This window comes from Ahaetulla prasina, chromosome 6 (genome assembly GCF_028640845.1).
Source record: "Ahaetulla prasina isolate Xishuangbanna chromosome 6, ASM2864084v1, whole genome shotgun sequence".
Lineage (NCBI taxonomy): Eukaryota > Metazoa > Chordata > Lepidosauria > Squamata > Colubridae > Ahaetulla > Ahaetulla prasina.
The window spans coordinates 78,162,267-78,397,581 of record NC_080544.1 but is presented as its reverse complement, the minus strand read 5'-3'; the positions used below and the strand labels follow the sequence as shown (position 1 = coordinate 78,397,581).

General features: G+C 37.5%; 5 protein-coding genes across 15 annotated transcripts; 2 read left to right on the top strand and 3 right to left on the bottom strand.

Moving 5' to 3' along the window:
- Positions 1 to 6,623: 6,623 nt before the first annotated feature.
- Positions 6,624 to 44,813, bottom strand: ZBTB38 (zinc finger and BTB domain containing 38). Its single transcript, XM_058187673.1, has 2 exons — positions 44,742 to 44,813; positions 6,624 to 10,453 (listed from the first exon to the last, which is right to left on the bottom strand). Exon 2 carries the CDS (start codon positions 10,451 to 10,453, stop codon positions 6,860 to 6,862), a length of 3,594 nt encoding a protein of 1,197 aa, XP_058043656.1. The 5' UTR covers positions 44,742 to 44,813; the 3' UTR covers positions 6,624 to 6,859.
- Positions 44,814 to 65,328: 20,515 nt separating this feature from the next.
- Positions 65,329 to 115,301, bottom strand: LOC131201188 (uncharacterized). 3 transcript variants are annotated; one of them, XM_058188888.1, is made up of 7 exons: positions 115,163 to 115,295; positions 95,288 to 95,392; positions 93,034 to 93,190; positions 72,246 to 72,438; positions 70,134 to 70,165; positions 69,261 to 69,293; positions 65,329 to 67,449 (listed from the first exon to the last, which is right to left on the bottom strand). In XM_058188888.1, the coding sequence occupies exons 5-7, from the start codon at positions 70,159 to 70,161 to the stop codon at positions 66,464 to 66,466; spliced, it is 1,047 nt and encodes a 348-aa protein (XP_058044871.1). In that variant the 5' UTR covers positions 70,162 to 70,165; positions 72,246 to 72,438; positions 93,034 to 93,190; positions 95,288 to 95,392; positions 115,163 to 115,295; the 3' UTR covers positions 65,329 to 66,463. The 3 variants fall into 3 exon arrangements, 2 of the variants coding, with proteins under 2 accessions (XP_058044871.1, XP_058044872.1); XM_058188889.1 differs by lacking the exons at positions 72,246 to 72,438; positions 93,034 to 93,190; positions 95,288 to 95,392; positions 115,163 to 115,295 and adding an exon at positions 70,512 to 70,643; XR_009155794.1 differs by lacking the exons at positions 65,329 to 67,449; positions 69,261 to 69,293; positions 70,134 to 70,165; ... (1 more) ...; positions 93,034 to 93,190; positions 95,288 to 95,392 and adding an exon at positions 109,126 to 111,535 and having other exon boundaries at positions 115,163 to 115,301.
- Positions 81,459 to 116,478, top strand: SLC16A14 (solute carrier family 16 member 14). Of its 4 annotated transcripts, none has more exons than XM_058188885.1 (6): positions 81,459 to 81,736; positions 97,221 to 97,314; positions 97,527 to 97,802; positions 109,122 to 109,265; positions 111,284 to 112,285; positions 113,751 to 116,478. In XM_058188885.1, the coding sequence occupies exons 3-6, from the start codon at positions 97,541 to 97,543 to the stop codon at positions 113,900 to 113,902; spliced, it is 1,560 nt and encodes a 519-aa protein (XP_058044868.1). In that variant the 5' UTR covers positions 81,459 to 81,736; positions 97,221 to 97,314; positions 97,527 to 97,540; the 3' UTR covers positions 113,903 to 116,478. The 4 variants fall into 4 exon arrangements, with proteins under 4 accessions (XP_058044868.1, XP_058044867.1, XP_058044869.1 ...); XM_058188886.1 differs by lacking the exon at positions 81,459 to 81,736 and adding an exon at positions 95,454 to 95,847; XM_058188884.1 differs by lacking the exon at positions 97,221 to 97,314 and having other exon boundaries at positions 81,460 to 81,736.
- Positions 116,479 to 116,587: 109 nt separating this feature from the next.
- On the bottom strand, positions 116,588 to 131,656 carry FBXO36 (F-box protein 36). Of its 3 annotated transcripts, XM_058188892.1 has the most exons (6): positions 131,514 to 131,621; positions 129,958 to 130,037; positions 129,224 to 129,311; positions 125,633 to 125,741; positions 122,616 to 122,788; positions 116,588 to 119,997 (listed from the first exon to the last, which is right to left on the bottom strand). In XM_058188892.1, exons 3-6 carry the CDS (start codon positions 129,296 to 129,298, stop codon positions 119,806 to 119,808), a joined length of 549 nt encoding a protein of 182 aa, XP_058044875.1. In that variant the 5' UTR covers positions 129,299 to 129,311; positions 129,958 to 130,037; positions 131,514 to 131,621; the 3' UTR covers positions 116,588 to 119,805. The 3 variants fall into 3 exon arrangements, with proteins under 3 accessions (XP_058044875.1, XP_058044874.1, XP_058044873.1); XM_058188891.1 differs by lacking the exon at positions 129,958 to 130,037 and having other exon boundaries at positions 131,514 to 131,633; XM_058188890.1 differs by lacking the exons at positions 129,224 to 129,311; positions 129,958 to 130,037 and having other exon boundaries at positions 131,514 to 131,656.
- A 345-nt stretch (positions 131,657 to 132,001) lies between these two features.
- On the top strand, positions 132,002 to 225,084 carry TRIP12 (thyroid hormone receptor interactor 12). 4 transcript variants are annotated; one of them, XM_058188882.1, is made up of 42 exons: positions 132,002 to 132,258; positions 148,628 to 148,774; positions 154,458 to 154,583; positions 158,628 to 159,436; positions 165,687 to 165,792; positions 169,420 to 169,556; positions 174,744 to 174,827; positions 175,811 to 175,906; positions 176,497 to 176,645; positions 177,145 to 177,180; positions 177,460 to 177,555; positions 179,107 to 179,199; positions 179,346 to 179,507; positions 179,852 to 179,920; positions 180,006 to 180,171; positions 183,038 to 183,155; positions 183,281 to 183,437; positions 184,048 to 184,201; positions 186,039 to 186,267; positions 188,769 to 188,887; positions 190,422 to 190,629; positions 191,250 to 191,350; positions 194,444 to 194,618; positions 195,116 to 195,257; positions 196,112 to 196,303; positions 196,831 to 196,982; positions 201,855 to 202,012; positions 204,320 to 204,393; positions 204,499 to 204,698; positions 215,126 to 215,253; positions 215,426 to 215,577; positions 216,333 to 216,475; positions 217,526 to 217,682; positions 218,280 to 218,378; positions 219,002 to 219,116; positions 219,836 to 219,990; positions 220,327 to 220,491; positions 220,682 to 220,846; positions 221,671 to 221,784; positions 222,298 to 222,392; positions 222,514 to 222,617; positions 223,600 to 225,084. In XM_058188882.1, exons 2-42 carry the CDS (start codon positions 148,677 to 148,679, stop codon positions 223,794 to 223,796), a joined length of 6,195 nt encoding a protein of 2,064 aa, XP_058044865.1. In that variant the 5' UTR covers positions 132,002 to 132,258; positions 148,628 to 148,676; the 3' UTR covers positions 223,797 to 225,084. The 4 variants fall into 4 exon arrangements, with proteins under 4 accessions (XP_058044865.1, XP_058044863.1, XP_058044866.1 ...); XM_058188880.1 differs by having other exon boundaries at positions 201,840 to 202,012; XM_058188881.1 differs by lacking the exon at positions 132,002 to 132,258 and adding an exon at positions 132,680 to 132,702 and having other exon boundaries at positions 201,840 to 202,012.
- Positions 225,085 to 235,315: the final 10,231 nt, after the last annotated feature.

Here is a 235,315-nt window from a genome sequence, read left to right as displayed (position 1 = left end):
TGGGCATGGCAGGGGAAGGATATTGTAAAATCACCATTCCCATCCCATTCCAGGGGAAGGATACTGCAAAATCTCCATTCCCACCCCATTTTGGGACGTTTGCTGGTTTCTCTGAACGACTCAAAATTTCTGCTACCGGTTCTCCAGAACCTGTTAGATACCTGCTGGACTTCACCCCTGGATGGAAGGTTATAAAAGTGCATGAGGCTTTTAATTGGGCATTTCTATATTAGTGATGGGTCGTTTCGAATCAGTCTTGACTTACGGCAACTGCCTGGAAAAGTCCCTGCCTTTACTGAGCAGGACTTTGGAAGTGGTTTGCCATTGCCTGCTTTCTAAGGCTTTCTAATGGCCCATAGTCATCTTGCTGGTTTCATGCCTGAGTTGGGATTAGAACTCACAGCCTCACAGGGTCCAGCCTGCTATTTTAATCACTACGACAAACTAGCTGCCTAGGTCCAAACTGCCTGTCCCCAGAGAAATATATAGGCTCTTTGCTGAACTGTATCCTATATTTCCTTTACAGATCCTTCCAATTGGCTGATTTTGGGTAACAAAGCCAGGCAAGATGTTTCTGGAGACTGTTGTGAAATAATGTTGAAATAAGGAGGAAGATACTATATTAACACTTACACATGTAAAGATGAAGTCAGCCTAGCTCATTCCTGAACTGGGAATGAGATGAAAGTGGCATCATATGGAGACAGAAAAAAGTTATTTGCCAGGCCCGTCTGTGCTGTGATTAGGTGCCAGGGAGGAAAAGGGCTGTTGATTGGATTATAAAAAAAACCTCTTACATTAACTGCCTGCATTCAGACTCAAATTATCCTACTTTGGGTACATTATGGGTTTTTCAAGAAAGAAAGAATTAAAGATTTTCTTTAAAATATCTTAAATGAGCAAACATCTAACTGTAAATTTATTTAGTTGTATTTAAATTTATCATGTAATTGTAATTAAATGTTACAATTATAGTTGTAGCAACATTGTTGATTTTTCTGGTTACCAAAGATTTTTGTGTGGCATCTAAGTTATAATCAAAATAATATAATTTTTTTTAGGTTGAAAATCAGCAAAGTGGATTGACTCAGTAACATTGGCAATGAGCATATCATTGGAAAACCTGAAAGAACAGGTTAGGGGCTCACTGATCATGAAAACCTTGATGGTACATAAACCACCATGCCTGGACTGGAAATATCCATAGGACCAACCAGATTATGGCTATGAATTAACTGTTTCAGTAATTCTTTGTGGCCATCTTGTGGATGTACTGAAATTTGCAGGCCAGATATGATAAATGGAGGTAAAATACAAAAATTGCTCTATGAAAATTGACATTGCTTTATTAAAGATTCCTCAAATTAGTAACTCAACTGCACTAAGCCCTGGTTGGCTTAATCATGCTTTATTGAAGAAACGGTTGAATTTACATAGCAAAAAGTATACTTATAAACTATAAGTATAGCTTATAAACCACAATGGCTTCTGATTTACCTATTAGGTTGAATAAAATCCACTTTTAATTGTAAGAGTTAGCACAGTTATTGGCACTAAAATGGGCTTTTGAATGAAAATTCCTTTCTAGAAAGAACAGTGAATGCCACTATAATTACCTTTTTCCTTCCTTTGTCCTTGATTTCTAGCAGTGATTAATAATATAGAATAGAACAGCTTTTTACATTTCTATAGATCATATTTCAGACAAGTCTATTCAGGGCAAAGTAATAAAGGAATCTAAAGCTGAAGAAACTGCTTTTCAGTATATTCAATGAGATTTTTTTTCTTTCAACAATGTACTATCACAATGAACAGAAATGCATTAAAATGTTAGAAAAAAACTTTTTTAGGTAAGAGGAAATTATATCAGTAAGATCTGACCTGTACTAAATTTTCTTTAGTATAATTTCACATGCGGTTATGTCACGTAAAATCTATGTGGAGTGAAAACATCAGCAGCAAAATCTACAGGGCTACTTTCACATATAACATAGTTTGCCATGATGTGGTTTGCTTTTGGCTTCATAACTAATAACCTATAGCTTATTGTGTTGTGTTACATATAAATTGCTTGTTTAATTTCTGCCTCCTGTCATTTCCATTCATCTTTTATTAATTTGCATCCAGAGATCCAGAAAGAGGCTGAAAGTTACAAGATATGTGTTGCTTGCTTTGAATGAGTTTCAAATTAATATTGTGATTTTTTAAAAATGATTTTTTAAAAATATATTTTTAGCAAGAAGGAGTAGGTGGATGTAAAAACAGAAGGGTTTAGAACACTGAGTGCAGATGGATATGTAACTTTTGGATGTAACTCACTGTAGAAAAGGAACATTAATAACAGCAGAAACTTTTAATAGGATATAACAGAAGAAAGTGGATTATTTTGAAGTAATGCCAGCCAGTTTTGGTATCAGTTACTAATCAGTATTTCCTAGAATTTATTCTAATTAGCAATACTTAAAGGCCATCTTACGCATTCATATCCTTTGCTACAAAATATGCAGTATATGCAGTATAGTTTCCATCTGTTTTTACACGCATACTAACATATACTTTAACATGCTAATCTTGAACTTGGGAAGCTGGACAGTAGTGGCTGGTCATATGAAAAGTATCAATGCTAAATAAGATTTTTTTGGGTTCATTTTTAGATGACAGAAGTGGATTTACATACATCAAGATTCAAAATTTATAGTTTGTTCAAATGTTCTTAGATTAAACTTCTTTCATTCCTGGCATTTAAAATTAATTTTGAATCAGAGAGTTGGTTTCAGAAAAAATAAGTGATTTATTTTATGTAAGAATACAAGAGTTAACCAACGTGTAAACTAACCTGTTTCTTATTTTGGTATGCAGTGTTCCTGTCATACTACTTATAGAGCAGGAGTTGTGGGACAAGTAAATAGCCCTGGTGGGAGAGCAACTAAAGTCTAAGAAAAAGGACAATTACTCCAAAAGAGAAATAGGCTGCTAATTGTTTTAGCAATTGGCATCCTAGAACTGAACTGAAGCTCTGAAATGGAAGCAGATTTCATTCCTGATGGTTCCTTATTGTGTTGAGTCATGAGGAGGAGCTCTCCATATTGAACTATAATATTTTTTAAAAGTTTAAAAAAAATAGGAGCTCTCTATATTGAATCCCACATTATGGCAGTGGAGGATTTCAGAAACATTTCAAGGAATAACTTCTTGTTGTAACCCAAAGAGTTCCTAGTATGGTAGTGACATAGTACAGATTGCACACACACACACACGGAATAAAATACATACTGTTCATAGTATGGATAGAGGCATTAAACTAAGCCATAGTGCATGTATTGACTAAATCCAATCATGGTGGTTTGTAAAGTATGGTCTCTGAGTTCCCAGAGATGCCAACGTATTTAGTAGTTTCATAATCCTTGATTCCCACCAGCCTTCACATCCACCTGTTGTTGTTTTTTGGTTTTTTTAGATTATGTTTTTGCAAAACAGTGATCATTTAACTTTTTTCTAAGATTGACATGTAAGTTGTATTTGCATTGTGGGTGATTTTCACATATGCTGGTATATCAAGTTTCATAAAATCTGAAACATTAAATGACTATAGGTTTTCTGAGTTTTAGGATGAATTTTGAGTAAGTTTTATCAACTAACTGCTGTCCAAATAATTTAACACAATTATGATGTAATCATTGCATGACAACCATTGTATGCTTTGTATGATAGATAAATTGCGGGGGGAAGGAAGGAAGGAAGGAAGAGATAAGACAGAATGAATGAAAGAATTTGGCTAATTTGATGGTCATTATCAATGATATTTTGTTGAGGGAAAAAAGTTTGATTCTCTAGTAGCTGTGAATGCCAGTTTTTAATAGTTCTATTAAAACAAAATGCATATGCCATTATGTAGTAAATATTGTCCTTAACAATTATACTTGCTTTAATTCTATGTTTGTTATAATACTTGTCCATTAGACTGATTAATAAAATTCCAGTAATGAATTATAAACATATTGTTATATTAAAATTGGTTTCTATAAACTGTAGTGAACAAGCAGAATTACAAAGTTAGCATGTTTTTATCAAAATATACAAAGCCCTCAAATGTAACAGAAGCTATTTTCCATATGAATTAAACAGTTATAGAAAATATTTGTACAATTATCACTACATACAAATCTTAACCAATGTTGGCTTTGGTCTAGAATTATTGAGATAATATTGTTTTACAAAGTCTCATAAAGTACTTATTTTAAACAGCTCATAGTAATTATAATTTTGTAAGTGATAGATTTTCACATCCAAAATGTTTTATGTATATAGTTAGCTCTTTTTCAATGCTTATATTGTGAGGGATACGTTCCATTTAGTTACGTGCAAAATGACATCAGACAAATTAAGAATAAATATGTTATCATCACAATTTGTGTTACTGTATATAATGTGAAATGTGAGCATAAAACGCCAAAATTAGATGTACCAAATAAAATACTCTTTAAACGATACTTTTTCTATAATAAAATGTGTGCAGTTTTCTACATTCTCAAACTGTTAAAAAATTGTTTTACAGAGAAAACTTAATTAAAGGACCACTATTTAGAGGATTTTAGATGCTGTAGACCACGTTTTATTCCAAACATTCTCCAAAATAACAGACAAGTCAACTATTCAAAATAGTCTGAATGAGACAAAGTTATATTAGTTTTTCATCAGTTGTGACAATTTATATAATTTGTCTTGTATTTTATGCAAAATTATATTATGTAATTATGTCATTTGCATAATATATAATATGCAAATTGTATAAATAGCTGTGAATAATTAATTTGTGATTTAATGGACACATTATTGGGCATCCATGCCCTCTGGTTGGTACATTGAATTGGGATTTCATTCTAATTTTCATTGATTCCGTGTTCTCTTTCCTTTAGTCACCAGCGTGCCTAATAAAGTAACTCATTCAGAATAGTTTTCTATAAAACTTCGCTTTTTTCCCCATATCAGTTTGATTATATGTTTCTTCTTGTTAATATATGTTGATTGTTTAGCTTGATCAACACAAATAAACATAGTTGATCGATAAAGCCTGGATATCTCTTTATTTGAAAATGCTAATTTCAAATTAAAAAAACCCATCCTGCTCAAAAAAGAAAGAAAGAAAAGAGAGAGAGAGAGAGAGAGAGAGAGAGAGAGAGAGAGAAAAGGAAAACAAACAATAACTAAAACCCTTTCAGGTATATTTGATTAACTTCCTGGTTGGTACAAAGCTGTTGAATAGAGGATGCCACCCAAAACACTAATGATGCATTAGAGAGTTACAGCTACAGTATAACAGGATGATCTTTTAGAACCACCTTTTGCAGAATTATCAAAATTTCTATGAAGGTTTGATTCGTTTCTGGGTGGTGATGCATTTTTACAACAGTCCTAATTTTTAACAGTAAAATAATCAGTATACTATGCTTGGTTGCATTATTGTTATTGAATATATTAGGAGAGAGAGAGGGGGGGTACCTAATGCACACTGCCCCATTAAGTATGCAAAAAGAAAATATAAATTAATACTGAAAACCCACATTAAATTACTCAAGTAGACAGTTCTATACAACCTTGAGGTTAGGATTGGAGTGTCTAAATTCTATGGTACATTACACAAACTAGCTGGATGACTATGTATGTAAAACACTATGGAAGTCAACTTGGAATACAATTCAGTAAATCCAAATATAGTATTAGCCTTGGATTAAATCAAGGTACCAAAACTATCTTCACATTCGAGTATACTTAAAATAGGATAAGTGGTGCTCCCCCCCCCCACTTTTGGGCCTTGAATGTATATTTAGGGGGAAATCTGAAACGTCAGGTGTAAATTTTAGAAAGATTCCATGGAGAAATTTCATATTTATCCAGCTACCTATTTCTGTGCTGGATTCTTGCAAATTATTTCTTCTCAGAGGACAAGTCATGCCTGGAGCAATGAGGAGAAATTACTGTATAGAGCAGACATACATGGTCTCAATGCTCTGATGCTTATAAAGCCACAGGAAGAAAAGTCTCTTCAACAAGATAAGAGATCTTATTCCATGTGTGTAACTAACTTTGCTCATGGAGGAATTGTGTATAATGCTATCATTTAAACTTCACTTACACATCAGCCTGCAAATCTGATAGCACTAATATATAAGGAGCTCATGACACATTGTGGTACATGTTAAGAATATAAATATTTATTATAATAATACATCTGACTGATTGTGTGACGAACCAATCATAACCTCTTACAAAATTGTTCTGTAACGGCATGTTCAGACTTCAGAATGGGTGAGTGGACTACTCAAATAACAAATGCTAGAATCTTAACCAGATGCTTATTGTATACACATTAAACTAGGGCTAAATTAAAATTTTAAAACAGTGTTGACCTTCAAACAAATTATAGTTAGGAGATAGAATGTAATTTCTTCTAGCAGAAAACACTTTAACCTTACTATGTTCTGAATGGATATCACTCATTTTTTAGTTGCCCAAAATGATAGATATCATTAACAAGTTAAATTTCCAGTTCAACAGTAAATTCTTTATAATATCCTTTTAAACATTCAGTTAAGCATATTCTTTTTTACATAAACTTTCTTCTGAGTAATATTAATATCTCCGTATACCTTTTTAGGCTTAATTAGCTTCACTATAGTTTCCAAATTTTGCTTTTTATGGCACATTTAAAATGTAAAGTATGCAATATATTTATGTGAAAAATATATATCTCAAGTTTTAAGAACTTCTGTAAATTTGGATTTATTTATTTTTTTGCATTAATTACTTGTATCTATGGCCTTTCATCTCTCTTTTCTTTGTTGCCGCACCCTTTTCTTACTCAGAGTCCAGCCTCCAATGCAGTGTTCTGAATATTACTGACTTTGTAACCCTCTGCATCAGTTACGCGTTTAGTTAGCAGAGGTTTAGCTGTTTCCTGTTTCTCTGAATCAAAGAAATGTTGACTTTTACACGATTTCGAGCTTTCCTTAAACAAACAATCTTTTCTGTCCTCTTGCTTGGGTGGTTTGAACAAATGCTTCTTCTGGTGCATCCCAAGAGCAGCTGCCGTCTTACAAACCTTGGGGCACTGAAAACACGCATAGCCTTTCCCAGTGTGCTCACGCTTATGCCTTTGCTCGTGATTCCTTTTGGTGGAAAGATATAAGAAGCTCTGAAAACAAAACTGACAGTGGTAGCGCTTTTCCCCTGTATGGATTCTCTCATGTATTTTGAGTGTTTCGTTGAGAGTGAATGCTTTGTTACAGTGTTGACAGATGAAATCCTTGACAGCAGAATGGGTGCGTTCATGCTTCTGTAAATTGCTGGAGATGGAAAAACCTTTCCCACAGGTTTTGCAAAGGTAGGGCTTCTCCTCTGTATGACACCGCTTATGCATCCTTAGGGTAGAAGAGCTCTGGAAATGCTTTTGGCATAAATTACAAGTGAAAGACTCAGGCTCTGTGGTCTCCCGGTGTGAGTGATCATGGGATATTTCTGTAGACTCCTTCTCCCTTTCACAGAGCTTACAGTTAAGGTCTGGCATTTTCTCTTCTCCTTGATGACAGACCTTCTCTTCAGGAATATTCCTAAGAGCATAAGTGGTGACATAGGCCTTCTCGTTTCCCTGACAGGAATTTCTGCTCCTGTATTTCTCTCTCCATTTTGCTTTTCTCATTTTTCTTAATTGTTTAGATTTCTTTTTTGGTTTGTAATTGTAATATGGTCGCCAAGGTTTATCATTAGAGTCATGGTCACTGACATCATCACCCATTTCACTTTCAATGTAGTCTGATGGACAAACTCGAGACAGGCTTCTCTCTCTCTTTTCCCGTTCTGCAACCTGAACTGTCTGATCGCCTTTGGATTCATATTTAGATCTTCTGCCTTTTTTGTAAAATAATTTGGACCCCAAAATATGTCTTTTCACAATAGCTTCATTTCCAATTTTAACTGTTATTTGACAAAGTGGAGCAACACTGCTGTCAGCAGATGTTCCTGGCAGTGCAGGTTTTGCGATATAAGTTTCAGTCTTGCTTGAAGTTTCAAAGATATGTGCAGGTGTGTTAGAAGCTATCCCTGTATTCGTTGTATATTTTACCTCCTTTGAAGTGGCTTCTCTGTCATATAGAGGCACCTTTTTCTTTTCTTTATTGCTTCTTGTTCTACTATTGCCATTGTCTGATTCATGTACAAGATCATTGCTGGCTCCTTGACTGATTGTAATATCTGAAGTTCCCTTATCACTTCTTCCTACTGCATTGACAGCATTACTGTGCATTATCACAGATGAAACTCTTCCACTATGCACTATAACAGAAGATGCTGAATTGTTATAGCTAATAACAGAGGTTGAATTCTCATGGGAATTGCTATTACTAATTGTTTGACGAGAGGAATCATATTCCTGAGGACCAGTATCCTCAACAGAAGATAATGTCCTTCTGTTAGTGGGAGTATTATTGTTAAGATCTGTCCTTGATGAAATTTTCCAGGAAGACACATTTGGAGGATTTTCAGATGTTGCTGTAGCATCACCACATGAAGAACTATCCAAAGAAATGCTGGAACTTGGCAACATATTGTGTTCAAAATTCAAGGATGCCAGTTCAGAAGTGACAGTATTCTGAATAATACAGGTGCTAGAGGGAACTTCATTAACTTGTACACTTTCATATGATGAGTTTCCGTAACTTTTATATGGTGCCCTTTTACATTTCATAGGCAAAAGCCTGTAAAGCTTGTAAGGATATACATTTGGTTTCAAGCCACCATTAGCTGTTTTCTTATTTACACCAAGTCGGTGATCAATTGCATGAAAAGATTTCTGATGGTTCTTGAGTATATAGTATGTCATAAAGGTCTCAAGACAGAAGATACATTGGTATCGCCTTTCACCTGTGTGCCAGATTTCGTGTCTGGTACGGTACTCTGCTAATGCAAAGACTTTGTTGCAGTAATGGCAAGGATAAGTTCTTCTCCAAGAGTGAACATTTGAATGCCTTCGGAGGCTGGACAAGGTAACATAGGTACGTTTACAAACACTGCAAGTATAAAGTATCTGTCCACCAACAACTTTAACAAAATGGTCTGTTTCTGGCATTGTACCGTTCGTGGCAGGATAATCGGTAAACTCATTTTCAGTTTCTGTGGGCTCCGGGCTTACATATGAGGTGCCAGTTTTTTCATTTGAAGGAACAAAATTATCCAGACTATTCTGCTCATTTTCATTTTCAACGCAAAAATTGTTCAGACCCCTACATGCTTGTTCATGAGTCTCTAGTCCAGCATTATTTTCAAACTGCTTGCTACAATATTTGCAAACTGAAGTCTCTTGAGGTTGTGAATGAAGGTTAAGATGAGTGCTTAGCTGAGTTTTATCATTAAACAATTTAGTACAACAACTGCAGTTATAAGGATGTGGAATGTCCGTGGCTATTGATCCAGAAAGATTATCAGATTTATTTTCATTTTCCTTAGAAGAGAGAATGTTGGTTTTTTTCGGTTGGGATTTTTGAAAAGAATGGCCATGGTCATTTATGACTTTATGGGGAGCCTCTGAACTGCTTCCCTTGTGGGCTGATATCTTTACAGTAGGAGCATCTGTGATCTGGGAGTTAAATCTAGCCTTTGGTGCATTATATGACAGTGTTGCTGATTTAACTAGAGGCACTGACTCGGCAGCTTCAGAACAATCTTCACCTGTTTTATAAAGTGGAGTGTTTTCATAATAAAAGGAATTTTGTTGCAAAGCATTGCAACCTGTTGTAACAGCATAGGAATGTTCAGCTAATGTGCTGGCTCTCTCAACCTCTTTGCATGCCTCAGTCCTGTCCAGATCGCTATTGGATGCTTTATTTGTTTCAGGCATTTTTTTAAAACTTGCCCTCAGGTCAAGAGGAGAAAACAAATTATTACTATTTTCAGTTTCAAAAATTGAGTATGCATTCGTGATTCTTGGTCCATTTGTAATGGCTGAGTCTTCCTGTCTTTTTTCTTCTTTCACATCATTTTTTTCAGTATTGCAAAATGAATACAGACAAGGGGAACCGGAAAGGCTCTTTTCTGTAAGATCTTCTAAAAAAGATATTCCCAATTTTTTGCCAGCAGCTGCAAGATCCACAACAGACTCTTGTTTTTTAACAATTACTGTAGAACTGTAGATGTAATTAAGTATCTCTGTGAACACTTCAGCCTTGAGGCCATCTAGTTCCAACACATGTCCAGAAATGCAGATGGTATGACTCCAAAATATATTTTTGAAATAAAGGCTTGAAGCAGCCAGGACATTACTGTGGGCTTTGAATTTGGTGTCTTCTACAATTATGGTGACATCACATAAAATGCCCCGAATGCGTTGTTCATTTAATATGGAAAGGACGGTGTCACTATGGAAGTCATCTTTGAGATCCTTGAAGTGGGACATGATGGTCATCTGTTTAAATAAAGAAGAGATTTTAAAACAACAAGATCAAATGCTAAATTACTTATGGTCCTCATACCCCATCACAAGCTAATCACTCTTGGCCACTTGTATACAATATATACCTACAATACCTACAAAGGAAAACATCCACAGTGCAATTAAAACATATAATGAGATCATAAAAATCTCCAGTGATGCTCAGTAAACAACAAACAAGAACAACAAAGAAAAAGTGGACAGATGGGAAGTTCGGAGGATACCTCAAGAATAGTTTTCAGGAGTTTTTAAAAAGTCAACAAGGAATCTGATCTCCACTGCAGACTATACCAGAGCACTGTTATAACTGACCAGCAGTAGTCATTAACCACCAGTCAATCAGTGCCAGCTACTTTTGCCAAAGAACAATTTAAAAAAAAAATCAGAAAGGTAACTACCATTATCATTAAAATAATATCTCTCTCGCCCCCTCCATAATTTCAGTGTATGTTATGTGTATTCATCTGATTAGTCTGTCACAAAAATAAAATCTGAATTGCTGCTATGGAGAATTGCTGCTTGGTCATCAATGAACAGTTAAGTCTTGCATACAAATCATTGCTGAAATCTGTGATTATGCCATGATGACATAGTTTTGCATTTCCCAACAGCTGCAACCCTCTAGACATGATGGTGGTATGAGGAGAGAATATAATGCTTTCCTTACTCTTATAGACCAGGGGATAAAATAAAATAGTTTGATACATAATGCTTAAACAGGCAGGCATATAACACTAGACAGGCTTTATAGGACTGTGAATTAAAACAATGGCATAATTTTGATTAAGGTAGGCCATGAAGACTTCCCATCACTACCTGTATCTTCTGTCATAGTTTCAACATAGCCATGAAGCACACGCATGCAGCAACATTAACAATAATAGCTTAATGTGAACCGCTCCAATCTTGATTGCAGAAAATATGACTTCAGTAACAGAGTTGTCTTCCCCAAATCCCCAAAGCTTTAACCAAAAACTATCTACTATTGACCTCGCCCCATTCCTAAGAGGTCTGTAAGGGGCATGCATAAGAGCACCAACGTGCCTACCGTTCCTGTCCTAATGTTCCCTTTGATTGTATCCAATTTCGTATAGTTATTACATACTTATGCTTATATATATGCTTATACATCGTATAGTTATTTCAAGTTTATGCTTATATATACTGTTGTAACAAATAAAAAAAAATAAAATAAAAAAAACATATGGACAACCATGATCTGCAGGAAGGAAATGCAGAAAACCTTACCCTTTGCTGCCATCTAGTAGGGCCTGCAGAGTTATAGCCCAGATCTTGTATGCCTAAATAAGAGCTTTTCCAATGGGCAAGATGCTGAACAAAGTGGGGAAAGGAGGGGAAAGAAGGGGAAAGGAAAATTTGGAATGACTGAGATGAGGTGAAATCTTCATATTTATTTATTGCATTTATACAGTTGTCTATCTCGGAAACACAATCCCTATATTGCTCAGGCCCACTACTGCAGCTTCCATACATGTGAGAATATGCACTGAACATGTATCTGAAACTTCTTAAAGCAGCTGCAACTCTTTATACCACAAACCCCAGTAAGAAGAGACTTCATTCATTTGTTCATTCATTCATTTTACAAACTGCTACAATCAGTATTGACCCCAGTGGCATACAATTTCCCCTCTATAATTAGAACAAAAGTAAAAGTCAAGGTATAACCATTCAGCCTAGAATCATATATATAAGACCGTGTAATGAAATACAATCTGCAAAAAAGAATGACAGGGAGTTCTCATTTAGCAACTGCCTTGTTTAGCATTAATTCACAGATATAGTGGTGATGAAAAAGCAACTTTATGACCAATGCTCGTATGTATGACCTTCTTAGGGCTACAAAGCCAAGAAAAACTGAAGTAAGATAATAACATAACATAACATAACTTCAGAGTTGGAAGGGACCTTGGAGGCCTTCTAGTCCAACCCCCTGCCCAGGCAGGAAACCCTACACCATCTCAGTCAGATGGTTATCCAACATTTTCTTAAAAATTTCCAGTGTTGGAGCACAGTTTTACTCAGTATCCACTTTGCTTAATGTTTGAGTTGCCAGTCCCAGTTGTGGTCACCAAATGAGGACTGCCTTCAATAATTTTTTATTGTTCATGGAAAAAACAAATGTCAAGTTTTAACAAACTTTCTAAATGTCAAAAGAAAAGGGGCCATTTGAATGGGGAAAAGCTGTGCCCCAGGAATAGGGCAGCAATCATATTATAGCTAATGTATATGATTTATATAGCAAAAAAATGTCTAGAAAACAGAGCAGAAAAATAATAATATGTCTTAGGAAAGGTAGAGCGAGAAGGGAAATCTTTTTCTTTAAGCAAGCTATGATATAATATAGGTTTAACTGCTGATCTGAGGTATGTAATCCCTGTTCTTCCTATGGTATTTCCTCTATCATTGAAGACCATGATTGATTGATTTTGTGACCCCTAGAAATCAGATAAATAGATAGACAGACAGACAGAGAAATAGACATACGGACAGACAGACGATAAATAGGCAGGCAGAAGTCCTAAACTATTTGAAAGTCTGGAGACACATGCCACTGACTTCTTTAAAAAAAGTCTCTTCAAATTTCTGTAATAGCTTAAGTATGAGTAAGTCTCACTGGACATTTATTTATTTATTTTATTTATTTTATTGTTTAAATTTATATACCGCCCTATCTCCCAAAGGACTCAGGGCGGTTTACAGGCATTTAAAAAACAGGTAAATACAATCTAAAAACAGTTAAAAAACTTATTCTAAAAGCCTAAATTAAAAATATGAAAATAAAACCCAATTTAAAAACCGTAAATTAAAATCTAGCTCAGTCCTGCGCAATTAAATAAGTATGTTTTAAGCTCGCGGCGGAAGGTCCGAAGGTCCGGAAGCTGACGAAGTCCTGGGGGTAGTTCGTTCCAGATTTCTACTATACATGTATTTAATCATGTATTTCTTCATGTATGTATTTATTTATAAAATTTATGTAATACATTTAGATGAATCTATATCCTTGGCATGTTGCTCTTGCTCTAGTCCTGCCTTCTTTTTCTTGACTAAACCTTGCCATGCCTCAAAAGATGGAATGTGGCCTCAACTCAAATGCATTTATTCAACAGTGAGGATAACTGAGCCATCAGATAGGAGAGGATTCTCATACAGTGAAAACAAGTAGTATCCTGAATGGAACTTCACTCATGAAATTAACTGAGAAAAAGGAAGTACATTCAATATTACAAGGAGGAGGATTGGAAAGTTTCATGAATATTATAAATATTATAATTTGGGCTGAGATGTATATGCTTTTTGTTGTAAAAGGTTAAATATTGTTAATAGAATGTTATGCCTTTCTATACAGAAATAATCCAATTTAGCTGAATGGGATTTATTATAAGAATTGTTTCAGACTGTGATAAGATGAATTGCCAAACAATTTTGCAAGTCCAGGCTAGGATCTCTCCTCAGACACAGTTTTTAAAAGTTTGGGAATGCATGAGAAAATAAGAAAGATTACAGATGTTTGAATAGCCATTATATAAATTCTCATTTGGAAAACTAAAGTTATATGTCAGCATTCCTGTTGACTGCCAAGGGTGGTAGATCATACTACGTGTTATGGAATTAGAAATTGAAGCATTTGATATCTAAAGTAAATTACACAATTGCAACTATTGACTTTGATTACTGGTTTAACCTGGCAATGAAGGCTGTCAGCTTTGTTTTCTGACATGTAAACTAACAAAATTTACAAATCCATTCCCTTCCTTTTCTCTCTATAACTTGCTGACAATACAAAAGGACCCCATTGTTTACAAAGGATTGATAATTTAATTTGACTTAATATTTCTAAGCATGCCAAAAATATTTTTTTCAGTTGACCAATTTAGAAACAAAATAGAAAATTGGGGGTAAATATATCTAGATCATAATTGTCTGATATTTTTAATTTTTGAAATAAATCTGTTTCTCTTTTCATTGGAGTAGCTGTATATCATTTTTGGGAATAGCATATCATTATTTTCACAGTTGAAATTATTTGATATATCGTTCATTAATAAACTCCATAAACAATCTTCAAGGAATGTTTGATGATTATAACTTAGAATAGAATAGAATAGAATTTTTTATTGGCCAAGTGTGATTGGACACACAAGGAATTTGTCTTGGTGCATATGCTCTCACTGTACATAAAAGAAAAGATATCTTCGTCAAGGTACAACATTTACAACACAAATGATGGTCAATATATCAATATAAATCATAAAGATTACAGCAACAAGGTTACAGCCATACAGTCATAAGTGGAAAGAGATTGGTGATGGGAACGATGAGAAGATTAATAGTAGTGCAGGTTTAGTAAATAGTTTGACAGTGTTGAGGGAATTATTTGTGTGCAGCTCTCTATAGCGTCGTTTTGAGGGTAGGAGTTGAAACAGTTTATGTCCAGGATGTGAGGGATCTGTAAATATTTTCACGGCCCTCTTCTTGATTCGTGCAGTATACAGGTCCTCAATGAAAGGCAGGTTGGTAGCAATTATTTTTTCTGCAGTTCTAATTATCCTCTGAAGTCTGTGTCTTTCTTGTTGGGTTGCAGAACCAAACCAGACAGTTATAGAGGTGCAAATGACAGACTCAATAATTCCTCTGTAGAACTGGATCAGCAGCTCCTTGGGCAGTTTGAGCTTACTGAGTTGGTGCAGAAAGAACATTCTTTGTTGTCCTTTTTTGATGATGTTTTTGATGTTGTTCCAGATTGTTTCTTTTTATAGTAACACCTATATTCACAAAATGTATGCATTTCCATTTTAGCAACTATTTTTCATTTTTTAAAAACAATGAGTGATTGCTAAAATTTCTGGAGGCAAAATATTTTTCATTGCATATTTTTCTATCTATCTATCTATCTATCTATCTATCTATCTATCTATCTATCTATCTATCTATCTATCTATCTATCATTATCAATATGCAAGAAATAATCTTCAATAGAAAAAGTGTTGAGTGGAATGTTCATTGCTCAATTAATCAATTCTGCAGAGAGCTTCTTCCATACACAGCAGAAAAACAGATTCCTCCTGAATTCAATCTAGAAAACAACTTGCATGTTTGATCACAGATGTTTTCTGGATATCTGTACCAGCTTAACCACTAGAGTAATTAATGCCTTAAATTTAGCTGAAACAGAACATATTTTATGAATGTCTAAATGGGATTTTTCCTGTTATGCCCCTACTTCCTTATTGTCTCTTATTCTTGAATTATCTTGGTCTTGTACGTGTGACCACAAGATGGAGCTCAGTTCAAAGGAGATTACATCAGACTATTGGGGAAAAGAAAATAACAAATATAATTATAGTAACATGAGTAATCTATTTCTAAGTTCCCAAATTATTTATTAGTCATTTGTACTGTAACTAACAAATCCTGCTTTATTTACTGTAACATCAAGACTTCTTATCGATTGAATTTGTTTTATACCACTGGAAATTATGAGCACAATCAGTATTTTATATTTCCTATTTATTCATAACTGAATAAATACCACTATCAGATACTGGCATTTATTAAAATTATCCACAGATTATCATCATCCATATACTTGTCTCAGATTGCACTGCTAGAAAAAATGTCCTGATGAAACAAGAAGATTGAGTACCCATGTTCCGGGTGCGCTTCAAGGTTTTGGTGACCACCTTTAAAGCGCTCCATGGCATAGGGCCGGGTTATCTACGGGACCGCCTACTGCGACCAGATACCTCTCACCGACCCGTGCGCTCTCACAGAGAGGGACTCCTCAGGGTGCCGTCAGCTAGGCAGTGTCGGTTGGCGACGCCCAGGGGAAGGGCCTTCTCTGTGGGGGTTCCCACCCTCTGGAACGAACTCCCCCCAGGACTCCGTCAACTTCCTGACCTTCGAACCTTCCGTCGCGAGCTCAAGACACATTTATTCATCTGTGCAGGACTGGCTTAGATTTTTTAAATTTAGAGGGGTTTTAAATTGATTTTAATATTTATATTTGATATTTATATTTCTATTTTTAATAATTCGGGCGCTAGAATAAGTTTTTTAAGGATTATTTTAATTTGTATATTGATATTGATGTTTTATATGCCTGTAAACCGCCCTGAGTCCTTTGGGAGATAGGGCGGTATATAAATTCGAATAATAAATAAATAAAATAAATAAATGTTTGTAACAGCATGTGGATAATAGGCTGATACGGGTAGAACAGTGACAAAACTGAAGGTTCTGATTTGCATACTGTTTGAGTCATGATAGCCATTATGGGACTGTGATTCAGCAAGTGTGTAAGAGCTATTATTCTGCAACTGAGTGAGATAGCCGTATTATCTCTGAAGATACAGTTCTATAGTTAAACGAAGATGTACTGTATTTTCCTTCTCTGGTAAGGCAGAGAATTGAGAATAACACATTTTAAAGAGACCTTGAAGATCTTCTAGTCTAATCTTCTGCTCAAGCAGGAGACTTTTACCATTCCAGACAAATGGCTGTCCAATCTCTTCTTAAAAACGTGCAGTGATGGAGCACCCATGACCTCTGGAGGCAAGCCATTCTACTGGTTGGTTGTTCTCCCAATCAGGAAATTTCTTCTTAGCTTTAGGTTGTATCTCTCTTTGATGAATTTCCATCCATTACTTCTGATTTTGATCTTAGGTGCTTTGGAGAATAGGTTGATCCCCCCCCCCCCATTCTCTGTGACAGTTGCTCAAATATTGAAAGACTGCTATTGTGTCACTTTTAGTCCTTCTCTTTGTTAGATGAGACATTCCCAGTTCCTGCAACTGTTTAGCCTCCAGCTCCCTAATCATCTTTGTTGATCTTCTCTGCACCCTCTCCAGAGTCGCAACATTTTTTTGTATCATAATGATCATATACATCAGACCAACTCACTAAAAGTGATAGAGTTTGATTTTATTTTTCTCTAACAGAGTCCACATGAACATTATGAGGCATGCAAGCAAAAGAGTTGACGAGAATGTCTTTGCTTTTAAAATTTGATTCTGTCAAGTCATGACTCAAATGCTTTGAAGCTTCATTCATTTCCATTGAAAGTTAACCTTGTATTTAAATCCCCTATAGGAAATTAACTTAAGCAGTGTTTCCCATAAAATTGTATCTTAGTTATGATCTTTGAATACAGACCCCAGTTTCAAAATATTTGTATGAAAATTGGGTCCATTTGTTGCAATTTGTATACCAAATAAGGCACATAAATATAAGCATAAAGAAACTAAAATGAAATTAAATAACCAGAATGGAAATAAAACATTTATTAAATATGAAAATTATATCTGTAAGAATAGGTATAATCTTAGGACATGGTTGCAGAATAGATTTTTGTGCTGTTTTAAAGTAATGAATATATTTATTTATTCTAAGCTTAATTCTGATTCTTTATATTTGCTTGCTTGTAACAAAGAAGTCCTAATAGCCCTAAGCTGCCCAATAAGGATGATAATAAAAACTATAACTACTAAATATACTGTAAGTGTACATCCTAAGGAACAAAATAACAGCATCTTTCATGCCTCAATGAAACTCAAGTGAAAAGTCAAAGTCAATACCCAGGAGTCAGACAATCTAAGATGATGAAATGCTGGAAGATAGCCAAAACAAGATAATGCTTTAACACAGTAAACTGTGACCACAAGAATAAAGAGAAGATACAAATCCTTGTAGAACTAAGTAATTCTAGAGGAAAGAAGAGGGCAAATAAGTATAAATAATGAAAGGCAAAATGGCAATAAACCAAAATAGCACCAATTACAATAATAGGAGGTCAGGTGCATTGTAAGTTAGCAAGAAACTACTGTATAACTTTATTTCATTGGAAGCCAAAGTTTTAACTGGAGAAATATGAGAGGAATTGATGCAATGTGTCATAATCTAAAATCAAGATATATACACAGAAACGGAGATCCTTTCCCCACTTTCATCTACACATAGGGCAATCTCTTATCTTATGCTTTTACCTTCATCTCCTCCCAAATATGTACCTGATGAACTTTAATTCATTTTTAGTTTTTCCACGTTAAAATGTTGTTTTCCCCTTGAAGCAGTGGTAAATTATATAAAATCTGTTAAATTTCACTACCCATTATCTCAGAGGCAGTAACTCTCCCACATGGGAGGTATCAACCCAACCTACTATTGGTTACTTCTTGCTGGTTCTAGGAGGCACCACCTATTTTAACACTATTCCAAAGACATTCTATTTTAGGGAAAGGGAGAATCTGGCATTTTGAATGGGCTCTCTTAGTGCTACTATCACCAGCTATAAACAGTGGTGGGATTCAAGTCATTTAACAACCGGTTCTCTGCCCTAATGATTTCTTCCAACAACCAGTTTGTCAAACTGCTCAGAAAGTTAACAACCGGTTCTCCCGAAGTGGTGCGAACTGGCTGAATCCCACCACTGGCTATAAACTGCAGATCATCTACCCAATAGTCTCTAAAAGCTAATGAATTTGAAATAGCAGATGCCAGATTAAAACAGGCAAAGGGTGTCATCCTCACCCACTTGCAGATTGGCTGATTCACAAGTTCTGGAATATATTCATTTTGCCATACATCACAGCCCATGTGAGAACAGCACCCTTTCAAATCTCCACACTGCAGAAACCCTGTTGCTTAAAGGAGCTTGCGTGGAGCAGATCTGGAAGATGCTTAAGCCCAAGTCTGTGACTGGCAAATAGTTTCCTACCCCATCTGAAGGTTGGTACTTGAGTTAACATAAAATTCTCAAAGTTGAGTTTTATGGCTGGGAGGCTTTGGTAATTTCCTATTCTGATTCTTGTCTCATCACCTACTTCTGCAATGATCATTTAATTATATTTGCAAGATATAAAGTGGTATATGCTTGTTCCAGTTCTGGTATCCCAGATACCTACTCTGATACCTACACTTAGGCAATAGATAATTGCTGTCTGATTAACCATTGTTAAGGCTAGTGTCATTTCCTTCCATTCTTTTCCATCCCAGTAAATTGGGTCATTAGAACTGCTATGTATAAAAGGAATTTAGTGCCAATTTTTCCTAATTTAGTTCTTCCAGATTTGATAGATTTCAGTTTCCCTAGCCAGCATATCTTTAGTCATGTTGGCAATGTTATAAGAGATTAAACTCTTGTCCAACAATGCAGACTGTAATTGTATTATTAGTATGATAAATGTAGTCGTCATTTAGTAAACCTAACTGGGATTGGCAACTTAGTCATTAGGCAAAGTAGCTGCTAAGTGAAACATCACAATGTTCCCCAATACCCCATCAACTTGTTGGAAATGTAAACAAAACCTAGGAACATACTACCACATGTGATGGACATGCCCCAAAGTAAAACAATATTGGACTAGATTAAGAATATATTTAGAAGAGATATCCAAACAGCAAATATAGATGAAACCAGAACTATTTTTATTAGGAATACTTCTAGGAAATTATGATAAAAAAATACAATACTTAATTATACATATCACAACAGCAGCGAGAATAATATATGCACAAAATAGGAAAAATAATAACATACCAACAGAAGAAAATTGGATAAGAAAAGTTTTAGAATGTGCAGAGATGGATAAACTCACAAAAGAAATACAAGATAAAGAGGAAACAGAATACTACATGGTATGGGATAAATGGTATGAACGGTCAGAGGAGAGGTATACAGGGCAAGGAAAGATTAAATGAGGAAGATACAGGAGTCTGAATGTAGTAACAAACATAGAAATGGAACTGACACAGAATGTCTGATTATAATTTACTACATCGATATTTTCATATGTATAAATAAATAGAATCACATGTATAGATAGTAAATTGAAATAAGGGGGGAAATGGATATATAAGACATGAATACTGATGTGGAAATATTGTAAAGAAGAAAATTGTAAAAATTTCTTTTTTTAAAAAAAATGTTCAATAAAAATTATTTTTAAAAAAAGAAACATCACAATTTTATGGTGTTATTTCAGCTTTCCTTTGCTTTGCAGAGGTCATAAATGTGAGGATTGGTTTTCATGACCATCGCAACTGCAAATGGCTAAACAATGATTACCTGCACTGCACTGGTATTTGGAAATAGTGAATAGGAAGTATTTGATAGCACTGAAGGCACTGATGATAAGAGACACTAGGTTTACAATAAATTTGGGGGGAAATGCAGCCAGTGAAAACAAAAGGATAAATACTGCAATATAACATTGGAGCCAGAAGGAAGGAAAATTGATTTAGATAAAAGCCTTGTATGCTAGCCTTTCACCAAAGAATGCAAGTTAAAAATTGAATGCAATACTTATATTTTGAAAATTTTGGAATTGGTATGATAAAGCCTAGTGCATTATTCAAAGGGTCACAGAATTAGGCAAGGGTTTAGGAGAGGGCAAGATTTATATGAACAAGCATTCATCTTTAGTTTCCAATTATTAATGATTCAGGTAGCAGTGTCACTGAACAAAATATAGCAAGGATAGATGTATATATCAGAGAGTATCACCTGTTGAGTACATTCTGATTTTGACAGTCATTGAGAACCAAAGGTGAATTTTATCTTATCACAGTGTAAACACACAGCACACTTCATTCCGCTCAGATAACAGAAAATGCACTTAAGGAATGCCTTTCAAAACTTTTGTGATGGTTGTTAAAATTAATTTCTAATTGGATACATTAATAGATAAAGAAATATTTATTTATTTATTTATTTATTATTTAAATTTTTATACCGCCCTTCTCCCGAGGGACTCAGGGCGGTTTACAGCCAGATAAAATGACAGTACTATTACAAAATAAATACTATTAAAATACCACTAAAAAACTTATTCAAATTGGCCGCAATTAAAATTTAGCAAATAATAAAACCCATTAAAAACCCATTCAAAACCCATTTAAAACCCCTTAAAAACCCACGAATTTAAAAAACTAATCCAGTCCTGCGCAGATGAACAAATAAGTTTTAAGCTCGCGACGGAAGGTTCGGAGGTCCGGAAGTTGACGAAGTCCTGGGGGGAGTTCGTTCCAGAGGGCGGGAGCCCCCACAGAGAAGGCCCTTCCCCTGGGTGTCGCCAGACGACACTGTCTCGCTGACGGCACCCTGAGGAGTCCCTCTCTGTGAGAGCGCACGGGACGGTGAGAGGTATCCGGTAGCAGTAGGCGGTCCCGTAAGTAACCCCGGCCTATGCCATGGAGCGCTTTGAAGGTGTTCACCAGAACCTTGAAGCGCACCCGAAGGCCACAGCCAGCCGGTGCAGCCTGCGCAGGATAGGTGTCACACGGGAGCCACGAGGGGCCCCCCCTATCACCCGCGCAGCTGCATTCTGGACTAACTGAAGCCTCCGGATGCTCTTCAAGGGGAGCCCCATGTAGAGAGCATTGCAGTAATCCAGGCGAGACGTCACGAGGGCGTGAGTGACCGTGCACAGGGCATCCCGGTCTAGAAAGGGGCGCAACTGGCGCACCAGGCGAACCTGGTAAAAAGCTCTCCTGGAGACGGCCGGCAAGTGATCTTCAAAAGACAGCCGTTCATCCAGGAGGACGCCCAAGTTGCGCACCCGTTCCATCGGGGCCAATGACTCGCCCCCGACAGTCAGCTGAGGACTCAGCTGACTGTACCGAGATGCCGGCATCCACAGCCACTCTGTCTTGGAGGGATTGAGCCTGAGCCTGTTTCTCCCCATCCAGACCCGTACGGCTTCCAAGCACCGGGACAACACTTCGATAGCTTCGTTGGGGTGGCCCGGTGTGGAAAAGTACAGCTGGGTGTCATCAGCGTACAGCTGGTACCTCACACCGAAGCCACTGATGATCTCACCCAGCGGCTTCATATAGATGTTGAACAGAAGGGGCGAGAGGATCGACCCCTGCGGCACCCCACAAGTGAGGTGTCTCGGAGCCGACCTCTGCCCCCCTGTCAACACCGTCTGCGACCGATCGGAGAGATAGGAGGAGAACCACCGATAAACGGTGCCTCCCACTCCCAATCCCTCCAACCGGCGCAGCAGGATACCATGGTCGATGGTATCAAAAGCCGCTGAGAGGTCTAATAGGACCAGGGCAGAGGAGCATCCCCTATCCCTGGCCCTCCAGAGATCATCCACCAACGCGACCAAAGCCGTCTCAGTGCTGTAACCGGGCCGGAAGCCGGACTGGAACGGGTCTAGATAGACAGTTTCATCCAGGTGCAAGGGAAACTGATATGCCACCATACTCTCTACAACCTTCGCCACGAAGGGAAGGTTGGAGACCGGACGATAATTACCTAAAACAGCCGGGTCCAGGGAAGGCTTCTTGAGGAGGGGTCTCACCACCGCCTTTTCAAGGCGGTCGGAAAGACTCCCTCCACCAAGGAAGCGCTCATAATAGCCTGGAGCCAGCCTCGTGTCACCTCCTGAGTGGCCAGTACCAGCCAGGAGGGGCACGGGTCCAGTAAACATGTGGTGGCATTCAACCTCCCCAGCAGCCTGTCCATGTCCTCGGGAGCGACAGGGTCAAACTCATCCCATAAAATATCCCCAAGACCACCCTCAGCCGTCTCACCCGCGTCACTGCAATCTTGATCTAGACCCTCCCGAAGCTGAACGATTTTATCGTATAGATAACCGTTAAACTCCTCAGCACGTCCCTGCAACGGGTCATCCCGCTCCCCCTGATGTAAAAGGGAGCGAGTCACCCGAAACAGGGCGGCTGGGCGGTTATCTGCCGATGCAATGAGGGAGGAGGCGTAGCTACGCCTCGCTTCCCTCATTGCCACTAGGTAAGCCCTAGTATAGGACTTCACTAGTGTCCGATCAGCCTCCGAACGGCTAGACCTCCAGGAACTCTCTAGGCGTCTTCTCCGGCGCTTCATCCCCCTCAACTCCTCGGAGAACCAAGGAGCCGGTTGGGACCTGCGCCGGGTCAGAGGCCGCAAAGGCACGACACGGTCTAAGGCCCCCGCCGCGGCCCGTTCCCAGGCCGCAACAAGTTCCTCAGCCGAGCCGTGAGCCAGACCGTCAGGAAATGGCCCAAGCTCCGTCCGGAACCCCTCCGGGTCCATCAGGCGCCTGGGACGGAACCAACGTATCGGCTCCGTCTCCCTGCGGTGGTGAATGGCGGTCAGAAAGTCCAGGCGAAGAAGAGAGTGATCTGACCATGACAAAGGTTCAATGACTATTTCCTTTAAGTCCAGATCTCTCAACCACTGACCAGAGACAAAAACCAAGTCCAGAGTGCCACCCCCGATGTGAGTAGGGCCATCCACTACTTGGGTCAGGTCCAAGGCCGTCATGGAGCCATGAACTCCCGAGCTGCCGTTGATGACGAGCCGGAAGATGGCAAGTTAAAATCCCCATGACTAAAAGTCTGGGGTCTCAACTGCCACTCCAGCCAGCACCTCCAGGAGCTCGGGCAGGGCAGCTGACACGCAGCAAGGAGCCAGGTACGTGATCAGCAAACCCATCTGACACCTATGGCCCCATCTCACAAGGAGGATTCACACCCGGCAATCTGAGGTACAGTGGTCTCCTCGGCTCTAGACTCTCTCTAATCACAACCGCCACCCCCACCCCTACCCTGAGCCCTCGGCTGATGGAATGCACGGAAGCCCGGCGGGCACATCTCGACAAGGGCACTCCCCTTCCGTGCCCAGCCAGGTTTCCGTGCGCCTATAAGGTCCGCAGCGCCCCTGAATAAGATCATAGATTAGGGGCCTTATTGACTACGGACCGTGCGTTGCATAACATCAGCCGAAGGCCCAGGCTCTGAGGGTCTTGACCATCCGGGAACGGGAAAGGGCGAGGATCGACCCTGCGGCACCCCACAAGTGAGGTGTCTCGAGCCGACCTCTGCCCCCTGTCAACACCGTCTGCGACCGATCGGAGAGATAGGAGGAGAACCACCGATAAACGGTGCCTCCCACTCCCAATCCCTCCAACCGCGCAGCAGGATACCATGGTCGATGGTATCAAAAGCCGCTGAGAGGTCTAATAGGACCAGGGCAGAGGAGCATCCTCATCCCTGGCCCTCCAGAGATCATCCACCAACGCGACCAAAGCCGTCTCAGTGCTGTAACCGGGCCGGAAGCCGGACTGGAACGGGTCTAGATAGACAGATTCATCCAGGTGCAAGGGAAACTGATATGCCACCATACTCTCTACCACCTTCGCCACGAAGGGAAGGTTGGAGACCGGACGATAATTACCTAAAACAGCCGGGTCAGGAAGGCTTCTTGAGGAGGGTCTCACCACCGCCTTTTCAAGGCGGTCGGAAAGACTCCCTCCACCAAGGAAGCTCATAATAGCCTGAGCCAGCCTCGTGTCACCTCCTGAGTGGCCAGTACCAGCCAGGAGGGGCACGGGTCCAGTAAACATGTGGTGGCATTCAACCTCCCCAGCAGCCTGTCCATGTCCTCGGGAGCGACAGGGTCAAACTCATCCCATAAAATATCCCCAAGACCACCCTCCGCCGTCTCACCCGCGTCACTGCACTCTTGTTCTAGACCCTCCCGCCGCTGAACGATTTTATCGTATAGACAACCGTTAAACTCCTCAGCACGCCCCTGCAACGGGTCATCCCGCTCCCCCTGATGTAAAAGGGAGCGAGTCACCCGAAACAGGGCGGCTGGGCGGTTATCTGCCGATGCAATGAGGGAGGAGGCGTAGCTACGCCTCGCTTCCTCATTGCCACTAGGTAAGCCCTAGTATAGGACTTCACTAGTGTCCGATCAGCCTCCGAACGGCTAGACCTCCAGGAACTCTCTAGGCGTCTTCTCCGGCGCTTCATCCCCCTCAACTCCTCGGAGAACCAAGGAGCCGGTTGGGACCTGCGCCGGGTCAGAGGCCGCAAAGGCACGACACGGTCTAAGGCCCCCGCCGCGCCCGCTCCCAGGCCGCAACAAGTTCCTCAGCCGAGCCGTGAGCCAGACCGTCAGGAAATGGCCCAAGCTCCGTCCGAACCTCCGGTCCATCAGGCGCCTGGGACGGAACCAACGATCGGCTCCGTCTCCCTGCGGTGGTGAATGGCGGTCAGAAAGTCCAGGCGAAGAAGAGAGTGATCTGACCATGACAAAGGTTCAATGACTATTTCCTTTAAGTCCAGATCTCTCAACCACTGACCAGAGACAAAAACCAAGTCCAGAGTGCCACCCCCGATGTGAGTAGGGCCATCCACTACTTGGGTCAGGTCCAAGGCCGTCATGGAGGCCATGAACTCCCGAGCTGCCGTTGATGACGAGCCGGAAGATGGCAAGTTAAAATCCCCCATGACTAAAAGTCTGGGGGTCTCAACTGCCACTCCAGCCAGCACCTCCAAGAGCTCGGGCAGGGCAGCTGACACGCAGCAAGGAGCCAGGTACGTGATCAGCAAACCCATCTGACACCTATGGCCCCATCTCACAAGGAGGGATTCACACCCGGCAATCTGAGGTACAGTGGTCTCCTCGGCTCTAGACTCTCTAATCACAACCGCCACCCCCCCACCCCTACCCTGAGCCCTCGGCTGATGGAATGCACGGAAGCCCGGCGGGCACATCTCGACAAGGGGCACTCCCCCTTCCGTGCCCAGCCAGGTTTCCGTAACGCCTATAAGGTCCGCAGCGCCCCCCTGAATAAGATCGTAGATTAGGGGGGCCTTATTGACTACGGACCGTGCGTTGCATAACATCAGCCGAAGGCCCAGGCTCTGAGGGTCTTGACCATCCGGGGAACGGGAAAAGGACGAGGGGTCGGGGCGCGCGATCGCCTGCTAACATCGAGCGCCCCCTAGGACGATATGATCCCCTTCCGCCATATCTGCCCCTCCCACTTACTGCAAATCGAACCACCCTCACCAACAGGAACGTAATCTCCCCCCCTAACCTCCGAACCCGTTAAAAAACCGTCACGAGCACGCGCAGGGACTGGCTCCCCACCCGACGGGCTACCCCCGACGCCCGCCCTAACCCTCCCTCCCCTTAAAACCCTATCTAAAAACCCCCAAAGGCTCTTTTTTTTCGCATGCCACCTCTGTGGGTCCCAAGACCCATCATTGAGGCCGGCCCTTGATAGTGCGGCGGGCCATTCCTGCGAGGCGGGGGCACCTCGCAGGCGCAAGAGTTCAAGTGCTGAATATCGCATAAATAAAGTGCATAAATAGAGGATAGAGGCCGACGAGAGGCGATGCTGTCCGGAGTGGTCAAATGTCATGCCAAAATCAAATGGACACCCATTGACTAATGATGATCAAATGGTGGCTGGCTTAAAGATGACGAAGGCTGGAACATAGGCAGAGCAAAGTCCATGATGACAAAGGTACTACTGCTCTGCCCAATATGGCCTATGAATGATGTGGAAGATGTCAAAAGGAAATTTTCCCATGTTCAGCAATACTAGAATTTGGAATCACCTTATGATCTTGATTTGGGGACATCGTTTTTCACACACTGAATCTGGAAATCATTGCAACATTAAAATGATAAACAAAGGGTTTTTTTAAACTGGATTTTAAATGGGGTCTTATTTTATAATATGTATTTTATAATTTAATTTTATTGGCCATATCGAATAAGTTTTTTAATAGTGATTTTATTGTATTGTATTGTACTGTATTTTATCTGGCTGTTAACCACCCTGAGTCCTTCGGGAGAAGGGCGGTAATAATAATAATAATAATAATAATAATAATAATAATAATAATAATAATAATAATAATAATAATAATAATAATAATAATAATTATTATTATTATTATTATTATTATTGTTATTATTGTTATTATTATTATTAAAGAGAAGATTGTGTACATTCAAGGAAGATAAAAAATCAAATCACCTTGCCAAGTCAGTGTAGTTCTGATTGCTGAGGACAATGATGCATGTTAGAAATAGCACAATCTCTCTTATCAGCTTCCTGAATATAATATTTTTATTTATTTATTTTGTCAAGCATATATAAGATAACAGATAAAAGTATAAGTATGATTAAGAATACATGAAATGGGTACGAATAAAAAAGGACATTAGGACAGAGATGGTAGGCACTTTGGTGTGCTTATGCGTACCCCTTACAGACCTCTTAGGAATGAGGTCAACAGTAGACAGTTTAAGGTTAAAGTTTTGGGGGTTTGGGGAAGAAACCACAGAATCAGGTAGTGCATTCCAGGCACTGACCACTCTGCTGCTAAAGTCATATTTTCTGCAATCGAGTTTGGAGTGGTTTACCTTAAGTTTGTATCTATTGTGTGCTCATGTATTGAAGCTGAAGTAGTCATTGACATTTTATTTATTTTTTTGTCACAACATCATACAAAAAGATTATATAGTATATACACATATAAACATATATAGGAAGAAGAAAAGAAAAACAATAGGACAGGAACGGTAGGCACGTTTGTGCGCTTATGCACGCCCCTTATGGTCCTCTTAGGAATGGGGTGAGGTCAATAGTAGAAAGTTTTTGGTTAAAGCTATTAGGATTATGGGAAGAGACCACAGAGTCAGGTAAAGTATTCCAAGCACTGATGATTCTGTTGCAGAAGTCATATTTTCTGCAATCTAGATTAAAGCGGTTTACATTAAGTTTAAATCTATTGGTTGCCCTTGTATTATTGCAATTAAAGCTGAAGTAGTCTTTGACAGGAAGGACATTACAATAGATGATTCTGTGAGTTAAACTTAGGTCTTGTCGAAGGCGACGGAGTTCCAAGTTTTCTAAGCCTAGGATTTCAAGTCTGGTGGGATAAGGTATTTTGTTGTTTTCAGAGGAATGGAGAACTCTTCTTGTAAAATATTTCTGGACACGTTCAATTGTATTGATGTCAGAGATGTGGTGAGGGTTCCAAACAGGTGAGCTGTATTCTAGAATTGGTCTAGCAAATGTTTTATATGCTCTGGTTAGTAGTGTGGTGTTTTTGGAAAAGAAGCTACGCAAAATTAGGTTTACAACTCTTAGAGCTTTTTTTGCTATGTAGTTGCAGTGGGCTTTGGCACTTAGATCATTTGACATGAAAACTCCAAGGTCTTTAACGGGATGGGGGTCATCTGTAAGGTAATGTCCATCTAGTATGTACTTAGTTTTAGAGTTCCTTTTTCCTATATGTAAGACTGAGCATTTGCTGGTTGAAATTTGGAGCTGCCAATTTTTAGACCAAGCGGTTAGATGGTCAAGGTCGTTTTGAATGATAGAAGTGTTGTCTGTGGTGTTAAATAGTTTGACATCATCAGCAAAGAGAACACAATTACTTGAGATATGGTCACAAAGATCATTAATGTATAGAATAAAGAGTGTTGGTCCAAGGACGCTGCCTTGAGGAACGCCACTCTTGACAGGAACAGGATTTGATAAAGCATTGCCAATTTTGACCACTTGTTGTCTGTTAGACAGAAAAGCAGATATCCATTTGTGGAGGGGTCCTGAGATGCCATAGGATGTTAGTTTACGGACATTGTAGCAGATAATTTTATGTACTACGCTTAGGTCAGACCGAAGGCGGTGTACTTCTAAGTTGTCTAATTTCAAGTCTGGTGGCATAAGTATTTTATTGTGGGTAGAGGAATGGAGGACTCTTCTCGTGAAATATCTCTGAACTCTCTCAGTTGTGTTAATGTCCGATATGCAGTGCGGGTTCCAGACAGATGAGCTGTATTTGTGTCATTAAAAAAACATTGGAATAAGTGGTTGGTGGGCTATTCAATCATAGCAATGTTAATGTTCTTATGAGCATATTTTCTTCTCTATGCGCTAATAATTACCAAATACATAATTTTTAGAAATGACTCAAAAGAAAACTTTTCTAAGGTTTTTAAGATTCTATTATTTATTAAGATTATCTGAAATGAGTCAGAAAGCATAGGCAACTGATCTTAGAAAACTATAACTACCCTCAGCTTCCATTTTTTCTCTCCCCACCCCCACAATGCTACACTTGAGAATGCAATTTAGGCAAATATACTAACAAATGATATGAAAAGATTATTCCACGTGTCTTGTAACTTCAGTACCAAGAATATATCTTGCTATTTCCACAGTAGAAGTTTCATTATGGTTTTCATCTTTGCAATGTTGTGTTTCAGCTAACACCACTGACAGTTATAAAGTTGAATTTATGCATGATAGTCACTCTATTTTTTAACAAAACATTTTCACATAATCAGTCATTGCTGACAAAAACTGTGTCCACCCTTGCACCTAACCATAGCATGAACAAATGCTGGCTATTTTTGTTGTTGTTGTTCCCTACATCACATTACATCTCATGCTGCTGGGTGAAACAAAGTAGTGTGTGTGTGCGCGCACACACACACACACTTTGTTTCTTCATACTGATCAGGATGTGCATGAAACCTGATCAGTATTGCTCTATCAGTGTCTGTGTGTGTGTTTCTCTTCTCACCTCATGTGGTATCTATGCTTTTCTAGATATGTGTGCATTGAGAAGTACAGGCAGTTGCACATGCTTTTTTCTAGGTCATGTCACTTAAAGTAGGAGGTTTAGAAATGGTGGGAAATATTTGTAGCTCGGGTGGTAGATGTTGTTGGTGGTTTGTTCTCCGAGCTTGTTTAGTTTCCGAATGTTTTGTCACCAGGCTTGGTAACATCAGCAGCGGAATTTTGGTTGAAGTGTCTTGTTTCAGTTCTCATCTGCTTTTATAGGTTTTCGTGGTCAGTTGGTCCACATAAGGAAGGGGTTTAAAATGGCATAGCCAGGAGCATTCCCACTTGATCTACGACTGCTTCTGCCGTAGGGTTGCAATGGGGACCTGCCTAAAGTCAGCTGTAAATCAACAAATCTGTATTATATCTGGGCACAAGAATATCCCAAGTATTAACTCTGCCCAGGGTTCCTTAAAAGACTAAAATCATGTTACTTACATGCATGGTTATATATTATATTTTGATTTTTAGCCCAAATTAACTCCCCAAATTGCTTAGGATTAAAATCCTCAGTGCAAAAGTATAGGGGGGTACATGGGTACCTCAGTGGTTGGCAACATCTTGCCCTATTCTTCAGGTCTCAATCACTGCCTATCAAAAAAAAAAAAAAGTTGCAAAGATGTATTTTTGCATTTTACTTTTATAAATCATACGCATTCTGTGTTATATTGAGTCTACTTTTACATATATGTAATTTTAAAAACCTTCCTCTTCATATTTGAAACTCCTTTTCAATACTTTAAATAATTCTCCCATTAAATATATAGGAAAAACTACCGTGTTTCCCCGAAAATAAGACCCGGTCCTATATTTTTTTGAACCCTGAGCAAGTGCTTAGCCTTATTCCCATGCGTTCAAAAGCCCGATTGGGTTTATTATCAGGGGATGTTTTATTTTGAGGGAAACAGGGTATTTCCAAAACTCTGGCAACAATAATTTCCTTCATAGTCAAACACTGTCCAGATTTTAAGTATGTTTAGAGTTATTTTTGGTGAGCAAACTGCAGCATAGTTTTACATATTTTCCACTTCCTCCAATGGCTAAAAAGTTTCAAGGTCTGCGTTATCAGAACATACTGTATTGAAGAGAGGTTGTTAGAGCTTTAATGCTGTGTTTTTAAAAAAATCCTGCATTCTTTCTACCAGTTCTCTGTTGATTTGATAAGAGAGATTATTTTTGAATATTTTTTTTAAAAAAGAATTCTCAAAGGCTGAGTTTGGTATTTTTGTACTTAATTAGGAAGTGGACAAGGTGTCTAGGTGAGTGTCTTAGCCTCCTTCTGATGCTACTTCAACAAAATCCATGGGAAGACATTACAAGGAAGCTGTTCCTGCTGGGACCTTTCATAGTAGAACATGTGGGCTGTCAGAGGCTTCAGAGTAATTGGAAAGAGATGTAAAAGAAATCAAGACACTTGCAGAGGCCCTGTTGACCAGGGGTCTCCAACCTTGGCAACTTTACGACTTGTGGACTCCCAGATTTCTTCAGCCAGCACATGAGGTCCACAAGTCGTAAAGTTGCCAAGGTTGGAGACCCCTGCTATTGACCATCTTAACAATAAAACTCATGCTAAAGCATTATGAAAGAAATTCAAAACATTTTCGAGCATTCTGAGAACATGACCAAACAACAGTAACAAAATTAAGTAGAAATCTGTTTTACTGGGAAATAAACCCAGGAGAAATTGCAAGGCAAATTTGACATAGCATGAATTTACACGTACATTAGTAGAGTGTAATTGGAGATAAGGAGCACAGTGTACTTAGCAGATAGCAAGTCCAGTAATTCCACTTTAAAAATCAAGAAAACGGAAGTATATTTGGCCTTCAGCTAATTTTCAATGTCTTTGAGAGTACTAGTTCTACATGCTGATTTAAAGTGACATGTAAAACAGATATCACTTTCAAGTTGATAATAACTAGAAATTGAAACCAATCATAGTTTTAAACTGCAACTAATAGTTGTGTCTTGTTAATGCAGGGAGGAACTGCAAATTACGGTTAAGAAGCCACACAAAATGGAGGTAAGATCCAGGTAATCAAGTTACATCTTAACCCACATTATGACAAATCTCAATAATGCATATTCAAAGATTATCTTCACACTGCCAAGGCTGAGAAACACTGCAGTATGGCCAGAAAACACTCTAAACTACTTTTTTTAAAAAATTTGCATTTATATCCCGCCCTTCTCCGAAGACTCAGGGCGGCTTACACTATGTTAAGCAATAGTCTTCATCCATTTGTATATTATATACAAAGTCAACTTATTGTCCCCAACAATCTGGGTCCTCATTTTACCTACCTTAAAAAGGATGGAAGGCTGAGTCAACCTTGGGCATGGTGGGACTTGAACCTGCAGTAATTGCAAGCAGCGGTGTTAATAATAGACTGTCTTAGCAGTCTGAGCCACCAGAGGCTATGAGAGCTGGACAGAAAAACTAGATGGCAACAATGGGGCACAGAAAAATAACTCCTTAGTGCCACCAATGAACTGCAGCCTAGTTCTTGTAATTTTAGTTACAGTAATGTGTGAACCCATCAACATTGTATAAAATGTATGAGTTAGGCTACTATGTCTTTCCAGTGGTTTAAAAATATGGTTAAGCATAATATAGGAATCTAGCCCCTCAGAAGAGATTATTTCAGCTACAAAATAAAATAGGATATGAATAATCACTATTATGCTTAAATATTGATTCATTCCAGAAATTAATAAAATAATATTTTCTAAAGCATATCAAACTGGTGAACTGAGTCATGCTTAAATAATGGTTATGCTGTGAATTTATTTTCTGAGTAGGTTTTTAAATACGAGCTTCCTCAACCCATCAGAGCATCCTCACATCAGCCTTCCCAAACTGGAGGCCTTCCAGATCTGTGGAATTCATCTGCCTAAATTACCAGCCTTTTGCTGTCTGGAAAGTCTGCGAGATGAAGCATATATAAAGCATTCTGTATATGCCGCTATTGTGAGTAAGAGATTACATTTCCAAGCAGATCCAATCAGCAGGCCATTAGTGAGGAATAATGGAAAATGTAGTTCAGGGCCACAGAATAATGGAAAATGTAGTTCAGGGCCACAGCTTTTCCATTCTTTCAGTATGTGCTGGTCTCCTTCCAGTGATAAAGTGGGAAACCATGAATTCACATCCCATTTTAGCCAAGAAAGCCTGTTACTTTCTCTCAGCCTAACACATCAAACAAGGTGGTTGTTATGCGGAAAATAGAAGGCAGATATGCTGCATATGTTTGCTGCCTTGAGTTATTTGTAAAAAAACAAATAAAGGTGGAAAATATATGAATGAATAAATATTTAGCAAGTTGAGACTTGTTTGTGCAATTAAGTATAGCCGTTACTACATTGTTCTGCTGCACCTCTGAGAACAGCAGAAACAGAGTAGACATACCAAATTTCTTCCAGCCCGGAAATGAGGCAGCCATCTTCTCTATATTTTTACTTAGAACTCCCACTAAAGAGAGAACAGTGAAGTGGCACCCAGAACCACCAGGCTCTGAGAATGGAAGATGTCTCCTATCTGTGCTGATTCCTTCCCTGAAACTATGTTGCTTAGCCATCTTTTTCAAGGAAGAGAACCTACAGGAGTTTTATGGTATTTCCTCAGAATTCTAAATGTCATATAGCTATATAGGGATAGGTTATTATCAGGGGTAAAATGCTACCGGATCGGACCAGATCATGTGATCTGGTAGTGATCGCGGCTGGTAGTTTGGCAATCTGGTAGCGATGGTGGAGCAAAGCTCCGCCCACCCGCCCGGTGTTTTAACCAGGAAGTAATGAGTTTTTTATCTTCTGTGCATGCAGGTGACACGCAAGTGTGCGGCGCGTGCACTTTCGAGCTGGTAAGGAAGGCAAGTAGATTTCATCCCTGGTTATTATCTTGTATTCTGAGCTGCTGCCACCAGTTCTTTACATATTGTTGCAGGAAGGCAGATTTTCTTGATGGTCAGGACAAACTTCCAAATAGGAAGACCAGTTTGAGAATGGAACCAATTACCTCCAGAGGAAGTAAGTTTCTGGCTAGTCATTTGTATTATATTTTGTAAGCAATGGGTACAGTTTACTTTGATTTGCCAATCAGAATTCTATAATTTGCTCAACAAAGCTATAGTTAGGACAAATCATTATTTTCCAGAGAAAATGTCTTCCTCTTTGTATGTATTCAAGTAGCAGGCACCTTTTTGGGATGCTTTAAATTGGTTTCTTGCAATAAAGAATATGTTGGAGTGATGGCATAAATGATGGCGGCTCATTCAGAGATTGTATGGATCAATGAGGGCTCTTCCATCTACTGAGATATATTGGGAGAAATTATCTGTATTATTATTATTGCTACTGCACTGTACATTTTCAGGAGTTTGGCTCCAAACTGGATATAACTTCTTTTGGAAGGAGGCCAATAGAAAATGATTAGCATTTTATAATATTTTTTTTATTCACAAATATATAGACAGTACATACCATAATACTCAGAAGACTACCAAAGCCATTGCCCTTATACCAGGTAATAAGGAATGTGTGGGTTCACACATAGCAGAAAATAATGATTTGTCCTAACCATAGCTTTGTTTTTTTTAAATTTACATTTATATCCCGCCCTTCTCCGAAGACTCAGGGCGGCTTACAGTGTATAAGGCAATAGTCTCATTCTATTTGTATATTTACAAAGTCAACTTATTGCCCCCCCAACAATCTGGGTCCTCATTTTACCTACCTTATAAAGGATGGAAGGCTAAGTCAACCTCGGGCTGGGCTTGAACCTGCAGTAATTGCAGGCTGCTGTGTTCTAATAACAGGCTTCTTACAGCCTGAGCTATCACGGCCCCTGATTTGTTGAGCAAATTATAGAATTCTGATTGGCAAATCAAAGTAAACTGTACCCATTGCTTACAAAATATAATACAAATGACTAGCCAGAAACTAAGCTATCCACGTTATCTATCAATCTATCTCATATATTCCTCAATTCTTACCATTGTTTACAATGTAAACAATGAAGCTGTAACCCAAAACATTTGGAGTGCTTCTGCTTAACAACTTAACAACTGGCATGTATTTATAACAGTTGCAGCACCTAGGGTCATGTGTTCACCTTTTACGACCTTTTGGCAAGCAAAGTCAATGGGGAAGCCAGATTCATTTAACAACCATGTTACTAACTTAACAACAGCGATTTACTTAACAACTATGGCAAGAAAGATCATAACAGAGGCAAACTCACTTAACAATTGTCTTGCTTAGCAATGGAAATTTTGGGCTCCATTGTAGTTGTGTTGAGGACTACTTGTACATCAATTTCATTTGCCCCTTTTCTTGCATGTCCTTCATGTAATAAATTTAATGTCTGGGTACATGATATGGGGTCTCTGTGTTTGCAGTTTTGATACATCCGATGTTGTCCTCAGATAACAAGGTTGGAATTTGTACTTTTATTTTGAAGTTTAGCAATACTTTGTATAGTCACATAAATTTCCTACGTGCTTGTTCCAAAGCACAGTATTAATCATCTATAGATTACTGGGCTACAATACTTTGTGGTGAGCATGCTCCTATAAAAAAATAAGTGTTCTGTAGCTGAGTTCCTGCCAGATTTATCTCCCAACCAATCTAAATTTATATATCTAATAATTTTAATTAGTTATAGGCAGTTTTAAATAAAGATGAAACATTCCTTTTAAGTATCTGCCTATTTTACTACTGTCCAGTCCTCTTGTGTTGGCTCACTGACCTTTCTATGTAGCAGTCCAACTGCACTGGCTGCATCAGGTTTACTCAAAGTTACAATGCATAATAGGTTTCCTTTGGCTGCCCTGTACATGACAACTTGTTTTGTTTTCTATCTTTGTTTAGGCTTCCAACTTTCATGGGGATACTTCTTAGTTTCACTGAGACTTAGAAACCTAATTAGCAACATTATCTTTGTTTTTGACTCAGCAAGCTTTCTGTACTTTTGTCCTTTCTTATTTTAGTTGAAAATAATGGCTAATATGCCCACAATATTTTATTTCCACTTCTTTATTCTCTAAAATGTCTATTGCGCTTATAATTAAATCAATATAACAAAAAATATACATGTGTAGTCCACATTTAATTGCTGTATGCAAATCATCATCATCGTTTTAGCCATTGTCTATCCATGAAGGCCTCTTCTGCATGTTTCCAACCAATACAGTTCTTAGCTTTCTTTTGCCAGTTGGATCTGTAATACTTGCTGATGTTGTTGAATCCATCTTGTTTTATGGATGCTTTTTATCTTTTTCATGGATGCTTTTTATCAAGTGGGATCCATTCTATTTGTCTACCTGCTATCAGTTTTTCTTGCTATGTGGCCAACCTATTTCCATTTCAATTCTTTTACTCTCTTAATGATATCATATACTTTCGTTAATCCATGTGCAAGTCTTTCTATCTTGTCTTGAGATGCCGAGCATGTGTGTTTCCATGGCTCATATCAGGGGTGAAATCTACCTTCCTTACCGATTCAGAAGTGGTCGCTTCGCTTGCGCATGACCTTCTGCGCAGGTGCAAAACCTTCAGAGCATGCACAGAAGGTAAAATACACATTACTTCCTGGTTAAAACCTGGGTGGGTAGGCAGAGCTTTGCTCTGCCATCGCTACCAGATCGCTGAACTACCGGCCACGATCACTACTGGATCGCACAATCCAGTCCGATCCGGGAGCATTTCACCCAGTGGTGAAATGTAAAATTTGTTACTACTGTGGGCGTGGCTTGGGGGGTAATGTGACTGGGTGGGCGTGGCCAACTTTTTTTTAATTTTTAAAAGCATTTTTTCTACAACCTCTTCGGCCGAGGTAAAAAAATGCTTTTAAAAGAGATCATCCATGGTTTTGGGGTGCAATGTCACCTGTACGCTGATGACACGCAGCTGTACATTTCCACCCCTAACCACCCCAACGAAGCCGTTGAAGTGATGTCCCGGTGTCTGGAGGCCGTGTGGGTCTGGATGGGGAAAAACAGGCTCCGACTCAACCCGGCCAAGACCGAGTGGTTGTGGATGCCGGCATCCCGGTATAATCAGCTGATACCATCACTGATTGGGGGGGGGGGCGAGTCATCGGCTGCTACAGAGAGGGTCCGCAATCTGGGCATCCTTCTGGATGCACGGCTGTCGTTGGAAGAGCATATGATGGCCGTCGCTTTTTATCAGGTCCACCTGATATGCCAGTTGCGTCCCTTCTTAGACCGGGATTCCCTATGCATGGTCACTCATGCCCTCATCACTTCCCGCCTGGACTACTGCAATGCTATCTATATGGGGCTCCCCTTGAAGAGCACCCGGAGGCTCCAACTGGTGCAGAATGTGGCCACACGGGTGATAGAGGGAGTGACTTGTGGCTCCCATATAACACCTCTCCTGCGCAGGCTACACTGGCTTCCAGTGGTCTTCCGAGTGCAATTCAAGGTGTTGGTTACCACCTTTAAAGCGCTCCATGGCATAGGACAGGGTTATTTACAGGACCGCCTGCTGCTACCGGTGGCCTCCTATCGACCAGTGCACTCTCATAGGGAAGGTCTCCTCAGGGTGCTGTCGGCCAGACAATGTCGGCTGACGACCCCCAGGGGGAGGGCCTTCTCTGTGGGGGCTCCAACCCTCTGGACCGAGCTACCATCAGGTATCCGCCAACTCCCTGATCTCCGGACCTTTCGTCGCGAGCTGAAAACATTTCTGTTCCATCGCGCAGGACTGGCCTAATTGGTTTTTAAATGGGTTTTTTATTGGATTTTTATAGTCTCCAGCCAAATTTAAATTTTTGTCTTTTAAATTGGTTTTAATGTTTGTATCAATTGTTTTATTCCGGCTGTAAACCGCCCTGAGTCCTTTGGGAGAAGGGCGGTATAAAAATTGAAATAATAAATAAGTAAAATAAATAAAAGGTTCTGATGATTCCAGCTGAGTTGCCTGATCGTCAGAACCTTTTAAAAGCATTTTGTTTACAACATCTTTGGCCAAAGAGGTTGTAGAAAAAATGCTTTTAAAGGGTTCTGACAATGCCAGCTGAGCCGCGCAATCATCAGAGGCTTTTTTTAACTTTTAAAAGCATTTTTTCAGCCAAAAAAAAAATACCTTTAAAAGTTAAAAAAAACCTCTGATGATTGCGCAGCTCAGCTGGGCATGGGCGGGGGTGGGGGAAGGATTTTTGCTACCGGTTCTCCAAACCACCCACCAACCTCGCTACCAGATCGCATGATCCGGTCCGAACCGGGAGCATTTCACCCCGATTTCACCCCTGGCTCATATGTAAATATGGACCAGATTTCCTTAATCAAAGTTCATATTTTCAACATTTGACTAGGTTTTGGTGATTGGTCTATTTTCTTTTTCAGATCACCATGCACAAAGGTTGTCTTAAGTTTTTCCTGTGCAATATTTGAAATACTTCTAAGCTTAGAATTCTAATATTTGCATGCTTAACTACTAATGCAAAAACATAATAAACTTTGCCCTGTTCTTATCTGTATTCCTTAACTATTAAATCTAGTTTTATGGTATTGCATATTTCATGAGCATCGTACTTTGTTCTGAAAGAATGCTTACAGTCTATGGCTTTCTCGCTCCCGAGGACATGGACAGGTTGTTGGGGAGGCTGAATGCCACCACGTGTTTACTGGACCCGTGCCCCTCCTGGTTGGTGCTGGCCACGCAGGAGGTGACACGAGGCTGGCTCCAGGCGATTACGAGCGCTTCTTTGATGGAGGGTGTCTTTCCGGCCGCCTTGAAAGAGGCGGTGGTGAGGCCCCTCCTCAAGAAGCCTTCCCTGGACCCGGCTGTTTTAGGTAATTATCGTCCGGTCTCCAACCTTCGCTTCACGGCGAAGGTTGTAGAGAGTATGGTGGCATATCAGTTTCCCTTGCACCTGGATGAAACTGTCTATCTAGACCCGTTCCAGTCCGGTTTCCGACCCGGGTACAGCACGGAGACGGCTTTGGTCGCGTTGGTGGATGATCTCTGGAGGGCCAGGGATAGGGGTTGTTCCTCTGCCCTGGTCCTATTAGACCTCTCAGCGGCTTTCGATACCATCGACCATGGTATCCTGCTGCGCCGGTTAGAGGGATTGGGAGTGGGAGGCACCGTTTATCGGTGGTTCTCCTCCTATCTCTCTGACCGGTCGCAGTCGGTGTTGACAGGGGGGCAGAGGTCGGCCCCGAGGCGCCTCACTTGTGGGGTGCCGCAGGGATCGATCCTCTCGCCCCTTCTGTTCAACATCTATATGAAGCCGCTGGGTGAGATCATCAGTGGGTTCGTGTGAGGTACCAGCTGTACGCGGATGACACCCAGCTGTATTTTTCCACACCGACCACCCCAACGGCCATCAAGTGCTGTCCCGTGTCTGGAGGCCGACGGGTCTGGATGGGGAGAAACAGGCTCAAGCTCAATCCTCCAAGACAGAGTGGTTGTGGATGCGGCGTCCCGGTACAGTCAGCTAACCGCAGCTGACCATCGGTGGCGAGTCATTGGCCCCGATGGAGAGGGTGCGAACTTAGGCGCCTCCTGGATGAACGGCTGTCTCTAGAAGATCATTTGACAGCCGCTCCAGGAGAGCGTTCTACCAGGTTCGCCTGGTGCGCCAGTTGCGCCTTTCTGGACCGGGAGGCCCTATGCACGGTCACTCACGCCTCGTGACGCCTCGCCTGGATTACTGTAACGCCTCTACATGGGGCTCCCTTGAAGGGCATCCGGAGGCTACAGTTAGTCCAGAATGCGGCTGCGCTGGTGATAGATGGAGCCCCTCGTGGCTCCCGTGATAACACCTATCCTGCGCGGTCTGCACTGGTTACCTGTGGCTCCGGTGCGCTTCAAGGTTTTGGTGACCACCTTTAAAGCGCCCATGGCATAGGGCGGGTTATTTACGGGACCGCCTACTGCGACCAGATACCTCTCACCGACCCGTGCGCCTCACAGAGAGGGACTCCTCAGGGTGCCGTCAGCTAGGCAGTGTCGTCTGGCGACGCCCAGGGGAAGGGCCTTCTCTGTGGGGGCTCCCGCCCTCTGGAACGAACTCCCCCCAGGACTCCGTCAACTTCCGGACCTTCGAACCTTCCGTCGCGAGCTCAAGACTCATTTATTCATCTGTGCAGGACTGGCTTAGTTTTTTAGATTTTAAATTTAGAGGGGTTTTTAAATTGATTTTAATATCTATATTTTTTACTTTTAATTAATTGGGCAGTAGAATAAGTTTTTTAATGATTGTTTTAATTTGTATATTGATGTTTTTATATGCCTGTGAACCGCCCTGAGTCCTTTGGGAGATAGGGCGGTATATAAATTCAAACAATAAATAAATAAATAAATAAATAGTAGCTCTGTTAAAATCCATGTTTCATTTTTGTGCAAGGATTTATTTGCTTCTCATGCAGCTTCCCTCCATTTCTTTGCCTCCTGTGCTGCTGGCTAACACTATACTTTTTCCCATGGATTGGGCCCATCGCTAGTGCAGCAGCTTATCTTGATTCCTTTATTAGATATTTCACATCTTCTTACCTCTAATTCTGGATTTTATTTGCTGCTTCCCTTTGGGAATTGTCTAAACAGAGATGCTACTAGGTCTATAAACCTATAGGCCTAGTAGTAACCTATAAATCTAGGTTAGTTTGTATTTAACTACTGGAAGTCATTTATCCTTTATTGAAAGGAGCAACATTGTGGATGTTTACTTTTTCAGTTTTTAAGTCCAAAACCCTGAAGCCCTTTGTTCTTATTTGATAAACCAGCATTTTTTTAAAGTTGGTTCTGAAATTAAATTTATTTTATTTTAATGTATATGGCAAGCTTTGCATCCAAATAGCTTTAGGTATGACATTTGCTCTCATTCTATAACTCTTATTTATTTATTTATATTTATTTATTTAATCACATTTATATAGCCACACACCTCACACAGTCATTCTGGGCTCATACATAATCACGATAAAAAAAAACCCCAATATTATAAAATATAAATTTTTTTTAAAAAAAATCAAAAGCTAGGTTAAAACAAATAAAAAACAAAATAAGGTTCTGCTTATGAGGTTTTAGCTAGATCTTTCACTGGTAAATAAGTAGCTTTGCTTTACCCCAGCATTTTTTTCTTCCATTCAATTATGACTAATTCTCAGATATTGCCTGGACAAGTTCCTACAGATTTTCTGACAAGGTTTTTTTTCAGAAATGGTTTGCTGTCCTTGGGCTGAGAGAAAGTGACTGGTCCAAAGTCACTTGGCTGGCTTAATGGCTCATCTCCTGGTTTCTAACATGATGCCTTAATCACTAGACCAAATTGCTTCTCTCTCCCTGGCATAAGATCTAGCAAATTAGCTTTACTGTACTTTCTACTAACATTACTTGGTAGTTTATTGTAACACTGCAAAGTCTATTTTTAAGTAGAATTTTACAGCCATACTGCATAAGATAACATAGACTTAATGCAATTTGCATCCAACTCAGTTGTATAACAGGCTTCCTGAAATATATTCCTCATTTTATTATGATTTACTGATAATTTAAGCTTAATACTGCCTTTTCAGCAGTAAGATTTATCAGTCAGATTTATTGACTTGATGCACCACTATATATATAAAAAAAGTCCTTTCAAAATCTTGTCTAATTTCAAATAAGCAATTTATATTTGATAATATAAATATTGTTTTTCTTTCCATACATCATTTTTTTGTAATCCTTCTGAAGGCTTGACTTTTCTTTTAGGACATTCCATCTCATTTCTGTTGTATGGATACTTATTTCTCTAAAGTCTGCTTTCTCTTTCAATATGTTTTATTTTTAAATACATCATCTTTCATTATAGTAATGATGGAATATATTGATATTTTTAGAGAATTCCCTTCAGTTGCACATACTTGCATATTTCCAGTTTGGCAATTATATTCTCAAGGGAATTTCATCATCAGGCTTCATTAACTGTACCATATATGTACAGTTTTGTGGTAATTATCTTAATAACAGTTCCTTGATTGAATTATCAGGAAGGTTCCAGGTAGTCATCATCTTAGTTAATTTAGAGACCATTCAGTTACAATGCCACTGAAAAATATGACTTATGACAGTTTTTCACAGTTACGACCTTTGCAGTATCTCCATGATCATGGGATCAAAATTCAGATGCTTGGCAACTGGTTCATATTTATGACCGTTGCTGTGTCTCAAGGTTATGTGATCACCTTTTGTGATCTTCTGACAAGCAAAGCCAATGGGGAAGCCAGATTTATTTAACAACTGGGTAACTAACTTATCAACTGCAGTGATTCACTTAACAAATGTGGCAAGAAAGGCTGCAAAATGGGGCAAAACTCACTTAACAAATGTCTCACTTAGCAACAGAAATTTTGAGCTCAATTGTGAATAGATATTTATAGCCTTTTGGAGGAACATAATTCATGCCAATATTTTGGTTCACTTATCATACCGGCACTTTGCCACAATTTTGTTTATCCTGGTCTGTTATATAAGCTATATAATCCACACCTCATACTAAGTCATAAGCTGTGGTTTATAAACTTCAGTAACTGAGTTCACACAAATAGCATCCAAAGACATAAATAAGCAAATCACATTACTACATGATTTAACAATGTCATTGGTACTATTACTACTATAGGCTAAAATGGCTGAGGGAAAAAAAAGGACGGATGGGAAAATGGATAGTAACTGGTTGATAATATTTAAAAAATGAGAATCAGCAATGTATGTCAACAAACCTATCTGGACTGCAAAAATCAGGATAAACATTAGATAAGGCAGCATAAAGGTACAGAAAACTCTTGCTGCCGTCTAACAGTTATCTGGATTTCTGTAGTTTAGAGCTAGTAGCCCTATGAAAACTTCATAGCTAAAGAGAACTGCATTTTTTTCTGACACCATCATTTGTTCTTCAAAGATGAAATGAAATGAAAACCAAGAAGTGGTTCATAAATCTTTATTTTCCAGCCCTCCTGTAGAAATGCTTAATACAATGGCACAGAATGATGTCTAAGATTTATTAAAAGGGAAACAAAAATCTACAAATAAAATGAATAAAAATGTTCCTAACTCTATCAGGGATCTGATAATTGCATTGTATTTTCTAAAGTAAATGATCTAAATAATTCATCCTTAAAAATGTAATCAGTCCTATCACAATCTTTGTACTGAAAGTTAGCATTTGAAAGAATTATTAAAAAGTAAATAAAAATGCCTGCTTTTAGTGCATTCATCCATTTACATCATTTTGAGTACTGTAAAAAGCATATTCTACAGCTTCAATTTAAAACAAGTTTTATTAGTATTTTTCTGAAACAAAAATATTGCTAGCTTATCAAATTAATATTGTCATTTGCTGTTTATATTTGCTGTAAATACCTGTGCCTGATGGAATTGTATTTCTTAATACTGCCACTAAGCATCTATATTGAGTGCTGAATGTGATAATCTTCGATTATTTTGAAGTTAAGAATTTGAAAAGATGGCTTCTATGCTGAAAATATTTTTACAAAGAACTGCGCTTCATTTAGACTGCATGTTCTAAAGTATCTATATCAGTAATACCTTTCACCCTTAGGTTTAATTTTACAGATACTATTAAAAATATCAGATAAGCTACTCTTCATTACATTTTATATTGTTGTCAACTTCATCTTGCATTAGTGTTATAATAAATTACAAACTGCATCATCACAGCTTTCAACTATTTATTGTACAAGATGTTCAATTTGGTTAAAATGTCAGATTAAGTTACGGGTAGGAAATAAAAATCTGTAAAATTGTTGCTAAAAGAAATAATGAGAGAAGAAAGCTTTAAACCAATGTATAGTTTTCAGCTGTTTTTAAATCTAGTACTGAACCTATTTTAAGTATACATAGATATTCTACATTTGTGTCACAGTGAATTCCTTCATATTATGGTGTTTGTTTTAGTGAGAACATAACAAGCATTGTTGCATTCCTTAAATAATCAAGTTAAGATGACAGAAAATATTACAGTTACAGGCTAAAATCTCCAATCAGTTAAAAATCATAGCCATGTAAAAATGTTATGAAATAATCATTTGCACCGAGGAATAATAAACAATAATAAATGCCTTTGCAGCTCTGTTACTGCATCCTTTAACAGAATTTGGTTACCAAGGTAACAGGTTGGCCCAATATTGATGTGAAGCAACTATATTATAAAGCAGCTATGTTAGTGTACGTTATATGTCTATAAAATGACTTAAAAAATTAACTTACAGATTAGGATATCTGCACATTTTGTTTTAATTTGCTAAGTAAGTACAATTCTAATTCGCATTCATTTCAAAGAAAAAGGAATTCATATAGGTGCTAATCTTTTAAAAAGATAGCTGACATCTCAAAAAGAAAAAAAATATTGTATTTAAATTATCCTTACTTTATATCAGCAATCTTATAAAAGAACAATGAATATTAAGTTAGTTTTTATGATAAATGCCAAAAGACCGCTTTTTAGCACAAAATTTGAATATTTTTAATTTTTATCACAGCTATATTCACAACTTAGACGTTTGTATCTTAGCAAAAAGCCTATTCATTTATATTGTTGATTTTCAAATCTTTTAAAATTGTCGAGCTTTTTAAAAAGTCTTTTATTGCATAAGCGGTGCCACGCCCCGATTACCTAGCAGAAATGCTATTTTCAATTTTGGAAGAGGTATGTTGTTAAACTGACAAAATTGTCTCTTGAATAAATGCAAAGAAAATAGAAGTACCTCATTACCGAATATACTTATTTAATAGCTTATCAGCTCAGTGTCTATATTTTCATATTCTTCCTTTGTGGAATAACAATTGGTAAAAAAAACATGCAAATCTTCACCTACCTGTTTATGTGGTTTAATTAAGTCTTAGCATGGCAGTGCATTCAGCCATTCTTGTTTAAAGCAATGGAGAGACCGTGAAAGCTTGACTATTTAAAAAAAAAAAAGCAACGACCCTAAAGGAAAAAAGAAGCTATTTTCAAAAACACCTTGCTTGAACCGACTGTGACCAAGATAGCTGAATTTATCAATGGGAAGGAGAGATGTGGAATGCGGAGAGATCTTCTCATCCAAGGTGGTGATGAAAGGTGCTGGTTTTGTTTTTAAAGCTGCAGCACAGGACTTTCCTCTCCTTTTCTCAAGGTTCAAGGCTTGAAGATGACCACTGACTGCAAAGGCCCCTTGTCACATCTGCTTGAACATCAGCCCAGGATGATTGCCCTTGCTGAAAAGAAAAACTCAGCAACCCAAAGCCCTATGCACACCTCTTACGCAGTAAGAGTTAAAAATAGATTGCATGGGCTTTATAAGAAACACGTCGGTTTCGAAGGGTTTAATTTGATATTGCCATTAATTAGCAATACAACATACATTATTTAAAGAGCAGCCAAGGCAAAGGGTGACACCAACTGGAAGCAGCATCCGCTTAATTCTTTTTTTAAATAATCGTAATAACAATAGAACCAATGCTGGTTTTGAACTGAGCTATTAACTAACCGTACAGAAAATGACACTGAATTCTGAAAATGCCTGCTTATACAGCAATCTCCATTAGGAAGAACAAGCCCTTGCTATGGCATGATATGGCACGCAGAGCATTTACATGCTCCCTTTAGAAATACTAGGCATGGTGTAATGAATTCAGTCTCGAGATCATGCAGGCAGCGCAAGCTGCATTAATCCTGCCTGCCATTTTAGGCTTGCAACAGAATGAGACAGAGACAGCCACAGCAGCACAGATCCACTACGAGAAAAGGCAAGGGACAGCTCACCTTAAACGCAGTATCTGATTAATGTTGTTAAGTGACATTGCAAATATGCTCTGTCTTAGAGCAACCGTGTGGGAGGGAACAAAGGAGAAGAGGGGGGGGGAGAAAAAAACACCCTGCCATCAACTGATGATGCAAGGTAAATTGTTACTATGCTGTGTTCAGCAAAGCTCCAGTTTCTTCATCAATGCAGCCTTGAAGTATGGCAGATTTTCTGGGAAAAACCTGTCTGCAGATCCCTTTCTACTGACCACAGCCATCTCCTACTGAGAAAAACAGAAGATTCTTTTTTTTTTTTTAAGAAAAAAAAAGAGGATCGGAAAGAAAATCCGCCACAATATCGTTCTTGATGAATGAAGATTTCACATAGTACGTATTAGGTCCTAGCTCTGTAGTACTATTGTTCTGTTTTGATATTTTCTTGATGACAAATAATTTACTCTATGGTGGCTGTTGTTATTAGGCATGTAAAAGGCAAGACCACCATTGCTAAAGCACTAATTCTGCAGTGGATTACTGAAATGCTGAGCTTATTGACAAAATCACAGGCACATCAGGTCCGGCTGCAGAATCAGCTGTTTACTTCTGTGTTGCACCCTGCTTAACCACAAGCAAGGTTACAGCTAAATATATCTGCAAAGCATAAAAGGAAGCTATTTTGCAATACAGCTTATGCTTCAAAACGCCTTTCCATCCCTAAAATCAGCGCCTGCTAGAAAATGAAGAAACACAGTCTTCTGCATTGTTCTATGCCATGAAGAATGACCATAAATGTTACTCCTGGAGAAAAAATAACAGTGACCTATAAAATACTAAGATGACTTAAGTGATATATACTAATACATGATCCCTATAACAGAAAAGTGGGGGGGGGGAAGCAGGTTCGCCACAATCAGGCTGAATTCACAGTAGAATTTCAAACTGCATGCCCGCTGCTTAAGCTAAGATGCTGCTTTTTGTTTGTTGTTGTTTCTGACATTCTTTTTATTCATAGGCTTATCTATGCTATTGTGGTACATTGACATTTTGGCATCATGGAAGCCAGCGCAGCCGCTGAAGTACTCTCAGTTTTAGCAATCCAGATCTAACGTTTTAAAAAAATAAAGTAAACCACAAAAACTAAAGCCAATCGCTGTCACACACCTCATTGAAACAGCTTTTCTCTTGCTTTTGAAATTAATAGCATGATATCTTGTTTCACTGCATTAGAAAGACTGAATGACAGCAGGATCAGATTTTTAAAAATGAAGACAGGATCTTACAAATAAATTTGTTTTGTCAAAACACACTGCATAAAATAATATAGGGAAGAAATAGAGGAGCAAAAAATAAGTATTTTTTTAAAAACTGTCTGGAATAGAAATATGTTTTGCTTTCTATATATTGCCAGAATTTCCTCTCTGGAAAAATAGGGAGGAGTGGAACAGCTTATGATGACCACTAAGACTAAACAGTTAATAGAAGGGGAGAAAAATTCTACCTGACTAGAGAAGAATGAAATCCTTTCCATTACAAAGGATTACAAAGTGTTATAGGCTTTATTCTCTCTCGACTCACAAAACACAAGTCTACTGGAATCTTTCAAAAGTGCTCTTATTTCTAACTCTCTGTAAAATAATCTTTGAATGTTTCAGAACCTTTGAATCTTATATCAAACACCAAAGTGTTTATGCCACTAGTATAGTTAATCTGGAAATCCTTTTGGTTCAAATGCCTGTCTCCAAAATAATAGTAGTAGTAGTAGTAGTAGTAGTAGTAATAATAATAATAATAATAATAATAATAATAATAATAATAATAATAATAATAATAATAATAATGCAACAACAAAGTTGAAACTGTTTCACACTTAATATGTGAATGCAGCAAAATAGCGCAAACCGATTACAATGCTAGACATGATTGAATTGCTAAATTAGTCCACTGGTCATTATGTAAAATATATGACGTACCTGTATCCGAAAAGTCATGGGAGCACAAAATGGAAAAAGTTATCAAAAATGAGACAGTGAAGGTCTTGTGGGACTTTCAAATACAGACAGATCATCATTTGGAACATAACATGGCAGATATCAGAGTTGTCAAGGGCCGAAGCGTACAGTTTATTGATATCACTGTACCAGGAGACGGCAGAGTTGAAGAAAAATAACTGGAATAAATCATGAAATATTGCAATCTGGCCATCGAAACTACACGGCTATCGATGAAACATGTAACAGTGATACCCATTGTCATCGGGGCACTTGGTACCATGTCTAAGAATTTTACAAAACACGTCAAGAAATTGCAGTTTCCTGCAATAACACCAATGGAACTGCAAAAAACTGCACTACTCGGAACATCATATATTTTAAGAAGATACTTGGTTGATACCTAGGATTGCTGGCAGCAACCCATATCAACCATTAGCACCAGTCGATTGTATTTGTGACACATTTTTAATATTCAGTTGACCGAGTTTCATGTTTAATGAATAAAAGAGATAATAATAATAAATATTTGCTAAACATACTTGTTCATGAATTAACTAAGAACAGCCTGAGCTTTCCATTTACACTATAAATGAAGAATAATTCTACTTAAACAAGTAAAGATTGAGATAAACAGAAAAATAATAAAGAATCTTAAAGTCCTTTTTTCTTTATTACTGCTTAAAATAGAAATTATACCATAGTCATATAAAGTTTGAGGCCTTCCTAACAGTATCTTCTCCAACATTATAGAAAAGTCTAATGTGGGGTTGTCTTATAAATTTCTGATTCCCTGCCTCTTTTAAGAGGCTCTGAACTTAATTATTGTCCTCAGCTTCATGATTTGAATATCAAACTCCACAAAATACATCATTTTAATTATATACTATTTCTGTTTACAGATTCTGACATCACCACTGGAAGCATTTCAAGAATATGAAGAAGAATTGAGATGCATAACTCATAATCTGATGACACCAAAGTATTATGTAGAATAGATAAAATTTTCCCAGGGTCATTTTGACAACTGCAGACTCAGCATAGCAGATATTTAATGTTTTAAAATGAGAACATTTATTTAGGAGGCAGTGTCAAAATTAAATGGGATGAGAAAAATAAAACTATATATAACTTGCAGCAACAGAATTTCTGTATCACGATACATCTTTTTAATTTCATGTGATGTTAACCACTACAGACTTACTACAGTTTAAATTCCACTTTTGTCTACCCTGCTTGAATTTATTGGCTCATCACTCTGGGTAACACAAAACAGCACTGGGATGGGCCAACACAGGTATCAATTATATTACATGAGATCATCAAGCACATTATGAAACCACAGTTAACTAGGCATTTGTGTTGTGCATTTGTATAATATTCTTTGAACAGATTTTCCTTAAAAAGTCTAAAATCAGTTGTTACCGTGTCAGATTTACATTTGGTAAGCCTCTAAGCTACATAAAGCTCAGAGGTCCCTTATTACAAACTTATATGATACAAGATACAGAAACGTATCACAAAGGTTTACATCAAACCAGGAGTCACCACAAAAAAATTGAAAACGTGTATATGCTTTTTATTTATTTAATAACACAGTATTTAAAGTGAAAAATGCAAATTATTTTCAAGTGAATCAAAATCTCTTATGTTAATATAAGAAATAATGAATTAGTTTGCAAAATCAGAAAACTGATATCATGTGCAACTTTAAAACATTTCATTTCTTGATTTTTCAAAAGCAAACCATGAATTATCTGCTTAAGTAATATGTTACACTGCTTATCACTTTCTGGAAATATTAAATTAATTACATTAAAGCCTTATAAACAACACATAAAAACTTGTTACATAAGATTTTACAAACTACGGTACACATGAAAAGTCACATAAAATTTTAAAAGCAAAAAAGGAAAGAAAGAAAGAACAAACAAACCCCAAACTGAAATTTTGAAGGATTGTGGGCCCTAAACTGTGGCTTATTTAGTTTATGCCTAAATCTGGCCCTGGCAATTACTTTTTAAATTATTCAATATAGAATAGAATAGATTTTTTTATTGGCCAAGTGTGATTGGACACAAAGGAATTTGTCTTGGTGCAGATGCTCTCAGTGTACATAAAAGAATATAATATAATATAATAATATGCTATTATTGTTAAAAAATAAGCATGAAAATTATGCAATAATTACATTACTTATTATTTATTTAATAAATATAATTAAAATATTTATTTAATAAATAATGTAACAATTATATGTGGCTTGCCCCTAAAGATCATAAAATGAGCATATTGTAAAATGAGTGTATTGTTCTATAGATTAATGAAGATATTATACAGTTTATTAAAGTTAGGAATGTTTTTTGTATTTTCAAGTCACTCTTGGTTCCTGGATGCTGCATAGATACATTTTAATAAATTTTTAAAGCAAAGTTGCCTGCTATTGCCTTCTTCCTTCCTAGTGTTAAGAGAAAGGGAGTTGGCCAAAGTCATCTGAATAGCTTTGTGTCTATGACAGGACCAGAATATTCAATCACTGAGTTTCTAGTATGGTGTGTTTCACCTCTTCACAAGCTGGCTCTCAAATTAAATATATTTATTATTAAAACCATATCAATCTATGTTTCCGTTAAAGAAAAGTAGAAGCTGCAAGTAGATTATAAAAATTAAAATAATACAGTACTACAATATCATGTAAAGGGACATGTGAACAATACAATTGTTTGCTAATATTAAGTATCAAAACAGAACAAACTGAGGGAAAGCAAATTATGCAAAGCAAAGCAAAAATTATTCCATGAACATCCTAAAGGAGCAAAACACTTACTTGTTTCTGAATAATAACAGTATTGTTTGTCTTTCTTTCCAGAAAAATAAGGTCATAACCAGTGCCATTGAAAGACTTTTCTACTTGGTTGTTACAGTCAGAAAGCCACCAACTAGAAGTATAGAAGCAGTTGCTATATTAAGTGCTTTCATTTTCCTTCTTAAACAAGCCAAGGGGATTGCCTGCTAACACACTGTCATGTCTCTAAACTATTATTGAAAACGTCAAAATAGAGCTCCAACAGTTGTTTGAATGTAATAGTTTAACTCCATTAAATTTGCTTTATTGGTTTCTATTTCTTTAATTGATCATTTCAGCTCAATGAGATATTTATATAGCACATAAAGTTTATTTCATGAAATATTTTATGGAATAAAAAGTTTTAAATGAAATATGCCAAACCACTAAGCCTAACATTTTCAAAGTTTTGAAAATATAAGTGAGTTATGCTCCATTTTATGAATTTTTTTTGCCACAGTTATTAAGCAAATCATGCAGTTGTTTAGTGGATCTGATTTCCCCCATTGACTTTGCTTTTTAGAAGCCAATTGGGAAGGTTGCAAATGGGGATCACATAACTCAGGGACAGAGCAACTGTCACAAATAAATATCTGTTATCAAGCATCTTAATTTTGATTACGTGACCATGGAAATGCTGCAATGGTCTTAAGTGTAAAAACTGGTCACTATTTTCAGTGCTGTTGTAACTTTGAACATCACAAACGAATGGCTGTAAGTTGAGGACCATTGCTGAACTGGCTCTGAGACTTATAGGATTAGACATAGTGAGACAGTCACCTTACAAGAAATTGTATGGGTCACACAGAATGTGCTTTACCCCTCAGCTAGATAGCTGCCTAGATACAGTGGAAGAAAATATCCACTTCCCAGTGTGGATTATAACACGTGCCTGACTTTTTGCCCATATAAAAGTCAACTTCAAACCTAGTTAGCTTCTATACCTGAAAAGGGAAAAAGAACATTTTCAGATGAAAACATTTCAGGATGTTTTTGTCAGCCAATAAGACCTCTCAGCACGGAGAATAGAAACAGAACAGTTTTCTTCTAGTCTAGCGGTTCTCAACTTGTGGGTCGCAACCCCGTTGGGGGTCGAATGACGATTTGCCAGGGGTCGCCTAAGACCATTGGAAATATGGGAAGTATACTTGCGAGTCGAAGAATCGCACTCCAGTGGTTGACTCCACAAGCCAGCTGCAGGCTCTTCAAATTGCTAGCCGAATTCGGCTTCAGGCGTGATGAATTAAAAAAGAGAGAAATCTTTGCTCTGATGTCTCCCTCTCAAGCCAGCTGCAATCACTCCCAATTGCTAGCCTAATCTGGCTTCAGGCGCGATAAACTTAATAGGGGAGGAGTCTCCGCTTTAATGCCTCCGTCCTCAAGGCAATCGCAAGCAGTTCAGATCGCTAGCCAATACGGCTTCAGGCGCGATAAATTCAAAAAAATAGTTTGACGCTTTTTTCCCCCTTCTGCGGCTGCTGAGGCGCACTGAGATCGCTGCCTAAAAAAAAATAATTTTACGGTTGGGGTCGCCACATCGTGGGGAATTGTATTAAAGGGGTCGCAGCACTATAAAGGTTGAGAACCACTGTTCTAGTCCATACCACAAACCTTGGTCATGAGAATAGATCATGGTATTGGGAAACAAGAGATTCAAACCAGAAGTAAGCAAAATTTGGGAGGTACATAAGGAATTTTGAAAGCAGATCATGGCTGCTGTCACAAAACTATTGCTGTAAAGGTTTGGTCAATGACACAACTTCCCTTTGCATAAGGCAAACAAGTGAAATTGCTCACCACCACTTCCTGTGCCCCCGGATTTACTTTAACCCATTTTCTGGGTATGTCGGGCATAAAGTTTGTTTTCTAAGAATATTTACAGAACCTTTGTAAAATACAACAGCATTATTTTAAATAAATATAATGCTAATGGATAATTGTTGCTTTGTAACATATCAACTTCTCCTTATTTATTTTTAACTAGCTGATAACCTGGTGTTGCCTGGGTATTTATTTATCCCAATCCTGCCTTTGAGGTGATTATCTTCATTAGCAGGCACGTCCCCCAACAACTTGCCCTCTTTGCTTGAAGCTGAGAGCCTAGGGTGTTGTTTAAAAAACAAAATAAAACCATTTCCCCCTTACCAGAGGGAGCCCTCTTGTGGAGTACTGTGAAGCTGTTACCATGGCAACTCTACTGTGCTGTACAGTAGAAACTATTTTAAGGCACAACAGACTGTATTTTAACAGAATTTGAATCCAAAATGCACACTCTCACTGTCAAAAATACTGTGATTTGACACTATAGATATAATTCATTCCTTTTCATTTCAGTGGCCTAGGCATTCCAAAGTTATACTGGAACACACAGACACACAGACACAGACACACAGACACACACACATACAGACACACACACACACACACACACACACACACACACTGAGAAGTGTTAGGGGTGTCTTACCCCCCCCCCAGTATTTTTTTCCAGAAAGTAAGTCATCTGGGTATCAAGTTTGGTTGAAATTGCTTGAGGGATTCCAGAGTTATGCTGGAATACACACATGTGCGCGTGCGCGCACACACACACACACACACACACACATACAGCCATTTTTATATATAGAGATCAAAATAATGTTTTAAAAAAGTCAGATTAAAAAAAGGACTTATTTTTTTCTGCTGCAAAGTAATCAAATACAGTTAAAGGCAGGATATTTTTTGGGATAGCAACATAATTCTTAAAATAAAAATTCTTTAAAAGCCTCTCTTAGCAGGATATGTGACATCTCATTGGTTATTCTTGCGAGAACAGATGTACTGAAATTCATTTGGCAGGCCTGGAGGTTGATGGCTATAAAAAATAAACTGAAATGCATCTGTTTAATTATGTAGTTTCTCAGAGTATGTTATAAGCAACAGGCATCCCTAACATTTCATTAAAAATAATATTTTCTACTTAGACATTCTTCCGCTCTTAGACTAGCAGATGCCTTTTGCATTTGCACCTTATTTGTGTATATTCTTCACACCTGATTTTTGTACTCTGAAAACAAACTTAGTCTCTATCCCTGTGAAAAACCCTTGACACCTGCTTCCTTTCTGCATCTTTTTCTGCATGGTGTCAGGCTGTTTGGTGGCTGCCTAAATCAAAAGTGATTATTTTCCGGCATAATTATCGCTTATGTAGTCTTTGGTAAGGTCTATTGGGACGTGGTGGCTCAGGGGCTAGGATGTTGAGCTTGTCGATCGAAAGGTCGGCAGCTCAGTGGTTCGAATCCCTAGTGCTGCCGTGTAACGGGGTGAGCTCTGGTTACTTGTCCCAGCTTCTGCCGACTTAGCAGTTTCGAAAGCATGTAAAAATGCAAGTAGAAAAAATAGGGACCACCTTTGGTGGGAAGGTAACAGCGTTCCGTGCGTCTTTGGCGTTGAGTCATGCCAGCGACATTATCACGGAGACCTCTTCGGACAGCGCTGGCTCTTCGGCTTTGAAACGGAGATGAGCACCGCCCCCTAGAGTCGGCAACAACTAGCACATATGTGCGAGGGGAACCTTTACCTTTACCTTTACCTTATTGAGATGGTGGGATGATGCTATACAATTATTTTCAATTTAAAACAATATAGTGGTTAAGGTGCTGGCCTACAAACCATTGGGGTGACTTTGGACCAGTCACTCTTTCTCAGCCCAACCTAGTTCACAGTATTGTTGTGGTGAAAATCGGATGTACAGGTAGTCCTCAATTTATGACCAGTGTGTCCAGTGCGCTCTCACAGGGAGGGCCTCCTTAGGGTGCCGTCAGCCAACCAATGTCGGCTGGCGACCCCCAGGGGAAGAGCGTTCTCTGTGGGGGCCCCGGCTCTGTGGAACGAGCTGCCAGTGGGATTCTGTCTTCTCCCTGATCTTCGGACCTTTAAACGCGAGCTCAAGACTTTCTTTTTTCACCAAGCGGGGCTGGCCTGATTGATTGATTTTAATATTTGGGGATTTTAGCGGGTTTTAACAGGGGTTTTTATCTTTTGTATTTTTACCTAATAGTTTTAATTAGGTAGCAGTTTAATTAGATTTTTAATTTTGTTATGGTATTTTCAATGGTTTTTTGTATTATTGTCATTTTACTTGCTGTACACCGCCCTGAGTCTTTGGAGAAGGGCGGTATAAAAATGTGAATAAATAAATAAATAAATAAATTGAGCCTCTCTCCTGTTGCACCTGCCCTCTGGACTATCTTGCCCCTCGATGTGGGGTTGGCCAAGCTTCCTATCCTTTTGTAAAGCCTCAAGACCTGGCTCTGACAGTTAGCTTGCAGCCCCAAAGGAGAGCAGCATAGTGGTGGTAGTGGTTAATGAAGAACAGATTCCCACCTTCCTCCTGCCCCTGCCTTCCCCACCTTTTTAAGGATTTTAATGGTTTTAACTTGTTTATGTTTTTAATGTATATGATTGAAAGTTGACATATGGTAAAATGGGCTGCCAATAAATTTTATAAATAAATAAATGAAGAGCGTAGACACAGGAATGCCAACTCTTGTCCATTCCTTGCTCTACTTTCAGAAGATATGGAGACGTTATCTTGGCTGCAGACTCTAGTTTGCCACTAGATGGCAGCAAGACAGTTTTTCTGTAGGTTGTCTTAACAGTTATATATCTGATTTTTCAACCTGGTAGCATACTAGTAATGGGAGTCCCCAAAAGAAACAATAGTACCCAGTACAAAGGAGAGTATGAGTGAGAGAAGAGCAACCACTACTGCTCCTGTTACTATTTGTAGCTCTGATGGCACTGCCAGATCAGCCAACCCTTGAGCAGCACCATATGCATTGAAAGCAGAATCCTTGGAAACCATGACAGCTTCCCCAGCAAGTGTTGCTTCTCCTTCATAGCTGGACTGTGGGAATTCAAAGCATTGGAGGGCATAAGCAGCAGTACAGAAAATTAACCACTTGGTTATCTAGTGGTCGTCCTAATTTTTCTGCCTAGACCCTCACACATCTCAGGGTAATTGCTGTTGCAGTGGCAGCAGAATAATAATAAAAATTTTTTATTTGCATTTATATCCCGCCCTTCTCCGAAGACTCAGGGCGGCTTACACTATGTTAGCAATAGTCTTCATTCTATTTGTATATTTATATACAAAGTCAACTTATTGCCCCCAACAATCTGGGTCCTCATTTTACCTACCTTATAAAGGATGGAAGGCTGAGTCAACCTTGGGCCTGGTGGGACTAGAACCTGTAGTAATTGCAGGCAGCTGCTGTTAATAACAGACTGCATTAGCAGTCTGAGCCACAGAGTCTGCACAACATATGTACAATGAGATTGGTTGAGCTTCCTCAGTGCACCCCCCCCAACACAATACAATTCACAGTGAAGACAGAAAATCCCTAACCCAATAAATCGTATTAACAAAACACCCAGTCCTATGGTGAACATGTTACACATTGCGCTGGCCCTGCAGCCCATCATACTACATAGTTATGATGTTATTTCTCATTCAGGAGTCTGATAGCCCACGGATAAAAACTGCTCCTCAGCCTGTTTGTGTGGCTGGATATACTTCTATATCTCCTTCCCAGTGGTAGGAGGGTAAAGAAGTGATGATCAGGGTGAGAAAAGGAATAAACATACAGTATGATTTCACGGTTGCCTTTCTTTCTTTCTGATGTCAGTGCTGACACTGGGGATTAGAGGGCTCAACCACCAGCCAGGGTATTTATCTTGGGCCCAGACAGGACTATTTTTAATCCTTGTCAGTGCCAGACCCTGCTTGAAGAAATGGCTGATCAAGAACCTTTTCCCTCTAGCAAAATAGCCACATGAAAATAGAAAAGAAACTGCAACATGAGAGAGTGGGATTCAGACAGCTTCCAGATGGTTTTTAATGCACAGCATCAGGAGTGAAATCCAGCAGGTTCTGACAGGTTCTGAAGAACTGGTAGTGGAAATTTTGAGTAGTTTGGAGAAATGGCAAATGCCACCTCTGGCTGGTCCCAGAGTGGGGTGGGAATGGAGATTTTGCAACCCAGGAGTGAGGAGGAAATGGGGATTTTGCAGTATCCTTCCCCTACCATGCCCACCAAGCCATGCCCACCAAGCCACACCCACCGAGCCACACCATGCCCACCAAGCCATGCCTACAGAACCAGTAGTAAAAAAAAAAATGGATTTCACCACTGCACAACATGTGTGGTTTGTTAGGATACATTAGCATAGCATCTGAATAAAATTGGAGTCTTTTTGTCGTTAACAAAGTGAGAGCCAGTTTAGTACAATGGTTAAATGGAAGCCTGAATTCTAATCTAAAGGAAGATTAGAATGAAAGAAAAGGTGTGAATTTTGAAGCAGTCATTCTCTTTCAGCCCAATCCACCTCATAGGACTGTTGTGGAAAACAGTAGACAGAGAATTATGTATACTGTCTGAGTTGTATAAAATAAAACATGAAAAAAAAATTATGTTTACCTTCTATTAACCTGATTCTTTTTGTTTAGTCATTTAAGCATTAAAACCTAGAACAGAAGGAGACATCTCCAAAGTATTGGCCCTGTGCCAACACTGGGTTCATTCACCAGGTGCAATGGGCCAATGAATCACGCAATCAAGGAACGTGGAATTCCGAAACTTTATTTCTGCGCAGAAGCACAGGGGCATCCTATTGATAGCTTCAGCAAAAGTGGAGCCCCGAGACATGTTTACTCCAAGCTATTTGAATGGTTTGCTGAAGCCTAACATTATAATTCCATTTATTGGTTAGTTGCCACTTCCTAATTTTACCTACTGTGCACGCAACCATATGTAACAGGTTCCATCCCATAAGATTCTAAGCACAATCTCTGTAATGTGGATCTAAATATTCAGGGATTGTACTTTTAGCATGCTAATGATAAACTTTGTTCACTTTTGGACCCTTGTCTGGATGCCTTGCCCATAGCTCAAGTAAAGATCACATCATTTTCCTATTCCAGTAATGGGTTCTCTTGAAAAGTTTCTTAACAATGTTACTCAACCACATCACTAAACTACCACCTTCTATATGTGGTCAATACCCTCAGCTTCTGTTGACAAGTATTTATGTTTATCTGATCTAAATTGCTGAGTCTTGGCATAACAAGGATGATTTAACATGCAGTAACTTAGGTGTAGCCTTGACTGAATGTATAATATATATTATATATAATATATTTTCAATATGTAATGCATAATGGATATAAACTGGCATTGGGCCGGGTTACTTACGGGACCGCCTACTGCTACCGAATATCTCTCACCGACCCGTGCGCTCTCACAGAGAGGGTCTCCTCAGGGTGCCGTCAGCGCGGCAATGTCGTCTGGCGACGCCCAGGGGAAGGGCCTTCTCTGTGGGGGCCCCCACCCTCTGGAATGAACTACCCCCCGGTCTTCGTCAGCTTTCGGACCTCCGGACCTTCCGCCGCGGGCTTAAAACACATTTATTTAATTGTGCAGGGCTGAGCTAAATTTTAAATTTTAAATTACTGGTTTTTAAATTGGCTTTTATTTTATATTTTTAATTTTAAATTAATAGGCGTTTAGAATAAGTTTTTTAACTGTTTTTATATTTCTTACATTGTATTTATGTGTTTTAAATGCCTGTACACCGCCCTGAGTCCTTCGGGAGATAGGGCGGTATATAAATTTGATAAATAAATAAATAAAAATAAATAAACTCAATATATAATGCATAAACTGATGTTAAAATACCAGGCCTTCAAAAGCTTTTCTATTAGTTTTACTTCTTCTTGTCTCTCCTTTAAACAATTGTAATACAAATTCTTGCTATACCTATGTGATTTCCCTAATTCCTTTAAATATCAGAAGTATTTAATACCAAAGTAACAAAATGCTATTTTGAAACCAGTTCAGTGCCTTACTATGCTTATATTTCCATATTTTGCTTTCATTATATTCCCTATTCTCACTACAAGTATATGTATGAAATTGGACAACCTATCTACAAATGTACAGACTTTCTAAATCACTATCTCTATATGCCATATGTTAAAACTTCTAGCACACAAACTGTCGAACTGGAGGCCTAAATCCTCCTATCAAAATTGCTGCTGAATTATGTCTTTTGTTCATCAGAAGGGAGAAAAATCTATAGAAAATAAACATTTTAATTATGTGTATAATTACACTTGTTTAAACATTAATTCAATTAAGGGGCGTAATGGCTCAGCAGTTAAGATGCTGGGCTTGTGGGCTGCAAAGCTAACAGTCTGGGTTCAAGACCTGAGTGCCATGCCACAGAGTGAGCTCATGCTACCTACCCCAGTATCTAAATCTAACAGTTTGAAAGCACGAAAATGTGAGTAGATAAAATTCTCATTCTAGATTACTAGAATGAGAAGTCCCAAGTCTATCTTTATAATTTTTTCCTCCATAGCCTTTTTTCCACTTTGGCTTTGCTTATCAGTCTTCTTATCTCACATGTACACCAAGGGTGGGTTCTACTTAACTTTACTACCGGTTTGCAACAGGAATGTGTGCGCTTCTGAGCATGCGCGGAAGCTTCTACACAAGTGCAGATCACTGTGATGATGTCGTGGTCGGTGGGCGGAGCCTCCCGCTGGTTTTACTACCAGTTCTATAGAACTGGACCGAATTGGGGGCAACCCACCACTGATGTACACCCCATAGCAGGGTTGTTTCTCTCAGTCTTTTGCTCACCCAGCATTATGTCTCCTACATACTTAACCTACCTAACTTGACTACAATATTCAAAGTTACTTCTTCATTGTTTCCTAAGCTTCAGAGAGAAGCATAACATTTTAAATTACAGAGCCAGTTTGGTCCAGTGGTTAAGACTAGAAGCCAGGCGACTATGAGCAAGCTACATTACTACCAAGTGTAGTTTCTGGGTCATTTTCAAAGGCAGCCTCACATAGAGTATCTTATAATAGTTTAAGACTACATCTGCTTCTCCTAGCTCAAGGATGGCCCAGTTACTAATTCTGGAAGTCATGAATATATGATATCTTCAACCCACTCCTGACTTGCTATGAATCCAACCCCTCCTTCTTCTTCCTTGTTCTGTGTCAAAAGTAATGTTTTTCAGTCTCATCTGGAACCAACAGTGCTGTGCAGGCTGTCTGCTGTGCTTCATTTCATCGTAGGCAATGTCTCCACCCCTGCTGGAAGATTGGAAGACAGAAAGATTGTGTCTTGTCTATGCACTTGCAAGCAACCCTCACACCTCTTCCTCACAAGTGATAAACCAGGGCCATCCTTCTTTCTCAATTGTCCTAGATCAGATCTAGTAATATTTTCTGCCTGTTGAAGTTATCCTAAAAAACCAGGTGCTGGGAGAAGGCATCTCTTTGGAATGAGAACAAAGGCTAAAATGAAATCAACAAGTTTATCAGTTTTAAGTCAACTGAGAGTCAGGGTAATGAAAATGTGATGTACCTCTTGCCCGGCTGGTCCAGTGGTAAAAATAATCACTGGGAGGAAGAAGCTCCTTTACGGTGCATGGAATTTCATTTGCTTTCTCAGCCCAAAGGGGAATAAAGAAGCAGGGGAAGCTGCCAATCACAAGTTGTGACAACTGCCATTCAGATAAAACATCTGGCCAGCCTTATTGTCAATTTCATTTAGACCCAGTATCAGCATGGGAAACAAGCAGCCTAAGACTTCTGTGTGAAATTATATTAATTTGGTAATAAAGGGTTAGGGTTAGGGTTAAGGTATGACTCATAGCTGATAGGAACTCATAATCCATGAAGAACTGCAACTGGTGCATAAATATAACTGGGCAACATTTTACCTGGCCATAGCCTTAGCAGATATCGTAAGCCCAGGACGACCACTTATGTCATGGACCTACTTGCTTATAAGAGGCATGCTCCCATCAAACAATTACTAGAGGGAGATGTGATCAGAGTGTTTCTGATTAATCAAAAATTATATTTTGCTAGCATTCTTTGTAGGTTTTTAAAAATGTCATTCAGAATCTCATAACTTCCAGGCACTGGGTCAACTTTTCCACAGCATCTCCAGCCTGGCCAGGGTGATGTTGTATAATTGAATCTTCTCTTTTGATGATACCTCACTCCAAATTGACAGAAAATCTAGTCTAATAGTTCTATATAGTTAAATATTATAGTGGTGAGTTGTATAGTAGTCCCGTTAGGATAGACTTGGCCAACCTTCCTCTATAACTATAGTTTGGAACTGTCCACATTGGAGTGGACAATAAAGCATTATTCATGACTCCTGAAAACAGTCCAGGAAAATATCATAATTAATGGTATTGAAATGTGTGTTTGCTATTTAATATAGATTCTTCCTTTATCCAGTCCTGCATTTTCCAACAAAGTTATGTTTAAAAGTCTGATACATTTATAATTAGCCAGATCTTTTTTTTACTTTTTAAAATTATGGACCTAACCCCAGTCTTGGAGGATACATCCTGTATGAACTATGTTTGCAAAGATTGAAGTCAAAATAAGACTCTACCAGTCTATATTCTATTTAAGAGCTTCGGAGCAAATAAAGTTTCCTCTGGGGGCTTTAATAAATTTCAATGAACATTTTTGAATTTCTGATGCTGTCACAATGAGCCAATCAGAAAGAGTATCATGGGTTCTTCTAGAGCAGGGGTAGTCAACCTTTTTATAACTACTGCCCACTTTTGTATCTCTGTTAGTAGTAAAATTTTCTAACCGCCCACTGGTTCCACAGTAATGCACCATGTATCATCGTCTGCACATGCCTCTTGCGCATCATGGATTGGGTTTGGGGGGGCGGGGCGTCAGCTACCAGCTCTGCTTGTCTGTTAAAGCTGGGTGATTTGCGGGGAGATGCGCAAGCTATTCTGGGAAGAGGCTCTTTTGTTTGCGGTCGCACTATAGCGCCATTTAGTTTCACCTACATAACGTGAACTAAACTTATCCGTAGGTAATACAAATAGTATATTTTCAGAAATTTAAATTGTCATGGGGAATTTTATGAAAACCTAATGAAAATGTTTTTAAATAATGCTATGAAAAGTTTTAAAAAAGTCAATTAAATTAAAAAAAAGGAAAGTGCTTCACTATCGGACAAAACATAGTGTAAGCCACTCTGAGTCTTCGGAGAAGGGTGGGATATAAATGAAATTTAAAAAAAAAATCTACCGCCCACCATGAAAGCTGGAATGCCCACTAGTGGGCAGTAGTGACCAGGTTGACTACCACTGTTCTAGAGCATAATAGGCTCTGTTGCTTCTTATATGCATTATAAAGGGCCTGAAAATACATTGCTCAATAGGAATATGGTTATCTTAAGGAGTTTGGCTCCAATTCTTACGTTTGGAAATTGCAAAAAAAGAACAGAATTCTTAACATAAAGTGACTGGACCACCCATTCCTTGGTTATCAAGAAAGTTTTATACTTTGTTTTTACATGTTCTATTAATTTATGGTGAAAAGACTGACTAAGATTTTGTTGATTTTGAGAGCAAAGCGGCTAGAGGTGGCGGCTGGCTGCAGGTTGCCGAAAAGCACCAGAGGTCATGGAAAAAGCTGCTGCCATTGCTGCCATGTTCTTCGTGCATGCGCATCCCCTTGGACTTGCAAGGCAATAGGATGCACGTGCACAAAGAACATGGTAGCAACAAACATGGTGGGCAGGGCAAGCAAGCAGCGACCAGGGAACTGGTTCGCGGGCGTGGTCAGCCAGCCATCACTACTGGTTCGGCAACCTTGGCCAAATTTCCACCAACGGTTCGCACGAACCGATGTGGACCAACTGAATACCACTTCTGCTCTTGACCAGATATTGTCCTGTTTCAAATTATTAAGATTGGGTTTCTTGAGGCAAACACAATGAAATTAGTTTAATTTCACATCATATCAGGTAGCATTTGGATGGGAACCAAGTAGATGATTAACCACATACATTCCCTGCTCAGCAGTGAACCTTTTACAAAACCAGACATGGTGTTTTCTTTCAGCCATTCTCAATGGTAATTTGCCAAAATTCCTTTTTCCAGAAGAACTTGTCTCAGCAATTCTATTTCCACAGAAACCATCAATATGTTTTGTTGTTCTGTTCATATTATCAAGGTAGCTGTATCTCATCCTGTTTGGAACATATGCCAGGATGTTGAGATAATTTTTATCTTGCTTTTTGCTTATAAGACAATAAGACTAACATTTCCTATAATGTAGCAAAATGTTGTGTCAGAGCTATTAATGCACAGAAATTACAACAGAATATGATTTGCAATAATGAAGACTAAATATTATGCTCAGGATAAGTTATGTCACATTTGGTGTCAGTAGAATTTACATATGTTTAACAATTTTATTCTGTTATACTATTTTAATTTTATTACATTTTATTCTGGTCTACTATTGTTACATAATTTTGTGGCCCAACTCTTTATGGTTGCTCAAATATATTTATGTGTGTGTATATCCATATGTTCTGAATATCCCCAGATGATCTAGCAAGACCAACAGGAGTGCACTTGGTTCTGGGCAGGATGTAAGCCATTCACCAGAAGGAATAGTGCAGTTTTGGGCCTATACTTGATCTGAGCCCTGACTGGAAGAGATCAGAATAAATATATTCTAAAAATTGTGCTTATGGGATACACACACCAAAGAACTGTTTAAAGCATCTACTTAAAAACAAGAGAAGAAAACCTGAACTCTCAGGATCTGCAAGGCTTAGGTAAACTTGATCTGAATGGGATGATCTATATCCTTTCTCCTAATTATACTTATACTATGCAAAAAGCTTGTGTTCCATTACATTTCAGCAATACACTCCCAAGTGAATTTCAGATAATACCCGCTCCGCAAGAAGCTGATGCATACTTTACTTATATATACATATTTTTTTCTTTCATGATGTGTTGTTTTTTTTATGACAATGTTTGTGTATTCTGTTGTGACAAAAATAAATAAATAAATAAAAAAAGATGAGCAGCAGGCAAACTAACCATATGCAACTTCTTTTAGTCAAGGCTGCATGTGATGCAAAAACTGTTATTATCTTTCTTAGTTTCCTTCTGAGTGGTGAGCCCTGTGGTTACAAATATTGGACATACATTTTATGAGGGAGGTACAAAACTGATTTGTCAATAAATAGCAATAGCACTTAAATTTCATAATGCTTTACAGCACTCTCTAGGTGGCTTACAGAGTGTTGTGGCCCATTGGCTGCCAGCAGAGATAGCTGCAGAGTCAGATGAGGAGGAGGTGGAGGGAGAACATGGGCCAGCTTTGGAGCCTTTGGAAGGCTCTGATAAGGAAAGAGCATCAGAGGCAGAGGCAGGGCCTTTTGTCCTCTCCCAGGTGGAGAGGCAGCCTGAGTTGAGTGAGGGGGAGGAATAGATGGGGCCCATCTCAGATGTGCAGATGTGCAGAGAGGAAAAGAATTGAGCAAAGGAAAGCAGTAAGCCAGCTCTCAGGGAGAGGCAGACATAGACGATAGCCAGTTCCTCCCTGGCTGAGAAATATATAGGAGGGGTTTGGGAGTGGCTGGTTGTTGCAGACAACTGTTAGTTTCTAGTATACAAGCAATTTGGATTTGTTGGATAAACCCCGGTTTTTTGGGACTAATTACGTTTCGCTACTTTTGTTTATCGCTGTGAATGAAAGACTGTGACTGCCCTGTTATTAAAAGTGGTTTGTTGTACTCGTGAGTAAATGTTTTATCACTAGTTGCGAAGGCTGGATCAGAACACAGAGGCAGCATATTGCCCCCAACAATCTGTGTCCTAATTTTATTGACCTCGAAGGGATGGAAGGCTGAGTCAACTTGCGATCGAACTCCTGACAGTGAGCAGAGTCAGCCTGCAATACCGCATTCTAACCACTAACCATATTGCATTCTAACCAGTCTCTCATCCATAATAATACCAAGTATTTCAATTTTACCTTAGTGTTACAATTAATTGTATAAATATCAATTGGATAACCATCTGACTGAGATGGTGTAGGGTTTCCTGCCTGGGCAGGGGGTTGGACTAGAAGGCCTCCAAGGTCCCTTCCAACTCTGTTATGTTATGTTATGTTAATTCCTAATGCTTTCCAAATGTGCATGACTTGCTGCAAATGATTCATTTCCTCACATATATCTTGCCCAGGAAGGTTATTGAGGGCAGAGGAGAAAAAAGACTATATTATCTCTATGACCTCTCTCTGCCTTCCCTCCCAATGCAAGTAATAATGATGCAAGATTACTTGAAGATGTTTCTGAAGAACATGTTGAAAGACCTTTCCAATGCAGACCTACACAGGAATATATATTTCGATTATTATTTTGGATGCCTAGTTCCCAAACCTTTGGGGCCTACAAACACATCTGGAATAATGGATATAAGTGCTTTCACAAAATACCCTCCATGAGACACATGGCCTATCAATAAAAAGCAGATTTAAAAAGAAAAGCAAACTGATGAGGTAGCAAAAAAGTAGCTTATCTAAGAATTAGGATCTTAATAAAATGAAATAAAACATTTTCTGTTTCAATGAAGAAAACAATAGTTGAGAAATAAGTGACTGAAGATAATTAGAACATCCATTCTTCAAGCAAACACATATCTGCTCTGCAAAAACACTTCACAAAACCAGATCAGGTGATACCCACACACATACACCCACACCCACACACACACCCACACACACACACACACACAGAGAGAGAGAGAGAGAGAGAGAGAGAGAGAGAGAGAGAGAGAGAGAAACATACATCAGAGCAACCAAAGGAAACATTTTTATTTTAAGCAAATATTTTATTAAGCAAAACAAGTAGAAATATAAATCAAAAGCATGACAACACAGACAAGATATCTTGTGCCCTCAAGTTTGTTTTCTACTACTCAGGTTCCTCAGGATGTTTCCAGCATAGTTTTTATTTTATCTCTCTCTCTTTTCTCCCACTCTAAAGCCCAGATATTTGATGTTCTTCAAAACCAAGTATCAGGGTACACCCCATTGCCATTTTTACTTTCTGGATCTTATAGGATTCAGAAGCAACCTTGAAAATAAAGAAGTATTAGATGCATTTATTTTGCAGCATGGCAATTACCCGGTTATTTTTAATTAGCCAATATGTTGAAATACAAATAGAACAAGATTGAGGTCCTCAGAGTTATGACTCCCTAAATTTACCAGTGATGGTAGATTTGTACAATTCTAGTTTGAATTTCTAAGTACTGTAATGCTAATACTTTGGAGGTGATGTAAAAGACCAGAGAAAATAGAAGAAAAAGCATGAGAGGGAGTTAGCAGCCCTAAAGCAACTCATAATGCAGTAAAGAAGTAGATACCAACTAATTGTAGGTACCTCTGTAAATGCATTGACATTTACAAGTATCAGATTAGAAGGCTAGATGTATAAACTGTCCAAAGAAAGAATATATGGCTCCAGCTGCAGTATGAAAAATATTGTTCACCAAATACCATCACATTTGAGCAGAGTGATCTGGAAGTATTTTGAGGCTGAAGAAAATAAGACTTGGGACTCCATATGGACCCAGATTTGTGCTCAACCCTTTTTTAAAGTAAAAATGCAGCACTCCAAGATCCCAACTGGGTATTTCAGCCAAGCCCTTGATTAAAAGTATAATCCACTGAAACTAAATGAGATAAGAATAGAGAATATTCATTAACAGAATTACTTTCACTTTAGAAACCAATTTGATTAAGACAGAGACTTTTTTAGTTTCTTAGTAACAGTATTTCTGTGAACCAACAAATTGGCTGCCCTCTTCTCAGATAAGTGAGGAATCTGCAGATGGTGGTTGTTTTCCCAAGTCGGTCATGAATCTTCATTGAGCTGTGCATAGGCTATTTCACTGGCCTTGAAATGCCCAATATAACTTTTTAACTTTGAATATTCAGTTGAGTTGAATCATTGCATGTGTTTTATATAATTCTGAAGTATCCAAGAGTTATAATCCAGAAATATATTCAGAAACATAAAACACCCAATTTATTAGATATAATATTACTTGCCTTTAAGACATTTATACATTACATAGAAAAGTTGTTCTTCCATTTACTGGATTTTCAGTCATTTGAAGCTGCAGTGGGTTGCTATTATTATTTACCAAGAAGTTATTGTCTTGAGTTCCTTCTTTTTTGATGCATAGTTTCTCCAGCATTTCCTTATTACGAAGTCCATAAACCACGGGACTAAAGCTTTGTGCAAAGGAAAAAACCACAAAAGCTCCAAATTTTATTTCTGTGTGTTCTGTTCCTTTTCCAATGGCTCCAATAATCAAAGGTGGAAGAATATGAAAACTCATCTGCAAGCCATGAATAATAATTGTTTTTCTGGCTTTCTTATTTGAAGAATTAAAATGACCAGAAAGTTTTCCTTCTCTGCACAATAAGATGTAACCTGTCATTATGGCAGCTGCAAGAAGTGATACGAGAAGAAGACCAGATATTTTTGCAAAATTGCCACCAAGCATAGTAGGACAAGAGGGTTCCTCTTCAAAAATTTCCTCTGGATTCTGGTCTATACCTTCAATAATGATCAATAATGTAGATTTGAATATAGTCCCAATCCAAATAGATGCTGTCACTTTGTTTTTCACTGAGTGCACAAAGGCCAAGTATCTCAAAGGCCAGCAAACTGCAAGGCAGGTATTGAGGGCCATCAAAGCTAAAGTGATGAGGACTGATTCTGCAGTTGCTGCTTGTACCCTGAAGATGATCCAGACCCAGAGAGTTTGTACTTGGGATGTTTGAATTGCATTGCTTATAACGCCAAAAGCACAGAATAAAGTACAGCCGATGAGATGGTGGCAAAGAAAGAAGTATCTGACTTCTTTCCTCATTTTGTAATTCTGTCTTATAATGTTAATTATCAATATACTCATAGTGGTAGTGAAGGTGAAATTAATGAAATAAAGGCCTGTTTTTACTGCTATTAGTGTTTGTATTAAATCAGATTTGTTCCGTGAAGAATAGTTGGATGAATTCATAATTAATGGTATTTTCTTCCCTGAAAGTACACAAGTATTAGATTATTAATAGTATCGAAATCAGCTATTTATAGGTAGCCTCATAGCAAAAGTGAGATAAAATAATAGGATTATATCCATTGCTGCTCCTTTTATTTGTTTGTTAGAAATATATGCCACCATTTCCTCAGGAAATTAAAGTGATTACATGACAATCTCCAATCTTTTTATCTCCACAAAAGTGCAAGAAGTCGGTTGGTCTGAAAAAAGTGACTAAGCTACAGTCACTGAATAGGTTCCGTGGTTGACTTTCCTGTTTGTGGTTTTTAACCTTCAATGGGGTGAAACAGTGCATCATAGGGCAAAAACTTTTGGTATCTCAAATGGGCCAACTTAATGCATCCAAAATCCAGGACCCATTACTCCTGTGGGATAGAAATTCTAAGGATCTTCAGAAAGATTGTGTTGGCAAAATTGTGGCCATTGAAGCAGTACCATGTGGTGCTGTGATTTCTGATGTTCCCTGCCAGTGCCAACTTCCCACAAGCAAAGTCAGTAAGGAAGCCATCAGGAAGTCAGAAGTCACTCCACTCTCACTGGGTTGTTATTTTTTGCCAACCCATAGTATTTACATTATCAGTTTAGGAATATCTTTGGAACAACCCCCAGGGTCATGCGTTGTCTCTAGTTGGTAATCAAATTGTGATGGAATATGTACCTGGAGAATCAGGAGAGGGGAGTTTCGGCAACACAAAGCTTAGTCAGGAAAGAGGCAGCAGATCTCATCAGAAAGAGACCCATATTAAGAAACTGCACAGTCCAGAGTGGATGAGGGAGTAGGGAAGAGGTTCAGAGTAGCCATACCCTAGAATCTCTCAGGATATATCAATTAGACTAGTGAGTTACAACTTCAGTTTGGCAAAATCCTGTACATTAGGTATAAGAACTGATCGATTTCATAGTGTTATCTTTGGCTTTGGACCTGACAAATTCTGTATCACACACGGAAAGCTAAAAATGCTCCAAGCTACCATTTACTAGCCATCCTCAGACAAGAAATGACTTTTTTTCCAAATAAAGAAACTGCTATTGGTCTATAACTTTTGGATTTGCTATGCTACTAGGGAAATTTTGAAAACCCAAGGGAAATACACCAAACTTCTATTTTCTAACTGGAAAATTACATAAATTATATCTACATTTCATACAGAAATGAGGATTGTTTATTTTTTTACTATTTCTGTCAATACTAAATGGTTTAACTATTTTGATGTCATGCAATACTACTACTACTACTACTAATAATAATAATAATAATAATTTAATTTGTATACCGCCCTTCTCCCGAAGGACTCAGGGCGGTGAACAGGCAGATAAAATAAAAACTCATGAACTTTCTAACTGGTAAAGGAAAAGTTTTGATAATAGTTATCTCCAGCCTTTAGTATCATTAGCTTGCATTATTTAAGAATTTATTAGAAATATAGTCAATATAATGTGTTTGGAGAAAGCAAAGTGAGTTCAGTCAGGAAAAAATACATGCATTTTTAGGAGTTTTTTCTTTAAAAAAAACTCAGCATTTTTTAGTACAGCAGAAAAAGGAAGTTGCAACGCTTGACCATGATGTGAAGTGAAAGCAGCCATTTTATTAATGCCTTCAAAGGAAATATTTATTTCTCAATTTGAGAGAACTAGTATAGTATAATTTAAAGTGTTGACTAGAACAGCAAAAACTCAAGTTCAGCCTTTGCCCTGGAAACTTACTAGTTAGTCTGAACCAATTGATTACTCTTAATCCAGCTAACATGATCATTCATTCAAACCAAAATCAAAATCCATGTCGAGATCTTACCTTGTCTCTTGTCTTGCTCTAGTAGATTCTCAGCTGAAATTAAATGGCACAAACTCCTGATTATATAGGAACATTTAATGCCAGGCTTATTTACAAATGTGAAAAAAACAAAAATGAAAAATAGGAAATAGGAAAAAAGGATCAATTGAAAATCTCTACGCATTGTTTGATTGAATTGTTAATTAAACATACAGCTGTTGTTGTTTTGCCACCAGTGCTTCAATCCTTCTGATCCTTTAGAAAGTGTTGAAAGAGATGTGTGGTCATTGTAAAAATAACTAGTCAGGTGGAGTCACCAGGACCTGAGCTCAGTTTGAAGGATGCTTGACTTTACAGAGATTCAAACTTGTTTTCATGGAAGCCCAGCTACAGTAAAATAGATTTTTTTCAATGTTCATAGAATTTTGAATAAAGACAATATTCAAGCCCAATTTATATAAAGTCACTGGAAGAGATCATCTGGAAATTCATAGTTCATTAATGATTCTTACTGGATCTATTTGTCTACTCCTAGAATCTGATAATTTGCTGATTTATCTGCATTACAACTGACTAGGAGATATTATTGTGTTTCTTTAAATTCAGAACTTCAGTTGACCCTCAACATTGGATTCATATGATCTCTGAGGATCAAAGACCTACCTTTTTTATCGACTTGGGTTGCATTCACATTTTCTTGATTTGTTCTCCCCCCCCAAAGAAATTAATGGTCTCAGATTTAAAACTTAGGCTTCTTAGGTTATGTTATCATAATTACCCTATTTACCATTAAGCTTTGTGGCAATGTCAAATTAGATTTTTAGAAGATTTTTTAAAAATTATATTTTCACAGAATGCTGATATTAATTTAATATATTCAAAATATAAAGTTACCTTCTTTGCTCCTAGGGGACAGCCACATTAGTCTACGGTAGCAAAAAAAAGAGAGAGGGAAATCAGGATTCCGGTAGCACTTTTTTGACCAACAAATGTCATTAAAAAGCATAAGCTTTCATGAGCTGCAGCTCACTTCATCAGAGAGCAAGTTACACTCTTTCTCCTTTCTCTATGTCAGAGTACTAAAAATGCCATAGCAAAATGAAGAAGTAGTAGTAGTAGTAAGAGGAGGAATTTTTATCTACCAGATAACATCAATTCCACATGCTATTTAGCTCTTTCATATCAATTCACAATGCCATTGATTAATTGCATGTAAGGTAAAGATCCCTCTCTAAAAACAGGGAAAATCCTTCAGTGTGTCAAAACCTGTACCTCTTAGTTGGTGGGTTTTGGTCAACAGTACTGCTGTGGAATCAGGCTCTGAATTACAGAAGAGAGGAATAAAGAGAAACATTAGCCTTGAGTCAGTGCTGGGCAGGAAGTGGTACAGGAGTGGCACAGGAGGGATCCTCCCTAATTTCTCCCCAGCATTTTATCAGATAGTTAATGAAGAGTATGCTTCAGTCTGCAAGAAGTTTGTCCATGGGTGAATATGCAATAAAGAAATTGCTTGGATCTTTTACAAGTGTCATTTATGGCTTCCTGTACCTAACAAATACCTTGGTTTGAAGGTAGATCTTAGATTAAAGACCGTAGCATGCACAGAACTGAATGAGCATGCATCTTAGAGGAAAAACTGGTCCTTAGTTATATTTATGGCATATGGAAAAACGTGTGATACAATAATGAAAAAGTAGGTTGAAACCTGATTACACTGTGTTCTTCTCATGAACATGGAATATTACATGAGTATGACTAAACCTGTTAATTTAGTCTAGTTTTTCTTTTCTTGCAATAAAAATTATGTGGAAGCTCAATTAACCAACGTAATAATAGACAATGAAGATCAATATTTATGGGAATATTTGGTAACAACCACAGGAAAAGAAGACCGTATCTTACAATGTAAGAGATTAAATGGTAGAGAGCATAAATGAAAAAATCTAATGAAAGAGAGGAAAATAGGTAAGTAGTGTGTTTGTGAAACTAAGGCAAAAGGAGAGGATGTATCTGAGAAGTTTTTAAATGCATATATGGTGATGAAAATGTAGGTTTCATTTCATTGTCATAAAGTATGAGTTTATATGTCGTAGACTGTTGCAAGTGTGTGTGAAGATAAAAATTAATTTTTTGATACTAATTGCAATAAATAATAAAATAAATAAAAAAATAATAAATAAAAAAAATAAATAAATAAATAGCAATGAAGGAATCAGAGTTGAATTTTTGAAAAAAACAGGGTAACATTCTGAAAAAATGTGATCTAGAAACAGTAATTCTGTTAACTGACATGAATGGATTAGTTGGAGCAAAATAAGAGATTACACAAAAAGTTACTGAGCCATTCAAAGACCCATAAATTAATGAGATTGGTGACTGCTGATTATCTGCTTTAAAGAAGTTCTGCTAATTTTAAATATGTGGTTCAACTATACTTATTCATAAGTACACATGGCAAAAGAGTGGATCTTGGAGAAAATCCAAAGAAAAAACTTTTTTTTTAGTACAGAGAGAAAGGAATATAGTTAAAGAGAGCAAGATGAAGATAAAAAAACTGAAATACTGAAGGATTTATGTGCATTATAAAAGAAGCATTCAGCAGAGTGAATGGAATTAGCAATAAAAATAATCTAATGATAGTTGCACATAGAATATGCTTCAATAATCTTAATGTAATCTTAAGGGCGTGATGTATTGTTGAACTAAAAATATGTATAGAAACACACTCCTTGTTACTGTTAACACCTGAAAACTTAAGGAGAGTGTAGGATTATGGGAAATTTCCAAGCAATATCTGATCATTATTATTATTATTTTCTGATCATTTTAAGGAACAAGCCTACCATACAAACCTAAGATTTCTACATATTATTGTATGTTAGCAATAAGTGTATATCCTTCAAAAGAGAATATTTGTAGATTAGGGTTGAACTGTGGGGTCCTCAGTTCAACCCTATGACATCATCATGTACATGACATCATCAATGCACTGATGATGTTACTTACAGTAGTTTGGTAATGAAACATCTGCAAGAAAACCACCAAGCTCAGAGAGCACTGAGAACCCCACTGTATATTCTTTAATATTCATGTTTTAAGATATTTGAAACATATTTGAGGATACTTGGAGGGAGGTGGAGGAGGTTAATCCACTAAGAGTCAGGCAACATTGGCTTGGAACCTTGCTGCAAATTATTCTCTGCAAAAAAAAAAGAAAAGAAAAAAAAGACCAATGATCTGGAAAAACAGTAGGATTAGAACTTCTTTTTTCTGTTTATTCTGTTTAATAATTATGGATTTGATTCATTTTTAATGCAAAGTTATCATAACTTTTCTTGCCTCATATTTAAATTTTATTTACAGTTTTTATGATTTAATATTTTATCTGTATACCATCCAGAGTACTTCTGTGAGAGATATGAGCAGTTTCTAAATCTGATAAATACATACATACATTCATACATACATACATAAATGCATTTCAAAATAGTAGAGTTTATTGTTCATGACAATATCCTGTCACTGAATTTTCACAACACAACATGTTGGTATAACAGAAGAATCACAAAGACACAAGTCAGGAGCCATATTTTCTGAAAATATTGAATACAAATCTGTCATGAATCAAAGAAATGTAATAACGTATATTTGGCTACAAAAACTATTCCAAAGGTAATATTTTCAAGCAGGGATTGGGGATGCTTTAAATTGGATTCCTGCACCAGCAGAGCATTTTCTGTTTGATGACCTAAATTATCTCTTCTAAGTCTTGGATTCTTATCACAGGAATAATCAAGTTCAAAAATGCTGGAAGCCTGGCACACTGTCAAATTGGTCATCAATAGGCACATAGATAAAAACAATATCTACATACCATTCAAAACAGACAATCAACACGCTAGAAAAGGAACAAAAAGACCACCAGCAATTAACACCCAGATGAGCAGAGATTAACACCAAGATTAACATCAGACCAACAATCAAGAAGTAACCAATACCCTAATCAAGGAACTGCCAAACAGTAAAAAGGCAAATGAAAGAACTACCAAGACCACCTCTACCCATACTGATATGGCAAGCCAATAGAATATAAAATAAGAGCAAGCCGCATTCCCTAAGATAGCATTGATGATGTTGACTGGTGTGGGTTGTGAAACATCTGCAAGAAAACAATCAAGTTCAGAGAACATCAAGGACCCCTGAAATCATCATTCAGTTTTATGCTTTCTATTTAATATAGAACGTTCACTATCTACCTTTTTTCAAACAAAGCCAAGAGAGAAAACAGATTAAGAAAGAGGTCTAAGCAGTGGATAATACCAGTAGTAGTCTAATTCTTCCTGAGAACCAGTTTTCCACTTAACACTACTCAAAAGGTCTCCAGATTGGCTTGTCACCTATTAGCTCATATTAATGTTCAGTTTGCTAGTAGAAACATAGCCAGTTTTTACTTTATCTCTCCTCTTTATCTTTTCTGTATTTTACTTAAAGATGGATCTGAGTGTTGGATTTTGCACTTTAAAAATATTGAATAAGCTTTTATTCATTTCGTTAAGTGTGTGTGTGTGTGTATGTATGTGTATGTATGTATATATGGGTTGTGATGGCTCAGTGGCTAAGAGGCTGAGCTTGTTGATCGAAAGGTCGGCAGTTCAGCGGTTTGAATTTCTAGTGCTGCGTAACAGGGTGAGCTCCTGTTACTTGTCTCAGCTTCTGCCAACCTACAGTTCGAAAGCACATAAAAAATGCAAGTTGAAAAAATAGGGACCACCTTGTGTTTAGTCATGGCGGCCACATGACCATGGAGATGTCTTCAAACAGCGCTGGCTCTTCGGTTTTGAAATGAAGATGAGCACCGCCCCTAGAATTGGGAACGACTAGCACATATGTGCAAGGGGAACCTTTACATATACATATACATATACATATACATATACATATACATATACATACATATACATACATATACATATCAGGGATGAAATGTAAAAATGTTTGCTACTGATTCTGTGGACATGGCTTGGTGGGTGTGGCTTGGTGGTCATGTGACCGTGTGGGCATGGCCAACTTGACATCACTCACTGTTAAAGCCAGGAGCTGCACATTTTGAAACACATTTTGCCCTTCTGAAGCCCCCAACGCTTTGAGTTTCCCTCCGCCACCCAAGTGAACATCGGAGTGTTCACTTGCAGAAGCAGAATCCAGGCACAGAAATGGAAAAACGAGGGGGGTGGTGATGGGAAGGAGAAGGTGTAAGAAGCAGAATCCAGGCACAGAAATGGAAAAACTGGGGGGGGGGGGAGAATGGGGAGGAGAAGGTGTAAAAAGTAGAATCCAGGCACAGAAATGGAAAAATGAGAGGGGGAATGGGGAGGAGAAGGTGTAAGAAGATATTTCCTTAGATTGCTGACATTTGTGATCTAAGGAAATGTCTTCCAGCTCTTGAAGATCGACTTTAAGAAGCTGACAGCAAAAGTAGTGGCAGCGAGGGTGACAGGTGCGTGTGTGTGTGTGTGTGTGTGTGTGTGTGTGTGTGTGTGTTCCTCTGCAAGGACTTGGAGACAGACACTGCCCCTCTTAGGAAAGGAGGAGGCGCGAAGCCCTGACTGCCACCTGGGAGTGGAGGACCAAGGAGGGACACACATATGCACACCCCTGTTGCCCCCACTGCCGCTACTTTTGCTATCAGCTTCTTGGAGCTCTTAAAGTCAATCCTGAAGAGTTGGAAGACATTTCCTTAGATGCTCCGAACAATGAGTTTGGCAGCGAGGAAAGCAGGGAAGCATGTCAGGGCTGCGGGCCATGGACCGGTTTGGGGGTGTGGCCAGCCAGCAATTGCTTCCAGTATGGCGAACCATCCCCAATCTCCGCTACCAGTTTTCCTGATCCGGTCTGAACCAATAGCATTTTACCCCTGATACATATACATATATACATATACACATGTACATATACATATACATATACATATACATATACATATACATATACATATACATATAATATACATATACATATACGAGAGAGATGCCATGCCACAGAAGCCTAATTCAGTTGGTTTTACTACAATGTCAGGTTTTTTCATCTCTGCTTTTTTTTTTTGTAAGATTCATAGTAAGAGTGCTATGAAGTCCGCAAGTCTCTTGGTAGTTTGTCATATTTAGGATGATATTGTTCAAAGTAATGTTTTTAATGAGCTACATGATTCCCTTTATTTTTTAAACCCATTAAGTATTGCAAATCCTTTCAGGGAAATTAAGAGTTCAACTACACAGAGATTTACTATGTTTGTAAAATTTATGTATTTTATGTATGTATTTATTCTTACATCTAAACATAATAAAATCTTGTTTGATAAATTTTTATAATGTCAGAACTGAACTTAAAAAAAGATTATTATAGCCAAATAGAAATCACTACTAAGAAATGCTTATGCATTAACTTGATGGAATCATACCCTAAAGAAAGATTCCAAGAGTAAAAATTTAGAACCTCTGGAATATACCAAGGTATATATCATTGTCAGCTATGAAACAACAAAGTTAGTGAAGTATAAGGGGTCAATTGAAAGATTAATCATTAAAACTGAATTGCAGAAAGAATGTCAATAACAGGCATATTTTTTCTTAAAGAAATTCTAATGCTCTATTACAACTTGAGAATGTTTGATATATTTAACATGTTTATCTAATAATTTCCCATTGATAAATGTTGATATTTAAATAGTAAACGTGGACAAGATTGGACCTAGATTTTTTTCAGAGAAGTACAAAAAGTATCTTAAGTAGCACCATGATCAAATTTGTTAAGGCATAAGCTTTCTGTATTAGAATCCATTTTATCAGATATGTAACTTTTAACTGAAGTGGATTCTACTCTATAAAATGTACCGTTTATTATTAATACAAAATTTAAATTTAAAAAATAAAATAAAACTAACACGATTTAAAAGGCTATTGATTTCCAGCACTATTAATACTGTATATTATTCAGTGTTTTCAATGTTTAATAACTTTTGTTCCCCAATCTAAATTCCAAAATAGAGCAAATATATGATTAAAAACATAAAATGAAAACAAGGTATTAAAATGTTAATATTAAAGAAGATACTGAAGCCATAAAATACAGCAATGTATTAAAAGATCTTTAGACACAGAAATATTTATGCAGACGTTAATAAGGATGTGAGTGACAGCCGATTTTCTACTTACTTCGTCTGTTTCTTCTAAGTACCTCTGAAAGTAGATAGACCACCATCTATGTATAGAAAAATCAGCTGCTATCAGCTTTCCAGCTGCATAAGCAGAATCTTACCCACTTTATTATTGACATATTAATTATTGCGAAAACAAAGCAGCACAAATGACTCTATTCAGGCAGGTTTGTTTGCTCTGCTTCTTCAAGATGTACTGATGTTCTGGACAACCAGGAAATTGAGAAAAAGCAATAGCAGTGATACCAGTCTTCAGTACTCTGAAGAATAAAGTCATGGCAGAATTTACCATTCAGTTCTTTTAATCTTCCTACCCAGATAATGCTGAATGTAATAATACATGCCTGGGCAGGGGGTTGGACTAGAAGGCCTCCAAGGTCCCTTCCAACTCTATTGTTATGTTATGTCGCTCTTATATTCGTCATTCACCTGCACTCTCTCCCTCTCTCCCCCTCCGTCTCTCTTTCTCTCCCTCTCTCTTTCTCTCAACAGTGATGTCAATATTTGGATCATGCTAAATCAGAGTTTCTTTACCCATTGTTTATTACATAAACAGCAAATGACTGGGTTTGTACAACCAATGAATTCTACAATGTGGTTTACAACCTACAGTGACTAGTTTGCTTATAACAAGCTGAGTCAGAAAATCAGTCATAATGTTTTAATGACCAAGATAATGTATAAAATTATTCTGATTTGTGGTACTGTTTTTTTCACAGGGTTTATGCATTTCAGTATGTAAGTGAAATTTGGTAGCAAGTATTTACTGCCTTTCTTGATTCCTCAAACATACAAAACAGAAGAGTTTGGGATTTGGGGCATCTATTTTGTACTTATATTACCATGGTGGCACACTAGTTAGAATGCAGTATTACAGGCTTATTCTGCCAATTGCCAGCAGCTCAGTCGTGACCAGCTCAAGGTTGACTCAGCCTTCCATCCTTCTGAGGTTGGGAAAATGACAACCTACATAGTTGGGGGCAATATGGCTACTCTGTAAACCATTTAGAGAGGTCTGTAAAGCACTGTGAAGCAATATATAAGTCTAAGTGCTATTGCTATTGCTAACAAGCTTGCTCTCTCTCTCTCTCTGTTTGTGCTTGTATACACTTGTGTTCTGCCCACCATTCCCAATAAATGCTTGCACCACAAAGAACCACTTGAAACTCACTCCTAGGAACATACTCACCTGCAACAAGACCTAAAGCAGGGCACAGTTATAGCTTGGCCCTTGAGTACACATGGAATTCATGTAATCAGCAGATTGATCCCCATATCTTCAGTTAACAGATCTCAAATTAGTGGGTGCTAGGAAACAACTTGAACCATGTACTTTGTGTGCTGCTTTTTAAATAAAAGCCACAATGAATGAAAGGAGGTGCTACAGATCTGGAATTGCTAAGCAGGAATAAGAGATGAGGTGTCTCTGTTAAGATATTTTTAAAGGATTTTTTTAAACAGTCAAAAAGTAAAAATTGCAAAGGTGGCCTGTTGCAAAGAACCAGTCTCCAACATGGATGTTCATTGGGAATGGCGGTAGGGTATGTGATGATATTATTATGCAAAGGCTGCAGCTTATCTCCTTAGATGTCCATTTATTTGATGATATTCATTCACCGGTTGCAGACGGTGTTGACAGGGGGGCAGAGGTCGACCGCGAGGCACCTCACCTGTGGGGTGCCACAGGGGTCGATTCTCTCGCCCCTCCTGTTCAACTTCTATATGAAGCCGTTGGGCGAGATCATCAGTGGCTTTGGGGTGAGATATCAGCTGTACGCTGATGATACTCAGCTGTACTTTTCCACCCCGGGCCACCCCAACGAAGCTGTCGAAGTGCTGTCCCGGTGTTTGGAAGCCGTACGGGTCTGGATGGGGAGGAACAGGCTCAAGCTCAATCCCTCCAAGACGGAGTGGCTGTGGATGCCGGCACCCCAATACAGTCAGCTGCAGCCGCAGCTGACTGTTGGGGGCGAGTTATTGGCCCCAAAGGAGGGAGTGCGCAACTTGGGTGTTCTCCTGGATGCACGGCTGTCGTTTGAAGATCATTTGGCGGCCGTCTCCAGGAGAGCCTTTCACCAGGTTCGCCTGGTTCGCCAGTTGCGCCCCTTCCTTGATCGGGATGCCCTATGCACAGTCACTCATGCTCTTGTTACCTCCCGCCTGGATTATTGCAATGCTCTCTACATGGGGCTCCCCTTGAGATGCACTCGGAGGCTTCAGTTGGTCCAGAATGCAGCTGCGCGGGTGATAGAGGGAGTCTCATGTAGCTCCCATGTGACACCTCTCCTGCGCAGACTGCACTGGCTTCCTGTTGCCTTTCGAGTGCATTTCAAGGTTCTGGTTACCACCTTTAAAGCGCTCCATGGCTTGGGGCCTGGGTACTTACGGGACCGCCTGCTGTTACCTCATGCCTCCCACCGACCCGTACGCTCGCACGGAGAGGGCCTTCTCAGGGTGCCGTCCGCCAGACAATGTCGGCTGGTGGCCCTCAGGGGAAGAGCCTTCTCTGTGGGGGCTCCTACTCTTTGGAATGAACTTCCCCCTGGTTTACGTCAAATACCTGACCTTCGGACCTTTCGCCGCGAACTGAAAACATATTTGTTTGTTCGCGCGGGGCTTTCTTAAATTGTCTTGATTTTAAATTTTAAATTTCATTTAGTTTTAATTTGGGGTTTTTTAGACTTTTAATCATTTTAATTTCGGCCACACTGTATAATAAGTTTTTAAATTTATTTTTAACTGTACATTGTTTCTTTTATCTTGGCTGTACACCGCCCTGAGTTCTTCGGGAGAAGGGCGGTTTATAAATCTAATAAAATAAATAATAAATAAATAAATGTAATTCTGGCTTTATTGTGCTTTACTATGCTAGCCATTGGTTTCCAGCATCTTGACCAAGAATTCTCTTCGGCCTCACAGATCCCAAACCACTGGGCTGTGTGGGAGTAAGGCTGATGGTAAGGCTGGCACAAAAAGGTGAAGATGGTAGTTCTGGTTGCATGGCTGCAGGTGCCATCTTGAATTTTTGGACTTCCTCCCTGGGAACTCCTTTATCCTAGAGACACTTTTAGAAAATGGTAGATTGCTCCAGACAGTGCTTTGTTGATGCTCCAGATTCATTTATTTAGTCTAGATAAATGAATCACGCTGCATGACTAGTGGAGATGGTTTAAGATAACTCACCAGTGTTTGCCTTTCTTATTAATGAATGTTTTATGGCAAGTCCATCATGGCCACCATTTGCTGAACAGGATAACAGCATCATAGCCATTTTGATTGTGTACTGTGTAATAGAATATTAATATTTGAATTTTAATAGAATATTCCAAGTATTAATAGAAACAATAAGTAGACAAAATGTATTATTTTAAATAGTTGTAGACCAGACTAGGAGGCCAAAGTTATGAATGCTATTACTACTTTTATTATAAAGTTACAGTAACAAAATCTTGCAAGTCTGAATATGCTGCTGTCCTCCCTCTGACTCTTTATGAAAATGAGGGAAGGTCCTATCTGAAATGTTTTATCAAATTATATTTCGGCTTCTGACTCAGATTTCTTTTATCTGACCATTTCTGATTGGTTAAGAGAAAGTAAAGTGTTTTATATTCGTAATGAACGTGTAAATAATTTCTTTACATAGTTCTTCTTTTTCTTTCCTATACTTATTTTCTATTTAATTTTTTCTAACTTTTCTTTTTCCTCTCATTTTCTAGTTTTTGGTCTTTTAATTGTAATGTTTAATAAAATTACCACAAAACAGAGAGGAGCAAATCAGTGGCCCTATGGTAGTCTTTTGAGGATTGCCTCTATAGATTGAGGCCAAAGCCAAAAATGGGCATGGGACAGAATCAGATGGTGTTTTCACACAATTCATCCATCTTTCATTTGTCTTCTACCCAGCTGGCAGAGGAGCAGGTCACCCATGCCAGAACTGTCAAATGATTATTTGTGCAAGGCTTTTGAAATTAGGTGCAGGGTTATCCCACTGGCGCAGCAACATATGAAAGAAAAAGACTGACCTAAACACCTCACAGTGGAAAGGTTCTACTAGAAAGGAATGTATGTAGCTCAGGATTGAGCTGTGGGTCCTTGGTGTTCTCAGAGTTTGATCGTTTGCCTGCAGATATTTCATTACTCAACTGAGTAGTGTGACATCACCACTAAGAGCGCCAAGGAATCCAGGTTCTACAATTAGTTCCTTGAATAAATGCATGTTTGTCCACCAAGGAATACAATATACATTACAGGACTGCACCTCAGCTTTGAAGGTGCAAGAATATCTTTCATATTTTAATTGTGAAAAAAACTTCGCAATACAAATACACAGTTTCAACAAAGTTTCACCGCGGTCGTCTTGGCATTCAGAAAATAAAGCAACAGGTCCCTGGTGAGAAAGGCACCGCTTGAAAAAAGAGGCTAAGGGTGAAAAAGCTATTCCGGAATGCAAATTCGCCGGTCGTTCGAGTGTTTATTTATTTATTTATTTTATTTTATTTTATTTATTTATTTTGCCACACAGTATATATAAGAATAAGCATGACATAACTATACAATATATAAGCATGTATATGAGTATGTAATAACTATATTAATTGGATATAACAAAAGGAAACAATAGGACAGGAACGGTAGGCACGCTTGTGCTCTTATCCACCTCCTTATTGTTTCCCCCCCGAGGCTTCTTCCACTTTCCCAAACTTCCCCATTTCCTCATCACCAAGGAGGTGCTTTTTGAGCGCTCCGAGTACCTGTTCCTTCCCCACCCACCTCCACCCCACCCTCCCACGCCAGTTCACGCAGCTAACCTGCCTGGAGAAGCGACTTGTAGCCGCCGGCCAGGCAGGTCCAACCCTCCAAAACCAGAGACTTCAGTCACCGGCCGGGAGGGAGCGCGAGAGCATGCGCGGGGCTTCCAAGGCTCCGGCAAACCAGCGCCAGCCGCAAACCAGCGCCAGCCGGTGTGTCGCCCGCCTGGAGGACCGCGCGAATGACAGGAGATGGGCTGGTGGGGGGCGGGAGGAGAAGGAGGAGGTTTTCAGCGAGACCAACGCCTCTGGAGACAAAAGGGCAACGATCGGGAGGGGAGGATGAAAGATATAAGCCCCAACCCAGCCCCAGCCCCTCTGGCTTCCCTCTCCCCTTTCGCTCCAACAGGGAAAGGCTCCGGACGCTGAGCGAAAAATGCCTCTTGCAGCACTTCCCGGGAATCGGTGGGAAGCACCAGCGGCTGTACCGTCCCAATTCTCGGGAGGCATTCAGGAGTAAAACGGTCCCTTTTGGGGTGAGTTGTTTGGGGTGTTCGGGCTATCCGGGTCTCTGTCTTCTTCCCCCCCCACACACACTTTTCCTTCCAGACCGGGCTGGCTTAGGTTTGCCCAGGGGGGCTTCGGCGAGGAAGGATGCGAGCGCCCAGGTAGAAAGGCAAGGGAGGCAGCGGCGACGCAGCTTTGTCTGCTGGCGGCGATAAAGATTGGCTGCTCTGCAGAGAGGTAACTGGCGGTCAGTCGCTTCGCGTCTCCGCTGGGTAAGATTCTGCCGCTGTGGCTGGCCGGAGGCTCTTTGCTGCGCCGGATTCTCCCCGGAAAGCGCCTTTTGAGCCTGGCGCTTCCCTGGTCCGCACTTGACTGGAGATCTGTGCTCCTCGGGGCGCTGATCCCTGGTCCTTAGACGCACAGAGCCAGATCCTGGCTTTAGGGGTGGGGGGGTGGGTGGGTAGAGGCGCTGCTTGGATTTGAATGAGGAGAGAGAAGCCCAGCTTTTATTTAATTTATGTTATGGTAGCATTGATATTATTTTTGAAAAGTAGAAAAACACGGGTTGGTGAGTGAAAGTGGTGGCCTTAGATTGCAAAGCTCAGCTGTGGAGCTACTGAATGACTTTTTTTTCCAGCCTGATCTACCTCAAAATTTCATTGTGAAGATACAAATGAAGATGCGTGTATGTCATTGTTTCTAGTCTTATAGTACATAAATGCAACAAAGAAATAAATATTCATATACATAAGTGCAGTAACAGTGCAGTTTCCAAGGCTAGCCTTCCCAATCTAGCATCTGCCAGATCTTACTGGACTTATGCCCAATGTCGGCTGGGTATGAAGGGTGCTGTAGTCTAATATATTTCGAGGACAAGAGGTTGGGAAAAATTGCTAAATAGGCATACTTATTTCTATAGTACGCCTGCCATAATCATAATATTACTATTGTTTTTATTTAAACAAATCATAATACCGGTAGTAACAAGTACTATTCAATGTGCTTTATTATCTGTTATTTTTTTATGCCACTCATGTCCCTTACAAGGTGACTCTGAGCGGTTTACAGATTATAATTAAGTAAAAAATTAAAAGATTAAAACAACACGAAGTTAAAATATTAAGAATCTATGTTGCAGAAGCAGGGCTAAATGCATATGTATTAAACATGAGAATCTTTTTCAGGATGGTTCTCCCTAAATAAATTAGTATCCCAAGATTAAAAGTTGACCAATAGCTTAAATACGTGAAACATTGAATTTTTGATTTATTTTTTTTTTTAAAAAGTTTGGTATTGTGCACTATTTGGTTCTAAGACACATCACTCCGTTGATGATTTTGAATCCATGTACCTGGCAGCCCTGTGATGCTTTCTTAGAAATTATACAGTAATATTTGGACAGGTTATTATACAGGTAATACTTGGAAATGAACAAGAGTTGTGCAATAGATCCATAATACACAGAATTCTTTAGGGTTGTCCTTACTTTTTCAGCCTATTTCCAAATAACTTTATTTGCAAATGCAAAATTATTTCTTCATAATTTATTTATATTAGTTGAATTGTAGGAGTTAATATTCATTTATTGCCTGTGCTTTTCAGCAATGTTGGACCAAGTGGCAATCCTCTTCAGCCTAAGAAACCTGTTTTGTGTTGTAGGCCTACATAACTAAAGGATGCCAGACTGGAAAAAGTTAGATTCTCATACATATTACCTTTTAGATAAATTAACAGGGAAGAGGTGGGATGGTATTGTAATATATACTGTAGATGTTAGCTTTGCACCCATTAGCATTATGAAAGAAACAAAAAAAGTAGCATTTTTTCCTCTGTAAAAATGAATAGAACATAGCTCTTAAAGGCTGCTTAATTTTTCTATCAGGAATAGGCGGCTTGAAGCCTCTAGATTACATCTGGACCCTAAAGACCTTTTTTTGTGATTCTCAGAACTCCCTCTGTTAATGAAGTTCAGTTGGTTGAATGCCAAACACTGGCACATTCCCATAAAATATGAAATGGATGAAAATTGTGGAGAAATATTTAAAATTACCTCCAAAATCAGGAAAATTCCAATCCCTTCAAAGAGTAAATGTGGTTGCCCATTTTTCATAACAGTCATTCCCACCATGGTCCTCCTCAATATATTTAATACGAACGATGTAGGAGATAACCAGGCTGAGCCCAAGGGAAGGGTCAAACACGTCATCAGTCATGAATCCCTTCGCACTCACAAGAGATCTAAGTCCAGCCCACCTTGAATTCCTTCCATTCTTACCTCATGTTAATTTTCCTTGGCCTCTAGTACAGGTAGTCCTTGACTTATAACAGTTTTTTAGTGACCGTTCAAAGTTAAAACAACACTGAAAAAAGTGACTTGACCATTTTTCACACTTCTGACCATTGCAGCATCCCCGTGGTCATGTTATTTACATTTGGATGCTTGAGAACTGACTCACATTTATGACGGTTGCCGTGTCCTGGAGTCATGTGATCCGCTTTTGTGACATGATAAGCAAAGTCAATGAGGAAGCCAGATTTACTTAACAACTGTGTTATTAATTTAACAACTGCAGCGATTCATTTAACAAATGTGACAAGAAAAGTCGTAAAATGGGGCAAAACTCATTTAACAAATTTCTCACATAGCAACATAAATTTTGGACTCAATTGTGGTTGTAAGTTGAGGACTACCTGTTGTTCAGATTCTTGTAGAGAGCTCAAGCTTAGAATTTTTTTTTAATTTACATTTATATCCCGCCCTTCTCCGAAGACTCAGGGCGGCTTACAGTGTATAAGGCAATAGTCTCATTCTATTTGTATATTTACAAAGTCAACTTATTGCCCCCCCAACAATCTGGGTCCTCATTTTACCTACCTTATAAAGGATGGAAGGCTGAGTCAACCTTGGGCCTGGTGGGATTCGAGCCTGCAGAAATTGCAGGCTGCTGTGTTTTTAATAACAGGCTATCTTACAGCCTGAGCCACCACGGCCCTTTCCACATCAATATAGATTTCTTAGTAGCAGCAGGGAAGTGGTTTATTGTTGGTAGACCATTTCCAGTCTAGCCTGTATTCCTGGATTCATGCTTTGCTTCATGAGCTCTACAGATGAGGAGAATCAGGAGAAGACATCTGCGTTTAAACAAATGGTTTAACAAGTGGCCAAGGAATGCTAGGCTATATCACTTCAGGCAGACCTAGTGAGATTAGACTGTAAAGAATCGAGGTGGCGTAGTGGTAAGAGTGCAGTACTGCAGGCTACTTAAGCTGCAGTTCAAATCTCACCAGGCTCAAGGTTGACTCAGCCTTCCATCCTTCTCAGACAGTAAAATGACAGATTGTTGGGGGCAATATGCTGACTCTTTAAACCTCTTAGAGAGGGCTGCAAAAGCAGTATGAAGCGTATATAAGTCTAAGTGCTATTGCTAAAGAGGGAGTTAGGCTCTCTCCCTGTTGAATGTGTCCTCTTCTTATTTTCCTTGCTTCCTTCAAAATGAAGAATAATTCCATTAATCCAGAATACCTCCAAAACAATGTTTTTTAGACTTGGCAATTTGAAGATATGTGGGCCAACTCTCAGAAAAAGAATTCTTGGAGTTAAAAGTCTACACATCTTCAAGTTACTATGTTTGAAGAACACTGCTCTAAAGGACGCATTAGTTTTGTTGCCATCATTACACATTTTCCTGAGTTTATTTATTTATTAGAGACATTTATAAGGCTGCTCAACTCATACACGGTGACTCCAGGCAGCTTACAACACTTGCAAATGCTTTTATTTGTTTCTCTATTTCTTTAGATATATTTGAGTAGGTAAACTGTCAGCAGGATACAAAAGTGTAAAATTATTTCCTTAATGTTAAACAAGGTGTCTCTGAATTTTTATAGGTAATCCTCACTTAACTATCAGTTGCTTAGCAATTGAAGTTAAGATGCACCTTCCCAAAAGCCAGTTCCGGAGTTCCAGCAGCTGCACCCACCCCCATCATCATATGACATTTTTGGGTGCTTGGCAAGCAGCTCACCCTCATAGCCAATTGCAGTGTTCCACAATCATGTGGCCACAATTTATGACACTTTTTTGCCAGTTTCTGGCCTTTTCAGCTGGTTTCCAGCAAAAAAAAACCACCCACAGTAATGCCTTAATTTGCTTAATTACATTTGTATTTGCTTAATGACCACAAAAAAGCTGTAAAATCATATTCAGTCACATAGGTACTTCAACTTACTACTCTCCTGACTTACAGTGGACATTTGGGATGCCATTAATTGAGAATCACCTGTATTAAGTAACTTAAAATAAGTTATAAACAGATTCCTTTAATATGGTGTTATCTATTGGCTGTCAATTGTTGCCTTTTCTGGCACTAAATATATATTCATAAACCTGCCACTGTCACCAATAGAGGTTAATCTGGTGCTAAATCTCTAAGCTTCCTTCAGACCCTTCCTTCTAGCCCATGCCTCCTAAATCTCAGTTCTACCCTTTCCTGTAGAATATCAATTGGGGGAATTGCTCTGCGTGTCTATACTCTGATTGACAGTTCTATTGCCCAGTTGTCTCAAAAGGCCAGCACATAGAGGGCCAATGGCAACTGCATATGGGGGAGGCAGATATTGTTTCTATTTAAGAAGCAGCTTAGCCTGATATATTTTGCTGGGATAATGCCATTGCATCTGAAGCTTGTAAAACTCTTGCTGTAATTGCTCCTTGTTGATACCTAAAACTAAAGAGCTAAACTGCCATAAACCATGCTTCCTACATCGTCTCTGAATTATAATGAAAAATTCTCTTTGAGTAGGTTTTTGATGATTAGTTTATACTCTGATTACACGTTGTTTTTCTGCTTGGTAGAAGTCCTTAACATATATGTCCTTGGGCTTGATTTATGATCTGAAGATAAGGCTAGCATATAGATTGTCATTAATAACTAGGAAATATATGTGTTTGGATAATTAATTGTATAGGAATTGAGAGCCAGTTTGGTATAGTGATTAAGATACAAGGCTAGAAACTGAGAGACCGTGAGTTCTAGTCCTGCTTTAGGCGTGAAAGCCATTTGGGTGATTCTGCCGGTCACTCTTTTTCAGCCCAACTTACCTCACAGAATTATTGTTGTGGAGAAACAGGAGAAGGAAGGTGTATGCCTTTGCTTCCTTGATTTATTTATAAAAATAATAAAGGGGGATAAAAATAAATAAATTTAAAAAAAATAGTGGGACAGTATATAAAAGTAGCAAATGAATACATTCCTGAAGGTAGTGCATATAGTAGGACAGAGCAGTTCAAAATATTGCTTGCTATATTTTGCTATTGTTGTATCCGTCAATGCCATGTAATCTTGCTTCATTGCTTAAGTGATGCCCTTTCACTGATTCCTAGCCTTGTTGTGTACGGAAGATAGATAAGACATTGTAATCATGGATTTTTCAGTCCTTGTTTCTGCAATCCTGAGAATTGCTTTGAAAGCCAGAAATGGAAATTGTGATGATTTTCATACAAAAGTTTTTATTTCAGGTTTTAAAAATTAAACCATGTAAATACATCCCACCTTTTAGCAATTCTTTTCTAGGTTTGGTAGCTTCTTCTATTGGAATGGGAATGTATGACCCCAAAATACTGTTTTAGTTTTCATGGGCATTCACCAGGATAAAAATTGTCGAGAATCCATTTCTTTCTTCCTTCATATGTTTATTTTGCAATTTGATCCTTATCTTTAAGCTGCCCAAAGTCACCTTATAAGGGAGATGAGTGGCATTAAAATGTATTAACTAAATTCCTCCTTCTCCCCCTCCTCCTTCTCCCCCCCCCATTTTGTACAGGTCACTCATGTTTGTATTCAAGCAACTTTTTTGACTTTTTGCTGTTTATTCTTAAGTGCCCATTTCTACAGCATTCAATTAATGTTAATGTTTCTCTTGACAATGCCAACCCCCACTCCCAAAGTTGTCAGAAGAATTTTCTTATATAGTGACATTTTGCTTCTAACAATTGTTACATTTCTTGTAAACAAATCACATGCTGGTCATTCCCTTTCAAATAGGACTTGCACCTCTTAACATTTCTCTGTCCAATTCCCTGTCTTTAGAAAGCATTCTAGCAAGGGTTACATATCATTCACTTGATCATCTATTTCAAAATTTTTGTATAATTTGCAATTTTCACTTTATGTTTTCTGTTAAACAAAACCACTTCTGTCCCTGATACACATTAATTTTCTGATCCATACTCCTTGTTAGTGTAGTGTGTCTAACATTCATTGTAAATCATTAGGTTCTCAGCCAATAACATATCATCTGAATATGCACAAACACACACTCTTTCACATCCTCAATCAATATACCATTATTAGACACAAATGCAGTTTTCACATACTTGTGAAACAAGTTACATAGATATCTCAAAATGAATCATATATGTATTCCCATTTTTTCAGATATGGAAAATATGATTAAAAGTGGCTAAAAAATGCAGCAACTTGAAAAGAAATGCTTTAACAACAGCTAAAGCTAAAACACTAAATAAAAACATTGCAAAGTAATTATACAGTACATTACCAATAACTATAAAAATAATACTTGTAGATTTAAAGATTTATAGATTTATAAGATTTATAGATTTATAGAAATCTTATAGATTTATAAGATTTAAATCGGATAGCCCTATCATCTAATTTTGCTGACATTCTCGCCATCTACTCCCAACTACTTCTGCCAATCATTTTGGATTACTAAATCACAAAGAAGCTAAATATGTGGGTGAGATATACTGATGACACATAAAATATTTTGGAATAAGATTTAAAAAAATTCCTACATCATATTAATCAACAAAATCTAGCAATAATATTTACAATAAAAAAGAACAAAACAAAAATGTGCTATCTCCCTGGATGTTCTCATAGAAAACACAATAATAATTAGTAATTGGTCAGCCAAGCCACACTGATAAATTCTGTACCTCAACTACCAGTCAAATTATCCAGAAGGAAAAAGGATAAGAAGGAGCATGAAGCTCAGTTACAATATGTACTAACATGGAAGATAAGACATGGGAATGTAAGAATACAAAAGAAGTCTTAAAAATATAACTACTCATCAAGGACGATTAAATAGAGAACGAAAACATAAAACTTCAAAAACAGCCAACAAAGATACATTGCAACAGTTAATATACTATATAGTGGAATATACAATGATAGAAAGGTATGCTTTTCTGGAGAGCAAATTACTGATTTGCATTTTGAACTTACTGTGGAATGTTTCAGTGCTTTTCTTTGTCTTCTATATCACTGAGAGCTATACTGTGAATCTGGTGAAATCTGAACTGGTTTGCCACTGGTTTGCTGGTTGCATGTGCACACCAAATGCGCGCTGCATGTGCGTGCATGCACAGTATGCACCAAAAGGAGGCTTGGGAAGGTAAGTAGAGCAGTGATGGGGGAAAATCAGCCATGCCACACGATTTAGATTCACTAGAAAGCAGATTTCCTGCTTTCTAGCAATTTTAAATTGTGCGGCACAGCTGATCATTGGAAATACCGGTTTGGAGGAACTAGTAGCTTTTTTTTACTATTGGTTCACCCAAACCAGTAGTTTTTATCACTACTGGTTCGCCCGAACTAATGCAAACCGGCTGTCAGGCCTGGAAACCATATTAGACTTTAGGTTTCCAGATGCTGCCACATTTTTCCCCTGAGGGGAAGAAGGGGGGCTGAGGGGTATGGTAACATTCTTTAGACGGTCAAGGTTGGATGGGGTTCACATCTGCAGGAAGAGTGGCAAGAAGATATTCGAATGGACTGGGAGAACGTGGGACCATGTGACCATCAAAGGGGTTAGGGGGGTGGGACTCTTGGGGTTTGTATAACTGGGGAAAAGAATCCGGAACTTCAGTTTTGGAATTGCACTCATCGTGTGCCAGTCTCCTCATGCTAGTAAAGAACTCTGGAAAAGAAATGTCTCTGAGTCTCTTTTACGCAGAAGAGGTATTTCTGGAACCTTGACATTATTCCAAAACTCATAACTTTCTTTTGCTAACGGTACCCTCTCCTCCTCTCAGAGGGGGCCCATTAGAGGGGTGCTGGGCCCCAGTCTCCGCAACCTCCACAGCGGTGCAAAGACCCAGTGAAGATGGAAGAGCAGCAAGTTGAGAGCGTAGAAGGAGCGGCGAAACATGATCCTGACGATTTAGTTGAAGTCACCTATTTCCCATCTGACGAGAGGACCCGAAGCCCAGTGGTAGAGCCTGCTTGTCAGCTTGGAGCACGCCCAAGGACTCTGATTCATGGGTAAGCTGCCAGTCGGGAGAAAACATTTCCCGGACGGAATGGAGAGCCCCTCCTCTTCTCAACCTCACTGGAGGACAATAAAACCTGGAGGATCGGGAGAGTCACTGGATTGGGACCTGAGAAACCCCCTGAAATCCCAGTCCCTATTAGACCTCCCTGAAACTTTTGAGCGCCTGGAAGTGAGACCTCGAGAGCCTTTAGCTCAGCCTAGATTCACCTTCCCTCCCACCAGAGAGAGAGAAATTACTGAAGCTCGAAGCCGTTCCGATGAACGCAGGAGGACCCCCCCTCCCTCTTTCAGACGGCAGGAAGTTCAGGCAGCACCAGGGGCTTGGGGGGAATCACAACTCCCCCCTCCAATTGATCTTTCCCGCCAACAAAGGCCTACGCTGCCTCCAGCAGTTTCTATTCCTCCTGGCTGGGCGTTTTATCCTGGACAAGGGTGGATCCAATGCCAATGGCAACCAGCTAGTTCAGCCCCTTTCTTTCCTGTGGGCCCCACGCCGATGGTTTTTTCATCAACTGAAGCATTTCAAGGACTTCCTTCTCAGCAGCCAGGGGGAATTCCACCCCCCTTTACAGCTCAACAACCAGCCACAACAGCAGCGACCCCGCCCCCGCAAATCCCTCTGCAGCCGCAAGCAGGCCAGCTAAACCCTCCTGCACCCCCTCCACCAACCCCTCCCTCTTTCAAACCAACCTTTGATGGGAATCCACACCACCTGGCTTACTTCCTCAGCAGAATTGAGGCTTACGTTGAACAATATAGACATCAATACCCATCAGAAAGAAGCCTAATCAACGCCATCTCAGATGGAATGAATGTGGGGCTAGCCTCAGAGTGGATAGCTCAGCTATACAATGAACATGCACCAGAACTAAACAATGTTCACGGATTTATAGCACTGCTTCGCAACCGGTTTCAAGATGATGACCTAATTGCAGAATGTGAGACCACCTTAAAAACAATGAAACAAGGTAACAAACCGCTAAAACAATTTGTATGGGATTTCAGAAGAGTTGCTGGCAATCTTAGACATTGGCCAGAACCCATTATTCTTCATTACTTCAAAGACGCCATAGATCAAAACATCAGAAGAGCCTGCTCCACCAGAGGAATCCCAGAACAACTTAATGCCTGATACAACGTGTCCATTGCTCTGGACAGAGAATTCAACCCCCTCCAGACCCAATCACCAACTACGACTCCACAACGACCACCTACAAGATCCTCCCTCTCAAGACCAACCACACCTTCCACCCTCCAACCTTCAACAATAATCAAATGCTACCGTTGTGGAAAACAAGGACATCGGGCGTCAGTTTGCCTAGCCCCCACACCCCTCCCACAGTATCGACCACCAACTGCTGTCTCTGAGTCTCTTTTACGCAGAAGAGGTATTTCTGGAACCTTGACACCGGCAGCATTTCACCACTGCTGTGAATATACTATATAGAATATAGAATATATTCACTGTGAATAGCTTAGTCCATCTGACCAGTTTCAACACCTTCAGATAATTAGATCAATATCAAAAGATTTGCCAAAACAAGGGAGAATACTTAGACACTTAATTAAATTTGAAAATCCCATAGTAATAGTACATAACCAAGTGCATCTTATTATTGGATCTTATTATTAAAATTGCATGTGAAATGTGAGTAAAAACCTGAACAAGTCAAAGGCCAAACTTTTAATTTGGAATTGATTCTTAGTAACGTGGACAGAATTTATTGTACTGTAGCTCATAATTTCATTTTAATGATGTTTAATAATAAACACATTTGTGCACACACACACAGATGAATAGTATAAGTGATATAAGGATATACCATAAATGCAATAAATCAATAAATACATAGAAAAGATCAGGAGAATTCAAAAGAGCTGGACAAAAATGCCTGTATAAAGTAACTCCCCCAAAACCTGCAGAAAGGAACCATTTTTGGAAACCCATGTCACCACACAAAAAAATATACATAGGAGAAACAGGTGGTCACTGAAGACCAGGTAGGAAAAACATGGGATTGCACTAAAATACCAAAATGATTAAACCGTGGAGTTGAGTTGCTGAGCATTGGGTAAGGCACTGTAACAGACTACTCTAGGAAAATATGAAAATCATAAAATTTGAAGCCTATAAAAGAAAGAACTGAAATGGAATTTTTGTTGTTGCTAGTCGCAAAGTCGTGTCCGACCCATTGTGACCTCATGAACAACATTCTTCCAGGCCTTCCTGTCCTCTACCATAGCCAGGCCAAAAATCTTTGGAGAACAAAAGCATTGAATTTAGGAGAGAATGAAACACTGGATTCCTTAGATCATGTGACATCTCAATGAAGCAGAAGTTGTGATCTGCCTACATTTAATTGATACGTATTTGTGTTGTTTGGTGACAAATGGTTTGCTGTCAAAATTATGTATTATATACATTTATAATTGTGTTCTGCATTAAAATGATTTTTATGTAAATGAATATGGCCAATATGCATGTTCTTTCCTTGTTGTTCTGTATCTGTTTTTTCCATCTACTCTTGATTTTACCTCAAAATGTTCTGGCTCATATTAAGAATCTCTGATTAGCCATGTACTCCTACTATTTCTCTCAATATTTCAGCACAATCAAATCAATAAAGCTTTTAGATTTATAATTTGTTCATGTGGCATAGATTTACATTTAAAATATATGTTCCAAAGAGACCTTTTTCTAAGCAGATACACACATACAGTTACCATGTTTATTCATTTTTGTGATTCAAAGTTGCCTAATCATATTTTGTTTGTACACATTTTGGTTTATTTGTCTATTTATGTCACTTAGCAGCATAATTGTCACCCATTTACCCCAGATCCCATTCATTCTGAAAGTTGTGAAAATTTTCTCAAAACTCATATCTGTTTTTTATATTGTAACTATTTACTGGGATGTAACTTGCAACTATCATCAACTTGTATATTTCTACTTTCTTATGTAGTCTTGATGAAATCAGCTCTGATATATATTTGTCCTTATCGTTAATAATTAAATATATACCTTTAGTTCCCTGTAGTTATTCATCAACTCAGACTCAAGACCAGACCATCTTCATGCAGAAAATGTGTGTGTGTGTGTTGTATTTATCAGTCTTCACCAGTCAGCCTGCACTTAATGACCTCTGCCACCTGTCATGGCTGGTAGAGATTGGGGGAGGCTGAGAAAGAAGAGAGAGTAGGTATAAACAATCAAATAATAGAGTTGATTGATAGTTTATCTTATAACGTAGATGTTAATATAATCTTACGTAAAAATAATTTGGGAAGTACTGTTTCAAATCATTCAAAGATCATTTGATTTAATTAACTCACTGCAAATGAAAATGGGAAATTTTGCCTAGTTTCCAGGATTTTGTACTTACCCCAGAACACTATTAAATATAATAGTGAAATCTGAAATCTTTCTGAAATCTGAGTACTTCTAGCTCCCTTGATCTTGTGTGGGACTTAATAATAGCTATGGTCAACTGAAGATTTTATATTACATTTTAATTACCGTATATACTCGAGTATAAGCCGAGTTTTTCAGCACGTTTTTTGTGCTGAAAAACGTCCCCTCGGCTTATACTCGGGTCTATACGGCTTATACTCGAGTTTTGTTTTTTTTTTAAGCCCCTCGGCTTATACTCGAGTATATACGGCTTATACTCGAGTTTTTTTTTTTTGTTTTTTTTTCACATTTTACCGGACGGCGCGGGGAAGCCCTGCCAAGCCCTGCCGGTGCAGTGAGAGGGCGGGGCGGGGGAGCCGCCAGCCTTCTCAGCTGAGGGAGGGAGGGTTTCCCCAACCGGTAGGTGCCTCATTTCCCACCCTCGGCTTATACTCGAGTCCCCAGTTTACCCCAGTTTTTGGGGTAAAATTGGGGACCTCGGCTTATACTCGGATCGGCTTATATTCGAGTATATACGGTATACAGAGAAGATGCAGGCTGTACAGTAGTATTACATAATATTAGTATGGATAGTAACAAGCAGTGTGACATATTTTGGATGTTACAGGCACATCCAATATTAAGTTAATATAGGATCTTTACTGTAGAAATTATCTTGCAAGCTAACATATTATTGCCTCCTAAAAACTAGAATTATATGCAATGTATTGAAAACTGACCCAGGATATCTGTTTACAGGTAGTCGTCAACTTATGACCATGATTGAGCCTGAAATGTATGTTGCTAAGTGAGAAATTTGTTAAGCGAGTTTTGCCCCATTTTATGACTTTTCTTGCCACATTTGTTAAGTGAATCACTGCAGTTATTAAATTAGTAACATGGTTGTTAAGTGAATCTGGTTCCCCATTGACTTTGCTTGTCAGAAGGTTGCAAAAGCTGATCACATGACCCTGGGACTGCAAGGGTCATAAATATGAGTCAGTTGCCAATGCCTGAACTTCGATCATGTAACCATGGGGATGCTGCAACCGTCATAAGTGTGAAAAATGGTCATAAGTCACTTTTTTCAGTGCCATTGTAACTTTGAGTGGTCACTAAGTGAATTGCTGTAAGTCAAGGACTACCTATATTTGTGATGTAAAATGTAATCTTTGATATATTTTATCTTCGCAACAAAATTGCTCTACCTGAATAAAAATAATTTATCACTTTCACAGCTAAACAGAGAAGTGATTGCTAAAATTCCTATGAGAGTTTCAAAGACTACAATCTTCCACACCAGCTTTCTCTCCTTATATTACGTATTGCCCTGAGTCATGACAAACATAGAAATAATAATTTTTTAAAAACCTAAATGTCAAGCTTCTGACACGAGAGTATGAGAGTTGATTAATATTTCATTGCATACTGGAATCTGCTTATCTTGTTTGATTAAGAACAAATAACAGTGTTTGTCATTGCTTCTCCAAAGAGTTTCCTGCTCCTTTTTGATAAACCTTTCTAATTTTTTCCAGAGTATTTAATTGGGGAACAGTAACCTGGTCATGCAAGGGAATGAATTGAGGTTATGGTAGGAGGTCAAGGTTACTTTGACTCAGTTGTGAGGTGAGATCTTCTGTCCTATCATAGTGCTGTCCAGCTGATGGGGCGTGGGCATAATTCATTAGAAAAAAAAGTAACCTTTCCTGTTTCAGAATATATTTACAGATATAGCATATATAAAAAAAGAACACCCTTTGCCAAAATTCCGTCCTACAAAAGTAAACAGTTTGATACCCTTTCCTATTGCTAGATGTTGAAATACAAACACCATGTACTTTGGTTAGGTTTCTCTGCAACTACAGCAAATGGCAGAAATAGTCACCTTAGAAGTGCTTTGCTGGGGAGCAAAAGTTTTCAGTTACCAAAAATTTTGCATCTTTCCATAAAGCTGCAGTGTGAATGAATTGGCTCTGCAATACAGCTGCTGCTGTAATAAAATACACTGCAATGTAAATATTTTTAATAAAATTAAACAATAAATTATTAATGCAACACCATAATTTAACTATAGGTTAAGGCATCCACGTTTGGTGTTTTCTTGCATATTTTGTGAGACTTGCTGTTTTATAGTTTTTATCTCACAGACTTTTAATATGTAAAGTCTAGATATCCCACATTTTTATGTATTTTTATCTCATTATTTTTTGTAAATAACTGAAAACAGCAAATGTATCTAATAAAACCTTCTTCCTATTTTCCCCACTGCAACCACCTTATGAGTTGGGTTGGGCTGACAGACTGTGACTGGCTAAAATTCACCTAGCCCAGGGCTGTCAAACTCGCGCCCTATGGGCCGGATGCATCATACGCTAGCCATGTCCACACCCGGTTTAGCGAAGGGGAAAAAAGTCGTGATACATCACATGATGCCGCCATGATTACGTGAGTTTGATACCCCTGGCCTAGCTGGCTTTCATGCTTAAAGAATCCCCAGGTTTCTAGTTTGGTACTTTAACCACTAGATCAAAGTGGCTCATATGGTTTTTGCTCTTCTGATAATTCAGGCAACAATGAAATGATGCGGTGAAATGAGCCCATGCAGAATGAGTTCATGTATTTCTGTCATTTATCTTCCCATTGTTAAGAGCATGTTATCCCCTCTCTTCCAAAAGCAAAGTTTTTTCTGCAGATGTGAACAAAATTTACTAGTATATGCATTTTAGCTGGAATACATGATAGTGCAAACACAACACGTTTAAAAAGAGTGTAGTTCAGAAGAGGCAGCGCTCAGAAAGCAGCTTTTAAGATCTTGAGATAAGCAACAGATGGTATAATTATGCAAAATCAATAGTGCAGATGGTATACTATAGAAAGCAGCAGGTGGGTTAATTTTAGGTTAGATTATGGCTCTCATTGTTTTCCCTTAGGTCAGTTGCAGTAATAAACAAAACTTTTACTAGATATACAATATTTATGTGCTATTGTATCACTGGAAAAAGGTGTTTGAAAATGAAAATCCACGTGCTGCCTTTTTCTCTCATATTTTTCTTCAATCAATTTTAGTTTTAAAGCTATTGACTGTACTTCTAGCAAGTAGGGAAACACTTTAACCCTAAAGTGTCCTATATTGTTAGCTTGGATGAATCTCATTTTTAAAAAAAACTAAACCCAGTTAGATTGACCTACACTCAAAAGAGCCACAAAAGCCCTGGTGTCCGGACAGATGTTTAATATTTCTTTATAAAGGTTGGGAAGATATTTTATTTTGATAAAAACCAATATACAGAAATAAAATGTAAAAATTACAAGCCTATATGTAAAAGTGATCTCTATTCCAGGGGTCTCCAATCTTAGTAACTTTAAGGTTTGTGGACTTCAGCTCAGCAAAGCTGGCTGAGGAACTCTGGGAGTTGAAGTCCACAAGCCTTAAAGTTACTAAGATTGGAGACCCCTGCTCTATTCTATATTCTGTCCTATTGCTATTATTTCTAAATTGCTACACAAATTACTATTACTACAATAATTACACCTACAATACTTTTATTATTCAATTACTATTACAATACTACATTCTGTAGCAAAGCTATTTTCTTCTTAAACTATTTCTTCTGCTTTTTTCTCCTATTACTGAACCGCATGTAGAATACTTGCAACTTTCCAGATGTTTGCACTTTTTTCTTGCTGTGCTTCTTTTTCCTCTGGACAACTTACCTCTTTTGAAAGAAAGCTATCTTCTTTGGTTTGGTTGTTTCACCCTATTTGCTGGTAACTACAAAGCCTCCAAAACGCCCATCTTCTTCCACACCTGTTTCCAGGTTGCAGCTTGAATAGCAGCCCTGCTGTGCTGATGAGGGGTGGGAAAGGCTCAGACAAGGAAGGCAGAAGGCAGCACAGGTTTCTGCAATTTTTGTAAGTAGCCTGCTCTTCCATGGGGACAATCCCTCACCAAAGATTTTATCCTGATTTATTCTTGTAAGTAGCCAATTCAATGAAGTACCATTGAAATGGTTAATTGGCAAGTATCATCCACTTTTGTTTCATCTTATTAAAAAAGTAACAGTAAGTAAATGAAATGCAATTCTTATAAGGAACTACTAAATAATTATTTGATCTTTTTCAAGGTACTTGATCGAAAATGTATGACAGTCACGAAGATGTTGATTCAGATTCTGAAAAGATCTCCAAAGAGAGGGAGCAGAAGCTGAAGTCAAATCCAGATATTGATGGAGGATGGGCTTGGATGATAGTATTTTCTTCTTTCCTGGTGCATATACTCATCATGGGATCACAAATGGCTCTTGGAATTCTCAACATGGAATGGCTTGAAGAGTTCAGTCAAAGTCGAGGGCTGACGGCATGGGTCAGCTCCCTCAATATGGGCATTACTCTGATTGTAGGTAGGATCCCATATTGTTGAGTTGCCATCTTGATTAAATATTGATGTATCAAAATTGGTCCTATGAAGTTACATGGAGTAACCCATTATCTCAGCGGAGAAAGCTTATATGCATGGGATAAGAAATACTCAATAACATGGGGATTCCCATATGTAATATTAAACATATTTGTTCAGTCTAACCTTATTAATAAAAAATAATATTCCTTAGATTTGCATATGGCAATCTCCTTGAGATAGCATATTCAGACTAACATCTTTTTGATTGTGGAAACTTTTCCGGAGAACATGTGACAACAGCACATTCTTTTTATTTTTGTTTCATAGTTAGTGGAGCCAATTAGGTTTGGTCATATGCTTTTAAAAAAAGAGTACAGCAGAAAATCGAATATATATATATATATTTGTTTTCTGAGGTTTTCACGGGTGTTTGTATATAGGTCTTTGGTTGTTCGGGTTTTCTCCCGTGTAAAATTGGAAGTGTCTTGGCGACGTTTCGACGAAGTCTCATTCGTCATCTTCAGGCTTCAACGTGCTTCTGGGAGCAATGTGTGATCGCAGCTGTTTCTTCCTTTTAACTGCTAGTGATTTGAACTGATTGGGTGGGAGCTTGGCTGTGCTCTGATTGGATGGGGGTTTGTGCTCTGATTGGCTGGGGTGTGTCCTGTGTTGGTGGGGCTTGTTTGTGCTCAGTTTAGTCTGTGTTGCAGGGGATCACCAGCTCAAATCCCCTGCAACACAGACTAAACTGAGCACAAACAAGCCCCACCAACACAGGACACACCCCAGCCAATCAGAGCACAAAACCCCCCCCATCCAATCAGAGCACAGCCAAGCTCCCACCCAATCAGTTCAAATCCCCACTAGCAGTTAAAAGGAAGAAACAGCTGCGATCACACATTGCTCCCAGAAGCACGAAGCTGAAGCCTGAAGATGACGAATGAGACTTCGTCGAAACGTCGCCAAGACACTTCCAATTTTACACGGGAGAAAACCCGAACGACCAAAGACCTATATATATATATATATATATTGTCTAAGTGTAATTGGACACACAAGGAATTTGTCTTGGTACATATGCTCTCAGTGTACATAAAAGAGAAGATACCTTCATCAAGGTACAACACTTACAACACTTAATGATAATCATAGGGTACAAATTTAACACTTAATGATACAACACTTAATGATAGTCATAGGGTACAAATAAGAAATCAGGAAACAATATCAGTATAAATCGTAAGGATACAAGCAACAAAGTTACAGCCATAAGTGGAAGGAGATGGGTGATGGGAACGATGAGAAGATTAATAGGAGTGCAGATTTAGTAAATAGTGTTGAGGGAATTATTTGTTTAGCAGAGTGGTGGTGTTTGGGGAAAACTGTTCTTGTGTCTAGTTGTTCTGGTGTGCAGTGCTTTATAGCGTCATTTTGTGGGTAGGAGTTGAAACAGTTTATATGTCCAGGATGTGAGTGGTCTGTAAATATTTTCACAACCCTCTTTTTGACTTGTGCAGTATACAGGTCCTCAGTGGAAGGCAGATTGGTAGTAATTGTTTTTTCTGCAGTTCTAATTATCCTCTGAAGTCTGTGTCTGTCTTGTTGGGTTGCAGAACCAAACCAGACAGTTATAGAGGTACAGATGACAGACTCAACAATTCCTCTGTAGAACTGGATCAGCAGCTCCTTGGGCAGTTTGAGCTTTCTGAGTTGGCGCAGAAAGAACATTCTTTGTTGTCCTTTTTTGATGATGTTTTTGATGTTAGCTGTCCATTTTAGATATTGTGATATGGTAGAACCTAGATGTCGTGTCCCACTCCTCCGCTGACGGCCGGGTCAGGGAAATCCGAATCAGGCTTGCCTCTGCAGCTCTGCCCAAAGTCCTAGCAAAGTCCTCAGAGCAGGCAGGAGACCAGTAAGTGACTTCAGCAAGATAAGTTCGACTTTTGCCTGACTCAGAGACTGCCAGAAAGCAGATCCTTTATATAGGCCATGGGGTGTGGCTCCATGACTCAGCACTCATTAAGGCCTGCCCCTCCCTTCCTTCTGTTGCCTCCGCCTATCCAATCTTCTGATGCGAGGGTCACTCCAATCAGCTATTGGTAATAAACCCTCCTCAGGCTCACATGCTGTGGAGGAGGGGGAGGGGTCTAGCTGCTCCGTTTGCCTGGGCATGGAGTCAGGGTTGGAGCCGGGAGGTGCTCCTTCTTCTGCAGTTTGTCTGGGCATGGAGCCAGGACTGGAGCCGGGAGGCATACATTCCTCCGTGTTCGGGAGCAGATAAGAAGGCCCCGGCTGCTCTGAGGGCGGGCAAGACACAACACTAGAAATTTGAAGGTTTCTACTATTGATACTGTGTTGTCTAGTACTGTGAGAGGTGGAAGTATGGAAGGGTTTCTCCTAAAGTCTACCACCATTTTTACGGTTTTGAGTGTATTCAGTTCCAGATTGTTCCGGTCGTATCACTAGGCTAGTCGTTCAACCTCCCGTCTGTGGTTGTTTTATGCGTCCAGCTGTGATAGAATTCCCTGAGCCAGAGAACAAGCATGAAAGTTTGCAAAATGTTTCAGAAGAAGTTCTTTTTTTTTTTATAAATAATTTTTATTTCCATTTTCCAACATCATATTTATGTACAAACTATTATCCATCATTAATCATTAATTTTTATTTATTACTGATTCAGGCCTGCCCGATTGCCACTTCCTTTCTTCACAACCTCCCTCTCTACCCTCTACTACTTTCACATCCTTCATCTCCTTCACTTTACTACTTCCTCTCCTCCTTCTCCACTCCTCCCACCCTATCTAACCTTCTTATTCCCCTCCTCCTTCTCTACTCTTTCCTACCTACTTTCTTCCCTCCTTCTACTCCTCTCTCCTTTTCTTTCTGAAATGGCAGTCGAGCATCCCCAATATTATTTTAAATTTTAATTTCATATCTTCAAAAATTACTGTACATTAATAATCAATCCATGTATCATTTCCCCCCCCCTTTCCCCCCCTCCCCCCCCAGACTTCCCAGAGCAAATACCGGGTATTATGACCAACAATCACAAGCTAAAGTATACAAAATATACATAACCTCCCATCTTTAAAAATTTAAAACTTTAGATCCCCTCACAATAAAAATAAAGAGATAGGAAAGAATAATAAAAAGAAAAAAAGAAAAGAAACAATACCAACTTCACATATTACTTCTTACAGCCCATTTTTAAAATTAATCCATCTTCTCAAATTCAATTTTTTCCCCACTTGTATATTCCTTCAAATTTCATAAGTCCATTTCTCAAATTACAGTCCATCTTCTCGAACTCAAATTTTCATCACTTATATATTTCTTCAATTGCCATAACATTTAATGTCCGTTCTTCTTACAGTCCATTTTAAAAATTAGTCCATCTTCTAAAATTCAAATTTTTTTCACCCACTTGTATATTCCTTCAAATTTCATAAGTCCATTTCTTAAATTACAATCCAGCTTCTCAAATTCAAATTTTCATCACTTATATATTTCTTCAATTGTCATAACATTTAATATCCAATCTTCCAATACTACTCCATCAATCAAATATCATTTCGAATAAAATCTCTCAAATATAATATTTCCAGCTTAACTTCATAACTTTTACTATCTATAAACGTGTCAATTAAAACAAATAATCATTTAAACTACATCCACAATATAACAGTAAACAGTTAAAATCATTACATCCACATTATCTAAATTCATAAATTTCACTTTCCATCCTTCACAATTAAATAATATCATCCCATAGATTTATACCATACAAATAGCAAATAACAAAATCCTATAATTTATATCCTAAACAAATCAATTCCAAAATTAACCATAATCATCATATTCACATCTTAAACATTCCTCCCTCTCCCATTCTATTTTCCATCATTTCCAAACCAATTAACTTAGCATCTAACAACAAAGGATTCCCACTTTTAAAACATTAATATAAAATGTCTCGCTTTCATAACTGAATTAAGAAAATACTTTCTGCCTCTAAAATTCATTGACAAACCCATTGGAACTTCCCATCTAAAATATATCTGATGTTTCTTAAACTCATCCACTAAAAAAGCAAATTCTCTTCTCTTTCTTAACATTTTAGGAGGAATTTCCTTCATCATTTTTATATCTTGTCCCAATATTTGAAATTTATTTTTATAAAAGGCTTGCAAAATTTCATACCTAACCTTTTTAGTTGTAAAATAAATAACCACATCCCTCGGTACTCTATTTTGTCTTGCCCACCAAGAATTAACACGATAAGTGCTTTCAATATTAATCTCAAAATCTTCTGGCTCCACACCCTTTATCTGAGCAAAGGCTTGCATAAAAATCTCTTTTAAATTTCCTTCCTATTTTGCTTCAAACCCCTCACCCTTATAGCATATTCCATTAATCTATATTGTAATATTACTCTTTCTTCATCTGCCCTATCTACCTTTGCCTGTATATCTTCCATCTTATTATCTAAGTTCCAATTGTTTTGATTCTTTTGAATTTCCTCTATTTTCCTTTGCAACTCTAAATTAGCTTTATTAATTTCTGCAAGATCATCTTCCATCTGAATACAAGAGCTTAATATTTGCGCAATTGCATCCTTTACCATTTTCATTTCCCTCTTCTGCTCTTCCACCACTTCCTTAAAATCCAACATCTCTTTCTCTATTTCATCAAATTTTTGATCTATTTCTAAAAAATGACTCTCCAAAAACTCCTGTAAAGAATTTCTTAATTCCTTTTTGATTTCTTCTTTTAATTTTTGAATCTGAACTGAAGAAATTTCAAAGTTTTTAATGACTTTTGGCACTATTTGCTTAAAAGCCATTTTTTAAAAATATAACCTAATAACGGACCAAAAAAAAAAAAAAATTCAAAAAGAAAAATTCAAAAAACTTTTCTTCTAAATCACTATAATCCCAAAGAAGAAGAAGAAATATAAATCATAAAATTCTCGTTTCTTCCATTTAGTCAGTATCTTCCTATATATCTTCTAATTCGACACTAGCTGTTAGTAAGCATTTCTTTAACTTTCGTTTCTAGTACACACATTCCACAAAACCGCCATTTGCTTTCTTCTCTCCTATCTTCGCAACAAATATATCCTCAGGGGCTTGCAATCTTCTTACAAACAAGTGCTAGAACTCCAGTTTCTGCTCCGTCCATGTTACAATCCATCATAAATCAATTCCTGCCATGGAAATTGGACGCTATGTTTTGTCTGCCATAAAAGGCAGATGCCTCCCCCAATCTGGAGCTTTTCAGGCTATGGAAGGAGAGCTCCCTGCAAGCCTCAGAAGCTTTTTCTGTGGCTATATTTGGGTGTCTCAACTTCAGCCTGAATGCTCATCTCTCCCTCTTTGCCCGGGGGAAGAGATTTCCAAGCTGTTGGACCAGATTTACGATGTCCTGACAGCTCTACAGACTAGGGAGTTAGCAGCCTAATCAAAGCTGCTTCTCAACGAAGCAGAGCCATACCAGAAGTCTATTTCAGAAGAAGTTCTTGCAGGCTTTACAGTAAAGCTCTATTTTCTTCAGCAGCCAGAAAGGAAACGGGGAGGAACAAAGCCTCACAGTCAGGTAGGGAAGTGCTGCAGTGAGCTAATTGGAGCTGTGCAGGTTGCTGACTACCTTTACATTCCTTTTTGATGCAATTCAGAATATTTGCCTAGAAGGTGTTATTGCACTTCGGATAGAAAACAACTTTCCTCCCAGGCCACCTTGACCCTGATTTCAGTCTACCTCAGCAACAGTCTGGCAATGAGATGGAGACTCCCCTGTGAAAATATGGTCTTCTACAAGCAGTAAGCAGGCCATCTTGGACCAGGGATCAGAAGGCTCACTTCATGAGTCCTTTGAATCTGAATTATACCTTACTCAGATGTTTCTGTAGAATTTCCCAAACTCTGAATGCAGTTGTTTATTTAAATTGCGTACATGACCAATCATCTCAGAATAATACTGTGGGGCAGTGTGCGAGGAGTAAAACATGAATGTGAACAGCATACAATTTGGTGCTCAAGTATAAAACACAATAATTCCGGTCACCAAAAACACATCAGCAACAACAAGGCACATCCAACTTCCTGATCCAAATTACTGGAGTAAAGTCTTCAGCACTGTTTGACAGGCTAAGTAAGTTGGGGGTTATCCAGATCTCTAGAGGGACGTTTCTGTTTCATAGATAGACCCTGCCACAAAAAGGCACAACACTGGGATCCAACAACATGACATTGTTTAGTAGAGAAGACCCAGAATCAGGGGTGAAATCCAGCAGGTTCTGACAAGTTCTGGAGAACCAGTAGCGGAAATTTTGAGCAGTTCGGAGAACCGGCAAATACTACCTCTGACTGGCCCCACAGTGGGATGGTAATGTAGATTTTGCAATATTCTTACCCCAGCAGTGGGGAGAGAATGGGGATTTTGCAGTATCCTTCCCCTGCCATGCCCACCAAGCCACGCCCACCAAGCCATGCCCACAGAACCGGTAGTAAAAAAAAATGGATTTCACCACTGCCCAGAATATTCCTCCCTTTGCTGGATCTTTTAGGCTGATCAGCAACAATGGACAGAGGCAGTCCCACAGTTTGGTTATTCCTGCCCTGCCTGCCCATCTTTCTGGTAGGCCTGCAGGTATTTTGCTTGTCCACTTTAATGATTTTTTCCCCCACCCATCCTAAATATTGTGTTTGGTTCAATTGGCAGAGATCTGACTGTAGTTCTCAGATCAGAGGAATCTGAGGGTTATGATATACACTGTAAAAAGGGTAACTATATAAATGTTCTGAATAAATAAATCACTGAATCCTCCTTTCTCCACTTCTCAATTGATTTATACAACCTCAGATTTTTTCTTCTTCATGGCACAGATGGCACAGATACTATAATGCTGCCGTTTGCAGCATGACAAAGTTCAGAAGAGTTTGAAGCTAGTGTTTAGTAGCAAATTGAGTCTGGAGATGGTTCATTAGAGGTATCTATTCAACTTCATCCAAATTACAATATATTCTGAATTACTCTGTTCTACTGCCTTGTCTTGATGCAGGCTTAGCCCTTTATCAGTTTTATGTGCTACTCTGTCATGAGCACATACAGATGTACTGTATTTATAAAAGTGAATGTTTTGAAACTTTGGACAAACTTTAACTTGCTGAGAACAGCATAATGCAGGAATCAAAACATACATTCTTAAGGAATTTTCAGCTGGTCATCTGAGGATTTCTGAATTAATTTTTAGCAGCTTTTCAGACAATGTCTGGGACAGAAACACTATAGTTCCTTGTAAATGGTTTATGATAAATTACTATATCACTGATTCAAACTTGAAAAACTTGCAGTTCTCTTTATCTCATAATTCCAAAATAATTCCAAAATTATGTAAAAATTTCTTGTTTTAGAACGATTTAAAGAAACCCCTCAAGTCTGACACTGAGAAATAATTATGTTTTGCATTAAGTGCTTAGAAAGGATTTTATCCTAATCTTTAGTATTCTGAACTGTACTACAGTAATCTGGAAGAAAACAGATGAATGCTTTCTAAATTGTAACTGAGACATCAGCATTTTTGCTCTATTAATCATTAACAAGAAAGATAGTTCATAAAAAATACAATCTTGGCAAGCGTTTTCTGCTTCCCTTAGGCTATTGTAAAGGACCTCTTCAAACAGCAGTAAACATATATTTGTTAAGAATTATAGTAGCTCAAATCAGTCCCCCGGGTTACTTAAAATAAAGAGACTTAATTTAAAGAAGGGAACTGCGCATTCATGTAAATAAAATAAAATAAAATTAGAACATAGAAATAAATTTTAGAATGGCTGGCATTTTATAGAATAGAACTTTTTTTTTTATTGGCCAAGTGTGATTGGACACACAAGGAATTTGTCTTGGTGCATATGCTCTCAGTGTACATAAAAGAAAAGATACGTTCATCAAGGTACAACATTTACAACACAATTGATGATCAATATATCAATATAAATCATAAGGATTGCCAGAAACAAGTTATAGTCATACAGTCATAAGTGGAAAGAGATTGGTGATGGGAACTATGAAACGATTAATAGTAGTGCAGATTCAATAAATAGTCTGACAGTGTTGAGGGAATTAATTGTTTAGCAGAGTGATGGCCTTCGGGAAAAAGCTGTTCTTGTGTCTAGTTGTTCTGGTGTGCAGTGCTCTATAGCGTCGTTTTGAGGGTAGGAGTTGAAACAGTTTATGTCCAGGATGCAAGGGATCTGCAAATATTTTCACGGTCCTCTTCTTGATTCGTGCAGTATACAGGTCCTCAATGGAAGGCAGGTTGGTAGCAATTATTTTTTCTGCAGTTCTAATTATCCTCTGAAGTCTGTGTTTTTCTTGTTGGGTTGCAGAACCGAACCAGACAGTTATAGAGGTGCAAATGATAGACTCAATAATTCCTCTGTAGAATTGGATCAGCAGCTCCTTGGGCAGTTTGAGCTTACTGAGTTGGCGCAGAAAGAACATTCTTTGTTGTCCTTTTTTAATGATATTTTTGATGTTAGCTGTCCATTTGAGATCTTGCGATATGATAGAACCCAGAAATTTGAAGGTTTCTACTGTTGATACTGTGTTGTCAAGTATTGTGAGAGGTGGAAGTATGGAAGGGTTTTTCCTAAAGTCTACCACCATTTCTACGGTTTTGAGTGTGTTCAGTTCCAGATTGTTTTGGTTGCACCACAAGGCTAGTCGTTCGACCTCTCGTCTATATGCGGATTCGTCATTGTCTCGAATGAGACCAATCACTGTTGTGTCATCTGCAAACTTCAGTAGCTTAACAGATGGATCATTGGAGATGCAGTCATTAGTATACAGAGAGAAGAGAAGTGGGGAGAGCACACAGCCCTTTGCTAATTGTACAGGTATTTGATGTGATCTTGCTTAGCTTCACCTGCTGCTTCCTGTTTGTTAGGAAGCTTGTGATCCACTTACAAGTCTGTTCCGGTACCTGTAGCTGGTTTAGCTTAGTTAGAAGAATGTCTGGAATGATGGTATTGAATGCTGAACTAAAGTCTACAAAAAGGACCCTTGCATAGGTCTTTGGAGACTCAAGATGTTGTAGGATGTAGTGCAGAGCCATATTAACAGCATCATCTGTTGATCTATTTGCTCGGTATGCAAATTGCAAGGGGTCTAACAGCGGATCCGTGATGGTTTTCAGGTAGGAAAGCACTAGCCTTTCAAAGGTTTTCATGACTACAGATGTTAAAGCAACTGGTCTGTAGTCATTCAGTTCCTTGATGGTGGGCTTCTTCGGCACTGGGATGATGGTAGAGCATTTGAAGCAAGAAGGAACATAACACATCTCTAGTGATTTATTGAAAATATGGGTGAAGATGGGGGCCAATTGGTCAGCACAGACTTTTAAGCAAGAAGGAGTTATCTTGTCTGGGCCTGGAGCTTTTCCTGGCTTTTGTCTGTAAAATAGGGTTAGGGTTAGGGTTAGGGTTAGGGTTGTGGGATAGATTTTCTAGTGTCTTCTATTATTTTTGTTATTTGTTCCTAATGGATTTCAAAAGCTTGCATATGTTTGTGACGTAGCATACAGCTTCTTTGATTATTGTTGAAAGTGATGTTACAAATCAGTAGACTACCACAGCACTAAAATGACTATGATAAAAGTATTAAGACAAACAATGTAACCATAGCTGATTGAGTTACAGTATGACAGCTTGGAAGTTGAGAGCATCCATCCTCAGCTATTTATGCGAAAGATCTTATCAGGCCAGGTTTACACTGATTAAATAGGCCAGTTCTTCCAATAGGCTGGAATATAGGATGATGGTAAACTGATTTCTTTCCAATTTCTAATTTATAGCTAGTCTGGCTTTTTGACATGCAACTTTTTATGTACATGTTTATGTATGTATTGTACAGCCTATAATTTCAGTTGCTTGCTTTAGACTAAATACAGTCATAAGTTGTAGTTTATTAGTTAGTAATTGTACAAATCCAGCAAATTATTTATTCAGGACCACCATTTTAGGATATTGTAAAAATCCAAGCAATTATGGATTAATACAATGGGTAAACTCAATCTTAGACTGAGTTTGCATGACAAGTTCAGTTCTAAATTACAATGGGTAATGGTGCATCTGTAGGGAGGCATGAGGGGAGGATTGCCATGACAAATGTAGCATTATGGTGTCCCATCACATATCCTGTCATATTGTAGACATTGACAAAAAGGGAGCAGTACTTAGGCTGCAGCTCTTATAATTTTGACAAAACCAGTGACAGCATGCAGACATCAATGATTGGGAAGCACACATAGAGCACCATTATTTTCTTGTGCGTGCTATTATTTTATGCATTATATAATTACTTTCCAGCCTATATATTCTGCCAATTTGTCAAACTTCAAATGGTTATAACTATATTAAAAGTCTCTATCTTGAGGTTCTTCAGCCCAGATGCCATAACCTTCAATAAACTCTAATTACAGCATCTGGATTAATATATGATGGCTATCTGGGGTATGAGTAATACATTAAATCTGAATTTCAGACTTAAATTAATGTGTGTGTGTTATAGAGAATAAAATGTATGCTTAATTTTTATTGATAGTTGATCTATGGTGAAAACATAGCCTTGGAGTGCCTTTAATGCATATACAGGTAGTCTTCAACTTACAAACATTTGTGAAATAACTGTTCAAAATTATAACAGTGCTGAAAAAGGTGACTTAGGACCAGACTTTGCCCTTACGGACATCATCATGTTCCCACAATTACATGATTAAAATTCGGATGCTTAGCAACTGGCATCTATGATAGATGCAGCATCCTGGGGTCACATGACCATAGGAGGTTCCGACAAGCAAAGTCAGTGGAGAAAGATGTGTGTGATTAACGGCTGTGGTGATTCACCCAATGACTGGAATTTCAACTATGGCAAAAGAAGTCATAAAATTGGGTGCAATTCACTTAACCATATTATTTAACAATGGAAGTTCCAGTCGCAATTGTGATCATAAATTGAGGACTACCAGTAGCTACCAGTATAAAGCTTAGATGCTATCAGTATAAAGTTTTGTACCACAAACATTTAGGTTTTTGAGACACATTGCATTTGTGTAAGGTCTTGTTGCTGTAATCTAATATCTGAAATTCATGTATTGATAAGCAATAACTGGACAAATCCTTGGGTATAGACCTTTACTTAATGCTAATGCAATGTATACTGATTTGGCAAATTGTCGTTAAATGCTTTCAAGTCTCATATTCATGAAGAAAATTGTAAGAGTTTATGAAAGGAATCTATTTCACATGTTCTGTCACAGGTCCCTTTATTGGTTTGTTTATTAACACCTGTGGATGTCGGAAGACAGCAGTAACTGGAGGAATCTTAAATGCCCTGGGATGGATATTAAGTTCCTATGCTTCAAATGTTCATTATCTCTTTATTACATTTGGAATTATAGCTGGTAAGTATAAATAATTTTGGATATACATTAGGAAATTAACTATTTTTTTTTTAAGAATATAAATATGCTAACACAAACAAGTCTAGGTCTCTGGCAGCAAATCAACTCATCTTTGTGAACACACAGACTGTAGCTTCAGGCAACATAAGCTTGATTAAGATGTTAAGTTGCATATATAACACAGCATGTATTCAGTCATAACTATTCATGGAGCTGCGTTTTGGACCAGTTGGAATTTTGGAGTCATCTTGAAGAGTAGTCCTCTATAGAGTGCATTGCAGTAGTACAAATGGGAGCTGCTAGGACAGGCATCCTCAAACTCCGGCCTGCGGGCTGGATACGGCCTGCCAATGCAAAATATCTGGCCCGCGGAGTGGAGTGATTAAGTCCCGTCCCTTGCCATGGACCTTATCTTCCAGCAAGCCAGCTGGAAGGCCAAGTGAAGGCCAGCTGAGGGGCGATCTCGCTGGTGCAGCCTTGAAAAGCAGCTCTGGGCTTGTAAAGTACTGTTTTAAATTAAAAATATTTTGCACAGCCATGTGAACCAGGGCTGATGTTTGAATAGGGAAGCGGCGGGGGTAGTGCAGCCTTGAAAAGCAGTTTTGGGCTTGTAAAGTACTGCTTTAAATTAAAAGTCTTTGAAAACAATTTAAACAGGCGCTTAGGAAGGAGAAAGGCAAAAAAAATGGACTGTTAAATTGGCCACACCCACCCAGTCACATGACTACCTAGCCACACCCATCCAGCCAGTCTGCCCCATCCCAACAGTCTGAGGGACTATGAATTGGCTCCCTGTTTAAAACGTTTGAGGATCCCTATAGCTGTTAGGACATGAGTGACAGAGAGAAGGCCCATCTGATTCAGGAAAGGAAGTATTTGGCACACAATGAGACTGCAAAAGCTCTGGATTTTGCTCTCACCTATTCCCTGAGTAAGCAGCAAGAATCCAAAGAAACTCACAAATTATGTACTAGTTCTACCTGGAGAAGTGATATTTAGTCAAGAACTATAGAAGGTAAATCATTGGGATTGGCAGGTCCTTGAAATCAATGCCACTTAGTTTTGCTAGTTTTGAGCCTAAGATGTTCCTTCTCATCCATACCCTCACAGCCTCCAAGCATCGGAACACCTTCCATACCATTGTTAGCCCAGCTAGGGATCTAGATGTAATCATCTGCACACTAATACTACTTAACAGTAGATGACCTAGCCCAGCAGTGTCAGATGTACTGTATACTGAATAAAAATGGGGGAGAATATTGAATCCTCTGGCATTCTGAAAATGAAGGGTCTTAGGCCAGATCTTTCTTGGAACTAGCCCAGAAGGAAGGAGTAAAACAGCTGCCAAACAGTAACAGTGCACTGACATAAAGCTCGATTTATATGAATCACAAATATGTATTGTACTTGTTGATTATGAATTTAAGTCTAAATTTAAAAAAAGTAGATCCCCTCTTTCAAAATAAATCAAGAGAGAGCCTTCTAACAAACTCTACACCTCTGTTGCAACCAGGGGTGGGTTCTACTTATCTTTAATACCGGTTCGCATCATGCCCGCGCACGTGCACTCGCTCCGCTTGTGCACATGCTCTTCTGCGCATATGCAGAAGAGTTTTGATGACATTTGGGTCAGTGGCTGGAGCCTCCCGCCGGTTTTACTACCGGTTCTATAGATCCAGTCCAAATTAGGGGCAACCCACCACTGGTTGTAACCCAAATTTAATAACTTAGTTGATATTCAAAAGTTGAAGTGTAGATTTGCTCTAGGATAGATGGCTTTGGAATGTGACCATTGATAATGAGTTTAGGATGAAATACTACTTTCCAATCCATAAAGTTTGAAAAATCCTAGAACGATTCATATCCCATTTCTAGTTCCTGAGGGCCAAAACCTATGTTTGTCTAGATATTTAGCCCAGCCTTTCATTCCTGTTTTAGGATTTTCTGTCAGTTGATCTTCCTCTATTAACACAATCACGGAGGGTTCTTGGATAAGTCTGAAATGTTCCATGTTTCAGGTATTGGAAGTGGGATGGTGTACCTGCCTGCTGTGGTCATGGTGGGAGAATATTTTCAAAAGAGAAGGGCTCTTGCCCAGGGACTCAGCACAACTGGAACAGGCTTTGGTGCTTTCCTGATGACAACTTTGTTGAAATATCTTTGTTTGGAGTTTGGCTGGAGGAATGCCGTGTTCCTTCATGGCGCAGTCTGTCTGAACCTGTGTGTTTGTGGAGCACTTCTGAGGCCAATTCATTACAAGAAGGAAGCTCCTGAGCAAAGCAAGGATGGAAACAAGAGTCAAAGCAATAGTCCAACAAAAGTTCTCTCCTGCTCTGCCGAAGTGCTAACATCTAATTGTGTTTTAAGGGAAGCGAAGAAAGAGGCAAAGGGAGGACAGGGCACAAAAGAAACCATTGCCAAAATTTCAGCCGTGGAAAATAAAGATGGAATCAGAGACCAAAAGGAAATCTATACTCTCGGTATTCTAAAGCGAGTAGGCCAGTTGACAGTCACAAGCCAGAAAGGTTTCAGGACCTGGTATTCTAGTTACTTTGGGACTGCTTCTCTCTTCACCAACAGAACATTTGCAGCGTTTGTATTTTGGGCTTTATTTGCCTATAGCACTTTTGTGATCCCTTTCATCCATCTCCCCGAAATAGTGAAACAGTACAGGTTATCAGCACAGAATGACATCTTTCCTTTGACTTCAATTATTGCAATTGTTCACATTTTGGGGAAGGTCATCCTTGGTATAATCTCTGATTTGCCTTGCATCAGTGTTTGGAATGTCTTCATGGCAGCTAATTTTACTCTTGTCTCTTGCATTTTTATTTTGCCATTAATGCATACATTTGCTAGCCTAGCAGTGGTTTGTGCCCTAATAGGATTTTCCAGTGGATATTTTTCACTTATGCCTGTTGTCACTGAAGATCTAGTAGGGATTAAGCATCTTGCAAATGCCTATGGAATCATCATTTGCGCCAATGGGATATCAGCACTCTTGGGACCACCATTTGCAGGTAAATGTAACATTTTATTTGACGTACATGGTATCAATAGCAATAGCACTTGGACTTGTACTGCACCATAGCTATATAGCCTTCTCTGCCCAATTTACAAATATCAGCTTATTGCCCCCAACAATCTGAGTCTCATTTTACTGACCTCCAAAGAATGAAAGGCTGGATCAACCTTGAGCTGGTCAGGATCGAACTCCTGGTTTTGGGCAGAGTCAGCCTGCAACGCAGCATTCTAATCACTGCGCCATCACAACTTATCTCTACCTATATTTACATGCTCAATTACTTTGCTTCTTTAGGAAGAAAAGACATAGCAACTGCTTTGTTAGCATGCCTGCCAATTATAAAAATCTCATTTGAATGTTTTGCACAGCCTTGATACTAACGGTTGAAAATCAACAGATATTGTTCATTTTCTACAAAACACCAGCAAAATAAACCAAGAAGAGACAGGTTTTAGCCATGTCCTTTATAGAAATATTTATTTATTAACTTGTAGTACTTCTACATCATTGTTATTGTTTTTATTTATAATAATTAGTATGATATAGTTATCTCAGAATGCAGGAATGACAGTAATGGACTTTCAGGAAGTCAGATTCTTATTGAATTTTTTGGGAGAAGGGAATTCTAATACTAAGAGCATTTTAACAATAGACTCTACTATCTTGAGGGATAGTGGACTTATTGGATAAATTCATGTTGAGGCTGGATATCTATCGGAATACTTTAATGTGGATGCTGCTATAGAGCAGGAGTTTGAAATGCATGGCTGAAATGGTTTCTTCCAATCAGGATTCTGCAATTTTAATAAATACAAAGGAGCAGAGAAAAGTAAAGAAACTGAAAAGAGAAGCAAACAGGAATACATATATTTTAATCACATGCACATGTTTAGTGAAAAGTAGGATTTAAACCTAGATTTGCACACCTCTGTGCAAAATATGCCTCCTTGACCCATTTTTTGCAAAACATTTATTGGCAAACAGCACTTTTGGGTGGCATAATTTGGTTTACTTTTGTGCAAATAAAAATAAACCCCAGGTGAATCCCTTACCGCAATCACCCTTGAAAGAATGGGAACTGGATGGGTCAATGTCATGGCTCCTGAAACCCATGGAGGCAATAAATAAGTCTACTAATCACAGCAAAGTTGCCGACCTCTTGATCTAAGTAGATGTTTCAAACGTTTTATAGAAAAAGTGTATTTAAAATATAAATTTGAAGAAACAGACTAGCATCCCACTACTGTTGCAGGTTTAAGACAATAAAGGAGAAAAGACTGATTTGAGAGAATGGCAAAATTAATGTAATGTATGACAATCTCATTACAGATGAAAAAAAAGGAGACATAGAATTATGTCAATGAATAATATTGTATTAATAGGAAAAGTAATGGTTTATGCTCTATGTTCTTGATTATTGTTAATGGTACCCTATTGACTGCATTCTTTTTATTTTCTAGGATGGATTTATGATCTCACACAAAAATATGACTTTTCTTTCTACATATGTGGCTTCCTTTATATGGTGGGAATACTTACTTTGCTCATTCAGCCTTATATAGACAAGGAAAAGCCACCATCAGGAAAAAAAATAGAAAATGGAAGTGTTTAGAACCATTCAATTCATGTTTTTATGGAAGAAATCTTGCATTTCTGAAGGAAGTATCAAATTATATATCTGATGGAGCTAACAGTGTTAAACAAAACTGACATATCAACCCTTATACTAAGGTGCATGTCAATCAATAACTGAACATTAATTTTTATGAAGTTGGAGGTAAAAAGCAGGAAACAATGAGCTTGGGTATGGAGTGATCATTTGCCATTAAAGGGCCAGTATGAGAAAAAGTCTGCAAATAATCCTTTGTTAACCCCCACCCCACCCCCCAAAAAAATAATAAGTAGGAGAAAGAAAGAAATAGTGTCAGGTTCCTAGTTTGATAGAATGAATTTTCATCTTTCTGCAATTGCTTGCTGCTATAATAAGATATCAAGTACAGATTCCTTTGAGACTGCAAAGGTTATTGCAAGTGGCCAAAGCAGATATACCTGATACTTCTCCTTATTTCTGATCCACTGAAAGAATGACCAGTTCGGATTTTCTAGGCCAAGACCATGGTTATTTATCCCCTTTTGCTCTCCTGTTTACCATGGGTTAAATTTTAATGCTTTGCTCCAATATCAGTATCAAATGGCAACCTAGAAAGATCAGTCCATTCAATGAACCAGCTGTTAATGGACCAGAATTTACCATAGTGCAACCCACCAGTAATCCTAGTGCAATTTCCAATTGCCTTAGGAACTGTTGTTGCAATAATAGCTGCTACAATTACAGTTCTCCGCTGTTCCCTCATTTTGCCTGGCAAATATGATGGGAATGTGGGCAAAAAATATCTTTCATGCTCAGTGTGAAGTACACTTTTAAAAAACCTGTGGAGAAATTACTACAGATCAGTTCTTCATAAGATTTATAATAATATTGAATAATGGATGGCTGTATAAAACTTCCTATCCCTTCTGATTCAAAATAGCCTAGATATGGTTAATGATGATAATTTTGTAATGTGTTTGAAGAGTGTTTTTGATAATTCTGCTAAACTGATGACAGCCAACCATAAAATCAACTGCCTGTGACAAGTTAAATGCTTGATGAGTGCATATATGGAAGACTTTCAAATATTAGGTCAAGATTTGGACTGGAATGTAAAGGTATTAAACCACCCGTTTAAAGAGGGCTTAGCTGATGAGTTATAGGATGAGTTCACTGGGCAGGGAATCTCAGGGATCCTGTCTATATTAAACTAATGCTAAATTTGAAAACAGAAAACTCAAAGAATCATGGCAATGCTTCTGTGAAAAAGGAAAATCTCACCTTTCTCTTGTCATGTTTTCTTTTCTTGCTCATCACAATATTCTAATGGCAGTTGGGAGCTAGCAGGAAGAATCTTTCTGTAAAAGAAAAACAATACTGGCATGCAAAAGATGCTTGTATTGTTAAGAATTGAGCCATTTTGCTCAGGAACATCTTGCTTGATCTCTTCTTCCTGGTGTAACAACTAAGTTCTATAATTATGGAGAAGAGAGATACTTTGCAAACAGATTCTGTACATACTTCAGATTTGGGCTGGTTAAAACAAGTTTGTCAGAACTGAGGATTTCTAAAAAATTATGAAGGGTCCATGCTTTTGACCATAAATATCAACATTTGGCCCTTTGTTTCTATGGAGATTCTTAATCATCCGGATCATGATTGTCCCAAAGGTGTTTTTTATAGTACCTAGACTTTCTTGGGTTTTTTCCCCCTTAAAGATGTTTTGCTTCTCACCCAAGAAATTTATTCAGTTTCTCTCTTCTTCAAACTAAAGAAGCTTCTTGGATGAGAAGTGAAATGTTTCCAAGGGAAAAAAATCAAGAAAATCCAATTGCTTTTTGAAAAGCACCTTTGGAATGATGGGTATGATGAATGGTCCTTTGTGTCACTCTTAAGACTTAAGTTCCTTATGCAATATAACTATGTTCTCCAATATATTCTAGTACTATGGGCAATTTTATCATCTCTGCAATCACACACTACTATGCCTTGCCTTCTCAGCATAATAAATTCTGAATGTGGATGGAAATATCAGTGACAAGCTCTTAATGTCTGGCTCAGTTTCTGAGTGCACAGAGTCTTTCTATCATTATCAAGAACTTATTTATCTTAATTTGACAACCTGATGCATTTTTCTATTGTCTTGGCAATGGCTTCACTTCAGATTCATAATGTGTGCATTCATTGGGACCAAGAAAGCATTATGTTTGATTTTCAGTTATGTTAGATTCATGGATTTCAAGATCTGAATCACTCCATCAGTTAGACTCCATTCAAGTTATTTTTAACTACCTGATATGTTGACCACACAAACGTTCTGTGAAGTGGGAAAAAAAAAACAGAATTTACTCACTCAGTGGTTTTCTTAAAACTATAATTGTTATTAGAACTAAGAACTGAGCAAAATATCTGGAACTCAATTGGTGTGCCTAAATGAATTTATTGGTGACAAATTGTAAACGGAATGCATGGCTATCATTACTTTTTATTATTATTTGTTTTATCCTGTTTTCTTTTTCGCTATCTTGAATGTAAACCATAAGAGTGATTTAGAAATATTGTAAAATAAGCAATTAAATGGATTTTGTTCACCAGGAGCTCTGTCTTTTTTGTTTTAATGAAAAAAAGAAATATCTCTTCATGTGGTTCATAGTTTTGGATCTGGAACTGTTACCTTCTTTTACTTATTTTTGGACTTTTAAAAAAGATGGACAAAACATACATTTTTAACCAAATTTTATTTAGGAGACTTTATATCCTAACATATGAAAGAGGCCGGGCATAAACATTTAACAATATTTGATGCCAATTACAAGTTTCAGTATATTGTAATGGAACTCCATTTGGCCAATTTTCCTGCAGTCTTCACGCGACTTATGAATCACTCTCTTCCTTTTGGACAAATACCTATATTTAACCTGTTAATTTATTCTGAAAAATTAGATGAGTGTTTTGCACACAGACTTCAAAATTACTGCTAACACAACTTGAGTGCTTACTTGAAAAAAAATTGGCTTACTTTAGATATGGTATTTCCTGAAAAGGTATGCAAATGAATCCTCTCATGAAGGCTCTCCTATCTCAGGACCACTGTCTTTACTTTTTTAAACTTCCAGTGTTTTCTGGGCTTGCTAACTTCTTTTGTAAGTTTATTCCAAATTTTACCATTTTAGCTATGCCACTCATAGAGTTGATGAACTTTTAACTGAGATCCTGGCACTCAGCAAGCCTTCCTCCCAACCCACTTCTGCCACCCAAATCTCTCCCTCCCTTAGTTATTAAAAAGGATGCCTCAGTTTTTACTCCGGAAGCAATGGTTTTACAGTCTATGCTGTGGGCAACCTGTTTCTTTAAATATTTTTGTCTGGATAACTTTTGCCAGCTGAGAAGAATTACTAATTTTTAATGAAAAGTTTTTGCCATAAAGGAGGCCTTTCTGGAATAAATAAAATAGAGTAAGAGCCAAGATTGATCACAAGAATCTGGGACAATTACAAATTTCTTAAGGATGAACTCAAAAGCCAAGTCAGATGTCTTTCCCCCTCCACACTGTAACTTTCATATCTCTTCTATTTTTAGCTCATAGAATAAGCAGGCAAATACTTTGTTTACAACCCAGAATGTTATCAGTATGTACTCTATAACCTCTGTCTCACCACCATCTATGCCTGGAAAAAAAAATCATTCTTCCTAAAGCAACTTCACTGATACCAAGAATGAGAAGGGGAACACTTAAGAGTGTTCAAATCTGATCAAATCTATTTGCTTTGGATAATTTGGGCTACTATATTTCCTCAGAACAGGGACTCGGATCTATTTTTCACCACATTTTATAGCACCAAGCCCTGCAAATTATTTGAATTAAATATTTGAATCATTTTAAGAGTGTATAGACTATCCTGAAGAATAATGCTTAAAGATTCCCCCTCTATTAATTTATTCATCTTTATTTGTAGCCCACATCTATTATTTTTTTTTAAATGCATCAACGGCAAGTATATCCAACACACCTTCTTCCTCCTATTTTCCCCACAACAATCCTGTGAGGTGAGAAAGAGGCCCAGGGTCACCCAGTTGGCTTTTATGCCTAAGGCAGGATTCGAACTCACATTTCTTGCTTTTTACCCTGTTGCCTTAACCACTAGACCAAGCTGCTCGCGCTCACATTTGCGAACCGGTAGGGAAGGTAAATGAATACTACCACTGCTTCCAACTCTGTTATTCTGTACATTTTTATAAAATTAAACTGAACATTAAACTATATTTCACAGTATTATTTAATTTTGCCTATAAGGATTTTATCTAGATATTTATAATAAAAAGGTGAATTATTTTTCTTCCATACATAAAGTCAAGTACTTAGAAACTTCCAAATGGGATATTTTATTAAGGACAGGCATATCAGTAGCAAATACGCTAACTAAAATATTGGCACATATAATTAATGGAATAGAAAACAAAAAGTTACTGAAGGAAATCCACACACATTTGTTTCTGTATAAATAATTCAAGTCTTGAAACTATAATTATTTTAAAACTACAACACCAAGCATGTACATCAATAGGAAAAAATTAGGTATAATGTTTTTTGAAGTTGTTAAGGTAGAAAATAGTCATGTTTGCATTGTTTCAGATCATTTAGCTGTATTTTTATTTCTTCAAAGTAGAAAAACTATTTTCCTATTATAAGATTAATGGCTCCATCTTTATAAACATTTTCTAGAAAATTATGTTAGGTAACAAAAAGACCCTTTATAATGCAAATAATCAGGGTCCTTATGAACAACATTGCTTTATCATTCAGTCTGTGGTAAATAACATAGCAGCATTCTCAAGAAGAAAAGGTTATTTTGTTGTGGATCTGGTCCTCTTAGCCATTTTAAATTAATGTATCAAACAAAACTATTATAGAATATTCTTATTCTTGAGCTACTCAGAATGAATCAGCATTTTAACACTACAGAAAAAACATTACACATTTTAATACATTTATGAAAGAACAAGGGATTCAGTATGCTGGAAATTTGTAATGACTGTCATATGGCAGGAAATTAACACACTTGCCTGGCAAATACATTTCTTGGTAAATTTAATGCTACTAAGGTTTTGTAGAAATACTCATCAGGAAAAATTATTTTGTAAGCATAGGATGTAAGACTCCTCCCCCTAATTTTTTTTAGGGATAGATCTTTCTGAGAACTTTAGAACTAAAGCCTGATAAAGAAATGTTTGCTCTGTCAATGAAATTGTGGGAGAGAAATATTAGTAATTTGATTAAAAGAAAAGTACGTAACAACTTTATAGCAAATGAAACCAAGAATTAATGAATTTTCATTATCCCAGTCTTACTATTTGACATTAATTTGGAAAGCGGGGGATGCTTAACTTTCTTTGATAATAGCAGCTGATTATATTTGCCATTTCCTGGAAGTTCTCATTTTATTTTCTTAGAATGCTATACCCATTGTGTCATTTCAGGTATTGTATGAAAAGAACAACAGTGGCTTTCTCTATGTATCCATACTGTACATACATATTAGTAATCACAGCTGATAACAGTGATACAAAATAAAAGGTGGCTGCCATCTGCTGGACATCAAATAAAATCCGAATAAAGCAAAAAAACAAACACCAAAAGACATAAAATGTGAACTATTTAAATAAATTTACTGAAAACAAATAGAGAACAAAATGCAATTTAAATGAAAAATTAAATGAAAATGTATGGAATAATATAACAAAGATTTTATCAGGCATCTCTAATAGCCTATTTAAAGGCAACCTTTATCTTTATTCAAATCTTGTGACCAGATTTTTTTTCTAAAAAGCTAAACAAGATGTTCAGCTTACACTATATATATATATATATATATATATATATAAATCCACACTTTTCAAAATGTTTAATTAGGAAAAATACTCATCTAATCAGGCTGACTTCCAGAAGAACCCGCTGACTTATTTCTCCTTCTTCGGAGTTTTAATTGCAGTTGAAGCTTGTTAGTGAAGAAGAATTGCTTCCATCCAATTTCTTGTGCCAGGGACTTCATTTCTGGAGTGATGGTGCCCAATAAATCTTGCACAATCATTTCCCATAGTTTGTCAGAGTTGCATATCTATTTGTAAAACAAAAAGTATGAGCAGATAAAAATAAATGTATTTTATTAAAAGCAAATAAATATTAGGATCTGATTCCACTGGGCTATTTGAGCTCCAGTATTTGCAAGTTTTTCTACAAATGAAAGAGACAACTGCATAATAATGTTTATATCCATAATTTATAGTATCACCTTGAGTATCAATTCTACATTTTAAAAATAATTCAAATACTACTTAGGAAACATCCTTTATTTCAGTTACTTATTACAACCATCCATTTTGAATCTGGTGATGTTGCTCCAGCTGGGCCTGTGCTTCAGGATTGTTAGCCTCAGGACCCAATAAGTCAGGATTCATGTGAGGCTGATCAACCACAGGATTCTCCTCTCCCAGTAAAACAGTCTGATGACAAGTCACAGACCCAAGCTCTAGGTTTAGATATCTACAGAGGCAAGCAGAGCAATTCTCCTCAATGAGACTCCTTACTAAACAAAGGGTGGGAGGATGAGTGGTTGCAGCCAACTGTTAGCAGACAGATGTAGGTAGTTTCTTTCATTGTAGATTTTTGCTGGAGATAACAATTTGGCTTTCTAACTCTCTTGCTTTTGTCCCTTTGGTTGACTACCTCATTTGGCTTTCTCTGACTCTTAAAACATATTTGGATGATGCTGTTACATCTTGGACTGTACCAGCTTTTTTCAGGCAAATGCATTTTACTAGGCATTTGAGTTACATTCCTGTTTGCTGTTATCTGTTTTAACTGTAGTAAATATTTCAGCTTTGCAAGTGTGTGCCAGCAACCTTGAAATAAAAAAAATTTCCAAACTCTTCCTGATTTCAAGATTTTATGGTAATAAAAATAATAAAAACTCTAACAACTGGTTGACCTGGGCTGCTCTTATAGAGAAAAAACAGGAATTAGACAAGAACATAAATCTGTGGCCTTTAATATATTATTAGATTTCTATCCCATGGAGTATGAGCAATAGTCATGAACAATGGAGATTCAAAAATGTTCAAAAATTCCTTAGTTGAATTTGGAGTTTGGCGGACTGAGCCAACTATTGAGAAACTATATATGCTACCAGAAATTACAATATAAAACATCCAACAATTTACTTGAACGTAAATTTTTCTACTTTAATTGGATCATCAAGCATAAGCATATATTTTTATGCAGAAAATAAAAGCAGAATGGCAAGTTTAACTGTGATTGTTTGTATCATAGATTAGATAACTTTGATTTGCCTTTTTATACGAACCTTAGATAACCTGTTTTAAAAAAGAAAATTATCAAATTACTCTTTATGTCACATAAAGGAGTTGCAACACTCTGATACTACATATCTGATCTCTAATCACTTATGTATATCAAATAATGATAAAAAATAAGATCTGAAAAATTTATATAAGTCCTATATCTGTTTACCTAGGGCTAAACTTTAAGACTTAGTGGTGTTTGATAGATAAATGAAGCATTACTTGTAAAACCTTTTTTCTTAAACCTTGTCAATATTCGAATTTCTTAGAATTTTTTTTAAAAAAAGTAATAAACCATACTTATAATCAAAATTAAACTCTGTTAAAAATGGAACTCCATTACTTTCCATTTGTATTTGGTTTAAGCTCCCTCTACTGGCATTTTAATAATTTTAAAATTTGGAGACAATAGAAATTGCAAAGCACTTTGTTATAATAACGAGGGATGCAAATCATCCCTGGTTAACTTGCCAGATGAAATGCAGATGTACAATATATTATTAATAATAATATCTTATGACGGTGTAACAAAGTTACATTTGTCAAACCAAATGGTTATATATAATATCGGGAAAAAAGCAGTGAGCTATGCAATCCAATTTTAAAAGTACAGTCCCCTTGAATAGCAGTTGACTTCTAAAGGTAAAGGTAAAGGTTCCCCTCGCATATACATGCTAGTTGTTGCCGACTCTAGGGGGCGGTGCTCATCTCCATTTCAAAGCCGAAGAGCCAGCACTGTCCAAAGACGTCTCCATGGTCATGTGGCCGGCATGACTCAACACCAAAGGCGCACAGAACGCTGTTACCTTCTTACCAAAGGTGATCCCTATTTTTTCTACTTGCATTTTTACGTGCTTTCGAAACTGCTAGGTTGGCAGAAGCTGGGACAAGTAATAGGAGCTCACCCCGTTACACAGCAGCACTAGGGATTCGAACCGCTGAGCTGCCGACCTTTCAATCAACAAGCTCAACATCCTAGTGCCTTCCTATAAAAGGGCACTGCCATTTCCTCTTCCAGGATGCTTTTCAACTTCTCAATCTAGTCTACAACCCTGGCAGTTCTGTTGGTGTCTTATCAAAATACTAACCAAACATGAAGTCGGTTTATTGGATGGATTTTGAATAGTATAGCTACTCACATTAAGTCCCTTATGCTTATGCAAATATAAATATTAGCTATTCAAAAAAAAAAAAAGGGAAAAGAATATTGATACTATACACATTTTACAGAGGACAGCCTTCTACAATTAGCTTAGCAATTTGAGGTATTACTGCAAGACTTTAATAGAGAAATCAAAGTACCATAAATCTTTAGAAATGTGGTATTTATGCAGAAGTAGAACTAAAAGCTCACACATTTCAAGTTCATTTTTACCGTTTCCAATCTGTGTGATACTTGGGAAAGCCTTGCAATGTCTTCAAGATCCAAATAAGACATGATGTACAGAAGCAATGTATCTGGCAGTCGCACCAGGAAATCAAAATCACCTCTGCACAGATTGAAGATATGCTCCAGAGTGCTTGCTCCAAACACAATGGCTATTTGAACTGCAATTTTAGAAAATACAATTAAGTCAGAGAAATTTAAATAGGACTAACAGATATTAAACAGGTTTATTGTTTATAATTTAGACAGTACTTATGGAACCATTGTTGAAAGCCTACTGATCCTTGAGTTGTTGAACTCGTTTGAGATATTCAGTGTTATAACAGACTTCTTCAACCTCATCCTGAAATGAGTTGGGATGATTAATTCCATAATTCTCACAAGATGGAGAAAGCCACCATGTAACAATAGTGATTCTTCTTTACTGTTCTCTACTAGGGATGTATAAAACATTTGAAAAGGACATATTATAATATGCATTGCACAAATGAAACGTTTGTCTTAAAGCGTTAGAACAGCCTTTTCTCTTGAAATATTTGACCCAGAGTCCATCCTTGGCTGCTTTTTATGTGTCTGCATACAGAGATAATGCTTCCATTGGCCTGCCAGAAAAAGCAAATGCAAATCCTGAAATTGCAGGATGGTGAGAATAATGAAAATGACGGTCACAGGATGAAAGATAATGAATGATAACTGGCTGTAAAAGAAGGCTTAATATGGCACCTCCTGGAGGCTGATCTTAGTATCATGGAGTAAAAGGGTTTTTTCTATTGCTTTGAATGGAACAGAAAGTTCCATTATTTTTAAAACTGTTAAAATTACAGTAGAGCTTATTTTTTGTTTTTTATTCTTGTTTTTTGTTCAAATAAGAAAATATGTTGATAATTTTAGCAGTTGTGGTCATATGGGGCTCTGTAACTTAAACTGTTCAGCACTGATTTGATAAATGTAATTTACTTACAGATTACTCAAAATAATATACACATATTGCAAATGTTTAAGTAGTATTGATTACAATATGCACAATAAAATAATATTTATGACAGATTTTATTTTAAATAGCATGGCAATACTCTGCATAAATTGGAAAACTGCATTATTAGTATTACATTTGATTTTTTTTTCATGGCTGATGTTCATTTTATTATCAGTTCTCCACTATTTAAAATGTTTATTCCATAAGCATTTTGCTATAAGCAATACCTCACACGATGACTGACATACAATGGTTTGACAAATTTAATTTTACTTTATCTTTTCTTAAGATTGAAACAATTTTTTATGACTGTATGTTTGTGAATGCCTCCCGACATTACAATGGAACCAAGCAAGGATTGCTTAAAAATGACTAATGTTGTATTTGCCTACTAGCATCTTTTTGGAATTAGCCCTTCAGAATCTCTCTCCATCTTCTTTTACTTTAATCCAATTGTAGTTACATAGTGTCTGCCTTCTTGGAAAAAAAATAATAAAGGCCTTGAGGCTGTTCACTGAATTCTGTCACTACATTTTTGTCTACATATAAGGTCTGCAGAATTACCAATATTGTTGCCTAAGCTTGAAAAGCTGACTTTTCACTATATACCAGGGGTCTCCAAACTTGCCAACTTTAAGACTTGAGGACTTCAACTCGCAGCTGGGAGTTGAAGTCCTCAAGTCTTAAAGTTGCCAAGTTTGGAGACCCCTGCTATATAAAGTAGCTCATTGGGTAAAATGACAAATCCCTTTTTATTTTGAAATCCACATTGATATTATGAAAATTGGAGTGTGACTGAGGTATGACCAAAAGAGACTTAACTTTGTCCAAAATCAAGAAAATAACTAATATCGTTTATATATTTCTCATATAATGTTGTTTAAAACAGAATATTGAAGTCTAAGTTGCTGCATATAATGTGAATTGAAATATTACTTTTTGAAAGCATAGGGATGAAATATACACTGTAATAATATTACATAAATTCATATTATTATATTGTAATTATTTATGCACTTGTTTATTTTGTTGCTTGCTTACTGTATACAGTAATGTCCAGGTTGTGGTTAGAGTTTAAGCCAGTTCACTTGTTGAAACGGACTGCTAAAGTAATAATAAACAAACAAATAATATTTTTCTTCTATTATTTAGTTCATGATTGGGGAAAATTCACCAAGCTTCCTGAATAATAGATCTAATTTTCCAAAACACCTCTGATTCATCTAAATTTTATGCAAATTTTTACCAACTGTAGTAAATGAGATGTAACACATTTCAAGTGTATTTTAGGGAATACAAATTCATATTTTGGAGGAGGATAGATTAGGAGGAATATGCAGCACTTCAGCTTTCATCCCAAAAATGGCTTTGGAGTATGTGGATATGAAGATTGCAACTCAAACAGATGAGATTTTTCTTGGGATTGCAATTCTTGGAAAAGATGGGATTGTTTCAAAAAGTTGCAGATAGGTGTTTGCACACAGCACACACTAAAGCAACTTTTTAAAATCAAATTTAAAGCCCTATACTGTAGTAAACTACAAATTCTACCACCATTGCAAGGATATATTATTTTTTAATTAAGCTTTTTAAAGAGAATGACATAAGGGAACTGTCACCATCAGTCAATAAGAATTTTAAAGAACACTGAGACCCTTCAAAAGTAGATTTGTTCTTCCACATGTTAGTGAATATTACTGCATTTTCATATAATGTTGTAAATGGCTGAATAAGAATAATGTTGTAAATGGCTGAAAGGGAATCCATAGATTATTTTCTATGCCACAAATAACGGATATTTAATCCCAAATTTTAACACTTTTTAAAAAGTGTTCTTTTTAAAAAGACATCAAATTATTAGCACCATATTATGCCTTCACATTTGTCATAAAAATAAAAGTGTTCTATTACTGGAAAGTCTAGTTTATATATAATTGTTAAAGATAGGACTTATCACATTTTCTTCAGATATGCATTTTCTTCAGACTAGTACACTCATCGAGCTATGACTAAATTCATAGTATTCTACTTTGGAGGGAGGGATCATCCAAGAAATCTTCATGAGATTCTTTGAGTTCTCCAGGCCTTGCTTCACGGAATTCACTCCGAAGAGAAATTTTCCACCACCTGAAAATCACCTATGAATGGAGAATAGTGACAAGTATTTAGAGAAATTATTTAGATAGCTGGTATAGTGATTAAGGAGGTGGACTGGGAATGGGGAGGCTGAGATTAGGCAAAGATGATTTGGGACCAGCCATTTCTCTCAGTCCTAATCAGCATCAGGCTGTATGGCAAGTTTACTGAACATTTCTTGTTCCATTGTATCATGTATTGATAAGCTTCACTGCAAAAACAAGGCAAATCCATGCAAAAAGCAGAACCTGCACATTAAGTGGGACACTCAGAACATTAATATTTATGTAAAATAATTCAGGATGGACATTAATAAATATATTGTAATGTAAAGTCTCTAACTGGCTTCCTTCTGGGAAAACACATAACTTCTTTACTAGTAATCTTAGATACTATTGCAGAAATAACTATGTTTGCAAATCACATTTACCAATGGTTTGTTTATTAATGATCCAATTTTCTAATTCACATAATACAATAAACCACAAAATAACCACGGATTTCCATTGAGCCAAAATATGATTGGGTTATTTGTAACCCAGTCACACAAATATAGGATTAATTTAGCTATGGAAGTGCTTCAGAGGTGGTATTCAGCAGGTTCTGACCAGTTCGGGAGAACCGGTAGCAGAAATTTTGAGTAGTTGGGAGAACCGGTAAATACCACCATTTATTCTCTGCCTCCCAAGTCCCAGCTGATTGGGAAGAAATGTGGATTTTGCAGTAACTTTCCCCTGGAGTGGGGAGGGAATGGAGATTTTTCCTGCCCCTGCCATGCCTACCAAGCCACGACTACCAAGCCACGCCACGCCCACAGAACTGGTAGTAAAAAAATTTGAATCCCACCACTGAGGTGCTTGCACCAAAAAAGAGAACGCTTCATATGATGTCAGGATGAATATCTCAGAGGCCCAGATTCCACAGCTATTGGATACATATTGTGGACCTGGGATTGTCTAATTTTAATTTGACCAACAGATTTCAAATGCTGATAAAATATTTTGGGGGAGTTCAATATTAAAAGTAGCTTTTCATATTCTGTTTAGGAAATTTGAGCTTAAAAACACCATACAAAGAATTAATTGCATAGAAACTACTTGTATTTTGAAAAGCACCATATAAGAAATAATGTGAAAGAATACTAATAATACTTCCTTACTAAAGATTTTACCTTTCTTTGCTACTGAATGGATAGAGAAGGTACATCAAGCACTTTATTATAGAACACAAGATAAAATAATTATACTGATACACTTCAGAAATAAGGGTATTTCTTAAAGATGGACAGAAATGCCATAGAAATAGGTTCAAGATAATGTATGGATCATGTGCTATCATACAGTTCTGCTAATCTCATTGGTCTGTGGAATGCTGCATTGATGTAATATGCATTGTCTGCTGTTATACAGTTTTACCCTCTTCATTCAGTAGTATATTGTCAAATCAGGATTTCTGTTTATTATATATATCTGTTTTTCATAGTGCTATTTGGCTACATCAATATTTTAATCAATATTAGTCAAACATTATATAAAGAACCAATCAAGATTGCCTAGTAAATAAGTCCTTAAGAAGCAGAGGAAGAAAAAAAACTCCAGATGTGATTCTGCTTTTATATTCAGTTTATTGACAAGATGTATTCAAATAAAAAAGCCCTTATTGAAGTGTAGTATTACAACCATATATTTAGTAATGATTAAATGTATCACAAATATGTTAGACTTTTGAAAAATATTTTGTTATTTCTTTTTCATCCATTTATTGACCTTTAAAAAAATATTACTTTTAAGACATGGATAATAGAAATTGATAGTACTTGGTATATAGTACTATCAAAAATGCAAACACTCACAATTGTATGGATTGAGAATCAGATATTACAGCACATATACAACTGCTGTAATGCAGAAATGCTGTAATGTACAAAATTTTGTTTGTAACTATAATTGTACCTTCTACTGCCAAATAACAAGCCATCTGATCTTAACCTAACTCAAATACAGATACAAATGTCAGATACAAGAAACTTGTACTATGCATTGGCAAAAAGATGGCATTGTAATGAATCTGTTTAGGTTTGAATTTAACTTACTTGTTATTGTGTTGATACACACACATATATATAGCATATAAGAAAGTATATATTTTCTTAATAATCCAAATATATTCCCAAACTAAAAAACATGGGACTGCTTTGTTACAACACAGCAACCTCCAATTCCTGCAAATGATTTTTGTTTTCTTCTTTGCTGTTTTTCCCCCAGGAAATGAAGTAAGAATATAATTGCATCTGTCATTACTTATATCAGGAAAGGTTTTTTTTAAAAACAGAAAATCTGTGAATACTTTGCGTGGCACAACAGGAACTAAGAGACCTAAATCTTAGCATGTTATGAAATACAGGCTACACACACATTGCCTCTGATTCTTAGAGAAGAAATAAGCATTTTTCCATGAAACTGTAAATAATGACTGCAAGGTGAATTGCAATTTTACTCTTTACTTCCTCTTCTATGCTTTCAAAACAGAGCAGTTTTGAGGAACTGGAAGATGAGTTACTTGGCTTGTTATGGAATAGACTAGAACAATTACATCTATAATTGTTACTAATTTAAAAAAAAGAGTGGCAGAAAGACTGTTTTTGACAAAAGTAAATAGCTGTATCACATACAGAAATATGAAATGATTTTTAATCGTTATTCCTTATATAAAGAATATTCCCTTTTTCTGATTTACATAAATACACTTATTAAAGTAATTGCTGAATGATTTTTCCCCACAATATTTCTTGGAAAAGATATAGAAATGTTTAAAAAGTTAGCTAAAGTAAACATTTAGAATAATAGCTTTGGATCATTCAAAAGATGATCCTTCTTAGAAAAAAGTTTTTAAAGATTTTTTTAAAATGATATATACTATACTTAACTGGATTTATTTGGAAATCTTAAATCGCCATAAGATTCAGCATTTAAGGACAACCCAACAATGATTAAACAAACCATTGATTGGTGTCATTTATAAACCTAGCCAGAGAGCAAAACTATGGAGTGAGAACAGATTGGTTCAATAAAATTTGGCCAATCTCTTCTGATGTTTTTCTGAAAAATGATGGGTATGCACTAAAAATCATATCAGGGAACTGGTTGGCTTTCTTCTCCCATTTTAGCTTGACTTTGAATTTGCAGATGAGTTGTTTGTGATCTATTCCAGTCAGCCGTGGTCTTTGCTATTATAATTAAGCTCTTCCACCTCCTTGTGCTAATAATATAGTCAATCACCATCTGGTGATATTCATGTATATAGTTATTGATATGGCTGTTGGAACATAGTGTAAGCAATAAAGAAGTGACTGGATTGGCAGAAATTGGTAAATTGATCTGCTTCATTTCAATTTCTTAAACCATACAGATGAATTACATTTTCCTTGTAATATTCCCAACTTTGGTATTCCAGTCTCCAAATACAAGCAGCACATCTTGCTTACATATTTTGTCAACTTCAGATTAACCCCCTCTTCTTCCGCATCAGTAGTTGGAGCATAAACTCGGATAAGCATCATAATAAATGGTTGCCTGTGGAGTATAATTGATACTATTCAATCACTGATTGTATTGTTTTTAAGTACAGTCTTTGTTTTAGCTTTCCTGGTTATGAAAGAAACCCTGCTTCTTCTTGGTTTTTGATATTTTTAGTAATAAAGAGTATGATCTTTTGATTGAAAATTTCCAATTCCAGTCAGTTTCAATGCAATGATGCCAGAAAGTTCAATGCATAGTCAATTCATTTTGTCCTTCATTAGATGAACTTTCTCCCATGTAGATTCATCTTATATTTTTTCCCATTGTAATATGTCTTTGCAGCTTCACATTTTCCTTTTTTGTATAGCAACCTCAGCAACTAGATATCTCAAAGGCTTTAATGTAGACATTTTGTAAACTTCATTAATATTCCAAAAGATACTCAGCTCTTTCTTAATAACACATTGAGTGCCATCAGACCTAAGATGCCATCAACCATTACTATATTATCAATATTTTTATATTGTCTATTCACTGTTATATTTAGGAATGGTTTGCCACTGGCATATCTTCCATGGTATGAAATGATGTCACTAATCATCTGCCTCCAGTATCTTGCTATGTTGTAGATGCCGATAAACATACCTATTTGATTGAGTGAAACAGCTTTGCTGGAATTATATAATCATGATGTACATACCTGGCATTCTTTGCTCACCTCTCCTAGAAACACTGTCACCTCATTGAGGTAGGAAAGAAGAATTTGAGGGAGCAGGTCTTCTATTAGGAAATCATTAAGGTATGTTCTAGTGTTGAATGAATTACTTTTTAAGCAATTTATCTTATTCTGTTCTTTTAAAGTGACAATTCAGTTACAGAAAAACACATTTTTATATTTACTTAAAAGCAACTGTAAGGAACTACAATTGTGCCAGGTGCAGTAGCTTAATCTGGCAATTTTACCTTAATCACCTGATTTCTGAATCCTTGACCTAATTTATCTGTTTAAACATTCAGCTCAGGTTCTAATAGTTACTACATACTGATCTTTTCTATGCATTTCAGATATTTTAGATTGTAACAGATATAGTCCCTTGCTACTAATTGGGCTGTTTGGGTATGGGAATAAAATCCAAAGCAGATGGAGGACATAACATCGACTTGTTTAGCACATGGTTTCTAAAACACTAGCACTGAAAAATATTTATTTAGGAATAAAAAATATAACACACTCCACTCTTTCAAAGAATCTTGCTTTCATGTAGTTTTGTAGAAGTGTAAAAGCTAAAGCATTTATACAGTGTATTTATTTTTCAAAATTGTATACCTACTGCTTCCTTTCTCTAGCTAGCTATTCTTGAAGAGGCATATTCAAAATTTCAAACAATTTTCCTTACTCACGTATAATAGGGGATGAATGTAACAAAACAGGAAAATGAGAAAGTAAGATATACAAGTCAGCTTCTGCCTCTCTTCTATTTATAAGTCTAATTGCAAAGGGCTTAATTAGAAAAAAAGTTTATTATAGCTTTAACTATTGAACATCTGTATATGTTATTTGAGGCAAATAAGTATCAGAAATTAGGGCAAATTTAAGGAAATTGTTGCTTTCCAGCTATTATTATTTATTTCTTTTTGTCACAACAGTATACACAATTGTCATAGATAAAACAACATATCTTGAAGAAAATATATATATATATAAGTAAAAAATATGCATCAACTATATTAATTTGATATAATGAAGGGAACAATAGGACAGGAACGGTAGGCACTATTGTTATTACTTACTATCACTTATTATCACTTTCAGAATTTCAGACAATGGTCGACTGCGGTTTAGAAGTGTAGCCTATTCCTATCTCCGCATTAGAAGTTGAGGGCCCCATCCGCGAAAATCATCTTATAGTTAGTTGCACCTGGGCATTTTTTTTTGGTTAGCCGGAGCTAGCATTAGCACTGTAGTCCATCCTTATTAATCGACTTACATTCCAGCCCTGAATCAGGAACTGTCGGGAAAAAGATGAGGACTCTCTCCTCCCCCCCTCGCTTTCCTTCTTTTATTTTGCCCGCAAGGAACGTATTCTCATACATAAAGGGTAATGGACACTCCTTCTTTCCTTTCGTCGGGACACCGTCCACTATTCTTTCACCCTCGATACTTGGTCACCCACCACCCTCCAAGAGAAATTCCAGACAAAACTCTGAAGGCCGATAGAATGAGGGGGAGGGGGAGGGGGAAGAGAATATACTCACATCCTTCCTAGTAACGATAATTTGGTAGAAGTCTTTGCTAGGCGCCGGGGCTTGTCCGCGCGTCTCGAACAAAGTATCTTCCAGGAGAGACGCCATTTTAGGACGCCAACTCCCAGTCGCTCTGGCAACCAGGAAGGGGCGGGCGAATGGAAGGTCACTGGAAGCCCAGCCCCCTCTCTTAAAGGAGACGACCAGTTTTTAGGGATAGAAGTCGCGGAGGTTTTTTATCACCCCCGGGAAGGAAAGAGGGGCCTCGGTATCGCCACCGTTGACTGGGGGGGAAAGCGGAGGGGAGCGACGGGAGCGATCTCGCCGACCCTGAGGGGAAAACGCTTGCACGTACCCCGGGGGTGACGACCCCAGCGGAGGGATACCTCTTTTCCAGCCAAGGAACGTCTGAGACGAGCGGAGGGGGACAGGAAGGATAGAACTGCTGCCGATCTTTAAGAGAAGGAGGGGGGCTGCCGGCTCCGCGGCAGGGAGCGCTGAGGCAGGGAGGAGGAGAACACCCGCTGCTGGCGAGGGGGGGAGAGGGGGGCCCCCGGCCCCCTTTGGGGGTGAAGTAGTCCCCGGCCTCCCCCTACGCCGCTGGAGGGGTACGGTAGCGGAGGCAGACGGCGCACTGATCGGTGCTGCGGCTTCAGCTGATAATTGAAGGGAAGAGGCGCCGGGCAGGACAGAAAAGGAGCCAGGGCTACCGGGAGGCACGGAGCGCTTTTGCGGAGGCCGCGTCGGGACAAACTAGGTACTGTGCGAAGGAGGGAGGAGTGGGGAGAAGACAACACGGGCGGCGGCGACTTATTTTTCTCGGCGACGCTTTGTGTGTGTGTGTGTGGGAATGGAAGGTCCCTTCTTTTCCTTGCCTGCTTTTTCCTGAGGGCCGAAGTGGGGGATGGGTGGGAGGAAGAGACTGTTTTTGCGGAGCCTGACAAGAGGCGGCTTGTGGCGAGGGGTATCCTGGGCCGGGGAGGGGAAGGAAAGAAGGGTAGAGGACTAGTTGGCTGTCTCATGGGTCGAGGCCTTACGCAGGTATGAGGAAGTAATCGGCCAGAAAGAAGGTGCTTTTTATACCGAGGTGGAGAAAACTCCCAGGGTCAAGGTGTCTGCCCCCCCCCCTCCTCTCCAAAGCAAAGAAGTGACGAAAGGGAAGCCAGGGTGGCAGAAATGGAGCTGCTAAAATGGCCAAGCGGTAGGGTGAAGCTTATCGTGATTCAGCCCTTCCCTTCCTTTCTTTTCCTGTCTTTCTTCTGCTGGCTCTGATGTATTAAAAGGGTGAATTTGAAGACCCAATTTATAGGCCCCTTTTCCAACAGTACGGAAAACTGACCCGGCCTCCTTTCTGCGGTTTGGGCCTATCCTAACCCCTTTTCCTACTTTGCTCTCCTCGCTGCCCCCCCCCCCAGTAAAGACTGGCTTTATGGTTTTTTGTGGCTGTTGCATACAAAAGGACAGCTTTAATGTTTATCCTGAATCCGATTTGCATTTCGCTGTGCTTCGTTTCTCTTCAGGTCCTCAGCTAATCTCTATCTCCCCCCCCGCGGGGGGCCCCCTCTCTTACTTATTTTTTCTTGCCCCCTTGAATACACTTAGGAGAGAAGCAAAGGAAAAAAATCCTTCCCAACCAGACGATTACACTTTTTTTCAAAAAAGAAAAGCTAAATTATCAGTTGCCTTAATGCTGACCTGACTTTTGGGGCCAAAAACAGGGGAAATCATATTGTGTAGTTGTGGGGGGAGTGGGGTTGGGGGAAGAGAAGAATGATCGTTAATAGATTCCCTTAGGTGTTGAATCCTAATACTGGAGCAGATTGTTTTCACCCTGTAATTTTAGAGCTGGTTTGTGTTACTGGTATATTCGAGAAGAAACTAGCCTAGCTTGTGGTTTGTTTGCATAACGCGTCGTATTTAGATATTCACATTCTCTCCCCCCCCCCTTCCTTCCCGCACGACAACTTGAGCTTCTGCCGACTAGTACCGGGTTAACATTCAAACTGATCTCGAGGCATTTGCCAGTCTTGTAGGCCGAGCTGCCTGCTGTACAACTTTTATTGTTCCTTTCTCCTAATGGGCAGTCCTGTCGCGGTGGATTGGGAGGGGGGGGGTCTGATGTTCTCCCTAGTGGGCTTAAAAGACATCAGGAATTTGAAAAAGTTTACATTAGGAACAAGAAAACATTAAGGCGGGGAGAATGGAAAGTTTTGTTAAAGAGCTTTTAGAAAGAAACATCGATGTATGGAACAAAGGTTCTGTCTGTACTACAGAGGCCTACATACTAGGCCTGACTATGTCGCATTTACCGAGAAAAGAAATGAGAGCTTGGCATTGGACTACAGTAAATGTGTTCAGTGTCTGGAACGCATTTCAGAAATATTTCTAGAATTCGTTAGACTTAATTTCAGGGCTACACTGACAAAGCAATTCTGATCTAATAATTTCACAGGGAATTCTCCTTACTTTTAAGCTTTTCATTATTAGCCCAGTTAATTAACCCAAGCATTGAATTGATACAGCTTTAAAGCCACATCCTATTACTCTTCTGACTAAGTCATTTCCCTATTTTATAATGGCTTTATTATAAGGGTATTCGATCTGTGAAAGGTTGTGAAATAAATAAGAGATTTTGTTCTTTGTTTTGTCTGCTCCTGTATTCCATAAATAAGCAATTATTTTCTTTATCAGTCTTAACCAATTGATGACGTGGGTACAGTTTGCCTGCACATTAACAGAAATGTTGGAAGGGGGTGAAGTTTTATTGTCCAGCAAAATCACATTTCAAAACTTTTGAAATTTGAAGTGTCAACTATTATTTTTTCATAAATTGCATTCGATATACAATATAAGTTTTTATTCAAGTTTATTAATAACTTGAATAACGTTAAAATTATATTGTACACATTCAGTCCATTGATTAACAACCTTCCACTTACATAGTAATGTTAAATTGATGTGATTCTTAGTAAACACTGATTAGGGCTGGCATTTTATGTATTTGAGAATATGCTGTATTAAAATTGAAGTTTCTGATTAGGTTTAGGCTGTAACCTTCTGCTCTTAAATGTTTTAAAATAAACATACTTGCGTCAAATACTTTAAAGAAAAGCATTAGAATCTTAAAAAAAGATAAAAGGGAGTGTGTGTTTGAGGTATTAAAAGGTGGTTTTTATCCTAACCACTCAGTATACAGTAGCCTTGTACTAACAGGTGCTGTTCTAATTATCTTTGAAAATGTCTTTTTCATTTATATTTTTGAATCTAAGGGCCTTAGAAGAAGTTATTTATTTCAGAGTATTCTATTACTTCAAGTATAAAGAAAAAGAGAAATTACAGATGTATATAGGTAACCTGTTTACACTGTCTTCTTTTCCCCTGACACAATCTGGTGTTCTCAGCCCAAGCATAAAGTGGATAAATATTCTCAACCGAAAAGTATTTTTACTTCCTAGATGCCATCATATCCATAAAGCAGGATAACAAAGCCTCCAAAATATTTCCATATATCCAACTTCAGAATCTATTATACTAAACTCATTTAATACTAGGAACACACACACAATTCACTACAAGTATAATAAAATGTTATTAATTCTTTATACTTTTCAACTATAGGCTTTACCTTGCTTATCTTCAGCTTTTCAACCACACACCATTCCCAGTGCTTTGCTGATATCATAGATTTTCCTTTATATTTCTTATTTGATTGATGAATGCATTTCCTATACTGTTGACTGGCAGGAAGAGCCTGCCAGTCAACAGAGATAACCTTCTGCCTAGGTACTATTCTTATTCAGTATAGCCTCTATCCAATCTGTTTATCTGACAACAATTTAGAGGAAAAGCATGTCCTCATGGGACATCTCCCACTCCCCCAAAAAGTACAGGAAATTCTAATAAACAAAGCCTGCACTTTCTTCAGTTAACTGAAGCTATTTAATGTAGCATTCAACTGATTTGAAGATGTCTGACTGAAGAAATTATTAAAATGGAGATGCTGAAAATTTTTAATGAATAATGTAAAGTTATGGGCACTTGGGCTCTGACAGTAAGAACATTCTACATAATAGAAAAATTTACTAATAGCATCCTGAGATTGTATTTTCCTGCATTACAATATTTTCAACTTTATTCAAGGTTTTAGTTATATTGTATGCAACACATTCTTTTCCTAGTCAGGTAAACTTGTCATTTCTGCTTCCTATGTAATTTTGATATAATAATTCTGTGAGCGAAATGGTTGGTATTAGGTAATATTAGACGTTTTGAGGTGTCCTTTACAAACTATTGCTGCCAGGAATTTTTATTTCCTTTATTCCTGTTTTTGCAGTAAAAATAACAACCTGCAAAACAGTTGTGTAGTAGATATGTCTAAGCTGCTTTTCTTTGAACTGGTGGCTTTTATATGTGTTGTGACTAGTTCCTAGAATCAGCATAGAAATTATTGGTTAGAAATTCTGAGGCTGCAGTCCCAACACAACTGGAATATGTGAGATTGGAGAAAGTTAGCCTAAGCCAATTTAGACATAATTTAAAAGTTCTTCAGTATTGTTAATATAATGCAGATAGCTATATATTTAAATATGTTTTATTAGTACTTCTAAATCTTTTAATCTCTTAATATTAAATCCTACAATCACTCAAAGAATCTGGGTTCCCTTAGGCTCATGTTTCCCAAGTAGATTTTTTTTATGTATGTGTGCATACATAACATTTGAAATTGTGTTGCTAAAATAATTTTTATTGCTACAACTGTAAGTCTGAGTGAGAGTTAATAAAACAGTATCTCAAAAGCACCAAGAGTAAAATATCTAGCTATTTTTGTCTGATTTCAGAAAATGAAGCTGCATTAGATCAGGTTAATATGTTGTTGGCAGGCCACTAGGAACTAGAGCCTGAGAAGTTTATTTAATTAAACTTTTATACCGCCCTTCTCCCGAAGGAAGTTAAAAAAAATATCCCAGAAGAGGGCAGTGGCAAACAACTTCCATATTGTTTCCAAGAAAATTACAGATGATTTGTTCATGAATTATCAGAAATTCAGTTCTATTCAAATTAAAATTTCTAATTTATTTTTATTTTATTTTGCCTTTTATGAGCAACATTTTCAAAGGCTGTTTCAGCCCTAGGCTCTAGAAATACTGTTTGATATGTTGGGCTCCTATTCTTTTAGCATCCTTGAAAAGCCACTTTGTTTTCTTCTCTCATTGAGTCCTTTGGAGAGAGGACTCACATATAAGTGTGTTACTGATGAGCCATTGAAGTCTATAACTAGTAAGAAACTGGCATAAATTATAAAGTGGATTCAGGTTCAGCCACGGCACAAAAATTTTCTGTTAAATGTGAGTGAATGAAGTATGAAAAATGTAGCATCTACAGGTGTAGTGTGATATTGATGTTGCTGAATATCAGCAACAATTACTGTTTCATTATCAAACTGTCAGCCCTCTCAGGTAAACTAGACAGGAAATTGAGCTAATTCTACTTTATTGTAAGGGTACATTAACAGAGTCTTACAAATCTGAAGGTACAAATTTCTGGCTATCACTTTTAAGTGTCAGATCAATTGAGGCATGCCCTTCCTAAGTTTCTTTCTCTGAGACACTGAAGGTTTCTTAGTCTCTTGTCTGATTGTTTCCTAGGCAGCATCTCCTCCCCTAGTTTTCCAAGGTCATCCACATTGCTTCTATAGTTTGTCTACAGCTTTTCGGTGACTTCACATTGGTTGAATGTTAATACTTAGTGTTTGTGATGACATAGCTATGATTTAACATTTCATCAGAAATGATGCTTAGTGCTCTATTTTAATATAGAAAATTTAGAATTGTGGCCTATGGGTGTACATGTGGTTCTCCAGGTTATTTTCTATGGTTTAATACTTAGAGGAAGCTAAGGCTGCAGCAGCAATGTGAGTATTTAGCACTGGAAAAATATGCAGACTGGATATCTAGGAAACACTTCCAGAAGAGGATTGGTATGTTGGTGATGACATGGCACCTTGTCTCAACAACAGTGGGCTTGCACAGTTGGCACTTAAAAGTCTCTTATACTATTATCATGGCCTTTTTAGAATCTTCAAGAGTGTTTGTTGGCAGTGTAGAACAATGCTTGGGCAAGGAGGAGGAATGAAAGACAGGGTTGAAGAGAAAGACTGGATCTGGCTGCCTTAACCATGAAAGTTTCTCTGTTTTGCAAGGAGTGGGAAAGCAGCAAGCAAGCAAAATATCTCTGCCAGATAATGAAAAGACAGACTCTGACAGGCTAGGGGAAAAAGAAGCAGAATATGTGAGTGAGAAAAAGACAGAAAGAAAGGGGACCTTTCTGTTTAGAAAAGTTGGATTTGGGCCATTTTAAATGGGTTTTCTAGATTCTGGCATTCTAGTTTGAAATTAAAAAACAACAACAGGCTGATTACTAAAATCATCGTTTACAGACTATTGCAGCAGACTAGAGATTGGAATCTTTTGTCCATTGTTAGATATCTAACCTGTTAACTAGTATGAAATTGTACCACAGATGCTGAATCAGTTATGAAATAATATAGAAGATAGACACTGGACTGAAGGGAAGAACTTGATCTTTGCAGATGAGCTTGTTAATATGCCATTTAGAACATCAGAGCACATGAATCTATATCCTGTAAAAATCCAATAATGACTTTCATAATCATTTTAAAGAGAGAGCTATATGGAGGAATGCAGACTTCATTCTTTGGTTTTCTTGTTAAAGTATATCTTATATGTATTATTAATATAGTACAACTTGATTACGTGACAAGTTTGATTAGTCATATTACGAAAATTGTTTATTCTCAAACTTCCTTCTGAACTTATGTATCCAAAGATAAAATACTGAAAGCTAAATCATATGATTTAAATTTGGAATGAATAGAACGTTGGATCTCTAAAGAATGTTGTAAATGAGAAAGAACACATCCTTAAATGAGTTAGATAAAAGTGGATTCTCCAGCCGTCTTCTCAGATACAGAACTTCACTATTATTGTTGAAATTGGAGAATACCATGCTGTAATTTATAAATTTATTAAGTAAATATTATAAAATGTAATTGGTTTTTAATTGGTATGAGCCTTTGAAATTGGGTGGCATACAAGTGTAGTATGTTATTAATATAAGTTAATCTTAAATTCGATTCACTGTCTGGGTCTGGTAAAAACTTAACATTTCAAGTCCTAGCCAAGGTTATTGGTATAATCATTATTAGTCTTAATTATCAGCTGTCCAATATTGGTAATTCTGGTTTCACCTATGCAGAGTTTGTAGACATGTGAGTTGTGGCATTTGATTGCACTAATGTCAAACAGTTTACTAAATGGCAAAATAATTCTTGAAACACTTTCTGATACCTGCCTGTTTGTCTGCCTCTTATGAAGCAGTTATTGCCAAAACAATTAGTATTTGTTTTATTTTAATTTATATGGCCATCCTTCTCACAACAGTGAGTCTGGGTGGCATATACGAATCAAAACACTAACCGCAATATAGTGTTTTAACCTTGGGCAATGTTGGATATAACTGCAATCACAGAAAATCACATGGGCAGCAGAACTTGCCTAATCTAATATCCCAAATACTGGGAGAAACAGCCATACCTTGCTGATAGGGTCAGAGCCATCCAGATTTCCCAGGGGATGCTGTTCTGTAAGGCAGGTGTTACTGTAGAAAAGCTATGCTTTTGGAGTAATAGAATTTCATTGTTTAGAGCCGTGATGGCGAACCTAGGGCATACATACCCAAAGTGGCATGTGAAGCCATGTCTCCTGGCACGTGCGCCCTTGCCTGTTTGTCTTCCGGGTGCATACGCATACGATGATCAGCTTTCCTCTGCGCATGCAGAAGTGCTGAAAACCAGTGTGTGCATATGTACCAGCCAGCTGATTGTTGGGTGCACATGCGCACCAGAACCAGGAAGTACAGCTTTTCCAGAGCGTGGCCGTAACGGGTGCACACACGCAATGTTTTCACATGACCTTTTCGGCACTTGGTGCTGAAAAAATTCACTATCACTGGTTTAGAGTTTTTGTTTTTTTCAGAGACTAAATTCTATTAAAGTCTATAGATAGCATCTATTTCCAGTACTGGTTTGCTAATTTCAGCTACTGATTAATAATTCTATGTACTGTTTTTACTTTAGTTTGGGCTGTCTTCCACTAAATTGACTGGAAATGGTAAATTCGTTGGCACCAAAGAGAGTTCTTTTTTTTTTTAAAGATGAGTTTTGGTTGGTAATCCTAAAACAAAACAGAATAATTCAAGCTGCATAATCAAGCTGTTAAATAAAGCTATACCAAAACTTGAAAACTAAGTTATGGTATGAATACTTTTTCTATCCATTACCAAATACTCTTTTTAGTGACTTGCAACAAAAAAGGCTAAGTTGAGGTTTTTCAGGGCTTATTTGTCCTAAACATTAAATCCTGTCATCTTGTGTGGCCTGAACTACTTATTGTCACTCCTGGCTTTCAGTGTCTGTGTGAATTTTATGATAAAGTATGCTTTTTATCAGTGAAGGCTAATGCACCATTTGTGGTATCTTCTTGACAGATTTGTTCTTGGGTAATGCTTGGTTTAGTAGAACTTCGCATTGCTTCATATTTGATTAGAAGTGATAACTCAGTATGTGTAGTTGCACAAATGCAGCGTCTAGCTGTGGCTCATTAAAATAGCCCTGTCTTTTCTAGGACTAGGCAACTATTATACTAGATGTGAAGATGTGAAGTCTTAAAATAGAGCTTGTTGCTGCTGCAGTGTGTTCTGGAACACTTTTCTAGTCCAGATCCAAAGCATTGCCTAGTTTTATTAAAATACATTCTTGTTGTTTGATGTGTATTGAATATATGTTCTTCATTCTACAGTTAGAGATCATTTTCTGACTGTATATAATACAAATCAGTTTTGAATCAGACTTTTTTCAGATTAATTTTTATCAAATAAGTTATGGATAACATGTAGGGCATGGCTTCTGAATTCTTTTTCAGGCCTGTTTGAGCAATGAGCATAAGAATATTCTTTGTACCTTAGGGAGGGTCTAATTGGACAGAGATATATTGTGCATGTGTTTGTCTATTTGGAGAAATCGTTTCTGAAATGTTTTTCTTCCTAGCCATTGGGCATATCTGGCCCATCCTCATACTTAGTCTTTATTTTATGGAATTTTCCCACTATGCTAAATTTGGTCCCGTACTGATTTTGGACAGTTATCCTGCTGATGGGCAGACAGACAGGCAAATAAATGCAGCTTTAAGCCTCTTTATGTAATTTCTTTCCAAAATTCCTTAGGGGATGAAAGAATAAAAATGGAGTGATGCTTTTGGCACTATGCAAGCACATATATACAACTTCAGTCTTAGTTGTTGAACCAGTTTTAGTTCAATTAATTATTTTAAATGTTTAAAAAAGTGGGGTTCTTTTTGCCATTATGTGCTAGCAGGATAGCCATCATAGTTTCAAATTGTACTATCTGGCTTGCTTTAACAAATGATAAACTGAATATAATTCTAGTAAAAAAGAATACAATTTAAAAGTAAAGGTAACGTCAAGAATTTAACCTGGTGACTTCATGTCCGTAATTGGTCAATTCATTCTTCAGGTATCTATTTAGAATCTGGAAAATGAAGACCAGCTTTCTTGCTTTTTTGTTTTGCAACTAATTTCTAATTTTGTATTATTTAGAGAAAAAAGATACTGTTATTAAAAATTAGTTTATTTCAGTGATTTCTGAAGCCTTATATTAAAATACCTTCCATCATCTTACTCATGTGATTTTATTTCAAACCTCATTAGCAAATATTTATCTCTTGAGCATCTTATCTTGCTCTTTGCCCTGAAAGTTGTTAGGGCTAATATAGGCAATGATGAATGCTGGGTGCCTGTGCCATAGCTAACTCTTGCCTTAAGTTGGGAAACATTAGCTCTTCCTGGCAGAGTTGGGATTCAGGGTTAAGTGACTATAGAGAACAGATTTCCTGACATTTCACTGACAGCTGTGGCAGGAATCTTCAGAGGCAAAGTGGTAATGTATGTTAGTGAAGGAAAACAACTGGATGATTTTATCATTTTTTAAAAATTGACTTCAAAGTGAATTTAAAATTAAGTCTGTATTCAGTCGTGTTATGTATGAGTATTCAATCATTATTACTGTAACAAACTAATGTACTTATGTACTTATGTACACTGAGAGCATATGCACCAAGACAAATTCCTTGTGTGTCCAATCACACTTGGCCAATAAAAAATTCTATTCTATTCTATTCTAAAACCAGAGGAAAAAAGTTGAAAAAAATTCAATTAAAATTTGAAATGTTTAGTTGAAGTTACAATTAAGAAAACATACAGTTTTCTCTACTACTTTTTCCTAAATGTATTTTCTGTAATGTATATTGTTCATATAGTAATTATAGCTGAATCTTCATTCAGATTTTCTTCAAATTTAGTTCAGAACTGAGAATGGAAGGAAGACCCAGACAGAGGGGACAATCTAATCCCTGGAAATAACTTTTCTTTTCCCAAATGAAATACCTTATGCCCTCTGAAAGCTTGCTAATTTAAAGTGTGTACATTTGATTAAATTCTGAAACATGAGCTACATGGATCTTGATATAATAGTGTCTGTGTTAGAATCTACCTTATCTAAACAGTTATGGTCTAAAATGAAAGTTGAAATTATTGTACATGCGTGTAAATGATATGCATACTATTCTGATTGCAGTACATATTCATATATAAGCTGAAGGGGAAAATATGTACAAAGATGTTCCTTGTTCTGAATGAGTGGTCTTTATGTTGATTAGTACATTTGATTCCATGCGTATAAAATGTGCTCATTTAGATAAGCCCATGAAACAGCAAGCAGCTTTTGGTGTCCAACAAAGGAAAAGGAAAAAAAAAGTTTTTTTTAAAACCATATTTTGTAACCTATCTGTTTCATGACTGAGAATTTAAGGTTTAGTAATATATAAACTAGGTGGAAAAACTGTCTTAACATAACAATATGTAGGTATCATACAAAAAGATTATATAATAATATAAACACATATATGGGTAAATATAAGGAGGTATAAGCATATATGTATATAGGAAGAAGAAAAGAAAAACAATAGGACAGGAACGGTAGGCACGTTTTGTGCGCTTATGCACGCCCCTTATGGTCCCCTTAGGAATGGGGTGAGGTCAATAGTAGACAGTTTTTGGTTGAAGATTTTAGGATTATGGGAAGAGACCACAGAGTCAGGTAAAGTATTCCAAGCACTGATGATTCTGTTACAGAAGTCATATTTTCTGCAATCTAGATTAAAGCGGTTGACATTAAGTTTAAATCTATTGGTTGCTCCAGTATTATTGCAATTGAAGCTGAAGTAGTCTTTAACAGGAAGGACATTACAATAGATGATTCTGTGAGTTAAATAGGCTATGAAAAAAATTAAAGATAGCTATTTTATGCTGTTGTACTGAAGAAGTTTTAAATGCAGTTAAAAAAACCTAAGCATTTAAAAAAAACTTCTTGCTTTTTGTATGCTTTACCATTATGGCTTATTTATCATAATAAAATAAATCATTTTCATAATAATGTCAGCAATCTTTATGCTGGCTAGCTACCATTTCTTATCATTATGCTGGCTAGTTGGCTGAGTCTCTATCACCCAATTCTTTCTATTATAAAACCAAACAAAACACTGAGCCACCAGCACTTATTATTTTATGTACAAGAATAGTTATGGGGCTTATATGGATTTCAAGATAATTGTAAATAGAGATAATAATGGAGGCTAGTGTTTTGATCAACAATTTTCTATCTCTTTAATCTCATTCTAAATTAAAATATTTCAAAATTTGAGGGTAGGACAGGGTGCAAGTGATAAGATAGCTGTCGGCAAGACATTGTCGCCCATGGGCATAATGTTTGGAGTTATAGGTAAAAAGTGTATATTTTCTGGAAACTCTGGAAAATCATGTTCTATACTGTTTAAATGGAAATGCTGCTGATGGAAGAGTTAGTGACACACTAGGGAAAGTCCATTGTTGTATGCTTAGAAGTGTTTTGAAATCATGTACTGTACTGAACCATTATTGAAGCATTTCTGTAATGTTCCCCTGAATAGATTTGGCTTTCATTTGCAGATTAGAAAGTTTTTCTAATTAGAAAATAATCTTTGTCTTAAGGATAGATTTTCACACTTTTGTAGTAACTGCAAAATATTTTTTAAGCACATAATAAATATTCTGCAGTTTGTAAAGAGGGATGTAATACAGGTAGTCCTCTCTTTACAACCATTTGTTTATGACATGTTCAAAGTTACAGTGTCACTGAAAAAAGTGACTTACAATTGGTCCTCACATTTACAATCATTGTAACATTCTTCATGGTCATGTGATCAGATGTTGGGTGCTTGGCAACCATTATGTATTTACGATGCAGTTCTTCTGGAGTCTTGTGATCACCTTTTGCAATCTTCCCAGTCTGCCTGAACAACAAGCAAAGTTAATGGAGGAAGCTGTATTCGCTTAATAACTTCATGATTCACTTAATTGCAGTGATTTGCTTAATAACCAAAAAAGTTATAAAATTGGGTGTGACTCACATAACCGCCACCTTGTTAACAGCAGAAATTATGCCCAATTGTTATAAATTGAAGATTACCTGTACATAGTACATGAATGGAGTGGGCAATGCATTGGGAATTCAGCAGAGCAGAGCATTGGTTGTGGTCATCCACCGATGGGGATAGGACAAACGACAAAACTGCAAGATAATTTTACCCCAAAATAATTTCTGTTCTGATTTCTGATGCAACAATATAAAGGCAACATTTGTGTAATGATGACACTAAGTATGTGTTATTATTTTGTTATGATTTTCTGCAGACCCTGTTAGCACTAGCTATTTCAAAGGAATAGCAAAGTTGATCCGGTACTACTTAGTAATTAGGTAAAATGCACTAACAGTCTACAAGTTGCAGCCGCTCATTTAGTGACCATTCAAACATACAGTGGCACTGAATACGGGCACTTGTGACTGGTCCACAAATTTGTGATTATTGCAGCGCCCCCACAGTAATGTGATCGTGATCCAGGCGCTTGATGCCAAGCTTACAATGATATTGCAGTTAGCCACAATTATGTGATAGTTATTACCAATGTTCTCTGCTAGCTTCTTACAAGTAAAGCCAATGGAGAAGCCAGTGGGAAGTTGTGGGTTGCTTTTACTTCCTTCACTTTTCCACTTGCCCATGTTTCTTAGCACTTGCCTGCAGCATTTCTGCATATGCCCTACTCTTAAGTGCCTGCCCTCACTTGCACACCTGCATGCGTCCTGGAACTTGTCCATAATACTCCATAATGCTTGAATCTACCAGCCTCCTTGTCTTGGATTCCCGCATCCTCATGCTTAATGGCCCATATAGTCCTGGGGTTAAACATCAACCAAGACTGTGGGTTTGTGCATTGCTAAGCAATGCAGTTATATGACATGTTTTACAACTACATTGCTTGCCTACAGAAATTCCGGTCACAATTATCATTGTAACCTAAGGATTGCTTGTATGCTGTCATTTCCTCTAATATGTGGGCATGTGAATGACCTTGGGGAAAGAAGAGAAGAGATGCAGGAGCCCTCAGTGGCGCAATGGTCACAAAGAAACTTAGGAAGAATACCTTCTAATGGATCAAGAAGTTAAAAATGGCAGTGGGAAGTTTGTGCCTTCAGAGTTGCAAGATTTTGTTAATGTAGCCTTACAATAATGTAGGATTCATCTAATCCCGCTTCCCCTCTGGTTTATCTGGAAGGGCTGAAATTTCCTCTAGACAGGATTGAATGATGATTGAGCTTAGCCTTCTGATTTTCTGAAGTGACAGTAATACATCCAAAGGGGTGAAACCACTAAAAAACATTGGGCATGGTTAGAATAATAGATTGTTCCAATTCCCCCCAAATATGGCCTTAATATTTGTTGAAATTCAGCTAGAAATGTGGTCTACTGGTCTGCACTATCCTCACTTTCATCCCTGGGGGCGGGATATCTCTCTGCCTCACTTCCATAGCTTGACTTCTGGTTCACTAATTTGTTTTTACTTGACATATTGAAAGTGGGATTCTCCATTAATTATTCAATATAATCACTCAGATAATTCACTCTAGAAGCCATAAGTGCAGCCCTTCTGACTCATTTTACATTAAAAGCCAAAGAAAAATAAAATTATAATAACATACTCTATTCCAATATTTGAGAATAGTTTGAGAACAGAGTAGGTTTGCAAGAATCCAAGTTTCATCTGACTGTTTTCTTTTGTGGCAAGATTCCAATAAGTTTACTATAGTTTACTATAGTCCTCAATGTCCATTCAGTTAAACAGTTAAAATTATGGCACTGAATGAATGGATTTATGACCGATGCCTGAACCTTATTTTTTTTTTGTTTACATTTATACTTATGTCATTGTAGTGCCTCTGCAGTCATGTGATTGTGATTTGCTTGGCATCTTACGATCAGTTGCCAAATGCCCTGCAATCGCAGCTGCCTGCCCAAAGGAGTCCCTGTGGTTCATGAAGGCTGGCTGCAAAAGGCTGGCAGGAAATCCAAGCAGGAAATCTTCCTTGGATTATGGAAGTGGCTTCCCCCCCAGCCTCCTTGAGAGAAAAAGTACTCCTTGGCTTTGTGCAAGATGAAATCAATCTGCCAAGCAGCACTTTCACTTTCAAAGGTGCTGGGTGAAAAACTCCCTTCATGAGGCACTTTTTATTACCTGTCAGCTGTTAAGACCAGGGCCAGATGGAAGAGAATGACTGGTTTCAAGTGCATGCCTGCTATATAAATTATAGCTGATTTTAAACTTTTTTTTAATGGAGCACTTAGAATCCAAATGTGTTTGTAGGCGAGTTGGTGAACTTTATTTGCAAGCAAGTGGAGATAGTCCTTGACTTACACCTAGCATCCATATGCAATTACAATAAACTCCCCAAAAGGAACTTTTCATTAGTTCTGAAGTTCCAACAGCTACCCTCCCTTCCTGAATTCATGTTACTGCATTTTGGGAGCATAGCAACTGGCCCACATTTAGTTTTGATTCCAGTATGTCCTGGTCACCTGTCTATGGTTTATAACATTTTTGCGAAAACTGGCACTTATTTCTGGGTTTCAGCAAAAACACCCCAGAGTGAACAATGGATTCACTTAATGACTGTGGCATTTCCTTAACAACTGTGGAGTCCATTGTGGTTTCCTTAGCAACTGCCACCAAAAGGTCATACAATCCAGTTTGTCACATAACATTATATGACTGTCATGACTTACGACTATAATGGGCAGGTTTCATTACAATCTTAAAGCAAGGATTATCTGTAAAGAAAGTTTGTTTATGTGAATTGCTGTGCTTCAAACAAATGCTTCAAATCCTTAGGAAGGTAAGAGCATTTTTTAATGCCTGACTCTGGATTGTTTATCATAAAGCCAGAGTTGCTTCTGTATGTTAATTGGAAAAATGAATTTTAATAGAATCAGCTTTTCACCATCTGTTAATAGAATGAGTTTATTTAAAGGATGTTCTTGAAGCGAAATACTTTGTTTTGTTAAAGCTAAGAATTCTAGGAAACATTTTATGTAACAGAATCTAAAGTGTTTCAGTTAATGATGAAAGGCCTATATTCCCACTCTTTCTTAGAATTTGCTTTAACATTGTAAGAAATATATTAAAAATCTCATTAGCTAATTTTTCTGCAATTTGCTTGATCAATGTACCTGGACTGTTAACTTTATTTACTTTAGATCTCTGAGGTAAAAAAAAAATCAAGGGACTTGTTTAGCAGCTTTCTCATTGTTTCTTAAGCCTAAAGTCACAATCCCCGTTAAGCTTTGTATTGGAACAAGGGACGTGCTTCATGTTTCTTGATAAGAACATTTTGAGTGAGGTTGTTTAGTCTTGAGTTTGGAAAAAAAAGTTTTTTGCTTTATAGACACCATAAACTATCACTTGGAACGATATTATTTGTCTATGTACTTCTATATTCTGTTTATGAATATTGCTTATTTTCATAGGCAAAACGAGCTGGATGACTGTTTCACATGCAACAGATGTCTAAATATTAAATAGCATAATAAACAATGTTCTGAAAGAAGTATTTGCTTTGAAATTCCATAAACATTATTGTTCAAAAAAAATCTTGAAAAAATTGGCAGGTTGGAGGTGGAAAGGGAAAGTGTTTACAAATTTTTTAGTCAGTTTTATTCTCTTTGTAAATCAGAAAAAATATGAGATCATTATTAATGTCATTTTTTTCTTTAAATACTTGACAATTTTAGGGGACTTTGAAATTTCTAGTAATTGACCTACGTAAAACAATCTTTTAATATGGTGTACTCTCTGAAATCTGTTTATACTAAGATATTGGGAGTATTTAAGCAAATACCAGTAATTCTTACCTCTTGAATAGTATCTATTTTCTATATATGAAATACCTTCTTTTTTTTCAATATATTCTGATAGGCCATTATTGGATTAAAGTGGACTATTGGTCCATTTTTTATGACACAACTTTCATTGGATAAAATAGCAATAAAATAGCAATATTATAGTATAAATATTGGAGCCAAAATAAGAAGACACAGATATTTAATCTTGCATTTTATATTTTTGTTTATCAGCTGTATATTCATTGTGTTAACTTAGGATCAATTTAGTTTGTGCATTTAAAAAACTTCAGTATTGTCTATTTTTCCCCCAGTCTAAACAATTGTATTATTTTCTATTGGTATGAGATACCATTTCCCCATTCTTAAAAACTAAAATGAAATTTGATAGAGTTCTATTTTTTAACTCTAGGATTATGTTTCATAATGAAATATATAATGCTAGTATGTAATTGAGAGGTAATTTAAACATTCCATAAATTCAGTTATTGAATGAAACAGTCATAATGCTTGATTCTCTATTTTGTAAATAACCTGAGGTATTAAAATAACCTTTAACATAAAATGTTAAATATGTTGTAAGTTTTATGGTTTTATTATTCAAGCTGTTTGTGCTATAAAGTAGACTGTGTCAGCTGACATACAAACAATTTTGTTGGTAAATACCCTATATTTTGATCAAATAAAAATGTTTTTGTTTTTCAGTGAATGGTAGTGTCTAGAAAGGGTATGTCCCTTCAGGAGAGAGGTGCCAATGTCCAACCGGCCTAATAACAGTCCAGGGGGGTCACTGCGACGTTCACAAAGGAACACTGTCGGGGCCCAATCACAAGACGACGCAGTAGGAGGAAGGTATGCTAATTTCTTCGAAATTTTCAAAAGTCAGCATAATTTATTGTACAAAAGAAGCTATGATATCTTTTAAATATAACTTGGGGCTTGAATGTATTAATTAATATTGCTGATATTTTTGAATACACTGTTAACTAACATGACAGGAAATTATGTAACTTTTTCTTAAGCATTAACTAAAAGAGCTAATTATTGATATTAATATCTGAACTGAATACAGTAACAGCAAATATGAAACATATAAAATAATAACTGCAAAGAACAATTTTAAGTAATGTACTATATTTTAAGGGTAAAGTGTGCAAATACTGTTATATATACCAGTGTGAAATAATGTTTTCCCATTAAGATAGGGGAAACCAGTAGAAGTGTAAAAGTCAAGACACCCCCCCCCCCAAATACTGCTAGTAGCATAGTTGGGTTTTGATTGAACAGTTGGTTTGAGGGCTGGAAAACTTTCCCAGTAAACTGAAGAACCTATCACAGTGTCTTGGGCAGTCTCCCACCTCTCTAGATAATCTTCTGATAAGAGTTGTGTTTGGCAATGGTTTTCTGCCAGGTACATTGAGAAAGGAAAATCAGTGGTATGTTTAATAAACCCTGAATATCTGATTTCAGGATATGACTATCCTAAAGTGGAACAATGGCTATGGTAGCAAGATGTGGCTCGGCATTGGGGACAGGATATTTATTTTGCTTTAGTTTTCTGTTGGCTGAAGGGATGGATGGACAGTCTTTAATTTAGGTGTGAGAAAATGGCAGTGTGCGCATCTCTTACCTAGCAGGAATTTACAATGAGCTTGAGAATTTTTCTTTTTTTTACTATTTAAATACTACTTAATGTTAATATTTATATAACATATTTAGCAATTTCTACTGGTATTCTGTTTGGTAAGTATGTTGAGGGGTTTAAATATTATGCAACTTGTGTTTTAAAATGGAATCATGTAGTTTAGAAGTGTAGGGATAAAATGAATTTAAATTATTGTAGATTTGATCTATTGTAGCTATTGTAGATTTGATCTATTGCAAGTGGTCAGTTTAAAACTTAAAACAATTATTTCCTAGAAACTGTATCTTAAACAGAAATATAATTTAGATGTGTGCTTGTATAATAACAGTCTGTCAATGTCTTAAGCAAGATTTATTGAAGTATTAGAACTGGGTGTAGCATTCACTCTAAATAAGATATCGGTTGTAGCAAATATTGAAAATGTATTTTCTCCAGTGTGCTGAGACGAGAATCCAAGGAATGGGTTAAAACTCTGCTCTTTTTCTTGGAGACTGAGTCAATCAAACTTTTGGTCACGCCTCATTTGCCTGTGCATGCCCAGTTTTGACTCAGTCTTTGCTTAGAGCAGATGTGTAGAAGAGTGCTCTTAGAAAAGAAGGACAGAGTTATTCCTTGGATTCTGGAAATTTCACAGTAAGATCCCGGCTCGCTATTCCAAGTGACGACAGGTCCAACTCTCCCATTGGCGGGCGCTTAAGCCTATTCCCCAATCAGTGGGAAACAACTACGACAGATACCTGGGTCCTGAATACGGTGAGACTAGGTCTCACCCTTGAATTCCTCTTCACACCTTGAGTTTCTTCATTCGTTGCCCCATGTCAAAAGACAAGACAAAAAGAGGCCTCATGGAGACAGCAGTCCAACACTTGTTGACATCCAAGCTATTCAACCAGTCCCAAGGGGCCAACGGGCAGGGGTTCTACTCCATCCTGTTTGTAGTCCCAAAGACCTTGGGGGTGGGGGTGGAGAGCAATTCTGGACCTGAAAAGATTGAACAGACATCTAATTTACAGGAGATTCAAGATGCAGTCCCTCCAGTCAATAGAGAGCATCCGGGAAGGCGACTTCCTAACATCCATAGACCTGACAGAGGCATACCTCCATGTACCTATCCTGCTATCCCACTTGCGGTTCCTGTGGTTTCACCACATGGGCTGACATCAGTACAAAACCTTACCATTTGGCATATCCTCAGCACCCAGGACTTTCACCAAATTGCTGGTGGCACTGTCAGCACACCTCAGGGTGATGCCAGTGCAAGTCCAATGTTACCTGGACAATATATTGATACAGTCCTCCTCTCCCTTCTGGGCGACAGAGGATCTGCAGGTCACAATCCGGGTCCTTCAGGATCACGGGTTCTCAATCAGCTTCAAAAAGAGCCACCTGGCTCCGACCAACAGATTGCTACACCTGGGGGCGGTCATAGGCACGCTGTACGAAGTCTCCCTGTCTCAGGAGCGTCAGGTCAGTATAAGGACCTTGGCGAGTCAGATCTGAGCGGACCGAACAGTGTCCCTGGCCCTCCTCTTGCAACTCCTGGCCAAAATGGTGTCCTGTAATCGTCCCTTGGGCACACATGCACATCAGAACCTTGCAATGGCTCCTCCTGCCCTACCAATGGTCTGTCAGCAACAACTCAAATACCAGGGTTCAGGTCCCACCAAATGTACTTCAATCCTTCCAGTGGTGGATGTCCCAGGCCATAATCAAGGGATGTGTTTTCAAGGAGCCTAGCCGCCTGACCATCACCCTCTTTGGCTGAGGTGCCCACTTCCAGTCCCAGATTGCACAAGGGCAATGGTCTTGGGCAGACCCGAGGAACAACATCAAGTGGCTGGAGCTCAAGGCAGCCCATTTGGCCCTCAGAGGGTTCCAGGACATGACCTCTGGACACCATGTACTCATTTTAACGGACAATGTGGCCACCAAGGCCCATATCAATCGCCAAGGGGGCACCCATTCCAGATCCCTCATGCGAGAGACCGAACAATTGAGCCTCTGGGCAGAGAAACATCTTCTCTCCATCAGAGCAGAGCACATCTTGGGGACATCGAATGTACAGGTGGACTGGCTCAGCAGAACCACAGTTGACCACTCAGAATGGCACCTACACCCAGACCTATACAGGGAACTGTCAGAAAGGTTTGGACATGACTATTTTTCACACTTACAACCTTTATAGCATCTCCATGATCATGCCATCAAAATTCAGATGCTTAGCAACTGGTTCATACTTATGACCATTGCTGTGTCCCAAGATCATGGGATCACCTTTTGCAACCTTTTGATGAGTAAAATCAATGGGGAAGCTACATTCAATTAACAACCATGTTACGAACTTGTCAACTGCAGTGATTCACTTAAAAATTAGAATAGAGTAGAATAACAGAGTTGGAAGGGACCTTGGAGGTCTTCTAGTCCAACCTGCTGCTTAGGCAGGAAACCCTACACCACTTCAGACAAATGGTTATCCAACATCTTAAAAACTTCCAGTGTTGGAACATTCACAATTTTTGGGGGCAAGTTGTTCCACTGATTAATTGTTCTAACTGTCAGGAAATTTCTCCTTAGTTCTAAGTTGCTCCTCTCCTTGATTAGTTTCCACCCATTGCTTCTTGTCCTGCCCTCAGGTGCTTTGGAGAATAGCTTTACTCCCTCTTCTTTGTGGCAGCCCCTAAGATATTGGAATACTGCTATCATGTCTCCCCTAATCCTTCTTTTCATTAAACTAGACATACCAGTTCCTGCGACCATTCTTCCTAAGTTTTAGCCTCCATCTAATCATCTTTGTTGCTCTTCTCTTTACTCTTTCTAAAGTCTGAGGCATTACCATATTATTTTTCTTTTTGTTGTACTACCAATTAATTGGATTTTTAGTTATATGTAATTCTGCCCACTATATAGCAGTTATGAAAAGAGATTTAAAAATATCTCTTGTGGTTATCCAGATTTGTGTAGTTGATATACCACCTCTTGTTATATTGTTGAAGAGATGATGTTTGAGGAAGTTTGAATGTAGAAATTGGTTTGGGAACTGTAAACTGTCCTAAGAACAGTGTAAGGAGAGGAAATGAGATCATCTCTGGAAGAAAGTAAGAAGAAAGGTTTCTGGGAAGAAAATTCCTTGCCATGCAGGTTACAGATAGTTCTATGTTTTATATGGTTTCCTTATTATTTGCCCTCAAGGTCATGTCTTGACTATATCTGTGGACACCTGACTTCTGTATGAAAAGTCTAAGATATAATTAAAGTGAAACAAAATATATTCATTACTTAAAATATACTCTTTTACGTGTTACAGGAAGTTACATGTTTTCAAGTCCATGAGTTACCATTATAGTTTACCTTAAACTAAGCTCATTCACAATGAAATACACCATCTAGGTCCAGATACTCATTTTAACCTATGTGTTGTTTTTTTTTAATGGCTTGGGGCTGTAGTAAGTGAAGGAATATTTCTTTCAAACCATATCCTAAGATGATTTCTGAAGAACTTGTTCCAGGTGCTCTGCCACCCTTAGGTGTGTTGGCTACCTGAGGAGGGGCTTTTTTAAAAGTACTCTCTTCTCCCTTATTTATGAGATTTCTTTTTTTTCGGTGAGATATGCTAGGCATCTTTTCACGGTGTGTGTGTGTGTGTGTGTGTGTGTATGTGTCAGGTAAATACATTTTTAGCCTTCCAGGCCTCTTAATAATGTACAAATGCTGCTATCATATAACTATTAATGCTTTGTTTTCTGATTTTTTTGCTTATTTATTTTGTATTTTGCATTGTATTTATAAATGTGTTAATCTAGATTTATATGTGATTTGTAAAAGTAAATTGCTTTGAATGTTGTTTTAAAGGAAATGGTAAGAAATTAGTTTAAATAAATAAAAGTAAATGGCATTTGGGGGCAGAGCTGTTACAAAGTTCGGGCATGGTTGGGGAGGTTACTGAATTAGATGCTCTTTCTTGCCTTCACCCTCTACATATTGGTAGTCCTTAGTTAGAAACTCCTGTTTAGTGACCATTCAACGTTACAACGATATCTGTTTCCTCGAAGTGACAATAGCACTTCCGATCTCCACCTCCATTTCTTCCATTTACTTTCATTATTTATATATTTCATTCTTTTGCTAGATTTCACATAAACTTGCCTATCCATATTCCATGGGTTTTATGGGTGATCAAATCCTTAAATTGTTCTAGGTTCAAGTAGAAATACAATTTGTAGTATCATATTGTCAAATTAAACACCTCTGGGATAGTTAGCATCAATTACATCATTTCATCTTCAGGGTATTGTAAACTACCCAGGATTGCTTGGTAGAGAGATGGGCTGATTACAAATTTAATAAATAATAAATGTTTGGACTAACCCAGGATGCATTTAAGCAATTTCTTTCTCTTTATTCTTACAGCAGATGCTTGCAAATTTCTTTAAAATCAGCTAAGTGTGTATTTTTGTTCAGGTGGAATTTATTTAATCAAAATCACCATTAATTTAATATAGTTTAAATCTATTGAGAAAGAAAACACAAATGTTCAGGATTATTTTTCAAAGTAACTCAGTATAAGTTAAATAAAACAGGTAAATAGTGAAAATAAAGGAAAAAAGAAGTTTTTGAATAGCTTACTGTTTCTAAAATTTTATTTAATGTAAATTATTGGAACAATGGGAAGAACAGAACATCAAAAGAAAACCTAATATTTTAAACATAATTTCAGGTACAGGAGTTCATACCTTATCTAAAGCTTAGCTAGTAGCACTGTTCCTGAAACATGTTATGCAACTTAATGAGAAACTATGTTATAAATCCAGTGTGTAAATTGCTCCTTATGCATGTTTGTGTTTGTGTCCCAGTGTTCTTCATAGCTTTCTGTTTTTAACTTTCTGATGACAGGTCACATTTAGGGCAGGCAAAACATAAGGCACGTAGCCCTTCTGAAAGTAAAAAATCTATATCAAAGGCACCCAAAGTGCAGTCCAATACCACTACTGAACAGTCCAAAGGACACTTTTCTAAAAGGTAATAGCTTTATATTTATGAATTAACTAATGTAACTTCACTGGAATGTGTTGCAAACATGCTGATTTATAAGAAACTTCTAAATAACTTTTACCTGATTTGAATAACAGAAAAACTTTCAATTTCAAACATTCAAATTTGAAACATAAGTACATGATGATGAAAATTTGACAAGCCTGATATCAGCAGAATGAAAGGTGTACGTTTGAGTGATACAAAAGCAGTGTACTTGTAAATCTGTTCTGGACTGCAAGAAAGAGAATAGATAAATATTATTTATGGCAGATTGGTGTTTTAATAAACTTGTTTGTAGATGTTGAAAATTAGAGTTATACTCTGTTTAGAAATAATTTGGGAGAATTGCTATGTTAGCTTTGTGCAAATGTAGCACTTCTCTGCTTTTTTGCTAAAGCATGCAAGTCTTTTTAAAATCTTCCATGGAAAGAAAAAGATGAAACAGCTTTAAGAGTCATATTAAATAGACACTGCTTAATTATTTTTCCCTTAAAGGAACAACATACCTTTGTGCTCTTGTGAAATTGTTTGCTGTAATTAATAATAGAAAAATGATGTGCTCATGCAAAGTCAAAAGCACTCTTTCTGAATCATTTTCAAGGTTTATGAAGCCCTTCTGAATTCAGCTGGGCTGTCTGAATCATAAACTGTTTTATTCATTTCAAAAGATGAATAGGTGATCAGTTTATTTTGATTTTTAAAATTTCCTATTTGGGATATTTAATTGAGTCATCTTAATCTAGTGGAATAACAATTCAATTGTCCAAGTAATATGGAATCGGATTGTTTCATTGAATGCTTTAGCATCTTTAATTTTGTTCAGTATTGGCAATTTTTACCGTGAAACTCAATGTAGTTCCAAATGAAGCATTACAAAGCCCTGATATAAGAACATCAGATATGAAGCAAGGAAACTTCACTGTGTTGAATAAATCAGAATTCATTGGTTTCCATTTCTCATAAAGGTAGTTTTGGGAACAAACTAGCAAAGATATAGAAATACTTTATTTCAGGAGTGTTTAATAGCAATAGCAGCTCTTTGGTGGAATTTGACACCGATTATTGAATATGTTTGTCTCTAGTTGGCAGGAAACCATGTTGAACCTGCAGGTGTTATATAAGTAATTTATTTTTGCATTTAAAGCCTTTCCGTCCCCCAAAAGTGAAACTAATGCAAGATGTAGTTTGTGCCTTGGCCTGTAACCCCATTCAAAGTTGCTGTACTTTCTCCCTCATTTACTACATAGACATTTTTAACTTTCTAGCCTAGTGTTTCTCAATCTTGCCAACTTTAAGGTGCACAAACATCAATTTCCAGAATTCCCCAGCCAGTATTATTGAGAAACAATGTTCTTGCCTAATGAATATTTGTAAGTTAAGAGCATGTTTGTGGTATTCTTATAAAATAACTCTGATACAGATAGCTGATCACAAAATATGATTGAATTTATTTCCATTCCCCTTCTTTTCTCATAACTTTTGACTTCTAAAGAACAGGTGATCTCTTCAAATACTGGATCACAGTTCCCACTAATTCACTAATTTTATTTTTAGTGTTCCTAGAGTTCATATATAATCTGTCATCTTTGAAAATGCTGTATTTTTCGGTGTATAAGATGCATCTTTCTACCCCCCAAAAAAGGGCGAAAATCTGGGTGCGTCTTATATGGCAAATGTAGCCCCGCCCGTCCCCACCCTTTGGACATTTTCGACCTCTGCATATCACATTTTCGGGCGGTTCCAGGCGGAGGGGATCTGGGGTGGGGCACAGCCTGAGGAATGAGCCTCTTCAAGATGGTCTGGGGGCGGGGGAACCTGCCTGGCGGCTTCGGTGAACAAGGCAGGCCCCACAGTTTGCAGCTGCTTCCCCATCTGGCCGCAGAGTGGGCAGCTCAGGGCAGACAATGGCCTAATGACTTCACTCCCCAGCAATGTGATGAGCTGTCGCCACCGCCTAAGCCCTCTCCATACCTGGGAGCCCCTAAAGCAAAACATTCCTCCTTTCCAGCACCGCTTCCCATTTGCCTGGTGCAATTTGCAGAGCCACGTTTCAGATGGCGGCCAGTTTCCCTCCAATGTGCTTTGGTGAACCAGTGAGGAAACCATTTTCAGGTTTAGTTTATTCGAATTTCGAATTTAGTTTATTCGAATTTATGGCAGCGCCAGCCACACTTTTTGAATTCGGGGAGGAAAGCGCTTTGCATAGTGTAGCAGGGAATGGGGAGGGAGTTGATCGGTCATTTGAAGGGGAGGATGTGGCTGACTACTTCTACAAGAGAACCCTACAACCCTAACCCCGCCCTCATTCCCTGCTATGCTATGCAAAGGAAAGCGCTTCGGGGATCCAGGGAGGAAAGCATTTTCATGGCGTTTGAAGGGGGGGGGGAAGATGCAGACTCTTGATTGCACGCACCGTGGTCGGTGTTGGAGGAGGAGAGGTGGAAGAGCTGGGGATGCTGATGCTTTGGCCCTTTGCCCCCCCCTCCCGGCTGCCCCGGATAAGATCTCCACCATCAAGCTGTTTTGAGGAGGTTGCAGAAAGCTTTGTAGTACTCGCTAAGCTGGCTCTTCAGCCATAGCACCCGGCACTTCTCCACCATGCAGTCCTTGCAGAGGGCTTTTACTGAAAAAAGAGCCAAAACCGGCATCATACAGGAAAACGCCCCTCCACCTGTCAGCCTGGGTTCTCCCCCTTTTCTCTTGTAGAAGTAGTCAGCTATGTCCTCCGAGACCCGCTTGATGGTGGAGATTTTATCTGGGTGCAGCTTCCCCCTCCCCTTCAAATGACTGATCAATCCCCCTACCCCCATTCACTGCTACGTTATGCAAAGCGCTTTCCTCCCTCCAAAAAGTGCGGCTGGTGCTGCCACCTGAAAATGCTTTCCTCGCTGGTTCACCAAAGCACATTGGAGGGAAACCAGCTGCCACCTGAAACACGGCTCTGCACATTGCATTGGGTCAATGGGTAGCGGTGCTCGAAAGGAGGGACATTTTGCTTTAGGGGCTCCCAGGTACGGAGAGGGCTTATGCGGTGGTGGCGGTTCTCACATTGCTGGGGAGTGAAGCCATTAGGACCATTGTCTGTGCTGGGCGGCCAGAGGGAAACAGCTGTGAACTGTGGGGCCCGCCTTGTTCGCCGAAACTGCCGGGCAGATTCCCCTGCCCCCAGACCGTCCCAAAGAGGCTCGTTCCCAGGCTGTGCCCCGACCCTCCCTGCACAGCATGTGAGGGGTCTCTTCGGGGAAAGCGAGTAGTCCCTGTAAGATCGCAGGAGCATCCCGATAAGTTTTCCAGAAAAGAACTTCTCAGAAATTGATGCCCTCTTTCCCATCCAAGTCTCTGAGGCACCTCTTGCTTGGAGGAAGAGGTGGAGGGCACCATAAAGCAGCGCCACCTTATGCTGGTAGGCAGAGGTAGAATTCTTGTTTTCTTGTTTTCCTCCCGCAAAATTAAGGTATGTCTTATACTCCGGTGTGTCTTATACACCGAAAAATATGGTAAATATGAAGCTGAAGGTAGCCATATTGCAGTGTGCGAGCTTTCCATTTCTTTTTTTTCAAGCCAAGTTGGGCTAAAGAACTACTAAGTATCCAAGAAACTATCTCTGGGCATATTACAGACTCCAGAATCATATTTGCTACTGTTTCTTCATATAATGCATTTACTATAACTGATCTATTACTCCCAGTTGAAAATATTGCACAATTATACTAAATATTAACTTTAAAAAATTACTTTAATATAATTCATGATTTGGGAGTTTTCAGCATTAATTGTTTAGTATGTTTGAAAGATACATATCTACAGCAAGAGAATCTGTAGATCTTCACAGCATAACTGCTTAGTTGATTATTATGATTTGACTCAAAGCTTTGCTCTGCTTCTTTGTTCTTATATAGAGGTAAAAGTAGTAACTGTTCAGCCACATTTCCTTGAAAGGTACAAATTAAATAGCCAGGTAATTTCTGAAGGTTTTAAAAATATTTTCTTTGCTGAGTAGTAATATTGAATTTATGTTTACCTTTTCAGAGGCTGTAGCTCATCTGCTATTATAATTCCACAACAAGAGGCTCTGGACACAGACAGTACTTTAGAGCATCCAAAATCCGGGCAGGTGTCTAAAAGAGACAGTTCTCGAGGAGTGAAACGCAGTGCTAGCCCAGATTACAACCAGACAAATTCTCCTAGCCCTGCCAAAAAAACCAAAGCACTTCAGCACGCTGATTCTTCTTCGGACTTGGAAAAAAATAAATCTCAGACTAAATCTAAGAAAAGACATTTGCATCAAGAGCAAGAGTCAAAGTCTTCACAATTGCCATCAACCAGTAAAGCTCACACCAGAAAGGGTGGAGCTACCGTTAGCTCCAGAAGCCAGAAACGGAAAAGGACAGAAACCTTACCTATTGTAAAGAGTCGTTCAGCAACTGAATCAACTGGCAGTGAAGAGAGACCAGCAAAACCCACCAAGCTGGCTTCAAAATCAGTGAGCTCAGCCAAAGCTGGGTGCAGTACCATCACAGATTCGTCCTCTTCAGCCTCTACATCTTCTTCCTCCTCCGTTGTTGCTTCTGCATCTTCTGCTGTTTCTCAGGGTGCTAGAGTCAAACAGGGAAAAGACCAGAGCAAGGCCAGGCGCTCCAGATCTGCATCCAGCCCTAGCCCACGGAGGAGTAGCAGGGATAAAGAACAAAATAAAATAGGTAGCTCTTCAAAGTTTGATTGGGCAGCTCGTTTTAGCCCCAAGGTTAGCTTGCCTAAAGCAAAACTTTCTCTACCGGGCTCTTCTAAGCCAGAGGCATCAAAACCTGGGCCTTCAGGATTACAGGCTAAACTAGCAAGTGAGTTGTTGAAAATGTTTTCATTTCTGAAATTTGGAAGAATTATTATTATTATTATTATTATTATTATTATTATTATTATTATTATTATTATTATTATTATTATTATTATTATATAGCTATTATAATAATTTAGTAAGATCTGCAATAAGTCGTATGAAAGATAATTTACTATACATAATCACTGGATGATTAGTAAATTCAAGAAAAGGCTGTTGGGGGCTCCAGGTAGGGAGTGTGTATTTCTTTTGCAAAGAGACATCAGTTCTTACTCTTGATCTCTATTCCAGTGGTGTATGTCTTTGTACTTTTAAGTTCTGTGCTTATAATGGACTAGGAAAGATATAACTTTCCAGCGTCCTCTAGTTTTTATATATTTTACCTATATTTCAAGTTATCTTGTGTACTAGCATATTTTATGTTGATTGAGTCCATTTTTCTTATATCTTAAGTTGTATCTTCCAAACAAGAGAAGGAACTATTTATTCATAATCCTGTGTGGCAAAGAGAGAGGGAAAAGTATCAACTTGGACAAGGGTTACCAAATGTAGAAAAGGTGATTGTATCTAAATATGAATTCGGATCAGAATACGGATTCTGTTCAGAGTCTCTCTTTGATACTTAAATTATCAACTAACATATACTATTTTTCCAGTAGATTTCTAACTTTTGCAATTCATGTGATTTATAAATATACATATCTACCACGTGCTACAAGAAAACAATGTGTACTTTTGCAGTAAATATTTAGTTTAAGGAAGACAGTTGTGAAATTTAAAAGATCTCCGATTTTATTTATTTTATTTATTTATTTATTTATTAAATTTTTATACCGTCCTTCTCCCGAAGGACTCAGGGCGGTGTACAGCCAAAAATAAAATACAGAATATGTACAGTTAAAAACGAATTAAAATATAGCAAAATTACGAAAACGGCTGATAATTTAAATTTAAATTTAAAATATTTAAAATATTAATAAAACCCCAATTTAAAATCAAACTATTATGCCAGTCCCGCTTGAATAAATAAGTATGTTTTTAGCTCACGACGGAAGGTCCGAAGATCAGGCACTTGACGTAGGCCAGGGGGGAGTTCATTCCAGAGCGTCGATGCTCCCACAGAGAAGGCCCTACTCCTGGAGGCCCCCAGCCGACATTGTTTGGCGGAAGGCACCCTGAGGAGACCCTCTCTGTGAGAGCGTACGGGTCAGTGGGAGGCATAGGGTAACAGCAGGCGGTCTCATAAGTACCCGGGTCCTAAGCCATGGAGCGCTTTAAAGGTGGTAACCAAAATCTTGAAGCGCACCCGAAAGACCACAGGAAGCCAGTGCAGACTACGGAGCAGTGGTGTTACATGGGAGCCACGCGCGGCTCCCGTTACTACTCGCGCAGCTGCATTCTGGACTAACTGCAGCCTCCGGGTGCACCTCAAGGGCAGCTCCATGTAGAGAGCATTGCAGTAATCCAACCGAGACGTGACCAGAGCGTGAGTGACCGTGCATAAGGCATCCCGGTCAAGGAAGGGACGCAACTGGCGGACCAAGCGAACTTGGTAAAAGGCCCTCCTGGAGACAGCCGCCAGATGTTCATCAAAGGACAGCCGTCCATCCAGGAGGACGCCCAAGTTGCGAACCACCTCCTTTGGGGCCACTAACTCGCCCCCAACAGTCAGCCGCGGATGCAGCTGACTGTGCAGTGCCGGCATCCACAGCCACTCCGTCTTGGAGGGATTGAGCTTGAGTCTGTTTCTCCCCATCCAGACCCGTACAGCTTCCAGGCACCGGGACAGCACTTCGACCGCTTCGTTGGGGTGGTCCGGGGTGGAAAAGTACAGCTGAGTATCATCAGCGTACAGATGATAACTCACCCCGAAACCACCGATGACCTCACCCAGCGGCTTCATATAGATGTTGAACAGGGTAGGCGAGAGAATCGACCCCTGAGATACCCCACAAGTGTACCTTTTATCACTGCAGTTTATATACTACCACATGCGTGGGTACCTGTTTGGTGATGTTTAATGTCTAAAAGTAATTTGTTCAGTAAAATTTAGGATACAGTGATTCATATTTATAATTCTTGCTCTCTGAAATTGTATATATTGGATTTAGTGTAGAACATGAATAATTTTTTTAGTCTAGAGTCTAGAGCACTACAGTGTAATGCCTATTTTTAAAAAATATATTTGAATAACTCATTTTATGGAACATTTCATGTTTAGATAAAATTTGAACTAAACAGTTTTTTAAACCTAGATTTAATTCAAATTAAAACTATATGCAGTTTAATTCAAATAAAATTTATTATGTTTCTAACCTTTCCAAATGAGTTTAGAAAGGCTAAAGTACCATAAGGCTGTTTCTGAGTTGAAACAAACCCAGTTCTGTTATTCTTCATGTTATCTGTCCTAAGAAAAATTGCCTGTTTTGAGAAAATCAGTCAGCTGCCTCTAGGAAATCCACGGATATGAATTATACTTCCGTTTTCCAGAAATTAGTTTTGAAAAGTATTCTTCTTTTGATGCTGTTTGTGATAAATAGACTTATTGACAGTTAAAAGCCTTTGACAACTTTAACCTCTGTGAAATGATCTCTTTTTTAAAAAAGCAATCCAAATTGTTCATCATGCTGTAAGAAATTCTAGGGGAAGATTATGAAGAACTACCCTGTTTCCTCTAAAATAAGACATCTCCTGATAATAAGCCCAATCAGGCTTTTGAGTGCATTCACTAAAATAAGTCCTCCCCAAAAATAAGCCCTCCCTGAAAATATTTAAACACATGTGCAGCCAGTCCCCACCTGTTGTGTCTTGCCCGCCCTCAGAGCAGCCGGGGCCTTCTTACCTGCTCCCGAACACTGAGGAATGTATGCCTCCCGGCCCAAGTCCTGGCTCCATGCCCACACAAACTGCAGAAGAAGGAGCATCTCCCGGCCCCAGCCCTGACTCCATGCCCAGGCAAACGGAGCAGCTAGACCCTCCCTCCTCCACAGCATGTGAGCCTGAGGAGGTTTATTCTAACAGCTGCTGATTGGTGTGACCCTCGCATCAGAAGGCTGGATAGGCGGAGGCAACAGAAGGAAGGGAGGGGCAGGCCTTAATGAGTGCTGAGTCATGGAGCCACACCCCATGGCCTATATAAAGGATCTGCTTTCTGGCAGTCTCTGAGTCAGGCAAAAGTCGAACTTATCTTGCTGAAGTCACTTACTGGTCTCCTGCCTGCTCTGAGGACTTTGCTAGGACTTTGGGCAGAGCTGCAGAGGCAAGCCTGATTCGGATTTCCCTGACCCGGTCGTCAGCGGAGGAGTGGGACACGACACCACCATTTTCTCTGATTTCCTTCATGTGCCCCAAAATAATAAGACGACCTATTCCCCCTTTCACCTGACTCCGGACTGGCGGCTCAGGGCCAAGCACCATCCTTAGTTTCCGGAACCCCCTTCCCATTTATCCAGCCAGGCTAACCCTAAAATGATAGGTTCAATCATCCTTTCCACTACAATAAACCTAACTGGCTCAGTGACATGGGTAGCAGGTACTCCCCCAAGTGTGAAACCATCCATTTGTTCAAACTTAATGGGTTTACACAGCCTCATCATGCAAACCCCCAATTTGTCAACCACAGCACGACGCATTAAGCACAGGTGCAGCCCGAGTCAATTAAGGCCCCCTGCCTGACCCTCTGGGATGTGTGAGAGTTCCAAATGGTCACCAGGACCACGAAAGGACAAACAGGTTCGCTCACCATCAGGTCATTAGGGTCCTCGTCGTCGTTGTCATCGGACACAACTGGGAATCATCCAGTACCTGGTGGGCTCCCGACTTCTTTAGTTGGTTTATGGGCATCGGTGAGAAGTGTCTGCGTCACTACCTGGGATCATTCCTGAGTTGGCGGGACCATTCCCTGGCTTTTCCCCCGGTCACTGGCGGTCTTGGGGCCAACGTTTGTGGTGGCGGCGTTGGACAGTCTTCAGCTCGGTGAAAATTCTGTGACCACCTTGTTTTTTCTCGGATTTCAGTGTACTAACTCAGCTCCCTTTCTCTTGCCTTAAATGGCTTCATTAGTAGCCATAGTAAGTAGTTTACCTAGCATTGTATAGTGCTTTAGTTTAACCCACAAAAGGTACTTCTTAGCATCCAACGAAGCAAATATGGTACAATATCCTATAAATTGTAAAAGAAACGGGATTTTCTTGGGATTATGTGATAGCTGCATGGGAATTACCATGCATCTGTGGAAAAAAGAGTCATATATAGATAAACGTTGCATTAATGCTCCATTGCATTTTAAAGCATCCTTTAGAAATTGAATTCAAAGAATTGCACAATCCTAGCTATGAATCGTGCAGTACTACACTGATTTAAATAAATTTAAATAAACCCATAAACAGGTCCTTGAGGAGTTTGTTTTTCTTCTTTGATCAGTGTTAAACATTTATAATTTGACATGTTTAACTTGTATAGAAATAATATCAGCATATAGTAAAAATACTCTTTCTCCTTTCCCAGTATTTTGCCTTTCTCCCCGTGCAAATTAAAAGAAAATTAAATGAGATGGCACTAGTTAGTATAAATTATTTTTAATTCTAATGTTTCACTTTCTACTCATACAAAGAAAAGGTATCACTCATGTCCCTTTATTCTCTCCAGGGGAAGGGAAGATTTTTTTCTTTCTACGATCATGCATATGGGAGTATCCTAAAGTCTGTCAGTACTTTATTATTTTCCATAGTTTCAAGAAACTTCCTTCAATTAAATTTTGGAAAGAAATTATTAAGTCATGCTAGTTATTGAGACTGAAAGGATTTAGTTCCCTTCATTTTGTGCAGATATTTATGACTTTCTAAAAAACAAAATCAAGCCACTCCGCTTTCTAATTTCATGTAAAAAAGTATTTTAGCTTCAGCAATGATTGAAAATTAATCACTGTTTGAATTTCTTGCATAGAACAGCACTGTTTTGAGATAAAATTAGATTGAAATATGTTGTTTCAAATTTGAAAATCATAATTTTAAACAAGGTATTTCAAAGTCAAAATGGTTTGTGTATACCTTTCAATAGATTGAAATAAAATAGTTGATTGAAATATTTTTTTCTTGTTTATTTATTTTATTAAATTTCTATACCGCCCTTCTCCCGAAGGACTCAGGGCGGTGTACAGCCAAAATAAAACACAGAATATGTACAATTAAAAGAATTTAAAATGACCTATTACTATGCGGCCGATAATTAAAACATTTAAAAATTTAAAATATTATTAAAACCCCCAATTTAAAAGCAACTATTTATGCCAGTCCTGCTTGGATGAATAAATATGTTTTAAGCTCACGACGAAAGGTCCGAAGATCAGGCACTTGACGTAAGCCAGGGGGGAGTTCGTTCCAGAGTGTTGGTGCTCCCACAGAGAAGGCCCTACTCCTGGGGGCCGCCAGCCGACATTGTTTGGCGGACGGCACCCTGAGAAGGCCCTCTCTGTGAGCGTCTGGTCAGTGGGAGGCATAAGGTAGCAGCAGGCGGTCTCGTAAGTACCCGGGTCCTAAGCCATGGAGTGCTTTAAAGGTGGTAACCAGAATCTTGAAGCGCACCCGAAAGACTACAGGAAGCCAGTGCAGACTACGGAGCAGTGGTGTTACATGGGAGCCACGAACGGCTCCCGTTACCACTCGCGCAGCTGCATTCTGGACCAACTGCAGCCTCCGGGTGCACCTCAAGGGCAGCCCCATGTAGAGAGCATTGCAATAATTGTCCTCTGGATCAGGCATGTTATGCGCTTCCATAGTTCATAGCATGAAGTTGTACATACTATGGGACATGCAGTTGTATGAGATAGAAGTTAAGAAAGAATTGATAAGGTTCAAGTCAGTCATGGTAGTTCAGTGGGTTAGTCATTCTTAGGCCAATAAATCTGACAAAATTGTATTTATAGAGAAAAAAGATAGACATAGAGGAAAGTCAGAATATAAATCTAAGAAATACCAGGTTACATTTTTTTACTGGTGAGAATATTGAAAAGCTTTTCTAATATCATGTAAATAAATGCACACAGTAATAGTATAATGTATAGTGTATTTATAAAATAAATACATTTTTAACCTTACCATATTTTTGTTTTTCTTAAATCAACTTTGTAGAAGTTCTCTTTCATGGTGGCATGAGTAAAAAGAGCGAGGAGCGTAATGAAAGGGAACATTTCATGTTGGGAAACTTGTGAAGAAATATAAGCTGTCATTATTATCCATCTTCTATTTGTTTAGGCTTGAGAAAAGCTACAAAAAAGCGCAGTGAATCACCACCTGCTGAGCTCCCCAGTTTGAGGCGGAGCACACGGCAAAAGACCACGGGCTCCTGTGCTAGTACCAGGTATAATGTGATATAAAATTACTAAAACTTTAAAGTAGTTGAAGAAATTGCATTTGGGAAAAGCTTATAAAGAATTTGAACATAATGGATAGTTTATACTGTGTGCCTGCTAGTATGTTTAATTTGACAAATTTAATGATTTGAGAAATATTATAACATAAAATCACAGTTTGAAATAAGCAATCTGTTCTCATTACTATACTAAATTAGCAAGTCCACACTAAATATTTTGCTGATTTTAAATATGATAACTATATCCAGTTCAAACAACTTTCTTAATCATTTGAGGTACATGTGAATCTATTCCACATTTTTGCCTTTCTCTTACTGTTCCACCATGCTCATTTTGAAACACTCTGAGAGACAGCACATCTTAAACTATTGTTTCCCATTACATTTAACCCAGAAACTCTGGTTGTCAGATTTCAATTAAAACAGGATCTTAGACTATAGTTTGACGTTTCATAGTTTGAGATTTAAAGGAAATAATACCTAATTCAAGACACATCAAGAAGGAAAGCAGATTGTAACAAGGTTACGTTTTAACTCAATTTATATTGCTGACATACAAGCATTTGAATTGGGCCATTCAACAGTTCTATGAATTTCCCTTTCAAAAATACATTATGTAGGAACTGTTTAATTAAACTACGTCATTTCTAGGAGAGTAATTATCTATTGTATAATTGTAGGTTGTACAAACATATGTGTTAAAAACTAAGTTTTTAAACTTTAGTTAAAAACCAAAGTTTAAGTAAAAGTCCTGAAGTTGTCAGTTAGTTGTGCAGAACTTTATATAATATTTAAACATAAATAAGGTGATTGCTTTATTCTTCTGAAATAGCTAGGTTAGTTGTTTCTCTCTTTTAATCTTTTGGAAATTTGTTAGGAATAGATTTTTCTGATGAACTTTTAAGAATTGAGGGAGAATTTGGGGTTGCTGATCTTTTGCCAGTTTTTAATGTGGCAGTTCTATTGTTTGCCCCATATTATTTTTCTTGCTGTGATTTGAATTTTGTAACTGTCAGCTTCCCAGAGTGCTTTGATAATGTTATTTAATAAGTCAACAAATTAGCCAAACCTTTCAAGAAGCAATATCATGCTACAGATTTCAAACACATTGAATAGCATGAAATAGTGAACTTAAAAAAACCTTCAAAAACTAGTAGAGGTGACTGCAAAAGGACAGGATTTGAATAGGATTTAAATTTAGGTAATGGGAAAAAAGTATAAGAAGACTGTACTAATTTTCTCAATATAAAATAATATTGACAACATAACATATAAAATATAACAGTGTAAAACTCTTTAGTCAAAGAAGTCATATGGCTGATGGAGTATTTAAATATCTCTTTCTTTCACAAGGAGGTAGAAAGACTTTGAAATCAACATAGAGAAAATTGAATATTATGCATAACTTTATACATTGAAAAAGTGATGTGTGGTAAGCTGATAAATAATATACTTGAAGATACTTGAGTAGTGGACAAATGTAACAGATCAAGTAAGCTAAACGATGTGGATTTGGAAAATAAGTGAAAATGTTTCTAAGGGATGTATGAATAAAAATAAAATATTTTTGAGAAGAAATATTTTGAATCAATCTTAATAGATTCACTATGGTTTAAACTCCATAGTTCTTGTCAGTAAGTACAAGTAGCTTTCAAGTTATGACTACTAGTTTAGCAATTGTTCAAAGTTACAATGGCCCTGAACAAGTGGTAATTTTAACCAGTCCACAAACTTCTGGCAGTTGCAGCATTCCCAGTCACCTGATCGTGACCCAGGTGCTTGATAAACTTGCACATATAACAGTTGCGGCATTGGGGGGGGGAATGCTCCCAGTTCGGACGGATCACCCGATCCGGTAGCAATGGCAGTGGGTAGTTTGGAGAACCGGTAGCAAAAATCCCTCCCCCCCGCCCATGTCTAGCTGAGCCATGCGATAATCAGAGGTGTTTTGTTTTTTTTAACTTTTAAAAGCATTTTTTCTTTGGCCCAAAAATGCTTTTAAAAGTAAAAAAAAAAGCCTCTGATGATCTCGCAGCTCAGCTGGGTGCTAGCCAAAAAACGGATGGGGGGGGAGGGAGTCCATTTTGCCTCCCAATAGGCTCTGCTAGGCAAACCAAAAAACGGGAGGTGTGGGAGAGCCCTTTTTTCCTCCCAGCAGGCTTCAGGGAAACTTCAGGGAAGTTTTTTGGTTTGCATAGCAGAGCCTTCTGAGAGGAAAAACAGGGTGTGGGGGGTTCGTTTGTGTGTGTGTGTGTGTGTGTGAGAGAGAGAGAGAGAGAGAGAGAGGCCAGGGAAGGAAGGAAGGAAGGAAGGAAGGAAGGAGGAGAGGAAGGAAGGAGTACAAACTAGAGGCAGCTTCAGAGGATAATCCAAGGCTGGAAGGGTTAGGTTAGGTCATTTAGTCCAACACTGCTCCAGCAGGACATTGCTAGTGAGTTTCTGTCTTTTGATCCCCCAGTCACATAGCCATGCCCACCCAGCACATGACCCCCCCCACAAAGCCACACCCACCAAGCCACGCCCACAGAATCGGTAGCAAAAAAAAAAATAGATTTCACCCCTGTGTGGCATCCCACAGTTATGTGGTCATATTTGTAAAATTCCCTACTGGCTTACTACAAGCAAATTCCATGAGGATGCAGGCAGAAGAGGTTGCAAGTTGCTCCTGTAAGTTGCTTCTGCCACTTTTTCTCCCAAGGAGACCTGCTGCAGAGTACAATATCTGTAGCATCCCCCATTCCATAAACTCATGCATACCTCCTCCCACTGGCCCACCCATGACCCATAGCATCCACTGACCCACCCCCCACTGGGCTGCCAATGTGCCTGCACTCTGTTGTGCATGTGGCTTCCACTGGCAGGCCTACAATCTCCCCCGAAACACCTGCATTCTGTAGCACCTATCTGTGGCATTCGTCCCACCCACAGTGGCATATTCCTGAGCTCTAGTTCCTGCCTATGACAGTTGCACACATCCCAACAGCACTCATGCCTCCTCTTAAGCACCTAACCTGGGACTCCTGTCTCTTCCCACTTAATGACTTGTGCCAACCTGGGGTTACGACAGCTACCTGAATTACTGTCACTAAGTGACATTGTGCTTTATGACCGCATCACTTAGCAACAAATGTTCTGGTCTCAAATGCTGTCATTGCCTGAAGACTACATGTAGTGTTGATTTGCAGGTGAAATAATCAATTGCTTTTGATTGGAAGCTGCCCAGAGCAGCTATAGAAATGTTTTAAATAAATTTAACAGAAGATTAAAGATTTTTAGGGTGGCATCTGAAATATTTGTTGACTCCTAGCTCCTACTTCAGTGGGAGGGTTTTTTTAAAAATTGTATCTATATTTCTGCAGGAAATCTTTAATTTGCTATATAGATTTTGAAAATAGATGGACATGAACATGGAAGTATTTTTCCATGAACTAAGTTGTTAGCATCAGCTAAGCCAAGATGTGGTGATATTGATGGTATATTTCTTATGTATAGTTTTTAAAGTATTTTTGAACATACAGTGAAAAAGTACTACTATAGAGCATATAGGGTTTAATTTGAAGACATTGTAAACTAAAAACATAATCTAGAAGGTTTCTGATTGTACCTGTTTTTTAGTCGGCGAGGCTCTGGCCTGGGCAAAAGAGGAGCAGCTGAGGCTCGCCGACAGGAGAAAATGGCTGATCCTGATAACAATCAGGATGGTGTTAATTCTTCAGCTGCACGAGCTGATGAGGCTCCACAAGGAGCTGCAGGTAAGGAAAACAGAACACCTATAAATTCTAGGTTACTTTCACTATATAGTGCTTTCTTCTAATGCGGTGCTGGGTTTATCAGGAAGTACTGTGCTGGAACTGACTTTACTAGTCATGTGTTAAAGAAATCCTGCTAGAGTTTCTCCTTATAAAGTTCATGGGTTGAGCACAAGATGATCGGCATTCTCTAAAATAGGCCTTCTTTTGTGGAATACAACACTTCTCCAGAAGTACAGAAGTACAGAAATACAGAAATTGGCCTATTGTTTACAGCAGGGGTAGTCAACCTTTTATACCTACCGCCCACTTTTGTATCTCTGTTAGTAGTAAAATTTTCTAACTGCCCGCTGGTTCCACAGTAATGTGCTGTGTATCATCGTCTGCGCATGCCTCTAGTGCATCGTGGATTGGGTTGGGGGGGGTGTGCCGGCTACCAGCTCTGCTTATCTGTTACAGCTGGGTGGTTTAGGGGGAGATGCGCGAGCTATTCTGGGATGAGGCTTTTTTGTTTGCGGTCGCACTATAGCGCCATTTAGTTTCACTTATGTAACGTGAACTAAACTTATGCACGGATGGTACAAATAGTATATTTTCAGAAATTTAAATTGTCACGGGAAATTTTATGAAAACCTAATGAAAATGTTTTTAAATAATGCTGTGAATTTTTTTTAAAAAGTCAATTAAATTAAAAAAAAGGAAAGTGCTTCAGTATTGAACAAAACCCGTACCGCCCACCATGAAAGCTGGAACACCCACTAGTGGGCGGTAGGGACCAGGTTGACTACCACTGGTTTACAGTCTATAACCAAGTTATGTAGATGATATTTCAGTAAACCTCTATTCCACCTAATTGTTAAAGGAATCTGTCTTTTATTTTTTACTGTGATTTTATTACTTTTTTCTGTCTTCCTGTTGTAAATTTCCTAGAGTCCTCAAGGATTTGAACATTTTATAATTATTGTTAATAAAGTAAGTTAAGTATATAAGCATTTTTTAAAATTTGAATGACAGCTATCCTTAACTTATGACTGTTCATTTAATGATGATCTGGAATTATAATGGCCATGGAAAGGGTGCTATATGGACTGTAAAACATTGCTGGCCATTGCAAAATGTGTCATTACCACCCCTACAGTCCTGTGATTGTAATCTGGGTGCTTGGCAACCTGTTTGCATTTACTATCAGTTGCCAAGCACCCTGCAGTTATATGATTGCTATTTGTAGTCTTCTCTGCCGGCTTCCCCAGAAAGTCAGTGGGGAAGCTGGCAGGGAAGGTTACAAACTGCTAGGACCTGCTGAGAGGACTCCGTCTTGTGTTTGGGAGAGTTAGGAGTTGAAAGGAGCTGAACTCCCTCAGCAGGGTGCAGAAATGGAGCTCAGATCCTAAAGATTTCAAGTTCTCATTCTGCAACTGGTGAAAACAGTTCCTTCCAAGAACTATGGGAGGGGATGGGAGGGAAGCATAATTGTTCTGGCAGGATAAAGAAACAGAGCTCAGATCCTGAAGATCTGAGCTCCTGCAGCCCGCCAAAGGAGTTCTCTTCCACATACAAAGGAGCTGAACTTGGCAGGCAGCTCTTTCAGTCCATCTCCTTTACAACCCAAGAAATTGCTTAAACACTACTAACGGGAGTGCTGGGATGGAGTCATTGAGTGAAGCAATCATGTAGGCCTCTCACCTAATGACTGCTTTACTCAATGACTCGATAGTAACTGGGATTCTGGTTCCAATTATGGTAGAAAGTTGAGGATACGGATGTAGCTGTTAAACCACTTATGTTTTCTGATAAATTTAGGACTTTCATATCTAATTTATGATATGAATTGAGCTTATTTAAACAAAGAAACAACTAAAAATTTAATACTCACCATTTCTAAAACATTGTAGATGGCTAAAATAATATTTTGAAGTCTGTTTTTAAAGGCAAAAATACATTTAGAAAACAATAGCTGCACACTGTGATTGCTATGTAGTTGATAGTATTGCTAAGTTCTACAAGGATAGACTTATTTGATTGTCCATCCCAGGTGCCTAATGGATCTTCTTGATTTGAGAATACTTGATCCCCCGCTCCCCCCCAAAAGTTACAGTGGCAATCATTTCCCCAACATTTTTGTGGCAGAAGACTTAGTAACATTCTGAAATATAGGACCAAATTAGACCTGAATGGTTTTCCAAGTTGCCAATCCAGAGATTTTTTCCTTGTTTACTGGGGGGATGAAGCAACAGCGAAAAGGTATTTGACTGAATACAGATGTAAACTTGGGTTTGAGACTATACTGTGGCAGTAACATGGAAAAGGAGCAATTTTTCATGCTTTTATTATGTCCTTATACTCCTGGTTGGATGTTCTGTTTAAAGCGTTGCGGCTCTTTGGAGGAAAATAGGCTAAAATACCATGTTTTGAGTCACTATGAGGGGTTTGTGGGCTAAAATCACTCAGATTCACTCTTAATTTGAATGTTAAGTGGTTGTTAACTGATTAGATCCTATGAAGATAAATTTGCAAGATTATGTGGGATTATTTTAAAGGGGTCTCTTAGTCTGTTAGTCCAGATTTCTGCAAAATTAGCACAGTTTACATCTTGAATCCCCATTCTTTCTTCTGGTTGATGAAAAACTCCCTAAAGTCTGACAGAATGCGAAGTTTGGATGGTAATGAATACTTTTTGAGGGAAATGTGATGCTGCCTGCTTTGAAGGAGGCATGGTGTACTCTGTTATCAAGAAGCCTTCACTTAACCTAGTATTTTAGATTAGCTATTCACTTGTGGCCTTCACTTGACCCAGCAATTTAGATTAACTATTCAGCAGTCTGTGATCGTTCCTTCTAGGAGAATGTTATTGAAAGTTCAGGGTTGATGGGTGCTGAGATTGGATGGAATGCTGGAGAAAATAGATTATTCTTTTCAGTCAAGGTTTAGGTCAGGTACATAGAAATGAATTCACATTGATCTCTCAAGAACAACCTGGAAAAATTAAACCCACTGGTCCTGATTGATCTCTCAGTGGCTTTCTGTCAGGGTTCCAAGGAACACCCCCAACGAAATAAAGCTCTGAGGCCTGAAGTTCCTCAGTTCCAATTTATTAGAGATGTCATATTGGCACATCTGGAAAACCTGAATTTGAAAGCTTCCAGGTTTCCACACCAGGCTGACAGTTCACAGTCCTCCCCCACATCCAATCAACCTTTCACACTTAACTGGATACAATCTTCAGGCAGTCTGCAGCAGGCGCAGGCAAAAGTCCTTGAATACGGAATGTTGTTATGACTAACTTTCTACCGCTCCAACAACAAGCCCCTCCCAATTTCCCCAGCTAAAATATGTGGCAGTTAAGAAGCAAAAAAAATAACATAAAAAAAAATAAAAAAATTGTCATCTAAAACTGACACTTTCAATATAATTATTCATGGTATCCTTCTAAACCATTTGAGAGATTTGATATTGGGGCATTGTATTATGCTGCTTCTTTCTAAGTAGTGAAAGTAGTGAGAGGACAAACCTTAAGGCCTTCTACTGTGGAGAGACCTAAGGTATGGTATTTTCCCTCTTCCTATTTAAGACCTAAATGAAGCTGCTTAGGGTGGTCTCTACTAGGATGGATTCAGATATCACCAGTAAGCAAAGGATGCTGATTTGTATCTTAATTCTGAACTGAACGGGAGACATTGTTGAGAATATATGGAAACTGTGAAGGTATGGAAGCCCTCTGTTTCCAGAGATATTCCATGTTTAGCTCTGGACAAGGTCAAACTAACCCAATCAAAGTGGATTGATAATATAGAGATCCTCTTATACCAGGGGTGTCAAACTGACGGCCTACGGGCTGGATGCGTCATGCATAGGCCATGCCCACCCCAGCTCTGCAAAGGGAAAACACGTCATAAAATGCCACATGACGGCAACATGACGCCACAGGTTTGACACCCTTAGACACTCCTAGAGTCTTAGATTCTAGGAGACTAGCATTTGGTGTGACAGAACATGGGAGCAGAGTTAAAAGACGGATCAACCTAGAATCCCCATATAGCCACAAATGAACTTAGTCCACCAGCCCCCTGAATTTTATTATGGTTATGTAACAGCAAGCAGATGTTAACTGACAGTTAACTTTGCTGTTTATTGTCCTGATTTAGCAATTAATTAATTAATTTAATTGGAGCTTCATGTTTCTTCCTGACATATTCTCTTTCTAATAGCACACAGTTGTTCCAGGTTTTATCATTGAAATTAAGGAAAAGCCCTTATCACTATTAATTAATTTGAGATGACAGTTGCTATTGCTTGTTAAGTGAATATAATATTTCAGAATGGAAAAATATCTCAAAAGAATCTTTAACTGGTTTCCAGTGTCTTTAGTACAGTTTTAAAGGAACCAGGGTTTCCTATAGTGATCCCAGTTAAATACATTTTTAATCTGATATATTTGCATACTTTGATAAAAATATTGTTAAATGCAGTTAAAGAAATTGTTGTCAACGTGTGATGATGAATAGGCTTATTTTGTAGCTTATTTTCTGATTTAAATAGACTAATGATTGACATTATAGTTTTCTGTTTTTGGTTAAGCTGCAATCTTATACATATTTAATAATAAATGAAACCCCATTGCAATCTAAAACTTAATTCTGAATGTATACACACACACACACACCACAAAATCACTGCATTGTGCTTCTTTTGGAAAAGTTTCTTAGAGATAGGAACATATTCCTTGATTTTTTTGGGAGACATTTCTTTAAAATAGTAATTTTCATTCTTTTTTGTGCAGATGTGTGTGCAGATTTTATACCAATACTTTTTGGTATACATTTCAGATCTGTATACTATAATTTCAGATCTGTCAAGCCGTTGTGATGAACACTTGATGCTAATCATATTTTGTAGAGTTGTCAGGTTTCTGTTTAACCGTTTTACTTATTTCAAATAAAAATCATAATAAGTAAAAATTCAGAATGTTTCAGTCACATGCATGGTTGAAAGTATAAACCGGCTGTTCAAGTGCAGTCTTTCCATACTGTGTAAGTCAAAACTATAAATAAACCTGCTGTTTGTATGCCCATTCCAATTCCTACTGGGGTTGTTAAAGGTTTTCGTTGACAACTTTGGAAGGAAGATTTCTGACTTTGTAAGTATGTAAGCTGCATGACTTACTAATGCCATTTATTTTGTGTTCTTCATTAGCTTCTAGTTCTGTTGCTGGGGCTGTGGGCATGACCACCTCTGGTGAAAGTGAATCAGATGATTCTGAGATGGGAAGATTACAAGGTATATACTAAGTTTCCATTATATAAATAACAATTTTAAGGTTACAACTCTCTAGATTTCTTTTAAACAGTTGGAGCCCTCCTAGAAACCTTTTCTGATGTTCACGTCAGTTTTTTTCTATAACTTGAAGAAAATGCGTGGTCATTTTTGACCAAGTAATTAAAGGTCTGCTAAAACTAGTGGCATATCAATCATCTTAGGTATAAATGAATACATTTAAATTTTATTATGATTTAAAGAATCATATTAATACAGTTGTAAAAACTATTTTATTTAGGGAAAGTGGGTTTTAGAAACTTTTACTTCTGTAGCATCCTGTTTTCTCTCCTTAGTATTCAAAGGTATTTATTACTAGAGGGACTGCTGCAATCTTTGTATTTGCTTTAGAACTCAGTCCCCTTTTATTTTTAAAGATGTTTTCAGTTCACCTAACCAAAATACACAAGTGTTGGGGGAACCTGTGACTTCCAGATTTTGTTTGTATTCCTATTCTTAATGTTCTTGACTATTGGCATGCCTATTAAAGTTCTTGGAAATCAAAACCCATTATTATTCATAGGAATGTAAAATTTCCATTCAAATTTTGCTATTTTTAATATGGAAGAAGAGCAGGTTTCCTCGATTTTGGCTTAGAAGAGTAAAGCTAAAGTAGGATATATTTAACAGGACTATTTCAAAATTTTACAAAATTTAAAACTTTGTGCAGAAACAAAAAGATGTCTGGCCATTAAAATTGTAAATGGTGATAAATTACAATGTTAGTGGCGCTCAAGAGAAAATTGCTTTATGTCTAGGATTCTACAAAAGTCAAATATATATATATATATAACTGGGCCTAATAATAATTAATCTTGTAAAATAAAAATGCAGCATAAGTTTCAATCATTTAAATGCTACAAAATGAAATTTTATATTATGCAAATCACAGCTTGTAATATAATACAAAGAGTTTAATGAAGTTTTACATTTATTTTTATTTCTAGCTTTGTTAGAAGCTAGAGGACTCCCTCCACATCTGTTTGGTCCTCTTGGCCCTCGAATGTCTCAGCTATTCCACAGAACAATTGGAAGTGGAGCTAGTAAGTAGACTGATTTGCATATTTTACAGTACTTTAAGATAATGACTCATTTTGTAGGATTATAATCAAGCACTAAATTCTTATCAAATAACTGCCTAATGGTACAGTTGGAGATATCTATGGATCCAACCCTATTAACTTTCAAGAAGGCAGTAAAGACTGGCTCCCCCAGGTCTAGGATGTTGATGAAGCAGGCATGGGGTTGTGATGAATTAATTTTATTGGGTTCTCATTGTAATTTTTAATAAGGAACAAATAAAGTTATTATATATTATAATCAAATAACTGTTATAAAAATGTGAAAAAATAGCAATAGCATTTAAACTTATATACCACTTCATAGTGTTTTACAGCCCTCTTTAAGTAGTTTATAAGTCAGCATATTGTCCCAACAATCTGAGTCCTCATTTTACCAACCTCAAAAGGATGGAAGGCTGAGTCAACCTTGAGCTGGTGAGACTCAAACTGCCAGCAGTCAACAGCCAGCAGAATTAGGCTGCTACACTGCATTCTAACCACTGCACTCCCGTGGCTCTTAATATGCTTTGAATTTCTCTCTCTCCTCCCTCCTTCCTTCCTTTCTCTTTTAGGTTCTAAAGCTCAGCAACTTCTACAAGGGCTTCAGGCCACTGATGAAAGCCAGCAGTTACAGTCAGTGATAGAAATGTGTCAGCTATTAGTCATGGGTAATGAAGAAACTTTAGGCGGTTTTCCAGTCAAGAGTGTTGTTCCAGCTCTGGTAAGCATATTCATTAATTCATATCAACTTTTACCTTTGATTCATTGTAATTTAATGAAAGACCAAATGGATCAATTGAAATATGTACATAAATGGAAGCATTTCCCCCCCCATTTTCTTACTTATTTGAAGGGGTCCATAGCATATAAAATTAAGAATTGTTAGAATAATCCTTAAACTATCTTAAAATAACACAGCAATGTACCTAAAATAGAAACATACATTGTTCAGGGATGGGGAGATGCTAAATTTTAGAAATACGTTTTACTAGCCTTTCTTGCCGAAAGCTGTAATTTTTGTGTCACCTGATTATTGTCTGCTCAATATAATACAATGCACACTTTATTAACCTATTACTGAGAGTGCTAAGAAGGAAGATTGTATAAACTGTAAATACATACACATAATACAACTAAACTTGCTGCCTTAAGCTTTTGAAGAAAAGGGGCAATATAAATCAATAAATGAATAAAGACTATTCTTTTTCTATTATTTACAGATAACTTTGCTACAGATGGAGCACAACTTCGACATTGTGAGTAGTTCATCTGGAAAGTTTGTATACCCTACATTTTGAGGGAAAATATCTAAATAAGCTACTTATCTTCAGAGTTAGATTCAAGATTAGAAACATTTTGTCTCTTAAATAATGCCTATGGGAACTAGCAGTAGAAAGGAGAAATATTGATTTAATGTTCTGCTTCTGAACTTTTTTGGGATTTCTAGTTAGCTATACTATGAAAGAAAATACTGTGTCAAAATAAGCAAGCTTTTGGTGTGATCTGGAAGGACTGCCTTTGCATTGCTTTCACAGATGAATCATGCTTGTCGAGCCTTAACCTACATGATGGAAGCACTTCCCAGATCATCTGCAGTTGTGGTGGATGCAATTCCTGTTTTTTTGGAGAAGGTAAAAACTGATCAATCAAGAATTTCAATAAAAGACATTGTCAGTTAATGTTCTCAAAGTCATTGTACATTGGCTGTACTTAATACTAGCCTGTTTGTGGTACAGGAATTCAGAATTTCCTATAAGTTCTTTTGAGAAGTAAATAATTTAATAATTTATATTTATAGCTGAATATTCTTAATCGTTCTTTCAATAGGGATAGAGCCAGGAGCACTATAAAATATAGAATAGTGCATTTGAGAATAGAAAATGAGTTTTGAAACAGTTTAAGTATAGAAATGTGAAGTCTTTTTAATATTGATCAGATAAAGTGTAAAATTTAGATTTTTTGCCTAGTAATCTTTCTACATGTGGCAGTTATCCAAGCATTGTTTATCTGGGCCTAAAGGAAACTTGAAATATATTTGTTCCTTTGTACAAATATTTTCTTTTTTGTTTCTATTTTAATCTCTGTGATTAATTATCTTTGGCTTATTTAATTGCTTTCTTATATTTCTTCCTGATTTGTAGCCAAACATATTATCATGGTATTAATGTATATTTATGATACAAGTGAATATCTTCTCCATGAATTGAGTATAAATTCTAGTAGATATATATTCTAGATCAACTGTTTAGATCTAGATCAATGCTTCCCAAACTTTTTCCTTCTTTACCTGAAACTATATATTAGAAATTCTTTATTACCTAATATAGGTAAAATACTCTTAAGTCAATTTAAATTTTTCTTATGCAAAGAGAAACCACTTTTATCTACCATATTTTTCAGAGTATAAGATGCCCCAGACTATAAGACCCACCTACCTTTTTTGGGGAGGAAAACAAGAAAAAAAATTGCCTCTGCCTCACAGCAATTTGCCTCCTTGCAGCAAACAGCAAAGGCTGAAAATGGGGCCTGGGAGGCGGCAATAGGCAATGGCAATCCCTGCAGCCTGAAACAGCTGATGGTCGGGAGGCTGATCCAACCGACAGTCAGCTGCTTGTGCTAATCAGGCTGTGCTAAAACTGAAACGGGTTGTTTGCTGCAAGGAGGCAAATTGCTGGGACGCAGAGGCCAAAAGGTGGGGGCTGGTGGGTGGGCGGGGCTACATTCGGTGTATAAGACACAACCGAATTTTCACCCTCTTTTGGGGTGTGTGTGTGCATCTTATATGCCGAAAAATATGGTAATTTGGGGTAATTTATCCAAGTTTGGAAAGGGTTGTTCTAGATTTTTTTCCTAGATTTTGAGATTATCCATGTGTGTCAGAGGGAGTGGCAGCTAATGATGAACACTTAGAATAACTAATAGGGTGCCTTTGATCATAAATTCAATTCAGGAAGTAGTTTTAGTTTTCATTTAGAATGTCTGGTCCTTATAATACTTTAGGCTTCTGAGTATTTTGAAATGCCTTTTAAAAACTGCTAAAATGAACGAGAAGAAAAAACATGAATTGAAAATGTAAATGATTTGTTACATAACATGAACATTGAGCATTTGGAAGTGTTTGCTATTTTAGTCAGTTATCTCGATTCATTGCATATGACTTAAATAATTTTCATTTGTTGTAGCTTCAAGTTATTCAGTGTATTGATGTGGCAGAGCAGGCATTGACTGCCTTGGAGATGTTATCACGCAGACACAGTAAAGCAATTTTGCAGGCAGTAAGTATTGCTTCCAATTTTAAAAAAAGTTACTTTTATAGTGATCATCTCCCTCTCCCTCCCTCTTTCCCCCCTCCCTGCCTCCCTCCGTGGATGAGATGAAGTCTCTTATGACTCAAACATTTTTTTAACTTTTGTTTTTATAGGGAGGCTTAGCAGACTGTTTGCTGTACCTGGAGTTTTTCAGCATAAATGCTCAGAGGAATGCATTAGCTATTGCTGCCAATTGCTGCCAGAGCATCACTCCTGATGAGTTTCACTTTGTTGCAGATTCTCTTCCACTGCTTACCCAAAGGCTAACCCACCAGGTTGGAAAATCTTTTGAACTGTTGTATGGTTTAAAGCATTCATGTTGTATGGTTCAAGGTATTTTATGCAGAATTTCCTGTAATTCTAAATGATAATGAGATCTATTATGGAAGAAAATACTTCATATCAGCCTAGCTTTACAGCCAAAATAAAAAATCAATTGTTTCAGTTCTTTGGATTCTTTTTTCTTATCAGATACTGGAGCTGAGTTAGATGCTTTTGTTTATTTCTTGGCCGCTATATCTTTGAGTTCTTAGTGAAAATTTTCAGGATTTGGTTCTTGAAATGCCTGAGATTGTATATTTGTATATTAAAACATAATATTTGTATTCAAACCATATAGGATAAAAAGTCGGTAGAAAGCACTTGCCTTTGTTTTGCACGTTTGGTGGACAACTTCCAACATGAAGAGGTAGCGTCTTTTTTTTTTATTCAGCATAATCTTAAAAAGGTTTTATTATATGAAGTATTAATAATTTCTCTTTCTTTTCTCAAAGAATTTGCTGCAGCAGGTTGCTTCTAAGGATTTGCTTACAAATATCCAACAACTCCTAGTAGTGACTCCTCCAATTTTGAGCTCAGGGATGTTCATCATGGTGGTGCGCATGTTTTCCCTAATGTGTTCCAACTGTCCTATGCTAGCAGTTCAGCTTATGAAGCAAAGTAAGTTCATATGTCAATTATTTTTGTTTACTAGCTGGTTGCTTTTATAGATAAAGTCCAACGAATCAGTAAGTGCCAAGCTGGGGAAAGGATGATTCATAGGGTAGCAATAGAAATTATTTTTAAGAAGCTGATAAGGATACTGCAGCACATTTCTTGAGGAAAAGTTTATTGGCATTAGCTGAGAATAAAATCCTGTAGGCCACTACATAGCAAGACCGTTCTAGCAGTATAAGAAAGATAGTAACATAATTGCTAAAGCTGAAAACAATAAAATAAAAGCAGTTTAGATAAAAAAACAGATAAAGTGAAATGAGTAATATTTTTTAAATCCTTGGCTCTGGAATGTCATCATACTGGGTGCTATGTGAACTCCTTTGGCAATGACATTTAACAGCTGAGAAACATACACAAACAAAGCACATGAAACAACATCAACAGAAAATACATAAAACAATCAACAACATTTTCAAAAGATTAAAATTCACAAGGGAAGGAAGAAAACCCCACCACAGTACAGGTAGTCCTCAATGTAAGAGCACAGTTAGGACCAGAATCTTGGTCAGTAAGCGAAACAGTCATTAAAAAGTTGCCCACATGACTGCTTCTCTCAACCACTAAAATCCCGGCATTCCCAGGTGTGATAGTTAGGTGCTAAGTAAGTTGTGTGGGTGACTAGGGATAGGGAGGATCCTAGAGGCTTCACTCAGCAGCTGAAAATCCTCCCTGCCAAAATCCAAGCAGGATTTTCAGCCCCTAAGAGAAAGACAAGCATGGCCTTCGTCAGGCCTCCCAGGGCCTCCCCTGACATACCTCACATTCTTTACCCTTAACCATGCTGCCTTTCTGCTTGAATTTTGGCTCCCTCTCATTGGGGACTGGCTAAAAGAGGGCTGCCTACCAAGGGCATTCAGCTCCTTTTTAGCCAGCCCTCAGAGACAAGAGTGAGTTTTTTCAATAGGTGGCAACAGCTTGCCACCTTCTGGCAGAGAAGATTGCAAACCGGGATTACGTGATCAAAGGCTAGAAGTCCTTTATGGGCTGCCATAATTCCAAACCATTATTAAACTAATGGCCATAAGTCAAAGACTACCTAGTACTCTTCCTGGATATCCTTATCAACAACCATCCATACTAACCAAGTGTTCCATTACCAAAGTAACAACCTCACCTCCCACTGTAAAAGCTATGTAAAAACATAATATACATGAGCAGAAACATACTGCAGCAACTCAGAATGCCAGAAGAAGGAAACAGACTGCTTATACAGCACCTCCCAACAAGAAATATACCCACACATTGTTTATCAGAAGGTGCCTTACCATTCAATCCACTACAGTCTAACCAACAGTATGACAAGGATAACACTGCCATACATCAAATGTAGAAGCAACACAGACTAGTACAACCACATATCACTACCATAGCACATAAATCAATGAAAGGCCTCCAAATCATCTTAAATAAACCAAATTACCCAGTAACGAATGAAGAAAAAAACAGAAGTGATGTACAATACGTGTAAGAATTGTAACAGCCACTATGTAGGACAGACAGAATATACAATGAAAATTCCTAAATTTTAGAACATATGGACAGACTTAGCCATAGTTTCAACTGGAAATCTGTGAAGATGGTTGACCAAGTTAAATCCAAAAACACTACGGAATTCCTGGAAGCTTGGCAGACAAATCAGCAGGGACATAAGAGACAAATCACATTTACATACCATTCAAAACAGACAAAAAGGTAAAAAATAAAAAATGTCAGCATTTTTGACATTGTCAGCAATCAACACCCAAATAAATAAAGATTAAGACAAACAAGCAGTAAAGATTAAGACAAACAAACAATACCCTAATAAGGGAACTACCAACTCAGACAAGCAAGCAGTAAGCAATAGCTTAATCAAGGAACTACCAAGGAGAAAACAACACCCTCATCAACCCTGACAGGCCAAGTTACTATATATAACAAAGAACAAACTCCATTCCCTTCCAGCACTGAAGATGTTATCTAGCCAGGTAATGAAACCTCTGCAAGAAAACAACAAAGCTCACAGAGCGCGAAGCACTCCACACGTACTGTACTAAGTTTTATTTAGTGGGTAGCCGTAGAAAAGAGACTCCAAAGATCTGTGGTGATAGATATCAGTGGCATGCCAAGTAATGAAGGTGTTCAAAGTACAAAACCTTATTTATTTGAATTGATTTTGTTTGTTGACAAAATTAATTATGAATCAGGTGTCAGAAGATTGGGGAACTAAAAGAGAGTAGGACCCTAATACTAAGTCTATATGTTTGTACAGAAGAGCCTCATTCTAAAAAAAATGTGATAATTTCAAACTTCTTGAGAAGGCCACAATATATTTTTCAATTGTTGTATGTCATGAAACTTGCCTAGACAAACATACAGAAGGAAAATAATGCCTATCTTGCAGTGTGTCATATCTTCCTGCCTTCAAGGGCATGTGAAGTAATCAGTGTTGTGGTTTGGCTTTTTTTCAATTGTTGTGTCTAAGAACCTAATTCATGTAGTTAAAAATTGGGTTTTCATAGCATATTCAATTTATTTATGTTCTGACGTTGCATTTGTTTATTTTATCAAACACAGTTATTCATAGGTTATTGATTCCAGCTGATTCATGGCATTTTACAAGTAAATTTATGGAATCATCAACAAATAATCTGGCTTTGCATAAGCCACAAAAAACCCTACCCTACCCTAGATGTAAAACTAGCATATATAACCATTTCCACACAGATATTCCATCATGTAAATCTGCCTAATATATATTTTCAAAGCAACATGTTGATTATCCATTATAGCAGAAACTAATATTCTAATTGTGTGGGTTTTATTAAAGATATTGCAGAAACGCTTCACTTTCTTCTTTGTGGAGCATCAAATGGGAGTTGTCAGGAACAAATTGATCTTGTTCCAAGAAGTCCTCAAGAACTGTATGAACTTACTTCACTTATCTGGTAGGTTTTATCTGAAATTATTATTCAGTTTTTGTCCAGGATCATATTTCATAATACCTAAAATGAGATGAATGCTGTTACTAAAACACACATTTACTGTTAAAATGTTGGCTTGTTCTTTTTAGTGAATTGATGCCATGCTTACCTAAAGAAGGAATTTTTGCTGTTGACATTATGCTAAAGAAAGGAAATGCGCAAAACACAGATGGTGCAATATGGCAGTGGCGAGATGACAGGGGTCTCTGGCATCCCTATAACAGAATTGATAGCCGGATAATTGAGGTAGTAACATCAGCATATAAACATCTGCATTTTATATAGGGGGTTGGACATCACTTATCCACTGTCATAAATGGAACAACTTCTAATCAAATTTCAACTGTGAATTGCAGGTAGATCTTTGGAATTAGCACTAGTTGGCAAGATGTGATACTTATGAATTCAGTATTCATAAATTACTGAATCATTTATTTGCTTTATCTGAATGATTAAAATGTATTTCTTCCTAATATTGTATATATTGCTGTTGAAAAGATATGTCTATTGTCCTTCAGCAGGATCACAGGATAGATTAAACAAAATCAAGATTGTTAAACAATCAATCAAACAAAAATCCAATAAACTTTAAAAAATATTATTCTGACATTAGTCACATATAAAGTTAGATGAACTCATAGACCTGATTTCCATATGACATTAAGCCAAAATGGTGGTTTAAAAAATCCTACTGAAGCAGAAGCAATTAACCCACCCACTGTGGTTTAGTATTGTATGTGACTTAAGCCATTTAAATCATACTGTGATTACTCGAAATGTGTTGCTGGATAGGAAGAAGAGGAAGTTGTCCTGAAGTAATTTGTACTTGTATTTAAACATATATATTTGTTTTCAGGCAGCTCATCAGGTTGGTGAAGATGAAATAAGTCTGTCTACATTGGGGCGTGTTTATACAATTGACTTTAATTCTATGCAGCAGATCAATGAGGATACTGGAACAGCACGTGCCATTCAAAGAAAACCCAATCCTCTAGCCAATACCAGTACTAGTAAGCACTATTTTATTTTTGTCACTGAAGAGTGCTTCCTGTGTAGTCTTGCAATTTATTTTTTTCATACATTTATTTCTAATTTTCTATGCAGCCACCATTCCATATTCCAATTCCATATGGTCACGATGAAATAGTAACAACAGTAAAAAACCGTAAAACAACAATAATTTTTTTAAAAAGCCTACTTCAGGCCAGGTAGGATGCCTGGCATTAATGCTATTGTCTAAATTTATTTCACCTTGGAGGAGATAATTTTGCAGGTAACCTGTGTCTGTATAGCAGAGGGCGATAATTGTACTCAAAAATGTTGGGGGCCAGTGCACTGCCCACAAAATACTTATATTGCTTCATATTTAAAGGTAACTTCAGGTAGAACACATTGCAATAGCCCAATCAGCACGGAATGAGAGTATAAGTAATTTTTGTCAGAGTTTCTTGTCTAAAGGAGATGTAATTGAGCAGTGGTATCCCTGTTAGTGGTCCAAGCTGTTAATCTACCTGGAGTAAATCCACTAGTTTTATATATTCATAATTCAAAAAGCAGATCCCACCGTGGGTTACTAATATCTTGTAGAAGGCATTCTAGTAAATTATTGAACTGCATATTATCCCAGAGGTTTCAGTGAGCAGGTTTGGCCACGTATTCTGCTTCTTCTAGAATCATAGAGTTTTAGGCATATTTAGGCATAGGTTTCTAAATTACATATCCTAGCATGGCTTTATACGGGTAGCTTTTTCATGATTCAGGTCTGATAGAGTAGTATAGTAAGTTACAGTGAGATTTGTGCTATTCTGTTGGATCTCACTCAGTGGTGGTAGAATGCTATGCTTCAAATCCCAAGGGAGAATATTTCTTTCAGTGTGGAATGAAAGAGGTAAGTGGACTTGCCAGTGCTTGGTTACAGACTACAGAAGTGATATATGCCTTAACTTTGTAAGTAATTAAGAATATATTGCAAAACTCTGACATTTTAGATCCCATGTTTATTTACTTGAATGTTATTTGAATTTGACTGTTTTATTTATATTTTAAATATGTCCTTCATTTTTTATGGTTCATATTCTTTTCTAAAACATTGAGTGTTAGCTTGGTGTAACAGTTGTTGGTCTAGAAACCAGGAGACTGTGAGTTGTAGCATTGACAGCCAGCTGAGTAACTTTAAATCAGTCACTCTTGCTTAGCTAACCCACCTCACTGGATAAATATTGTGGGGAAAATTGGAGGAGGAAGGACTATTACCCTGTTTCCCCAAAAATAAGATATCCCCTGATAATAAGCCCAATCAGGCTTTTATGTGCATGTGCTAAAATAAGACACACACCCCAAAATGACCCCTCCCCCCCAAAATTTAATCACATGCACAGCCAATCCCCGCCATTTCCTCTGGTTAGGGTTAGAGAGGCAGAGCTGGAAATCAGGTAAGACAGCAAGAGGAGCCCTGTCTTGCTCCACGCACCCCAAAAGAATAAGACCTCCCTCAAAATAAGGCCAAGCATTTATTTTGGGATTCCAAAAAATATAAGACAGGGTCTTATTTTCGGGGAAACACGGGGTATGTATGTTCACTGCCTTGAGTTGGTTATAAAGTAATAAAGACAAAATAAAAAATGAATAAATATTCAACAAAACTTTAAGAAAGGTTACTTATTTCCTAGTGCTTAGTTTGAAATTTAGTCAGTTACTGGGAAATTTATGATATTTTTTGTAAATGTAAAAGTATCAAATGTTTTCTAAAAGAATGCTATAATATATAAATGGAATGGAATCAAATTGAATACTATGTGTACATTTAGTGCAATGCAAATAATTAACCATCTATCTATCCTTTTACAGGCGGACATCCAGAATCAAAGAAGGATGATGCTCGAGCACAGCTAATGAAAGAAGATCCAGATCTAGCTAAATCTTTTATTAAAACCTTATTTGGTGTTCTCTATGAAGTGTATAGTTCTTCAGCCGGACCTGCTGTTAGACATAAGTGCCTTAGAGCCATTCTTAGAATAATTTATTTTGCTGATGCTGAACTTCTGAAGGATGTACTGAAAAATCATGCTGTATCAAGGTGCTTATTAATTTATATCTTTGTTGTGAATGATACTATAAAAATACTTGAGTTTTGCTGAAACCAGTGTCTTGAAATTTTAATAATTTAATTTAATTAAGATATTTAATTGTTTAAAGTTTCTGTATTTGGCAATTATAGCTACAGTGAGAATTATTGAGAATGTTATAATCAACATTAGATGTTTATTATTTCATATTAAGTGCCTCTGTTTTATTTATTTATATTAATCCACATTTCCTGTTTGAGTAGAATCAGGCCATTATCGAATATTCCTGTTTAATAGAGTAAGAAAGCTATATGCAAACATTTATTTAAAATTATTGGTTTGAGTCCAAGTGAAAATATTTTTGCTGAGGAATACACTGGATTCAGAGTCAACTGTTCAGTTTGGACTGTTGAACAGTACCATTTAGCTAAAAATTATATTTCACTGTCAAAAGGTTACCTTCATGGATTTCAAATCAGCTTTTGATCTGATTCCATTGGAGAGGCTATGAGAGAAAACACAGTGGATAAAATATTGATTTTTATTATTCAGACTATTTTAACCCCATGTTGAGAGTCAGATGTTACTGATGGAAATATTACTACTAAGAGAAGAATAAAACCAGGCTGTATTTTAGCCTTCTTCCCTTTATTAATAATTGAGGCTCTCACATTTCTGTTCATTATCCCATAGTGTTAGGAAATTGCACTTTCAGCTTTGTAGTTGATTAGTTTTGTCATTCTTGCAAGTGGGAATGAGAAAGGCATTGAGGTCATTGGCTTCTTTTTGCCTAAATATTACTTGGAATAAATGATCAAAAAACTAGTGCCAGTATTAATTTTTTGCACTGCATGTTGCAGGACGCATAAGTAGTAAATATAAGTATCTTGAGATGCAGCTGGATCTCTCTTTATCTTAGAGCACACATTTCTCTTGTTGTTCAACATACCTCCTCATCTTGATATTTTTCCATTCAAAATTTTATTTGTGCAGCCTGCAAGTTCTTGCTAAAATTTTTCTCAGCTTGTTTGTGGTGTTCAGCTTTGTACTTTAACAAGTTTAATATACTGGAAAATGCCATCCCAAAATTAATCTTATTTCCTATCATATTACTGACAAATTGCCTTTAGGAAAGTTTTAGTGTGGCCTATTGATACAAAGGAAATAAAGAGCTAATGAGAAACATTATACAAAATATGCAAAAAGAGTAAAAAATAATAGGATAAAAATTTCAAGGTGTGAGACAGGAAAAGGAAATACAGGTAACAATAGTTCACATCAGTGTTATTTGCCTCTCCTTGCAAACCATCCTTGCTTCTATCATATGGTATTCTTTATTGCCTTTATTCTTTAACTTCTTATAGCTTCTTTTTGAAGTTCATGTCCATCCAACGAAAATTCAGTTGTCTCTTCCTCTTTGACCCATTCATTCTTCCTTTCTCTATTTATTGATTACAAATTCTTCACTTATTCCCTATGAATCACCAAACCGCTTCACAGGACTTGTTTTTTATTGGCTAATTCAGTTCCCATTCTCATTTAGCATTCATTTGTTTTTACCCCATTCCTTCATGTTACAGTGTCTACATTTCTTCCTTATTTCATTGCATTCAATATAACTTTTCTTTCCTGACATTCCCAGCTCTTCTACATAACAAAGCAGGCATAAACAGGATTTCCTTTGTACCAATTCATCTTATTTTGACAAATATTCATTCTTTGTAATAGACCACATACTATTTACCAGCTTTCTACCAGTATTTGCATTTCTTAAAATTTCTTAATTTTCCCATCTGTTTAAAACACTATGCCAACTCTCATCTACTTACTTCCATTTCTCTGTCACAATAATTATATCATTTTATATGCTAATTTTCATAGCTGTACACCTTGTTCCATCCCAAATTCTACATAACATATCTAGGGGCTCTCTACAATAATATGTGTGTGTATGTGTGTGTATAGTGTGTGCGTGTGTATGCATATGTGCCCTATACTTAACGTTTTGCTTTTTTTACTTTTACTTCTGTCATGTACCACTTTACCTGCTGCATCCAGTCACCAGCCCTCAACTACATATTAGTGCAAAACATAATCCAATTCTGTATCTTATGTTTTCTTTAGGTAAAGAATTGTAGATTTACTTTCTCAAATTTGTAGTACTTCTCAATGACAATTGAGTCAAATATTCAGCAATAAAGATAATAAATAAATGCAAAATATTTATGAATGTATAGTTATTTTCCACGCTATTTTTGAAAAATTTACAGTCTGGCAAATAATAAACTCAAGTTCCATTGTAGGACTTAGTTGTTCCATTGTAGGATTTGCATATTAGCATATTGGGTATGCAGTAGAAATCTAAAGTGTGTTGCTAATCTTATTTTCAATATACTTTTCCTCCTCATCTTCTGCATTGTGCTGAGTAGTGAAAATATCATAAATATCAAACAATTATCAAAGTTAAATTGCATTTTCCATAATGTTCTTTTTTGTGGTTTGGTTATTACAGTCATATTGCCTCTATGCTGTCAAGTCAAGATCTTAAGATAGTTGTTGGAGCCCTTCAGATGGCAGAAATTTTAATGCAAAAATTACCTGACATTTTTAGTGTTTACTTCAGGAGAGAAGGTAATGGTAACTTTTGACTGGATTCTGGTATTTGGTATCCTACATACAGTTTTGATTATATGCAAAGTATAAGGTAATAATCAACTAGTTATAAATTCAATATTTGTAGAACTATGAAAATTAAATTTCATGCTCTGTGATTCTTAGGCTGTAAGGACTTGATAGAGCTCCCTATAATGATATGTGAGAATGACCTTTGGAGACTGGAAGAAAACCCACATCATAGACAATGGTCTGATGAAAGGCAATTTAGTCCACACTCTCCCTAGTTTTTCAGGCACTAAAAAGAAAGATGAGGGGATAAGTACTTTCATTCTAACAAGATTGCTAATGTAACCTTACAATAAAATTGGATTAGTTCAACCAGGTGTGGTTCTTGTCTACCTTACAAGGCTGGCGATTGGCTGACATCGCCACAATCCTTCTAATGAGTTCTAGCACTAACATTTAGTGCGCAGAAAGGTTTACTGGCCACAGAAAGGTTTTGGGGCTGAATGAGCTGCCTCAATCTCCTAGCTGGAGAAGCAGTTTCAAGAAGGGGCAGTTGCATACAAGAGGGACAACCTGAAGACAAGTTGCTATCCTTTTCTTTTAAGTGCTCTTGAATCAGTTATGATTCTGATGACTTCTTGGAAAATTCTGTGCAGTTTTCTTGGTGGTTTGCCATTATTTCTTTGGGGATAATTTTTGATTTCCTGTCTAGGGCTGATAAAGAATGGTAAAACATCACCCAACTGGCTTCCATACCTAAAGGAGATTAGAATCTGGGCTTCTTCAGTTTCAGTCCAGCACATTAACCATGATGATATGTTGCCTCTCATCATATATTTAAGATTGTGAAAAATGTTTCAAAATCAAACTAATTTTCCTGTTTTGAATTCATTATTTGTTTTGAATTTTAAACAATATTTCAGCCATCTTGAAAGTGTTTGGAGCTTGAACCAGAACCCAAATGAACAAGACAGTCTGTACTTACACAAATCGGCTGTTGGTCCAAACAGGATATTTTAAATTTGAAATGATTTGAAATCCAAGCATTTTGATACCCTCACCCTCATTGACATGTCTTTTCCCGGCATTCCCCTACTACATCTTCTCTTTCTTCTTCCTACTTCTTTTAAGCAAATTTGAAGTGTAGATGTTTAATATGGGAAAATGGTTTGGGAAACATTTGCTTGTTTCTGAGTCTGTAGGCAGCAAGAAACATCTGTACTTTTATTTATGAGAGGAAACTGTTTTCTTGTTTTGGTTAGCTGTCAAAGAATTGTTGAATAAGTTCATTTTTTCCACTTACTTGTTTTTGTAGAGTAAACTTGATTTAAGTATTTTACATTATATTTTATTTTATCATACTACTGTTTGCAAGTAGGGTAACTTTGGAACACTTGTGATCATTAGCCTATACAATACTGGGCATCATGATCTTTGAGTGTACATGCAACATTGATTTTTTTAAAGTAATTATTAAATCATGTTGCTTCTATCCAAATAAAATTTTCATCTCATGAGCTATAAATTCTGTCACTTTTTTCAGGAGTTATGCACCAGGTGAAAAATTTAGCAGAATCAGAGGCTTTACTGACAAGTCCCCCCAAGGCTTGCACTAATGGCTCAGGAACTCTTAGTGCTACTACAACAGTAAGCACTGGAACAGCCACTACTGCTAGCAATGCTGCTTCAGACTTAGGTTCTCCAAGCTTACAGCATAGCAGGGAAGACTCTTTGGACCTGAGTCCACAGGGGTGAGTTAACTTGACTGGATCTCTGATTCAGATATCCTCCTAAGGTGTCTATCAACCTGTTCAAAATTTTCTATTCTTTATTTGCATATAAAGAAAATTGGAGCGAAGAACGTTGTGATTCAATATTTAATGAGTGAGTTTTAAAAAGAAGTCAACATAATTGGATGTTAGTATTGTTGTAATAATTTTACAGTGCCTTATACACTGTAAGCCGCCCTGAGTCTTCGGAGAAGGACGGGGTATAAATGTAAACAAAATATATATATATAAAAAAATTTTTTTGGACTTTCTCCTACATGCATTTTTTTAAAGTCTGCATTTTTTGTTCTAGCTGTCTTTGATCTTTTAAAATACATATCAGTAGCTAATATTCAATAAACTATTTGCCAACCTGTCGCAACCTGTTTTTTTAAGCCGTGAAAATGAAAAAGTAGTACAAATTACCTGAGTATCAAGGCAAATATTTGTCTTCTAAACAATGCTTAAATATTAAAATGTTACACTGCTGACCAAGTGTATCTAGTAGGATCATTTAAAATCCATATGTATTTAAACTGATATTTGTTGAAATGTGAAGCCACATGAATAAGCCTGATATATAATGTGCTTTGATTCAATAGCCGATTAAGTGATGTTTTGAAGAGAAAAAGATTGCCAAAACGTGGACCCCGAAGGCCAAAATATTCACCTCCCAGAGATGAGGACAAAGTAGACAATCAAGGTAAGTTTTGTCGAACCAGGTATTGTAAATTATTAAAATAAATTGAGGTCTAGGTTTCTTCCAGCCACATAGTTTAGCTAGTATTATGCTAGCCAACAAAACTATCTCAAGTGAAACTGCTGGGATAACCCACTTCTGAGAAATTTTCGGGTTGTTGCCAGTGGTACTGCTTTTCTGCTGAAATACCATCTTCTAGAAAAGCCTTTCACTGACATCAAGGTTTCCTCCTTCTTGACAATACAAACTGTTTCATAGGGCTTCTCTTCAATGTACAAATGCCATCAGGGTTTTTTTTCACATCTAAAATGTTTGAAATATTTAATTTTTAAATATGCCATGGATATTCTAATCCTGCATTTAAGTCCTATTACCTTGGATGTTTTATTATTTCTTATCATAGCTTGTGATAAGAAATAACATACTTTTTGTTTTTTTGCTGTAAACTGCTGTGAATCCTTTCATTGAAACCAACAGTATACATGTTTAAATGAATGGATAAGCAAGCAGTTAAATATTTGGTACATAATATGAAATAAAAATCTAGAATCTGGAACATCCTGGCTTAACCTTAAGTAACTGTATGCTAGTTATTATTTATTTGCAGTTACTTTGATTTGCTTGGGAGGGGGGAAAAAAACAGGAATTATGACATTTTGGTGACCCACAGTATTACAGTAATAGAGAGAAATCAAATAACAGCACATTTTCTAATATTAAAAAAAAATCCCTTTCTAAATGCAAACACACACAATGTTTTTTAAAAACCAGGTTGATGTCTTGTTTCAGGCTGAGCACCCAGAACAGTTTGATTTAGAAAAGGTTTAATGATGAGTAGTATTGCAGGGAATTACAAAGAATTGACTGTTCAGATGCATGCTTGCCCTGGAAAACACAGGGAAATAAAAGTCTGTCTTGATAGCTAGGCATAGCGCAAATGGTTTAGAGTTTATTTATTTATTTATTTATTTTATTTATTTATTTATTAAATTTTTATACCGCCCTTCTCCCGAAGGACTCAGGGCGGTGTACAGCCAAAAATAAAACACAATACATATACAATTAAAACCAACAATTAAAACCTAGCAAATTACAAAAGGCTGATAATTAAAAGTTTAAATTTAAAATTATAAAAGATTTTAAAAAACCCAATAAAAACTCCAATTTAAGATTAAAACTATTAAAACATTATGCCAGTCCCGCTTGAATAAATAAATATGTTTTTAGCTCACGACGGAAGGTCCGAAGATCAGGCACTTGACGTAGGCCAGTAGGAAGTTCATTCCAGAGCGTCGATGCTCCAACAGAGAAGGCCCTACTCCTGGGGGCCGCCAGCCGACACTGTTTGGCGGACGGCACCCTGAGGAGACCTTCTCTGTGAGAGCGTATGGGTCGGTGGGAGGCATAGGGTAACAGCAGGCGGTCTCGTAAGTACCCGGGTCCTAAGCCATGGAGCGCTTTAAAGGTGGTAACCAGAATCTTGAAGCGCACCTGAAAGACCACAGGAAGCCAGTGCAGACTACGCAGCAGTGATGTTACATGGGAGCTGCGAGCGGCTCCCGTTACTACTCGTGCAGCCGCATTCTGGACTAACTGTAGCCTCCGGGTGCACCTCAAGGGCAGCCCCATGTAGAGAGCATTGCAGTAATCCAACCGAGACGTGACCAGAGCGTGAGTGACTGTGCATAAGGCATCCCGGTCAAGGAAGGGACGCAACTGGCGGACCAAGCGAACTTGGTAGAAAGCCCTCCTGGAGACGGCCGCCAGATGTTCATCAAAGGACAGCCGTCCGTCCAGGAGGACACCCAAGTTGCGAACCACCTCCTTTGGGGCCACTAACTCGCTGACTGTACCGGGGTGCCGGCATCCACAGCCACTCCGTCTTGGAGGGATTGAGCCTGAGTCTGTTTCTCCCCAGTTAAGTCCAGAGGCAAACCATAGGGCATTGATAGAATATAGGTAGTCCTTTACTTACAACAGCTCATTTAGTGATCATTTGAAGTTACAACTGTTGCAACATCCGCATGGTCACGTGATCAAAATTCAGATGCTTGGCAGCTGATTCATATTTATGACCATTGCAGTGTTTTGGGGTCATGTGATTACCTTTTGCAAGCTTCTGACAAGCAAAGTCAATGGGAAAGCCAGATCCATTTAACAATTGTGTTACTAATTAAACAATTGCAGTGATTCACTTAACAACTGTGGCAAGAAAGGTCGTAAAATGGGGCAAAATTCACTTAACTGTCTCAGCAACATAAATTTTGGGCTCAATTGTGCTTCGTAAATCAAGGAATATGTGTGAAAATTGGGGGAAGGAAGCTGCAACAGCAGCGAGAGCGGCAAATATTCACTGCAGTCCAGAAATCAAACATTAGAGAGATAGTCAGCTAGACAGAGCTATAAAACAGAGCAGGATATAAAAATGCAGATCCTAGGGGATGAGTTGTTTCCAGCGGAGGGACAATTACTGGCAGCTATTCTTAAATAGGCCAGTTGGATGAATAGCTCAATTATAAGCATTTGTGTCTTTGTTTCTTGGGGAGCTGAGCAGCACAGATACATCTGGACTTAGAAGTGCTGCCAGAATCTGATCCCTAGCTCTCACCTAGCTCCTCCTCCCCTGCTCCTGGGGATTTCCTGCCCCAGGCAATTGATGCAGGGTAGTGGGGGGTTGATGCTTGACTGTCAGCACCAAAAGTCAGCAGACACCCAAACATCAGGCCCCTCAGCATCTTGACAGTCTTGACAGTTGGTACGTATACCGAAGAACTGTTACAGTGGTATATGCCTACAATGGCAGCTTATATGTATATATAAACCAAAGAGTGACAGCAATATGGGTATGTAAAGCATGAAGAATATATGTCCTCATTTTGAAAGTACATTTGGTAATATGATACTATTTTTAATTCACTTGGCAGCTGTGACTCCTTACAGCTTGCTGTGGGTTGAATCACATACAGAGTATTAACAAACACAAAATGTTGGTAGCTCTTAATCTAGAACAATCTTCAGATAATTGTCAAATGTATTCATCCTACGTAAGTTCCTTTAAACTTAAAGTCTGTTCCATTTTCCATTATTTTCTAAAAGCAAAAAGCCCTACTGCTACGCAATCTCCCAAATCTTCCTTCTTGGCAAGTTTGAATCCTAAAACGTGGGGAAGATTAAGCACACAGTCGAACAGCAACAACATTGAACCAGCACGTACAGCTGGTGTGAGTGGCCTGGCAAGAGCTGCTTCAAAAGATACAATATCCAACAACAGGTATCCCTCGCAAAAAATGGAAATCAGCTTTGTTATATAAAACGCAATTCTGTACAACGTTCAACATGACTTTTTACTTTTGTTTTTTTAATGTATTGATTTGTCTATAGCAACTAAGCTTATAACTTCCTTAGTGACAGAAGATCCTGAAGAGCATGTTGAGTCAGAAATGTTATCCAATAGTTAGATAATGGAGATTATCTAGGAATGGGGAGTATATGTGTGAAAAATTGAAGAACAAATCATTCAAGCTAAAACCAAGATAAATAAGTAGGACAAGACTTTCATGTTTCTATAAAAAGAAAAGGAATGTTAAAGAATCTAGTCAGTCTGAAATAAGAAGAGATTACTGGTGGAAGAAAAATTTTTGGTTTTTAGTTTTCATTCTCTCTGAAATGATATGATTTGTTTACATTATAAATATATATTCAAAGAGTTGTTCAGAGAATGTGTGTAGTACAAAGGTGGTAATGTATTAAATTGTGCATTTTTTGTAGAGAGAAAATTAAGAGTTGGATTAAAGAACAGGCTCACAAATTTGTGGAACGTTATTTTAGTTCGGAGAATATGGATGGAAGTAACCCTGCACTAAATGTGTTACAGAGACTTTGCACTGCAACTGAACAACTCAACCTTCAGGTTAGGATATCTTTTTCATCTGCCTTTGAATAAAAGGGTAACATTTGTGGGAGGACAATTACGCACTTTACTGCTTAAACTATATATCTCTTCTTGCTTAAGTAAAAATGTCTAATGGACATAGCTTTTGCTTTGGAAAAGACAGATTTTAAAACTTGGTTGTGCTCATGGATTATAAATCCTTGCTTGTAGTTTTTTTGCTGAAGAAAGATGGTGGTTATGTTGTTACTATCAGTTTTTATTCAAATAATTTTTAAGGATATAATTAGAATTGTACCAGCTTCTTGTTGTTTTTAATTCTAAGATGTAATTTTGTAATGATATTACTAAGCACAATTGAACATAGACTAAAACTAGAGACTAAGCTCGAATTGTGAATGTGTGAAATCAATATTACAAACAGAAGTAACTTGGGCTGACCAGGGCTGAGTACATAATAGTTGTTATGGAATTCTCATTCCAGTTAATGATCCAGTATGAAGATTTGCACGTCCATGGAAGGCCAAGCTTTCTCTTCAGGAAACTATAGCACATCTTATGTTTGAAACACTAGAAATTTACATTTGAGTAAATTTTGGATTTAATCTGCAATAATTTAATTTATTTATTTAAATATTACTTTCCCTAGCAATATGTATCTTAAAGTAACCAAATATTAAAGAAGATCAAACGTTGGGGGAATTGAGCTTTGAAACTAATAAAAGCAACTATTATATTAATTTAAGCACTTCAAAAACAGTTGTACTCATTCATCTTTCTCTCATTTCTGTTTTTAACTACCTGATTCTGTTCCATTTATGGAATAGTTCCATCATTACTAAGCCTTGTTCTTATATAGAAACTATTTCTTTCAGGCGGATGGTGGAGTTGAGTGCCTTGTAGAAATCCGTAGTATAGTCTCTGAGTCTGATGTCTCTTCATTTGAGATACAGCACAGTGGGTTTATGAAGCAGCTTCTGCTTTACTTGACGTCAAAGGGTGAAAAAGATGCTGTAAGCAGAGATGTCAGATTGAAAAGGTTCCTTCATGTGTTTTTCTCTTCTCCTGTAAGTATCATATATTGTTCAGTATTATAGGGGTCTTTTAATTCCAGTGTACATTATCTACTCTGTAATAAATCTTTTGAATAAATTAAATACATTTCTGCCAGATAAATATGCTGGTTATTTTATCCCAGTAAATGCTTGACAGCCAAATTATGAAATACGGTTTGATGCCAAGCTCATACAAAGAAAAATACCTGAGTTTTCTATTTGATATGTAAATTATTCAGTTTAATGATCACCAGTTAATAAATTAAATAAAATACAATTATTCTGCTCTTGGTGAACTATAATCTATCAGAGTTGTACTGTCTTGAACATTTGGAATATACCTTCTGTATTGCCCAAAGAAATATAATAATACTGTATTGTTTAATTTAATTCCCTCATTAAGAGCTATATGAATTCAGTAGTCCCTTTCAAATATATAATTATGTTCCATTTCTGTTTGTCCATTTGGATTATCTAGATGTTGACTTGTTCAAGCTTTGTGATTTTTACATAATGGGAAAAAAAATTAACTTTTACAGCTTCCTGGAGAAGAACCCCTTGGAAGATTAGAACCTTTAGAAAATGCACCTTTGTTAGCATTGGTCCATAAAATGAATAATTGTCTTAGTCAGATGGAACAATTTCCAGTTAAAGTCCATGACTTTCCAAGTGGAAATGGAACGGGGAGCAGGTAAGGATTAATGCTCAGGTAAACGTATTTGTATTCCTTGTGGCATGTTCCTTGTATTATGAATTCTGCACAGGTAAAATTATATGCTATATGGTGTTTATTGTTTCTTTTCTTTAAATACTAAACAGGTATTTCCAAATTAGCAGAAAATCTTAAATTGGTTTGTGTAGAAGTTGCAAGAATATAATATTTATAAAACTCCAGCTTCCTAATCTGGCATGATGCATGAACTTCAGTTGTCGGAATATGATTTGCCCATTTCATCTACCCGCACTTCACACTTTGGCCTCTAAAATAGTCTTCCTCACCCTACTGAAAAAGTGGTTGAGTCTGTGTGTATCCATATAAGAGAAAAGGAAAATGACCCTTTCTGTCATTAGTAGCCAAAGTGAATTTGATATGATTTATAATGGGAGAGACATTACCAAATAGATCTATAACCAATCTGTATTGACCAAATACAGTAGGATAACTTAAGGAAAATACAGAACATTATATGAACCATGTATAACATGTAATCATGCCTTATCTTGTTGATTTATGAAAGAATAGATTTTCATATGGAAAGAATGATTTTTAAAACCAACAATCATGCCGTTTTTGTTAATCTGCAGTAAAGTGTTTTCCAGAAAAAATTTACTATGAGGCTAAATGCAGTGTCACTATTGTAATTTCAAGTTGTATTATAGTTCCAGTATTTTAATCAAGGCATGTTCTGATTGTTTAATTTTCTTAGGTGTTCATGTTCATTAACTACTAGAGATTGTACTTTGTATTTAGAGAAAATAACTCCTGATTTGAATTTAGTTCAAGTAGATTAGATCAATATTATTATTACATATAGTAGGTCTTCTTTTGATATTCTGAGAACAACCTGTTTGCTCCTGGTTGTTTCCCAGTTGTTATCCATGGTTTGAATCATACCTTTGTGAAATAATTGCAAAGGCATTATCCCTAAAGGTGTCTCTGGTTCTTCATGTGTGGTCTCTGTGCATTTACTTACTGTATGTGGGCTTTGTGAATTTTCTATTGCTGAAGAAAATTTTCCTGGAGAACTATGCCAGTATTGGCATGCATGGAAACAGTCTCTTCCTCTTCATTCCTTTTCTGCCACTTAGCAGTTGGTTAATTGTTGAGGATATTCCTTTTTTTATTTAATTGCCTCTACAGTTAAGAAATTCACTCATTGATTTTGTTTTCAAAGGCAGGGAATAATAGAATTTATTGGCTTCTTAATCGGTAGCTTTAGCCTGTTGAACTCCAGTTTGTAGTTTGTGGATTAATGTAATCAAGCTTAATACATTAGTACAATGGCTCTTGAGTCTCACAGCACTGGTTTTATTCTCCACTGTGGGTTTGCCCTGAGAATATTTTATCCAAATATGATTTTCAGAACAAGTTTCAGTAGTTTATCAATCCCTCTTCATTCCACAATATAGTTCGCAGATGCAATTGTTCAGTTGCCTTTAATATTCACTGAAGAGATTGTGAAAAGCCTTACTGCAGGTTTCTGTCCATTTTTGTACAGTAGATTCTGAATGAATTAGGAATTACGCATTCACACCACATGGGCCTTTACAATATCAACAGTGTTTTGCAACGGTATATTTCTGTCAGATTTCTACAAAGAAGCATCTGGTTAAGGCCTTTGTGTTTTGTCATATGTTCCCAATTCAGTCAGTGCGTCAGGGGAAATTCTTAATTAGGGCATTACTCTTATTTGTTTTGATCTAATAGGAGCACTGGACCACCACTGTCAGGTAAACTTCCCCCAAACATGTGTTGCACTGAGGCCACAATAAAGGAAAATAGATTGTTTACTTGCAACTGTGGTTCTTTATAATCTGTGCATTTGCATAAACCACTCTCCTTCCTCTTTTAAGTCTATCTTGCTGGGTGATTCTAGTTCAAGTATTTCTTTGCTAATCCTTAGGAATTTGAAAGGAAAGAGGAGAAATTTCCTTGACAATACTGACATGTTTTCCACCCAAAATCTCAATTATAGAAGGTTCTTGACCAGGGATGGGTTCCAATTTTTTTTTACTACCTGTTCTATAGGCGTGGCTTATTTTGTGGGTGTGGCTTGGTGGTCATGTGACTGAGTGGGCATGGCTAACTTTAAGTCACTCAGGGCAAGATGGGGCGGCACCTTGCTGTGAATGACATCAAGTTGGCCATGCCCACTCAGTCACATGACCAATGCTGCAGAGACAGGGCAATTTCTCCCGGGGGACATCCAGAGCTTCGCTGCCTCCTCTTTTCCTCAGAGGAGCTGCCTCCAAGTCCTTGCGAAGGGACACACACACACACACACACACACACACACACACAACACAACATAATACAACACAACACAACAGACTCAGACTCACACACAATGTAAAAGCAGCTGCACTTCACCCAAAATGGCCCCTGCAACAAGCAGGAACTTCACACAGCCACAAAAAGCTCAAAAACCAACATTCACACTTTACACATACACAACACAATACAACACAACACAACAGACTCACACACAATGTAAAAGCAGCTGCACTTCACCCAAAATGGCCCCTGAAACAACAGGAACCTCACACAGCCACAAAAAGCTCAAAAACCAACTTTCACACTTTACAAACACACAACACAACTGACTCTCTCTCTCTCATACACACACACAACACAACAGACTCACACACAATGTAAAAGCAGCTGCACTTCACCCAAAATGGCCCCTGCAACAAGCAGGAACTTCACACAGCCACAAAAAGCTCAAAAACCAACATTCACACTTTACACATACACAACACAATACAACACAACACAACAGACTCACACACAATGTAAAAGCAGCTGCACTTCACCCAAAATGGCCCCTGAAACAACAGGAACCTCACACAGCCACAAAAAGCTCAAAAACCAACTTTCACACTTTACAAACACACAACACAACTGACTCTCTCTCTCTCATACACACACACACACACAAAATGCCACATACAGCTTTCTGAGATTCTGTGTGTTTGTGTAGTTAGAGTGGAACACTACAGAAACACACCAAATCTCAGAAAGCTGCACAAATATTTTATTTTATTATTTTATTTATATTTTTTAGATCAGGGGTCTCCAACCTTAGTAACTTTAAGGTTTGTGGACTTCAACTCCCAGAGTTCCTCAGCCATCAAAGGCACTGAGGACATGGATTTCAGGCAGGCAGATTCAGTTGCAGCTGATGCAACTGATTGCAGAAGCCAAAGGAAGAAAGCCTGAAAGGAGCTTACTTAATTATGTAAGTGGGGAGGGTGGATTGGGTGGGCCAGAGGAATTTTTTTTTTAAAAAAGGCTCCTTTGAGGATCCCAGTTGAAGTTGCCTAATAGCAGCCCAGAAGCTCTTAACTCAGCTGGGATTGCCAGAGGAACCTTTTAAAACCTTTTGTTTTAACAACCTCTTCGGCCAAAAAGGTTGTTTAAAAAAAAAAAAACTTTTTAAAGGGTTCTGGTGATCCCTGCTCAGCTGTGCGATCATCAGAGGGTTGTTTTTTTTACTTTTAAAAGCCTTTTTTTCTGGTTGAAGAAAAGATGCTTTTAAAAGTAAAAAACCCAAACCTCTGATGATTGGGGAACCAGTTTGGGGGCATGGCCAGCCAGCCATTACTACTGGTTCTCCAAACGTCAGCAGATTTTTACTACCGGCTCTCCAGAACCGGAGCGAACCGGGAGCAATCCACCACTGTTCTTGACTATAAAAAACCTTAGCTATAGAAGGTTTTTGATAGGCTTTATTGCAGGTACAAAATCTGTATATGTGAATATGCAGATGCCAACCAAAAGATTTATAGTTATAAATAAGCAACCTGTCTTTCTAACTATTCTTGCCTCCTATTTTTATAAGAGGAAAATTATAGTATAAAAACTGCTAGAATACCTGATATATGAAAATCCACATGGATTATGAGAAAAAGATCCAAGAAGCACCATATAAATCTCAAACAAATTTCTTAAATTACATTGTCATTGAAATTGTAGTCCAAATGCTTTCTTTTGTTTTTGTTTTACGATAAAACTCTAGCTTTCCAAAAGAAAATTCTGATATCTAACATAAATGTTTCTGTCAATTGATAAATCATTTTTGATGTTAGTATCCATCATAATTTTCTTAACTGATATCCTAAATTCCTTAAAAACCCTGCTACTCTTTGAGGAATTCACCTAATTAAAAATGCACCAAATTAACTGTTGGGAAGTGCTAGCTTTTAAATGATGTGGGTATCAGCTTCACTGAATGTTCTTGTATCATTTATCATACTATGGCATCTGTAGGAATTTTGGAAAAGTGGAAGTCTATGTTGATTTTAGACTAGATTGAAGAAAATTACAGAATTAAAGAAAATTACAGAATTTTTTCTGTAATGTGAACTAAAAACAATAACCTATTAAACAATAGGTTAAACAATGACCTACCATATTTGTATGCTTGAACATTGAGATTAAAACTAACAAAGATGGGATGTCTAATGAAGTAATATCTAACTAGTTTCTTCTACTAGTGCATTGTGCACTACTCTACATATTTATTCAAAAGGAGGTAACACTTTTTAATTGATCTTGTCCTGGGTAAGATTGTATGAAGGTGCTATTTAATCAATTTAAACTGCCTTGAACAGCACCTTGACAAAATAGTTTGAAATCAACTGAAAGATATCACATGGTGTTATGAAGGTTTTGAATTAGAAAGACAGATTAAAGTACCTATATCCTTACCAATGTAATCTATGTAGCCAATGCAAAAGATGAATTGTTTTAATTATTATAATGAATTGATTGTATGAAACTAAAAATAGAATAAATGTAGCAACGTTTTTCATAAATTATCTTGAGTTTTTCTCTTAACAGAGGATCACAAGCTTTAAAATTTTTCAACACACATCAGTTGAAATGCCAGCTGCAAAGACATCCAGATTGTGCTAATGTGAAACAGTGGAAAGGAGGACCTGTGAAGATAGATCCTTTAGCGTTGGTACAAGCCATTGAAAGATATCTTGTAGTTAGAGGTATTTTATTCTTGTTATGAATCACTACAGCTGTATGATCACAATTGTATATTATTTCTAGTTGTGTTTTAGAAGCTAAGCTTTTATATACTGTATTATATTATAACCCACTTAGTTAAAAGTTTTAAGCAGCCTACCCAAGGTTTCTTTGCAATGACATTCTAGTCCTTATTGCATTAGTATTCAGTGGTTACATATCTAGCTATTTGAGTAATACTTTTAAAAACAGTTTGGTCTCCCCATTCCAAATGGTCTGGTTCATATATAGTGCAGAATCAGGAATATGTTAACCAGACAAATAGGTAATTGAAGGACATTTCTTATTGAATATTGTTATAACTCAAGTTAAAATTTTTATCATATATAATTTTCCTTTATAGATCAGCAACAGTTTATTATTGGATTGTTAGGATTGCATATGTTATATGAGGCAAGGAACATTTCCAGTGTGATATGACAACTTTCCCTGGCCAAATTCTTCCATGCTGCTGAGATACATAGCTGATGACTTTGAATGATAACTATTCCCTCTGTGACAGTTGCTGTCTATCTTGCAGTTCTGACCTGTTACTCTTTGGGTCATCAGCAAAGCTTCTAATGCATTTGAAAAATTCTTAAAAATTCAGGGAAATATCAGACATGTATCTACTTAAAATAGTCCATGTTAAACTGTATAGCACAATCAAACATCAGGGTTTGACCGCAGGAAATGTTTTATGACATTTCTTATTATATATAATAGTTTTTTGTTATAATTTTTTTTATAAAATTTGTCAAATTTCAATTCTGTGGGACTTATGGCTCCCAGACTTTAGACACATTCTGTAATTTAGCTCATTTGAAGTACCTTGCTTGAAAAAGTTTTGCCCTATGATGCACCGTTTAATCCCAGAAGAAGGTTACAGGCATGTGAGTTTTACTAATACATAGATTCTTAATAGAGATATATCCATTAGTTTGTGCAAGCCCATATCTTAGTAAGGAGTAAAATAAAGGTGATGGGATAACTTAGGAAGGTATTCATTTATGCATGGACATATACATATATATGTATGTATGTCGGGATGAAATGCTACCAGTTCGGGCCGGTTCAGCCGAACTGATAGTAAAAAATGCTATTTGTTCGCCAAAGTGGTAGTAAAAAAATGTAAAAAAAAAAGTTCCAATGAGCGACGCACAATCGTCACTCAAACTTTTTAAGCATTTTTTTACTACTGATTCTCTGGAAGTTAAAAATGCTTTAAAAAGTTCCAACGATCGCACGTCGCTCAGCTGATCATCAGAACATTTTTTTTTACTTTTTAAGCATTTTTTTACTTCTACTTACAAGCCCCCTTTTGGTGTGTACTGTGCATGCGCGCTTGGCATGCAGCGTGGCATGCACAGCCAGCGAACCGGTAGCAAACTGGTTCAGATTTCACCACTGATGTATGTACATATGCATTATTACTTCTGTAGTATAAGAGAAATGATGAAGTTAACAAAAAAAACATAGAGTCTTCATCATTCCAGGTCCCATAGGAAGTGCTTGATTGGTGGACAAAAATGCCAAACCCACTTTGAACATCTGGCTGAATGTGCGACCAACCATAATAATTGATTGAGGAAAAAAAATTGAGAAAAAATTATGAAATACTGAAATAATGGGAGATATAGATCAAAGTTATATACCTATTAAAGACATGTCGATTATTAGACCAATCCTCATTGGAGCCCTCAAAACAATACATAAAGAACTTCCTCTGTATCTCAAAATATTGAATTTATCTGATATGAACACCCTAAAAAATTACCCTGCTTGGAACTGCCTATATTTTTTAGATGGTACCTTAGTACTTATCTCAGGTGCTTGGTTAGGACTTGAATTATTAAGTTTCCACCAGACTTAGACTGTAAATCTAACTTTAGTTTACCCACACGTAATAATTTAAAAACTATAACCCCCACCTGTCACTTATCCCAGAAGAAGCATGCTGATAAGTCTTCCCATGCGTAAAGCAGAAAGTTTTAATTGTCCTTTCTTAGATCCCTTAGTATGTAGAAGCTTCTTGGTAAGATTCTTGGAAATCCCATGCTAAATTATTCTTTCTGTAATGGGTTATTTGAGATAAAATATTATACTGTGATTTAGCATTAAAAAAATAGTTTAAAAAGCCATGGCAATTTTCCCTTTCTTTGCTTCCTCCATTGGAGAAAAAAAATTCTATAAATATAAGATCATAAAATATACTTTGCATCTTCTGTAATTATTTTAAAAGCATTCTTTCTTTTTGAAGATCCAGTGGCACATTCTATTTGTTTATTTAGGTTATGGCAGAGTGAGAGAAGATGATGAAGATAGTGATGATGATGGATCAGATGAGGAAATAGATGAATCTCTGGTAAGGTACTGTTCAGTGTATAATTTTGCCTTGCATTTTCAAAAGTCATTTTTAAAGGTTTTTCTCTCTCTCCCCCCCCCCCGGCACATCTGCTTTTTTTAATAGGCTGCTCAGTTCCTAAATTCAGGGAATGTGAGGCACCGGCTTCAATTCTATATTGGGGATCATCTTCTGCCATACAACATGACAGTTTATCAAGCAGTTAGGCAATTTAGTTTGCAAGCTGAAGAAGAGAGGGAGTCTACAGATGATGAAAGCAACCCATTGGGAAGAGCTGGCATATGGACCAAAACTCATACCATTTGGTGAGTCAAAAGAAAGGATCTGTGACAGTTGTCATATAAATCGGATAAAACTATATATTAAAATATTTGAAGTAATTTTAATTACTCTTAATTTCTAGTTAACATGACAGAATGGAGGGCAGTAGGTTGGGGCAGGTTTTAAAACTTTCTGATTGACTTTATCTAGTGCAAAAATCTGGAAATCTATGTGAGTATAGGGATTAGCTTCAGTTCATTTCATCCATTCCTAACAGGAAAAAAATGTTCTGGCATCATTGTTTGGCATTATAGAGCCTGAATGAACAATAGACACTAAAACCACATGTTTGTCTTCTGGTGAAAGGAAATTGGGAGACCTTTTACTGCATTTGTTTGAAAAATAAGATTGAATGTTTCACGTGAATACTGATGACTCTTCAATGAGGTGAAATATGACACTCATTCCCTCTGATATGCTATTTTTATTCATTTATAATTACTGGAGAAGTAGGTTTATTTATATGCTTTATTTCTGTCCCACCTTCCTCCAGAATTTCAAGATGACGTATAAAACTCCCAAGTTCCAATTTTTCCTACGCACATTACATTTTCAGATAACTTGAGTTTACTGTCTCAACTCCCTCATTAAGTTTCAACAACTAATGGTGGATTTGTATCTGGATTTCCTAAGGGCCAGTCCAGTTTTTAATTATTCCTATCTCTTTTCAGTGGCTGATTCTTTTGCTATAGTATTATATCTAGAAATTAGTATGAAATGATCATTTCTTCATATGTGGAAAAGAATTGGAAATGGACACTATGGGCCACCTTGGTGGTTGAACTCCTAACCTCTTTAAACTGAAGAATAGGATGGGATTTTTATCCTCCAGTAGACTTTTGATAAGAATATCTTTTGATACTTTGGAGTCTTGTTAATTTTGTTAAGCCATAACATGTCATGGAAAATAGCATTCCTCAACCGCATGACTCATTTGACATGTATATGTTGCAGCAGATAACAGCCACCTGACCAGTTTTGTCTGGATTCTGAAGTAAAGCAGAACTTGACCTGGCAGTTACCTGGATGGGAGATCACCAGGGAGTTTGAGGGTTGGGGCAATTAAAAATAATCATAGAAGATAGTGCAAAAGTACTTCTGAACCGTTTTCATAAAAACTGCTTTGGATATATCTGTGTAGTAGAATATGGTTCCCAGATGCATACCTATGTTAAATCTAATAGTTATGTAAACAAATGCCTTGAAATGGACAAAGAAGTCCATTTAAAACTGTATGGCTAAAAAATTTGAATGATTTTCATTGGATTTAAGAGGAGTACACACGTGGGAACCATATGACATCTGAAAGATTGGTTTTGTTTTAAAGATACTAATGGCCACTAATATGCAATAGCCTCCTCATGAGAAAGAAACTCATAACTCAGTAATCTTTGCATCCCTATCGGTCTTTTTGACAACTGACCTACTTTGTTCTTTCCAGGAAAGATGGAATATCAGTCCAAGGTATCTAATGGACCTTTATTGTACCATTAAGTTTCCATTTATTTGCCAATGATATTTACGGTAGCAGAACCCCTTTAAGAAAAAAGATTTAGACTAATAATTAGGCTTTTTTATCACAGTAGCTTTCTAGAGCTCTGTCTTCTGCTGCATCTAATCTTTGTAGTAAAAAAGATAGCATCATCATCAACATAAGGAAACTTAGTGAGCTGTACATTCCTCATATTGAAAGATTAAAGTTACTTTCAGTTAGAGCTGTAGAGTTCAAATAAACATCAAGTAAGAGAAGAGGCAAAATGCTGCCCTACTTCACTCTTTTCAGCATTAGGATATTGGCAGATGTAAAGATAATTATAAAATCTAACTTCCATGGGATATTTTTATGTTTTCTTAATTAACAGTATATATTTCTCATTTGTGAAGGAGAGGATCATTTTCTACCAGCGCCTATCCTAAGTATAGAGTTGAATGCAGATTTCAGATCAGAAAAACAAACAAAATATGCTGTGAGAGGTTCCATCAAGTGACATAAATAGAGAGAGATTGGGAGATAAATTGTAAATTAATAATTTGCTTTTATAGATATAGAATTTTTAGAATTTAGAATTTTAGAGTTAGAATTTTTTAGATTTCTTTATTGGCCAAGTGTGACTGGACACACAAGGAATTTGTCTTTAGTGCATAAGCTCTCAGTGTACATAAAAGTGCATTCATCAAGAATCATAAGATACAACACTTAGTGATAGTCATAGGATACTAAATAAGCAATCAAATCATATTAGGAAACTAAATAAAACAATATAAATCATAAAGATACAAGCAACAAGGTTATAGTATAAATAGCAGGAGATAGATCATCACATAATACACAACCTAATACACAACCTACAACTCAACCTAGACAACAAATTAATACAACACAACCTAAACAACAAATAACTACTAACCAACTAATCAGAGATGCAATGGAGAGAGGACAAAAAATAAATAATGCAATATTATTTGGACTTGAAAACACTAACAAACCAGATATCAATAAGATTCACAACATCATTGGAAATTATAACTTATCAACCATCTTCCCAAATGAAATAATTGCTGTCTCCAGAGATGGACCAGAATATAAAAACAGTGATGGGTCAACAGCACCAAGATTTTGCAGAGTCACATGCATAAACGAGGACAGTAAACGTAAATTCATTTATATCATAAACTCAATTGCTAAAACCAACCCATCCTACAGTAAACTTAGATCACGTCCTGACCTATCCTTTCTACAACGGATACGTTCTCGTGAACTTCGCACAGAACTTAAAAGAAGACAAGACAATGGTGAATCCAACCTATACATCGACTACCGTGCTGATTGCATAAAAAATAAAACCTACAATCAAAAAATCACCTCCAAACCCTCCATCACCCATAACAATCAACCAGCCATCCCAATATTCAATCAGGTACCCATCACCCTACCACCCATTCAACCAACCATCTTACCAGCCATCCAAACAGCCATTCAACCAACAATCCAACCAACCATCCAACCAGCCATCCAACCAGCCTCCAGGCAGCCTTCCAAACAGCCATCCAACCAGCCATCCAAATAGTCACCCAACAATCCACCCAACCAGCCATCCAAACAACCAAACTACCATCCAACCATCTATACAACCATCTGTTGTACACAACCCCCAACCTACTAACATCCAAAACTAGGTATGCATGCCCCTTACCTCTTCAACACCAATCACTTCAGATCTCAAATGCAAATTGATAAATGCAAGAAGCATTGTCAACAAATTACCTGAATTTATCCTCTTGTTAAACAATGGCACATTTGATATCATTTTTGTTTGTGAAACATGGCTGAACTCATCCCTTCCTGACTCCATTATCTCAAACAAAGAATATCAAGTCTATCGATCAGATCGTGAAAACCGAAGAGGTGGTGGAGTGGCTATCTTTTACAAAAAGTCACTGAATCTAAAAAATATCCAAGTAGCACATAAACTTTCTCTTCCTGAAACTATTGTATGCGACCTATCCCTTGACACTACTCTTCGATTCTTACTATGCTACAGAGCCCCTGACTATGACATTACCCATGCAAATATGCTAACCTCAATGCTAACACGGGCTACCTCTTGCCCATATCCTCTCATCTTCCTGGGTGACCTAAATCTATCTCTCATTAACTGGACAACTAATGAATGTTCAACTGACCCAATCCATGCTACACTATACAACGCTGTTACAAACCTAGGTCTTGAACAACTTGTAACTAACAATACAAGACTCAACAACTGCCTTGATCTCATCTTCTGCAACAATTCAAACTCAATTTATGGACTACAAATTAAAGAACCTTTTTCCAACAGAGACCACTGCATGATTGATTTTTGTCTCAATATACGTCCATACTTAAATCGTCATAACAACAGTATTCCCAACTACAACTTCAAAAAAGCCAATTATGACCTTATAAACAACGATCTTTCATTTCTGGACTGGCAAAATTTGTTTGCAACATGCATAACCGCTGAAGACCACTATAGAGTCTTCCTACTTGAAATCAATAGAGTCATTAAACTATATGTTCCACAAATGACTACCATGATCAGGAAAAACAAACTACCCATATCAATAAAAAAGCTTCAATCAAAAAAAAAATCCCTCTGGAAAAGAAACAAAAAAGCTATGTTGCCAATTTCAAAAACCGCTACAGAAATATATGCAACCAAATAAAAACTGAATGCACAAATTACCACACCAAGCAAGAAGAGAATCTTCTGCGCACAAATTCCAATCGTGCCTTTTATAATTTTGTTAACAATAAACTTAAAGACTCAAGATCCATCCCACCACTAAAAGATTCTAACAACAAAGAATGCAATGACGAAACAGTTAAAGCAAACCTCTTCAACATTTTCTTTGGCTCAGTTTTTGTTAACTCCGATAACACATATCCGACATTCCACAAACGTACCAGCAATGATTATGATGACTTAACTCATATAGATTTCACAGAATATAACGTTGGAAAAGCTCTTCATAACTTAAAACCATTGCTATCTATTGGACCCGATGGACTATGTGCATACTTCTTAAAAAAACTTTTCATTAATATAGCAGAACCCCTAAGTGTATTATCTTTGATAAAGCTTTCACTACCAGTTCCCTTCCCAAACTTTGGTCACTAGCCACAGTCATCCCTATCTTCAAAAAAGGAGACCCCAGCTTAGTCGAAAATTACAGACCGATCTCTCTTTGCTGCGTCACCTGCAAAGTCATGGAATCAATCATCAACCAATCCATTACCTCATACTTAGAAACTAACAACCTACTCTCCAATAAACAATTTGGTTTCAGGAAAAAATTATCATGTAACTTACAACTTCTCCACTGTAAAAACGTATGGACTACAAATCTTGATCAAGGCAAATCAATAGATGCAATCTACATAGACTTCTGCAAAGCTTTTGACTCAGTAGTACACGATAAACTTCTCCTAAAACTAAAATCCTATGGCATTTCAGGACCCCTCCACAAATGGATATCTGCTTTTCTGTCTAACAGACAAGTGGTCAAAATTGGCAATGCTTTTATCAAATCCTGTTCCTGTCAAGAGTGGCGTTCCTCAAGGAAGCGTCCTTGGACCAACACTCTTTATACTATACATTAATGATCTTTGTGACCATATTTCAAGTAATTGTGTTCTTTTTGCTGACGATGTCAAACTATCTAACACCACAGACAATACTTCTATCATTCAAAACGACCTTGATCATCTAACCGCTTGGTCTAAAAATTGGCAGCTCCAAATTTCAACCAGCAAATGCTCAGTCTTACATATAGGAAAAAAGAACCCAAACACTAAGTACATACTAGATGGACATTACCTTACAGATGACCCCCATCCCATTAAAGACCTTGGAGTTTTCATGTCAAATGATCTAAGTGCCGAAGCCCACTGCAACTACAAGCAAAAAAAGCTCTAAGAGTTGTAAACCTAATCTTGCGTAGCTTCTTTTCCAAAAACACCACACTACTAACCAGAGCATATAAAACATTTGCTAGACCAATTCTAGAATACAGCTCGCCTGTTTGGAACCCTCACCACATCTCTGACATCAATACAATTGAACGTGTCCAGAAATATTTTACAAGAAGAGTTCTCCATTCCTCTGAAAACAATAAAATACCTTATCCCACCAGACTTGAAATCCTAGGCTTAGAAAACTTGGAACTCTGTCGCCTTCGACAAGACCTAAGTTTAACTCACAGAATCATCTATTGTAATGTCCTTCCTGTCAAAGACTACTTCAGCTTTAATTGCAATAATACTAGAGCAACTAATAGATTTAAACTTAATAGAATAGAATAGAATAGAATAGAATTTTATTGGCCAAGTGTGATTGGACACACAAGGAATTTGTCTTGGTGCATGTGCTCTCAGTGTACATAAAAGAAAAGATACGTTCATCAAGGTACAACATTTACAACACAATTGATGATCAATATATCAATATAAATCATAAGGATTGCCAGCAACAAGTTATAGTCATACAGTCATAAGTGGAAAGAGATTGGTGATGGGAACTATGAAACGATTAATAGTAGTGCAGATTCAGTAAATAGTCTGACAGTGTTGAGGGAATTATTTGTTTAGCAGAGTGATGGCCTTTGGGAAAAAACTGTTCTTGTGTCTAGTTGTTCTGGTGTGCAGTGCTCTATAGCGTCGTTTTGAGGGTAGGAGTTGAAACGGCTTTAATCTAGATTGCAGAAAATATGACTTCTGTAACAGAATCATCAGTGCTTGGAATACTTTACCTGACTCTGTGGTCTCTTCTCAGAATCCTAAAAGCTTTAACCAAAAACTTTCTACTATTGACCTCACCCCATTCCTAAGAGGACCATAAGGGGCGTGCATAAGCGCACAAACGTGCCTACCGTTCCTGTCCTATTGTTTTTCTTTTCTTCTTCATATATATATATATATATATATATATATATATATATATATATATATATATATATATATATATATATATATATATGCTTATACCTCCTATATTCACTCATATATGTGTTTATATACTATATAATCTTTTTGTATGATACCTACATATATTGTTGTGACATAAATAAATAAATAAAATAGATAATATGAAGGATGAGAATAATAATAATAAAAAAGTCTTAATAAATAGTTTGACAGTGTTGTAGGAATTAGTTGTTTAGCAGAGTGATGGTATGTGGGGAAAAATGTCCTTTTGTCTAACTCTTCTGGTGTGGAATGTCATTTTGTGGGTAGAAGTTGAAACAGTTATGTCCAGGATGTGAGGGGTCTGTAGGTATTTTCACAGCCCTCTTTTGACTCATGCAGTATACAGGTCTTCAATGGAAGGCAAGTTGGTAGCAATTGTTTTTTCTGCAGCTTTAATTATCCATGAAGTCTATGTCTGTCTTGTTATAGTGGTGCAGATAACAGGCTCAATAATTCCTCTGTAGAACTGTATCAGCAGCTCCTTGGGCAGTTTGAGCTTTCTGAATTGGTTCAGCAAACATTCTTTGTTGTGCTTTTTAGATGACGTTTTTGATGTTAGGTGTTCATTTGAAGTCTTGAGATATGTGTCAGGTTTGGAAGCCATACTAGGCCAAAGGCTTCCACACGCTGCCACATTCCCCTCTGTGGGAAAGGAGGGGAGGAGGGTGGTAGTGCAAGGGATGATTAGACATAGCATTTTTCCTGCTGGTCAAGGTCAGGCTGAGTTCGCATCTGGAGAAGGAGTGATTGGAGTGATGCTTCGACATGGGACGGTTGAGGATTGGAGAATGTGACCGGCAGAGGGGTCTTGAGGGTGGAGATCTTGGAGGTTGTATTACTGAGGGACGAACTGAAATCCCCAGTTTCGGTTTTCATCCAACTGTGCCAGTTTACCTATGCTTTGAAAGATGTTGGCTTTGGAGTCTTTTCTGCAGGAGGGATTTTCTGGGACATTGACAATATGATAGAACCTAGAAACTTGAAAGTCTCTACTGTTGCTACTGTGTTGTCTAGTATTGTAAGAGGTGGTAGTATAGGAAGGTTTCTCTTAAAATCTACCACCATTTCTACGGTTTTGAGTGTGTTTAGTTCAAGATTGTTCCGGTTGCACCACAAGGCTAGTTGTTCAACCTCCCATCTGTATGCAGATTCGTCATTGTCTCGAATGAGACCAATCACTGTTGTATCATCTGTAAACTTAAGTACTTTAACAGAGGAATCTTTTGAGCTGCAGTCATTGGTGTATAGCGAGAAGTGGACAGAGCACATAGCCCAGAGGATGCCGGGGGGGGGGGCGGCTGTGCTAATTGTACAGATATTTGATGTGATATGATTTTATTCATTCATTCATTCCAATTTGTCAAAAACGAGAACAAGAATAAAAGAATAAAAATACAATGACAGGGACAATAGGCACATTAGTGCACTTATGCATGCTCCCTCTACTAACCACTTAAGTATGAAGTAAGGTCCATGGAAGTCAATTTGTGATTGAAACTGTAAAAATTTATAGCTGAGACAACTGAATCAGGTAGGGCATTCCAGACTTCGACAACTCTGTTTCAGAAATCACATTTTTTGCAGTCAAGTTTATTACGATTTACATTGAGTTTAAAGCGGTTGTTCATGCGCATATTATTGCAATTAAAACTGAAAAAGTCATTTACAGGCAAAGCATTATTACGTATAATTTTGTATGCAATACCTAGATCTGACTGCAAGTGACACAGTTCTAAGTTATCCAAACTGAGAATTTTGAGCCTAGTAGCACAGGGAATTCTATTGTATACAGAAGAGTGCAAGACTTTTCTCTTGAAATACTTCTGAACCCGCTCGATTGTACTGATGTCAGATATATGGTGGGGATTCTAAACAGTTGAACTCTTAAGTTTGGTCTAGCATAAGTTTTATAAGCTCTAATTAGCAATACAATGTTTCCAGAAAAAAAGCTTCACAAAATTAAATTTACAATTCTTAATGCTTTTTTAGCAACGCTGTTACAGTGAACTTTGGAGCATAGGTCGTCAGAGATAAGTACACCTAGGTCCTTGACAAAGTGAGGGTCATCTACTAGATCAATGCCACCTAGCTTATACTTATACTTATACTTGAGATTCTGATTACGTTTACCAGTATGTAAGACAGAGCATTTATTAATCGAAATTTGAAGTTGCCAAATAGATGATCATTCAGACACATAGTCGAGATCATTTTGCAAAACAGCAGAATTAACTGTAGTATTGAATAATTTTATGTTATTGGCAAAAGGGAGCAATTGCTTTTAAGTTGATCACATAGATTGTTGATATAGAGCAAGAAAAGTGTTGGACAGGAAACGCTGCCTTGTGGAACACCAATGTTAACTGATGCAGGATTAGACAGCAAGTTCAACGATGTAAAAAAGATGTTGAGACTCTAGAAAGAGTGCAGAGAAGAGCAACAAAGATGATTAGGGATTGGAGGCTAAAACATATGAAGAACGGTTGCAGGACCTGGGTATGTCTAGTTTAATGAAAAGAAAGGCTAGGGGAGACATGATAGCAGTGTTCCAATATCTCAGGGACTGCCACAAAGAAGAGGGAGTCAAGCTCTTTTCGAAAGCACCTGAAGACAGAACAAGAAGCAATGGATGGAAACTAATCAAGGAGAGAAGCAACTTAGAACTAAGGAGAAATTTCCTGGCAGTTAGAACAATTAATCAGAAGTTGTGAATATTTCCACACTGGAAGTTTTTAAGAAGATGTTGTATAACCATTTGCCTGAAGTGGGGTAAGGTTTCCTACCTAAGCAGGGGGTTGGACTAGAGGACCTCCAATGTCCCTTCCAACTCTGTTATTCTATTCTATTCTATTCTATTCTATTCTATTCTATTCTATTCTATTCTATTCTATTCTATTCTATTCTATTCTATTCTATTCTATTCTATTCTATTCTATTCTATTCTATTCTATTCTATTCTATTCTATTCTATTCTATTCTATTCTATTCTATTCTATTCTATTCTACCCTACCCTACCCTACCCTACCCTACCCTACCCTACCCTACCCTACCCTACCCTACCCTACCCTACCCTACCCTACCCTACCCTACCCTACCCTACCCTACCCTACTCTACTCTACTCTACTCTACTCTACTCTACTCTACTCTACTCTACTCTATTCTATTCCCTATTTTGACTTTCTGCAGTCTATTAGACTGGAAAGCAGCAATCCACTTGTGCAAAGGTCCAGAAATGCCGTAACAATTTAATTTCAACAGCAATTTATTGTGTACTACTGTATCAAAAGCCTTTCAAAAATCTATGTAAATTGCATCTACAGCTTTACCTTGATCAAAGCATGTAGTCCAGATAGTTTTACAGTGCAAAAGTTGTAAATTACAGGACGGGTTTTTCCTAAAGCCAAACTTTTTGTCAAATAGCAAGTTGTTTGTCTCTTAGGTGGTGAACGATGGATTGGTTTAAAATTGATTTCATAACTTTGCATGTAACACAGCACAAAGAGATTGATCTATAATTTTCAACTGAATTAGGGTCATCCTTTTTAAAGATTGGTATAATTATAGCTGATGACCATAGATCAGGCAGAGAACTAGTTTGAAACGATATTTCAGAAATTGTATACAAAGGTTCAGCTAGGACAGTAGCAAGCTTTTTCAGGAAAAAAGCACATAATCCATCTGGTCTTGTGGATAGCGATTTCTTTAGGTTACATAATGTTAATTCAACATTATCTACTGTAAATTTAATATTTTGCCTAGTTTCACCTGCTGCTTCCTGTCTATTAGGTATATTTTTTGATTGATCTGATTTTTTAAAGTTTAAATTGATCAAAGGAAAAAAGCTATTGCTCATGCTTCTCTGTTGTTGGATCAATTATTTATTAGAATGTATGTCTTTTAGGTACAAGCCAGTACGAGAAGATGAAGATAGTAATAAAGATAGTGTTGGTGGTAAAAGAGGAAGAGCACAAACTGCTCCTACGAAAACATCTCCCAGAAATGCAAAAAAACATGATGAATTGTGGCATGGTAGGTAATTTGTTCATTTCCTAATATAGACTAAAGGTTGTATAAGTTTTGAAGTATATTATTTCAACTGCAATTTAATTGACATTATATTTCTACACTTGTATTATGTAAAATGGCTGTAATGAAAATATCATATATAATTTCTTCTCTAATGGAATGTATTTTCTTGTAGATGGTATATGTCCTTCTGTCTCAAATCCTTTGGAAGTTTATCTCATATCTTCCGCTCCTGAAAGTATAACTTTTGAAGATCCTTCATTAGATGTTGTTATTCTTTTAAGAGTTTTACATGCCATGAGTCGCTATTGGTATTATCTATATGATGTAAGTATTCATGGTACATTTGCATTAGATGTCTGGATCTGTGTTGAGCTTCAATTTCCTAGGTATAATTTAAACAAATTTTAATTGTTTACTTGTCCATTTAAGATCAGCAGAACAATGTTAATTAACAATGTATAAAATTATTGATTATTGTCCTAATGGCAAGAGTATTATTTCACCACAAAGTTAATTTGTCCATGCATATTAATAGAAATTTAAAGTGGACTTGAATAATGTACTTGTTTGGTTATCCATTTATACAGATATTACACTTTAAAAACTATATCAAATGTTGATTACTTGACATTTCTGAGAATATAAGAACTGCCTTGGATCACAGCAAAGACAATCTATTCAGTGTATTGATAAATGCACATATCCTGCGAAATGGTTTAAAACAGAATAATTTAACGATCATTTATCAAAAGGCTCTCTGGAAGTGTACTTCAAAAAGCTACAAAACATGAAATTGCAGGAAATTTAAGCTACTGCTAGCTGGGTAGATTTGGGAAGGGGTGATAATTTTTGTTCTCCATGTTTTGTAGCAGTTCTTTATATTATATATGGTATGGTTAATGGGACCAGGAAATTTTATACAGAGAGGAAGTGGGAGAGTTATGGCATCTAACTTTTGATGGCACACCATGATTTATAAAGAGGCAAAGCAGGTTCAGAAGACATTCACAATCTGTCTTCGCAATAGCCTTAATATATTTAACTGTCAAATAGAAACAACTTTCTTTTTGTTACTGCAGAATGCAAGCTGTAAAGAAATTATTCCAACATCCGAATTTATTAACAGTAAGCTAACAGCAAAAGCTAACAGACAGCTTCAAGATCCTTTGGTAATAATGACAGGAAACATACCAACATGGCTGACAGAACTTGGAAAATCATGGTATGAAGTTTGTTAATCACTATAGATACTTCAGTATGTTTATTCCTTATTGCATAAGGTTTTTTTTTATTATGAAGGAATAAAAAATAGGAAAATAAATACAAAATACTAAATTTTAATATGGAATAGGTAGATGGATGACTTTATGAAACATATAAGACTGCTTGATTTAATAAGAAGCATACATATATATTTCAGGTTACTGAAATTCAAAATACCAAGAAGAGTAATAAGCAATTATTCACATAAAGTTTTGAGTGTCTTTAATGTTTATGCAGTATATACAGTTTGCATAGTGGTTGGGAGATCAAAGAAAATAATGAAAAGACATTGTTTCTTGGTGACATTTTTCCAAGTCATGACACTAGGTTGAATCCCTGCTCCCAAGAGTTGTTCTATTAAAAACTGGCTCTTCAAATGAGTACTCAGGTATTACTCATGTAACATAATATCTTTAAACAATTAGGAGATCTGGCTTCTTTTATTCATATTCCAAATTTTCTAGATAGAATTACAACTATACATGAGGCTGAATTTTGCAAATTAAAAATATCATTTGGTTACAAATCCAGCTTTATGCGAGTCTTTATCTTGCTAATACTTAAATCAGTTCATTAATTCACTTTATACTGATTTTGACGTATAAAAGTTCGGAATGGATTGTTTGAAGGGCTAACTACTGTAATGTCAGGTTGTTTGAGGTTCAGAGGCATGTTTTGTAGCTTCTAAGAAAATCACATCTTTTTTTTCCTAGGGGTATTTACTTGAAATCTGTTTCGGTAGGCATTCAGTTGCCAGGTTTAAATGCTTATGTTGAGTTGCACCTTCAGTAGTCTCCAGTACTTAAAAGTACACTCCAGTGTACTTTAAATATTTTACTGTATTAAATATTTTTTCATTAGCTTATTTGGTAAGTTATTTTAAAATTTTACACTGGGCAGTGAGAACTGGATAATGAAAGTGTTTTCAGCCTCATGATTACAGCTTTATAATGACATTTACTTCCAAAATAATAAACTTGTAATGTAAACATTGTTTCTCTTTTTATAGTCCTTTTTTCTTTCCATTTGATACTCGGCAAATGCTGTTTTATGTAACTGCATTTGATCGTGATCGAGCCATGCAGAGACTGCTGGACACTAATCCAGAAATCAATCAGTCTGATTCTCAGGATAGCAGAGTAGCACCCCGGCTAGATCGGAAAAAGGTAAATTATTATAGGAAAATTGTCTTTCTTAAGCAATTGGATTTTGAATAATTAACTTAATGAATTTTTATGCTGCTTGTCTTCCCTATAAGGTGAAGAAACTAGTATTAAATAAACATTAGGATTACTGTGCTCATCTGTAATATTAGATTATTTCAACGAACAATAGCTAAAACAACCCAAAGCCTAGGATGATATGTGAATTCAGCCTATGTCAAATTTCCATTATAAGTAATTTAAATGAATTAAAGAGAGACAGTTTTGCCGCTAAGGTATCAAACTAAAAATCAGGAGACAGAGAATTCTAGTTCTGCCTCAGGCATGAAAGCTGGCCTGGTGACTTTGGGTCAATCACTCTGTCTCAACCCAAACAATCTCATAGTATTGTTATGGGGAAAATAGGAGAAAGGCGAATTAGGTATGTTTGCTACCTTAAATTATTTATAAAAATAATAAAGACAGGATTTTTAAAACAATCTTAAAAGTGTCATGTCTACCTCAGTGAACTTATAGTCTCATCTATGATTATGATGATATTAAAATTGTAGCTGGACAATAAATGCAGAAGAAATAATTTGTCCTTTTCTTTGACAACAGCGCACAGTGAATAGAGAGGAACTGTTAAAACAAGCAGAATCAGTGATGCAAGATCTGGGCAGTTCAAGAGCTATGTTGGAAATCCAGTATGAAAATGAAGTAAGCAAAGATTATGGCTATTTGTTTCTACAGATAATGTTAATGTTTATCTTCCTCTGTGAGTGAGTAAAAGAATTAAACAGGTTCTGTTCTCTAAAGTTCTGTTTCCCCCTTTTTTTTGTCCACTGCCAACCTCTATAAGCACACAGATTGGCACTATTGCAGCTACAAAATCTGAAAATTACTGTTAAAAATACTTTAAAGTTTAAACTTGTCATGAAATCTCATGCCATTATTTTTGACTGAAATTTTGTGACATTTCACATCTTCTGGAAAATTCTGGAAGGAATTCATTCCCCAGAATTGTTATCTCTGACATAGGAGTTTTAATTTTATTTGTCCAGAATTATCACAAAATGATTAAAGTAAAGGTATTTGAAGTAAAAATATTTTGATCATTTTTCCATTGTGACTGACTTATAATTAAGTCTTTCACTGCACTCTATAAGTCTTTCACTGCAATGTTTTCAATGGCTGGTTTTTTATGTTTGCTCCTCCTTTCAAGAACAAGACCTATGATTTGCTGGATTTTAATAACTAGCATTTCCTGTTGCAGGGCTGTTGTTAGTTTTTCCCTTCAAAGATCATAAAATGTTAAATAGCGATTTGTTTTCCCTCAAAAGGTTGGCACAGGTTTAGGCCCCACACTGGAGTTTTATGCACTTGTATCTCAGGAATTACAACGAGCAGACTTGGGCCTATGGAGAGGTGAAGAAGTTACTCTTGCCAATCCTAAAGGTAAATAAGGATCAAATCGAATTGCATTCCATCATTGATTCAATGGTATCTGCCAGTGGAAATGATATCTGTCAGCAAGGTGGAAGAGAATAGTTAGGGTTAGTTTGAAAGTTAGTTTGCTGAGTATTTCTTCAGAGACTAAGGAATTTAGAATCCAGTAAATTTAGGGTCACTTTTGCCATATATCTGTCCTACTTCACTTCTAAAACTAGTACTAGTGGGAATATACTGTAATTAATTTAGACTTGCAGAATGAACTACAAGTATGATTGACATCTTGGACTGACAAACAGTCCTCTACATTTCCTCAATAGAAGCAACTCAAAGATGTGCCTGCTTATTCCCAACTCTCATTAGCTGGCAGATGCAGGATCAGGATTGCTCTGTGTGATTCTTTTTTAGAAAGTGGAAATTCAAGACTGATATTGAAAACTTGGGAGAAATTTATTCTGTAAATAAGACAAAAGCTTTGGAGAAATTCCCTAAACTTGGTACAGAACTGTAAATATAGTTTACAGTTTATACAACTTTAAGTTATGGTTATTTGACTTTTTGCTCAATTTGGAGCAGCATAAAAATGTTTATGTTTTCTTGAAACTGTCCATGTTTTTAAAAACACTAGTGTAAGTACTTTTAAACTGGCGTGGTTAGCTTTAAGATGTTATTAGTTTAATCTTGTTGTATGATTTGTATATAAGACTATTTTTTGTTTTGAACAGGAAGCCAAGAAGGGACCAAATATATTCATAATATTCAAGGTCTGTTTGCACTTCCATTTGGTAGAACTGCTAAGCCTGCTCATATTGCTAAAGTTAAAATGAAGTTCCGTTTTCTGGGGAAATTGATGGCAAAAGCAATCATGGATTTTAGACTGGTAAGAGCATAACTGAGTTGATGTAAGTTTTACTGTCTTTGAAGAAACGTTTATTGTCATATGTCACTTTCATATGTGAAATTGCAAACTAACCAGTACATCTTTTAATTTTGGAAAAAAATATTCAGTATTAGCTGGATATGATTCACCTTTTGACAATTCAACTAATATTGGCAAAAATTATAGTCTACATTCAGTAAAAATATCTCTCTCTCTCTCTCTCTCTCTCTCTCTCTCACACACACACACACACACACACACACACACACACACACACACACACACACGGGGCAGGGGTTGATTTAGGGATTGAAACTTTTTACCTTTTGCTTTTAGGTTGACCTTCCACTTGGCCTTCCCTTTTACAAATGGATGCTGCGACAGGAAACATCTCTAACATCTCATGACTTGTTTAATATTGATCCTGTAGTAGCCAAATCTGTGTATCATCTTGAAGAAATTGTGAGACAGAAGAGAAGACTTGAACAAGACAAATCACAGGTATCCATACTAATATTAGATAGGAAAGGCTTTATTTGGTTGCTTTTCAATTAATCCTTAAAAGGAGTATTTCACTTTGTCCCCCATGTAAATTAATTCTTCTGGGAGCATGATTAACTACATAGTTAAAAAATAGAAAGCTAAAGCATTTTTGCCAGATGATCACTTGTGTTTATGCTTATACCTTTAGACCAAAGAAAGTCTACAATATGCACTGGAGACCCTTACAATGAATGGCTGTTCAGTTGAAGATCTAGGATTGGATTTCACATTGCCAGGGTTTCCAAATATAGAACTGAAAAAAGGAGGGAAAGACATACCTGTAACTGTTCATAATTTAGAAGAATATCTCAGAGTAAGTAACATCAGAGGTTTTGAAGGATTTGATTGGCAGTAAGATTTTATTACTAATACTAATTCTGAATGATTGTTGACATGTTCCATGTGATGAAACTTCAACTGTAATTATTTTTAATTGTTTCTAAAAAACTTGCTAAAAAGGTTTATTTATTTATTTATTTATTTATTTATTTGATTTCTATACCGCCCTTCTCCCGAAGGACTCAGGGCGGTGTACAGGCAAAAATAAAACAGACAGTACAATATATAATTTAAAAATGCAATTAAAAAACTTATTTTAAAATTAGCCTGAAAATTTGAAGGTTATTTAGTGAATAATTTTTCCTGGATATGCTTATTTTTAAATGTGTTTATTACACTGATATTCTATGCTTCCATTGTGTTTTAACCTGTTTCAGAAAAGAAATATACTTCAATCATTTTTAAACTTAAAAGTTACACTTAAAAAATCAGTATAAATCTTTACACATATATTTAAAATCATAGACCACTTAAATCTGGGTCAGCATAGGACAACAATATTATTTAGAAAGAACTGTAGTATTGCCAGTTAATCATGCTGCATGAGCAGGTACCAATAACTTAATACAGAATAAATTTCTGTAATTGGAGAATTTCTATTAGAAATATTGCTGAGTTTTTCTGCTTTATTATTTAATAACTAAAGGGAAACTATCAACCTTAGAATTTTTTTATGTTACATAGCTTAGATTTGGATGGTATATTAATTAGTTTTCTTACAAACATTGTTACCCGTTAATATCAATAATGAATTCTTGAGTAGTATAGTAATACTATTTTGTCAATGTTTTCTTATAGCTAGTTATATTCTGGGCACTAAATGAAGGTGTTTCTAGACAATTTGACTCATTCAGAGATGGATTTGAATCTGTCTTTCCCCTTAGTCATCTTCAGTACTTCTATCCCGAGGAGGTTAGTACATTTTATGTTTGAGTCTAGAGAAATAACTTTGTACTCCTAAATTGTATTTTCTTGGTTATAAATGTGTAGACTTATACAACTTGTTTGGTAATGGAAATCTCTCATGGAAATATTTAACTTCATAAAATTAAATTATCCTGATTTCTTGGCATAGTTTTGAATTGGCCATATACTTTTATTTTTCTAGTGTTTGCAGTCGATATGTGTTGAGGACACTATATCTCTTACACAGTATTACATAATTTTGTAATTTGTGGCTTGGTATTTAAGACCTGATACTCTTCTGTGATATTTGGTTTTCCATCTATAAGGAATAGATGGAAAAAAGAAAAAAAGTCTATGAAAAATACAAAGCTCAATTTCTGCAAGATTTGGATAAGTGGTTGCGCTTGCAGGGATTCTATTAATCATGTAATAGTTCTGCAATAATAAGTTGACTTCGCTTCTGTACTCTTCTCTCTTCACATTTCTCATACTGCCTCCTGTTCTAAAACACTCCTGTAGCTGGATCAGTTGCTGTGTGGTAGCAAAACAGACACTTGGGATGCAAAGACACTAATGGAATGTTGCAGGCCAGATCATGGATATACACATGACAGGTAACACAAATTTCTTGATACATGGCAGTAATTCATTTATGAGTCAAATGGCTTTTTATACTGTATCTATATAAAGATAACTGTGTTTGTTAACTGAATATTCCTCTTTTTATTATTTTAGTCGTGCTGTGAAATTCCTATTTGAAATTCTTAGTAGTTTTGATAGTGAACAGCAGAGATTATTTCTTCAGTTTGTGACTGGTAGCCCGAGACTGCCAGTAGGAGGTAGGTGTTTTGTTTGATATCTTAATAAAAACAAATCATAATGATTTATTGTGTTGAAAGCCATCTTTGTTCTATTTAATTATAACACAGCTTTATCCCCAAAGGGGGTACTCATATAATTCTTAATTTGTAATCATCCAGTTATATTTTAAAATACAAACATTTATGGTCTAATCCTGCTTGGATCATACTAGTAAATAAAGTCTGTCAAGTATAATAAACTTTACTCCTAGATAAGCATATATTGACTGCAACATTATCTTAGTATATAAGAAGTTATATATCAAGTTATAATGAAAGTAGATTTCCTGAGAGGAAAAACTGGATATAATGAATAAAATAAAAAATGTATAATTTCACCAAAGTACCATTTACTTGCTTTGAATAATGTGCGAGCAGGCAGCAATATATTTCTAAATAAAAATAAATAAAACAAAGGAGTCCATATTTATAGGCTTATCTTGTTGCAGTGGAGGAGGGAAATGAACATAGAAAGCTCTAAACAACTAGACTTTTTGTGACAGTCACTCATTTAAGACTGAGTTCTAGCCTGCTGAGGAAGGAACAAGTTTGCAAGAGATTTTTGAAGAAACATCATAGCTCCAAATGTTCTACCTTTCCTTCCTGTTTAAAAAAAATCCTATTTACTATTTGAGGGAGCTTCCAGGGGAAATATAAAGACTTCCACTTTAAACATTACAATTCTTTGTTAAGAAAAGAGCATCATACAACAAAAATGTGGAAATTGCACACATGTATCTTTTGTAATGATGAATCCCATAATGGAAGAAACAAAGACAACATGACAAGAGATTTTGCTTTGACAAATATGAGCTGAAAGATGGTTTGTTTTCAAATGTATCCACTCTGTGATAGAAAAATTATGTAAATCATGTTGTATTCTAGCCTGATAGCTTTATATATAAATTTGTAGTGAAGATTGGTTTTTCTCCCCCCACCCCCACCCCCACTTTCTTCTTAGGCTTTCGAAGTTTGAATCCTCCCCTTACGATTGTACGGAAGACATTTGAATCCACAGAAAATCCAGATGACTTCTTACCCTCAGTAATGACCTGTGTAAACTATCTCAAGTTGCCAGACTATTCAAGTATTGAGATAATGCGTGAAAAACTTTTGATAGCTGCAAAAGAAGGGCAGCAGTCATTCCACCTTTCCTGATCACAAAGAATAATGCAATGTCTGCCTGTTACAGCAAAAAGAGAATCATGATTCTTTTCTAAATGTATCATCTGAGTCGAGGAAACGTTACGCCTTGTTTAGAAAACGGCTTGCAGATTATAAACAAAGACACTAGGTTGATATTCATTAAAGGCCCCTTGGACTTTAAAGTGATCAGGCCCTAAAGTTGTTGTGACAAGGTTTCTTTAGCAAGTTCTTGTTTTAAATTATCATTTATCAATGAGTGAAGTTTAACTTGCTTTGCTGTGTGAAATTTAAAAGGGATGTTTTTTCAGGCTGGAACAATAAATGTTGCTGTGCAGTTTAATACTGGGCTGTGTGTATCCATCTAGCCAAGTCTGCAGTTTTTTCCTCCCAAAGACAACTTTGTACATAAGTACAGAAATTGAAAGAAGTATTGGACCCTCTAGCTAAGTAGACTAGTTCTGTATACCATGATTTGCTCCCCTTTCCCTCCCTCATGTATTGTCTGATATGCAATCCACATGGCTCTATTTGTGTGCATCACTCACAATTGTTACATTTTTGGACATGGGCATTTACTGTTCCATGTTTTCTCAAATTAAAAAATAATTTAATTTTATTAAATATATTGTCAATAATTCCACCTTTGTAAGTAGGTAGGATGTTTCCTATAGCTTAGTTTTAATGTAGTAGTGTATATTGGCTACTTACCAGAAGAAACTCTAGAGCTGTTTACACAGTAATTTAGGCAAACCAACTCTTACCAGGGGCTAGGAGGAGTGTATGCTTTTTGTGAAGTTGAAAAACTCAACAATTGATTGGTCTGGCCAATATTTATGATGTGGCCAGAACATTTTGAATTGATGTAAAGTTTTTTATAAAGTCAAATTAATATTTTTTTCTTCCCTGTTCAGTCCTGTTTCCTTCATTTTAAGTTCACAGTTTTTTCTGAATTACTTGCCCCTGCTGTCAGCTAGCATCCCCTCCCCGCCCCCATTTGCCCAGAATACTGGTGTGGATCAAGACAATTCATCCATTTTTGACACAGATAATGCACCTGTAAGAAATGCTGTCCTACTGTTTTATGTGCTGATTTCTCAAATCTGCAATAATTTACTTCATCAGGTTAATGTTTTTACCTGAATATAAATAAAGTTTGCTTCACCTTTTTGTTCATAGTTCTGTACTGTATGCATAAGTTCAAACTGTAAATTATTCCAATGCAAGTAAATCATCTTAAATTTCGTTGGCTAAGTTGCCATCTTGTCATGGATGATTTACCATTAAACGAGAGTTTGCAAGATCTAGTTTTCTTTATTTTCATGAGTTCAAAAATAGAATATTCCAAAACATTCCTGAGATGTACATGCTATGTAGTTCATCTCTTAATGAAAAACTGACATATGACTTTATTCAACTTTGAGAAATCAAAATAAACATTGGAGTACTGTTAAATTTGGTTGGATGATCAGGGTAGAGCATCTATTAAACCTCAGCAAGATTGCTTTTCAAATGAAGAACTTGTAACTACATAATGTACTCAAGTACATGTAACTGATATTCTTTTAAGATAATGGGACTGGCCATATTGTGCACCACTGAACTGTGATGAGAAGCTGAACGTGAAAATCATTATGCAAAGACATTGAGCAGTCTGTCAGATTAGAACTGAATGGAAGTACTTCACAGTGGACATAACAGACCATGGCTAGTATTCCTTAAAAACCGAAAGGCAGTGTTAAAATATGGACTGGTGTTTAAAAATGTTCAGATAATGCTATCAAACATGGCACAAAGACTCGTGTTTATAGTATATTGATAGCAATTTGTTCTTTTTTAAGGTTCTATATTTTAAAAAAATTGACTTATGTAAAAATATTTTGTATTAAAATATCATCTGTATTGATATTTTTTTTACCCATGTTGTCTCCCTACAGAATCTGGGTTTCATTGAATGGCAGTTCTTAAATTCAAATAGTCCTCTGATTTCTGAAAGCCCAAGTAGCTTTGGGGTGGGGTGGAATTGGGAGAATATTGTTTGAGAAAAACTGGGCTATTGCCTCACTGGATCCTTGCTACAGGCACATTTTATGCCTAATTTGGAAATGGGAAGGGTTTAAAAAGAATAGCGTTTATTCAGCAAGCACAGGAATCAAATAGAATGATACATGAAGAGGCCTTTTGTCTATTTTACCATAGCAAACTTCAGTCTGCCAAAATGAAGTGAAATATAGAAAACTGCGTCATGGTTTCCTGAATAATATATGCCTTTTGTTAATTAAAAAATTGACCAGTAAGATCTGTTACTTTGAAAAGATTGGTGATACTGACATAGTTCATCACTGTATTGTCATGCTCTAATTTTGGGTATATTTTTGCTGCTGTTAGCAGACACAGTGGCACTGTAAACTAATTTAAGGTATGAAGCATAGTGCTTTAAAGCAACTAACAAAGTGTAGATCGATTGTTTGTCTTCAGTATAGTAGACTGGCGGATGCCTCCAGCTGTGTACTTCGTAATACTGGCTTGGAATTCTGTTCAAGTAAAATGAATCACTGAGCAAATTAAGCAGATACACATTTTGTTAGTTTTCCGTGCTTAATGCATACAGTTTATATGCATTGCTAAATTTTAAGAATTAGGTTAATGTATAATTGTACTGTTCACAGTAAGAAGTGACAACATAAAATACTGCTTCCTGAAGACTTTACAATAATCTTATTTGTTTTGCTCTTTAAATATGAATAACACTTTTCAAACCAGAAATGGAAACAGTCATTTAGCAAACATTATAAAAGATTGTGGGAATTGTAGTCCAACAATTTAGCATGAGAAAAAGTGCCAACAACAGCATGAACAAAACTACTCTTTCTTAAGCTACCCTTTCAGGATTCCAAACAGTGTTCTGAAACTCTTATGATTGCAGTGCATTATGTTGACCCGTAGCTATTATGACTCAACTTACTTTCAAACTGAAAATTTCTCGTTAGTATTGTGCCATATTATTATCATGTGTAGGTAATCTAGACTGGTGGAAACTGAATTAAAGTCCTAACAAAGGACCTAAGAATTAAGACAGTGTCCAAGGATAGTTCCAAATTGGGTGGATTTTTGTAAAGTGTTCTGGTCCGATAAATTCTGATATTTTCATATATCAAGGGTGTTCTTAAGATATTGCAGTTGGGGCTCCAATAACAATGGGAACAATAAGAATTTTTCTCCATAAGCATTCAACTTCGATCTGCCAGTTCTGGGATTTTGGAATTTTTTTCCAGTTCTTTTTACTCTATTAAAAGTATTCATTCACTGGAAACCTAGCATACCAGCTTTACAGATACACATCACTATTGGAAATAATGTGTAAACTCTATATAACCCTGTAGTTTAAGTAGTTTAATATTTATGAAGGTGCAACAAATTTTTATTTCTACTTTCCAGTCTTTAGTCTACTGCTGCTTTCCAATACTGGGTCCTTGATCCAAAATACATATTTCTAGGCATTATTTATTTATATTTTATTAATTTTATAATAGTTCATAGGACCACTATTTTTCATTCCATTCTGCTTATTCATGTCTTCATAATTACTTAAAAGTAGGCAAAAGTAGAAAGTGAAACAACCATTACTTTCATACACAGTTGTCACAATGAGCAACATCTGTTTCTGTGACTCTTCTCAAAAGAACATCACTTACTTTTCCTAAAGTAAGTGTCTTAAAATTGCTTTTAAGTCTCTGAATTTTATTCCTAATATAGGAACAATTCTTAGCTCTGTCATAAGGCACAGTTTTGACTGCATTAAAGCAGTTATGGAAGTACACAACTAGCTGCTTAATTTCCAGATGCTAAATTGGTGTCTATGACACTTCTTACAAAGTTATTGCCTTTGATTTATGTTAGGGAAACATTCCATGTACAAAAGAAATGGAATTTTCTTCTAAATGATCTTCAGGCAAAGTTACATTGATTTATAGTACCTTTAGATTAAGCTAGTATCTTGAGCATCTCCTTGCTAGTTTAGAATTTTAAATTCTAAAGATGTATTGGTTAGAGTTGATGAGATGTTAGTAGAAATATATAAAAGCCAGATATTTGAGCTGGATAGATTTATTGAGCTAGATAAATAAATTAGTGCCTTGAGTATTTCTTCCTAAATCAGGTTTCTCTATTATGTCAATGGCAAAGCACTTGGAAAATGTCACTGACTGGATGCATGCATTGTACATAGCTTTATGTAACCATGGTTTATTGAGTAAGCCACTGTCAATGGAGACAGCACACTAGGCCTGCATTATGGCTTACTTATTATGTAAACCATATCACTTTAAACATTGTTACAGAAATACCCAGAGTCACAAGGGAACATGTGTTCCAATTTGACTTTAAAATCCAAAAACCTAGCTAAAGCTAAACATTTGCCATAAAGCTCACAAAGGCTGGATTTATAAATATAAAAGAATATATAATTGGTTTGTTTGAACTCTGAATTTATGTTAATTTGTAATTCAGTATGATAAGCAATCTGACAATGGCTTAAATCAGTAAACGATGGTTAGTCAACCATGGGTATTACATTGTGCAAACCCAGTGTTGCATGCAATTTTGTTTCTTTTAAAATGAGCCTTAAATGGATGGGAATTTTATAAATGTCAGAAGCATCTTCCTTTTGAAGATAAAATTTAGGCGTAATTTTTGTCATCTGCCTTTTCTAATTGCTTTTAAAGCTTCATTATGACAATTTTTACAAAGATAACATTTTAAGACAAGAATAAATCCCATTTCTGCTACTTGCTTTAGCTACTTTGAAATGGCTATAACATATCTATATATATGTTTTATGTATATATAAAAATCACAACTAGTAAAGTGCTTTTGTTTATTCTTAGTGTAATCTGGTTAATTGAAATGTTTTTGGTTAATATGACTTAGAATCTAAGAATATCTTTTTTTAGGGTTTAATCCCTTTTGCCAGTTAAATTTCCTAACTAGAGATGTGGACTTCCACATACAATAGGCACCTTCAGCACTGCTTTTTCTGTGGTAATGTTTGTTCATTAAATTTAAAGGGCTGTTGTCTCCAAAGTGACACTTGTCAGTTAAAAAAAAAAATGTGTCTGAAGAAACCACATTCTATATAGGATGTACAACAACTGATAGGGGCTCCACAAATATACTATCGCAAGGCCTGGAAGTACTGCCAGGTTTTTAAAGACTTCCAGAACATTATCAAGGTGTCAACAACATGGATCTTTGGGGATGTTATTCCAGAGGGTAGATGTTGCAACAGAGAAGGTACACTTATTATATTCTGAAATGTGGCATTTGATTTTAAGGGATCCAAAATACATTAACTTCGACAGAGCACCAATATTGGATTAGATACAAGTAGCCTTTGACTTATAACCATTTGTTTGAAGTTACAAAGGCACTGGAAAAAGTGATTTGTGACTAGTTTTCACAGTTATGACTGGCAGCATCCCTATGGTCACATGATCAAAATTCATGCACTTAGCAACTGGCATATATTTAAGACATCCTGGCGTTATGTGATTAACATTTGTGTCCTTTCCATAAGGCTTCTGAGAAAGTCAGTGGAAGAAGTTGGATTCATTTAATAAACACCTGATTCATTTGCTTAACAATTGTGGCAAAAAGGTCATAAAATCAGGTGCAACTCACCTAACTGCTTTGCTTAGCAATGGAAATTCTGACTGTAAGTCAAGGACTACTATATACAAATAGATTTCATTAAGGTATCTTCTGCTGTTCAAGAGTCAGCAGAAGTGTGAGCTAATGTCTGACCATGCTATGAAAATTCAGCAATTGTCCTATTTTCTGAATGAAAGTTTTCCCTTCTAAGTTAAAAAAAGGTGTTTAATTACACAACACAGTTTTTTCTCATATTCTCTAATAATTTTAAATGCCATTCTCAATAATATCAATCAATCAGACTAGAGCTGGAAGGGACTTTAGAGGTCTTTTAGTCCAACCCAGTGGTGAAATCCAATTTTTTTTACTATTGGTTCTGTGGGTGTGGCTTGGTGGGCATGGTATGGCTTGATGGGCGTGGCAGGGAAAGAATACTGCAAAATCTCCATTCCTACCCCACTCGGGGGCCAGCCAGAGATGGTATTTGTCAGTTCTCTGAACTACTCAAAATTTCCGCTACCAGTTCTCCAGAACCTGTCAGAACTTGCTGGATTTCACCCCTGGTCCAACCCCTGCTCAAGCAGGAGACCCTATACCATTTTAGACAGGTAGCTGTCCAATCTTTTGTTAAAAACTTCCAGTAATGAAGTACCTACAACTTCTAAAGACAAGCTGTCCACTGGTTAATTGTTAATTGTTCTCACTCTAGGAAATTTCTCATTTCCAAGCTGCTTCTCTCCTTGATTTTCCATCCATTTTTTCTTGTTTACATTTTTATTTCTATAGGCTTTTCAACAACTGTTAAGTTTCTTCAGTAATATAGTTGCATATTCTGAATCCTATAATATCAGGATGTAGTAATCAGTTGTTACTTTTCCTTGAACATGGGCCAAATTCTCTTACATGTATTATTTATATATGAATAACATTTAGCTTCTGAATTAATATTCCCTATAATAAAATGTAAAGGAAAAACGAACAGTTATTTTGCTGTTTTCACAAAACACATGCTAAATATGCCTGGCAATAACATGACTGTTTAGATGTTTTATTTACTTATTAAAACAAATGTACATAACTATCTATCTGTAAAAAAGGAACTGTAACCATCCAGTTTCTGTAGCTATCAGCTGAACTGTCTGGGGATGATGGAGTATCTGGTGAAGGACAAATCCCCTTCCCCTTCCATCTCTTGCTGGATACCTGCAATGAAATACAAATTCAGAAATCCAACTATAAATACTATATACCATATAACTCTGTGCATAGTTGAGAGAACAATCTTAGGTAGTTTTCTGGAGAAGTAAATTCAATTCGAACCACACCTACATGCTGTACTTCTGAGCAGACATGAATAATAGGATCTGGTTGGACTGCAGAGTCTGATGTTGCTGAAGTCCAGCAGCAGCTGAGTTATGGCAGTTGAACCACTCCATTGCCACTCTAAAAAGTTTATAAAGGTTAATGTGCTGCAGAATTAAATTTTTGAGCATGACTTTAGGACTTTAGAGCATGAGGATAGCATGGCCTCATTTCAATATGAACCATTCTTTTGCTGCTGACTATAATTCAGCAGGACCTCGTTTGGAATTCAGATTGTAAAAGCATCGGAGTGTGTTATCAGTCAAGCCCAAGGTTGACTCAGCCTTCCATCCTTTATAAGGTGAGTAAAATGAGGACCCAGATTGTTGGGGGCAATAAAAGTTGACTTTGTATATAATATACAAATGGATGAAGACTATTGCTTAACACAGTGTAAGCCGCCCTGAGTCTTCGGAGAAGGGCGGGATATAAATTCAAATTTTAAAAAAAACTGTGAGCAGGATTGGATCAACTACAGCAAAGAGTTGCCAAGTCTGAGACAGATGGCTGGATCACTGGATGACTGACGATCGCTGTTACAGGGCGAATTTGGATGGAGACCTTCAATACCAACGTATGGAAGGTGAAGGTCAATGGACCCTGAATGTTTGGAGGGAAACAGACACACCCCAGCCCTATTAGTTTGACCTGACTCTCTTCTGTTAAATCTTAAAGATTGCCTTGAGCACGATATGTGGCAGGGATTAGAAGGCCTAGCTTGAAGTAAGCTAATGGGACAAAATCTGTGGGGTTTTGGAATAAAATGCTTGGGAAGAACCTGAATGCTTACACTGTAATGATTTAACAGGATAATTATAATCTACTGCTCTCTGCGAATAGCACATAAGAGTGATTGTAAGGGAGTTCAGCAGTGTTCATTAGGTTGATTGAAAACTGTTAATAATGCTGTATTTTCAGTTAGACCACAGAGAAAAAATTGGCATCCAGTTAGTGTATCAAGTGCCCTGCTGCACTTTCTGAGGTCTTAAAGATAGCTTCTGGGCTTAGGGTGTTGGGTTAACCTTCATCTTTTGGTGTTGGATTAACCTTTCTGGGTACCAGCTTTGGCAAGACTCAGGAATTCACATTCTCTTTGGCAACTATGTACTTGCTCAAATAATATCAGACCTAATATACAGATGGTCATAAACCAAACCTTGTTTTTGTCTTACAGTGCATACAGATACTCCTTGCTTAGAGACTGCCTCATATAGGAATTGTTTGCAGTTATGACATTTGAATGTGCTTCCTAAGATGTCTAATCAATCTAAAGTGCACTTAAATAATTTCCCAACCAGCCAGGCAAGCAATTCTGTGCAATGCTATTGAGTAACCAGCAATTGGAGACAAATCAGACCCCGAACAGTATTACCTCTTGAGTAGCCTCTTTGGTAGCCTCTACTGCATTCTCAGCCAGGTTCTTGATTTAATGGGGTTCTTCAGGACAGGAAGCTTAGAAACAATGTATAGAGCAGGGGTATCAAACTTGGGCCCACGGGCTAGATGCATCATGAGCTGGCCACGCCCACCCCATTTTAGCGAAGGGGAAAAAATGTGATACGTCACGTGATGACACGAGTTTGACACCCCTGGTTTAGAGAGCCAGTGAAAAAAGATGAAAAGCAAATCTGACTGAGCAAGTGGATGGCACTAAAATTGAATTACCTGAATAAAGTACATGCCCATGTTTGAGCCTACTTTGTGGCAATAAGGAGGGTCTGCTATTTCTCCCATATTGTATTAGCAGGCAGTCTTGTTTACGACAACCAACTTCCTAATAGGGAGATGTTAACATACAGATCTCCCCCTAGGTCATTGTGACCATTTTCTATGGTACCTTGCTGATAAAATTGGTCAAATTTAACTGTTTTGAGCCCATATGGGCTATCTTTATAGTGATTAGTGCACTGTCTTGCACTATTACGGTGTCTGGGATTCCTTTCAGTCTGGGAACTCTTGACGAAATAGAAGGAATATTGTTTAGGTTATTTCCTCTCACCTCTTCTTTGGAACCTGGCCTTCCTGCTAATGTGTGGAGCAGGGATACTCACTTGGCTCCTGGAGATTGTAAGCACCTCCTTGCAGGACAGAAGTTATTACCAGCTGTAATGTATTTTGAACTTCGAGAGGGAATTTTGGGCGGGAAATTGCACATTGCTGATTGGTTGAAGCCTCAGCCAAAAGAGTATTTAAAGAGGGGTTTTTGCCGGTTGTCTTTCGCTGGGTCACAATAAACTAAAGAGCTGTTGCCACTCGTTGGTCTCCTGCCTCTTCATTGCCCGAACTTAACATTGGCGACGAGGGTGGGATGTTGGGGCAGTGAGATCCAAAGGAAGAGCTGAAGGAACCAGGAATTCCTTAACCCAGCCAGTTTGCGGAGGCGGAAAATAGCGATGTCCAGCTACACGCCGCCAGCGCCATTCGACCCAGCCAAGGAAAAATGGGGGTCGTACATGGCTCGTTTCGAGTGTTTCCTCGAAGTGAACGAACTACAGGGAGTCTCAGACAATCGGAAGCGAGCATACTTCCTGAGCCACTGCGGTCCAGAGGTCTTCGATACGGCAGAGTCACTCTCAGAACCAACGCCGGTACAATCGGTACCGTGGCAGACACTACAAACAACACTTCGAGCGCACTACGCACCGGTACCCTCAAAGTTCGTCCAACGGTTCGAATTGAGGCAACGGGTACAGCGAGAAGGCGAATCCATTAGTGTGTACATGGCAGCATTGAGGAAAGCCGCAAACCACTGCGAGTACAGAGATTTGGAGGACTCCTTACTCGAACAGCTCATTTGTGGGGTCAGAGACATCAGACTACAAAGGCGGCTGCTGTCTAAAAGCAACCTGACTCTAGCGATAGCCCTGGATGAAGCCAGAGCTCATGAAATGTCCACCAAGGCGGCGGAGACCTTGCAAAAGCCAAACGCGCAAGGTGCCAGGACAAAGACTACACCGGTCCATAGCGAGGAAGTCCATGCCGAATCGGACGGTGAGGAAGAGGAAGAAGTGTTCCACACCGGGAGGCTGGAGAGAGGTGACTGGGACGAATGTGTGAGCTGTTGGGGGCAACACCAACGGCAAAACTGCAGATTCAAGGATGCGGTTTGTCGGCGGTGTGAAAAAAAAGGACACATAGCCCGGGCATGCCGAGCCCCCCAACCTTCCCGCCAAAAATTCAAACCGACCAATCAGAGCGCGGGAGCAGCGAAGCGGCCAGGGATTGGTCCATTTAAAAAGGGCGCGAAGTTAAACCAGACCACTGTGAGAGTGGGCCACGCATCGACACGACTAGAGAAGAAGATATTTACCCAAGTCTATGTTGAAGGGGTGCCGTGTCCCATGGAAGTAGACACTGGGTCGTCAATCACAATTATGTCCTGGGACACCATCGTGAGAGACTTGCCAGCGATCGCTAAATGTCAGCTACAAACCCAGAAGTTGAGGGTGCAGGACTACCAGGGGAATCGGATCCCTGTTCGAGGAGCTACAGCCGTCCAAGTCAAATACGGACAATTCACAAAGACCCTGCCGATCACCATAGTAAACGGAACTCTACCGAGTTTGCTAGGGTTGGACTGGTTCCGAGCTTTGGGTATGGGAGTGACCGGGGTCCACAGGAGCGGCATCATCCTCAGAGACGAACTACTGAATGAGTTCGAGGACATATTCAGGGATTGCCTGGGCAAGTACGTGGGGACCCCTATTTCTTTCAACCTCGACCCCCAAGTTGCCCCTATCCGGTTAAAGGCTAGGAGGGTCCCATTCGCCCTAAAACCTAAAATTGACCGGGAATTGGACAAGTTAGTAAGCCAGGGAATATTAGTCCCCGTCGACCATGCAAAATGGGAGACACCCATAGTAACCCCAGTCAAACCGGACGGTTCGGCCGAATTTGCGCTGACTACAAAGCAACGCTTAACAAAGCGTTGCAGAAAAGTGCATACCCCGTTCCAGTGGTGCAACATCTGTTGCACTCTTTGGGGCAAGGGCAGGTCTTCGCCAAACTAGATTTGGCCCAAGCCTACCAGCAGCTACCTGTAGATAGCAGCACAGCTGAGGCGCAGACAATCGTCACGCACCGGGGGGCTTTCAAATGTACGCAACTCCAGTTCAGAGTTAGCGTGGCCCCGGGGCTCTTCCAGAACCTAATGGAGCGATTATTACAGGGCCTACCAGGAGTGGTACCATACTTCGACGATGTATTGGTATCAGCTGAAAACTTAGAGGAACTCGGGGTAAAACTAAGAAAGGTGTTGGGCATTTTTAGGTCAGCGGGGCTTAAGGTTAAGCTAGACAAATGCCATATTGGGGTGAAATCCGTAGAATTCCTAGGATACAGGATAGACAGGGAAGGAATCCACCCCACGGAGAGCAAGGTACGGGCCATTAGAAAGGCCCCAGCCCCCAAAAACAAAACAGAATTACAGGCATTCTTGGGGCTTGTTAATTTCTATTCTTTATTCTTGAAGAATAAAGCAACAGTAGCCGAGCCACTACATAAGTTGCTAGCAAAGAAAGCTT

Excerpts from the sequence above, each read along its gene's own strand:
- TRIP12 (XM_058188880.1), top strand. The coding sequence starts at position 148,677 with ATGTCCAACCGGCCTAATAACAGTCCAGGGGGGTCACTGCGACGTTCA. Across the intron at positions 183,156-183,280 it reads GAACTTACTTCACTTATCTG|TGAATTGATGCCATGCTTAC; the intron begins GTAGGTTTTATC and ends TGTTCTTTTTAG. Across the intron at positions 190,630-191,249 it reads TTGGACCTGAGTCCACAGGG|CCGATTAAGTGATGTTTTGA; the intron begins GTGAGTTAACTT and ends TTGATTCAATAG.
- SLC16A14 (XM_058188885.1), top strand. The coding sequence starts at position 97,541 with ATGTATGACAGTCACGAAGATGTTGATTCAGATTCTGAAAAGATCTCC. Across the intron at positions 97,803-109,121 it reads GGGCATTACTCTGATTGTAG|GTCCCTTTATTGGTTTGTTT; the intron begins GTAGGATCCCAT and ends GTTCTGTCACAG. Across the intron at positions 109,266-111,283 it reads TACATTTGGAATTATAGCTG|GTATTGGAAGTGGGATGGTG; the intron begins GTAAGTATAAAT and ends TCCATGTTTCAG.
- FBXO36 (XM_058188890.1), bottom strand. The coding sequence starts at position 131,609 with ATGGCGTCTCTCCTGGAAGATACTTTGTTCGAGACGCGCGGACAAGCC. Across the intron at positions 125,742-131,513 it reads TTATCGTTACTAGGAAGGAT|GTGATTTTCAGGTGGTGGAA; the intron begins GTGAGTATATTC and ends CTCCATTCATAG. Across the intron at positions 119,998-122,615 it reads TATCACACAGATTGGAAACG|ATATGCAACTCTGACAAACT; the intron begins GTAAAAATGAAC and ends TTTTACAAATAG.
- ZBTB38 (XM_058187673.1), bottom strand. The coding sequence starts at position 10,453 with ATGACCATCATGTCCCACTTCAAGGATCTCAAAGATGACTTCCATAGT.
- LOC131201188 (XM_058188888.1), bottom strand. The coding sequence starts at position 70,161 with ATGTGGCTGTCCCCTAGGAGCAAAGAAG. Across the intron at positions 69,294-70,133 it reads GTCCCCTAGGAGCAAAGAAG|CTGAGAATCTACTAGAGCAA; the intron begins GTAACTTTATAT and ends ATTTAATTTCAG. Across the intron at positions 67,450-69,260 it reads AGAGCAAGACAAGAGACAAG|GGAAGAAAATACCATTAATT; the intron begins GTAAGATCTCGA and ends GTGTACTTTCAG.